This window comes from Zootoca vivipara, chromosome 5 (assembly GCF_965207765.1).
Source record: "Zootoca vivipara chromosome 5, rZooViv2.hap1.1, whole genome shotgun sequence".
Lineage (NCBI taxonomy): Eukaryota > Metazoa > Chordata > Lepidosauria > Squamata > Lacertidae > Zootoca > Zootoca vivipara.
In genome coordinates this window covers 94,639,042-94,915,417 of record NC_142588.1, presented here as the reverse complement: position 1 = coordinate 94,915,417, position 276,376 = coordinate 94,639,042, and the positions used below count along the sequence as shown (strand labels likewise).

General features: G+C 48.0%; 1 protein-coding gene across 5 annotated transcripts; it reads right to left on the bottom strand.

Annotated features, from left to right (window-relative positions):
• Positions 1-41,443: 41,443 nt before the first annotated feature.
• Positions 41,444-258,211, bottom strand: FGF12 (fibroblast growth factor 12). Of its 5 annotated transcripts, XM_088669358.1 has the most exons (6): positions 258,071-258,211; positions 257,716-257,926; positions 108,888-108,998; positions 103,435-103,538; positions 50,946-51,144; positions 41,444-42,097 (listed from the first exon to the last, which is right to left on the bottom strand). In XM_088669358.1, the coding sequence occupies exons 2-6, from the start codon at positions 257,720-257,722 to the stop codon at positions 41,979-41,981; spliced, it is 540 nt and encodes a 179-aa protein (XP_088525484.1). In that variant the 5' UTR covers positions 257,723-257,926; positions 258,071-258,211; the 3' UTR covers positions 41,444-41,978. The 5 variants fall into 5 exon arrangements, with proteins under 5 accessions (XP_088525484.1, XP_034989160.2, XP_088525482.1 ...); XM_035133269.3 differs by lacking the exons at positions 257,716-257,926; positions 258,071-258,211 and adding an exon at positions 133,412-134,827; XM_088669356.1 differs by lacking the exons at positions 257,716-257,926; positions 258,071-258,211 and adding an exon at positions 205,366-205,804 and having other exon boundaries at positions 41,450-42,097.
• Between the last annotated feature and the right edge of the window lie 18,165 nt (positions 258,212-276,376).

Genomic DNA, 276,376 nt, shown 5'->3' with positions numbered 1-276,376 from the left:
GAGAACAGCCTTTACCAAAGGTGTCATGGGCTTTGAAGAAACTCGAACTCAGGACACAAGGGAGAAACGTGCTAAGAGCAAGGCACGCTTGGCAAATCCACACCGTGATCAACTCCTGCCTGGAAACCAATGTCCCCACCATGGAAGGACGCGTGGATCCAGAATTGGCCTCCACAGTCACTTACGGACCCATTGTCACTTACCGACTCCTGCAACCAGGAGAGGTGTGAGGCTGTATCTTGCAGCACACACACACACACACACACACTTCATCTTTGTTCTGCCAGCTTCATTATACCTTATTTACAAATGTACCAAAGCTGTTTGAAGGTCACAGTGACTTTCCTGCACAGAGACTGCAAGGGAGAACCCAGAGGAAGCTGTGCTTGTTGGGCAAATCTCTCCTTCCCGCCCGCTTCCCATATTGGCAATGCACCCACCCCTTGTCTGAGTTAATATTTGAATTATCTTTGCACTGGGGCTTTTGACAATCCACAGAACAACGAGCCTGACACAAATGCTTGTTTCACCACATTTCCTGCAAAGAGCTGACAAGAAAGATATTTTTGTTGTTGTTTCCTGGCTTGGATACGTCCCAAGTCTTGCTGAAGAGATTCAGCATGAAAATTGGGAGAGTTGCCTGTTTACAGTTCTTTGCCTGATTATGTTGCAAATCTGGATTTATGGTTTGTAGCTCTCAGAGACCATGGCATTAAGCAAAACCCCAATCAGGACTCTGGGAAAGCAGACTCCTCCTCTGAGGCTGCCTGGCGCTCTCAGATGGAGGGAGACTTTGAATGGTCTGCTATCATAGTCCCCAGACCCTCTTTTGAAATGCAAACCCAAGAACAGCCGGAAAAAGTATACTTGCTCAAATTTAAATGTGCCTGGACTCTGAGCTGCTTTTGTCTGGAGTCATACTGAATGCAGCCTATAAATACACTGCTGCAAATGCGGTTGGAATATGTTGCGTACAGCTCTGGTCACCTCACATGAAAAAGGATATTGTAGAGTTTTGAAAGGTTCAGAAAAGGGCAATGCAAAGGATCAAGGGGATGGAGCAACTGCCCTATGAGGAAAGGTTGCAGGCTTAGGGATCTTTCGGCTTAGAGAAAAGGTGAGGAAGAGGGAAGATGTTACAGGTAGGTAGCCGTGTTGGTCTGAGTCGAAGCAAAATTAAAGAATTCCTTCAGTAGCACCTTAAAGACCAACTAAGTTTTTATTTTGGTATGAGCTTTTGTGTGCATGCACACTTCTTCAGATACACTTGAAACAGAAGAGCCAGACCCTTATGCATATACAGAGGGGGGTGGGGGTGGATGGGAATGGGTGATGGGCTGATAGGAGTGGTAAACCTGTTGATGGCTGTTAACGACTGCTGATGACTGCAATTGGTCCTGCGGGGGGGGGGAGCAAGGGCTGAGGCGCTAAAGAAAGCTTGATCATGCATAATGAGATAAGACCCCTTCATGGATCAATGCCTTGTCGTGGCGAAGGGGCTTGAATAACTCAGAGAAGCTATGAGCTATGCCATGCAGTGCCACCCAAGATGGACAGGTCATAGTGGAGAGTTTTGACTAAACGTGATCCACCTGGAGAAGGAACTGGCAAGCCACTCCAGTATCCCTGCCAAGAAAACTCCATGAACAAAGACAACAGGCATATAAAAGTTATGACGCTGGAAGATGAGCCCCTCAGGTCGGAAGGCGTCCAGCATGCTACTGAGGAAGAGCGGAGGACAAGTACAAGTAGATTCAGAGCTGATGAAGTGGCTGGGCCAAAGCCGAAAGGACGCTCAGTTGCGGATATGCCTGGAAGCAAAAGGAAAGTCCGATGCTGTAAAGAAAAATATTGCATAGGAACCTGGAATGTAAGAATCATGAATGGAGGTAAGCTGGATGTGGTCAAAAATGAGATGACAAGAATAAATATCGACATCCTGGGCATCAGTGAACTAAAATGGAAGGGAATGGGCGAATTCAGTTTGGGTGACTATCATATCTACTACTGTGGGCAAGAATCCCGTAGTAGAAATGGAGTGGCCCTCATAGTCAACAAAAGAGTGGCAAAAGCTGTAATGGGATGCAATCTCAAAAATGACAGAATGATCTCGATACGAATCCAAGGCAGACCTTTTAACATCACACTAATCCAAGTTTATGCACCAACTACCGGAGCTGAAGAAAGTGAAATTGACCAATTCTATGAAGACCTACAACACCTTCTAGAAATGACACCAAAGAAGGATGTTCTTCTCATTACAGGGGATTGGAATGCTAAAGTAGGGAATCAAGAGATAAAAGGAACAACTGGCAAGTTTGGCCTTGGAGTTCAAAATGAAGCAGGGCAAAGGCTAATAGAGTTCTGTCAAGAGAACAAGCTGGTCATCACAAACACTCTCTTCCAACAACACAAGAGACGACTCTACACATGGATATCACCAAATGGGCAGCATCGAAATCAGATTGATTATATTCTCTGCAGCCAAAGATGGAGAAGCTCTATACAGTCAGCAAAAACAAGACCTGGAGCTGACTGTAACTCAGATCATCAGCTTCTTATAGCAAAATTCCAGCTTAAACTGAAGAAAGTAGGAAAAACCACTGGGCCAGTAAGATACAATCTGAATCAAATCCCTTATGAATACACAGTGGAAGTGAGGAACAGGTTTAAGGATTTAGATTTGGTGGACAGAGTGCCTGAAGAACTATGGATGGAGGCTCGTAACATTATACAGGAGGCAGCAACGAAAACCATCCCAAGGAAAAGGAAATGCAAGAAAGCAAAATGGCTGTCCAACGAGGCCTTACAAATAGCGGAGGAGAGGAGGCAAGCAAAATGCAAGGGAGAAAGGGAAAGATACAGGAAACTGAATGCAGATTTCCAAAAAAACAGCAAGGAGAGACAAGAGGGTCTTCTTAAATGAGCAATGCAAAGAAATAGAGGAAAACAATAGAATGGGGAAAACCAGAGATCTGTTCAAGAAAATTGGAGACATGAAAGGAACATTTCGTACAAAGATTACCATAATCAAGGACAAAAGTGGTAAGGACCTAACAGAAGCAGAAGACATCAAGAAGAGGTGGCAAGAATACACAGAGGAATTATACCAAAAAGATATGGAGGTCTCGTACACCCCAGGTAGTGTGGTTGCTGACCTTGAGCCAGACATCTTGGAGAGTGAAGTCAAATGGGCCTTAGAAAGCACTGCTAATAACAAGGCCAGTGGAAGTGATGATATTCCAGCTGAACTATTTAAAATTTTAAAAGATGATGCTGTTAAGGTGCTACATCCAATATGCCAGCAAGTTTGGAAAACTCAGCAATGGCCAGAGGATTGGAGAAGATCAGTCTACATCCCAATTCCAAAGAAGGGCAGTGCCAAAGAATGCTCCAACTACCGCACAATTGCGCTCATTTCACACGCTAGCAAGGTTATGCTTAAAATTCTACAAGGCAGGCTTAAGCAGTATGTGGACCGAGAACTCCCAGAAGTGCAAGCTGGATTTCGAAAGGGCAGAGGAACCAGAGACCAAATAGCAAACATGCGCTGGATTATGGAGAAAGCTAGAGAGTTCCAGAAAAACGTCTACTTCTGCTTCATTGACTATGCAAAAGCCTTTGACTGTGTCGACCACAGCAAACTATGGCAAGTTCTTAAACAAATGGGAGTGCCTGATCACCTCATCTGTCTCCTGAGAAATCTCTATGTGGGACAAGAAGCTACAGTTAGGACTGGATATGGAACAACTGAGTGGTTCAAAATTGGGAAAGGAGTATGATAAGGTTGTATATTGTCTCCCTGCTTATTTAACTTATATGCAGAATTCATCATGCGAAAGGCTGGACTAGATGAATCCCAAGCCGGAATTAAGATTGCCGGAAGAAATATCAACAACCTCAGATATGCAGATGACACAACCTTGATGGCAGAAAGCGAGGAGGAATTAAAGAACCTTTTAATGAGGGTGAAAGAGGAGAGCGCAAAATATGGTCTGAAGCTCAACATCAAAAAACCAAGATCATGGCCACTGGTCCCATCACCTCCTGGCAAATAGAAGGGGAAGAAATGGAGGCAGTGAGAGATTTCATCTTCTTGGGCTCCTTGATCACTGCAGATGGTGACAGCAGTCACGAAATTAAAAGACGCCTGCTTCTTGGGAGAAAAGCAATGACAAACCTAGACAGCATCCTAAAAAGCAGAGACATCACCTTGCCGACAAAGGTCCGTATAGTTAAAGCTATGGTTTTCCCAGTAGTGATGTATGGAAGTGAGAGCTGGACCATAAAGAAGGCTGATCGCCGAAGAATTGATGCTTTTGAATTGTGGTGCTGGAGGAGACTCTTGAGAGTCCCATGGACTGCAAGAAGATCAAACCTATCCATTCTTAAGGAAATCAGCCCTGAGTGCTCCCTGGAAGGACAGATTGTGAAGCTGAGGCTCCAATACTTTGGCCACCTCGTGAGAAGAGAAGAATCCTTGGAAAAGACCCTGATGTTGGGAAAGATTGAGGGCACTAGGAGAAGGGGACGTCAGAGGACAAGATGGTTGGACAGTGTTCTCGAGGCTACGAACATGAGTTTGACCAAACTGCGGGAGGCAGTGCAAGACAGGAGTGCCTGGCGTGCTATGGTCCATGGGGTCACGAAGAGTTGGACACGACTAAACGACTAAACAACAACAACAACAAAATGAGATAAGAATCCTATGTCTTTGTTCATCCCAGGTGGCTCCATGGTTTTAAGCTTGGTAATGAGTTCCAATTCAGCAACTTCTCTTTCCAGTCTGTTCCTGAAATTTTTCTGTAATAAAACAGCTGCTTTGAGATCTTGTATAGAATGTCCTGGGAGACTGAAGTGTTCTCCTACTGGTTTCTCTGTCTTGTGGTTCCTGATGTCAGATTTATGTCCATTTATCCTTTGGCGTAGGGTTTGGCCTGTTTGTCCAATATAGAGAGCTGAAGGGCACTGTTGGCATTTGATGGCATACACAATGTTAGAAGATGAGCAATTAAATAGTCCTGAGATGGTATGTTGGATGTTGTTGGGGCCAGTAATGATGTTGTCCGGGTGTATGTGGCAGCAAAGTTGGCATCTGGGTTTATTGCAGGCTCTGGTACCAGTGTCCATGTTAAGTCTGGTGGTTGTATTATTGTGGGTGAGGAGTTGTTTAAGATTGAGTGGCTGTCTGTAGGCAATGAAAGGTCTTCCTCCCAGAGCTTGAGAAAGGGAGCTGTCATTGTCCAGGAGAGGCTGTAGATCTCTGATGATGCGTTGTACTGTTTTAACTTGGGAGCTGTATGTGATGACTAGTGGTGTTCTGTTATTTTCTTTTTGGGGGTCTGTCCTGCAGCAGGTTCTCTCTAGGTATCAGTCTGGCTCTGTTGATCTGTTGTTTAACTTCATCAGGTGGATATTTTAGTTCTAAAAAGGTTTGCTGTAGATCTCTTAGGTGAGATTCTCTGTCTGTAGAGTTGGAACAGATGCTGTTGTAACGTAGGGCCTGGCTGTATACAATGGATTGTTTGGTATGTTTGGGATGGTAGCTAGAAGCATGTAGATACGTTTGTCGGTCAGTTGGTTTACGGTATAAGGTGGTGTCTATACGCCCATCCTGTATTTTTATAGTAGTGTCCAAAAAATGTATTTCTTGCATAGATTGGTTCATTGTTAGGTTGATGGTGGGGTGAAAGTCATTGAATGTCTGGTGGAAGGTTTCCAGGGTGAAGAGTCTCTCAAGAGTCTCCTCCAGCACCATCACCTCCTACTTGGATCTTTTTAAAAGGAGACGGGGAAAGCTTGTCTTTACCTTCTCGGTGTGAGATGCTCTGCATGCCAAGCACTACGTGGTCCACCCTGGAGCTACGACAGAACTTTTTGCTGGACTGATAATCCATTGTTGCACCCAGATCCTTAGCTTTGCCCCACATAGAGGGTGTTGCAATTGGTTGCCATCCGTCTGTCTCTGTTGACAGCACCTTTGGGCGTGAGGTCAAACTGTTGGAAGGTTGCAGCGCCTGTTGATGCTGTAGAGACCAAAGCAGGAGAGACATGTTTTGTTGCAGCTGGGGCAGAGGAAGTTTCCGCTGTGAGAACTAGATGGGTTATTGGATGTTGGTCTCACCCAGCAGGCTCCATTAGGTTCTTATCTCCCCTATCATGCCATCTAGCAACCACCTTCTCCTCTGACTGGTGTTCTGTGTTGGCCGGACTCTTCCTCAGGACATACGATATGTGGAAGTCTGGAGGGCTACAGGCTACTTTCAATCTTGGTTCCTTATTTGCACTTTGTATATTTCTGTCCATAAATGCCCAACAGGCCTGTCTTGGTTATGCCCATGCACCTCTGCATGTAGACGTTGCTTTTGGTTTTCCAGAAAACTGAAACGGCAGATTTGAGCTGAAATTCAATGTTAATATTATATACTGTATATCTATCTATCTCAGAATTGGCACCAAAAGTAAGAGCAGAATTTTACAGGGTGAGAAAAGCTCCTGTTTCGATAAAATTATAGTAGTGGCCGCAGATGAATGGGAGGCTGGATGGGAAGCAATTTCTGTGCCAGGCTGTTTAATGATTAAATTGATCTTATCTGAGTCGCTGAGCAAAGCCACAATTATCATTATTCATGGACGGTGTCTGGGTTAATCGTGACCACCATCATCCGTCTCCTTCCCAAGTGCTCTCTACTCATTTATCAAAAGAGTTCTGGCAGCAGGAAAAAGAACTCCCACTTCCTGGCTTGGAGGAGGAAATGTACTCTCTGCCTGCACATCCGTTTCCAAAAACCCCGATGCTCCCTTTTCCTAAGAAAAAGGAATCATAGAATTGTGGGGATGGAAAGGGATTCCCAGGTGTCATCTAGTCCACCCCTGGCAATGCAGGGATCACAGCTAAGGCATTCGTGACAGATGCCCCCCCCCCAACCTCTGTTTGAAAACCCACAATGCAAGAGAGTCCACCACCTTCCAGGGGAGTCCATTCCACTGGAATAACAGCATTATTCCTAATGTTGGCTGAGAGTCCTGGAAGACCTGCTCCCTTCCTTGCAGGCTTTTCCCCACCTGGCTGACTTCAGCTACGAAAGCTGAGGTGGATGGCCAGAGTATTGACTGGAGTATTGGGAGGGGGGAATGTCGTGGAGTGAGGGGTTGTTATTGATGTTAATTTTTTCTATCCAACAAATGGGTAGGATTAAAAAGGAAAAGGGGAAGAACATAATGGAAATAAATAAACAAATAAGAGAGAAAGAGAAAGAACTGACAAAAAACCCCAAAAGTGAAGAATTATTGCAACAGATTAAAAGTTTACAAATACATCTATCGGATTTAATCAATATCGAAACCCAAAATAAAATTAAATGGACAAAACAAAGGTATTTCGAGCAAGCAAACAAACCCGGTAGAATGCTGGCCTGGTTGAATAAAGAACAACAGTCGGGGCAAATAATAAATAAGATTATATCGTGTCTGCGCAGACACAATTTGCAGCATCTACGTCTGCGCAGACACGATTTCCGGCGTCACGGAAGCAAGTCCCCGCTCCACACTGCACCGGTTTAGCGCAGCACGTGGGGACTCGCCAAGCGGGTGAATCGGTTCAGGGGTGGCTCTTGGGCCATTTAAACGACCCCTGTGGGCCGCAGGTTGCCGGCCCCTGCCTTACGTAATCTGTTACACACTTTGATGCACTATTAACAGCCGAGGAAGCGAAACAAGGAAATATCCGGAAACCTTGTCCGTGACATTCCGGGGACCTTTCCTTAACTACATTCGAGGAGTGTGGAATATGTGAACTCAAACAAGAATGTATGAAGAAAGGAAGAAATAGATCTGCATTGGGTTTAATTTCAATCGGTTATATACCTTGCTTAAGGATCGATTATGGTGTACATCCTGGACTTGATTTGTATGATAGGAAGGAATCAGTCAAGAAATTTGTTACAAACATGACCATTCAGCCTGCCTGTTGCGCTCTATATGTTGTAACTATTGCATCTGCAAAACAAGGCATTGGTATTTGTTTTAGCAAGGCTTTGGGAGGCACAGCCCCTGAAAAGGGCACATTGCAAAACACAACTGAAGAGTTTCTATTTGCCCTGGTGAAAACAGGCAATTGGCACCTCTGGCCTTGGGCTTATGGCAAACCTGGGAAGAGATGCCCCCTGGTCAAACACTGGCTCTGTGCAGGGTTGGGCTCCTTCCCCTCCTCCCTCTACGGTGACCCATTTCCCCTCAAGGGCAGGGTGCCCATGCAGCTCTCTCTCCCCTGATAACAAAGCCATAATCCCTGCAGAAAATGACAGCTTTTAAATTGCCTCATGTTCCCAGACCGGAGACTTGGCAGTGCGTCAGCCCCATAAACGCTCCTGTCCAGATCTATGCAGGTCAACACTTGCTGCTGGCGAAGCCTCTGCAACAGCGTGTTCCGGATGTGGGCGGGAGGTGGGGGCAGGGAGGGGGGGCAAGCAAAGATGTAGGGCCCGGGCTCCCAGGAATGTCCCCGTGCAAGCTTTCCCTTTCATATCCAAGTGCAGTTGGTACAGCAGCTATGGGCATTCCTGGCCCAGCAAGCTTATACATGGCAGATCATGCTCTGGTGAGAATCACAGAGTTGGGAGGGACCCCCAACGGTCATCTAGTCCAACCCTCTGCAAAGCAGCTGTCCCTTACGGGGATCAAACCCTCAACCTTGGTGTCGTCAGCACCACACTCTAACCAACTCAGCTATTTAGATGTTTGCTTTCATTATCATCATTGATATCTTGCCTTTCGCCCAAAGCTGGACTCCGTATGGCTTCCACGAATTAAAATGATGCAGATAAAATAAAAAAAGTCAAACGCATACAAAAGAGAGCTGTGAAAAAGTAATTAAATTCTTAGATAATTAAAACGATATGAAAAACACATCTATTAAAAATACAGGTAATAAAAACGGCACAGCACTATTAAAAGCTCTTTTCTTAAAAAAAACACCTGTCAGAATAAAACCGTCTCCAGCTGCTGGCAGAAGGACAACAAGGAGGCATCAAGTCTGGCTTCCCTAGACGGGGAGTTCCAAAGTTGCCTGGGAGCAGCCACCACTGAGAAGGCCCTCTCACCATGTCACCACCAAGCATCCCTGTGAGGGTGGCAGGACCAAGAGAAGGGCCTCCTCTGAAGATCTCAGAGCCCAGGCAGGTTCTTCTGCGAGAATATGGTCCTTCAGAGATCCTGGGCCTGAACTATATTGTGCTTTCTACCCTGTATCCCAGGCATCCCCAAACGTCGGCCCTCCAGATGTTTTGGACTACAATTCCCATCATCCCTGACCACTGGTCCTGTTAACTAGGGATCATGGGAGTTGTAGGACAAAACACCTGGAGGGCCGACGTTTGGGGATGCCTGCTGTCTCCTGTTCTCCCCATGTTTGCCAGGAGGATGTGGCTGAGACAGTGGAAAGTTCTTTCCTCTCCTGGAAATCACCCAGGAATATTGATTGCCCTGACAGTGAGCGTTTTGCTTCTCCAGCCAAGTAGGGCCTGACTTCTGCAGGAGGGACTTGGAATGCCCAGTTCTCCACACACCCCATCAAAAACAAATACTTCTTCCTTCCTGAAACCTGGTTCTCCCATTCATGTGCTGTTTTGGGGTCACCTCAGTCTAGACCGAAAGAGGAGAGTAATTGAAAGGTTTTGGGGGCACCTCCCAGGAATTCAGGGGGCCTGAGTCTTTTCCCTTTTGCATTTTGAAATTGCCGTAGTTATTTAAAAGCCAATGTATTTCTAGTCTGCATCAACAGAAGTCAAGTGTCCAGATCAAGGGAAATAAAAAAATTCCTTCAGTAGCACCTTAAAGACCAACTAAGTTTATATTTTGGTATGAGCTTTCGTGTGCATGCACACTTCTTCAGATACACTAGAAACAGAAGTGTCAGACCCTATATATATATATATATATATATATATATATATATATATATATATATATACAGAGGGTGGTGTGGGTGGGTGGGAATGGGTGATGGGCTGATGGGAGTGGTAAACCTGTAGATGGCTGTTAATGGCTGCTGATGGCTGCAATTAGTCATGGGCTGAGGTGCTAAAGAAAGCTTGATCATGCATAATGAGATAAGAATCCGATGTCTCTATTCATCCCAGGTGCTTCCATGGTTTTAAGCTTGGTAATGATTTCCAATTCAGCAACTTCTCTTTCCAGTCTGTTCCTGAAATTTCTCTGTAATAAAACAACTGTTTGTCCAATATTATTATTATTATTACAATTATTATTATTACAATTATTGGACAAACAGGCCAAACCCTACGCTAAAGGATAAATGGACATAAATCTGACATCAGGAACCATAAGACTGAAAAACCAGTAGGAGAACACTTCAATCTCCCAGGACATTCTATACAAGATCTCAAAGCAGCTGTTTTATAGTTGGTCTTTAAGGTGCTACTGAAGGAATTTTTTTATTTTGCTTCGACTCAGACCAACACGGCTACCTACCTGTAACCAGATCAAGGGAAGTCATAGTACCTCTCTAATCCAACTTGTTCAGACCCCAGCTGGGATCCTGAATCCAGTTCTGGGAGCCACAATTTAAGAAGGATGTTGACAAGCTGGAAGGTGGGCAGAGGAAGGTGACCAAGATGATCAAGGGCCTGGAAACCAAGACTCATGAGGAATGGTTGAGGGAGTTTGGTATATTCAGCCTGGAAAAGAGGAGACCGAGAGGAGATAGGAGAGCCATCTTCAAATATCTCAAGGGCTGTCACATGGAAGAGGGAGCAAGCTTGTTTTCTCCTGTTTTGGATGCTGGGACCCAAATCAATGGTTTCAAATGGCCAGAAAGGAGATTTTGACTAAATATCAGGAAAAGCTTTCTGACAGTAAGAGCCTTCCCCTTGGAAGGAGGTTTTTAAGAATCCAGTTCTGGGTGCCACAATTTAAGAAGGATGTTGACAAGCTGGAAGGTGTGCAGAGGGGGTGGAGTGGCCAGGAGGGTTGAATCTGGACACCTCAATTGCCCAGGTAGAGCCATTCTTAGAATCATAGAGTTGGAAGAGACCACAAGGGCCATCCAGTCCAACCCCCTGCCAAGCAGGAAACACCATCCAAGCATTCCACCTGGCCCTCCTGGCTTAGCCCCCTCCCCTTTACCTTTCCTGCCTGTGGGCTTTGTGCGCAACTGTTCCCTGGCGTTTCAGAAAAGAAACCCATTAGATATTTATGGGATTTCTTGAGGTTAGTAACTCTTTTGGAAAGTTAGAAACATGCATAATCTCAGGCAGCTCTTTCAAAGTGCGCACTCCTGTCTCCATAAAAATGTGCTATTAACTTCCAGAAGCTGAGAGGCTCTCTTATTAAAGTCTGGCATGGCGGCGCTTCCAAGCAGTCATCCAAAAAAGAGGAAGAAAGAGAAGAGGAAAGCTTTGATGCCAGAGGTGGAGAGAGGCATTTATGGTTCTGCATGACGTCCTGGGACAGAAGACATTGTGCAGTGAGGTGGGGGGGCGGGGGTGGAATGTCTTAAAGATAAGTGTGTCTTACTCAGACGGCTGGTTGCCACTAATGGCATCATATAACTCTGTTCCTTTCCTGCTTAATCATAGAGTCGGAAGGGACCCCAAAAGGTCCTCTAGCCCAACCCCCTGCAATGCAAGAATCCCACCTAAAGAATCCCAGATGGGTGGAAACCCAAACTCTGTTTACAAAACTCCAAAAGAGAGGCCAGCACTTTAGGAGGGAGTCCCTTCCGCTCTCGAACGGCTCTTACCACCAGAAAGTTATTCAAAATGTTCAGTGGGAATCTCCTTTCCTCGAATTTGAACCTGTTAGTTCAGGTCTTACCCCCTAGAACAGTGGTGTCCAAACCCTTTTCATAGAGGGCCAGATTTGATGAAATGAAGGGCCGTGAGGGCCAACCAAAGTTGTTAACCTTTTTTAAAGATTGAAGTTGTTGAGCTTCTTTTAGGGTTGAAGTTCTTGAGCTTTCTTTAGGATTGAAGTTGTTGAAGTTTATTTAGGATTTTACCCCAGGAAATACACTACCACAGGGGCCAGATTAAATAGACTAGTGAGCTGGATTAGGCCCCCGAAACAGACTTTGGACATGCCTGCCCAAGAACCATGGATTCCGCCAGCACAGTCAGAGGCAGTGATGCTTCTGAATACCTGTTGCTGGAAACCACAGGCGGGGGAGAGTTGCTCTTGGGTTCGAATCTTGCTTATGGCTTTCCCTTGGGGGCACCTGCTTGGCCATGGGGAGAAGGGAATGCTGGACGAGATGGGTCATTGGCCTGATGCAAAAGACCGTCCCATGCGCACATACGGTCGTTGGTGTCTTGAACCCTTAGCCTCCCAGGTGGCAAGTCAGGAGTTCAAAGACCAGGGGGTCAATCCATGCAAAGAAAGTCCAAGGTCCAAAAGTCAGGGAAAGCAGTCCAGGGTCAACCCAAGTAGCCACGTCTGAAGTCCAGCAATCGGTATGCAAAGCGCAGTCCTGTAGAGGTCCAGGAACATCCAAACCAAAGTCCATCAACGTGACATGGGCAGCTGAGGTATCACACCCCTCCTCACAGAGCTTGCGAGCCCCACCTGGCCAGCTAGGGAGCTGGGCTGTGAGCCCTTGCCTGCCTCAGCCTCCTGAAGCGACCCTCCCACTGCTCCCTACGCCTCAGGGCCCACTGTGTTCGTGGAAACAGGGGCCCCTCCGGCTCTGGAAATGGGTCCAGATCAAGGGAAGTCATAGTACCTCTCTAATCCACCTTGTTCAGACCCCACCTGGGATCCTGCATCCAGTTCTGGGCTCCACAATTTAAGAAGGATGTTGACAAGCTGGAAGGTGTGCAGAGGGGGTGGAGACTGGCTGCTGTGCACTGACCCCCCACCCCACCCCCTTGCCATCCTCTGTCACCCTGTGAGTACGTCCTTCCCCATCCCCTGCTTCCCTCGGTGAGTCCCAATCCCAGCCACACCCCTCGCTGAGATCCTCTTCCTCTTTCTCCTCCCCATCGTCCTGCCAGTTCATGGCAGTTGGCAGTGGTGGCGAAGCATTTCAAGATCAGAAAGCAGAACATTCGCTGCCTTGAATGCCAGCATTTGGGGTTTGTCGTGGGTACCTGTGCCTTCATGTTTTAAAATAAATTTAAAACTGGTTACAGCTTAACAACTGGTGCAATGCTGAGGGCTGATCCACACCTCCACTTCCCCCACTGCTTTCTCCCAGGGAAACCCTCTCTTGCTGCCAAAGCAAAGCAAATGTCAATTGGGTTTTCTGCAGGTGTACATTTGCACCAGAGCCAGACATCTTGGAGAGTGAAGTCAAATGGGCCTTAGAAAGCACTGCTAATAACAAGGCCAGTGGAAGTGATGATATTCCAGCTGAACTATTTAAAATTTTAAAAGATGATGCTGTTAAGGTGCTACACCCAATATGCCAGCAAGTTTGGAAAACTCAGCAATGGCCAGAGGATTGGAGAAGATCAGTCTACATCCCAATTCCAAAGAAGGGCAGTGCCAAAGAATGCTCCAACTACCGCACAATTGCCCTCATTTCACACGCTAGCAAGGTTATGCTTAAAATTCTACAAGGCAGGCTTAGGCAGTATGTGGACCGAGAACTCCCAGAAGTGCAAGCTGGATTTTGAAAGGGCAGAGGAACCAGAGACCAAATAGCAAACATGCGCTGGATTATGGAGAAAGCTAGAGAGTTCCAGAAAAACGTCTACTTCTGCTTCATTGACTATGCAAAAGCCTTTGACTGTGTCGACCACAGCAAACTATGGCAAGTTCTTAAAGAAATGGGAGTGCCTGATCACCTCATCTGTCTCCTGAGAAATCTCTATGTGGGACAAGAAGCTACAGTTAGAACTGGATATGGAACAACTGAGTGGTTCAAAATTGGGAAAGGAGTACAACAAGGTTGTATATTGTCTCCCTGCTTATTTAACTTATATGCAGAATTCATCATGCGAAAGGCTGGACTAGATGAATCCCAAGCAGGAATTAAGATTGCCGGAAGAAATATCAACAACCTCAGATATGCAGATGACACAACCTTGATGGCAGAAAGTGAGGAGGAATTAAAGAACCTTTTAATGAGGGTGAAAGAGGAGAGCGCAAAATATGGTCTGAAGCTCAACATCAAAAAAACCAAGATCATGGCCACTGGTCCCATCACCTCCTGGCAAATAGAAGGGGAAGAAATGGAGGCAGTGAAAGATTTTACTTTCTTGGGCTCCTTGATCACTGCAGATGGTGACAGCAGTCACGAAATTAAAAGACGCCTGCTTCTTGGGAGAAAAGCAATGACAAACCTAGACAGCATCTTAAAAAGCAGAGACATCACCTTGCCGACAAAGGTCCGTATAGTTAAAGCTATGGTTTTCCCAGTAGTGATGTATGGAAGTGAGAGCTGGACCATAAAGAAGGCTGATCGCCGAAGAATTGATGCTTTTGAATTATGGTGCTGGAGGAGACTCTTGAGAGTCCCATGGACTGCTAGAAGATCAAACCTATCCATTCTTAAGGAAATCAGCCCTGAGTGCTCCCTGGAAGGACAGATCGTGAAGCTGAGGCTCCAATACTTTGGCCACCTCATGAGAAGAGAAGAATCCTTGGAAAAGACCCTGATGTTGGGAAAGATTGAGGGCACTAGGAGAAGGGGACGACAGAGGACAAGATGGTTGGACAGTGTTCTCGAAGCTACGAACATGAGTTTGACCAAACTACGGGAGGCAGTGGAAGACAGGAGTGCCTGGCGTGCTATGGTCCATGGGGTCACGAAGAGTCGGACACGACTAAACGACTAAACAACAACAACAACATTTGCACCGATTGAGTGGTAAAGAGGATGTTTTCTTGGGGAAAGAGGCAGGGCAAAAAGAGAACTGCTTGGACCTGGGCTTACTGGGCTCAGGACAAGCAGAGGTGTGAGTGAGCCCTGGGTTTGGGTATAAATCACCTCATTTCCTGAACGCATAATTTGTTTCTTCCTGTTATAAGGAAAAAAAACTCATTTCCCCTTATGGGGTATCCAAGAGTAGAGTCCTTAAGTAGGTTCCCTATTGGTAGGAGAAAATAACAGAGGCCAGCCAGAGAATATTGAGAAGCAAAGAGGCTAGGAAGCCTGATCTTGATTAAACTGTTGCAACAGGGTCCCCTGCTCACCCCACACAGGAGGGAGGAGGAACCCAGAACAATGGTGTGCAAGCCCTTATATAGACTTTTGAAATTGCCCACCCTGTAGCTCAAGTAAAGGTAAAGGGACCCCTGACCATTAAGTCCAGTCGAGACCGACTCTGGGGTTGCAGCGCTCATCTCGCATTATTGGCCGAGGGAGCCGGCGTACAGCTTCCAGGTCATGTGGCCAGCATGACAAAGCCCCTTCTGGAGAACCAGAGCAGCACACGGAAATGCTATTTACCTTCCCGCTTGGAACGGTACCTATTTATCTACATGCATTTTGACGTGCTTTTGAACTGCTAGGTTGGCAGGAGCTGGGACCGAACAACGGGAGCTCACCCTGTGGCAGGGATTCGAACCACCGACCTTCTGATCAGCAAGCCCTAGGCTCTGTGGTTTAACCCACAGCACCACCTGCGTCCCTCTGTAGCTCTAGACCACCACCCCCAAAACCTCATCACAGAAGGAGGCAGGCTACAGCAGAAATCCTGTCTGCCAGGATATCTGATAATGGTCACTGATTGCTTAACCTGGGCAACCTGGTCATTCTTCTGTGATGGTAAATACTGGTACTTCAGTTCCTGAATCCATGTCACATGGCTGTACACAAATACACAAGGTACACAAATACACCCTTAAGACATGCAAGCAAAAAATATTTGAGGTCAACTTGGGAGAGTCAAAATGGCTTCAGGATTGCTCTCCTGTACTGTTTCAGGCACATGGTTTATATACTTATGTATGTGTTTGCCTTGCACATTTATGAACATTTGTTTTATATTTGAGACCTTAGAATTTTTATAACATAATCATTTCCTTTGAAGTTGGATTCTGAAGGTGTTTCTGTTTTTTAATGCCGCCTAGATCATTATTGCACCCCTGAGCAAACTGAATCTCAGTTCCCCTCCTCCAAAAACTGTCCTGAGGTCTAATCATCTGGATCAAATGTCTGCAGAAAGATGGAGGTTCCTGGTACTTCTGAGACATTCAGGAGAGCAGCCTTCCTGTTTTACTGCATATTACCTTGTCAGATAATGCGGAAAGGCAAATGCATAACAAGAGAGAGCCTTTCCCCTGAAGCTGAATTCAAAGTTATTCATGGGCTGAAGGAGAACTGAGATTTGGTGCATCAACCGGTGGGTTGGCAAAGCCTTTGCTCATCCTGTGCCATGTTGTGCCAAGTATTGTGGGGAGAAATGGGGCCTCCCAGATGCAGGTTGGACATTCAGAAATGCCATGGGGAAATCGCCCTATTATAAGATTCGGGTCACAGAATTTTATGTTCTTAAGCCAGGGTTTCTTTTTCTTTTTAAAATAATTTTTATTAATTTCTTTTTTATAAGGCAGTATTTCCATCATTACAATAACAAACAAATATACTCTTTGCTCTGCCTAGCTTGTGACTTCCCTCCATCCCTTCAGCAGGTTTTTTATTTTCAAGTCTTTATATTAAATCTTCAACTTCTGACCTTTATGTCCTTATAGTCAACTTTGTCTCTTTGGTCTAGAAAATTGTAAAAAAAAAAAAATCATTGCGGATTTATTTCAGTTCCGCTAGTGTCTTCACATTTTTTCAATAATTATTCATATATCAAATAAATTTACTCCAGTCTCTTTGAGTTTTGGTCATCTTGGTTTGGGATTCTACCGGTCAGCTAGGCCAACTCCGCATAGTCCATTATCTTCATCTGGCATTCATCAATTGTTGGTAATTCCTGCAATTTCCACCTTTGGGCTAATTAAGTTCTTGCCGCCGTGGTGGCGTACATGAATAGTCTTTGATCAACCTTTGCAATGTCCTCTCCTATCAAACCCAGCAAAAATGCTTCTGGTTTTTGGGGGAAGGTATATCTAAACATCTTTTTAAAAAACTCATTGTAGATCAATTCCCAGAATGTTTTTACTTTATCACAAGTCTACCACATATGGTAAAAATCTCCGTCTTTCTCTTTACATTTCCAACATAATTTGTTCCTCATTCTATACATTTTGGCCAACTTCACCGGTGTCAAATATCACCTATAGAGTACATCATTTTCAATACATTCTCTTTCAGGGCGTACATACAGTGAATTTTAGACTTTCATTCCACAATTTTGACCAAGATTCAAACTCAATATGATACCCAAAGTCTAAAGCCCATTTTATCATAACTTCTTTGACCTCTTCATCTTTTTGTGTACCATTCTAACCCTTATGCCAGGGTTTCAGATTCCCCACTCGGCCATGAAGCTTGTCCTGGCAGGATGTTCCCTGGGGCTCCTTCAGTCCAGAGAGGGCAAGGGAGGCTTTGGGAACCTGCAAAGAGATCTCCTGCAACAGGCGATAGAAGCCTTAATGCATTTAATTATCCAACTGATGGATCAGTGGCAGCTGGGGGAGGCAGGGAATCTATTAGGCTGATAACAATCCCTCACCAAACACAGATTCTGCTTCCTTGTGTCTTGGGATGAAATCATAACTATCAAAATGACAGGAGAAGGCGATGGGAGGGGAGAGGCTCAACAGGCAGGATTTGATTCCTTGCATTAATTCTGGATATCACACGATAGCTTTTATTTGTATTGGATTTTCCGGGAAGTAATCCTCGGATTACAGAATACCAACACGGTGTCTTTTGCACAGCAAAATGCTCAGAAAGGCAGACACGGCTCCAGCTTTGCAAGCACTCTGCGGGGCGCGGAAATGGGAGTGAAAAGGCATTTCGGTTCAATGCATTGCTGCAGAGTGTCTCTGAGCACGTCCAGAGTGCATGCAAAAGCACTGCCGCCTCTGAACGTGGAGACGGAACAGAGCCCTCAGAGCTGGGTCTATCCTCCATTCCTCAGATGAAAACCGGGACATTTCTCACCCCCCCCCTGCCAACTGACCCTCCTCACCCCCACCCCCATTTTCTTGTCCCCTCCCCCAGAGAATATGTTATCAAAAGAAGGGCAAGTGCCAACACCCCTTCTCCAATGGGCCACAGCACACAGGCCCTCCACAGTCCTGAGAAAACTCCTTAATCCCAATTTTGTTTTGTTTTATTCTTTGGCAGATTTACAAAAAGAAAAACACACACCAATAAACAACTTTTGGAAAGGGGCAAGGTTAGACGTGGATGCACAAAGCATTTTTTTAAAATATCGAGACGCCATTGCTCTGCTCCCCCTTTCTTCCCACCCAGGGCGGCCCGGCCCTCTGTCTATGCCTCAGAGCTAGTGAGTCATGCAGGGCAGGGCCTTGATGGTGGTGGTTGCCCGCATCCTTGCCCGCTCTCCAGCTATGAGCTGCCCAAGGGAGAAGGCAGGCAGCAGTGGCCACGGAGAGGCAATGGGGTGCTTCTTCACAGGAGCTGCCACAGCAACCTCCATTGCTTGAGATAAGCACTGGCTCATCTCCTTCCCAAGCTCAGCTCTGGCAGGGGGAATAGGAACATTCAGGGATCAAATCAGAAGCCAGGATAGCTTTCGTAATTCCCTGGAAAATCAGGACACTCGGAGTGCATGCATTAGCCCTGTATAGCCTTTCCAGCAGGGGGCGGCAAGGCTTACCGGGCATGGGCCGGATCGCTCCCGTGGAAATTGCTCCTGCGCAGACGCGATTTCCGGCATCTGGGCACGGCAGAAGCAATTTCCAGAGCCATGGAAGACAGTCCCCGCACGCTACGCTAAACCGCCGTGGTGCGGCGCGTGGGGACTCACCAAGTGGGTGGCTCGTTTCGGGGGCAGCTTGTGGGCTATTTAAACAGCCTCCGTGGGGCACAGGTTGGGGACCCCTGCTTTGCAGGATCAATGACAGCAGGCCATTGGCCCATCTAGTCCAGCATCCTGTTGTGTGACAAAGCTCCCAGAAATCCCAAAATAACTCACAACTGACACGATAGTTTAGGTTTGGGTTTTTGGCATTATTTTGGCCACAACTTTATTTAAAATACATATTAATTCTGAGTGTTGGCATGGGTTTGGTTAATCCATCCGTCCACTATAAGGGACAGGACCATTTCCACCTGACCCCCGTTGGGTCAGGACCATTCCATTTGCCCTGGTTGGGCAGGACCAATTCCATCTGACCCCCTTTGGGTCAGGACCAGCTCCGGCTTACCTAATGGTAGGTAAGTCAAGTAAACACCCCAAGGGATTGGAGGTACTGCTCACAGGCACTCTCCTCCCCCAAGGAATGTTCCCCAAGGCTCGGCTCTCTAATGGCCGCACCATCCTTGCCTATAGCAGGATGAATGGACTAGAGTCCCTGAGCCCAAGGATTCCTTTAACGGAATACTTCTATAAGGAGCAAGTAAGGGGGGGTAGGCATTTTTATTCCATGCCCCTCCTATACCAATTTTTAACCAAAGCCTAACGGCCAACCTAACAAGTTATGACAAGTTGCTTGTCAGTAGGCAAAAACCAAATGGCAACAGCCAATCAGCCAAGTGGCAAAATTCCTACTGGGCCCCTGAATACAGGCGACCCCCGCGAACGGGCAAGCAGTGTCGACTAAGCCTAAATGCAGCGGCGGGCAGGCGGGAGATTCGAAGGCTTGCCGAGAGTGAGAGGGAAAGCGAAACCGACCTGGCGTTAAGTAAAATGCTGCTGTCAATCAAAATCAGTGGCACGCCCCATGACTCAGCCTAACTACAGCCCACCCCCTCCCAGATTTCTTTTGAGCTCGTCCGCAACCCCCACTGCACTCTATGAGCGCAATGGGCTTTCTCACAGGAGCCCACCAGAGGCCCATTATGGGAAACCTGCAAGCAGGATCCGGCCCAATCGCCTTCTCAATCCGGCCCGCGGACAGTCCGGGAATCAGCGTGTTTCTACATGAGTAGAATGTGTGCTTTTATTTAAAATGCATCCCTGGGTTATTTGTGGGGCATAGGAATTCGTTCATCCCCCCCAAAAAAATGTAGTCCGGCCCCCCACAAGGTCTGAGGGACAGTGGACCGGCCCCCTGCTGAAAAAGTTTGCGGACCCCTGGTAGGAGCAATGTCTCTCCAGCCTCCCAGGAGCCTCTTTTAGCTGCTCAGGGTGAGCAGGCGAGTGATCCAGACAGCCAAGGTGGGAGAGGGGGATGGCGGGGGCTGCAGTCAGATGCTGCTATAATTAGCCAAGAGCTGTGAAATGGGTTCCTCGGCCGCGCTGCACAAAGCACAGCAAATATGGGGAATGGAGAAGCAGCCTGTCAGGACGGAGGCTGCACTCAGAAATGATATTTAATTGAATGGTTGGGAAGATGTTCTCCAGAGCATCTTCTGCCGCCAAGTGCAGGTGGAGATAGCTGAAAAAACTATAATTAATATCTCCTTCTGAACCTTTTAAATTGTAATTAAAGGAAATGCACTTAACAAGGAGCTGCTTTCCATATCCCATGCAATGCTACTTAATTACCTGTAAAGTCATTTAGGGACTTTGCTCAATTCTGCCTGACCGAAATGGTGGAAATTACCATTTTGAAGGCTGCAGTCGTAGCCCCCCAGGACTAATTGCAGTCATCAGCAGCCAACAGCCATCCACAGGTTTACCACTCCCATCAGCCCATCACCCATTCCCACCCACCCCCACCACCCTCTGTATATATATAAGGGTCTGACACTTCTGTTTCCAGTGTATCTGAAGAAGTGTGCATGCACACGAAAGCTCATACCAAAATAAAAACTTAGTTGGTCTTTAAGGTGCTACTGAAGGAATTTTTTTATTTTGCTTCGACTCAGACCAACACTACCTGTGTCGTAGCCCCGTTTACCTGGGGGTGAATGCAACAGGGCTTCCTTTTCAGGAAACACGGCTAGGCTTGCCCTGTAGGTATACAAAGGGCAGGTTGCAGATTTCTTATGTATTTATAAAGCTCCCTTTCCCAGAGGACATCTTTCCCTCCATCAAATTGAGAGCGTCAGTCTTGCATGCACAAAAGCTTATCGGACGGCGAGGTAATGTTGCTGACCCTCTTTCAGGTGCAAAAGCCAATGTGGTGTGGAGGTTAAAATGTCTGGGCAGACCAGGGTTCGAATCCCCACTCGGCCATGAAGCTCACCTGGTGTCCTTGAGCTAGTCACTACCTCTCAGCATATCCTGCCTCAAAGGGCGTAACCCCAAATGCCCCATCAGGTTCCTTGGGGAAAAGATGGGGTGAAATAAAATGTTGGAAGGCTCAAACTGTTTTTGTTGGATATGGTCTTATCAGACTCCGATGTTATTAGCTGGGCATCATCCTGGCAGGGAAGGGCATTTAGCCACTTGGGGACCGCAAAAATACTGGCTAATAATAATAATAATTATTATTATTATTATTATTATTATTATTATTATTATTATTTATAATAATAATAGAAAGGGCAGAACTCCTCAATGCCTTCTTTGCCTCTGTCTTCTCCAAAAAATAAAACAATGCCCGACCTGAAGAATATGGAGCAGATGATTCAGCAGGGGAAGCACAGCCCAGAATAAGTAAGGAGGTAGTACAAGAATACTTGGCTAGTTTAGATGTATTCAAGTCTCCAGGGCCAGATGAACTACATCCAAGAGTATTAAAAGAACTGGCAGAGGTGATTTCAGAACCACTGGCAATAATCTTTGAAAATTCCTGGAGAACAGGCGAAGTTCCAGCAGACTGGAGGAGGGCAAATGTTGTCCCTATTTTCAAAAAGGGGGAAAGAGAGGACCCAAACAATTACCGCCCAGTCAGCCTGACATCAATACCAGGAAAGATTCTAGAGCAGATCATTAAGCAAACGGTCTGTGAGCACCTAGAAAGGAACGCTGTGATCACTAAAAGTCAGCATGGGTTTCTGAAAAATAGGTCATGTCAGACTAATCTGATCTCATTTTTTGACAGAATTACAAGCCTGGTAGATGAAGGGAACACTGTGGATGTAGCCTATCTTGATTTCAGCATGGCCTTTGACAAGGTGCCCCATGATATTCTTGTAAAGAAGCTGGTAAAATGTGGGCTAGACAATGCTACCATTCAGTGGATTTGTAACTGGCTTACTGACCGAACCCAAAGGGTGCTCATCAATGGCTCCTCCTCATCCTGGAGAGTAGTGACTAGTGGGGTGCCACAGGGTTCTGTCTTGGGCCCAGTCTTATTCAACATCTTTATCAATGACTTGGATGATGGGCTTGAGGGCATCCTGAGCAAGTTTGCAGACGACACCAAATTGGGAGGGGTGGCTAACACCCCAGAGGACAGGATCACACTTCAAAATGACCTTAACAGATTAGACAATTGGGCCAAAGCAAACAAGATGAATTTTAACAAGGAGAAATGTAAAGTACTACACTTGGGCAAAAAAAATGAAAGGCACAAATACAGGATGGGTGACACCTGGCTTGAGAGCAGTACATGTGAAAAGGACCTAGGAGTCTTGGTAGACCACAAACTTGACATGAGTCAGCAGTGTGATGCAGCAGCTAAAAAAGCCAATGCAATTCTGGGCTGCATCAATAGGAGTATAACATCTAGATTTAGGGAAGTAATAGTACCATTGTATTCTGCTCTGGTCAGACCTCACCTGGAGTACTGTGTCCAGTTCTGGGCACCACAGTTCAAGAAGGATACTGACAAGCTGGAACGTGTCCAGAAGAGGGCAACCAAAATGGTCAAAGGCCTGGAAACGATGCCTTATGAGGAACGGCTTAGGGAGCTGGGTATGTTTAGCCTGGAGAAGAGAAGGTTAAGGGGTGATATGATAGCCATGTTCAAATATATAAAAGGATGTCATATGGAGGAGGGAGAAAGGTTGTTTTCTGCTGCTCCAGAGAAGCGCACACGGAGCAATGGATTCAAACTTCAAGAAAGAAGATTCCACCTAAACATTAGGAAGAACTTCCTGACAGTAAGAGCTGTTCGGCAGTGGAATTTGCTACCAAGGAGTGTGGTGGAGTCTCCTTCTTTGGAGGTCTTTAAGCAGAGGCTTGACAGCCATATGTCAAGAATGCTTTGATGGCGTTTCCTGCTTGGCAGGGGGTTGGACTGGATGGCCCTTGTGGTCTCTTCCAACTCTATGATTCTATGATTCTATTTATACTCCACCCATCTGGCTGAGTTTCCCCAGCCACTCTGGGCGGCTTCTAACAGAACATTAAAATGCAATGATCTATTAAACATAGGTAAAGGTACCCCTGACCATTAGGTCCAGTCGGGAAGACTCTGGGGTTGCACGCTCATCTCGCTCTATAGGCCGAGGGAGCCGGCATTTGTCTGCAGACAGCATCTGGGTCATGTGGCCAGCATGACTAAGCCGCTTCTGGCGAACCAGAGCAGCACACGGAAACGCCGTTTACCTTCCCGCCGGAGCGGTCCCTATTTATCTACTTGCACTTTGACGTGCTTTCGAACTGCTAGGTTGGCAGGAGCTGGGACCGAGCAACGGGAGCTCACCCCGCCGCGGGGATTCGAACCGCCAGCCTTCTGATCGGCAAGCCCTAGGCTCTGTGGTTTAGACCACAGCGCCACCCGCGTCCCATAGGCATTACATTAATAAAATAACTAATGGTAGCTAAATAAATAACATGTGTTTATGGCCTCCACATATAATGTGTGCTATGTTTTGCAAAATCTGAAGGCTAAGAAGACTGGGTTCACTTGAATAACTTTCCACAGCCTGTGATAGATTTTTTAAAAATTTTAAAGGGAAGAAATGGGTTTAGGAAAGGTTGCTTCATTAGGAAATTCACAGGAATGAGGCCTCCCTTGGCTTGAAGTGGTACGGCATGCAAATTTCAATACTATCTTGATGACTCTTATTGTGCCGCCAAATGGCAGAGTTAGGAAATTAACCCAAAGCCCTAGTCTATTAATCATTTAAACTGAATCTGGGATTTAGAGCAAAAAAAAAGCCCGGATCCACAGTCCTAGAATCGGAGAGTTGGCCATGCAGATCAACCCAGGATCTCTGTCGCTTCTGCATCCCTGAAACAGAGATTTCCAACCTCTGAAGACTCTCATGTTTTGAAGTTTGGACCACCTCAGAATGGAGGGCGGTTTGGGATTTTGAATGCTCACCCACATCGAGATCTCCCTGCATGTGGGTGGAAAGAGCACCTGGAAAGGAGGGTTTTTGTAATCCTGAAATACTTTCCCCAACAATGCTAACTTTGCACAGGCAGGGAGATTTCGATGGAGGGGCTTTTAAAACCGGCAAAGGGCATTGCTGAGTTTGAAAATCTTCATCAGAAAAGGACAACCAAAATGATCAAGGGGATGGAGAGACTCCCTTATGAAGGAAGGTTTCAGTGTTGTTGTTTTTTAACTTTTCAGTTTAGGGAAAAGGTGGGTAAGAGACATGGCAGGTGCTTTTAAAATTCTGCATGGCATGGGGAGTGTGGAGAGATATTACCCCCCCCTCCACACCCACCTCCTTCATAACACTAGAACTTGTAGACATCCAATGAAGCTGAACATTGAAAGATTCAGGACAAATAGATTCAGTGCACAGTTCAACCATGGAACTCCCTCCCACAGGAGGCAGTGGTGACCACCAATCTGGATGACTTTAAAAGAGGATTGGACAAATGCCTGGAGAATTAGGTGATCAGTGACCTCTCTTGGTGAGACGGATCTTGGAGTTACCACCCAGTGCTGGATGTACATATAAGCTAAACAAGCTATAGCTTAGGGCCCCACTCTCTTGAGGGGTCCCCCAAAAAAATTAAAGGAAAAAAAACCTGGATGTATTCAACAATTACTTTGATATTTTGTTATGTGCAAATGGCTTTAGACACCTATTAGGTCCATAGATCACCATATAGCATATATTCAACACAAAAAAACAGTGACAATTTGTTGTTGATAAAGGACAGCTGGACATATAAAGGGCCCCATTACCTTCAGTTGCTTAGGGCCTCATCAAACCTAAATCTGGCCCTATTACCACCCATCAGTCAAGGCTGAGTGTGTGTGGTTTTTTTTGTGATTAGGGGGAATGGAATTTGACCTCAGCCAGATGCTAATTACCGTTTAACCACTTACGAAGGGCAGGGCAGAGTCTCCAACATAGACGTGCTCTTCCAAGCTCACCTGTCAGGTCCACAGAATGGAAGATGGCAGGGTCCCCAAGGATGTGCTCTACGGGGAGCTGGCTTCCTACATTGGGCAAAAAAAATATGAAAGGCACAAATACAGGATGGGTGACACCTGGCTTGAGAGCAGTACATGTGAAAAGGATCTAGGAGTCTTGGTAGACCACAAACTTGACATGAGTCAGCAGTGTGATGCAGCAGCTAAAAAAGCCAATGCAATTCTGGGCTGCATCAATAGGAGTATAGCAGCTAGAGATCAAGGGAAGTAATAGTACCACTGTATTCTGCTCTGGTCAGACTTCACCTGGAGTACTGTGTCCAGTTCTGGGCACCACAGTTCAAGAAAGATACTGACAAGCTGGAACGTGTCCAGAAGAGGGCAACCAAAATGGTCAAAGGCCTGAAAACGATGCCTTACGAGGAACGGCTTAGGGAGCTGGGTATGTTTAGCCTGGAGAAGAGAAGGTTAAGGGGTGCTATGATAGCCATGTTCAAATATATCAAAGGATGTCATATAGAGGAGGGTGAAAGGTTGTTTTCTGCTGCTCCAGAGAAGCGGACACGGAGCAATGGATTCAAACTTCAAGAAAGAAGATTCCACTTAAACATTAGGAAGAACTTCCTGACAGTAAGAGCTGTTCGGCAGTGGAATTTGCTGCCAAGGAGTGTGGTGGAGTCTCCTTCTTTGGAGGTCTTTAAGCAGAGGCTTGACAGGCATATGTCAAGAATGCTTTGATGGTGTTTCCTGCTTGGCAGGGGGTTGGACTGGATGGCCCTTGTGATCTCTTCCAACTCTATGATTCTATGATTCTATGATAAAGGACAGCTGGACATATGAAGGGCCCCATTACCTTCAGTTGCTTACGGCCTCATCAAACCTAAATCTGGCCCTATTACCACCCATCAGTCAAGGCTGAGTGTGTGTGTGTTTTTTTTGTGGTTAGGGGGAATGGAATTTGACCTCAGCCAGATGCTAATTACCGTTTTAACCACTTACGAATGGTTTGGGGCACCGCAGGGCAGGGCAGAGTCTCCAATATAGACGTGCTCTTCCAAGCTCACCTGTCAGGTCCACAGAATGGAAGATTGCAGGGTCCCCAAGGATGTGCTCTACCTGTTGGCAGACCAAAGATGTCTGCAAAGTGTGACACGAAGGCTGGCAACATTAACCCTGCCATGTGGGAACCCCTTGCAGATGACTGCAGTGCCTGGAGACCATCAGGCCATGTAGCCATAGCAGTGACCAGAGGAGGAATGATCGCTGGGAGGAACAGAGAGAAGAAACACCGTGGTGCATTTGCAGCAGGGTGCCCGCCTCTGCCCCAGCTGCAACGAAGCATGTCTCTCCCGCATCAGTCTACAGCCACAGCAGGCGCTGCAACTCTCCATTGGTTTGGCCTCACCCTCAAAGGTGCATTACTCCATTGTCTCTGGAGACAGAGAGGTGCAAACGATGATGTCACCGGAGACCCGTTGAGGTGGCACAGGAATTCCTTCATGTCGAGGGGAGGACGGTGATCTTCCCCTGCCCTTGTGAGGAAAGAGAAGTGGCAGCTATTTTGATCCGGTGTCCTGATGAACTTCTTCCCAAGCAAATTATTTCCCAGGAGATAAGGAACTTCAAAACTTATTGCCTTGCTTTCCAGAATGGCAGGGCTGATTAATTTGCAATGCTGTTTCAATATCGATGAAAAACTCATATTGAGACTGGTTATCTGATGTCGTTATTATTAATAATACCTCAAGAACTCTGACATCATTGTCTGGCTGCAGCATCTCGACATTTGGGCGATTAACAATGGCATCTCTTGACAACAGAGCTTAGGCAGTGGCGTTGCTTTTGCATCCTAGAGAACTTCGCTCCCTCCGTAATCGCTTCCAATGTCATGCTTTGGGGCAAGGAGAAACGCTTTGCCAAAAGGAACTGGCCCTTTTACTCAATGGAAGCCAAATCTTAACCACTCTTAAGGCCACCTCATACACTAGCTTAGAAGTCCTAATGTCATTATAAAGTGCAAGAAGATGGAGCAAGCATATTTCCCCCCCTGCTCCGGAGGGTAGGACTCGAACCCATGGCTTCAAATTACAAGAAAGGAGATTCTGACTAAACATCAGGAAGAACTTCCTGACAGTTAGAGCTGTTTGGCAGTGGAACAGTCTCCCTCAGGAGGTGGTGGACTCTCCTTCCTTGGAGGTTTTAAAACAGAAGTTGGATGGGCACCGGTCATGTATGATCTACAGTAGTTGAGATTCCTGCATTACAGGGGGTTGGGCTGGATGACCTTTTAGATCCCTTCCAGCTCTACAATTCTATTAAGTCTATGATTGTACGAACAACTGCAGCACTAGAGTAACGTGTGACCCTTGCCATCGTTTCAGCAACCTATTTAGCCTCCGATTCTCAACAAGAGGTCCTCGGTCCTGTATACCTGAAGGAGTGTCTCCTCCCACCATCGCTCAGCCCGGACTCTGAGGTCCAGCACCGAGGGCCTTCTGGCGGTTCCCTCCCTGAGAGAAGAGAGGTTACAGGGAACCAGGCACAGGACCTTCTCGGTAGTGGCACCTGCCCTATGGAACGCCCTCCCATCAGATGTCAAGGAAGAAACAACTACCGTACCTGACCTTTAGAAGACATCTGAAGGAAGCTCTGTACAGGGAAGTTTTTAATGTTTGATGTTTTAATGTATTTTAAATCTTTTGTTGGAAGCCTCCCAGAGTGGCTGGGGAGGCTCGGCCACATGGGCAGGGTATAAATAATAATAATAATAATAATAATAATAATAATAATAATAATAATATGGTGGTGGTGGTGGTGGTGGTGATATGGATATGGAAGGAAATCAAAGGCATTGTAGGGGTTGGACTAGATGGTCCTTTAGGACCCCTCCAACTTTGCAGTTCTTGGATTCTACATAAATCACATGCACCGCATCATTAAGAGGAGCAATGGGGCTGCCCCCTCTAGAGTCCCTGGCATCATAGTCAGTCCTGAGCTGCATCCCTAGATATCTCTCCGTTTCACTGCAGCCTTCCCAATCCAAAAGAGAACAGCAGAACACAGTGGAGAGATATCGGCCATTTCATTTTCTCCCTCCTCCGCATCCTTCAAAGACAGAATTAGCTCAAGTGCCTTTGCAGAGATTCCTCTTCTGCACTGTGGAGATTGCGATGGAGCCGTCCAAAGGTTCATTGTGAGCTTTGAGGGCTCTCTGTGTGGCAACCGGAGATAATCGTCCCCGGATCATGGCTGGGCCAGTGCGAAAGGAGCAGAACGGAGAGGTTCTTGTGGGGGCATCTTGTGTGAAAGTCCCGGGAGCTGCTGGTGGGTTGGGAAGAGCTAAGGGAAAGCTACATGGAGCTTGCAACAGTTAGCTTAGAGCAGGGGTAGGCAACCTAAGGCCCATGGACCACAAGTGAACCGAGCTGCCCACTCGGCAAGTTCCTGCACGTTGTGCTAAACCGGCGCAGCGCGGAGCGGAAACTTGCTTCTGCGGCGCCGGAAATTGCATCTGCACAGATGCTGGAAATCGCAGGTGCGCACGCTCATGAGCGGGCGCAATCCAGCCCATGGAGGGATCTCCGCTGGAGTGAACCGGCCCAGGCGAGGTAAACCTTGCCGACCCCTGGCTTAGAGGCACAGTGGGGAGTCTTAGGGCCAGGAGTCAAATACAGCTGTCTACGGTATCTGACCCTGGGGGATTTCCCCAGGCCACACCCCCTTCTCCAAGCCACACCCCCTACCCAGCCACACCCCTCACTGCAGGGCACACCACATCCCCAGGCCACACTCCTCACTTGCCCTGCATTGCACCCCTTTGGGTGCTTTTTGTGGGATGTAATCCATTGGAGCAGTCAAACACAACATTCCTTGTTTGCCTAGAGTGGACACAGACAGGGGGGTGTTGGTCCAGCCAGTTGGACTTCCTGTTCCACCTGGTCTGGAGCATCCTCCCCCTGCGTGTGGCCAGGTAGGTGGGCGTGACCCTGGCAGACCCTACAAAAGGCCGAGTCACGCAGCCATCTCCCTTCTTCTTCCCTTTCCTTCTCTTGGACTGCACTGCTGGCTCTCAGCCAGCCGCATGTGGGACGAAGAGTTTCCCATATGGGATGAGCTCAAACCCTCTTCTGTAACTCCAAGCTAAAGCCTGCCTTCAGGGATCCAACTGTGAACTGAATGTGAGTAAACTTCTTGTTACTTTTAAAAGAAGCTTCTTGTGTCTTTCTTCTTTTTAGGAGGGATGAAAGGGGTCTTACCAGGAATATACTGAACAAAGCCAGATTCAATTGCTTAAGTAAAGAGATTCTTACAAATCTACCCACTAGCTTCCTGCTACACAGGTATATTGGGGTTATGCATTCTGCTGGTGACTCAGAAGCATGAGAGAGAAAGGATACTATTAAATCAATATATCCTCTCCCAGTATCTACAACAGGCATAGGCAAACTCGGCTCTCCAGATGTTTTGGGACTACAACTCCCATCACCCCTAGCTAACAGGACCAGTGGTCAGGGATGAAGGGATTGTAGTCCCAAAACACCAGGAGGGCCAAGTTTGCCTGTGCTTGATCTACAACATTCCCACACTTTTCCCTGACCAGGACTTCCCCCGAGGAACTGTAGTTTGCTAGGTGCAATGAGAACTGTAGCTCTGTGAGAGGTGACCCCCAGTTCCCAGGATTTTTTGGGGGGGGAGTCAGCTGCTTTAAAGGTGTGGTGTGTCTGCAGCCTAATTTCTGTATGGTGGTTAGAGTGTCTGATTAGGACCTGAGAGAGACCAGGGTTCGAATCCTCGCTTGGCCATGAAGCTCACTGGGTGACCTTGGGCCAGGTGTCACCTCTCAGCCTCACAGGATTAAATGAGGAGTGCAAGAACCACGTATGCCTCTCTTGAGCTCCTTGAAGAAAAATGGTGGGATGTAAACACAATATATAAAATAAAAAATATATAAATACATGCGGGTCAACGCATGCAAACAAAACGCATTCTCGGGAAACTGTTCGTTAGGCAAGGATTTGTGAAATGAGTAGAGAATTCCCAATGATTCCTATGCGGAAAATATCTAATGCATTCCTGAACATGGAATGACAGAAATAATATTAATTTATTATTTGTACCCTGCCCATCTGACTGCGTTGCCCCAGCCACTCTGGGAGGATTCCAACATATATAAAAGCATAATCAAACATTAAGAAGCTTTCCTGGGGGGAACCCAGGAAAGCCCCCTGAAACCTTCCAAAAGGCAAACAAAAGGGGGAAAGTGCTCTCTTATCTATCTGATCTTTCGAGACCCTTTCCTCCCGCCTTGTTTCTGGAGAAATGGCTTCTGCGCACCAGAAAAATTGTTTGGATATCTGAATCTACGGCGTGTATAGCAAGGTTTCCTCGTTTTGGAGAAGTAAGGATAACGTTTGTTTGGATAGCGGGACCTGTGTATAGATTAATCTGTGGAGGGGACCACTGGCGTAGGAAGCTGCTTGGGCACCCGGAGCGGCAAACATGACGCACACCCAGGGGCGGGACATCGCTACGTAGCGCACATTCGCAGCGTCGCTACGTACGATGCATCTGCGCTATGTAGCGGGGTGCCGGCGCCACCGCTAGCGCTGCCCCCCAAAAGATGGAGCTGGAAGTGGTGGGTGGGGGCACGCCGAGTGTCACCCCCTCCAGGGTGGCACCCGGGGCGCCCTGCCCCCGAAACACCCCTTGCTATGCCCCTGGAGGGGACTCAACACCTGCCTTCAGCGCGTTTCTCTTGGAAAAGCCTTTCTCTTCCCGTATCCTTGCTTCTGGGCCTCCCCTGGAGTCCCTTTTGGCTGCATGAAGGTGGTTTTGGGCTCAGCTTTGGAGCCAGCAAAGATCTTGCCCCGTCCCCCCCCCCCACAGCCCACTTCGCTCACTGACAGCATCACTCACCATTAGTCTCTGGTTTACGGCTCTCATGTCTCCTTGAATTGCAATCCGTCTGCCGCCCCCAATTGCCGCTGTGAAACGAGGAGAGGAAGGATGGAGGGAGACTCGATAGGAGTTTTGATCTTTCCTAACAACGGGAGACAGATGGCGTTCGGAAGGCAGTTCCCATCCCCAGCATTAAAAGCGCTTGGGTAGCAAGAAAGGGCGCCTTGCCTTCAGAAGCAGTGCTTGTCATTCCCGCCCCCCCCCCCGAGCAAAAACAGGCCATAATTTTGGCAGCAGTGTTTGAGCAAAGACTTGAAGCTCTTTTGATGCTACTTCCAAGCAAGCCCTGAATATTAGGGTGCCATTCACACAGGCACACTTTCATTTGTCTGCGAGGCATCGCTCAGAGCTCACCGTGCATTTCTTCTCTGCCATGCCAACATCACTGTAATTGGTTGCAACTGTGTAGGAAACAGGTGGTGTTTTCTGGGGTTTTAAAAATTATTATTAAAATCATAATAATTAATGCATGCACACCAGAACCCAGTGCAGTCATTTCTGCAAAAAAAATATGCATAAGATGGAGTGACTTCGCTGTGGGGAAAGGGGGCACCGTTTGGGACTCTTTGGGACTCTCCCAGGACATTCTATACAAGATCTCAAATAAGCTGTCTTATTACAAAGGAATTTCAGAAATACTGGAAAGAGAAGTTGCTGAATTGCAACTTATTGCCAAACTTTAAACCATGGAGAGACCTGGTAAGAATAGAGACATTGGATTCTTATCTCATTACAGTCATAACTCGGTTTAAGTACGCCTCAGTTTGAGTATTTTCAGTTTAAGTACTCCGTGGACCTGTCTGGAACAAATTAATCCACTTTCCATTATTTTCAATGGGAAAGTTCGCTTCAGATTAAGTACAGACCTCCGGAACCAATTGTGTTTGTAAACTGAGGTACCACCGTATACATGATAAAGCTATTTTTAGCCATCTCACTCCTTGCTTTTTCCTGTAAGACCAATTGCAGTCGTTAACAGCCGTCCACACTATATAGAAGGGTCTGGTGACTTCCGTTTCAGTGTATCTGTGCATGCACACGAAGGCTCATACCTATGACAAACGTAGTTGATCTCTAAGGTGCTACTGGAAGGAATTTTTTTGGGGGGGGGACTCTTTAGTTTAGAGAAAACGTAAGTCAGAGGCGACATGACGTTTATAAAATTCTTTGTGGCATGGAGAAAAAGGGCAAGGAAATGTTTTTATCCCTCAGGGTGGCAGGCTGGGGTAGATCCAGAGCCACAAATCCTGCTACATCTCTAGCCTCCTCATCTGCCCCCTTGAGGATGCTGGCTCCCTCCCCATTGACAAAGGCTCTACCTCTGCCACTTTTTCAGCCCCCCCCCCTTTTCTCCCGTGGGTAGTGGGGCAGTGGAAGTGGAGTTGCTGTTGGTTAGTGGCCGTGGGGTGTGTGTGTGTGTGTGTGTGTGTGTGTGTGTGTGTGTGTGTGTGTGGAGCAACAGCAGCAGTAGCAGAGTTTACGGCAGGGGACAACGGGGTGCCTTTTCCATTTCGCCCCAAGCAGCAAAATTCCCTGACCCGGCTTTCCTTCTTCAAATCCACGACTGCAAAAAGCAGAAAAGAAAAAAGACAAGGGTTTTTTTTTCCTCCAGCTGTCCTTTTACATTCCTGAAACCTTGCAGTTTAAAGAGGGAGGCGGGATCGCCGCCCCCCCCCCCAGTTCAAGCGGGCCCAAATTGCGCTGTTCAAAATCCACTCATAACTCCTGGCTTTAGCAGCTCTGGGTGAATCCATAATTCATGCCGTAAAAACCCTTTCTCTGTTGAGATAGATATTCCTCAGGAGGAGCTCCTCGCAGGCTGTGGATTCAGAGTCACGTATGAGACTGTATAAATGGGAGGCAAGGCTGCAGGTCATTTTAAATATAAATTACCACGGTGGGGCTGCAAAAAGAAAAAGTATTTTTTTTATAAAAAAAGGGGGGGCAGTGTGAGGCTTTGATTCACAGTAGCCAGCACAGGCAGCCCTGTTGTGAGGCTCAATGGGGACAGCGCTTCCAGACAGCCTGTTTATTGAGCATTCAGCCTGATTTGCTTGCATGAGGTTAGACAGCGTTGGCTAATTAATGCACAGTCATTTGTTTGCAAGGAGGGTAAGATGACGGTGCGTCCTGAACAAAACGGAGAACGGGGCCCAAGCTAACAAAATGTATTTCAAGAGGGACAAATGGAAGTTTCTACACATAAGCAGGAATAATCAGGTGCACAAATATAGGAGATGGGGGACACCTGGCTTGATGGCAGTAGAGGGGGAAAGGATCTCGGGGGCTTTGTAAACCACAAGCTGAACATGTCAATTGTGTGTTGCAGCAGCAAAAAAGTGATTGCTATTCTAGGCTGCATCAAGAGAAGTCCAGATCAAGGGAAATCATAGTCCTACTCTGTTCTGCCTTGGTCAGACCACACCTGGTAGGGGCACGAACTGTGGGGGACGGAAGAGGCTTTGGCCTCAATATTGGTGGGCAGGGGGCTGAGCCCCCACCCAATAGTGAGGGGACTGACACCCCCTGCTGCCAGTGGGCACTGTTATAAGAAAAAAAACCTGCTGCTTTCCCCTTATGGGGTACGCAAGATCCCATATAGATCCAGTGTGGTGTAGTAGTTAAGAGCGGTAGACTTATAATCTGGGGAGCCGGGTTCGCTTCCCCGCTCCTCCACCTGCAGCTGCTGGGTGACCTTGGGCTAGTCCCACTTCTCTGAAGTCTCTCAGCCCCACTCACCTCACAGGGTGTCTGTTGTGGGGGAGGAAGGGAAAAGGAGATTGTCAGCTGCTTTGAGACTCCTTCGGGTAGTGATAAAGCGGGATATCAAATCCAAACTCTTCTTCTTCTTCTTCTTCCTTATGTAGGTTCTCTATCAGTAGAAGAAAATAACAGAGGCCAACCAGAGAATACCGAGAAGCAAAGCAGCTAGTAAGTCTGGTCTTTATTAAACTGTTGCAACAGGGTGCTCACCCCCCCCCCCATGCAGGAGGGAGGAGGAACTCAGAACAATGGTGTGCAAGGCCTTACATAGACTTTTGAAATTGCCACCCCCCACCGCATACATACATCACAGAAGAGGAGGTCTACAGCAGAATCCTGTCTGCCAGGATACCTGATAATGGTCACTGATTGCATCACCTGGGCAGACTGGCCATTCTTTTATGAGGGTAAATGCTCAGTTCCTGAATCTAGGTCACAGGGTCACCCTATTCATACACAGATACAACCTTAAGACAGGATTTCTGAGCAGAGACAATGGAGAGGCTTTCCCATTTCCTTCCTCCTTGCAGAGAAATATTTGAGATCAGTTTGGGAGAGTCAAAATGGTTTCAGGACTGTCTTCCTGTACTGTTTCAGACATGTGGTTTATATACTTATGTACGTGTTTGCCTTGTACATTTATGAACATTTAATTTATAAGTTGCTGAACTGCAATAATAAGTTGCTGAACTGCAACTTATTACCAAACTTAAAACCACGGAGAGACCTGGTCTGAATAAAGACATTGGATTCTTATCTCATTATACATGATAAAGCTATCTTTAGCCATCTCACCCCCTGCTTTTTCCTGTATGACCAATTGCAGTCGTTAACAGTCGTCAACAGGTTTACCACACCTATCAGTCAATCCCCCATTCCCACCACCCTTCTGAGTAATACCCCTCCCCACCCTCTGACAATACATAAGGGTCTGGTGACTTCTGTTTCAGTGTATCTGAAGAAGTGTGCATGCACACGAAAGCTCATACCAATGACAAACTTAGTTGGTCTCTAAGGTGCTACTTACTGGAAGGATTTTTTTAACATATTTTGTTTCGACTACGTCAGACAAACACGGCTACCTTCCTGTAATTTAATTTATATATTTGAGATCTTAAATTCTTATAACAGGCACCCTCTGTGCACCCTGCCCTGGGCAGTGTCATGTGGCCAAGCCCCCTCATTGTGGGGGGCAAGTCGGCGCCCCTGCAGCCTGGACTCCTGCATCCAGTTCTGGGCATCACAGTTTATGAGGGATGTTGACAAGCTGGAAGGTGTGCAGAGGAGGGCGACTAGGATGACCAAGGGTCTGGAAACCAAGCCTGATGAGGAACGCTAGAAGGAGCTGGGTATGTTTAGCCTGGAAAAGAGGAGATACGATCACCGTCTTCAAATACCTGAAAGATGGAGCGAGGCTGTTTTCTCCTGCCCTAGAACCCGAGCCACTGGCTTCAAGACATAAGAATGGAGATCCCAACTAAACTTCAGGAAGAACGTTCTGAGAGTAAGAGAGTAACAGCAAATAAAACCATATATCCTAAAGACGGTGGTGCTGGGGGAGAGTCTTGAGAGTCCCATGGTGGACTGCAAGAAGATCAAACCTATCCATTCTGAAGGAGATCAGCCCTGAGTGCTCACTGGAAGGACAGATCCTGAAGCTGAGGCTCCAATACTTTGGCCACCTCATGAGAAGAGAAGACTCCCTGGAAAAGACCCTGATGTTGGGAAAGATGGAGGGCACTAGGAGAAGGGGACGACAGAGGATGAGATGGTTGGACAGTGTTCTCGAAGCTACGAACATGAGTTTGACCAAACTGCGGGAGGCAGTGCAAGACAGGGGTGCCTGGCGTGCTCTGGTCCATGGGGTCACGAAGAGTCGGACACCACTAAACGACTAAACAACAACAATCCTAAAGACAGCAGTCTCCAGGGACGTTCATTCCAAGGACAGCAGATCTTGGTAAGCCTCAGGACCCTTGGAGTCTTTCACTGCTCAGAGATTGGGGTGGTGTGTAGCACTGAACAACAAATACACAGAAGGGGCTCTAACAACGGGAGGTTTTTAAGCAGATGTTGGGTGGCTGAAACAATCAGCCACCTGGCTAACAGCCACCTGATCCCCATAGAATTGTAGTCCAGCCCTCTGCAATGCCATGCTTGCCTTAAGAAAGGAATGAGAAAAGATTTTGGGAATAGAAAAAGGAAGAAGATCATTTTAATCAGACAGCCGGCATTTGATTTGAGGCCTCAAAAGGTTTTGCTAAAGAGGGAAGGCATTCCTATTTATTTTATTTTAATTCTTTGCTACTAATTTATCACATTTATTTATTTATTGGTTTGGATTCCGCCTTTTCCCAAGGCACTCATGTTGGAACACACAGTTCTCCCCCTCCTTGCTGAATCCTCACACCAACCCTGTGAGGCAGGGCGAGTGTGTGACCCAAGTGAGCTTCATGGCCGAGTCGGGGAGTCCGATTGGGGGATTCGAACCCTGGTCTCTCCCTGAAGTGACTCTGACGGATGCTTCTAGGAATGTCGTGATGCAGTCGTAATCTCCTTGGATGAGCAGGCTCCTATGAGAGAAGGCCATCCTTCTTAGAGGTGCCAATGAAACAGGTTTCTGTCTGAGAAGAGGAGAGTGGCTTAGAATCATAGAATTATGGAGTTGGACGGGACCCCCAAGGGCCATCTAGTCCAACCCCCTGCAATGCAGGAATCCTAATATTCCCTGGCAGATGGACACCCAACCTCTGCTTAGAAACCTTCAAGGAAGAAGGGTCCACCACCTTCTAAGGGAGTCTTTTCCCCTCAGTTCTTTCTAAGGTTTCTTCAGAATCTCTGTTCTTCCACCTTGAATCCATCGGTCTTCGTCCTCCCGTCTGGAGCAACATAAAACAAGCTTGCGTCGTCTTCCATGGGTCAGGGGTGCCTCTGACCTCCCCCATGAGGGCCATTTGTGGCCCCCAGGCTTCAGAAAGGGTGAAGCCACTTGCACTGGGGTGACATTTATGGGATCCTCTGTTTTTACGGCCTTTGCTGCAGGGTCCCCTCAGCCTGAGAAGGCGGAAGATGGTGAAGAGCACTAGGAACGCAAGTTGCCAGTTGCAGTTAATTCAGACGCTGCTTGCTGCCTCCTTTCTCCAAGGCTGCTCAGGTATTTAAATGGAAGGAATATATTTGTGCAGGGAAGTGTCTTCTGGGCTATGAAAAGGCACGCTGTGCAAGCTATTATTATGGGAATGATGTAATGAGCCTGGGAAAATAGAACAGTATATGGATAAAAAGCCCATTCTTAACAGAGTCTTAAGATGCTAATCCTTGCGCTCTCTCTCTCTCTCTCTCTCTGCTCACATTTGGTACCCAGGGATTTCTGCACTTTTCATCCCTGGTTTATTTTTACAAGGTGCAACTTTTGGGGCTGAGTGCGTAAAAGCTTTTGCAAGAGCCTGACTTTGGTGGGGGAACAAAACGAAAACTAAAGTCCTTCCTCCAACATGTTCCTTCCTACGAGATCAACCTCAGCTTCTGTCTCACTCTTTTCCATCTAAGACTCTTGAGGAAGCTTGGCAGTCAAGGAAAACAATATTACCGTATTATTAAATCATAAAAGAGGGAAGGTCCTTTTGTGGATCAGGACTTCAATTGGAATAATAGAATCATAGAATTGTACAGTTGGAAGGGACCCCAAGCACCACCAAGTCCAACACAGTGCATTGCAGGAATAATGTAGGAACGGCTTCCATCCCGCCCCCCCCCAGTCTTCGGAAGGGCAATGGGCAGCCTCTGATCCTGCATTGTGCCTGTCTCGCCAAATCAAAGAAGCACCCATTGGCTGGTGAGCACATTGGCAGATTCTTGCATGAACTGGCTCTCTGGAAGCAACATGCAGGGGGCCCACACCTGCCCCAGGGATCATTGGATACCTGTCAGGAGGGGGGGCAGGCTCAAAAGGACTCCATCCCTTGTTACAGAGTATTTGAGGACCGGGACGTTCGCAAGGAAACCAAAATGCTTGTTTACAAAGCTATTGTACTACCAACCTTACTATATGCTTGTGAAAAATAGACCACTTATAAACGCCATCTCCAACTCCTCGAAAGATTCCATCAACGGTGCCTCTGAAAATTTTTACACATCACTTGGGAAGACAGGAGAACTAATATCAGTGTATTGGAAGAAGCAAAGATCACCAGTGTTGAAGCAATGATTCTTCAACATCAACTTTGTTGGACTGGTCATGTTGTGCGGATGCCTGATGATCGTCTTCCAAAGCAACTACTCAATTCCGAACTTATAAATGGAAAGCGTAATGCTGGTGGACAAAAGAGGTTTAAAGTCTGTCTCAAGGCAAATCTTTAAAAATGTAGTATAAACACCAACAATTGGGAAACACTGGCCTGAGAGTGCTCCAATTGGAGAACAGCCTTTACCAAAGGTGTCATGGGCTTTGAAGACACTCAGGACGCAAGGGAGAAACGTGCTAAGAGGAAGGCATCCACTGTGGAAGGATGTGTGGATCCAGAATTGGCCTCCACAGTCACTTACAGACTCGCCAAAGAAGAAAGAAAAAAGAGACACAGCACCGTCCCCCTTGCAAACACAGACCCACCCTCTTTGCTAGCATTTGGGCCCCCCTGATGAGAGGCTCTCTATTATCCCCCCCCCTCTCATAGACATTTTCATAAATAAGACAAGAACAGCAAAAAGAAACTGCTTGTGCGTTTTCACAGAACTTAAGAGGCTGCAGCTGGATCAGGCCAATGGGGCTCCATCTGGTCCAAGAGCCTGTTCTCACAGTGGCCAAACAGGTGCAGAATTTGAACATGAGAGCCCTCTCTTCTCCAGTGGAGAGGATACCAGCAACTGGGATTCAGAAGTATTGCTGCCTGGCTAGGAACCATCGATAGCCCTTTCCCCCGTGAATCTGCCAAATCTCCTTTTAAAGCCATCCCGGTTGGTGGCCATTGCTGCCTCCTGAGGGAGGGAGTTCCACAGTTTAAGGATGCACCGCTTGAAGGACTTTCTTTTATCTGTCTGAGAAAGTCCCCCGACTTTCTGATTTTTCTCTAGCATGCACACACAGCCCTCCCTGCCCCTGTGCCCCCCCAGTCACGCTCCTTCCTCGGACTAGTTCTTCTTCCCTTTGCAACTGCATCTCTCAACATTGTTCGCACGACACTCTCCTGCACCACTTGCATGGCGTTCGGTGCGCCATCCGAAAAGGAACCCGCTGTGTGTGGCCAGTGCCGGATTTATGTAGAAGCTAAACAAGCTATAGCTTAGGGCCCCACTCTCTTGGGAGCCCCCCCCAAAAGAAAAAAACTAGAAGTACATTTCCAAAATATAAGATAAAAAACAAATAAAATAAAACCTACATCCAGCAACTGTGTTTTGTGTTGTGTAGGCTCCTCTGATGTAAGTCATGGGCCCCGCCTGCTAGCCTCCTCCCTCAAATATCCCTGGTTTTCTCCTTTCTATATATAGGGTGCCTACATTCTGCATGGACTGGTTGCAGGGCAACATGTGCAAATGGCTTGAGATACCTCTTAGGTCCATCAATTACCATACTGTATAGCATATATTCAGCAGGGACCCAGGTGGCGCTGTGGGTTAAACCACTGAGCCTAGGGCTTGCTGATCAGAAGGTCGGCGGTTCGAATCCCTGCAACAGGGTGAGCTCCTGTTGTTCGGTCCCAGCTCCTGCCCACCTAGCAGTTCAAAAGCACATCAAAGTGCAAGTAGATAAATAGGGACTGCTCCGGCAGGAAGGTAAACGGCGTTTCCGTGCGCTGCTCTGGTTCACCAGAAGCAGCTTTGTCATGCTGGCCACATGACCTGGAAGCTGTCTGCGGACAAACGCCGGCTCCCTCGGCCTATAGAGCGAGATGAGCGCCGCAACCCCAGAGTCGGACACGACTGGACCTGATGGTCAGGGGCCCCTTTACCTTTATAGCATATATTCAACACAAAAAACAGTGACAATTTGTTGTTGTCAAAGGACAGCTGGACATATAAAGGGCCCCATTACCTTCTGGAGCTGAGGGCCTCATCAAAGCTAAATCTGGCCCTGTGTGTGGCCATCTGGGGCTCCTAGTTGAGATGGCTATGCTCTGCCTCCACGCTCAGGGCTGGGGTGCCTCTCTGGCTCCCAGTGGCTGGAAAAACCGCAAGGTGTGGGTGGGTGGTGGTGGGGAGGTAGAGAGCCTCGCTGTTGCACTCAGGCACTGCTTGTGGACTTCTGGGCTTGTGTGAGAACACGGTGCCGGGCTAGGTGGGCCTCTAGCCTGATCTGGCAGCCTCCTCTTGCGTGTTTGTATGCACATAAGATTACTGATTGCACGCAGCACCTAGGCACAGATCGGACCCAGACGTGTATCTTCAGGGGTGGGAGACAGGATTGTTGGGGCAGTCACACACACACACACACACACACACACACACACGGGTAGGCAGATAGGCAAAGGACTTTGATTCATTGGATCTGCGTGTGTGAGCCGTCCTTCAGTCCAGGGAAAGCGTTCAGGTGTTAAAGAGAATTTGTAGCATTTGGACTGTTAAAAACATCGCAAACCATCGCAAGTGTTGATGAAATTTTGGGAGGTTGGATAGCTACGGTGGAATGGTCTCAGGGGTGGGGGTGCACATTTTTATTCTTATTTATTTAAATTATTACTTTGTCAAAATAAAATAAGTAAAATAACAAACAATAAATAAATGGGAAGGAGAAAGCCTGGAAAGAAAAGGAAAGGGGGAAAAAGAGAGCTGTGCTTTCTCTCACTGGTCTTCCCCAACCTGGTGAGACACCCCCCCCCAATGTTCCAAGAACAGAAGAAGAGCCTGCTGCTGGATCAGGCCAGTGGCCCATCGAGTCCAGCATCCTGTTCTCACGTTGGCCAACCAGATGCCCATCATGGGAAACCAAGCAAGCAGGATCTGAGCCCCTCTGCCCTCCTGCGATTTCCAGAAACTGGGATTCAGAAGCATCACTGCCTTCATCATAATTGCGGAGGCAGAAACACAGTCACCCTGGCTAGTAGCCAACGATAGCCCTCCCCTCCATGAATTGGTCTGATCCTCTTTTAAAGCCGTCCAGGACAGTGGCCACCACTGCCTCCTATAGCAGCATAGACCTGTAGCGTTGGAGGGGACCCGGTGGCCACCTTGTAGTCCAACCCCCTGCAATGTGGAAATCTTTTGGCCAACGTGGGGCTCGAACCCACGGCTCCGAGATGAAGAGTCTCACACTCTACCATCTGAGCTTTCCCTTTTAGCTATGCACTATGTGACAGGCTTCCTTTTATCCATCCCAAACCTTCGGCTTCATTGGATGTCCATGAGGAGATCTTGAGTTATTAGAGAGGGAGGAAATCCTAAAAGGAACCTGAGATTCAGATGATGCGTTAAGCAAAACTCATTCCTTCCCCTCCGGTTTAAAACCTGCAAGGATCTTGTTTGCTGAAAACTCAACGAGGGAAACGGCCGCAGATCCGGAACCCCACAGCACCCGGTTCGCAACTTCCACACTTCGCTTCCACGCCACAAACTGAGCTCAATTCTCCAAAAGCAAATTCGTTTTATTTTTTTAAAGATAACACCTTTATTTATTTAGTCATTTATTATTTGTTAGATAATAATCTGTTATAATTATTGTTAGTCGTTATTATGCAGAGATGAACAATTCCCCCTCCCCCTTGGATCACGGAGCAAACAGTTTTGCTGCTTTTATTTGTTGTTATTTTTTTAAAATGTTAATGGAGTCCTGATTGAAAATATATATATATATATAACTCTATATATATATCCATGTATATCCTCCTTTCTCCCCTTCCCCCCTTCGCTTTGGGCATGTGTGGCTGGGTGTGTGTGTTTTGTACTCTAAAACGTTGCAACAGGCAAGATCTCCTCGTCCTACACAAAGGAAAAAAAGGGTTGAGTTCAGAATCTTAGCCGCTACGGGAAGCTCCTGCCTCTCCTCCGTCTGCCGCTGTCTCGGTGAGGGTTCGCTGGGTGGGATGAGTGGCTTGGGGGTGGGGTGGGGGCTGGGAAGGCCGCGGATGCAGGGGTGGGTGGGTGGGTGGCTGTCCTCTCAGCTATGTCGAGTCCTGGTTGACAACTTTGCCTCCGTTCATGGTGGGCGTCCCCGAACTTTTCCTGGAGCGGCCTTGCTTCTCTCCAATTTCATGCAGCGATGGCTCTCTGTACATGCACACTGGAAAGAGAAAAAAGGGAGCAGGCGTTAGCGGCGCCCACAGAGGCGGAAAGGGCTGCATGCGGCTAGAGCAGGGGTAGGCAACCTAACGTCCAGGGGTCAGCTCCGGCCCAATCGCCTTCTAAACCCGGCCCGCGGACGGTCCAGGAATCAGCGTGTTTTGACATGAGTAGAATGTGCCCTTTTATTTAAAATGCATCTCTGGGTGATTTCTGGGGCATAGGAATTCGTTCATATTTTCCCCCAAAATATAATCCCCCCCCAATGTCTGGGGGACAGTGGACCGGCCCCCTGCTGAAAAGGTTTGCTGACCCCTGATTTAATGTATTTAGATCCCTCCTCGAATCCATAAGCACACATGGCAAGCCCAATTGGATCAGGCCAGAGGCCCATCTAGTCAAGCAGCCTGTTCTCATGGTGGCCAACCAGATGTCTGCGGGAAAGAGGTCAATGTATGGTCTGATCTGAGGGTCAGTGGTTCTAATCCCCACTTGGCCAGGAAGCTCCCTGGGTGGTCCCAGTCACCACCTCTTGACAGGGTTGTTTTGGGAATTAAATGGGGTGGGGGGTGGGGAGTCGTTTATGCTACCTTGAGCTCCTTGGAGAAATAGGTGGGATATAAATGCAACAAATAACAACAATAAATTTCTAAGCAAATCCTGCAAACAGAGGGGCCAAAAAAGGCTGTTCTGTGCCAAAAAGATCCTATTCATTTGTGGACTGGCTTGATTGCTCAAGCAAGTGAACCAAGCTGTGAAGTACAGGGTAACCCCCCCCCCCACTACCCCATTTTACCTTTGGGCTCCTTAAACCAAGATTGCAGTTGCCAAAACAGAATGCCTAGTTGCCATTTTGGGGGCAGGCGGCTCGAAAGTCACATTTTTCAATACGACTTTTTGGTTCCTGAAATCCATTCTGATTGTGCAGATAAAGTATACTGGACAGAATTCTCCAGGGTGTGTTGCTGGTGTGTGAAAGCTGTCAAGATCCAAGGATCCCCAGGCAAGCAGCCTGGCACCCGGCCATCTTCCCTTGGTCACAAGTGGCCGATACCCAGGTGCAAACTGCGCCTGGGTAATTTCGAATGCAGTTGTGATCTCGTCTGCTCTGTTTCACGATGCCTCTGAGCACGTGCAGAACGCCTGCCTCCCACACTGAGCAAAATCAACCCAGCTCCAGTGCCTCTCTTGTTCTGAACATCCCTACTGGGCAACTGGGAAGCACGAGACACACGCAGGGCAAAGGTTCCTTGCAAGAAGAGAATGCATCTCTCCCAAAAGCCATCTTCACCCTCCCTTTGAAGGGCTTCTGTTAAGCTCCCTGCTCATGTCCCCTTTGAAGCAAAGGCCTTCCCAAAGCATGGAGGGGAAGGTGAGAAGGGGGTTTGGTCTCTAATAGATAAGGCTCTTTTCAGTCCCCTCAGAGTTATTTTTCGACTTGGGAGTCTTAGATGCCAGATGCACAAAGGAGCTCCAGTCCGCACTGGCTGCTCCCGGCATGGATCCAGCTGGCTCTTAAGAGGTTGGGGAGGTCACCCTTCCTTGGGCTCCTGTTTCTTATCAGCCCCAAACAACAGAGGACTCAGGCAGCACCAAGGCAGGGGGCTCAGGTGCCCCCTGCCCAGTGACCTGGATTGCCAAGGCCTTTGATCTCCACTGTCTGCGGCTAAGACCCAGCTCTGTCTTCCTAGCTTTGAGCCAGAGCCTTGTGGGTTCATTTCAGGTCAGGGCTGGAGTGGGGGAGGGGACGGGAGCATTCTTTCCTAAGTGCCAGGTATCTCTCCACCTCCATTCACGGCCCACCGAAGCTCAGGGCTGGAGCAGCTGCTTTTCATGCAGAAGGCGCCAGGCAACATGCCCCAGCATCTCCAGGCAAAAAGGAACACTAGTCAGGGAGTCAGCGGGGAGCCGAGATGCCCCAGCGCCATGCCTCTGCCCAGCTCTTCAGCAGGGTGTCCAGCGGGTCAACTTCAAGGGGTTATTCTTAGTATACAAAGCCATTAACAACTTGGGACCGGTTTACTCACTCAGCCGCTTCAGTCTGCAGAATGGACACTGCTGCCGGGGCCACATAATAATCATTTGCAAGAACTCCATCTTTCAGCGCGGGAGCACCTGCCCTTTGGAACTCCCTGCCTCCTGATATTAGGCAGGCGCCTTCACTGTTCTCTTTTTGGCACCTGCTAAAAATATTCTCATTTAGACAAGCCCACCCAGATGTTTAGAAAGCTAGTGTGAGCCTTAATCTGCTTTTAGTCCACTTTCTGAAAGTTAATTCAGACTTACAGTTTTATCATTTCTGTAAAGTGGCTGCTGCTTTCCAAGATCTGTTATTTGCTTCTCGTGGTGTCAGGCAAACATGGGGTGCCCGTGGCGGGAACAGAGCTGTCTCCTTAAACACGGATCTGCCCCAATCACATGCAAACGCGTTTAGAGTGCAAAGGGGGCACCAGAGGGGCTGGGGGTGTTGATACCCCACAGCCTGCCTTGCCTATCTGCTCGGAAATCTCCCAAGGTCCTTTCTCTCCATCCTTCCAAGCTGAGCGCAGAAAGTGAATCTTGATACTGTACAAAGAATCATCTAAAGAAGAAGCATCTAAGTGTAAGGAAGGCTTCGCTTCCTGCCCCCCCCCCAATCCACCCACATGTTCCATCTCTGCTTTGAATCACCTTCTACCCCTGATTCTAGATTCAGGTAGGTAGCCATGTCGGGCTGAAAAAGTCGAAATGAATTTAAAAATTTAAAGATTCTCCAGTAGCACTTTAGACACCAACTAAGTTTGTTCTGGGTATAAGCTTTCCCGTGCATGCACACAAAAGCTTATACCAGGGGTCAACAAACTTTTTCAGCAGGGGACCGGTCCACTATCCCCCAGACCTTGTGGTGGGCCCGACTATATTTTGGAAAAAAATATTAATGAACAAATTCCTATGCCCCAGAAATAACCCAGAGATGCATTTTAAATAAAAGGACACATTCTACGCCTGTAAAAGCACGCTGATTCCCGGACCATCCGTGGGCTGGATTGAGAAGGCGATTGGGCTGGATCCGGCCCCTGGGCCTTAGTTTGCCTACCCATGGCTTATACCCAGACCAAACTTAATTGGTCTCTAAGGTGCTACTGGACAATTCATTCATTCATTCATTCATTCTACCCCTGTTAAGGATGTTATAATAGCCTGCAGGATCAGGCTAATGGCCCATCTAGCCAAGCATCCTGTTCTCACTGTGGCCAGACAAATGCCTGGGGGAGCAGGACTCCAGCGCAAGAGCCATCACCTGCCCTCCCCTCCTGCAGCATCAAAGCAGCAAAGGTGCCATTTGTCTCCAGGGCTCAGGAGCAAAAGACCCAGAGAGGTCCATTCCCTTATTCATAGCCTCATGGGTAGAGCACCCCTTCCCAAGGGGGAAGGTTGTTAAAATCGGAGAATCACTTTTCCAAAGTTTTCAAATTGGAGGGTCAGCCTCCTCTCTGATATGAAACTATGGGGAAGTCCAGAAAGAGAACAAACGGGGAATTTCATTTCTATCACACTTGGATAAAGATTCAATGACCTTTGGTTAAACTGGGATCACACCAGGATACAGATACGAGAAAACGGGTACGAGATTTGGATCAAAGAATAACCAGGAAACAATGGAAATGGATTCGGGACAACTTCCATTCTCATAGAATTTCCTAAAGGAGAACCATTTCAAAACCCTCTGTCAGTGGTATTTAAATTTATAAATTTAATTTAGTATGCGTTAGGATCGGACAGAAGCGGGAGAGGTGGATTAAATAAAGCAAATCACCTTTTAGAATTGTTCTCAAATAAAAATATTGCGGAAATCAGGTGGATATCTCTGATATGGTACGATATCCGAAACCTTTGGCAGCTAAAGTATTTCTGTTTGTTCACCTGAAAGGTGCTATTCCAGTAAATAATCAGGAAATAGTTATAACTGTTGCTAAGATTTTAATAGCTAAAATATTGCCTACTATATCTGAATGGCCTCGGAAAATCTGGGCCACAGTAACTATGATTAAGCCCAACTTACTACAGAAGAATGTATACAAACCAGCCTAACAGGTTTATGGCGGAAGTGGGCATTTATTTATTTTTTGCAATGTTCTGGAACAACATCCGTGATAAAGTCCAACCTAAGGCAGCTTTCCACCTGCTGTAACATTATTCCTTTATACTCTTTATCTTTGTTTTCTTTTCTTTAATAGAAACAAATAAATACCGTATATTCTGGCGTACAAGGCGACTGGGTGTATAAGACGACCCCCCCCCCCAATCTTCTATTTTAAATATAGAGTTAGGCGAGGGGCAGCTTGGTTAACGGGGGACCCAGCATATAAGACAACCCCCCAATTTTGAGAAGATTTTTGGGGCTTAAAAAGTAGTCTTATACGCAGGAATATACGGTAAATAAATGCGGGAAAATCTCTGGTGTCAGGCTCCCGGGGCTCAATGTACCTAACTGGTTTTATGGGACTAAAGAGCATTTTACAACGCCAGGTCTTGCATGCTTCTTCTTCTCCGAAACAGCACTGTGGGGAGGGGGACGCCTCCCGCATTTGCAAGCTTTTCGTACTGTTGGAACATCCAAATTGCAGGCAGGCGGGGGAGCTTTTCGCTGCAGAGGAGTAAAGTGCGCACGTTTGTGTGCATGCTCTGTGTTTATTAAAAGCAAAAAGACTTGCTGCTGTGCATTTTTCTCCCCGCTGCCTAATGCACTTTCTTTCCACCTGCCCTCCCTGCTGCCAAGTGCCTTCCTCAAAAACGGGACACCGGTTCAAAGGAGCTGCTTGCAAAAGTGGATTTGGGGTGAGCAGGCAAGAGTAAACCAGGGCAAGCGAGGAGAAAGTGTGTGTCTCAGCAATGGCTTGTGCCCAATGGAATGGCAGGCAGGAGTCCAACAGGAGGAGCCCCCCGTCTGGTTGTAAGGAAGAAAGCAGGCCGGCTGAGGTTGGTGGGGCACTGCCTCCTTTCATAGAACCACAGAACTGTAGAGTTGGAAGGGATTGCCAAGGGTCATCTACCGGTAGTCCAACCCCCCCCCCCCTGAGGTTTAACAACCAATCCCCTTTCACAGGCAGCTCTGGGAATTGTGGCTCTGTGAGGGGAATGGGGAGGCCTCCGACCAAATCTCTGCACCCTTAGCAAACTACAGTTCCCAGCATCCTTTGGGAGAAGCCATGACTGTTTGAAGGGGAATTGTAGCGCTTCGAATGGAGTGGAATTTGCTGCCAAGGAGTGTGGTGGAGTCTCCTTCTTTGGAGGTCTTTAAGCAGAGGCTTGACAGCCATATGACAATAATGCTTTGATGGTGTTTCCTGCTTGGCAGGGGGTTGGACTGGATGGCCCTTGGGGTCTTTTCCAACTCTATGATTCTATGATTCTATGAATGCACGGTGCGAATGTAGACCATGCCTTCCATTTGCCATAATTCTTGCAGAGAATGGCCAGGGCCCATGGCACCCAGAAAGCGGCCATTTGGCACCCATGAAATCCAACACACCCTCATTTCTAGAAAATTCTGAAAGTGAGACCTTTTCAACATAGGCATCTAATAAAGCTGAATGTTGGAAGATTGGGGACAGATCTGAACTGAACTATGGAACTGAACTATGGAACTCTCTGCCACAGGACACAGTGATGGTCGTCAACTTGGGTGGCTTAAAAAAAATATTAGACCAATTCATGGAGTGGAGAGGGCTATTCATGGCTCCTAGCCAGGATGGCTATGCTCTGCCTCCACGGTGGGAGGCAACAATTCTCTTGCGCTTGAGCCCTGCTTTTGGTTGGCCACTCTGAGAACAGCATGCTGGGAAAGATGGGCCACTGTTCCTACACTATTCCACATAACCGGGGCTTTATTAAGGCTGCAGAGCCACCTTACCACAGCAAAGTGGCATACAACAGCAGCCACCTGCATTGCAAGGGGCTGGACTAGATAACCACTGGTGTCCCTTCCAGCTCTGCACTTCTGTGATTCTATGAAGGTCACGGCAAAGGCAGCCCTTCTCAGACAAGTCCCTCTGTCCTACGCTGGGAGAGAGACTGGGGGGAAATCACAGCAAGGAGGAGAGGGGAGGAGGAGGTGGAGAAAAGCGGCTCAGAGGAAGGCCAGTGAAGACAGGCAGGGATTCATCCCGCAAAGAGGAGCCTTGGCCAAGAGGGATGGGGGCCTAGCCCTGTGCGGGGGGCACTGGGACTCCACAGTAAAGATTCAGGGCAGCCTGGGCATAGCTGCGACCTTGAGGATGCAGCAGAAGGTGGGATATTGAGGCCACTTTGCACAGCATCTGGGAGCTTTCGCTTCCTCCTCTGCCTGCCATCTGTTTAAGGGGATTGCAGAGAGAGAGAGAGACTGACCCATGTCTATCTCCTGGAAAGGGATGCTTAGAGCCTGTTTATCACAGATGTTGGGAGGGAAGAGAGAAAGAGAGAGCCAGTCTCCTAGCAGGGGACACGGGTGCTCAGCCCTTTGCAGATGAGGCAGAAGGAGAAGAGCATCCCTTGTTTAGAGAGAAACCACACCTGCCCACCCTACCCAAAAGGCATCTATGCCATCCAGATTTTTTCCTCTGGCACCCGAGACCTAGGTATACACCCGACACCACGGGCACAAGGTCTGTTTCTTCAGCATGCCAGGACAAAAGAAGAGCCTCCTGGATGAGGCCAGTGGCCCATCGAGTCCGGCATCCTCACAGGAGGACCCAAGCCCAAGAGCTCTCTGCCCCCCCACCCCCCGGTGATTTCCAGCAACTGGCATTCAGAAGCATTGCTCCCCCACAACTGTGGGGGCAGAGCAGAGGCATCTTGGGTACTAAGATGAGCAGAAGGTGCCTTCTGAGTTGTCCCATTGCCCTCAGGGGTGTGTGTGGTCTAAGCAGAGAGGGCCTTCTCTGTGGTGGCCCCTAAGCTGTGTGACTCCCTCCACACAAAGGCTTGCACAGCTTCCAGAGGATGCTGAAGACACACCTGTTCACACTGGGCTTATGACACCTGAGGTGTATGGGTTTTAGGAATCATCTTATTTTTGAAATCTCAAGTTGTTTTAAACTCTTTTTTAAAATATTGTGCAAGACTGTGTTTTAATGCTAATGCTCTGTTTTATACATTTAAAGCACATGCAAAGTGCCTTCCCAGAGAATTCTGGGCCCTGTTGCTGGGAATTGCAACTCTGCGTGTGGTAAACTACAATGCCCAGAATTCTCTGGATGAGAAAACAGATAAGGGGACAAAAACATGGCTATGTTTGGAATAACCTTGTAAGGATGAATACTGTATATAAACTATAATTGTTAGATAGGTTTAAAGGTAAGATGTTTATTAAAATATATTTGACAGGAGGATGAAAATGTAACAAGAAATACTGTGCTGAAAGCGGTGGAAGCATTATGCCCTTGAGATGATCTTTTTCAAGTGGACCTTTACATAATTTTTCTTCCTTTACTTTCTTTTACTTTTACTTTCTTTTTCCTCTCCCTTCCCCTTTCCTATTCTTACCATTCTCTTCTCTTGTTCCTTTTTTGTGTGTGTATTTTTTATTTTTTTTTGTTTACTCCCCCCCCCCTTCTATGGCCCTACATCTCCTTTTCTATTCACACTTTATTCCTCCCCCTCTCTTCCTTATTCCCTTTTCCCTTTTTGATACTCCACAATTTCGATATGTAAAAAAATGTACATGATTGTTCTTGGACTGATTCGAAGATGTAGTGTATTGTTTTAACAAATTTCCAAATAAAACTATTTTAAAAATTAAAAATTTTTTAAAAAAAATTTAAAAAGAAGAAGAAGAGAAAACGAGTTTCAAATGTGCTTTGAAGGTATATTGTGTACACAATTTTTAATGTATTTTTAACCTTCTGTTGGGGAGCCGCCCAGAGTGGCTGGGGAAACCCAGTCAGATGGGTGGGGTAGAAATAATAAATTATTATTATTATTATTATTATTATTATTATTATTATTACAGTCATACCTCAGGTTGAGTATGCTGTGGGTTGCGTACTTTTTGGTTGCATACTCGCCAGACCTGGAAGTGTTTACTTCCGGGTTCCGCCGTGTATGCATGCGCAGAAGTGTTCTGTGTGCTTCACGCATGCGCTAAAGCGCCACTCGGGCTGCGTACTTTTCAGGGTGCGAACGGCACCCCGAAACAGATTGAGTACACTGTATTACAGAGCCCGAAATGCAATATAAAATCAGACTAGGCTATGCACCCCAACAAATATACCACTTGGCAAGCAGCATAGTTGCATCAAATTTATCCTCTGTGCATTTGTAAGGCAATGCTCACATAATCAGACTCAGGACTGAGGCTCCCTGGCCGGCTTGGTTTGATCCAGTTAGGGTTGCACTGTGATCTGAAATTCTTATGATGAGCCATTCCCAAATCTAATACCACATATGCAAACAGAGCACCACTTTATCACTCTGAATAGATGTGAAATTGGGGGTGGGCTAGCCATAAAACCTGACCAAACATACTGTACCTCCATAAGCTAGCTAATAATGGGACTTCATCAGTGATGTCTCCCTCCCTCTTTTTATGGCTGGGTCCTAAATATTTGTTTCCCTCCACCTTCATCATTTTATAGCTGCAATGGGTCACAAAAGGAAGAGTAGGACCAGACAAAATGCATCATGCCAAGGTAACTCGCCAAGCAAACGAACGCCAGGTCTCTCGAGCAAGTGAGCCCAGCTGCAATTTGCACAAGAGAGCGAAAGAGAGCCTGGGGAGCAATCTGACTTTGCTCAGCACCCCTCCCACCCCAAAAGGAAACACAACTTCTTCACCAAACACCCAAATGCAGAGAAAGCAAAACTGGAGACTCTGCCCCCCTCCCTACCTTCTATGGGTTTCGGTACAAAATGTGATGATGGTTTGGTCTTTTTCACCCGGTTCCCCTTCATAATCTGCCCTTCTTTATTGAGCCCCAAGAACCAGGCTCTCCCGGATTCCTGCTGTCGGTACAGCGTAGAGGAATATATAACGTAGTAGTTTTCAAAAACGGACTCCTTAAATTTGCACTCTGGCGTGAAGATGTCCTGCAGCGAGGAAGAGAACAAAAGAGGGGGAAGAGGGATTAATGCAGAGTCGCTCCAGAGCAGGCGCCGGCCAAGAGATCATCTGTGTACTTCTTAGCGTAATCTCTTTAATGAACAGAAAATAAAATTAAAAGAGGCAGCCCCAGCGGCCAGCATCTGAGCAGAATCATAAGAACCAGTTGCTTGAAAGATGCAACATTCAGCTACATTGCATGTTTGCAAGTTCTCGTGGTGTGAGAGAGGGCCAGGACCCTCAGAGTCTCTCACTGCTTGGAGGTGAGAGAATCATAGAATTGTAGAGTTGGAAGGGACCCTGAGGGTCATCTAGCCCAACCCCCTGCAACCTTGGCATTAGAAGCACCACACTCTAACCAACTGAGCTATGCAGAATTGGAGTTATAGGCAACTGCATAGCTACATAAGAATCTGCCTTCTGCTGCCTTGTACTGAGTCAGACCATTTGGTCCATCTACTCCCTGTTGCCTGCTCTGACTGGCAGCAGCAATGGCTTTCCCAGGGTGTCAGGCAGGAGTCTCCAGAGTCTGGCTGGAGGTGCCACTCAGTTGGGAAGCTCAGGGGGTGACCTTGGGCCAGTCACGATCTCTTAGCCTAGCCTACCTCACAGGGTCGTTGTGGGGATGGAAGTGGGAGGAAGAGGAGAACCATGTACACCACTTTGAGATCCTCGGAAGAAAAAGGTGGCATATGCATGTGATAAATAAAATGGAATAAAGTGGGGGCCTGAACCTGGGACCTTCTGCTCGCAAGGCAGAAATGTTATCCCCAGTGCTGTGGTTGTTCCCAGTTGCAATCCAACAAGGGTGTTTCGATTTATACAGTTACAGGCAGGTAGCCGTGTTGGTCTGACTTAGTCAAAACAAAAATAAAATTAAAATCCTTCCAGTAGCACCTTAGAGACCAACTAAGTTTGTCATAGGTATGAGCTTTCATGTGCATGCACACTTCAGAGTGTATCTGAAGAAGTGTGCATGCACACGAAAGCTCATACCTATGACAAACTTAGTTGGTCTCTAAGGTGCTACTGGAAGGATTTTTAAAAATTTTGTTTCAATTTGTACACCACGAGATCGTAAAAATAAACAGATACATAAATAAATAAATAACAATGAAGCAGGAAACTCAAGAAAAGTTCACAGCAGCTTAAAAGACACAGAAAGCATGAAAATACTAAAACAGGTTAAAATTCACATCAATTGTTTCAGCACCTGGACAAGGTCGTCGAAACAAGAATTTTAGCAGGTGCCAAGAAGAGAGCAGGGAATGGCACCTGCTTGATATCAATAGGCAGGGAGTTCCAGAGCTACCACACGAAAACAGCAAGTCCCTTACAGATGTGGAACAGGGTATTAGGTGGCAGCTGTGGCAGTGCTAATTCCACCCATCCAAGCAGTGCGGGGGACACATGTGGGATATTGACTTTATACCCCAATAGCAACACCTTGGGAGCAATTTGGTGACCAGCTCAGGACTCTGAGCGCAGGTGTCATTTGCTGACAAGGCCACCCTCCTGTCAGCAATTGCACTGCAGCATTCTGCACTAACTGCAACCTCTGAATCAAGTGCAAGGGAAGCTCCACAGAGTGCATGGCAGTAATATAACCCCCTCCCCCAAAATTATTATTATTATTTGGTCCCCGGGGAAAGCAGGCAATTAGATTTGCCGATCCCCTGAAATAACCCTTCCGTGTTACTCACTGCAGCCCCCAAAGCCTGCTCTCCAACAAGCAGAACTGGTAGAGTTGTCAACCTGTTTGGGACTTTTGAGTTGATTGATGGCCTGCCACTTAACCAATCGACTGATGGAATTGATCAAACCGAAATTAATTTGCATTTCGCTCACAGCTTCAATCCGGGGAGCTTTTTACAGAGACAAAAGTGCGAGATAACCGGCAATTTAAGCGAACAATTTCTCGTAGAAAGGAGAGGGGCTCTTTCTAATCCCAAGTACACGCTAGAAGCAAAGAAGCATTTTTTAAGGGTGCCCATAAACTTGCAGCCCCACTGATTAAAATGGAATAACACCAGCTAAGCAAAAAAAAAAAAGCTTTATAGGTGATTAATCTACCAGTTAAAAAACTGGAGCTCTACAAGTGGCAGGGTATAGTTTTAAAAAACATAATCTGAAGGGCATCAGATGTCTCAGGACTGACTTTACCCCCCCCCCCCAAAAAAAAACCTTGGCTGGGTGAAAAAAGCAAATTCCATGGTAGGGACCATCAGGAAATGAATGGAAAATAAAACTGTCAACATCATAATGCTGTTGTGCAAATCTATGGTGCAACCGCATTTGGAATCCTGTGTGGGGTTCTGGTCGCCTCCCCTGAAAAAGGAGATTTTAAGGTTTGAAAGGGTTCAGAAAAAGAATGAAATATCTCCCCCCCAAAAAAACCTCACAATGCCTATAACAACAATGTCTCACACAGAATGCAACTGACATGCGGGAAGGGCTCTTATGAATTGAAAAAGAAGATGTTATATGTACCTTTGTGATTCATGAAAATATTTAAATAAATACGGTAAAAAATTAGAAGAAAAGTTAAGGGCAACCAAAATGATGGAGGGAATGGAGCGACTCCCCTTTGAGGGAAGGTGGCCACATTTGGGACTTTTTAGTTTAGAGAAGTGGCGAGTATGAGGTGACATAGAATCCTAGAATGGTAGGGTTGGAAGGGACCCCGAGGGTCATCTAGCCCAACCCTCTGAAATGCAGGACTCTCAGCATGAGGTTCATCATCTAGTTTGAAACCACACCAGACCCTGCTTAGCTATGCAAATGCAGAAACAGAATTGTAGCGACAAGAAGAATATGTGCTGCGGGAAACGGGTTTTCTTTTTGAGAGGGTTTCGGTGGCCAATAATGCAAAGCTACCTTATACGACACACTCTGTACCAAGGAAACAAATTTCTGAGCAGAGAGAACAGCTTTTTAGAAAATTTGTTTTCTGTTTAGAAAAACGGCCTGACACATTATTGAGCTTTGCAGTGCTCTCCTTTCTGGTGTGCCCCTCCCCACCCCAAAAAGCAGGAGAATCCAAAACCACAGGAAGACAGGATAATCACTTCCATTGTCGCCTCACACAATGTGCTCAGTACTGTATACACAGCCAATTAAAAACAAGCATTTTATTTATTTTTAACGCTTCACATCATAATCCTGAGTGCATTGTATGAAACGGCCATGAGACTCCATCCCGATGGGTGTTTCTGTATAACAGCCCCACCTTGGGGTGTGTCAAGCTTGACATGAGCTGAATCGTTTTTACAAAAGTAAGCCTCACATATTTGAGGTCCCTTCCAACTCTACAATTCTATGATATTTGGATACTTTCATTTTCTGTTGTCTATTTGTTGTTGTTGTTTAGTCGTTTAGTCGTGTCCGACTCTTCGTGACCCCATGGACCATAGCACGCCAGGCACTCCTGTCTTGCACTGCCTCCCGCAGTTTGGTCAGACTCATGTTGGTAGCTTCGAGAACACTGTCCAACCATCTCATCCTCTGTCGTCCCCTTCTCCTAGTGCCCTCCATCTTTCCCAACATCAAGGTCTTTCCCAAGGATTCTTCTCTTCTCATGAGGTGGCCAAAATATTGGAGCCTCAGCTTCACGATCTGTCCTTCCAGTAAGCACTCAGGGCTGATTTCCTTAAGAATGGATAGGTTTGATCTTCTTGCAGTCCATGGGACTCTCAACAGTCTCCTCCAGCACCTATTGGGTCTAATGTCTATTGGGGTAGCATTATTAGAATCACAGAATGGTAAAGCTAGAACGGGCCCCTAAGTGTCATCTAGTCCAACCCCCTGCGATGCAGGAATCACAGCTAAGGCAATGAGTAGCCTTGTTTCCAAACTACAGAGATTTAAGCCTTGTCCAAATTCTCCTAGGCTCTCTTTCCACGTCATAAGTAGCATTTAATCTTGGGCTTTAGAAATTCACCATCTCCTTTCTTGTAAGACGAAGCCATTCGTTTGGGTCCTACCCTCCGGAACAGCAGAACACAAGCTTGCTCCATCTTCGATGGGGCAGCCCTTTAGGGTTTCTTGAAAACTTCCTCCAAGGAACTCAGAGCAGTGTTCATAATTCCCTCCTCCCTTTGGCCTCACAACGACCCTGCGAGGCAGGTCAGGTGGAGAAAAGGATCGACAGGCCCAAAGTCACACAGTTCAGCCTTGTGGCTGAACAGGGATTTGAACCCAGATTTTCCCAGCTCTCTGCTGCCGGCCAGTCCTGCCCCAGCCCACAGGAGTTTTGCGAGCTGAAGGATGACTCGGTTTCAACCACAAAATTACCGCTGGGACCCACCAGTTCCCCTAGCTTATTTTATATCCCTTGATATAAAGGGATGCAGTTTGCAGCTAAATTTAATTGGTGGAGACAGTTTGAAAATGGACACTGCTTAAAATTCCTCTTTGCCCGGACCCATAAGGTCCCAACACCCCCTTTTTCTCCTTCCCTGTCATTTAAGACCACAAGCTGTTTGGTTTGCAACCCCAGGAGAGATCCAGCTATTGTTCGAGTGAGGAATGCATAATTCCCATCTGCACCCTGCTTATAGATCCCATTTACTGCACAGATGTCTGGAGGAAGATTAGATGAGCCGCTTGGAGAGATCTCCCAGGGTGAAGCTCCCTTTAGGGAACTCCGGCTTAGCAGGAATTAGCTCCCGTTTCCAAGGTGAAGAAAACACCAGGCACCCCCCTGGCCTAGCCCCAGAAGCTGGACACAGCCTGCAGGATCAGGCCAATGGCCCATGTAGTCCAGCATCCTGAACAGTTGCCTGCGGAAAACCTGCAAGCAGGATTTGAACCCAAGTCTCATTTCCTGCAGATTCCAGCAACTGGTTTGCAGAAGCATTACTGACTCCAGGTGTGGAGGCAGAGCAGAGCGATGTTGGCTATCAGCCGTCGATAGCCATCTCCTTCACAAATTGGCCTAATCCTCTTTTAAAGGCAGCCAAGTTGATGGCCGCCATTGCCTCTGCTGGCAGTGAGTTCCATGGGTTCTACCACTCTGACGACACCTTGAGATTTTGGATTTTTGCATGAGCTTTTTTGGCAGTGGAGACTTGGCTTTATGCCACAAGGTCATGGCCAAGAATCACACGGAAGCCACATGGAAGATGGAGCAAGCTTGTTTTCTGCCTCTCCAGGGATTGGCACCCAAAGGAGAGAGACTTCGACTAAACATTAGGAAGAATTTCTGGGTGGTAAGGGTTGTTTTACAGTGCAACGGTCTCCTTCAGAAGGTGATGACCTCTCCTTCATGGGGGGCAGTTTAATACAGAGTTTGGATAACCATCTGTCAGGGATTCTTGACCCGTGATTCCTGCATTGCAGGGGGTTGGACTAGATGACCCTTGGGTCCCTTCCAACTCTACAGTTATATGATCCTATGACATTTGTGGCAAGAGACCAGGCCGCCTGCCAGGCCGCAATTTTGGCCCATCAGCTTCTGAGTGAGCCGACCAGATGCCTCCTGGCTTCTCTCCAAGCCACGAGGTGGAGAGGAGAGCCTTTCTTTTTTGCAGATTCGTTCCCTTCCTTTCCCCAGCACTGCCAACCTCCCTGCTTGCCTCAAAGCCCAATTTCAGAGCTGTCAAAAACAGAAATGGGGATTCAATTTTCCCTGTCACTGAAACTTTCACCCGCCCAACCCCCTCCCCTCGCTGCGTTCAGATTATTAAAATTTTGACAACCCACGGACAAGATGGCCACATTGGACCAATTAACTGGTGGCCTTTGTGTGGAAAGCTCTGGATGGGGCCGGGGGGTGGCTCTCCGGGCTGGACGTGGGGCTCTGAAGCAAAGAGAAATAACATGCCATCTGACAGCCTGTTTTGTTGTAGGTCCGCAATCGCACACATAAGAGGTGCTCCTTTTCCCAAGATTTCTGTGCACGACTGCTGAGTTTGGGTGAGAGCAAAAGGAGGCAGAAGCGATTCTGACATTGCACTAAGCAAGACCTTAAATCCAGACAAGCACTTGCTGGGGCGTAAGGAGGTAAAAAAGAATACCTTTCGATGCTTTTATTTTTAAAAATGTATATAGCAACCCTTCATCTGAGGAGAACAGGAATCGTTGCTATGGAATCACTGTCTTGTATATTCAGAAAAGGGCAACCTAAATGAAAATGGATGCTGGAAGAAGATTCAGGATAGAAAAATGGAAGGATTTCATCATGCAGCACAGAGTTAAACTTTGGAACTCTTTGCCACAGGAGGCAGTGATGGCCACCAACTTGGATGGCTTTGAAAGGGGGTTAGACAAATTCTTATAAGATAAGATATCTTTATTGTCATTGTCCCCTTGCGGGAACAACGAAATTACTCGGTTGCTACATCCACTCAGATAAAGCATTCCGCATAATCCAAAATTACAAAAAGCTAATTAAAAACAGTAAATATACTACAAAATAACAAGTAAAATAAGATGACTTCAAAGTCCGGGCTTTCCATTTAAGGCCAAAATTGCTCTAGAGAAGAAACTGTTCCTGAGACGGCTCGTTCTTGCCTGCATTGTTCTATATCTCCGTCCTGATGGCAGGAGCTGAAAGAAATGGTGACCAGGGTGCGTTGGATCTCTTGATATGTCTAGTGCTTTTCTATGGCACCTGGTGGTGTAAATTTTGTGCTTGGACCCTGCTCTTGTGCTTGGATCCTGCTTAGAATCATAGATTCACGGTATCTTAGAGTTGGAAGGCACCCAAGGGTCATCTAGTCCAACCCCCTGCAAAGCAGGAATCTCAGCTCTCAAGCAGCCATGACAGATGGCCATCCAATCTCTGCTTAAAAACCTCCAGGGAAGGAGAGTCTACCACCTCTCGTGGGAGTCTGTTCCACTGCCGAACAGCTCTTAGTGTCAGAAAGTTTTTCTGAATTTTTAGTCGGAATCTCCTTTGTTGCAATTTGAAGCCATTGGTTCGAGTCCTACCCTCCAGAGCAGGAGAAAACAAGCTTGCTCCCTCCTCCATGTGACAACCCTTAAGATATTTGAAGATGGCCCTCATATCTCCTCTCAATCTCCTCTTTCCCAGGCTAAACATGTGCTCAGAATTGGACACAGTATTCCAAGTGTGGTCTGACTGGGACAGAATAGAGTTGCACTGTGACTTCCCTTGGTCTGGACACAAGACTTTTGTGGATGCAGCCTAGAATAGCATTAGCTTTTTTTGCTGCTGCATCACACTGTGGTCTCCAGTTAAGCTTGTGGTTCACCAAGACCTTAAGATCCTTTTCACATGTGCTGCTAGTAAGCCAGGTGTCCCCCATCCTGTATTTGTGCAGCTGGTTCTTCCTGCCTAACTGCAGAACCTGACATTTGTCCCTATTGAAATTCATTTTGTTAGATAGCACCCAGTTCTCCAATCTGTTAAGGAATTTTGAATTCTGATTCTGTCTTCTGTGGCATTAGCTACCCCTCCCAGTTTGGTGTCATCTGCAAATTTGATGAGGATTCCTTCATCCAAGTCATTTATAAAGATCATAGACTCATAGAGTTGGAAGAGACCACAAGGGCCATCCAGTCCAACCCCCTGCCAAGCAGGAAACATCATAAAAGCATTCCTGACCTATGCCTGTCAAGCCTCTGCTTAAAGACCTCCAAAGAAGGAGACTCCACCACACTCCTTGGTAGCAAATTCCACTGCCGAACAGCTCTTACTGTCAGGAAGTTCTTCCTAATGTTTAGGTGGAATCTTCTTTCTTGTAGCTTCAATCCATTGCTCCATGTCCGCTTCTCTGGAGCAGCAGAAAACAACCTTTCTCCCTCCTCTATATGACATCCTTTTATATATTTGAACATGGCTATCATATCACCCCTTAACCTTCTCTTCTCCAGGCTAAACATACCCAGCTCCCTAAGCCGTTCCTCATAAGGCATCGTTTCCAGGCCTTTGACCATTTTGATTGCCCTCTTCTGGACACGTTCCAGCTTGTCAGTATCCTTCTTGAACTGTGGTGCCCAGAACTGGACACAGTACTCCAGGTGAGGTCTGACCAGAGCAGAATACAGTGGTACTATTACTTCCCTAGATCTAGATGCTATACTCCTATTGATGCAGCCCAGAATTGCATTGGCTTTTTTAGCTGCTGCATCACACTGCTGACTCATGTCAAGTTTGTGGTCTACCAAGACTCCTACGGTAGATCCTTTTCACGTGTACTGCTCTCAAGCCAGGTGTCACCCATCCTGTATTTGTGCCTTTCATTTTTTTTGCCCAAGTGTAGTACTTTACATTTCTCCTTGTTAAAATTCATCTTGTTTGCTTTGGCCCAGTTGTCTAATCTGTTAAGGTCATTTTGAACGGGCCCAGGACAGAACTCTGACATCCCAGTTGTCACTTTTCCCCAGGATGACGAGGAACCATGAATGAGTCCTCTTTGGGTTCCATCAGTCAACCAGCTACAAATCCACCTAACAGTTACCTCGATCCGCCCACATTTTACCAGCTTCCTCGCGAGAATACCTGTATGATGGGGGACTTTGTCAAAAGCCTTGCTGAAATCAAGAGGCACTAGGTCCACAGCATTTCCCTGATCCACAAAAAGTAATCAGGTTGGTCTGGCATGAATAATTTTTGAGAAACCCATGCTGGGTCTTAGTAATCACAGAATCCTTTTCTAAATGCTCACAGACCGACTGTGGAATTATCTGTTCTAGGACCTTCCCTGCCAGTTTTCCATTGAGGCATCTGGTTGGTCACTGTGAGAATGGGATGCTGGACTAGGTGGGCCATTGGCCTCATCCTGCAGCTGCTCAGAATCATAGAATCATAGAATCGCAGAGTTGGAAGAGACCACAAGGGCCGGCCATCCAGTCCAACCCCCTGCCAAGCAGGAAACACCATCAAAGCATTCTTGACATATGGCTGTCAAGCCTCTGCTTAAAGACCTCCAAAGAAGGAGACTCCACCACACTCCTTGGCAGCAAATTCCACTGCCAAACAGCTCTTACTGTCAGGAAGTTCTCAGAAGCTGCTCAGTTTTTTTTAAAAAAAACCAAGATGCTGTCCCCCCTGCTCTGGGCATGCCCGGACCACCTGCTTCCCGCAGAAAGGGCCTCTCACCTCCCACCAGCCAAGCGAAATGCCAGACGTGCAGCAAAGAGTCCCCCACCCCACCCCACCCCACCCCCGCTGCTTTGAGCTGGAACAAGACTTTGGCTCCTTCCCCAGGTTCTTTCGATACTCGTCTCCACAGTTTAGGGATGGATCTTTGGCTGCTACATTAATTGGACAGAAATACAACTTCCTTCTCCAATCTCCCCCTCACCACTTCTGCTTCTTCCTTTTCATATATATATATATATATATATATATATATATATATATATATAACCTCTAAAAAAACCCACGCTGAGGCACATGGCACGGAAACCAATCTGCGATCAAAAGAGGCTTAGCGTCAAGGTTTTCTCAAAACTGTCGGGTGGGTTCTGCCGGCGGGAGTGATTTTCCGCAGTAAGCCAGAGGGAGTGAAGGTCACTTTCAAAAGCGATTCCTTCCTTCCAGATGGCAAGTTACCATCTGGTCCTGGGAACATCGGGTACTGGAAGGGACCCCCAAGGGTCATCTAGCTCAACCCACTGCGATGCAGGAATCTCAACTAAAGCATCCCTGGCAGATGGCCACCCAACCTCTGTTTAGGACCCCCCCCCCAAAGAAGCCGAGTCCACCACCTCCCGAGGGAGCCTGTTCCACCATCAAACGGCTCTTACAGTCAGAAAGTTCTTCCTGAAGAAGACCTGAAGGCCAGCTTGCTCCATCCTCCATGTGACAGCTCTTCAGATGTCTGAAGGTGGCTCTCATGCCACTTCTCCGACTTCCCTTCTCCAGGGTAAACTAGATCTGTGTGGCACTGGATGGGCTACTGGCCTGATCCAGAAAGGCCCTTAAGAACACAAGAAGATCCTGCTGGATCAGGCCAGTGGCCCATCTAGTCCAGCGTCCTGTTCTCACAGTGGACAACCAGATGCCCATTATGAGAAACCCCCAAGCAAGACCAAGCAAGACCAAAGTACACGCCCCCCCTGGCTTCCAGAAACTGGCATTAAGAGGCATTGCTGCCCCAACTGTGGAGGCAGAACGTGGTCACTGTGGCGAGTATCGATAGCCAGCTCCCCTGCCATGAATTTGTCTAACCCCCTTTCAAAGCCATCCAAGATGGTGGCCATCGCTGCCTCCTGTGGCAGGGAGTTCCATAGTTTAACTCTGTGCCGCATGATGAAATCCTTCCATTAATCTGTCCTGAATCTTCTTCCAGCAATCAGCTTCCTTTGGGTTGCCCTTTTCTGAATATACAAGACAATGATTCCATGGCAACCATTCCTGTTCTCCTCAGAGGAAGGGTCGCTATATACATTTTGAAAAACAAAAGAATCAAAACATATCCCCCATCTTCTGGTTGGGGCCGCTGGGAGGAAACATTCAATTGCTGCTGAGCCTGCTAAGGCCAGGCACGCAGACCCTCCAAGTGTCCCTATACTCTAGGGACAGTCCTGGATTTACAGAAGCCATCCCAGTTTCTGATTTGACCCTGGAATGTCACACTTTTCCTTAGGACTTCTCTATTTTCATTGGAGGGGCTCATCTTCCAGCGTCATAACTTTTATATGCCTGTCATCTTTGTCCATGGAGTTTTCTTGGCAGGGATACCAAGAAAAAAAAAACATCAAAAAACCCAAGATCATGGCCACTGGTCCCATCACCTCCTGGCAAATAGAAGGGGAAGAAATGGAGGCAGTGAGAGATTTTACTTTCTTGGGCTCCTTGATCACTGCAGATGGTGACAGCAGTCACGAAATTAAAAGGCGCCTGTTTCTTGGGAGAAAAGCAATGACAAACCTAGACAGCATCTTAAAAAGCAGAGACATCACCTTGCCTACAAAGGTTCGTATAGTTAAAGCTATGGTTTTCCCAGGAGTGATGTATGGAAGTGAGAGCTGGACCATAAAGAAGGCTGATCGCCGAAGAATTGATGCTTTTGAATTATGGTGCTGGAGGAGACTCTTGAGAGTCCCATGGACTGCAAGAAGATCAAACCTCTCCATTCTGAAGGAAATCAGCCCTGAGTGCTCACTGGAAGGGCAGATCGTGAAGCTGAGGCTCCAATACTTTGGCCACCTCATGAGAAGAGAAGACTCCCTGGAAAAGACCCTGATGTTGGGAAAGATGGAGGGCACTAGGAGAAGGGGACGACAGAGGACGAGATGGTTGGACAGTGTTCTTGAAGCTACGAACATGAGTTTGACCAAACTGCGGGAGGCAGTGCAAGACAGGAGTGCCTGGCGTGCTGTGGTCCATGGGGTCACGAAGAGTCGGACACGACTAAACGACTAAACAACAACAATTTTCATTGGAGAAATGTTGGAGGGTATGGTTGTGGCTTTGGAAAACATGCTCCCTCCTCCTGCTCCCTGGCCTGACAAAACCAGCCGCATCATCAAGACATGATTTAGCAGCCAGCTTGCTCCGACGTCTCCCTTCTTGCCACCCCAGAGCAATTCACCCGTTTGATGAACACGGCTTTAGAAAATTTAGGGCTTCCACCAACAGCAATCCCTTCCTGCCTTCAAAACACGCGAGGCCGCTTTGCCCTGGGAACAAGCCACTCCTTTCATCTTCCAGCTGCGGAAAAAAATAAATATCAGCCAACTTGGAGGAACGGGGCGAAGGGGGTGGGAATGGTTTGCCGAGTGTGGGAGTGGGTGGCATTTGAAATCTCAACCAGCCTTGGGCTCACAAAAAGCATCTGTTTCAAGATCAAAACTTGCGTTAGGAAACCAAAAGCGACTGAGGTGGAAGCAGGAGGGGCGCCACTTGGAATGCTCTTCCTTCAATTATATTGCAGGTTAATTAACATTCCTGAATCCCATTAGCGTTCCTCTTTGCCACTACTGTGTAATGCTGGTTGGGCTTAGAAACGGCCCTTTTTGGGGTAGGAGAGGCAGGCAGATCTGACCCACCGCAGGTCGACAAATGAGTGCACACGGCACGTTTTGCAAAGGATTGAAAGGTGCTCTTCCAAACTTCTTTTATTTAAGTGCTTGTTTTGAATATTCGTAGCCCGCTCTTCATGGCTACAAAGCATCCCTTGAATCTTCATAGAATCATAGAATCATAGAATCATAGAGTTGGAAGAGACCACAAGGGCCATCCAGTCCAACCCCCTGCCAAGCAGGAAACACCATCAAAGCATTCCTGACAGATGGCTGTCAAGCCTCTGCTTAAAGACCTCCAAAGAAGGAGACTCCACCACACTCCTTGGCAGCAAATTCCACTGCCGAACAGCTCTTACTGTCAGGAAGTTCTTCCTAATGTTTAGGTGGAATTTTCTTTCTTGTAGTTTGAATCCGTTGCTCCGTGTCCGCTTCTCTGGAGCAGCAGAAAACAACCTTTCTCCCTCCTCTATATGACATCCTTTTATATATTTGAACATGGCTATCATATCACCCCTTAACCTTCTCTTCTCCAGGCTAAACATACCCAGCTCCCTAAGCCGTTCCTCATAAGGCATCGTTTCCAGGCCTTTGACCATTTTGGTTGCCCTCTTCTGGACACGTTCCAGCTTGTCAATATCCTTCTTGAACTGTGGTGCCCAGAACTGGACACAGTACTCCAGGTGAGGTCTGACCAGAGCAGAATACAGTGGTACTATTACTTCCCTTGATCTAGATGCTATACTCCTATTGATGCAGCCCAGAATTGCATTGGCTTTTTTAGCTGCTGCATCACACTGCTGACTCATGTCAAGTTTGTGGTCAACCAAGACTCCTAGATCCTTTTCACATGTACTGCTCTCAAGCCAGGTGTCTCCCATCCTATATTTGTGCCTTTCATTTTTTTTGCCCAAGTGTAGTACTTTACATTTCTCCTTGTTAAAATTCATCTTGTTTGCTTTGGCCCAGTTGTCTAATCTGTTAAGGTCATTCTGAAGTGTGATCCTGTCCTCTGGGGTGTTAGCCACCCCTCCCAATTTGGTGTCATCTGCAAACTTGCTCAGGATGCCCTCAAGCCCATCATCCAAGTCATTGATAAAGATGTTGAACAAGACTGGGCCCAAGACAGAACCCTGTGGCACCCCACTAGTCACTACTCTCCAGGATGAGGAGGAGCCATTGATGAGCACCCTTTGGGTTCGGTCAGTAAGCCAGTTACAAATCCACTGAATGGTAGCATTGTCTAGCCCGCATTTTACCAGCTTCTTTACAAGAATATCATGGGGCACCTTCATGTGTGTGTTTTTTTCTGCTGCTGGTGCAGAAATGGCCGGACCTTTCCCTTTTGGCCACTGCACAGGGCATTTTCAGAACCAGACTCTTAACCTCAGAGCATCGGGATCTGACTTGGATCAGTTTTGGTCTGTGGCATGGGGACTTCTCCTGGCCATTAGACTTGCCAGATAACATGGATAAAGGACAGGCAAGATCTGCAGACTCTGGACATTACTGTTGTGCAAAGAAGCAGGCCTGTGGTTTGCTCGAGTCCACCTGTGACGCTGATTTGGAAGGGACTCCCTCACAAGGAGTCTTTTGTTGTGGGTTTTTACACAGAGGTTGGGTGGCCTTCTGTCAGAGGTTTTTGAGCTGTGGTTCCTGCATTGCAGGGGGTTGGACTAGATGACCATCAGGGTCCCTTTCTAACTCTGCTGTTCTATGATGCGGAATATGCTGGACAAAAGGTGAGGCCAAATCTCCACTGAGTTGTGAACTTTGCTGAGCCAGTCTCTCTCTCTCTCTCTCTCTCCATTCCCACCTCGCAGGGTTGTTGTGAAGCCAGAATGGGGGAGCAAAAGAACCATGAACACCACTTAAAAAAACTCAAAGTGAGGGCGAGCTAAAATAAACGAACCTACAATATCAAAACAAAACTGTTCCCATTTCTTCAAGCGGAATTATTTGCACTGAAGGAATTAATTGATCGTGGAGTTTTCCGTTGAAATACCATTGGCACCGATTCCTCGCAAGGAGAAAATTGTCTGTTTAGGGAGACACAGTCCTTCTGTAGCTGAGCCTGAGGAGCAAGACAGACCTGGGAGCTTTCCTGGGAGCACGTCACATGAAATTCTCTTCTCTATTAGCAAGAGGACCCCTTGCGAAATGAGCATACAGCCTCCCTAGCAAGTGCATGTGCTTTTTATTTTTTAAAAAGTCTGATATGATAGATGCAAACAGATTAGTAAGGATGGATAAAGCAAAACCCAATCTGTCTCTGTGCAAATCTTCATTTGCCCCGAGCTGGCTAGTGGCACTCTGGATGAATCTGTCCTTCACAAAGTCCCTTCGTTCCAGACTAGCCGTGGTCCCAATGAAGCTGAATGATGGAAGAAGCTTCAGGACGGATGGAAGAATGCAAATCTTCACACGGCACATGGTCAAAGTGACGAATTTGCTGGGAGGGAGTTCCATAGTTTAGCTCTGTGTTGCTTAAAGGAGGACTTGCTTTTATCTAACCCAGGCATAGGGCAAACTCAGCCCTCCAGCTGTTTTGGGACTACAACTCCCATCATCCCTAGCTAACAGGACCAGTGGTCAGGGATGATGGGAATTGTAGTCCCCAAACATCTGGAGGGCCGAGTTTGCCTATGCGTGATCTAACCTGAGTCTTCCAATGGTCATCTTCCTTGGATGTCCATGAGTTAGGAGACAGGGTGCAAAACCTCTCTTTATCCATTTTCTCCTGGCCAGGCATATATATAGTTTTAATAAATTTCTATCATGTCATCACTTGCTTGAATTGTCTTTGAACTAAAAAGGACCAAATGCTGCAACCTTTCCTCATAAGGGAGTCACTCCATGCCCTCAAACATTTCAGCTGCCCTTTTCTGAACCTTTTCCAATCCTACAATATCCTCTCTGAGGCGAGGCAACCAGAACGGTACAGCGTATTCCTTGCACCACAGTTAATTGGGGACGGGGGTTGGCTGGTGCACCTCGAAGTCCTTCCCTCCCCCCCCCAAGCCACCTTTCCTCCTCTGCCCCCTAAATTAATCCCAGAGGGTGCTTTTCACTCGGTGGGAGGGCAGGGGAGGCAGTATTATGTAAAAAACATAAATATTCATGCAGATTCTGAGGGATCCCATTCTGGCTGCCTCGACACCAGCATTAGCATTTCTGCTTTTTTGTCAGCAAACCTGAATTGATTTTTTGGCTCAGTTTTTAACCTTTGAGGGAAAGCCGCGGTAATGAATTTGTACTCGCTGGGCTTGTGTGCTGAGTGGGAAAATAAGTAGGCGATCGTTTTAAAGGGAAATGACAGCCTTGCTCAGGGGAGGGAGGAGCCGGCAAAACATTCCCAAGCTGATCCAGTGCCATGCGGTTGATTTATATCCATTCTCATTAATTAAGTGATCACGGAATTGTAGGTTTGGAAGGGACTCTAAGGGTCATCTAGCCCAACCCACTGCAATGCAGGAGTTACAGCTACAGAATCCTTGGCCATCTGACCTCTACTTAAAAACCTCCTTCCAAGGGGAAGGCTCTTACTGTCAGAAAGCTTTTCCTGATATTTAGTCAAAATCTCCTTTCTTGCCATTTGAAACCACTGATTTGGGTCCCAGCATCCAAAACAGGAGAAAACAAGCTTGCTCCCTCTTCCATGTGACAGCCCTTGAGATATTTGAAGATGGCTCTCCTATCTCCTCCCGGTCTCCTCTTTTCCAGGCTAAATATACCGAACTCCCTCAACCATTCCTCATGAGTCTTGGTTTCCAGGCCTTTGATCATCTTGGTCACCTTCCTCTGCACACCTTCCAGCTTGTCAACATCCTTCTTAAATTGTGGCACCCAGAACTGGATTCAGGATCCCAGGTGGGGTCTGAACAAGGTGGATTAGAGCGGTACTATGACTTCCCTTGATCTGGACACTTGACTTCTGTTGATGCAGACTAGAAATACATTGGCTTTTTAATAACTACGGCAATTTCAAAATGCAAAAGGGAAAAGACTCAGGCCCCCTGAATTCCTGGGAGGTGCCCCCCAAAACCTTTCAATTACTCTCCTCTTTCAATCTAGAGGTGACCCCAAAACAGCACATGAATGGGAGAACCAGGTTTCAAGAAGGAAAGACGTATTTGTTTTTGATGGTGTGCATGGAGAACTGGACATTCCAAGTCCCTCCTGCAGAAGTCAGGTCCTACTTGGCTGGAGAAGCAAACGCTCACTGTCAGGGCGATCAATATTCCTGGGTGATTTCCAGGAGAGGAAAGAACTTCCCACTGTCTCAGCCACATCCTCCTGGCAAACATGGGGAGAACAGGAGACAGGGTAGAAAGCCCAATATGGTTCAGGCCCAGGATCTCTGAAGGACCATATTCTCCTAGAAGAGATCTTCAGAGGAGGCCCTTCTCTTGGTCCTGCCACCCTCACAGGGATGCTTGGTGGGGACATGGTGAGAGGGCCTTCGCAGTGGTGGCTGCTCCCAGGCAACTTTGGAACTCCCCGCCTAGGGAAGCCACACTTGATGGCTCCTTGTTGTCCTTCTGCCAGCAGCTGGAGACGGTTTTATTCTGAGTGTTTTTTAAGTAAAGAGCTTTTAATAGTGCAATGCTGTTTTTATTATCTGAATTTTAATATACCTGGCTTTTACGTTTTTGGTTCTGTTAAGAATTTAATTACTTTTCAACAATTATCTTTAACATGTTGTTATCTTTTTGTGCTGTTTTGATTTGTGGAAACTGTTCCGGTCTTGGAAAAGGTGGATTACAGGCTTTTTAAATACAAAAAATAAGGCCCGAGGAAGCAGCCTTGAGGCGGAGGCCATGAGACCTTCAGAAGAGTCTGCTGGATTGGGCCAAATGGCGCTCATCTAGCAGTACAGCATCCTCTTCTCACGGCAGCAAACCAGATGCGCCAATGGGAAGCCCACAAGAGCAAAAGCATGCTGCTCTCCACCTGAAATTTCCAGCAACTGGCATTCAGAAGCATCACTGCCTCAGACCGTGGAGGCAGAGCAGAGCCATCCAGCTGTTGTTGTTGTTGTTGTTGTTGTTTAGTCGTTTCTGACTCTTCGTGACCTCCTGGACCAGAGCACGCCAGGCACTCCTGTCTTCCACTGCCTCCCTCATGTTGGTAGCTTCGAGAACACTGTCCAACCATCTTGTCCTCTGTCGTCCCCTTCTCCTAGTGCCCTCAATCTTTCCCAACATCAGGGTCTTTTCCAGGGAGTCTTCTCTTCTCATGAGGTGGCCAAAGTATTGGAGCCTCAGCTTCACGATCTGTCCTTCCAGTGAGCACTCAGGGCTGATTTCCTTCATAATGGATGGGTTTGATCTTCTTGCAGTCCATGGGACTCTCAAGAGTCTCCTCCAGCACCATAATTCAAAATCATCCATTCTTCGGCGATCAGCCTTCTTTATGGTCCAGCTCTCACTTCCATACATCACTACTGGGAAAACCATAGCTTTAACTATACGGACCTTTGTCGGCAAGGTGATGTCTCTGCTTTTTAAGATGTTGTCTAGGTTTGTCATTGCTTTTCTCCCAAGAAGCAGACGTCTTTTAATTTCGTGACTGCTGTCACCATCTGCAGTGATCAAGGAGCCCAAGAAAGTAAAATCTCTCACTGCCCTCACCTCCATGAGTTTCTCCAGTTCTCCTTTAAAACTACCCAACTTTGTGGCCATCACTGCCTCCCACAGAAGGGAGCTTAACAATGCTCTGTGCAAATGGTCAGTGCTCTGCTATGTGTGCAACTCCTTGCAGATATCTGTAAGTGCCAGGAGACTCTCAGGTATAAGCGTGAGGCCTCGAGGCCTCCAGTCAGGTGTGCTGACCCACCTTCGCCCTAAATGAGGCAGCTCTGTTCAAACCCATTTGCGCATGTGCACTGCCTTGCACTGCCTTTGCAGGGAGCGCCGCTTGCTCTCCTGCACCCCCACCACCTCCTGCCCCCAGAGCTGCCCCCCACTTCTGTCTTTGGCGTCAGCTCTCCAGGCCAGGGAAAGGAAACTGTGAAGGAGGAGGATCTGGAGTTTTTCTCTTTCTTTCTCTCTCTCTCTCTCCTGCTAGGAGTGTGCATGAAATCGCTCCCACGTGCTCTCAGCCCAAGGTGGGGGCCTCCTCCGCTGGATAATGGTGAGGCATGTATAATTTATAGCACAGCCCACAAAGCTATCAAGGCAGGCAAGAGAGTCACGTCTTCCAAGCCTGTAAGGAGCCTGAATGAGCCGCTGGCATATGAAATGCAGGATTCTGTCAGGGTGCTGTCAGAGAACCATCAGCCCAACTCCAAGGATTTGGAGCGATGCTTGACTAGGAGTTGCAAGGCGGACCCTTAAATGGCTCAACAGCAGATGTCCTCACTCTCTTTGGCTGGAGGTTTTCAAGCCGAAGTCGGGAGGCCATCTGCAAGGGATTATTTCGCTGTGATCCCTGCATTACAGGGGGTTGGGCTGGATGACCCTAGGGGAGCCCTTCCAACTCAGTTCTGTGATTCTATGTGACATTACAGCTATACCTACCGCCCAAAAGAGATGCCCTGAACAAACCACGATTTACAGGTGTTCCCACTAAGCTTGGACCGCAAGCTCTTTCACTGAAGACCCTGGCAATATCATCTTCCTTCACCCACTGCCAGTAAAACTTTGCAACTCTGCAGAGGCCTAGAGTCCTCTGCACCCAAAGTTTTCTTTCATACCCAAGGAAATGCAACTTTCATTTCACCAGAGTAGCCTCGGGGAGAGCAAGTATACGACTGATTGGTGAAGGGTGCAATCCTGGAAGGGGCTGGTTTCAAAACGGCGCTGCCTCAGCTTGCATTAATTTGCTTGGCATGACAACTTGGGCCGGGGCAGTGGGGAGAGGCACATCCAAGCCGCTCTCCTTGTTTACATCCTCCTATTGATTTTGGGCTAATTTGGTATGTGCAGGCTGGGTTGTTAAGAGATGCAGGCTTTGGCTGGCTTTTGCAAACAAGCGAAGTTGCGGGGAAAGGAGAAGGCAAAGGGGGAAAGCGGGAGGGAATGAGGAGCGGGGAGATGAGCTGGGGAATTTTCTCACACCCAAGGATGGTTTGGACTGGTGGAGCAAGAGCGAGCCCCCAAACTCTCCTCCACTGCCCCCTCCTAATCCAACATAAATGGCCTCGGTTTTCGTTTGAAACAAATCTCTCTCTCCCCAAATGCTGCCCCAATTAACGGCAATTCACAGAAACCTCACAAGTCTTGGAATAGTTTCATGCTCATCTTCACAAGATGACAGAACTGCAATTTTACAGACCAGGCTGCGTAGGTTTTTGGGTTTTTTTTTTAACAAAAAACGCCCAGAGGATTTAGGTGTTGGGAGGTTTTTTTTTGAAGGCATTAATAAAAAAAGACGATGGCCGCAGACAGACAGCTCAACTGGGTTTTAGCTATTAATTGATAAGGAAGCACTCTGCAGGCTAATCGGTGCTCCTGTTGTAGGAGAATGACAAAAAGGGACGTTTTCTCACCAAATAACCTTGATAGCTCTTGGGAAGAATGAAAAGGACTGAATGTCCTCATAGCGGATTAGGAACTGCTTTCTACAGCTCTCGCATTTGAGCTGCACTCTCCATCACGTATATCTGAATGTGATGAGGTTGAATGCTGAGTCTCAGGCCATTGGGGAGAGTTTGGAGGGTCATCTGTCAAGGGTGCTTTAGTTGAGATCCCTGCATTGCAGAGGGTTGGACTAGATGACCCCCCGGGGTCCCTTCCAACTCTACAGTCCTGTGATTCTATAGTCCGCTATCTACACCGACCAGCAATGGCCTTCCAGAGTCTCAGACAAGAGGGCTCTCCCAACACTCCCTTTGTCAAAAGTGAGGGGGTCTGGAATTGAACTTGCCTCCTTCTGCATGCGAGAGAACAGGCTCTGCCCCAGAGCTATGGCTCTTTCTCTAAGGGATGGGGGTAGATGCAGGAGGACTCCCAGTGTTATGGGAATTCGAAGGTGTCATAAATAACGTGAATATTCCTCAGTGCACAAGCTAAACAGACAAACCACATGTCTGAAATAGTACAGATCATCCATTCTGAAGCCATCTCAACTCTTTAGTGACCCCAACTATTTCTCTGCAGAAAGAAATATCTTGGAAAAACCTCTCCCAATAGTTCTTTCACTTCCAAATCTTTCAAATCCTGTCTCAAGGGCATATTTGTGTCTGAGTAGAGTTGGCCTGTGACCAACTAAGGCATTGAGCATCTCAAAAGAATAGACTGGCCAGGTAATGGAGCCTGGCAGAGAGGAGAGAAACCCCACTCTCAAATGTCTGTTGCAGACCACCTCTCTCTGTGATGTATGTATGATGCTTTTCAGGTGGTCTTTGGCTAAGGGGCTGGGCAAGTTCTCAAGACTTTAAAAGTTGTTGTACACCTGTGTTCTGGATCCTCACTTCCTGGCAAGAAGGGGGGTGTACTCTGTAGCAATAGCAAAATAAAGATCTGGCTTGCTTTCACTGGATCCTGCCTCCATCCAGTCTTCTCTGACCAATCATGGACTTGGGTCCCTTGATGGAGAGTTGGCCTTCAAAAGCCAACCCTCCTTTTTCTGTGACACCACCAGTCATTCCCAGGAAACATGTTAGACACCTGGCGCAAGCTCAGTGAAGCATTGGCCCTTGCACCACCTTTAGCACATCAGAAAAGCCTGATGGATGAGGACAAAGGAACTAGGGTGGCTCATCTACCAGAAGTAATATATTTAGCGTTAACTCTGGAAGTGTAGATTCAATTCTGACCAAAGTAAGCCTCCTAGGGCAAAACCCCCCTAACGCTAGGTAAAGGTAAAGGGACCCCTGACCATTAGGTCCAGTCATGACCGACTCTGGGGTTGCGGCGCTCATCTTGCTCTATTGGCCGAGGGAGCTGGCGTTTGTTCGCAGACAGCTTTTGGGTCATGTGGCCAGCATGACAAAGCCACTTCTGCCGAACCAGAGCAGCGCACGGAAACGCCGTTTACCTTCCCGCCGGAGCAGTACCTATTTATCTACTTGCACTTTGACGTGCTTTCGAACTGCTAGGTTCGCAGGAGCTGAGACTGAGCAACGGGAGCTCACCCCGTCGCGGGGATTCGAACCGCCGACCATCTGATCGGCAAGCCCTAGGCTCTGTGGTTTAACCCACAGCGTCACCCGCGTCACCCTAACCCACCCCTTAATCCTAACCATGGGAGGCTTAGTTTAGTCAGAATCAAGTAGACACGCTAAATATATCATGTCTGGTCAATGAGCCACCATCGCTGGTAGAGGGCAGTGAAAATTTGTGTCCTGGGCTTTTTAGACTTGTCTCTCCATGTACTACCTGAAGGCAAAGGGGTGCCTTGGTTGCCAGAGGTGATTTCCTCCCCTTTCAGCTCCCCCACTAAAAGATGCCTCTGATGCTAACAAGAGCGCAAAAAACCACAGGGCAAACGCAACAATGGGAATCTTGATAAATCGCCATTGTACAGCAGCCTTCAGCAACCTCGTCATCTCCTGATGCTGTTGGCTCAAGCACAGAACAAAGTTTTCTTGCAACTGAGCTGGTGAACGTAAATAATGCGCAATGTGCCCCATGGTAGTATATGTTCAAACCACTCTCACGAGGGATGAAAGTTGTTTATCAGCCCTTACTAAATATCCAATTAGGAGAGCTTTGATACTCCGGGGAATCCACCTGGTGCCTACAATGGTCCAAGAGGGATGATAGGGGTGGGGGAAAGAGAAATCCCTTTTAATCTGAGAGCCCAAATGACACCCCAGCGACTCTGCTGGTTACCATTCTTTTAAATGAACCTGAGAATGGATGGCTCCAGCCAGCTATTCCTAGGATTCTTGCATTGCAGAGGGTTGGCCTAGATGACCCTCAGGGCCCCTTCCAAGTCTACAGTTCTATGATTCTAGTAGTACATATAGCTTCACAGATTAAACTAGCAAAGAAAATGCTTGTCCTTAATAAAATAATGGGGCCTTTCTGAGTTGCGTGTTTTACTGAATTTCAGTCTCCTGGGAAATTCAGCGCTGGGTGGGTGGGGGGCTTGGCCAGGAAACCCTTTCAGGGGCTTAGAAATCTGCAGCCTCCTAAACACAAAGCAGTTTTCTATGGCAAGTGCTTGTGTAGGGTAGAGCTCAACTAGTCGGCTGCATAAATTGCTACCCTCGGCTGGCAGATATATATTGCTGCAGAGAATAAAACAAGTGGTAAATAGTGGGGTCAAAAGCCCATGAAACACAAGCTTCTGACATTTCTGTGGGGAAATTGCATGGGCCCCAGCCCACAAAGACCCACCCAACAATAAATCTGTCGGTCTTTAGTGTGCCACAGGATTCTTCGTCATCTCCGCTGCATCAGACTAAATGGCACTTCCACACTGCTGCTATTTTGGAGTCTCAAATCTCAACTCTCAGGTTGCACAATTATGGTCAATTAGCAGCAAACCCCAAAGATATTTTTTTTTTTTTGCAATAAGTGACCAAAAACAAGAACAACCCGCACCCACTGGGAAGTGTGTGCTAATACTTGTTTTGTCACCTAAACTCCCTCCATGTAAATCAGAGCAAGAGGCAGTGGGGTATAGTGGTCAGAGTATCAGACTAGGTTCTCGAAGACTAGGGTTCAAATCCCACCACTAGATCATGAAGCTCACTGGGCGCAGCCTTGAGCTGGTTGCTGCCTCTCAGGGTTGTTTTGAGCATAAAATGAGGAGCAGGAGAGCCATGCCAGCTCAAGCTCCTTGGAGGGAAAATCACAGAATTGCAGAGTTGGAAGGGATCTTGGGGGTCATCCAGTCTGACCCCCTGCAATGCAGGAATCTCAACTAAAGCATCCATGACAGAGGACCATCCAAGGTGGAATGTACATGCAAGGAAATAAGTAAGTAGTAAGTATCATGAGAAGAGGTTGCTGGATGTGGCCTGTGGCCCCTCTAGGCCAGCATCACGGTGGTCAACCAGACGCCCCCAGCAGGAAAACTGCAAGCGGAAGATGAGCAGCAGAGCAACTCTCCATTCCTGTGTTTTTCAGCAACTGGCATGTGGCAGCTTTTTTTGCCTGCAACCGTGGAGGCAGAGCAGAGCTCCAATAGCTAGAAGCCTCCTGCTCCTCCATGATCCCCGAGGTGCAATCCCTCCACTGCAGGGAGCTGGACTGGATGATCCTTGGGGGTCCCTTCCACCTCAAGAATTCTGTGATTCTAGGAGCCTGTGTCTGTTCAGGTCAGAGAGAAAATTGCCAGAGTCCCATCAGCATTCATTGCAAGCCAGAGGCCCTGGCAGCCCCAATAGCCATGCCCTGCTTGGAATAAAAAGCGAATAAAACAACGGGTGTCAGTACAGATAATAGGAATCTGAGGCCACAGAGCAAAACCTGGGCTACATTAATACAAAAGCCGCCTTAACTACGCCCCAGGGAGTCTAGGGCTGGGAGGAGGGGGGTTATATTTCATTTTAATAGACTGCAGTGGCCTCTGCAAGGAGGGTGAGAAAACATCAAGGTAGCTCCTGTCTTGGCACCCATCATATTCAGGGCCATCCCCCCCCCCCGGAAGCCTTCCCCCAAAACAATCTTTGCACATCCAGAGGGGGAGGCGGGAGGCAAAGCAAGGAAAGTAACCCCCCCCCCCAAAAAAAGAGCATTGGATCAGGCCAGTAGCCAACCAGATGCCCCAGTGGGAAACCAGCAAGCAGGATTCGAACACAAGAGCAGTTATCTCCTTCTGTGGTTTCCAGCAACTGGTATTCAGAAGCATTTCTGCCTCCAGCCGGGGAGGCACAGCAGAGCCAGCAAGGCTAGTAGCCATCAATATCCCCCTCCTCCCTCCATGAATTTGTCCAATCCTCTTCCAAAGCCGCCCAGGTTGGTGGCCATCCCTGCCTCCTGCAGCAGGGAGTTCCATAGTTGCTACACTCCACTGGGCCTAGTTTGGGGATGCAGTACTGCCTCTTTAAGGCAGAGGGCAACCCTTCACCACACAAAGAGGCATCTTCCACACCTGTGACCCATTCAGCTCCCAGATGGATAAGCAGCCCTTTAGAGTGTTTCAGTCTTCTTTGAAACGTTGGGGGGTTGGACTAGATGTCCCTCAGGACCCATTCCAATGCATCAATTCTTTTGATTCTATGTAAATTACCTTGAGACAGAATTTTAGAATGCAACTAATAAATCAATGCTACTGTTGAAAATAATGATCTAACTGGTCAGCGCCGTCTTAAGCGCCCCTGTCGCCATGGTGCGCCAAATCTCTCCGGCGCCCTTCCGCCCCGTTTCCCAACGCGGTGGGCGGGTGGGCGCGGCGCTGCTGCACGGCGGGCGGGCGGGCAGACACAGTGCGATCTCTCCGGCGCCCTCCCGCCCCGTTTCCCAGCGCGGTGGGCAGGTGGGTGCCGCGTGCAGCTGTGCAGCGGACCGGTGGACCGACCGGCCAGCGGGCGGGCGCAGCTCGCGGCGCCCTCCTGGCGGGCCGGCGCCATGGTGCCCTGCGCCACCGGGGGTCTACGATGAGCCGGCCCTGCAACTGGTTTTCTTAAGATACATATTTTTAAGATGTTGCTTGGCTATCGCAAAGAAGTGTCTTCAGGGGACAACAGAGGGGAAGCTTCCCAAAAGTTCAATTTCCTTGTGACTCGATCCAATAGCAATATAAACTGGAGAGCTTGATGTGCTGCATTCATTCTTCTCTAAGGGCCTCTCCAGACTCCCTTTTTACTGAGCATCCATCATGCTTTGTTGCTGATGGTGTTATCAGTTTTATGTGATACTGATATTTGAAGGAGGGTCTCCTCTTTTCCAGGCTAAACATCCCCAGTTCTTTCAACTGTTCCTCATAAGGCTATCGATATCAGGCCTTCCCTGTACCCTTTTTGGTGCCTGCTAAAAACATGCACATTTAGACCAGCCTACCTCTCTGTGGGTTAAACCACAGAGCCTAGGGCATGCCGATCAGAAGGTCGGCGGTTCGAATCCCCGCGACAGGGTGAGCTCACATTGCTCGGTCCCAGCTCCTGCCAACCTAGCAGTTCAAAAGCACGTCAAAGTGCAAGTAGATAAATAGGTACCGCTACAGCGGGAAGGTAAACGGCGTTTCCGTGCGCTGCTCTGGTTCGCCAGAAGCGGCTTTGTCATGCTGGCCACATGACCTGGAAGCTGTACGCCGGCTCCCTCGGCCAAAAACGCGAGATGAGCACCGCAACCCCAGAGTCGGTCACGACTGGACCTAATGGTCACCCCTTTACCTATACCTCTCTTAAAAAGCAGAGACATCACCTTGCCTACAAAGGTCCGTATAGTTCAAGCTATGGTTTTCCCAGTAGTGATGTATGGAAGTGAGAGCTGGACCATAAAGAAGGCTGATCGCCGAAGAATGGATGCTTTTGAATTATGGTGCTGGGGGAGACTCTTGAGAGTCCCATGGACTGCAAGAAGATCAAACCTATCCATCCTGAAGGAAATCAGCCCTGAGTGCTCACTGGAAGGACAGATCGTGAAGCTGAGGCTCCAATACTTTGGCCACCTCATGAGAAGAGAAGACTCCCTGGAAAAGACCCTGATGTTGGGAAAGATGGAGGGCACAAGGAGAAGGGGACGACAGAGGACGAGATGGTTGGACAGTGTTCTCGAAGCTACGAACATGAGTTTGACCAAACTGTGTGAGGCAGTGGAAGACAGGAGTGCCTGGCGTGCTATGGTCCATGGGGTCACGAAGAGTCGGACACGACTAAACGACAACAATCCAGATGTTTAGAAAGTTGATACGAGTTCTAACCTGCTTTTACTCTGCTGTTTTCTTAAGTTTTCAAAAGTCTTAAATTATTGCTCTCAATGGTTTGTATTGTTCAGCGCTACAGGTTGCCTTTGTCAGTGGGAGAGAACATCACAGCTCACTGATCAGCCCCTGCCCACCTTCAATGAATGCTAGGAGCTCAGAGCATCCCTTGACAAGCAAAAGAGAAAAGAAACAAACCCTCTATTTGAGGTTTCTTTGATGGCGCTGAGGGACCCAGGTGGTGCTGTGGGTTAAACCACAGAGTCTAGGGCTTGCTGATCAGACTCTGTGGCAGGTTGTAGACCCCTCCCTTGCCAGTTACTCTCTCACACACTTCCCCATCTATGAGCCTAGGGTTTGCGTTAGTGGTCAGACCTGGAAAGCTTTCTGCCACAACAATTTCTTACAGAGTGATGCTAGGGGTGTTGTGGGAAATTCAAAATGGTGGGCAGCGTTACAGCTAATGCTAAATAAGCCCAAACTAGAGGTCGTAATGAGCCAAATATTGTCTTTGATCATGCTTGGGCCTCAGTAAATGCCTGAAGATGCCAGATGTTGCCATCATCAGCCCTACATCCAGAGTTCATTTAGTAGGTATGACATGTGCCATTGCCTAGTTCAGGAGTGTTCCTTCTGACATATGAAGGAATTGCAGACATTTACAATGGGACCCAGGTGGCACTGTGGGTTAAACCACAGAGTCTAGGGCTTGCTGATCAGAAGGTCGGCGGTTCGAATCCCTGCAACGGGTGAGCTCCCAATGCTCGGTCCCAGCTCCTGCCCACCTAGCAGTTCGAAAGCACATCAAAGTACAAGTAGATAAATAGAGACCGCTCCGGCGGGAAGGTAAATGGCGTTTCCGTGCGCTGCTCTGGTTCGCCAGAAGCAGCTTTGTCATGCTGGCGACATGACCCGGAAGCTGTCTGTGGACAAACGCCGGCTCCCTCGGCCTATAGAGCGAGATGAGCACCACAACCCCAGAGTTGGACACGACTGGACCTGATGGTCAGGGGCCCCTTTACTTTACCTTGATATTTAACTTCAAATGGTGTATAAATTTTATGAAATTAATGAATAGTAAATAAAAGCACAATATAAATCCGTCGCCAATGAGACAATCGTTTCCCTGCAGGAAAGCTCACCAGTCTGGGAGGACCGTCCAGGTGAATCCCGCAGAACCAGCCTTTCCATCCTGGATTCAATCTGCAGTGAATTATAGGCCCTCCCCTTAGATGGCTCCTAATTTTCAACTGGCACAGGGTGTGATTAATCACACCACTGACCTTATCTGAATTCCATCTCTCTGGAAGAACAAGATAAGTTTGGGGATTGATTGTGCTCCAGCTCCATTACTAATAAGCCCCCCCCCACTGTACATTTTAATGCTTCGTTGCCAATGGTGTAGAAAACATGGCTGGAAGGAATTTAGGACGAGTTCTTGGATGTCTGGAACCTGGGCTGCCCCCCTTTTTGTTGGTTTCTCTCTGGGGAGACAATGGAGGAGTACATCTCCATGTTGGCAGAGGAGCTGAACATCTACTTTGCCCGCTATGAGGCAAAAAGAGCTGATACCCCGGCTCCTTTCTGCCAGCCTACAAACTCAGAGACATTACCTTGCCGACAAAGGTCCGTATAGTTAAAGCTATGGTTTTCCCAGTAGTGATGTATGGAAGTGAGAGCTGGACCATAAAGAAGGCTGATCGCCGAAGAATGGATGCTTTTGAATTATGGTGCTGGAGGAGACTCTTGAGAGTTCCATGGACTGCAAGAAGATCAAACCTATCCATTCTGAAGGAAATCAGCCCTGAGTGCTCACTGGAAGGACAGATCGTGAAGCTGAGGCTCCAATACTTTGGCCACCTCATGAGAAGAGAAGACTCCCTGGAAAAGACCCTGATGTTGGGAAAGATGGAGGGCACAAGGAGAAGGGGACGACAGAGGACGAGATGGTTGGACAGTATTCTCGAAGCAACGAACATGAGTTTGACCAAACTGCGGGAAGCAGTGGAAGACAGGAGTGCCTGGCGTGCTATGGTCCATGGGGTCACGAAGAGTTGGACACGACTAAATGACTAAACAACAACAAACTCACAGCCACTTGTTTTATATGACCATCAAGTGAAAGCTGCATTGCGGGTGGTCAATCCCAGCAAAGCTGCTGGCCCAGATGTGCTGGGAATAGTGGTAAAAAATTGTGCCGATCAATTAGCAGGGGGCTTGACGAGGATTTTTAACATCTCTCTGCAAACCGCTTGTGTTCCATCATGTTTGAAAGCGGCCACCATTATCCCAGCCCCAAAGAAAACAGCAATTAACTGCCTGAATGACTATAGACCCATTGCATTAACATCTGTAGTGATGAAATGCTTCGAGAGATTGGTCCTTCAACATCTTAGAACATGTTTTCCACCGGACTTTGCTAACCACCAGTTCGCCTACAGGAGAAATAGGTCAACGGATGATGCCATTGCCACAGCTTTTCACCTTGCAGCGAGTCACCTGGAGAGACCAGGGAATTAAGTCAGAATGCTATTTATTGATTATAGCTCAGCTTTCAATACCATCCTTCAGGACATTCTCATCGGAAAGTTAAAGGACCTGGACCTTTCTTCTAAGATCTGTGATTGGATTAAAGACTTTCTGAGAGATCGGACACAAAGAGTGAGGATTGGACCTGTTACATCTACTAGCTTAGCACTGGCACACCACAGGGTTGCGTGCTAAGTCCATACCTGTTTTCGTTGTATACATATGACTGCATTTCATCTGACCCATCTACTGCAATTATTAAGTTTGCTGATGACACCACCATAATTAATTACAGGCGGAGACGAATCTGCGTACAGGGGGAAGGTTCAAAAGGTGCTCAGAGAACAATCTGCACCTAAACATTGGCAAGACAAAGGAGATGGTGTTGGACTTTCGGAGGAAGAGAGGGGAGCTAGCCCCATTGTATATCGGGGGGGGGCTGTGTGGAGAGAGTTTATTCCTTTAGATACCTGGGAGTCTATCTTAGTGAACACCTAACTTGAGAGTCCCATGGACTGCAAGAAGATCAAACCTATCCATTCTGAAGGAAATCAGCCCTGAGTGCTCACTGGAAGGACAGATCCTGAAGCTGAGGCTCCAATACTTTGGCCACCTCATGAGAAGAGAAGACTCCCTGGAAAAGACCCTGATGTTGGGAAAGATGGAGGGCACAAGGAGAAGGGGACGACAGAGGACGAATGGTTGGACAGTGTTCTTGAAGCTACGAACATGAGTTTGACCAAACTGCGGGAGGCAGTGGAAGACAGGAGTGCCTGGCGTGCTATGGTCCATGGGGTCACGAAGAGTCGGACACGACTAAACAACAAAACAAAACTTGGAAGGTCAATACAGCCCAGGTGGTTAGGAAGGCCCAACAGAGACATCATTTCCTTAGGGTCTTGCAGAAGAACAAGGTAGGACAGCAAATGATGATTTCCTTCTATCGGTCCATGATAGAAAGTGTTCTCTCATACTGCATTACGGTGTGGTATGCTGGTTTGATAGCCATGGACAGAGAGTCCCTGCAGAGGGTGGTGAAGACAGCACACGATATTGATATCGTGGGCTGTCCCCTGAGTCTGCTAGATGTTATCGGGGGGGGGGGGGGGAGAGACCGTTGCTGGTCTCCTCAGAAGAGCGAGGAACATTCTCAGGGATGACTCACACTCTGGCCAGCACCTTTTTAATCTCCTGCCCTCGGGCAGGAGATACAGAAGCAGGATAAGCTGCACCAACAGGTTAAAGAACAGTTTCTACCCATGCGCCATGAGGCTGCTGAATGGAAGACAGCAATATTGCAGCTGACATTAGGGGTTGGTGGTCGTGCGACAGCACCTAGAGAGGGACAAGGACTGAGAGATTGGGGGGATGGGGGGCTCATTTAATCTCACTGTTAACAAGTGGTACAGTGACAATAAAATAAAAAAATTCCTTCAGTAGCACCTTAAAGACCAACTAAGTTTCTGAAGAAGGTATCTGAAGGTATCTGAAGAAGTGTGCATGCACACGAAAGCTCATACCAAAATATAAACTTAGTTGGTCTTTAAGGTGCTACTGAAGGAATTTTTTTATTTTGCTTCGACTCAGACCAACACGGCTACCTACCTGTAACTAGTGACAATAAAGTATTTCTATTTCTATCTCTGTTGGAAGGTTACAGCGCCTGCTGAGATTGTAGAGACCAATAGGGGACAGAACCCTCCCTCCCCTGACCTGACATATATGACTGGCTGAATACTGACTGCCATTGGCAGGGGGAAATTCCACCACCCAATGCCATTGGTTCGGCTTCTGTGGTGTCACAGAATGTTATCCAGCTGATGAGGTGTAAGGAATGTTTCCAAATACTGCACCAGCTAGGAAAAAAGTAAATGTTCATTTCACAGAATCGTAAGATTCGTAGAATTGGAAAGGATCCAAAGGTCCCTTTGTGAGACCCCACCTGGATTCCTTGTCCAGTTCTGGGTGCCTCAGCTTAAGAAGGATGTTGACAATGCAAAGAACCGCAGTAGGAGGTGGAAAGAGGAAGTCATTAGATTAGAAATAAGGGTTATAAGTAAGAATTTTTGTTTTTGCAGTTTTGTATTTTTTGTACTTTGTATTTTTTGTGTTTTGTATTTCTTTTTTGTGTTTTGTATGTTTTTGTTGTTTGAAAAAATCTTTAATAAATATATTTAAAAAAGAAGAAGGATGTTGACAAGTTGGAAGGTGTGCAGATGAGGGCAACCAAGATGATCAAGGGCCTGGAAACAAGGCCTTGTGAGGAGTGGTTGAAGGAACTGAGCATGTTTAGCTTGGAAAAGAGAAGGCTGAGAGGAGATATGAGAGTCATCTTCAAATATCTCAAGGGCTATCCCATGGAAGAGGGAGAAAGCTTGTTTGCTCCTGCTCCGGAGGGTAGGACTCGAACCCATGGCTTCAACTTACAAGAAAGGAGAGTCTGACTCAACGCCAGGAAGAACATTCTGATGGTTAAGAGTCATTCAACCATGGAACAGAGTCCTTCAGAAGGTGGTGGATTCTCCTTCCTTGGAGTTTTTCAAACAAAAAATTGGATGACCGTCTGCCATGGATGATTTAGCTGAGATTCCTGCATTGCAGGGGGTTGAGCTAGATGACCCTCAGGAATCCCACCCAACTCTACAAATGGATTCTACGATTCTATCATTTGCTTTCAAGAGTTTGAGCTGATTGGTGGGGTCTCTAATGCCAGTGTCCTGTTCCTCTTTCCTTTTATCACCTCCTGCCCGTCGCTAGACTGAAGCAGGCAGTTAGCACTAGTGTGAATGGCAAAGGGGGGCAGAGATGGAGATGGAGAGCTCTACCATCGTCAGGCACACTCCTCTGCTGCTACCGGGTGCCACCATGACAGCTTTAGAGGGGTTTTTTCCCAGATGGCTCTGAACTGCACTGCCAGGAACACGTCCAGCTCACTGCCAGCCCCTTTCATCTGGCCCTCAGTCCCTGCTCTGAAACAACAAACCACTTGGCACACAGCATATGCTCCTCTTTTTGTCTCCCTTGCCCACCAGAAGAAAAAACCCAGCTGTTTTCTCATCAAAATTAACTCAGCAACAGAACATAACTGGGACGCCTGTCTTACAGAATCATAAAACTGTAAGGTTGGAAGGGTCCCTGAGGGTCATCCAGTCCAACCCCCTGCAATGCAGGAATCTCAACTGAAGCATCCCTGACAGGTGGCCACCCAAAATCTGCTTGGAAACTTCCCATGAAGGCGGGTCCAACTCTGTTCCATCATCAAACGGCCCTTACTGTCAGAATGTCCTTTCTAACGTGGAGTCAGAATCTCCTTTCTCCTCTTTGCTTTCTGCAAAGCTTGTCTCCAGACAGCGCACTAGCAATCCCAGAGTCAAAGAACTGGAAGTGGGTTCCTGGGGGCCATCTAGTCCAGCCTAAGAAGAGCCTGCTGGATCAGGCCAGTGGCCCATCTAGTCCAGCATCCTCTTGGTCAACTGGATTCCTGTGAGAAACCCATAACCAGGATTCGAACACAGGAGCAACTCTCCCCTCCTACGGTTTCCAGCAACTGGCATTTGAAGCATCATGGGTTCCCATTGTGGAGGCAGAGCATAACCAACACGGCTGGTAGCCCTTGCTAGTCCTCTCCTCCCGCTGGGTCAGTGCTTTAAATGTAGCCAGAAGCAAAACTGTCTCTTCTGTTACCTTCCTTTCCCCCCATTTACTGTGGAGCCATGAAAGCTCAGATGCAACTTGGGTGCAATTACCGGATCGACTGATGGACATCTCTGTTAACTCCGCATTGTGCTGACACACACAGAGAGAGGTCTCTGTTTCTTACAAGCCCAAACAACCTTTAATAGCATCCTTTGCAGGGCTGTTCATCCTTGTGCAGCTTGAGGGGCCGCCGAGGCAGCTTATCGAGTTGCTATGGGCAGAAAACGCCCAGAGAGACACATTTCGCCTCTTCATTTATTCAACGCAAGGGAAAGGCCGGGTTAAAGCAGTCCCATCCCTCGCAGCACCCCCTTCTTGCTCATTCCACACTTATCCACTCAACGAGACATTTGTTGGCTTTGATGGCCCCCAACATCCAAAGGCCCTCCCTGAGCCACAACTATCTCGGCAAAAAGCCCCCCCTGTTTCCCTATCACGGGATGCCTTATGTGTTTCCAATAACCACAGCAAATGGGGTAGGATGGTGAAAAGGGGGTTGTGGCTTTAATATCCTGGCAGGGATCTCCTCTCTCTCTCTCTCTCTCTCTCTCTCTCTCTCTCTCTCTCTCTCTCTCTCTCTCTCTCTCTTGCACTTTTAATTTACTTTACAGTGGTACCTTGGTTTACAACCATAATCCATTCTGGAGGTCTGTTCGTAAACCGAAACAGGTTGTAACCCAAAGAGCGCTTTCGCCAATGGGGCCTCAAAAAAATTTTTTGTTAAAAAAAAATAAAAATGGGTTGTAATCCAAAAAAAGGTTGCAAACCGGGACACACACTTCCGGGTTTGACATGTTTGTAATCCAAAACGTATGCAAACCAAGACATATGCAAACCAAGGTACCACTGTATTTTATTAACTGAGCCAACCCATCCATTTCCCCATTTTTGGAGAACCCAGCAGATTCTCAGAAGCTTCCCAAGGGTTCCTCAAGGAGGCTATTATCCCCACTTGGTCATGAAGCTCACCTTCGGGGGAGGTCACTGCTTCCTCACACACCTGCCTGCCTCAAAGGGCTGTTGTGCAGATTAAATGAGGAGTAGGCACTGGGAGACAAGGGTTCAAATTCCCAACTCAGCCACGGAGCTCACTGGGTGACCTTGGGGGCCATTCGCTGCCTTCTCTCAGCCTAACCTACCTACCTCACAAGGTTGTTGTTGCAGGGATCAAGAAGGGGCAGAACCACGGGCGCCACCTTAAAATAATAATCGCTAAGCTCATCCTCACCGTGAGCATGCGGAGCACAGCAAGGTTGTTGTCCAGGTGAGAAGAGCTCACTATTCCCTAGGATGCATGTTTCGAACACCCCCCCCCAATCTCAGGATACAGACCCCAATACGTCCCCCTCTGGGTCTGGGTTTTGTAAGCCAGACCAAGTTCTGGGGTCTCCATCATGGCATCTCTCAGCACCCTGGCTTCCTGTGGCTTCCTGCTAACATTTGTTGCCTCTAACTTTTTTTTAAAGTGGGGGGGTTCAGGTATCCTTTGGGGGGTTATTGTTTGTTTTTGACTGACTTTTGGGGCATTTTTTCAGTGTATAGACCTCCAGGTATAGACTTCCAGGTATATAAATTCAATAAATAATAATGATAATGATGTTCGAAAACCAAAACACAGCTTCTGATTGGCTGCAGGATGTTTGGCTTCTGAAAATCGTTCGAAAACTGGAACACTCACTTCTGGTTTTCAATCGTTTGGGAGCTGAAATGGACGAGTTCCAAGGCATTCGGTAACCAAAGTACCACTGTAATATACAAGCCAACCTCCGTGATGGAAGAGATGGAAGTTGCCAGAGACAGCAACAAACTCAAATCCTGCTCAATTTCAGATCAAACCTCTGAATCATCAATTTATAGTGATTAACTCATTGTTCCTGATTTCTTTTTCCTGCCAGTGCACACAGAATCACCCTGTATTACAAACCTATTGTTCTCACTCAAAATAACTGAACCATTTATACCGTAGTGGGATTGTCTTTGGCGAAATGAGTATCTCGCAGCGCCCACAACAGCTTCTTAGATTTCTGGATGTGTCTTTGGGCCCCAAATCGTTTTATTTATTTGCTGCATTTATATCCCATGCACCTCAAAGTGGCCTTCGTGGTTCTCCCCCTCCTCATTTAATCCCCACAACAACAACCCCGTGAGGGAGGCTGGGCTGAGAGCGAGCGACTTGCCCCCAAGGTCACCCAGTGAGAGCTTCATGGCCACATGGGGATTTGAACCTTGGTCTCCAAGCTCCTGGTCCAATGCTCTAACCACTACACTACAACGGCTCTCCCACTACAATGACACAGGATTGGGGGTGGGGGACTTCTTCCCCAGTTGTCAATATGGGGAGCGGACTGGTCCTTGGTGCACAAGGAAAGAGTCAAACCAACAAAGTGCCATATGACACCTTGAAGACTAAAGGTTTTCGCATTGCAGGGGGCTGGGCTGGATGACCTTTGGGTTCCCCTTTCAACCCTACAATTCTGTTACTCTACATGCTGAGTACAACCCTGATGCTACAAAACCAGGACATTTGTCGAGGCTTTGCTGGTCCTCCGGGATGTGTCACTGGGCTGTGTTTAGTTTGCCCAATCGCACATTTTACGGGACTGATTTTAGCGCATCTTTTACTTAAAAAAACCGAAAAGTGCACTAATACTGGAAACTTTTAAGATGGACGATTCTGCCAGTTTTAAGGCAGAACAAGATGTTTAAGTGCAGGGTTATTAAGGATTCCTTCAGGGGCTTTAAAAATTAATAGCTCTTTACCTCTCCGAGATAAAACAAAATAGTAAGCAGCACGGTAAAAATAAACAAATGTGATTCTCAAAGGGTTTCTTCTCACACAACCACAACCACACCACTCGGCCCCGCACACTTCTGCCTAAAAACCTGGATGTTTGCCTGGACTGGAGGTGCAAATGGGAAGACCAGGCTTCCCAGCTGCACAACAAATCAGAAACGTGGTCCACTGGCTTGAACTCAGAGTAGCCCTATAAATTAATGGATCTAAATTAATCACATCCATTAATTTCATGGAGTCATAGAGTTGGAAGGGACTCTGAGGGTCATCTAGTCCAACCCCCTGGTACAACCCAAGGTTTGCTAAGACCAGAAGGCAGCTTCAAACTAAGGAGGTCCAGCATGTAATTCTCACAGTGCCCAATCAGATACCCCAGAAGGAAAGCTGCAAGCAGGATTCGAACACAAGGGCAATGCTCTTCCCTCTTGTGGTTTCCAGCAACTGGCATTCAGAAGCATTGCTGCCTCCAACTGTAGGTGCAGAGCAGAGCCATCTTGGCTGGGAGCCATTGATAGTCTAATCCAGGGGTCAGCAAACTTTTTCTGCAGGGGGCCGGTCCACTATCCCTCAGACCTTGTGGGGGGCCGGACTATATTTTGGAAAAAAACTTGAACGAATTCCTATGCCCCACAAATAACCCAGAGATGCATTTTAAATAAAAGGACACATTCTACTCATGTAAAAACACCAGGCAGGCCCCACAAATAACCCAGAGATGCATTTTAAATAAAAGGACACATTCTATTCATGTAAAAACATGCTGATTCCTGGACCGTTTGCGGGCCGGATTTAGAAGGCGATTGGGCCGCATCCGGGCCCTGGGCCTTAGTTGGGAACCCCTGGTCTAATCCTCTTTTGAAAGCCATCCAGGTTGGTGGCTGTATGGGATATTGAAGAAAATTATTGTGATCCTGAGGAGATAATGATCTGACATGGTCAACTATTCCTGTCTGGTTACCTCTTCCTAATTCTGGTTTCTGTGTTTTATGGCTTTCAATATCCCTTGGGAAAAGGTCTTTTGATGTGTTGATGACACTGGTCAGTAAAAGCCTTGGATGTAAGGCCTGGCTTTTTGTTACAGGTAGGTAGCCGTGTTGGTCTGAGTCGAAGCAAAATAAAAAAATTCCTTCAGTAGCACCTTAGAGACCAACTAAGTTTTTATTTTGGTATGAGCTTTCGGTATCTTTTTTGGTATCTGACGAAGTGTGCATGCACACGAAAGCTCATACCAAAATAAAAACTTAGTTGGTCTTTAAGGTGCTACTGAAGGAATTTTTTTTATCTGGCTTTTTCTGTTTGACTAGAGTGGCTCTTAGCTAAGCCTGTCCTGGGCCATAAACAGAGCGCAGTCTCTATATAATATCTAGTCTTTGAGCATGCCAGTTAGGAGCTCTACACAGACTGAGGCCACAGTGCTGTGTTTCAAGACTATCTGGGGGTTCACTTCGCCATTTCAGGGCTCCTCAATGGCCGATTGAAGGGCTTGCTTGGTAATGTATAGTATTTTGCTTGCTGTTTGGAATAAAATCTTTAATCTTCTCACCCAATTGCGTTTATAATTGCTTCTGAATCTAATTATTAAAAGAACCACCTTGCATTTGGCAAGACAGTGGCCACCCCTGCCTCCTGCGGCAGGGAGTTCCACAGTTTTATGGTTTAACTATGTGCTGCACAGATCCAGCACTGACACACAATTGCGTCAGGGACGGATCACAGGCCATTCCCCCTCTGGTGCCCTGAAAGGACATCCAAATCCTGCTGCTCCTGATGGCTGGGTAACTTGAATTCTCCATCTCAGGTGGTGTGGGAGGAAGATTGATGCTCAGCCCACAAAAAGGCAAGTAATTACCAAGGCCGTATAATATATTTTACAATTAAAAGGTCCACTTGCCGAAGGCTGATTAGAACTTGTTACTCCTAGCACCTGATTGATGGGGGCTGCCGGAAAATGAAGCCGGTGATCATATAAAACACAGACAAATGGCACCCGGGTCCTGGGGAGGGATCTGCATTGACCTGATCCGCTGGCCAGTCTCAGTGCCAAGGTGACCAGATGCAAGGGGAAGCGAGGCCTCATGCCTTTTGCAGCTGGGCGCAGTCGCTCGTGAGCAGAGTCTGTGCTCTGCAGACAGGCAGGGGGCTCCAGGTTCAAACCGATTTAGAGCAGGGGTGCAGGAACTCTAGCCCATGGGTAGGAAAACTAAGGCCCGGGGGCCAGATCCGGCCAAATTGCCTTCTAAATCTAGCCAGCGGACTGTCTGGGAATCAGTGTGTTTTTACATGAGTAGAATGTGTTCTTTTATTTAAAATGCATCTCTGGGTTATCTGTGGGGCATAGGAATTCATTCATCCCCCCAAAAAATATAGTCTGCCCCCCCCATCAGTTCTGAGGGACATTGGACCGGCCCCCTGCTGAAAAGGTTTGCTGACCCCTGCTCTAGTCCATGTGCCAGATTGGTCCATCAGGCCTCCCCATTAGACCTATGGCGCCATTTCCCCAGTGCCAGATTTTTGTTTCGTGACCCCATGGACCATAGCATGCCAGGCACTCCTGTCTTCCACTGCCTCCCGCAGTTTGGTCAAACTCATGTTCGTAGCTTCGAGAACACTGTCCAACCATCTCGTCCTCTGTCGTCCCCTTCTCCTTGTGCCCTCCATCTTTCCCAACATCAGGGTCTTTTCCAGGGAGTCTTCTCTTCTCATGAGGTGGCCAAAGTATTAGAGCCTAAGCTTCAGGATCTGTCCTTCCAGTGAGCACTCAGGGCTGATTTTCTTCAGAATGGATAGATTTGATCTTCTTGCAGTCCATGGGACTCTCAAGAGTCTCCTCCAGCACCATAATTGTCAGAGATTCCCTCATTGCGGTGTGTGTGTGCACTAGATGACCTTTAGAGTCCCTTTCAACTCTATGATTCTGTGACCTCCAAAGGTGGTGGATTCTCCTTCTGTGGAGGTTAGATGGCCACCTGCCAAAGGATTATTTCGCTGTGGTTCCTACATTGCAGGGGGTTGGAATAGATGACTCTTGGAGGTCCCTTCCAATTCTACAGTTTTTTTGAAGGCAAGGTGCTGCACATGGTTCTCCCCCACAACAACCCTGTGAGGTAGGTTGGGCTGAGAGGCAGCGACCGGCCCCCAAGGTCATTCAGTGAGCTTTGTGACCAAGTGGGGATTTGAACTCTTGTCCCTCCCGGGTCCTGGTCTAACCACTGCTGGCTCTCAATAGTTTCAAGGCTGAGAAAAATGAAGGCTTTCCTGATAGAAGCAGCCACCCGGCCCACTTTTCCTCCATGGGCTTCAGCAGGACTGTCACTAAGGGCAAAAGGAAACTCTCCCAGGAACTGATCAGAATCCATCAGTTTTTTCCTTAACAGAAGCCGACATTCCCAAAATCCTAAGCCAGGCATGTCCAAAGTCCGTTTCGGGGGCCTAATCCGACCTGCTGGTCGGTTTTATCCGGCCCCTGTGGCAGTTTATTTCCTGGGCTAAAATTCTTTAAAAATCTCAACAACTTCAATCCCAAAAATAGCTCAACAATTTTGGTTGGCCCTCACGGCTCTTCACTTGATCAAATCTGGCCCTCTTTGGAAATATTTTGGACACCACTGTCCTAAGCCCTGCCAGGCAGCAGCCTGTCTCTGACAACAGAGCGATTGCGAATGCTAGCACCCCCAAAACCACCCATTCTAGTAGGAAACATCAAAGCAAAAGTGTTTTGCAACATGAAAGGCTCCCGGTCTTGGATTTAAATCCTTCAATGTTATGACAGTTGATCTGAGCTGTTTTCTCATTTCCCCCTTCTGCTGCAGAAAACTCTTGCAATTTTTTGTTGTGACTCCAAGACCGATGATCTTTTCAATTGAATGTTTATGTATTTCAAAATTGTGGTTCTCTGTGGTTTCCAGCAACTGAGATTCCAAAACATTGCTGCCTCCGACTGTGGCTAGCAGCCATCGCTAGCCCCTTCCTCCCTCAATTTTGTTTCCTCCTCTTTTAAAACCATGCAAGTTGGTGCCCATCGCTGCCTCCTGAGGGAGGGAGTTCCATAGTTTAATTTTGGGCTGCCTTGACTCTTCCCACATTCAGCTTCACTGAGTTCTAGCGGCATCACTGCAGCAACTGAATCAATTTTGTGGAATTAATTAACCACTTTTAATTGGATTTTCAATAAACGTGCAATTAATTGTTATGCTTCTGAATTGTACTGTGTTATTATCTTTCTTGGGGGGTGGGGGTCATGCAAGAGGCTATGCTGATTTTTCCCACAGGGTAGAGGCAACTGGGGATGAGTCGCAGAATTGCAAAGTTGGAAGGGACCCTGAGAATCATCTGGTCCAACCCCTGAAATGCAGGAATATGCAGCTGTCTCAGCCTGCAGCCTTGGAGCTATCAGCACCATGCTCTAACTAACGGGGTTGTCAGCAAGGGGGCAGTGGCCCCTGAACATTTGGAAAGCCCCAGTCTAAAGCACCCATACAACTTCACAAGCCAGTAAGCTGCCTCCCTGAGCTTGCTTGTTCTTGGATGCTCCCCAAAGCTGCTCCCTTCTCCCTCTCACCTGAAGGACCATATTCCCCCCATATGAACCTGTCTGGGCTCAGCGACTTTCAGAAGAGGTCCTTCTCTCTGTCCTGCCACCTTCACAGCCCTGGTTTTCCACTGGGGGCATCTGGTTGACCATGGACTGTCTCGTCCGAGTGGTGCATGCTCCGGTTATCTCCCGCTTGGACTACTGCAATGCGCTCTGCCTGGTGCTGCCTTTGAAGGGGACTCAGAAACTACAACTAATCCAGAATGTGGCAGCTAGAGTGGTGACTGGGAGCGGCTGCCGAGACCACATAACACCACTCCTGAAAGACCTACATTGGCTCCCAGGATGTTTCAAGGCACAATTCAAATTGTTGGTGCTGACCTTGAAAGCCCTAAATGTGCTCAGCCCAGTAGACCTGAAGGAGCGTCTCCATCCCCATCCTTCAGCCTGGACACTGAGGTCCAGCACCAAAGGACCTCCCTGCAAGAAGTGAGGTTACAGGGAACCAGGCAGAGGGCCTTCTCAGTGGTGGCGCCCGCCCTGTGGAACGCCCTCCCATCAGAGGTCAAGGAAATAAACAACTATCCGACTTTTAGAAGACATCTGAAGGCAGCCCTGTTTAGGGAAGTTTTGAATGACTGATGTTTTATTGCTTTATTATTATTATTATTATTATTATTATTATTATTAATATTCTGTTGGGAGCTGCCCAGAGTGGGCGGGGAAATATTATTATTATGATGATGATTATTATTCCTGTGAGAATCTGTGAGAGTCTGATCCTGCAGACTCTCCTTATGTCCTTATTTTTACACCCTTAGTTCCAAATATTGACATGAGATTTCTTAAATTTCCGACTGAGCTCTTCCATCCCAATGGCTTTTATTTTCTTTATATGGTAGCTTTTGTACGCACGAGACCCTTGCTTTCTCCCTTCTGGGTCTGCAGATATTCTGAAATTCAACGAGGACCAACTTGAATGCTTTCATGCAAAAATACCAATCTCGGAGCGGCGAGGTATTTCTGCTTCTGAAATCTCCAGGTGGGTCTCAGAGACGGTGGTTCCTGCAAATACGGGCAGAGGCAGGACACCCACGCACCACGATCAATAATACATCCTGCACGGAGCCCTCGATCCCTCAAGAAGGGAAAAGCCCCACTTTCTCAGGAGGGAGGCAGGGAAGATGCAGCAAGATTTGCCTTCTCCCTGTCACCTCTTGTTTCCATCAAGCGAGTGACTTCTGCAGCCCGAAAAGCTTTTAACACGATGGTGTGAGCATGTGGGGCAGAACTGGAGAGAGAGGTGGTTTGGGGGGGGATAACAGGCCAGGATTCAGGAAAGCCTCTCCCTATCTCTGGAGCAGCATCCCTTCAAAGCAGGGAGCCGTGCCAGCATCCTGGAATGGAGCTGGGAAGAAAGGACCCGGAAAAAAGCTCATTCTCTGCTTTGTTAATGGCAGCCATGGCTCACATCCAAGCCAGCACACCATGCACTCATGCTGAGGAATCGATGGGTTGCTAGCATTTGAGAGAGGGTGCTTCAGTTTTGTTTCAAGTGGACGGCTCTCCTGGAAGAAATCTGCTCAGCATAAACGCTTGGCTTGCAGAAGACACCCTCCGCTCACCTCCCACACAGGTGAAGGAGCCCTGAGACCTCCGGGTACAGGGCGGTATATAATTTCTCTTTTTTTGTTTTTTTGTTTTTTTAATGATATTTATTTATTTTTTCCCATCACCAAACCTGAACATTGTTCTTCATGCTTGTATACATATACATATACATACATATATATACACATATACATTTATGTTTGTTTGTTACAATTTATTCGTATCGTATTTCTAATCCTCCTTTCCCAGAGAAAAAAAGGGAAAGGAATAAAAAGAAAGAAAGAAAAGAAAAGAAAGTAAATTTTATCTTTGGACTTCCTGTTATCTCCATCAGCATACTCTCCTCTTTTTGTCGCAGAGTGTATATTCAATCCATGCTATCTCTGTTTTTACATATCGTTTGACACTCCTATTTCTTAAGGAAACTGATTTCTGCAAATCCAAACAGATTTTTTTCCTTTTTTACTCAAACGCTATCATAGAAATTTTGTTCTCAGTATATTTTCTAACATATTTCTTGTACCTGTCCCATTTTTTTAGAAATTCTTCTTTAACCTTTCCTCTCAAACTGTTTGTTAACTGTGCCATTTCAGCAAACTCTTGAAGTTTATTTTGCCAATCTATAATTCTTGGAGCTTCTTTTTCTTTCCATCCTTTGGCAATAACAATACGAGCCGCTGCTAATGAATATAGAAGGAGTTCTTTTGCCTGTATGGGAATATCTTTTTGAAAGGTGATACTTAGTAGAAAGATCTCTGGTCTTTTTGGGATATTCCTACCTATAATTTTTTGGATCTCATCATGAATTTTATCCCAAATTTTCCTGATATTCTCACACTCTCCACTCACCTCCCACACAGGTGAAGGAGCCCTGAGACCTCCGGGTACAGGGCGGTATATAATTTCAATGAATGAATGAATGAAGCCCAAGCTCTCCATTTGTGGCAAACCGTTGCCTGAAGGCTTCTCAAAGGTTCCTCCTGACAAACCCTTTATCAGGCGTACATCCTGATTTGCTTTGCAAAGCTTAGGTGGTGAATCGTAGAACTGTAGAGTTCGAAGGGACCCCCAAGGGTCATCTAGCCCAACCCCCTGCAATGCAGGAATCACAGTTGAAGAATCCCCAGTGGAGTCCATTCCACAGTCGGTCCTGCTGTGCTTAAGACTGTCTCCACTCTTGGCTGAGCTGAGCAATTTTTCTTATTTAGTCAATTTACATGCTGCCTTTCAGCCACAGATCACAGGGCAGTCCTGGTTTGTAACAGAGGCTATGTTACACTTTGGGAGACGGAGCACGTTAATCCACTTGGGCCTGTCACTCGCCCTCAGCCTGACCTACCTCACAGGGTTGTCGTGAGGATAAAAATGGGGGGGTATGCACACCACCTTGACCTCCTTAGATGAAAGGTGGGGTATAAATCAATCAAATGAATAAATGATAAAGCTGAGTAGTTGTTGCTATTTACTGCTATTTATACCCCACCATTTCCCCCTCTGAGGAGCTCAAGGTGGCCTGTCCATGGATCTCCCCCTCCTCATTCGATCCCCACAACAACAAGCCTGTAAGGTAGGCTGAGAGAGGCAGCGAATGGCCTCCCAGGTCACCCAGTGAGCTACAAAGCCGATGGAGGGAGATGAACCCTGGTCTCCCCCAGGTCCTAGTCCAGCACTCTAACCATTAAACCATTCTCTCTCTCTCGCCCCCCATCTATAGTGTTCTAGGAACTCTAAGGTCTTATGTACATATAATAAATGTTCATAAATGTACAAGGCAAACACATGTTGTTGTTGTTTAGTCGTTTAGTCGTGTCCGACTCTTCGTGACCCCATGGACCATAGCACGCCAGGCACTCCTGTCTTCCACTGCCTCCCGCAGTTTGGTCAAACTCATGTTCGTAGCTTCGAGAACACTGTCCAACCATCTCGTCCTCTGTCGTCCCCTTCTCCTAGTGCCCTCAATCTTCCCCAACACCAGGGTCTTTTCCAGGGAGTCTTCTCTTCTCATGAGGTGGCCAAAGTATTGGAGCCTCAGCTTCAGGATCTGTCCTTCCAGTGAGCACTCAGGGCTGATTTTCTTAAGAATGGATAGGTTTGATCTTCTTGCAGTCCATGGGACTCTCAAGAGTCTCCTCCAGCACCATAATTCAAAAGCATCAATTCTTCGGCGATCAGCCTTCTTTATGGTCCAGCTCTCACTTCCATACATCACTACTGGGAAAACCATAGCTTTAACTATACGGACCTTTGTAGGCAAGTTGATGTCTCTGCTTTTTAAGATGCTGTCTAGGTTTGTCATTGCTTTTCTCCCAAGAAGCAGGCCTCTTTTAATTTCGTGACTGCTGTCACCATCTGCAGTGATCAAGGAGCCCAAGAAAGTAAAATCTCTCACTGCCTCCATTTCTTCCCCTTCTATTTGCCAGGAGGTGATGGGACCAATGGTCATGATCTTTGTTTTTTTGATGTTGATCTTCAGACCATATTTTGCACTCTCCTCTTTCACCCTCATTAAAAGGTTCTTATGTATATATAATAAATGTTCATAAATGTACAAGGCAAACACATATATAAGTATATAAGCCACGTGTCTGAAACAGTACAGGAGAACGATCCTGAAGCCATTTTGACTCTCCCAAATTGACCTCAAATTTTTCTCTGCAAGGAGGAAGGAAATGGGAAAAGCTTTCCAATTGTAGGGGGCTTACACCTCCCTGTAAATACAGTCTGGCAAGGATCTGTGAAGCTGAGCACACTCTCAATATGGGTAAGAGATTCAGGAACTAAGGATTTACCATCTCCAAGGAATGGCCTGGCTACCCAGGAAAGGCATTATCAGGTATCCTGATCAAGCAACACTCTCAAATTTCTGCTAGGGACCGCCTCTTTCTGTGATGTATGAAGAGCTGTTCGGCAGTGGAATTTGCTGCCAAGGAGTGGGGTGGAGTCTCCTTCTTTGGAGGTCTTTAAGCAGAGGCTTGACAGGCATATGTCAAGAATGCTTTGATGGTGTTTCCTGCTTGGCAGGCGGTTGGACTGGATGGCCCTGGTGGTCTCTTCCAACTCTAGGATTCTATGGTATGATTCTATGATGTTTTAGGGGGTGGTCTTGAGCTACAGGGGAGGCAATTTCAAATGTCCATATAAGAGCTTGGACACCATTGTTCTGGGTTCCTCTCCCCCCTCCTGCGTGTGTTTGTGGGGGGGGGGGGTGAGGACCCTGTTGCAACAGTTTAATAAAGCTCAGGCTTACTAGCTGCTTTGCTTCTCAATAGCCTCTGTTATTTTCTCCTACCGATAGAAAATGTATATAAGGACTCTATACGGGCTCTTGGGTACCCCATAAGGAGTAGTTTTTTTCTTATAACAACAGTAGGCATTTGATTTCTTCCAGAGCTGCCCTGATTCACGCCTCCCGGGTCTCCCTGCTTCGCAAAACTTCCCTGAAGCAATCACACTTTGCAACTTCATGTATCAGCTGTGTGCTTTAAGGAAAGAGGAGAAGAAAAACATCTCCCATTGCAAAGTCTGCCTCTCAAATCCCTCTCGGAATATACTGCGGATCCTGAATTGCACAGGGAAATGCCATGGCTGGCAGGCTGCTGAGTTTTATGCCCTCGACACAGACAATCACTGCGGCAATTAACATTCTGAAACAGATTTATTCCCTCCCAAGTAAACAGGAGGGGAGGAAAGGAGCCTTTGTTACCCTTCCAAGAGACTCTCATCTGTGAGCCCTTGGAGTCCAACATCCTGTTCTCACAGTGGCCAACCAGGCGGCCATGGGGAACCCACAAGCAGGATCCAAGCGGGAGGAAAGTCGCCCCATCCCTTGGTCTAGAGGGTCCCACCACTTAGTTGCAGCTCTTGCAAACTCGCTCAATTCATTGTAGGGGCTGATGCCGACATCCAAGTGGCCTTACAAAGAAGCTTGCCTGAGTAGTTCAGCCATAAAACCCTTTGTCAGAGTCTAACCCTCACTGGGTACAGCATCCCAAGAATGGGAAGGGACTCAGGGCATCATCCAGACTGACACACCCCCCCCAAATAATAATAATCCCACAACAATACTCTGACATGCAGATGTCTGAATGGAGATTCTCTCGAGTTTGGAACACAATTTGTCCTCTGATAAAATGAAACTTTTCTAAAACTGTGGTAGTGGGTCCAGCTTGGAAATGCCTGCAAATAATAATTGGGGTCACGTCACTCTCTGGAGTGGGAAATCAAGCATCCCAGGATCATTGAGGGCTTCTGTGCAAAAGGACGTGCTGGCTTGCAAGCGCCTCAATTTCAGCAGACAGCAGCAGCAGCATCGTAATTGGAATCCCAGAGTTGCCCAGGACACCAGAGACATGTCAATTCCCCATAATATGGGCGGGTTTGAGGTGGGAAGAAGGAATCTACGGCTTTGCTTTCTACCCAATTTATCTTGCTGGTGTCCCTGCCAAGAACAGGATCCGGCAATTATCCACTTGCTCAGAGCAGAGCATCTGTTTCAGCGGCTCCGCATCTTCCAGCCACTTCTCCGGCTACATCTATATCTCCCTTGTGCTAATCCAGCCTCTCCCAAGCTGGGGCCTTCCAGATGTTTCGGACTAAGGCTCCCATCCGCCAGAATCGGCAACAGTCGCGTTGGCTGTGGCTGATTGAAGATGCAGTCCAAAATATCTGGAGGGCACCTGACTGGAGAAGGCCACTACAATTCCAAACCCCGAAGGCTCTCTGGGCATTGAGGAAAAAAGGGAAAAGGAAAGAGCCATCTGCAGTTCTTCAGTGCCATTCCGAATCTGCATCATGTTGCAGACTGGAGCCCCAGTGAAAAGGCTAGATGTATTTTTTCCACTGCAAACACAGATACACACCCCTATGAGGGTCTGCCTGTTCTTACATGCAACTATTGCATAGAACATGGGTAGGCAAACTATGTTAGGAGTCGTCCTACACACGAGTAGGACCCTGGCAGAGACACATGCCCGACTGGCATGTTCCCTCCCTCCTGGTCGATCATTCGGGAGCTTCAAAAGCTTTCTTCAGCCCAAAGATCACAGCGATTGATGCCAAGAAACATCAGCACACTTACAGATCCACAGAGTTTGCACAGTTGCGTAAACAGAACTCACAGAACACTGCAACATGGCTCCCTCTCTCTCTAGCAAAGAGAGTGAACAAAGGACAAGAGTCCCACTTCATGGAACACAGTAACACAAACATCCAGTCTCTGTCATGTCCCACTCTGTGGAATTGAAAACATATACAGTCATGTGATAGACAACAATCCCATGACTGCAGATACGGGGAATGAATCTTCAACAAACTAAGGCCCGGGGGCCAGATCCGGCCCAATCGCCTTCTAAATCTGGCTCATGGCACGGACGGTCATAGAATCATAGAGTTGGAAGAGACCACAAGGGCCATCCAGTCCAACCCCCTGCCAAGCAGGAAACACCATCAAAGCATTCTTGACATATGCCTGTCAAGCCTCTGCTTAAAGACCTCCAAAGAAGGAGACTCCTTGGTAGCAAATTCCACTGCCAAACAGCTCTTACTGTCAGGAAATTCTTCCTAATGTTTAGGTGGAATCTTCTTTCTTGTAGCTTGAATCCATTGCTCCGTGTCCACTTCTCTGGAGCAGCAGAAAACAACCTTTCTCCCTCCTCTATATGACATCCTTTGATATATTTGAACATGGCTATCATATCACCCCTTAACCTTCTCTTCTCCAGGCTAAACATACCCAGCTCCCTAAGCCGTTCCTCATAAGGCATCGCTTCCAGGCCTTTGACCATTTTGGTTGCCCTCTTCTGGACACGTTCCAGCTTGTCTGTATCCTTCTTGAACTGTGGTGCCCAGAACTGGACACAGTACTCCAGGTGAGGCCTGACCAGCGTGGAATCAGCGTCCGGGAATCAGCGTCCGGGAATCAGCGTGTTTTTACATGAGTAGAATGTGTCCTTTTATTTAAAATGCATCTATGGGTTATTTTGTGGGGCATAGGAATTCGTCCATTTATTCCCCCCCCCAAAAAAATATCGTCTGCCCCCCCCAAAGGTCTGAGGGACAGTGGACCGGCCCCCTGCTGCCGAAAAAGTTTGCTGACCCCTGGCATAGAATCACATAATTGTAGACTTGAAAAGGAACCTGAGTGTCATCTAGTCTGACCCCTGGAGGAATCTCAACCCCCCAACCTCTGCTTAAAAGGCTCCAAGGCAAGCTAGTTTTCTGCTGCTCCGGAGTGCAGGACCCAAACCAATGGCTTCAAGTTACAAGAATGGAGATTCTGGCTAAACAGCAGGAAGAACCTTCTGGCTGTGAGAGCCGTTCAGCAGTGGGACAGATTCCCTCACAAGGTGGTGGTCTCTCCTTTCTTGGATGTTTTTAAGTAGAGGTTGGGTGGCCACCTTTCGGGAATGCTTTAGCTGTGATTCCTGCTTTGCAGGGGGCTGGGCTGGATGGCCTTTGGGGGTCCCTTTCCCACACTACAATCCTATGATATAGCACCCTGTCAATGCTAAGCCCCAGAAGCTCACCAGGCTTGCTAACATCGCATCTCCTGCCCAATTCCAAGCAAGGACCTTGAACCAACAGAGATGAAATTGTACCAGGTGGAGAGGCAGCAATGATTTACTTCCAACACAGCTGGGAGAGGGGGGAAAGTCCTCCGCCAAGACATGGGGAGGGGGCCACTCCCGGCTGCTTATTATCCTGCAAAGTGATGGAGCAGAATAAAGAGGCCAAACTGAGACAGGAAATTAAAATGATCCTAAAGGGACATGAGCTGTTTTATTTGGGGGGTAAAGAGAACACTGTTTAGAGTTTTTAAAAAATATGTATAAAAAACCTCAACAACTTTTGCATAATGATTGCTTGCCTTTATTAGCGATCAGCTTTGATGTGCAACACAAAGCTCTAACTCCTGCTTCCCAAACTATCAGCTGCACAGGCTCCCTTTCCCGCTGGAAGGAGATGAGATTTTAAATATTGAAGACTGCACTCTTTACTTTCCAAACCACTTCCAGTAAATAATTTAATTATCCTTTGCCTACTCATAGGGAATGAAGAGCCAGAGTTAAGCAGCGAGGGACTTCCTCGTCGGTGGCAAAGCAGATCAGGATTTTGAAAGGATGGGGGAGGAGGAGACCGAAGTCCTGGAAAACACTCCTGGGTCCAGCTCTACACCCCATATAGGAAGGCAGTGGTTTTCAACCAGTGTGCCGTGGCACCCTGGGGTGCCTTGACGGGTGGGCCCTCTTTCCTTCCCTCCCTCCTCTGATGCCCTCTTGTGTCTCTGCCTCCCAAAGGCTTGCACATCTATTTCTTGCAGCAGCCCTGGATACAAGCTCCCCAGGCGAATGGTGCCTCTGGGGCTGGCCAGGCGTTGCTTCCCAGGCCCCTGTGGGGCAATTTGAGGAGGCACCTCTCTTTGGGGTGAGGTGGGGGGCAGCTCAGAGACCAGGGGTGGCAGCAGCGGCTGCCTGGAGGACTCCCAAGGAGAGGGGAGAGGAGAGGAGGCTGTGGGACCACTCCACAAGGGAGGATGTCCGAAAAGGGTGAGGGGCTGCCTGCTCTGCAGGCAAGGGGTGGCATAACTGGGCTCCTGAGCCCCATAGGGGAGCCGCAGAAAGATGGTAGTTGGTCATGGTAGACGTGAACCCAAAAAACTTGAAAGCCTCTGTAGTAAGGAGAAACTGGAGGATGAACAGGGGAATGCCGTTGGGACAGGGAGGGAGTCTGAAAACTACAGGGAGGGGTTGATAGAGCCACATATGTTTGATCAGCCATAAAGAAGGCTGATCGCCAAAGAATTGATGCTTTTGAATTGTGGTGCTGGAGGAGACTCTTGAGAGTCCCATGGACTGCAAGAAAATAAAGCCTTTCCATTCTGAAGGAAATCAGCCCTGAGTGCTCCCTGGAAGGACAGATTGTGAAGCTGAGGCTCCAATACTTTGGCCACCTCATGAGAAGAGAAGAATCCTTGGAAAAGACCCTGATGTTGGGAAAGATGGAGGGCACTAGGAGAAGGGGACGACGGAGGACGAGATGGTTGGACAGTGTTCTCGAAGCTACGAACATGAGTTTGACCAAACTGCGGGAGGCAGTGCAAGACAGGAGTGCCTGGCGTGCTATGGTCCATGGGGTCACGAAGAGTCGGACACGACTAAACAACAACAACAACATGTTTTATCTGGAGAAGAGAAAGCCATTCACTCAGCACACAACTAAGTTATGCAACTCGCTCCCACAAGAGGCAGTGAGGTCCACCATGTTGGGTGGCTTTCAAAGACGACTGGACAAATCCACGGAGGGGGATAGAGAACGACCAATGGCTCCCAGCCAGGGTGGCTCTGCTCTGCCCTCCCCAGTCCGAGGGAGCAACGCTTCTGAATACCAGCTGCTGAAAACCACAGGAAAGGAGAGGGTTCTGCTGCTCCAATCCTGCTTGATGGTTTCCCAAAAGAGGCAACTGGTTGGCCACTGTGGGAACAGGATGTGGGACATGATGGGCCACCTAAAGCCTTTCTATGTTTAAGGCTTCCATCGAGCAGGATGGGCAGTTAAATAAGTGTATACCAGGGGACTGTGCCCATGCATGGTGCTGGACGCCCCACAATGCAAAACGATGGAGCCAGGATCTTTCCCAGCTGCATTTTGCACCTCAAATGCAGGATGAGGGGGGGGGGAGACACCTTAATGACGGCTTTAAATGAGGCAGCAATCGAGCGGAATAAAGTCAAGCATGAACACACCGCTAGCAAACTACCGGTCCTATTTAATAAATCAGCAAGGATCAATTATTCATTTTAAATGAGTCCCCTGGCAGTTAACCTCTCTCTGCCCTTCCATGCCATTTTAAAAAGCAATTGTGCCGGATTCCGACCAATAGAAAGATTTAAAGCCTTTCCTTGCTCCGATTTCCCGCCTGCCCCTTGCCATACCACCACCTTCCCCGCAATGAGCAATGGATCTGGGTACATTTTGGCACAGGACAAATGCTTCTTCCATCCAGACACAGAGAACCCCATTCTGGATGCATCACACGCTGCAAAAATAAGATTTCTACCAAGTGGATTCCCGCCCCCTTGGTTCCATCAATTCAGCGCCCCCCAGTGCCCGCTACCCTATAAAAAGCATCATTCAGAACAGTGGTCTGCATGACCCACTAAGGAAGAACAGAACACAACAGAATTCAGAACAGGAACAGTTACGGTAATTACACGTTTATTCAAAGCCAGTTAAAACTATTAAACCAAGGGCTACAAAGCTGATGAACTTGGTCTGGCCTGGCAATGCCAGCTTTTCAAAGTTTGAGAGTCATTTGCACCCCAGTGAATCCCTGCTGCCCCCCATGCCTCTTAGCACCCCACTAGGAATCCCACCCACTTTGGAATCCACGGGTTTGCAGGATAAATGCTCTCAAGTCACTTTCGGTGCGGGGTGGAGTGAGATGAAACAGGAGACAAAGACACCCTTAGCACTCATTTAAAACAGATCTCATTTCACGGGGGATTTTGGTTTTAATGTGCTTGCACTTCTGAACTGAAGGGGGGGGACCCTCCTTGCTTCAAGCCCATCTCCCACACTGAGCGGCACTTGCAGAACCCCCACCTGAGATGCCCACTTCCTATTGCTTTCTGGAAAGGGCCAGCTCCAATGGTTCCGATCCCTGTACAGAATTCCTCTGGATTATAATCAATCTATATGCTAATTCAAGGTGGCTCCTCTGCATACAGAATATGGCCCAGCCCCAAATGCATCCTAGGACCACAATCTGTCACTGAGGCATCATCTTCTGCAAGAGTCGGGCCAGGCCTTGGGGTTCAAGCCCAGGGAATGAGGTCTGGGCAACTGCCAGGAGGTTTCTGCCAGGGTTCCCCCGGAGCTGTGACATGAGGCTGGCGGGACCTTTTGCCCAACTCTCAGCTCTTTATCTCATATACAACATTGCCTCTGTCTTCACTTTTGTGCTTAGGTCAGGTGGGAAAGTGTCACCTTCTTCTCCGCCAGGGGCAGCTGCGGGAAAACACTCAGCAGAGCTTGGTGCCCATGGAGACGGAGCCCAATAATTCCAATGTTACTGTATTAGGTTACCAGGTGAAGAACGAGACAGATCCAGAGATTTCAGGGCCCAAATCGGAGACCTAGGCGTAGCCCCTGATGATGTCATGGGAGCGGGCAGGGGTGAGGTCACAGAGGTGGGCCCTGCAGATGGAGGTTAAATGGGACAGCAAAGCAGAGGATGGCAAACACACCCCACACCCAAGTATCTATGCTATAATTTGATCTGGAGACAGAGGTCAATTGGGAGAGGGGAGCGGAGGAGGACAGTCTCCCCAGAGTGTCTTTGCTAGCTAGATCCTATTGGGCTGAAGCTTGAAAACTCCATGCATGGAAATAATCATAATCACCGTCATTCTTCAAGCCCTCCATCTACCAACTGGAGGGGGCAGGCAAACCGGGACACCAGCTCAGACCTGGGGGGGCTGACAACCCTACTGAGTTATTCAAGGTCAACACTGAGACTAAGGAAGAGGATACCGACAGGCAGTGCCCCCCTGCCCCTCTGGATTGGCTGTAAGGAAGAAGGCAGGCAGGAGCTGGCATGACAAGGGGAGGCCAAGGTTGGGGGGGGCAACGCCCCCTTTGTCCTAACCGACTAGCCTCCACTGCAAACCGCTCTATGGGTTTTCAGCAAGACCCAGGGAGAGGCAGCCTTGGCCAGCCCCTGTGACATCACCAGCACACCTCCCCCCTCCCCCAAGCAGCTTTGCCATAGAGTGTGTCTTAACATATATGAGCTTGTTTAATTTCTTTGTTTTAAGGCAGAGAGCCCAGGTGAAGCCCACGTTCACACCATAGGAGGAAAAAAATATATCCTGTATTAAAAATGCTGTTGTCTGCCTTTGCCCTGCCCAGTGCCGGATTTACGTATAAGCTTAACAAGCTATAGCTTAGGGCCCCAGTCTCTTGGGGGTCCCCCAAAAAAGTAAAGGAAAAAATAAAACTGGATGTACATTTCCAAAACATAAGATAAAAAATAAATAAAATAAAACCTAAGTTCAGCAACAGTGTTTTGTGTTGTGTAGGCTCCCATGATGTAAGTCATGGGTCCCGCCTGCTCCCTCAAACATCACTGGTTTGCTCCTTTCTATATATAGGGTGCCTACATTCTGCATGTGCAAATGGCTTTAGATACCTATGAGGTTCATCAATTACCATATCGCATCTATTCAACACAAGAAACAGCAGCAATTTGTTGTTGACAAAGGACAGCTGGCGATAGAAAGGGCCCCATTACCTTCCGTAGCTGAGGGCCTCATCAAACCTCAATCCGGCCCTGCCCCTGCCCACAAATGCTCAACAAAAACACCCTGGTTCAATCCCACCAGCCCCAGAGACAAGGTCAAAGCCACGCTGTGAACTTACTGAGCTGTAGAGGTAGCCCTCGGCATTCATGGCCACGTAAAGGCCAGCCTTCACCCCCTGAATAGCCACCACGCGAAGACCCACGGGGATTAGATTGAAGAGAGCTGGAGGAGAGAAGCGGAGAGAGAGGGGAGATTAGCTTAAATTGCTAGGAGGAGCAAGAAGAAGGAGAAAGCCGTTGAGTCCAGCGCTCCAATCCAAGACAAGAAGCATCACATCTCAGGCTCCCTGTGCCCACCTCCCTATCAGTGTCTGCCAACCCGGTGCCCTCCAGATGTTCTGGACTTTTGCTGGACTTCCAACAGTATACAACTTTTATGAAATAAAGAAAGAAATACAATATTTATCCCAATTGGTATCTGCCTTGGATTCGTGCTGATTTTCTATGTACAGTGGTACCTCTGGTTAAGAACTTAATTCGTTCCGGAGGTCCGTTCTTAACCTGAAACTGTTCTTAACCTGAAGCACCATTTTAGCTAATGGGGCCTCCGGCTGCCGCCGCGCCGCCAGAGCACGATTTCTGTTCTCATCCTGAAGCAAAGTTCTTAACCTGAGGTGCTATTTCTGGGTTAGCGGAGTTTGTAACCTGAAGCGTTTCTAACCCGAGGTAGCACTGTATGTGTTGTTGTTGCTTCCATCAACTCACCCCCAGCGTCCCCTACCCTACAAAAAGCATCGTTCAGAATAGCGATCTGCACGACCCGCTAAGGAAGATAATAACACCCTGAAATTCAAAACAGTAACAATGAATTGCACCTTTATTCAAAATCCAGTTGAAACTATTTAGTTTAATTTAGTCAACAAAACTGATGAAACTGAGGCAGCTTTTCAAAGTCTGGTAGGCATCTGTACCTCCTCCTCCCTTTTTGACGATCCGTCGTAGCCGAGTACGATGGTCTTTCATGAACACGGTTTTAACAATGAGTCTGTAAGTGACTGTGGAGGCCAATTCTGGACCCACACGTCCTTCCACAGTGTGGACATTGGTTTCCGGGTGGGAGTTGATCACGGTGTGGATTTGCCAAGTGTGCCTTCCTCTTAGCACGTTTCTCCCTTGCGTCCTGAGTTCGAGTGTCTTCAAAGCCCATGACACCTTTGGTAAAGGCTGTTCTCCAATTTGAGTGCTCGCAAGCGTTTCCCAATTGTTGGTGTTTATACTACATTTTTTTAGATTTGCCTTGAAAGATTCTTTAAATCTCTTTTGTTGACCGCCAGCATTTGTTGTTGTTGTTGTTTAGTCGTTTAGTCGTGTCCGACTCTTTGTGACCCCATGGACCATAGCACGCCAGGCACTCCTGTCTTCCACTGCCTCCCGCAGTTTGGTCAAACTCATGTTGGTAGCTTCGAGAACACTGTCCAACCATCTCGTCCTCTGTCGTCCCCTTCTCCTAATGCCCTCCATCTTTCCCAACATCAAGGTCTTTTCCAAGGATTCTTCTCTTCTCATGAGGTGGCCAAAGTATTGGAGCCTCAACTTCACGATCTGTCCTTCCAGTGAGCACTCATTACCGCCAGCATTACGCTTTCCATTTTTAAGCTCGGAATAGAGTAGTTGCTTTGGAAGACGATCCTCAGGCATCCGCACAACATGACCAGTCCAACAAAGTTGATGCTGAAGAATCATCACTTCATCACTGGTAATCTTTGCTTCTTCCAGTACACTGGCATTAGTACGCCTCTCTTCCCAAGCGATGTGTAAAAATTTTCGGAGACACCGTTGATGGAATCTTTCAAGGAGTTGGAAATGGCGTTTATAAGTGGTCTATACCTTCAGAAACACTCCCTTGCCCCTAGAGAATCCCCCCCCCCCAAAGAAAACCAGCTTAAGCTTCTGTTGAATGGACAATGGACAACTGAAGAATTCCAAATGCGAGGGGTGGAGGAATCTCCAAATTAAATATGTAAACTGAAACTGGAAGGGTGAGTCTCATCTCGAAGTCCTCTGGGAGAGACGGGCGACCTTCCTATCTAGCTCTGTCAGTCGAGGCAGAAAACTATTTCTAAACCTTTGGTGCTACTTCAGTGTGTTGAAACCTTGCAATTAACAAGTCTATTTATAAGCACTTTTGACTGGGGAAAAATGGAGCACATCACTACAGATAATGAAGGTAAATGGCTGCCATCACTCATTCTCTGCAATCCATTTGTCTTGCGGTGAAGGGCTGTCTCAGAAACGACGGGGAAGAGGAAGGGTAACCCTCTTCAAGATCAACAAGGAGAACCTCGCCGTGGAATCAACTTTCTAAGCTCCCTCCAGCGATGTTATTTCTCCCTTTCCAAATCAGGGCCGGAAAACTTTTATTTATTCATTCATACAAATTATACACCACCCTATGCCCGGAAGTCTCAAGGCAGTTCACAACAAGACCACAACATATAAAGTCAAACCAAAAGCAATAACCCAATAACACACACCCCCACAAAAAAACAACAACCCACATTCTAAAAGGGTCTGTCAACCAAGGGCCTGGATAAAAATGAACATTTTTGCCTGGCGCCTAAAAGTGTATAGTGAAGGCGCCAGGTGAACTTCCCTGGGGAGAGCATTCCACGGACGGGGAGCCACTGCAGAGAAGGCCCAGTTCTTGTGTTGCCACCCTCCAGACCTCTCAAGGAGGAGGCACACAAAGGAGGACCTCAGAAGATGATCTCAGGTCCGGGTTGGTTCACATGGAAAGAGGCGGTCCTTGAGGTATTGTGGTCCTGAGCCGTTTAAGGCTTTATAGGTCATAACCAGCACTTTGAATTGGGCCCGGAAACGCATTGGCAGCCAGTGCAGTCGGACCAGGATCAGTGTAAGATGCTCAAACCATCTTGCTCTAGTGAGCAACTTGGCTCTGAATTCTGCACCAGCTGAAGTTTCCGAACCGTCTTCAGAGGCAGCCCTACGCAGAACTCATTGCAGTAATCTAAACCTTGAGGTTACCAGAGCATAGACAACAGTTGTTAGGCTCTCCCCGTCCAGAGAGGGGCGTAGCTGGACCACCAGCTGAAGCTGATGGAAGGCATAGGCAAGCTTCAACTGTGGCAAGCCCAGATGCTGACATGAAGCCGGGGCTCCCTGCACTGAAAAATCAGAACATGCATTTCTCAAGCCAAAAACATGGTGCCCTGGTGCTCTTCATTGAAGCGGTCGAGTGGGCATTTGTAGGGGAAGACTATCTCACAGGTAAACTGAGGTCCAGCACCAAGGTTCCCTCACTACGAGAAGCGAAGTTACAGGGAACCAGGCAGAGGGCCTTCTCGGTGGTGGCACCTGCCCTGTGGAACACCCTCTCATCAGATGTCAAGGAAAAAAACCACTATCTGACTTTTAGAAGACACCTGAAGGCAGCCCGGTTTAGGGAAGTTTTTAATGACTGGTGTTTTATTGCATTTTTAATCTTTTGTTGGAAGCCGCCCAGAGTGGCTGGGGAAACCCAGCCAGATCGGCGGGTTATAAATAAGTTGTTGTTGTTGTTGTTGTTGTTGTTGTTGTTGTTGTTGTTGTTGTTGTTGTTAACTGGTCCCAAGGGCTTTATATACTAATAGTAGCCCATTGAACATGGCCCTGCAGCAAACTGGAAAACCACTACAGATCTTGCAGGCTTCAGTCCTGTCAGCAATTGTGCTGCAGCATTCTGCACTGACTGCAGCCTTCAGGTCAAGTGGAAGGGAAGCCCCACACAGAGCGCATTGCAGTAATCCAGTCTTGAACTCACCAGCGAATGAACGACTGCGGCAGGCTTTTCCAGCCCAGCAATGGCATCGCAACGGATGCCAGGTAACCTGCTTGGGGCAGAGAGGAAAGTGCCATGGTGGGTACAAGACACAGCACCATTTCAGCCCTTGCTCCTTCCTCCTCCAACAGTTTCTCCTGCTTACATGGTACTCTTGCAAGCACAGCCTTCCCACACATTTCAGTTTTTGTTCCATAATTTCCAACAAATTCTCCGACAAGACGTGCCTCAGCCAGCCCTCACTGAAACATCTGGAGAGCACTAGGCTGGTGAAGGTGTTCAGAGATCTTGAAGACACACTCTGGCTCCATCGTGTTAACACACGATCCGAGTATTATTCACAGAGATTTGGGGGGGGGGGAGTATAGACCACGCAAGGAGGCAGCATTGCCCTGCTCTAAAGACTCCTCTAGTGAAAACACCAGCTTGCACCGGTGCTCCCTCAACATGAATTAATGCATTTCCCTGTACAAAAAAAATAATACATTTAAAAATGCAACTAGGTTGTTTCTGCGTTTAAATGATGAGAGATGATTTGGCAAAAGCCTAGTTTGGGGCATGGCTGGGAGTGCGAGCTGCCTGTTCACTGAGATGTAAAACAAGCTCAAGGCTCAAGGAGGTTTTCCAGAACATGCTTCTGCTAGCCCAGGTGGCCTTCAGGCCGCTTCGAAAACTGGGGGTGAAGAGACTCCTTTAAAATGAAAGGTTGCAGCTGGGGGACTTCCTAGTTTAGAGAACAGGCAAGGAAGAGGAGCTGTGATAGAAGCCTGTGCAGAAAGCAGATAGAAAAAAAAATGCTTTTCTTCCCCTCTCATTGCACTAGAACTCATGGACATTCAATGAAGATTTAGGACAGAAAAAGAAAGTCCGTCTTCATTGCAGCACATGGTTAGACTGTGGAACTCCCTCCCACAGGAAGCAGTGGTGGCCACCAGCTTGGCTGGCTTTAAAAAAAGGACTGGATATTCTCTTCCTCCCCATTTGGAGGCAGCAGTAGTTTTGAATGATTCTTGCTTGAAACAGCAGGAGAGGTGATTTCTCCTGTGCTTGGATCCTACCTGTGGGTTTCCCATAGTGGATATTTGGTTGGCCCTTGTGAGAACAGGATGCTGGACTAGATGGGCCCCTGGCCTGACCCAGAAGGCTCTCCTTATGTTCTTATGAATGCACACATTCTTTGCCCATGTGTCCAAAGCCTAAGTCTCTCTTTTTGGGGGGGGGGGGGCTGCAAGAATATTCTTCCTACCTCTTAGCAGAGAGACAGGAGCAGCAGTGCCCTGCCTCCTCTCAGCCTCCTCCTCCTCCTCCTCCTCTCCCCAGCCAGTCAATCTGCCATCCAAATAAATCTCTCTTGCTTCCTCCCTTGGCATCCCTTCTTGGGAAGCGAGAGTTTTGTTCTCCCCGCCACCCCCAGACAGTAGCTGCAGCGTCAGGGGCAAGAAAGAAAGAAAGAAAGAAAGTGAGAATAGCAGTGCAGGAGAGATTTATTTAAAGGGGAAGCGCTGACAGGGGACCCAGCGCAAGGAACAGCTGCCTTGGCTGTAATTTAACACCTTGCCTGCAAAGAGAGGGGGGGAAGAGAACCACCATGAAGTGCCTGTTTGTGAGGGTGGCCAGGCAATGGGTGTGATTTATAACCAGGTAGCTAAAGGAGAGAGAGAGAGAGAGAGAGAGAGAGAGAGAGAGAGAGAGAGAGAGAGAGAGAGAGAGAGAGAGAGAGAGAGAGAGACTCACTGTAGTCGCTGTTCTCGTCCTTCGTCCCATCAATCGTCCCATCTGGGTGCATCTGCAGGAAGAATTCCTGCTGGCTGAATAACCTTGTCACGATTCCTTTCAGCTGGGGTTCTGCAAGGAGGAGAGGAGACAGGGAGGGGGCATGTTAACCCGGGTGTTTGTCCAGAGTGGCGGCTCCCAGACATTCAGGCCACCGTCCCCCCTGGTTCCATAAATTCATCCCGAACCGATAAAAAACAACAACAACACATTATTCAGAGCAGCGGCTTGCCTGACTCATTAAGGAATCATAAAATCACAGAATTGTAGTGTTGGAAGGGACCCCAAGGGGCCATCTAGCTCAACCCCCTGGAAAGCCACAGCTAAAGAATCCCTGACAGATGGCCAGCCATCCTCTGCTTCAAAAAGCTATACAATTATAACCCAATAAAATTCAAAACGGCAACAACTAACGGCACATTTATCCAGAATCCAATTAAAACGATTTAGCTTAATTAAGGCCACAAAATGGATGGAGTTGATCCAGCGATGCTGTATGTCAAAGTCTGTTAGGCATTTATACCTCCAGCTCCCCATTGCTGCCCCCTTGCCTCTTAGCACCCCCCTCAGTAACCCCACTAGCCCAAAGGAGGAGGAAGCTCTCCAGCATTCTGTCACACCCCAGCGTGACCAAGGAACCGAGGACCCAGGAGAGAAGGGATGCGGCCACACAGAGGGGAGCAGACTCTGCTCCCATTGTCTAGAAGGAGTCTTGGGGGCTCCTCCAGCACCCCCAAACCAGCTTTCCCCTGCAGAAGTGAATGGCTCTCTTTCACTTCTATGGGGCAAAGGAGAGCATAGAGGCGAAAGCATACGTCCTACTATGTTTGAGAAAAATTGATCCAAAGTAATTATGATTAAGCTGACTTATTGCAAAAGAATACATACAAACCAGCCCAACCGGTTTAGGTGAAAACTGACCCTTTTGGGGGGGGGGGGACAAGGAGTTGAACGACAATGCCCAACCTTAGGCTGCTTTCAACTTAGTACTGCAGTAACAGGACTTCTTTATGTGCCTTATCTTTATTTTGTTTATTAATAAAATAACATTTACCTGTATTTAAACATTTTTTTAAAAAAGTCTCATACTAAACAGGATGATAGAGAAGAGAAGACCAAGAGGTGATATGAGATCCATCTTCAAATATCCGAAGGGCCGTCACATGGAAGATGGAGCAAGCTTGTTTTTCCTGGTCCAAAGAGGAGGACCTAAACCGATTAATTCAAGTTACAAGGAAGGCGATGCCGACTAAACATCAGGAAGAACTTTCTGAGGGTAAAAGCTGCTTGACAGTGGGATGGAAAACCTCAGAAGGTGGTGAAATCTCCATCATTCGGGATTTTAAAGCAGAGATTAGATCAGGGGGAGACAACCTGTGGCCTGGGGGCCGGATCCAGCCCAATCGCCTTCTAAATCCGGCCTGCGGACGGTCCGGGAATCAGCATGTTTTTACATGAGTAGAATGTGTGCTTTTATTTAAAATGCATCTCTGGGTTATTTGTGGGGCATAGGAATTCGTTCTTCTACTTCTTTTCAAAATATAGTCCGGCCCCCCACAAGGTCTGAGAGACAGTGGACCGGCCCCCTGCTGAAAATGTTTGCTGACCCCTGGGTTAGATGGCCATCTGTCCTGGATGCTTTAGCTGTGATTCCTGCATTGCAGGGGGTTGGACTAGATGACTCTTGGGGGTCCCTTTCATCTCTACATTTCTATGGTAATGCAAAGTGGCGGGACATTCTCCTGTGCAAGGGTGCACCTCGCATCCATCTTTGGTGGGGTTTGTGCATGTGGACTGAGCCTTTGGCTTTTGGGGAGGCCTGGGAGTCATCATTTGCAAAACCTATTTTGGTTTTTAAAAAATGATTTTTCAGCTACTCGCAAAAATCCAAGTGGAAAGAAGGGGGGGTGATGGGGAGTGGGGTTTCCACAGAGCATTGTCAAATATTTGCACTGTAGAAGTGAAAGGTTTTAACTGAGTTAATTTCACCCTGACTAAAGCGATGAAAATTCAGGGTGGGGTGCAGGTGGCACAGCAAAGAGGCAGTGACAGCATTTATAACACACACACACACACACATTTGCAAACATGTACTCCAAACATCGCCCCCTCCCACAAACAAACAAACAAACAAACAAACAAACAAACCCAGAACCACCACCCCCCCCACAACCCAGATGGCACCTCAATATGATAAGTGGGCATTTCCCAGGGTATCTGCCAAGTCAGTTTGAGAGTTGATTTAGCTCAGGGGTCAGCAAACTTTTTCAGCAGGGGGCCAGTACACTGTCCCTCAGACATTGGGGGGGCCGGACTATATTTTGAAAAAAAATGAATGCATTCCTATGCCGTACAAATAACCCAGAGATGCATTTTAAATAAAAGGACACATTCTACTTATGTAAAAACATGCTGATTCCCGGACCATCCACGGGCCGGATTTAGAAGGCGATTGGGCCGCATCCGGCCCCCAGGCCTTAGTTTGGGGACCCTTATTTAGCTGGAAAGTGACTGTGATGTATTGAATCTGAAAATGCACAAACGTATATGGAACGGTTTAATTTTTCTTTCCCCTCCTGCATTGGCATATATGAGTAGGATGGATCTGTGCCATCCTGTGTGATCATATCACACAGTCACATGGCAGGATCTACTTCATGCAGCACATTGTTAAACTATGGAACTCCCCGCCACAGGAGGCAGTGAGATGGTCACCGGCCTTGATGGCTTTAAAGGAAGATGAGACAAATTCATGGAGGAGAGAGGGCTATCAATGGCTACTATCTGTCTTTTAGAAGACATCCGAAGGCAGCCCTGTTTAGGGAAGTTTTTAATGTTTGAAGTTTTACTCTGTTTTTAGTGTTCGGTTGGGAGCCGCCCAGAGTGGCTGAAGGATGAATAATAAAATTATTAGTATTACTACTACTACCAGCTGCTGGAAGCCACAGGAGGAGAGAGGGCTCTCGTGCTTGAATCCTGCCTGCAAGTTTCCCACGGACATCTGCTTGGTTGGCCACTGCGAGAACAAGATGCTGGACTAACTAGATGGGCCATTGACCTCACCCAGCAGGCTCCCCTTACGTTCTTAGCATACATCAGGCATGTCCAACAGGTAGATCGTGATCCTCTGGTAGACTGCAGGGGTGTCCCAGGTAGATCGCAGGATGGCTCAACAACTCCTGGCAATGAGTCGTTTTATACTGTGAGTAGATCGCAGTCTCTTGGGAGTTGGATGTGCCTGGCATAGATCATGCAGGGGCCATGGGGGAAAAAGACCCACCAGCCCCACTTAACTCCCTGGTCCAGCCTGCAGCTGCGCACGGGAAGCTTGTGGCAAGCAACCTCAAAATTGGCCAGGGCGACAGCAGAGCTGGCGCAGAACCCGAGCCCAATGCAGGCAGTGGGTCTGAGAGAATCCCCTGGTGTCTGGCCAAGTCCCTGGCTACACACTGAGTTACTGTTACTGCAAGCAGTCAAACAGGCTCTGTGTATAACACACTGCCTGCCAAAGGAACAGGATCCTCTCCAGAATCTGAAACGTTCCTCGCTTGCTCTGGGCTAGACCTTGCCTTGCAAGTCCAGAGCTGAAGGATGTGCGAAGAAGGGTCACTCTGCAGTGGCCTTCTCCAACCAGGGGGAGCCTCAAAATATTTTGGAAGACCATTCCCACCAGTCCCAGAAGTTTTGCAGTGAAACCAAATGAGATGTCCCATCCAAGATGCTGCAAGAAGGATTTCCACACGAGAGCTCTCCCCTCTCCTAAGGTCTCCAGCAACTGGCATATGGAAGCATTGCAGGCTCCAGCTGTGGAAGCCGAACATGGTCATCGTGGCTGGTAGCCATCAATTGCCATCAATAGCCATGGATTTGTCCAATCCTGTATTAAACCCATCCAAGTTGGTAGTCATCACTGCCTCCTGAGGGAGTGAAGAAGGACTTTCTTTTATCTTGGACTACTGCAACACGCTCTATGTGGTGCTGCCTTTGAAGGCCACCTGGAAACTACAACTAATCCAGGATGTGGCAGCTAAACTGGTGACTACCTTAGAAGTGGCCACCGAGACCACATACCGGTAACACCGGTCTTGAAAGACCTACATTGGCTCCCAGTACGTTTCCGACCACAATTCAAAGTGTTGGTGCTGACCTTGAAAGCCCTAAACAGCCTTGGCCCAGTATACCTGAAGGAGCGTCTCCACCTCCATTGCTTAGTCTGGAGACTGAGGTCCTCCTCCGAGCGCCTTCTGGCGGTTCCCTAACTGTGAGAAGCGAAGTTACAGGGAACCAGGCAGAGGGCCTTCTCGGTAGTGGCACCTGCCCTGCGGAACGCCCTCCCATCAGATGTCAAGGAAATAAACCACTATCTGACTTTTAGAAGACATCTGAAGGCAGCCCGGTTTAGGGAAGTTTTTGATGTCTGATGTTTTATTGTGCTTTTAATTCTGTTGGGAGCCACCCAGAGTGCTTGGAAGAACCCAGCCAGATGGGCGGGGTGTGAATAATAAAAAATGATTATGATTATGATTATCTGTGCTGAATCTTCCAACATTCAGCTTCTTGGATGTCCACGTTTGGAGACAAACTTTTCTCTATCCATTTCCTCCATGCCAGGCATCCTATATAATAAAGTCCCTGTGTCTCTGCGTCCAGTCCCTGTGTCCCTGTGTCTGCGCTAATGCACATGTGCCCCACGGACACAGGGACTGGACGAAGAGGCGGGACGTACACACACACGCTCTCTCTTCCCCCCTCAACACTCTGCCTCCCGTTCCCCTGCGGCGGCGGACCAAGATGGTGGCATTGGGCTCCGGGGCCGCGGCAGCGGCGGGAGCCCGGTCCGGCTCCTGGAGCCTGATGCCGCCATCTTGGTCCGCCACCTCCTCCTCCTGACAACCCTACCTGGCCCGTGGGAGGAGCGGCGGGGCCGCGGCCTCCCCTCCCTCTCTGCGCTCGGCCGCGGGACACGACGGGAGAGCGCTTTGTTTAATTGCGTTCCCGACGCGCCCCACGGCCGAGCGCAGAAAGGGAGGGAAGGCCGCGGCCCCGTCGCACTTCTAGCGCCCGTTTTCTTAACGGGCTGAATGAGACTAGTGATTTTATAAAGTTCTATCATGACGCCTCTTGCTTGCCTTTTCTCTAAACTAAAAAGCAGCAAACATTGCAACCTGTCCTCCTAAGAGAGTCCCTATATGGTGCACAGCCTGTGCACAAATGGCTACACAGGTGTGCCTGCATTCACCTGAGTAAAAAGCTTTCTTCAAAGGGGGTCGGGGGTCGCTCCATCCCCTTGATCATTAAGGCTGTCATTTTCTGAACCTTTTCCAATTCTACATTATCCTTTTTGAGAGGAGGTGACCAGAACCGTACACAGTATTCCAAATACTAGCATATGTTTAACCCCTGCTGTTCTGGATGAAACAGAAGAGGAAACACACAAACACCCCTGTCTCACACACACACTGAAGCAGTCAACTCTAGGAAAGATTCAAAAGCTATGGACAGGCTTGGCTAAAGAAAAGCATTGCAGAAGATGACTAGGAGGCATGCTTATAAGGCAAAAGAGCAAGCACATCAGGAGAACACAGAATCACAGAATTGTAGAGCTGGAAGGGACCTCAAGGACCATCTAGTCCAGCCCCGTGCAATGCAGGAATCTCAGCTGAAGAATCTCTCTGAGGGCCAACTATTCTCTGCTTAAGAATGTCTCATGAAGAGGAACCCACCACCTTCCGAGGGAGACCGTTCCACAGCTGAATGGCTCTCACTGCCAAAAAGCTCTTCCTGCTGTCTAATTGGAATTTCCTTTCTTGCAACTTGAATCCATTGGTTCTGGGGCAGCAGAAAACAAGCTTGCTTCGCCTCCCATGGGACAGCCAAAGACCACCAAGCTTCACTTCTGCTCCCGACCTGACATTCTCTACCTAGGCCCTGACGCTGTCTCAGGCTCCCTTTTTGCACTCTCTCTCTCTCTCTCTCTCTCTCTCTCTCTCTCTCTCTCTCTAGCTCCCCGCGTTCTCCTCCGCTGGCTCACCAGAGGCTTCATCCCCCATCATTTATTTACCGACTTGCACAGATTGCCAATGGCATCTCTGCCGGTAACTGCCACGTGGAACAGGCCTGCGGAACGGATTAAATGCGATAACATTGTGCAGAGCTTTTCCTTACTGGGCCAAGATGGATGTTATTAGGTAACGGTTAACTGGAGGCATCTCTGTGGAGAGGGATCGCAAAGGCCTCCAATGCCAAAGCAGAAAGCGGAGGCGGCCCTTTGCCACATCAAAACCTGTCATGTTTGTTTCATTCTGCAGTCAGCGCTTCCCTTGCCATGATGGCGCTACAAGCTCAGCAGAGGACCAAGGCTGCAACCGACCCCCCCCCCCCCCCCGCTTTGAACTAAGGAGTAAGCACCATTGAAATCGGTGGGATTTGCTCACGACTCGCAGTGTTAGAAACTCCGATATATAAACTAGGGGCCAGATGGCTCCTTAAACCAAGGCTGCAGTTGCCAAAATGGAATGTCTAATTGCCATTTTTGGGTATGATAAGGGAAGAAGAAATCCTGGCGTGTGGATTTACTCCACTGCCCAGCTTGTTGGGGTGCCATTCCCCGTGGGTCTCTCCACTCAGCAAAAGGAGGAGTCTCCAGCCAAGTTACAGAAGCAAAACAGCAGTCAGTAGACCCGATCCGTCTTGTTGCAATGAGGTTCAAACAGAGCACGGGGTGGCACAAACTTCTAAGACTTCCTCCCCTTTTCACATACTGTAATACATTTCCAACAGCAGCATCAATACATCATGTCACAAAGTAGGCATGTTTGGCATGAAGAAACATGAAACTGTCATTCCCCCCCTGTCAATCACCCCAGTTCCCGACGCCTTTCAACTACCCTCTTCTCCAAAGAACAATAAGAGTACAGTATTTACACATGCCCCTAGCTCAGGCATGCCCAAAGTCCGTTTTGGGTGCCTAATCTGGCCCGCTGGTTGGTTTAATCTGGCCCCTGTAGCAGTTTATTTCCTGGGGTAAAACTCTATAAAAAAAACCTCAACAACTTCAACCCTAAAAAAAAAGCTCAACAACTTTGAGCCCTCGCTTCATCATATCTGGCCCACTTTGAAAAAAGTTTGGACACCACTGCCCTCGCTGCAAGGCTTTCCTGCGCTTCTCCTCTGAAAGGATCAGGATTCAATTCACCATCCCGATGGGTTTCTGACTGGGGTATGTGCTGCCCTTGACTGGCTCCTGCCTCCTATTGTGAGGCTAAATTCACACCTTGTGGAGGGGGAAGGAGTAGGGGACCTTACTTATGTTTAAGGGATTATGGAGGCTGGGGAGACCCAGATTCCCCTTTCCAGAGGAACCAAGGAAATCGGTCAAACCAGTTGAATTCTGGAGATTATTTGTGAAGGTTCTACAGTTTTCTATACAGTATTCTAGTCCAACCCCCTGCAATGCAAGAATCTCAGCTTGTAGAGTGGCCCTTTGCTCTAGGACCCTTTCTGGGACCCCACATTTAAATTCTTATTCACACACCTCCTTGTTGGCCCTAGTAGGACCAACTTGACCAGTTAGCCCTGGTGATCATTTGATGTCTACTGATTGGGATCCCCCCCCCAAAAAATGACCCCTGAAATTTTGAATTTTATTGATATTGATGCTGCATTTTATGTTCTATTCTATGCTGTTTTTAAGTCACATTTTAATCAATGTTTTATATTTGCCGTTAGCCGCCCTGAGCCTGGTTTTTAAACCGGGAAGGGCGGGGTATAAATAAAAAATGTAGTATTAGTAGTAGTAGTAGCAGCAGCAGCAGCAGTTAGGGAATCCTGCTGATTTGGAGTTTTGGATCAGCAGAGACCTCTGACTATGATTGACAGGTTGACAAAATGGAGATGGGTCTGCTGTTGGACTACCCCCCCCCAGTGGCATAGGAAGGGGGGTGCAGTGTGTGTGGGCCACCCCACACTGAGGGGGGTGACAAATGGCAGAAATATGCGTTTTTAAAATAAAATTTAAAAATTGGGGCTCACGACACTTTTCTCGAAAAATGTTTATTTAAAATGAGTTTAATAACTTGGTCTGACAATTAATTAACCTCAAGAAGTCAACATAATCCGTACTGAAACTTTTTAGTTCAGTCCACAAACGCAACGAAATGCGGCTGGGCGCAAGCAGGTGCCCCCACCGCGGACTCCTTCATCGGAGCCTGGCTCCGCGCCAGAAGGTGCTGTTCCCTTGGCTGTCGCGCTTGTGCCTGGCACAGCTGTGCCCTGAACCAGGGGAGAAGAGCAAGCAAGGGGATGGCAGGGCTGCTGCCCATCTTCCTCACGCCCGGCAGCAGCCACCGCTCTTCTGACCCTGCGGTAGAGAGCAGCCCTTGCCAGCGTGGCAATGCGCACCCGGCCGCAGCAGCTCCATTGCTGGGTCAGGCAGAGAGGAGGTGGGTCAGCAGCAATGCTGTCGCCCGCCCTAGAATCATAGAATCATAGAGTTGGAAGAGACCGCAAGGGCCATCCAGTCCAACCCCCTGCCAAGCAGGAAACACCATCAAAGCATTCCTGACAGATGGCTGTCAAGCCTCTGCTTAAAGACCTCCAAAGAAGGAGACTCCACCACACTCCTTGGCAGCAAATTCCACTGCCAAACAGCTTTTACTGTCAGGAAGTTCTTCCTAATGTTTAGGTGGAATCTTCTTTCTTGTAGCTTTAATCCGTTGCTCCGTGTCCGCTTCTCTGGAGCAGCAGGAAACAACCTTTCTCCCTCCTCTATATGACATCCTTTCATATATTTGAACATGGCTATCATATCACCCCTTAACCTTCTCTTCTCCAGGCTAAACATACCCAGCTCCCTAAGCCGTTCCTCATAAGGCATCATTTCCAGGCCTTTGACCATTTTGGTTGCCCTCTTCTGGACACGTTCCAGCTTGTCAGTATCCTTCTTGAACTGTTGTGCCCAGAACTGGATACAGTACTCCAGGTGAGGTCTGACCAGAGCAGAATACAGAGGTACTATTACTTCCCTTGATCTAGATGCTATACTCCTATTGATGCAGCCCAGAATTGCATTGGCTTTTTTAGCTGCTGCATCACACTGCTGACCCATGTCAAGTTTGTGGTCTACCAAGACTCTTAGATCCTTTTCACATGTACTGCTCTCAAGCCAGGTGTCTCCCATCCTGTATTTGTGCCTTTCATTTTTTTTTGCCCAAGTGTAGTGCTTTACATTTCTCCTTGTTAAAATTCATCTTGTTTGCTTTGGCCCAGTTGTCTAATCTGTTAAGGTCAAGGTGCCAGCCCTCCTTGGCTTTGGCACCTCGCGCCCAGGTGCAGGAGCTCCATCACCGGGTCATGTCTGACCCAGTAGCAGAGAGCCGGGGGAGAGTGAACAGCAGCTTCCCTGCCCCTCTCCTACCCTGAACTGTGGCACATGGAGGGCACCCTTCACGCCCCGCTCTCCTCGGAGGAGCGCCCCATGCACCCGCCCCGGGCAGCGCAGGCATATGCTCTGTTGCTGCCCCCCCCGCTTCTTTGGGGAGGGGTCCCTTAGCTGCTGCACCCTCTGTTGGGAAGCCTCACAAGCTCTGGAATGTTCCACAAGGCCAACGCTTTGGAGTTAATTTAATCAAATTACGAGCTGTTTACTCTCCGGCGTTTGAATGGCAGCGGCTGTGTTCGGGGAGATGAAGGCTTCTCAGCTGACTCATCAATCAACCCCTCACCCCACCTGGCAGCTCCAGCTTGAGCGCAGAGGAAGAAGAATGGCAAGCTCAAGATCCCAGGCAGGAAGAATTGAATCGACACAAGCAGAGGCTTTCAAGCCCGTTTTGGCAGAAGCAAAGCCTCGGGCACCGGAGTCCTCTCAGCAGAGGAGACACCACTAAAACAACAAGAAGACAGTTTCTACATAAGAACGTAAAAGAAGAGCCTGCTGGATCAGGCCAATGAGGGCCCTCTGGTCCAGGATCCTGTTCTCACAACAGCCAACCAGCTACTTCCATGGTGTAGCTGTGATTCCTGCAGGAAGTTGGATTAGAAGACCCACAGGGTCCCTTCCAAGCGCCAGCTCTACAACTTTTGTGATTCTGATTCCCAGCAGCTGGTGTTCCAATATAGCCTGCCCCTGGGCATGGAGGTTCTGCTATGATTGTAAGTGTCCATATGGAGATCCCTGCTGGATTTGGTCAAAGGCCCATCTAGCCCTGTTCTCCCAGCAGCCCACCAGATGCCAGTTGTTCTCTCTTAAACAACTGTGCCCAGAAAGCCGTCTCTGTGGATCACGCTTGCCACGGTTGCCACACATGACAGCGTTCTAAGCCCCTCGCTGGGCTCTGCAGCTCTTTTGCCTGCAAAAGTGGAGTTTTGCCTGCAAAAGTGGAGAATTCAAGTTTCTAGCCCTGAAGATGGCATGAACCGGACTGGGCCTGTGTGGGAAGGACTTGGCAGATATGAACAAGACAGGGGTTTGGGGGTTTAATGATCAGGATCTGCCATAGAGAAAATGATTTGGTACTGCAAAGGGGGAAACGGAAGCCCATTCAGATATTTTGTGCAGCTTTCTCAATTCAGCACTCTAGAGAAAAAGTGAGAAAGAGATGTCCTGATGGAAGTTTATAAAAATTATGCCTGGCACAGAGAAAGCAGACAGAGGAAAGTTTGTCTCCATCTCCCATTACACAACTAATTGTGAACATTCAATGAAGCTGAACATTGGAAGATTCGGGACAGATAAAGTCCTTCTTCACGCAGCGCAGAGTTGAATATGGAACTCCCTGCCACAGGAGACAGTGATGGACACCAACCTAGATGGCTTTAAAGGGGGATCAGAGAGATTCATGGGGGAGCAGAGGGTTATCGATGGCTCCTAGCCAGGGTGGCTCTGCTCTGCCCTTCACAGTTGGAGGGAGCAAGGCTTCCAAATACCAGTTTCTGGGGGCGACAGGAGGGGAGAATTCTCTTGGGTCCTGCTTGTGGGCTTCTTCCCACTGGGACACCTTGTTGGCCATGGGGAGGAGAAGATGCTGGACTAGTTGGGCCCCTGGCTCTCAATTTGGCATTTCCCGGCAAAGCAGAATATGGGTCAGCACACGGGCAAAAGGAGACATTTCCTTTTTGCCCCCCACAAAATGCTCCATATTGGAGACCATCCTCTCTAAGCAATGATCAGCATGCCTGATCCTGTACACTGAATCAGCTGGTAAACTAAGAGGACTCAGTGCTGGCCAGGAAGTCCCTGAGGACCAAACAAACTTTCTAGTATCCAAATTTAGCTAACTCTTCATTGTTTCAGGCCTACCTGAAAACTCCAAGGATTGGACCCGGGAGCTTCTTCAATATGCAAAGCAGGCACTCTTCTGCTGACCCTCCTTTGGGCTGTGAAAGGTTTAGACTTTTTATATCCTAGAATTGTAGACTTGGAAGGGACACCAAGGGTCATCTAGTCCAACCCCCTGAAATGCAGGAATCTCAGCTAAAGCATCCATGACGGATCGCCATCCAACCTCTGCTTAAAAACCTCTGAAGGAGCCTGTTACATCGTCAAAGGAAATGCCGCTTTACAACACAGTCCCTGTCCAAAATAACTTGCTCCCTGCAGACTGAATTGCCCTCTTGCAGTTTTCCAAAATCTGTAAGCCGTAATCCACCCCAGTGCCAGATTTACGTATAAGCTAAACAAGCTATATCTTAGGGCCCCACTCTCTTGGGGTCCCCCCCCCCCCAAATTTAAAGGAACAAAAAAAAACTGGATGTACATTTCCAAAATATAAGATAAAAAACAAATTGTGTAGGCTCCTATTAGGTCCCTCAATGACCATCTAGCTTATAGTCAACACAAAAAACAGCGACAATGTGTTGTTGACAAAGGACAGCTGGACATATAAAGGGCCCCATTCCCTTCAGTAGCTTAGGGACGCATCAAACCTAAATCCTGCCCTGATCCACCCATTAAGAAACAGACAATTCAGCTGCTACTTCCATGGCAAGGAACCTAGTTCAAACCTCTTCCAACCATTCCTGGCAATCCAAACACAGAGTTTCTCTTACCCCTCCCTGCCTCCATTCCCGCAGATGCCACACACACACCCAACAGTGAAGCTTTTTTCTTCACTTAAATTTTAAAGAGCGATTTCCTCCACCCACACTCCAATGCCACACTCAGATGTATCACCAGGGGGGGGGGGGAAGCTCACTGACTAAATGGCAGCTGCAAGCGAGGGGGTGGACGTGGCCCTGATTCGTACGTTTGAGGCCTGAGCCGGCAATTGCCAAGAAAACTCACACGTGTCTTGGGGCAGTGTGGTGTAGTGGTTAGTGTGTCAGGCTAGGACCTGGGAGAGACCCAGGTTCAATTTCTTTTTCGTTGAGAGAAAAGGCAAGTCAGAAGGGACATCATAGAAGTTTACAGAATTATGCCTGTCATGGAGAAAGTGGATAGAGAAACGTCTTTCCCCCTCTCTCATAACACTCAAACTCGTGGGCATCCATGTAGGAAGATTCAGGACTGATAAAATTAATTCTTTCTTTATGAAGCACATAGTTAAAACGGTGGAACTCCCTCCCACAGGAGGCAGGGATGGCCACCAATCTGGGTGGTTTTAATAGAGGATTAGAGGGGGAGAGGACTATTGAGGTCTACCAGCCATGATGACTCCACAGTCAGAGGCAGAGATGCTTCTGAATTGGTGGGAGCCACAGGAGGGGAGAGTTGCTCTGGTGCTCAGATCCTGTTTGTGTTTTCCCCACAGGCATCTGGTTGGCCTCTGTGAGAACAGGATGCTGGGCTAGATGGACCATTGGCCTGATCCGGCAGGCTCCTCTTATGCCCTTAATCTACTTTCTTATTTATGCATGTTATATTTCAAAAACTGAAGCATTGCTTAACACCGTTTTTCCCCCTAAGCAGCGCAAAACGTGGTTACAAAAGCGATAAAATCAGTTGCACTTAACCCTTTTATCCAGCTTCAAATGACCCTCCAGCCTGCTGTTCCTCTGCCCAGTCCTGCGTCTCTCGCTAGCGCTGCAGTCATAATGAGGCAGAGCATCAAGGATAGCCAGAGCTCTCCGTCCCTCCATTAGATGCAGGAGCTGGCTTGCCGGAGTGGATGTTTGCAGGCGACCTGCAGCTCACAGCCAGATGCAACACAGTGAAAATGAAAGAAGAGGCGGAACCGACACACAAATATAGTCTGCGGGAGACAGGCAGTCCAAAGACTGCCCTGGTTTCGCAAAGCTGTGGTGAACTGTCATCATAGAATCATAGAGTTGGAAGAGACCACAAGGGCCATCCAGTCCAACCCCCTGCCAAGCAGGAAACACCATCAAAGCATTCTTGACATATGCCTGTCAAGCCTCTGCTTAAAGACCTCCAAAGAAGGAGACTCCACCACACTCCTTGGTAGCAAATTCCACTGCCGAACAGCTCTTACTGTCAGGAAGTTCTTCCTAATGTTTAGGTGGAATCTTCTTTCTTGAAGTTTGAATCCATTGCTCCGTGTCCACTTCTCTGGAGCAGCAGAAAACAATCTTTCTCCCTCCTCCATATGACATCCTTTCATATATTTGAACATGGCTATCATATCACCCCTTAACCTTCTCTTCTCCTTCATCTTCGATGTCCAGTGTGGAGACTATTGTTCAGCTGGTGTGGGCAATTATCGCAAGCCTATGTGGTGTTGAATCCTAAACAGTTTGCTTTCCATCCCTGTTTGGGTGGGTGGGTGGAATGGGGATATATTCAGAGGCTTGGGTATGCTAAGAGAAAGAAAGAAAGAAAGAAAGAAAGAAAGAAAGAAAGAAAGAAAGAAAGAAAGAAAGAAAGAAAGAAAGAAAGAAAGAAAGAAAGAAAGAAAGTACTGTATGAATGAACTTTGGAATATCTCCCTATGTAATAAAAATGTAAGGTGTCGTCATGCTCTGCAATCTGCAGAGTAAGGAATGGCTGTCAGGCCCAGGCGAGCTGTTCAACGGAGGAGGGTCCAGAGGCCCTTCAAACAGAGATTGCCCCACAGAGCACCTGCCCCCTGTTAAGAGGGGAGGGGCATGGGGTGAGAGAGGAGGGGCTTGGAGGAAGCTCTGGCTTTTAAAAACCAATCAAGCAGTGTGCAAATCAATAAGATGCAACAGAAGGGAGGCAAGGGAGGGGGGGTGCGTTGTAGCAAGTGAGTCGCCAAGGCCAGCGGGCAGAATGTGTGCCCAGTCTGCTGGCGCTGGTGCCACCAGAATTCCCTTCTTCCATTTAAAAGACTTTCTCGAATGATTTATCTGGGCTGGATCCAGCAAAAGAAGGAGAAAGATGACTTCAATCACCACCCAGGACTTGGACCAGACAGGCACCTCTCGGGAAAAGCTGAGTTATCAATTGCATTAGAACAATGAAACCACCTGCCAGCCCCTGAGAGCAGCGTTCCCTAACCCTGGCCACTGTGGGAACAGGATGCTGGAACAGATGGGCCATTGGCCTGATCCAGCAGGCTCTTCTCGGGTTCTCAGTTATGGGTCACAGCTCTTGACTGAATTCCCATTCAACTCGTAGCAAGTTCCCTTCACACACAAACACATACCCGTCCTCCAAAAAATAATCACTAAAAAAAACATGGGCTCAGTTGCGTTCTTCTTTTCCACTTTCAGCAGCTGCGTCCCAATGTGGGCAACTAAACACGTGAGCCAAGAGCTTGCAGATCTCCACCATGCATTTTGCAATTTGCATTCAACATCTGTGCAGAGAAGCCGAGAAACACCTGCCCAGCAGATCATTTGAATTTAAGAGCCTTATTCCCAGGGACTATCACTCAGATTTTGAAATGGCTGCCTGCTGTGCCTTTCTCTGAATAATACACATTAACCAAAAGGTGCTTCCCCGTGCAAACATGTGCGGTCAGCCATGTGCTCCCTGGCTGAGCGCACAGCTGCTCGGCAGCAACAACACCCGTCTCTTCACTCAGGCAGCCCCAAAGGAACGGAAGCACAGCGCCTTTCCCCCCTCAAGGTGGCACTTATCGTTCTCCATCCTCTGCTCGTTCAATCCCCACAACAACCCTGAGAAGTAGGTTTGGCTGAGAGGCAGCGACTGGCCCAAGGTCATGCCAGTGGGCTTCATGGCCGAGTGTGGGATTTGAAGCCTGGTCTCCCAGGTCCTAGTCTGACACTCTGACCACTACACCACACTGCTTTCCCACCTTAGTGCTTTCAAGAAGCTTTGGAGCAGTCGGCCCAGCAGCCCCGAGGTTTAAAGCAGAAAGCAAAACCAGGAACAGCAGAAGGGCCAAGTTCATCCTCTATCTCCACCACGAACCCAGTGCCCCACCCTGCCTCCACCTGCTGCTTAGGATGAATACTGGCCTACACTGCAGGAGGGGCGTAAGGGCAGGTGGTGGCATACAGCACATTAAGCCCTCTGAAGACTTGGGTATCTCAGTGTAAGGATGCTAGCATTAGAGCCGTTGATGCTATCCAAATCCATTACAGCCAGAGGAGGGGCACAGTGGTCTTATTCCCAGGGTTGCAGGAAGCTGCCTTATTCCAAGTCAGGCCCTGGTCTAGCTCAGTAGCACCTGCACTGACTGGCAGCAACGGTTCTCCAGGGTTTCAGCCAGGAGCCTCTCTCCCAGCCCTCCCTGGAGATGTCTTTTGGGGACTGAAGATAGGTGCTCTGCCCACCCAGTTGTGGCCCTTTCCCCCAAAATCCCACCCAATAGCACCGGAACGCAGAAATCATGCATGGGGTGGTGGCTTGTCCAGAAGAAGAAGAAGAAGAAGAAGAAGAAGAAGAAGAAGAAGAAGAAGAAGAAGAAGAAGAAGAAGAAGAAGAAGAAGAAGAAGAAGAAGAAGGAGGAGGAGGCTCTGAAACGTTCTGTTGCTCTGGGACAGGCTTCCCCAACCTGGTGCCCTCCAGGTCTTTTGGACTCCCACGGAAAGTGGTGAACCCTCCTTCCTTGGAGGCTTTTAAGCAGAGGTTGGGGGGGCCACCTGTCAGGGATGATTGACCCTTCCAGCTATGATTCCACAACTCCAATGGGCCACGCTGACTGGGGCAGGTGGGAATTCATCTCGAGGGCACCAGGTTTGGGGCCAGGGGAGACAGTTCTGGGACCAACTCCAGAATGAGCTCTTTTGATGATGGCGGAGGAGACAACTACACAAAGCAAAAGGCTTTTAATTCTCCAGCAACACATTTCACTCATAAGGGATTATTTCACGCAAACCTCTCCCCCCCCCCACCCGCTGCCTTCCTTGGAACTGCGGGTTTCAGACATGCACACCCCAGCAACAACGCCCACGCTCCTGGCAGGCGGGGAACAGCTCAGCAGGAAACTGGCGAGTCTCATGGAAAAAAGAAGAGCTGCAAATGTTGCATCCTTTCCTGAGCATGCGGGGTTGCGGTACAGAGGGGGTCTCTTTTGCGCTCTCCCTGCAGGCCGACTGGCCTGCAGGCCCCCCCCCCTGTGCCTCCACCTGCAGAACCATAAAAAGCTCTTCAGCTGAGCTGCAAAAACTCCTTGTGAAAAAAATGAGTCGCATCCTGCTCTGACTTTTTGTGCTCTTTCTCGGCCTCCGAAACAAGGCGCGGGTTTGCACAAAAGCTGTCTATTAAAAATTCAAGCCTGAAAGATGCTGATTAAAGAGAGATGACTCCTTGGGCATTTCAAGGGCTTTTTGAGCGCTTCTGAAGCCCAATCTTTCTCCCGCCTCTCCAGGCGGAGAGCAGCCCAGCCCAGCCCACCTATCCATAGCTCTGCAGAAAGAGGGGGTCACGATCCAGGATGAAGGGTGGATTCATCCAGCCAAAGTGAAAGAGGAGAAAGTATTGAATATATGCAAAGGAGCGGGGATGAGGGTCTGCAGCACACACAACTCTGTGCAAACCGAAAGCAGCCAATATGAGGGGGGGACCACCCCGCCCCGTTCTTGAGGCAGTGATGGGGAGGCAGAATTTGCAATTTGCAACCAACAGACCAAGCCGTTCTCCAGTGTTCAAGCTCCATAATTAAATCAGCTCCACCTATTGGAGGGGCTCCAATATGCAGAATCAGACAAGTGGGCTTCCCCCAAGCCTTGAGCCCTTTCAAACTCCCGACTTCTGGCTCCAGGCTTTGAACTGACATCTGCACCTGCCGCTTAAATTGATATTCAGACTGGCAAAACAAACTAAGAGAGAACGCTGAACTGGCGAGATTATCAGCAAGGTTACGAGACATTACAGATGAAAAATTTATCAGAGTGGGGCATATACAGAGTCTATGTAAAAGAACACTGTTGAAATATTAATCCATTGGCAGGTTTTGATTGAACTTCTGTGTGTAAGTAGGATAATTTGACAAAACTTAAAGTAATTCAGACAACATGGAGAAGATAATGTTAAGTGCGTATTCAAGGAATTTAATTTGGAAACATAATGGAGGTAATGTTAAATTGAATTACAAAATGATGCACAAAGCAAGTATCAATTAAGGAATGACTGATTGCTTATTTTTATTCTGTTGATATATATATATATATAAAATAAACTGATATTCAGACACCACCAGGGCACGTAGCTTAGGACACGTGTGGAGTGACAGGCATCCCGCCCACAAAGGCTCCAAGTTGCAAGAGCAAGAGAGAGGAGGAGGAGGAGAGGCCTCTTCCAAAAGCCGTCCGTAAGCCTCGCCCTAGAGATATGGTGGTTCTGAGCACTGCCAAGTCAGGAACCCCAAGACCCCATACCACAGGCGGCACTGAGGGGTGCATGCCTTGGGCCCCACTATGAGCACCGCCCAACTAATATGTCCCATCAGTGCATGGATTAACACCTGTGCAACATAACTTCGTCCCCTCTTCCCTGTCCCATCAGTGCATGGATTAACACCTGTGCAACATAACTTCGTCCCCTCTTCCCATGCCCTTCCCAAATCTAACCCCGAGGGTTGGGGAAACCCCAACAACAGATTTAGGGGGCGCACAGAGTTGTTCTCTAGAACAAGCATGCATCTTCACCTTAGCTGGATGCCACCAACAGCTTTAGTGTTGCTCCTCCCACCCACCCCCCAAAACCACTGCCACACCTCCCCCCCCCCCCAAGCTGCCATATCAGTATTGATTTTGTTTGCGCTATAAAATCGTTTATATGCTGCCTTTTGGGGCAAAGCCCACCCGAGGTGGCCAGCGCCATAGTTAAAAGCACAATAAACACGAGGATCTCAAATAATTGGAATCAGGCAAGGCAGAAACATTCGCGACAATTAAAAAGGCGGGTGATGACAGTCGCAAAGGCTTATAAAACAGCGGGGCAGAGATTTGTGCAACACAGCTCCGTAGGGAAAGCTTTTGTCAGAAAGGCAGTCCGCAGCTGGGGGGCAGAAAGTGTAGGAAGCCAGGAAGAAACTTTGCAAAAACAAAAGGGTGGGGTTGGAGAAGGTGGGCAGAGGACCCTCATGCCAAGCCTGTCTTAGCTGTTATCTCTAGGGGGCGCTTGTGAGGAGGGGCAGGGAAATGTTTCTCACCAGTAATGGGGCTTTGCGTGCAGAACTTCCCAGATCCAATCCCTGGCATCTCCTGGGAGGGCCAGGAGAGACCCCCGCCTGGGGCCCTGGAGAGCTGCTGGTGATGCCGAGCTCGGTCGGACCAACCGGTCTGACTTAGTACCAGGCAGCTCCCTATGTTCCTATACTGCAAAAAGGGTCATTACTTATGGCCTCTTTAATTGGCATTTTTTAATTTGCAAAGTGCTTTTACGGGCTCATTTGTCCAGCACAATCCTGCGCGTTAACTTCTTCTGCTTCTAGGCCTGGAATGGTCTGTCCTGCAGAGTCGCTTACTCGGCAACGGCTAGATTCCAACACGCCAATGTCACGAGCCAAGCTGTCCAAGAATTTCCATCCAAGCCATCTCCATTCCCCCCCCCTTTTGCAAATTGGGAAATCGTAGTTCAGTGGCTGTGCAAACCACGGAAGCCCCCAAGTTCCGTCCCCTGGCACGCCTGGCCAAAGGGAGCTCGGGAGCAAGGGTGGGACACAGGCAGAGGCTCTGGAGTGTGGGTGGCACTGGCCTATGCATGGGCATCGCAAGGGGGCGGGGGGGCGGTCCACCCCAGCTGTCATGCCTGGGGTGTGTGTGACAAAATCCCCCGGGCGGATCGGCGTGGTGGCGCTCGCACACTCGGCGGGTGGATTTCCTCGACTGTCGTCATGAAAATCCACCCGCTGATCGCGCAAATATGCCCAGTGATCAGCCTGGCACACCCCCCCCCCCCGTGTTTGCACACACACACCCCGGGGCAGTTTTATGCTATCATCAGTCAGACTTCCATGATTGGTGGGCGTATCTATTTTGCGGCCAACCCTCCCTAAAAAAAGGTCAACAACTTTAGGCAACGTACACAAAAACTGCAATGGGGGGGGGGTTACAAAAAAAATTCGCACCGGGTACCGCCTGGCCTTGCTACGCCTCTGGGCATGGGTGGGCCAATAAGGCTGCTTCACATCACCTTAAGGCTGCCAGCAGCCCCCCAACAGAAAGGATGTTTTGCCCTCCCCCTGTCACCAAAAAGTGTGTTTCTATGGAAGTGCAAAACCTCCGACCCAACTTGCTTGGATGGAAATTCTTGGACAGTTTGGCTTTCAACCTTGCAAGGTGGAAAAGAGACTCTGCAAAGCAAACTATCCTACAAGGATAACAATTCCAGACTGAAAGGGAGGATATTGAAAAGGCAAACTGCATCGTTCAGTTCAATATCTGGCTGAGGTGGGCTGTGAGAAGCCGGCAATTCCCCCCTTCCTCTTGGGTACTTTAAAAAAACGAACAAACTTTTGAAGTCTAGCCGGGCAGAGAGTAAGCCATCGTTAGGCAGCCCTCAGGTAACTGTGTGCCCTCTCTGTACTTGGCAGGGATGTGTCTCTGAGCACGCACAGAGTGCATGCCATTTCCAAACCAAGGAATCAAAGGTCGCTCTTAGCCACCAAAGTTTAGACAGTATGGCTGACAGATCTGAAGCTTGTCAACTCTTGGTTTAAACGGGACTGTTAAGGAGGCAATACTGGGCATGCTTCCAGACCTCAACCAGAAATCCCACTGCCCACGGTGGCCTGGGCAGTAGTCACGCCCTCCAGGGGGGCATCCCTGGATCAGGTTCATCAGTTTTGCTGATTTAATTGAACTCAATGGCTTGAATCGGATTTTGAATAAATGTGCAATTAATTGTCACTGTCTCAAATTGCATCGTGTCGCTATCTCCTTTAGTGGTTCATCCAAACCACTGTTCTGAACAATACTTTTTCAATGGGGTACAGTAGTGGGCACTGGGGGTGAGTTTATAGGACCAAGCCCCCCCCCCCCCGCCAGCTATGTGGAGCACCAATCTGACTCAGTATAAGGCCTGTGTGGGGTGAGTGGAGAGAGAGCACTTGGGTTAGTGCTTGAATTGAGCCAGACACAGCAGGTGTGAATTTCAGACCACTCGGGGAAGCAAGCCAAGCTACATGCCAGTAGAGTGGGAGAAAGAGAAAGAGAGATTGCACAGGGCCTCCTGACAGTTGACTCCCAAAAGGGTGCTGAGAGAGATTGGCGATTCACAAGTTCCTGAAATGATGTCGTATCTACAGGCAGCGTGGCATAGCGGTTAGAGTGTTGTACTGGGAACTGGGAGACCAGGGTTCCAAGCCTCTCGAGCATGAAGTTCTCCCCGGGTGATCTTGGGCCAGGCACTGGCTCTATGAAGAACGCTTGCAGCGTTTGGGACCTCCTCATTTAGAGAAAAGGCGAGGAAGAGGCGACATGATCGTTTATGAAATTATGCTTGGCATGGAGAAGGTGGAGAGAGAAAAGTTCTTCTCCATCTCTCATAACACTAGAGTTTGTGGACTTCCAGGGAAGCTGAATGATGGAAGGTTAAGGCAGATAAAGAAAAGTCCTTCTTCACACAGCACAAAATTAAACTATGGAACTCCCTCCTGCAGGAGGCAGTGATGGCCACCAACTTGGATGGCTTTAAGAGAGGAACAGACACATTCACGAAGGAGAGGGCTATTAATTGGTACAAGCAATATTTCTGAACCCCAATTGCTGGAAACCACAGTAGAGGAGAGGACTCTTGAATCCTGCTTGTGGGTTTTCCCTTTGGGCATTTGGTAAGAACAGGATGCTGGACTGGATGAGGCATGGGCCTGATCCAGCGCAGGCTCTTACCTAACTACATTGGCTCCCAGTACGTTTCCGAGCACAATTCAAAGTGTTGGTGCTGACCTTTAAAGCCCTAAATGGCCTCGGTCCTGTATACCTGAAGGAGCGTCTCCACCCCCATCAATTTACCCGGACACTGAGGTCCCAGCTCCGAGGGCCTTCTGGTGGTTCCCTCACTACAAGAAGCCAAGTTACAGGGAACCAGGCAGAGGGCCTTCTCGGTTGTGGCACCCGCCCTGTGGAACGCCCTCCCACCAGATGTCAAAGAGAAAAACAACTACCAGACTTTAGAAGACACCTGAGGCAGTCCTATTTAGGAAGCTTTTTAACGTCTGATAGATTATTGCATTTTAATGTTCTGTTCTGTTGAAGCCGCCCAGAGTGGCTGGGTAGGCTCAGCCGGATGGGTGGGGTATAAATAATATATTATTATTATTATTATTATTATTATTATTATTATTATTATTTTCTGTGGAGCACAGACTCCCTGTGAAATGGAAGCAGAGGCGTGTACATGCAAAGAGCTGGAGAACGTCTTCTTCCTACTCCCCGTGCTCTGTAGACATCCTCCCTCTGTGTTACATAAGGACAAATTCATTAGTCGTGGCCTGTAATGTCTGGTGCCGTCCACAGGGAAGAGTGCTGGGATGTCGGAGCCACATTGGAAGCTCAGCGTGCAAACCCCTTTTCCAACTCTTCACAAGATGTGCTTTCTGGGGCTGAGTTGAGCACCAGAGTCTGTGCCCATTTCAATGCAACATCCCGTTGCTCTGTCTCGCAGAGAGGAGCAACAGGAGAAGCACACTCCAAAACAGCCCTCTGGGAAAACCAGTGGCCAGAGCAAATTCTCTGCATGGACAGGGTTCCTTTTGGACCACTTGGCAGAGCTGAGGCTGTTGCGAGCAAGGAGGCAAACCTTTGGTGGCAATGGCACGATTCAGGGAATGTGTCCTATTCAAATCCAGTTGACATGCAAGAGGAGATGGGACAGTGGAGATTAGCATGCACACAAAAAAGAGTCCGTTTTCAGGGGGAGGGGGTTAAGTCAGCCACATTTTGCTGCCACAGCTCTGCCTGAAGTTACCTGAGAACACTTTGGATCAGCAATCAGGCTCCAGTCACTGAATGTTTGTTAAAATTCTGAAATCTGGGAGCGCAAAACACTATTGCTGTCTTTCAACTAGATTTACAGTGGTACCTCGGTTTAAGAACAGTCCTGTTTATGAACAATTCGGTTTAAGAACTCCGCAAAACTGGAAGTACTGTAGTGTCCCGGTTTGAGAACTTTTCTTTGGTCTAAGAACGGAATCCGAACGGTAAAAGGCACCGGCAGCGGGAGGCCTCATTAGGGAAAGGGAAAGGTTTTTAAGTAGAGGTTGGGTGGCCATTGGTCATGTATGAGCTAGTTAAAATTCCTGCAGGTTCCTTCCAACCCTACGATTCTGTGATTCTATGAAAACAATGACAAGCCAATATCCCCCATCCCACAAACACATTTAAAAGGCCATGCAAATGTTATTCAGTGTTAGAAACTCAGATAATTAAGCTGGGAACCAAGTGGCTCCTTAAACCAGCCAAAACGGAATGCCTAGTTGCCATTTGGGGGCCATACGGCTCGAAAGTCACATTTTTCAATACGACTTTTGGGTTCCTGAAATTCATTGTGATTGCGCAGATAAAATGTAACAGAAATTCCACAGGGCGTTTTGCTGGTGTGAGAAACAGTCAAGATCCGAGGATCCTCAGGTAGGTACCTCCAGGTGGTGGAGACGTCAGGCGTCATCCTGCCACACAGTCATCTTCACTTGGGCGCAAGTGGCCGATAGCCAGGTGTAAAATGCCCTTGGCGCCTGGTGAATTTCAGATACTGGTGTTCATCAAGCAAAGGCCTGGTTACAGAGAAATGGTGCCTAAAATTCTGACATGAAGGTGCCAGATGAGTGTCCCTGGGGAGAGTGTCCCACAAGCGGGGAGCCACCACAGAAAAGGCCCCTTCTCATTTTGCCACCCTCTGGAAGGGAGGGAGATGAAGAAGGGTCTCGGATGATCATTGCAGGGTCCAGGTCAATTCAGCACACTTGACCCAAATCCTTGTACCTGTGAGCATGACGGCTAGAAGAGAATGGGTTTTGCTCCCTGTGGTTCAAAGCATACATGGACTGGGAGGAAATAAGGATTCTACACCTTTCAGTTACTGTAAGCGCAGACCAGAAGTGCCGGGGGGGGGGGGGGGGAGGACTTGCTGGAAACCACCTGAATCCAGAATAAAAGGCTGCAATGTGGGACAATTAATTTGGGAACTGTTATGCAAATGCAGCAAGGGAAAAAATTGAAAGAGAAAAGGGAAGGACTTTCAAAATCTGGAGAAAAGGGAGGGAGGCAGCCCTGAGCCTGGGAGAAATTCAGAAGTCTACCACCAATGATCCCGAGGGATGCGACTTTTATATGTTGAAATTGCTTATCATGTGGTGGTTTTTTTTTTTTTTGAAAAAACAAACAAACTGCATTTAAAAGTCCTTTATAAGCTACCTTTGAAGGATTCGTATTCTGACGGGCAGGCTGCAAATAGTAATGGTAATAAGCTGCGCAATATCCACAGCCCCCCCCTGCTGTGATGCTGCCTATGAGGGAAGCACTCTGCGCTTGTGCAGGAGAACTCTTGTTACCCTCCCTGCCTCATACGCTGCGGGCCTGCGTTCTAGTATCGAAAATCAACACCCGGAAAACACAGCCCGTGGGGTCTGCCTTCTAAATTGGGGCTTGCAGTTCTTAAGTGGCACTCTGCACAAGCTCCGTTTATTTGCTTTCACATTAACGGCTTTTACAAGGGGGCAGCCTAAGCTTGAATTCCAGTTGGTGTGGGGCTTCTTGCCTTCAAGCCCTGCTTACAGGCACCCCAGAGGTGTGGGGTGAACCCTATGGCAGGACTAGCCTCAGTCAGAGTGGGGCTCTCCTTCCATCAAAATGTAAAAGCTTCCTATGTGGCAGCTAGGTCTATAAATGCCTAGTAGCTCTGTGGATAAATAGAGCCCCAGGTTTAGGGGCAGTCTACCTCGGTTGCCGATCTGTCGAGGTGGAGCTGGACAGCACCCTGTAAACTGCGAGGAACCAGGCACTGAGCTAAGAGGACTCACGGCCCGGGCTGCTCCGGCTGGGCTCTCAAAACAAGGGGAGCACTCTGCACATGCCCAGAGGCCCCCTTGCAAGGGCAATCCCCGCCGCCGCAAAGGAGCCCAGGGGCACCCACGCTCCCTCAGCACACGCCAAGGCCCGCTGCTTCTGGGTCTGGCCCCCAGGGCGCCCCCTGGCGCGCGCCCGCGGCGGCTACTGACCTGGTCTCCGCCGGACGTGCCTCTTCCTGCCGCTGCAGAAGCGGACCTTGCTGAAGACGCCCAAGACGTGCCTCTCGCAGAGGGAGCGGCCGTCCTTGCTGGGGCTGGAGCGGCGCTTGGAGGCGGACACGCGGTCGCTGTTGGACTCGCGGGCCTGCCGCTTCTGCCGGATCAGCGAGCTGGCGATGGCCGCGGCCATGGCCGGACGGGGCGGGCGGCGGCGGCAGCGGCAGCAGCAGTCACAGGCTGCTAGCCCTCATCGCCCGCTCGACGGCTCCCCATCTTCGGCGCAAGCCCCCCACCCCAAAAGTCCGGGCTCCCAGCAGAGACCCCCTGCTCCTCTCCCCCTCCCCCCCAGCCCAGAGGCTGGGGGGAAAAGACGCCTCTGCTCGCCTCCCTCCGCGCTTCCTCCGCTCGGGGGAAGATCCGACGGCAGGAGCTCTCCGTCGGCAGGCTGGCCAGGCGGGGGCTCGCTCGTCTTGTCCAGGGCCCCGACGCCCCTCCGGAACCTCGCGGCTGGCTGGGCCCCCGGCGCCTCTCCAGATGCGAGCCCCGCAACAGCTGGCCGCTCCAGGGCCCGCGCTGCTTTGGCACGAAGGGACGGTCCTCGTTGCAAAGCGAGCGAGCGAGAGAAAGAGATACAAAATCCGGCTGGCAAATGTTGGGCGTGGAGGGGGGAGGAGTGGAGGCTCTCCAGAGCCCTGCCTCAGTATCCCCCCGCGGGTCCCGAGGCCCAGCGGTGCATCACGAGGAGGGAGTAGGAGGAATGTGGGTCCGACGGGGCGGCTGCGGGCTGCTGCTGCGGCTGCTACTCCCTCCGATGCTCTGGCCGCCTGGGCGCGGGGGTCTCCGGCGTCGGAGCCTCGCGGGGATCTCATTTCTGAGCTGCCGGACCCGAGAGGCGCCGGCGGAGCCCCCCTCATGGCCCCCGCTCCGTCCGGGATCCGTCCGGCGAGGCCTTTCGCAGTGTGGACGTCGGCCGGGAAGACGAAAGAGGCGCCGTCTGTCTCCACGCTCGGGGACCGCGCGGAAGGCGGGCGGAGGGCGGGGGGGGGGCGAAGGCGGGCTCTCTCAGGCTCCCGCCCCGCGTCGCCGCCGCCTCCTCCTTCTCTCCGTCGGCGGCGGCGCTGCAGCTGCCTCGTGGCCCCCGCTGCGGCCCGCCGGTCCCCGGGCCAGCCACATAGCTCCGCGACGGGCCTCGCTCAGCTGCTCCGGCGGCCCATGGCACCACGGGCGACCCGGTGGCGGCGAAGCGCCCTTCCTCCGCTTCTTCTCGGCTGCCCGGGAGCCGCCCCCACCAGCGAGGCGCTCAGGGGCCGCCCGGGGGCCGGACAGCAGCCGCGGCCGCCCCGGGCTGCCATCTCCCCTCCCCGAGGAGGCGGTTTCGCGGCGGGCGGGGGGTCCTGCGGTCCCGACCCAGTGGAGCAGCGGCGCGCGCGCGGAGAATGGCAGCCTCTTCGGAGCCAGCCGGTGGCGGCGGCGGCGGCGGCACCAGCAGCCTCGCCTCCCTCCCCGCTTCTACGCAATCCTACGTGACCGAGGTTTGGATGAGAGCTCGCCCGGGCGGAGGAGAGACCACTGCGGGCGCCGCTGATTCGACGGCTCGCCGGGGGACAGCAGGAGGGGCTGGCTGGCTGGCTCTCAGCCCCGGCACCTCTTTCCCCCGCGCTGCCCCGAGGATGGGCTCGGCCGGCGCTCGCCAACCGGGGAGGTTGGCCAACGCATCAAGGACTGCGCGGGGGGAGGGGGAATCCCAGGCCCCGCAACGGACTGCGGGGCTAGACCCCTGGAGCAGAGCCAGGAGATAAGAACACCAAAAGAGCTTGCTGGATGAGGCCAATGGCATCCTGATCTCACAACGGCTGAAACCACCACCAGCAGCTCTCCTCTCGCCTCCTACGGTTTCTGACAACTGGTGTTTAGAAGCCTCGCTGCCTTCATTTTTGACAATGTCGCCGGGCCGTTAAAAAAACAGGGGTGGGGGTCACTAGGTTTGAGATGCCTTGAAAAGGCGACGATCCATCTACTGGTTGCAGAGAATGGAGCCTCCCCATCCAGGGGCAGTCTACCTCTGAACAGCGTTCTTGCAAACGGGAAGAGCTGTTTCTTTCATGCCAGTTGCTGGAAACTACAGGAGGGGAGAATTGTGCTCTTTGTGCCCAAATCCTGCTTGCAGGTTTCCCATGGGGGGGGCATCTGGTTGGCCCCTGTGAGGACAGGAGGCTGGACTAGATGGGCCATTTGGCATGATCCAGCAAGTTCTGATGTTCCTCCTCAGGGATGCAGCCACTCTGCAGTCTCCCCGTTTACTCAGCCCCCTTCCTTATGGAGCTCAATCTGGAAAAACAGGATGCGCTCCCTAGGGATCAACCCTGCCTGGGGGGGGGGGGTGTCGCTCATCACCCTTATAAATGCTTCTGTCCTTTGTGTGTGGCTTGTTGAAGCTGCCTCACTGGTGACACTCTGCAGGTGCCTAGGAGCACACCACTCTGACATGGAGATGCTCAAGCGTGCAAGCACATGTGCCCACAATGCTCTCGGGTGCATTTTGGATGCTTTTCATGCTGGGCCCCAAAGGGGACTTTCACACAATTACTGAAGCCCCCCCTTCTAACTGTATCTGGACCAATGAACAGGGCACAGGGAAAGGATTGCTTTACAAAGTAATTTTATGACCCGTTCCAGCACATTTAGGTTGCTTTACTGGCCCTGTGAATGAAAGGACTGGTTTAAGCATCACTTGAGTGACACTCAAGCCCTGCCTTGGTATTTAAGAATGCAGTCATCTTAATGAATCGCCCCAGAGGGGGCTCATCTCAGTCCAGTACGCTGCTCTGCAGGGTCAGGCCAATGGGGGCCACCTAGTCCAGCATCCTGTTCTCATAGGGGCCAAGCAGATGCCCCAATGGGAAACTTGCAAGCAGGATTAAAGCACAAGAGCAACTCTCCCCTCTTGTGGTTTCCAGCGACTGGGATCCAGAAGCACAGTGAATTTGTCAATTTTTTAAAAGACATCCAGGTTCATGAATATCACTGCCTCTTGTGGCAATGAGTTCCACACTTTAACTCCCAACATTCAACTACACTGGAGGTCAATGAGTTCTAAGGTTAGGGGAAAAAACCCTCTATCCACTTTCCCTGTGCATTATTTCATAATGCCTTCCCTCTAAACTGTTGTGTGTGTGCAACTACCAGGGTGGCACAGAAGGGAGTTGTGAGGTTACCGTTGGACTGGCCATTACAACTCCTCTCTCCCCATTGAGCCGCTGCAGCCCAGTTCGTATCTGATTTCACCACCCTAAACCGATAAAAGCTACGTCTGCATTATTTATCCATTTTCCTCTGCTGGGTTAAGTTGCTGGGAGGCGGGAGGGGATTGGATGGAATGCACAGCATGAAAAGGGAGGCTGTGGAATAGATCCTGGGTGACCGAAGCCCAGAGGGGGGGGGGGAGGAAACACATGCCATTGGAGATGGGAAAGTGAACAGAAAAATAACCTAGCCATCCAAGAGCGGGACTTCCATCTTTCCACCCTGAGGTGCCCTGCAGAAGGCCAAGGTCAGGCAAAAAGCAGGCTGTAAAAAAAGTATGCCTGCCTCCTCTTCCCAGGTGCTGTGTTCGGTTCTGCTCACCTCAAAAAGGGTGTAGCAGAGTTGGAAAAGGTTCAGAATAGGGCAACCTAAATGGTCAAGGGGATGGAGCACCTGCCCTATGAGGAAAAGCTGCTTAGTTGGGGACCTTTTAGTTCAGAGAAAAGGCAGAAAGAGGCTATATGACAGAGGTTTATAAAACTGCAGAAGGCAAGGAGGAAGTGGATAGGGGAAATGTTTCCTCCCTCTCTTGTAACACTAGAACTCGTGGCCATCGAATGAAGCCGAACGCTGGAAAAACTCACGGCAGAGAAAAGAAAGGACTTCTTCAGGCAGCTCAAAGTTAAACTGTGGAACTCCCTGCCACGAGAGGCACTGATGGCCACCAACCAAGGTGGCTTTAAAGGTGGATTAGACAAATTCATGGAGAAGGCTGCAGATGGCTCTGCTCTGCCTCCACAATCAGAGGCAGAAATGCTTCTGAACGCCAATTGCTGGAAACTGCAGGAGGAGAGAGTTGCTCTTGTGCTCAGATCCTGCTTGTCGGTTTCCCATAGGCATCTGTTTGGCCCCTGTGAGAACAGGATGTTGGACTAGAGGGGCCCCCTTTGGCCTGGCCCAGCAGACCTGTTCTTAGCCATTGACCTGCTATTCTCACATCAAGAAGCAGGGCCTATTGCTGCCTGGCTGTCTCTCAGCCCCAAGCCTTCCCCACCCTTTGCCCCTGTCCTACCTCAGAGGGTTGTTGTGAGGAGTGCTGCAATAATGGCATGTAAGGTGCTCTGAGCACTCCAAAGGGCTGGGCAAATGCAAATGTTTTTATTGCTTTGCGATCTGTATTGACAGTATCCACAAACACACGTTCCAGGCCAAAAGGCAAGATTAACCTCACAAACGAAAGTTCCCTAACTTTGCTAATGGCCAATCTGCAATTTAATTTAAGTGCTTGTTTCTCCACTTGATTTATGAGCCTGCCCCGTCATCAAGACCATTCCAGCAGCGTAAAACACACAATAAAAATTACAGATACCAACATTTTCAGCTATGAAAAACAAAGAACATTTATAAAGAGCTGGAAGAAAGTCAATCTCTCCCAGAGCCACAGCTCAGTGACAGGACACACACACACACACACACACACACACACACACTGCTTGCAGAAGACCCCAGGTGAAATTCCTCATGGCCTCTCCAGGTAGGGCTAGGAAAGGCTCCCTCCCTGGTACCCTGGAGAGATGCTACCAGCCAGTGCAGACAATACTGAGCTAAATGGACCAATGGAGGCAGCTTCCTCTGTTCCTAGTCTCAACTGGCAGACTAGCTTAGGTCCTCCTTAAAAGCCTGGGCAAAGAGGTGCCTCTGTAACTGGTGCGAAAACATAGTCCACAGTAGCATCAGACACAGGTCAGTCCAAAGATAGGAGCCACCACGGAGAAGACCCTGTCAGGTAATCGTAGCAAGGGGGATTCCTTTACATATTTGGGGCTTTATATGTCCACAGCTTGGCTTGGGCTCAGAAATATATTTGCAAGCAGTGCGTGCAGGATCTTTGGGGCTGCTGTACCACTCTGCATCTCGACAGCTGCATTCTGCAGGTTGCCAAAGCAGGGGTTACTGTGGGAAGGCTATTGCTGCCTAGGAGCAGCCTTAGCTGCTGCAACAGCTGGAGATGGCGGTTCGTGGCTCACAGAGAGAGCATCTGAGGCCGGATCCTGCTGGGAGCTTGCCAGCATTTGGACTATCAGCTTCCTCTGCTCTCCAAGACAGAAGCAGTCTGCGAGACTGCATGCATTGTCCCTGTTGTTTCAACTAAACTTTTGGAAATCTCTTTAAAAAAAATAAATGCAAAAGTTCTTCTTGTTTGTTTACTAAAGTAGCACTTTTGTGGAAATCCGGAGATCTTTGCAGAGAGACTGTCAGTGACAGGCAGGGAAGACCCTGCTAAGGGGCAAAGTGGGGAATAGTCCTGCCAAGATTCTGACACCCCCACCCCCTTAAAAAAATCTCCTCCAAAATCATGGTTCAGTCTTCCTCCTCTCAGCCCCAATCCTACCAATACATTTTCAGTGACTGAGATGTATCTGGCCATCACCTCTGCTTAGCCAGTCATAAATATCACAAGCAGCAGATATTTAAAAAAAACAAAGACTTGAAAAAAACCAAATGAGCAACTATCTGGTATAGAAAAGGGCTTGGAATAAGGCAGGAGTAAGGCTCGCCCTTTCCTCAAACGTATTCTCTCTCAGATGCTAAACAAGGACAAACCTCAAATGCACAGGAAAATAATCCGGGGGACGGGGGGACACAGCCTTTTGACCACCCATCCTATGCAGTGCTCATAAGGGTCTTGCTCTTTCTGAAGGTGTTGGGGGTGCTTAGCCTGGAGAAGAGAAGACCGAGAGGAGATTTGACAGCCGTCTTCAAATATCTGACTGGCTCTCCCATGGAAGGTGGAGCCAGTTTCTTTTCTCCTGCTCCGCAGGAAAGGACCCAAACCAGCGGATTCAAATGGCAAGAAAGGAGATTCCAACTAAACATCTGGAAGAACTTTCTGGTGGCAAGAGCTGTTTGACAGTGGAAAGGACTCCCTCGGAAGGTGGTGGGCGCTCCTTCCTCTGGGGTTTCTAAACAGAGGTTGGGAATTCTTTAGCTGCAATTCCTGCCTTGCTGAGGGTTGGGCTACATTGACCCCCAGGGTCCCTTCCAACTCTGCAGTTCTATGAGGAGGCCCTCCTGGGTGTTGGCAATATGAACCTTGTGACCTCCCTGGGCATCCCACCAGGTCTATGTTCTGCCAGCCTCCTCTGATGTGTGTCGGGAGTCCTCAGACACTTCTGCAGGGCGCACTGGAATAATCAGGATACAGACAGAATCTCAGAATCACTGGGCACGCAACACACCCACTCCCAAAGGACAAGGCAACCGCTCCTGTAAGAACACCAGAAGGGCCTGCTGGGAAAGAGCCAGTGGCCCATCTTCCCAGCCTCCTGTTCTCACAGTGGCTAAGGGGGGGGGGGGGAAACCAGCAAGCAGGACCTGACCACCAGAGCAGCTCTCCCCTCTGCTGTGGTTTCCAGCAACTGTCATTCAGAGGCACCCCTGCCTGTAACTGTGGAGGCAGAGAATAGGCTGGAAGAGTTTCTTAAATGCAACGTCGCTTTAAAAATAGATAGCCACAGCTGCGAATGAATCAAAGGTGGCTTCACACACAGCCCCCTGCCCCCCCCCACGTCTCCGTCCCATAATGGCTGGCAATGCACACACACACCATTTCCACATCCAGCCCACAGCACTCTGGTTCAGGAGAAAAGCCCCCCGCGTCTTTGGGGGGAACCCCTGGTTCCACCTGCCCTTGTTAGAGTTGCTCATGAGCTCAGCCTTCCACATTGTCAAGGATGCTTATTAAGCAGAAACAAGACCGGCGCTTTATGTTTTATTAATATTTCACCCTCTGCAAGGCAGCCCCCTCTTGCATGCAGCCAGATAATTAAAATTCATGTAGCTTCGGCACTCCTGGGCGTCTCTGTGTGGGAGGAAGGATTTTGAAAGAGGCATGGGCAAACCCTGGAATGACAGCGTTTTAACTGCCTCCCAGCCACTGAGCTTCCGCAGTGTTTGACTCAGAGAGCTTGACAACAAAGAATTCAACACTACTTGGAGAAAAGGCATCCTCAGTAGCAGCCACAAAGTCTGGGAACTCCCACAGAGACACGCCAGGCACTCTCTTTACATCGCTTCTGCCATATGCTAAAGACCTCTTTACCTTAGTGGCCTTTGACCCGGAGAGAGAAAAATTTGGACTCACCCTATTCTTGTGACTATATTTGGTTTTAAACTGTTTTTTTAAAATTGCTGTAACCTGCTCTGCATGCAGGCTTGTCATTGAGGCATCTGGGCGGTCACCGTGAGAGTAGGGTGCTGGATCGGATTGGGTCCCATTTGCTCTGATCCAGCTATGGGGCTTTCAGGGGCTGAGTTGATAACTATGGGAAACCCACGAGCAGGGTCCACGCACAAGAACCCTCTCCCCTCCTGTGGTTTCCAGAAACTGGGATTCAGAAGCACAGCCCTCACGGCTAGTTGGCCACCATAGCCCTCTCCTTAACATGGGCTGCTCTGCGGTGCTTCCCCAATGCTACCACATTATTGCCATCTGCAGGGGGATTCTTGCATTACAATGCAACACAGATGGGACGCACAACATTGGTGGCATGACAAGTGACAGGGTTTTAGCAGGGAACTATGGAATATGCACTGTCTGGAGATGGAGAGGAATGTCCACTCTGCAAAGTTTGCAGGTGCAAATAGTATCGAAAGCGGGATTGCATATAACCGCCCTGCTACCATCCTCGGCGCAAACCATCGTAAATGCACAACAAACAGGACCTTTGGAGTTCCTGGGCTGTTTCCTTCGGAGGAAGCCCAATTTATGATGCTGCTCCCCTTTTGCAATCAGCAGTTAATATTTCAGCAGCCAAGGCTCTCTTGTTTGAAGAGAACGTGCTGTTGCCTCACCAGGGTATTCATTAGCCAGTGCTGGGTCCCTTAAAAACAACCCCGGCCCACTGAGGATTACAGCAGAAAGGCACTTGGCTGCATCGTAAAGCAAACAGCACCAAAACAACTGTGCATAGAGCCCAGAAGAGACAAACTTTGGAGACTGCGTGTGTGGCGGAGAGATCCTTTCAGAAGCCGGAGAAAAGGGTTTCTGCCTGACAACAGGAGCTTTCATTTCCCTTGAGTGACTTTTCATCACCTAAATCAAAGAGAGGCGCAGTGCAATGAAGCTTCGGCCAGCTGAGAGGCAATTTCAGGAGCCCGGGAATGAGACTGTCAGGCCACATTTTCCTCCAAGGAAATCCAATTGGGTTCATAACCCACCCCCACCCACCCCCAACAGCATCTTGTTTTCACAAAATATCTGCTGCAGAGGAAGGTCTGATTTAGTTGAAAGGCAGAGGACAAACGTTATTTGCCAAAGAGGAGGCAGGAGGGGTGGGCAGGCAGGCGGGGTCCGGGGCGGGGGGTCGGAAACACCTCTTTGCACAAATGCCAAAGGCTGCCTGGAATCACTGCAGCCCATGGAGGGGTACTATTGGGTGAGAGGGAGTGCACAGAACACAAGGCCACAGAGGTGGTCTGCAAAGTTTGCAGGGGCTGAATGGGGGCCTCATATTCCCATGGCTTTCAGAAAGGTGTGAGGAACTTCCTGGAGGGGATCTGGCAATGGCTGTTAGGCATGATGAACCTCTGAATTCAACCTCTGAATGACCGTGTGGCATGCAGCATAAAAACCTAAGAACATTACCAAGAGCCCTGCTGGGCCAGTCCAGTCCAGAATCCTGTTCTTATAGGAGCCACCCTGGAGCCTCTATTGGCAAACCTGCAAGCAGGATCTGAGCACAAGAGCTCTCTCTCCTCCCGTGGTTCTCAGCAGATGGAATTCATCCCTGCCTCTGTCGAGCCCTTTCCTCCATGAAGTCGTCTAATCCTGTTTTAAAGCCATCTAAGCTGCTTCCTGTGGGAGGGAGTTCCACAGTTCCAGCTACAAGCTCCATAAAGAACGGCATTCTTTTATCTGTCCTGAATCTTCCAACATTCAGCTTTATTGGCTATCTGCAAGTTCTGGTATTACGAAAGGACTTTGCTCTACCCATTTTCTCCATGCCATTTTACAAAATTCTGTCATGTCACCTCTTGCCACCCCACCATGTCATTGAAAGCCAAACACTTCCTCTGTGGCATAAAACGGTTCTCACTCAGAATGCACCTTCTACTATTTATCCTATGTACCAAATGAGAGATGGGAAACTGAATTCTGTAAAGCTGATTAATAAAGTTGCCAGCTTTTCTTTATTGACTCCTGCTCTTACGCCTTTAAGATCAGCTTGACTGGCAACTGCGGGGAGGTGAGCAGTGCTGAAAAAGCCTCACCGGCTAATGACCGCACTCAGAGCTGCTGCAGAAGCCACAAAAGCAGCCCTCCGCTCAATCAGCTGGCAATCAATTCTGCTCTGACTCAGGGGGGGGGGAAACCAGTGACATTTCTTAAGCCAAAGAGCTCTGAGCTGGGACATGAGAGCATCCAGCCCACTCAGTGTCTCAGCACCCCGGTCCCAGCCAACAGGCTGCTCCTCTGTGGAAGAAAACAGCTTCCCACAGGTGATCAATTTAAAGCCAGAGAAAGGAACCCTGAGTGCCTTCCAGGGTAATGGGGAGGCTTAATTAAGGAAATGCTGGCAGGGCAGTTTGGGATACTCTAATCCGTGGCCCCAGGGCTGCGCCAAGGAACTGAGCCAGCTCTAGGATGCTTGGAATGAGCTGGAGTGACTCCCCTGGGAGGAAAAGCTGCAGGATGAGACACTCAAGATGCCACTTCTCCACGTGGAAGAGAGTCTCGCTAGAGGCTCCCTTCCAACCCGCGTTTGCTCAGCAGAAGCGGAGGCAGGAGGGAACCGCAGGCTGAGCGCAGCCGCAGGTGACTTATCAGTCTCGGCCACAAGCCATGTTTTGCCTGGGAAAGCCGAAAGGATGGGGTTACAGCTGGGAGAGGCAGACAGGAGGAGGAGATGGGACCAAAATGAAAAGCCGCTTAGCAGTGCACTTGAGACACCGTCTGAGGCAGGCTGTCTGAGGAGCAGGCTCTCCAAATGGCCCGTTGCCAACTTCTGTGACAAGTGGCTGGTGTGCAGAAGTCAAAACCAAAACATCCAGGGGCAGTAAAACAGTCTCCCTTACTTACTTGCTTGCTTTCTACATGCAGGGAGGCTACGACTCCCTGCCTAAAAAAATATGCACAACACAATTCCACATGCTCCTCTGCAGTGCATCTTGAAATGATCCCACCCAGGAAACTGCATGATCATAGAATTGTAGAGTTGCTGGGGAAGATCTAGCCCAGCCCCTGAAATGCAAGGCTGTGCAATGACACTGTACATAGTGGTCCTAAGTTACAACCCTTTAGCACCCAAGAAATTAACACTGGGAGCTGCCTGATACAGAAACAGAGCCTCAGTCAAAGGAAATTCTGCGCTAGGGATCATTAGAAAAGGATTTGAAAACAAAACTGCTGCTTTTGTAATGCCATCCCACGACTCTATGGTGTAACCGCATTTGGAATACTGTGCACAGTTCTGGTCGCCTCGTCTCAAAAGGGATATTGTAGCGCTGCTGGAAAAGGTTTTAGACAAGGGCAGCCAGAAGGATCAAGCTGGAGTGACTCCCCTGGGAGGGAAAAGTTGCAGCATTTGTGATTTGTTAGTTTAGAGAAAAGGAGAGGAGAATGAGGTGACATGATAGAAGTTTGTAAAGTTATGCATGGCATGTGGATAGAGAAATGTTTTTCTCCCTGTTTCCTAACACTAGAACTTGTGGACATCCAAGGAAGTTGAATGTTGGAAGATTCAGGGTGGATAAAAGGAAGTCCTTCTTTACGCAGCGCAGAGTTAAACTGTGGAACTCTCTCCCGCAGGAGGCTGTGATGAACACCAACATGGATGGATTCAATAGAAGATTGGACAAATTCGAGGAGCAGGAGCGGGCGATGGGTGGGTACTAGCCAGGATGAGAGAGCATGGCCTAGTAATCTGCCCACCCTGCTGGGTCTGGATATTTCCCAGAATATTCCTCAGCAGAAGCAGGAAACTGGAGGCGTTTAAGTGCAAAGTTCTGCCATCTTCTAAGGCACAATGCTGCCCCCTTGTGGCTTTAAGAGTCCCTGTCCTGAGTCTTGCTCTAGGAAAAGATCTCATCCATCCTTTCTGAGTTCTTTGTGGGAAGGTTACATGACAATGAAGATTCAGCCTGCACTCATCCTGATTTGCTTTGTGGGGTGTTTGCACGTCTGCCAGTGAGAAATTTATCCACCCCATGCTTTGCAGTGCTTCCCCCCATTTATGAAAAGTCATTTTTTTAAAAAAGTGTATGGTGGCGCTGTGGTTAAACCACTGAGCCTAGGGCTTGCTGATCAGAAGGTCGGCGGTTTGAATCCCTGTGACGGGGTGAGCTCCCGTTGCTTGGTCCCAGCTCCTGCCAACCTAGCAGTTCGAAAGCACGTCAAAGTGCAAGTAGATAAATAGGTACTGCTCCAGTGGGAAGGTAAACGGCGTTTCCGTGCGCTGCTCTGGTTTGCCAGAAGCGGCTTTGTCATGCTGGCCACATGACCTGGAAGCTATACGCCGGCTCCCTCGGCCAATAATGCGAGATGAGCGCGCAACCCCAGAGTCGGTCACGACTGGACCTAGGTCAGGGGTCCCTTTACCTTTACCTTTATGGTTGTACTATGGCAACAGAATGATTTATATAAATTTCCATCACGAGGTTGACACCTCCCCCCCCCCCAAAATGCTTGGAAGCCTGGAGTTGACCTTGGGCTGATCACCATGTGACACGCAAACCATTTTGAGATACCATCGCTGCATGCATGCAGAAGTCAGAAATGCAGATTTAAGAAACATACATTTGTCATAAGAGGAGCCTGCTGGATCAGGCCAAAGGAGGCCCACCCAGTACAGCATCCTGTTCTCGCAGTGGCCAAACAGGTGCCCAGTAAGGTAAAAGGACCTCTGGGTGGTTAAGTCCAGTCAAATTCAACTACGGGGTTGCAGCGCTCATCTCGCTTTCAGGCCGAGGGAGCTTTCCGGGTTATGTAGCCAGCAGGACTAAACCGCTTCTGGTGCAACAGAACACTGTGATGGAAGCCAGAGCGCACGGAAATGCCGTTTACCTTCCTGCCACAGCGGCACCTATTTATCTACTTGCACTGGTGTGTTTTGAACTGCTAGGTTGGCAGAAGCTGGGACAGAGCAACAGTCGCTCACCCCGTTGCAGGGATTTGATCTGCCAACCTTCTGATCAGTGGTTTAGACCACAGAGCCACCCGCATGCCCAATATAGGAACAAAGCAGGCAGGATTCAAGCACAAGAACTCTCTCCTCTCCTGTGGTCTTCAGCAACTGGCATTCAAAAGCATTGCTGCCTCTGAATGTGGAGGTAACGTACTGACATACTGGCTAGTAGCCACCGATAGCCCTCTCCTCGTCCATCAATTTGTCTAAACATCTTTTGAAGCCATCTAGGTTGGCCATCACTGGCTCCTGCGAGAGGGAGCTTCTTATGGTCTTTTTGGTGCTTCCTTGCACGATGGAACGGGCAAGGCCTCTGAATCCCAGTTGCTGGAAACTGCAGGAGGAGAGGCTTGCTCTTGTCCTTGGACCTGCTTCCCATAATGGGCCCCTGGTTGAAAAGGATGCTGGTCTAGATGGGCCCCCTTTGACCCAGCAGGCTCTTCTGATGCTCAGTGGCTGCTAGCCATGGGACTTTTGCTCAAAAGCAAGGTGAGCGTCATCCACCTGTCCTGTCGCACAAGACACAGTTGGCTGCCTGCATTGGCTTAGTAAGGTGAAAGCTGTGCGAAGCAGCCAGGATTCAGACCCTGCTCTGGCATACAAACCCTCAGCACAGCCTCAGGCCAGGCCCAAAGGCATCTCCCAAGGATGGGCAGCAGGCCACTCTGCAGGTACCCAGAGGAACTGGATGGTGGCCAGCCAAGACTGCCTCACGATCGCTCTGGTCCCCCGAGGGAAAGCACTCTGCTTTAATCCATTTAGCACAGGACCCTGGACCCGTAAATCTTCCCAAGTACCAGGAGAAGAGCTTGTTGAGGCTGACCTCTTGCTCGTTCCTTGGTGTAAGAGCAAAGCCAAGTTTGGCTGGTGGCCAAAGGGAGCTTCGGCCAGCCAAGAGATCTCCCCACCGATGCCACGGCAAAGAGTCTACCCATGCATTCCTGCCCACACAGAGATACGTCACGATGGGGAGAGAGGAATCACTCCCGCTTCCTCTCCACAAAGCCACCTGTCCGAATACTGGCTTTTAAACATAGAATCACAGAACTGCAGAGTTGGGAGGGACCCTAAGGGTCATCTAGTCCAACCCCCTACAATGCAGGAGTCACAGCTGAAGAAACCCCTGACAGATGGACATCCAACCTCCAAGGAAGGAGAGTGTGCCACCCCCTGAAGGAGCCATTCCACAGTCAAACAGCTTTTACATTCAAAAAGTTCTTTCTAAGGTTTAGTCAGAATCTCCTTTGTTGTCATTTGAATCCTCTGCACAACTTTCCAGCTTGTCAATATCCCTCAGAAACTGGGGTGCCCAGAACTGGACACATTTCCTTTCCTTTCTTCAAAAGAGTGCAGTTTCTTTCCTGACATTTTCATGCCACCTTTTCTTTCATCCTTGGGTGTAGGCGGGATTTTTTTTTGGGGGGGGAGGGCAGGTGTGACAAATTGAAGCACTTTTAAAATGTTTATTCCTGCCCGGCTGGCAAAGAGTTAACCCACCTCCAGCCTGACTGACATAGAACTCTGATGGGGGCGGGACTGTGCCCGGTTTGAAAGGAGGGAGTGTCGGTTTGGTCAGTTAGGAGGGAGAGGGAGGAGGGTGTGGTGTGAGGTGATGTTATGTGGTGGCTTGTATGAAGACAGTGAAGAGGCTAGGAAAACTTTAGTTAAATGTTTGACTGAGTTTATTTTGTACAACTGGAACAAAGCTAATTAATAAATGACACTTTAAAGAAACACTTATGTTTTTAACACAATAAAACTTCATCTCTGTTTTTGCCAAAAAGGTCCGTCTGTATTTTTTCCAGCGAGGTACCAGGACTCACAGCCGTGGTGACTCAAGAGAGGGCAAAACTCACCTCAGGCAGGGAGGTGGCGGTTTGTGTCCTTAAGTTACACGGAGGAGGCTTAGAAGGGTAACCTGAGGTGCCAAGAAGTTGCCAGAGTGCATAGGGCAAACTTCTACAGTGGGGAAATCCAACTGAGGGAGACCCTTTGCTGGAGGCAAGGGGTTATTCCGTGGGACAGCCTAGAGTTCCTTAGGGTACCAGGTCACGCAGGCTGGAAGGCTCTCCTTACTTAGAAACCCATTAGTAAAAGGGGTTTATTTTTGGAGGCGTCAGGAGAAGAGGGTGGGTGTTTTCCCCTCTGGATTCCTGTGTCGCAGTGATAGTAAGAGAGAGTGGGACACGGGTCATCACATTTTTGGTGGCAGCGTCGTGATCGAAATTCAAAGCTCACGCGCCCAGTTTGGTTTGAGTCTGTCAGGATTTTCCTGTGAGGAAAATGACTCACGTAAGAAAACCCAGAGAGGCAAAAGGAGATGAAAGAACGGAAGGGGCTGAGGGAAGCCCAGGTTCTGAGGTAGAACTGATGAAACTACGAATTGAGATGGCCCGAATTGAAGCTGAGAGGGAAAAGATAGCATTTGAAAGTGAGAGAGAAAAAGCTAGGATTGAAGCTGAAAGTGAGAGGGAAAAAGCTAGAATTGAAGCTGAGAGGGAAAAGATGGCATCTGAGGAGAGAATGCAGTCAGAAAAATTGAGGGTACAATTAGAACAGGACAGAATGAAGCTTGAAGAGATACGTTTGCGATCAGAATTAACTCAGAGTCCAGTTAATAACGATAGTATCGCAATTAATTTAAAAAGGTTCCCCAAATTTGGAAAAGACGATAATGTCGAATCGTTTCTATTTACCTTCGAACGCGTTTGTGTGGAATTTCAAATACCTGAGGAGAACTGGATGCTTTATTTAAGACCTCAAATTTGTGGGATACTAAGTGAAATTTATGCTGACCTGAGGGAAGAAGAGCTGTCATGTTACCAAGTATTTAAGCAAAGGGTCAGGGTTCGATGTGGGCTCACGGCTGAACAAAGCAGAAAGGCTTTTCGTGAGGCAAAAAAGGAACATAAAGAGACTTATGCCCAACTAGCTAGCCGCTTAGATAAATTACTTGACAGATGGATTCAAGGGAGTGGAGTGAAGGCCTTTGATGAGTTAAAACAATTAATTTGTTTAGAACAATTTTTTAAGCAAATCCCTAGCAATTTACGTTGGTTCTTGAGGGATAAAAAACTGAAAACTGTGGCAGAGGTTGCAGAGGTCTTAGATGAACTACAAGGAGATTTCAATGAAATAGCATTCCCAAAACACTCACAGAAGGGTAATCCATGGAGAAACAGAGAAAATAAAGACAGGCAAGAAAATTTTCCTGTCAGGGAATCAGTTTCTGATAAGACAGGGTCTAAGAAAATCACTTGTTTTTTCTGTAATCGTGAGGGCCATGTACGTGCCAGGTGCCCCCTGCTGGTTAAGTCGCAAACTACACCTACTGCAGCTAAGCAAATAAAACTGGTAACGCAGTCACAGGAAAATAGCTCGCCTCAGACAGAAGGCTCAGAGAAAGCAGATAGTCCAGCTGAGACTACTTCTAAGGTCTTGCAGGTCTGGAGGGCTGAGCAGGAGTGCAACCAAGATTACATGGAGCCAATTGAATTAAATGGTCAGTCTTTTTTAGGTTTGAGGGACACAGGAGCAGAAGTCTCACTTGTCAAATCACAATTTGTTCCAAAGGAGCAGTACCTCAAGGGTCAGTCCTATAGTTTAAAAGGCATATGGGGCCCACATTTTGAAGTACCATTAGCTGAAGTTGATATTACCTACAAAGGATTTTGTGGCAAATGGAGAGTAGGAATCCTAAATGAATTGGAGGTACCCTTTTTAATAGGGAATGACCTAGCTAGTCAGAAGCACCGTATTCAAGTGATAACTAGGTCACAGTCTCAAGTCACTGAGAGTAATCCTCCTGCAGTTATAGAGTCACCCATAGATCCTGGTGAGGATGAAGGGCTGATTAGCGTGCCAGTGGTCCAGGAGCACGGTGCCCAATTCTTGAGTGATCAAAAAGAGGATGAAACTATAAAAGAGCTGTGGGGTAAAGCACAAAGTCCTACTGCAGAAGTAACTGTGGAGAACCCCTGCTTATTTACCACCATTGAGGGAAGACTGTATAGAATTTCTAGGAGGAGGAAAACTGCTGCTGTTTGGGAAAGGAAGAAACAGTTAGTGTTGCCAAAAGCTTACCGGTTGCAAGTGCTACAAATGGCACACGACGCACCCTCAGCAGCGCATCTAGGCATTAGAAAGACTAGTGATAGAATCCAAGCAAGATTTTACTGGCCTGGGATGGGCAAAGACATCAAAGAGTATTGCAAGTCCTGTGTGATCTGCCAAAAAGCAGGCAAAAGAGCGGACAAAACGCGAGGCTTGTTACAGTCTATTCCTGTAATTACTGAGCCCTTTTCCAGAGTAGGAGTGGACATCCTCGGGCCTATCTCCAGAGTTACAAAAAGCGGGAATAAATTTATTTTATGTCTCGTGGATTATGCTACGCGCTATCCAGAAGCAATACCTCTAAAGGACATTGATTCAAAGACTGTAGCAAAAGCCCTCATGTCGGTGTTCTTAAGGCTGGGATTCCCCCAAGAAATTATAACAGATTTAGGGACATCCTTCACGTCTAAGACTATGGAAGAGCTTTTAACTCTTTGTGGGATTAAGCATGTAAAAACTACGGCTTATCATCCGCAGTCGAATGGCTTGACGGAGAAATTTAATTCGACCCTGAGCCAGATGCTAAAAACCTATTCCATCAATCATCCTAACGACTGGGATGAGAGGCTGCAACACTTCCTATTCGGTTATCGCGAAGTGCCGCAGGAAAGCACAGGTTTCAGTCCTTTTGAACTCTTATTTGGACGTCAGCCACGAGGACCCCTAGACTTGATGAAAGCAGCGTGGTCAGGGGAGGAGCAGATCGACAGCCCTGATGTTGTGACGTATCTACAGGAGCTGCAGAGCGACCTCCAAGAGTTACGGGAGCAAGCTGCTCACAACTTGCAGCAGGCACAGCGTCGACAGAAGCAGTGGTACGATGCACACGCAAGAGACAGATCTTTCCAGCCCGGTGACAGTGTGCTCGTGTTAAGAACAAGACGTCGAAAGAAGTTGGAGATGTCGTGGGACGGTCCCTTCAAAGTGGTCGAGAGGATATCTGCGGTGAACTGTTTAGTAGAGTTAGATGGGGAAGGGAACCGATGTAAAAACTTTCATGTAAATTTACTTAAGCCTTATTTTGACAGAAATAAGTTGGTGTTGCAAGTAAAGGGGAAGGTGACACAAGGAATTCATCTAACTGGATGGGGAGAGCTGAGTAATGGCACAACTCTAGCAGAGGTGTCATTTGATGAAAGTCTGACCCCAGAGCAAAAGGAGCAGTTAAAAAGAGTCCTTGCTCAGTTGGCTCAGATCTTCTCAAACATCCCAGGGAGGACCAGCCTAGCAACTCATAAAATAGACACAGGGTAAGCACATAAGTGGGAAGGAAAACATCATAGCGGACGCTTTGTCTAGGTATATTTTTGAGAGGTATAGAATGGTGCCAATTATTATATGAAACGGTGGTAACCCTAGCAAAACATTTGTGCTTAGGCGTTATAATCTAACACATGCCAAACATGGTTTATTTGTGTACAAGTTTATGAGATGTTAATTTAGTTGACTTTGTAATATGAGTGTTATAGAATGCATTGAAGGATTTATAACCCCAAGCCCATTGCTTTGGCATTGCTCTAGTTAGTTAAGAGCAAGCCGACGCAATGTCTTTGTGGTGGGGGGAGATATGTGACAAATTGAAGCACTTTTAAAATGTTTATTCCTACCCGGCTGGCAAAGAGTTAACCCACCTCCAGCCTGACTGACAGAGAATTCTGATGGGGGCGGGACTGTGCCCAGTTTAAAAGGAGGGAGAGTCGGTTTGGTGAGTTAGGAGGGAGAGGAAGGAAGGTGTGGTGTGGTGTTATGTGGTGGCTTGTATGAAGACAGTGAAGAGGCTAGGAAAACTTTAGTTAAATGTTTGACTGAGTTTATTTTGTACAACTGGAACAAAGCTAATTAATAAATGACACTTTAAAGAAACACTTATGTTTTTAACACAATAAAACTTCATCTCTGTTTTTGCCAAAAAGGTCCGTCTGTATTTTTTCCAGCGAGGTACCAGGACTCACAGCCGTGGTGACTCAAGAGAGGGCAAAACTCACCTCAGGCAGGGAGGTGGCGGTTTGTGTCCTTAAGTTACACGGAGGAGGCTTAGAAGGGTAACCTGAGGTGCCAAGAAGTTGCCAGAGTGCATAGGGCAAACTTCTACAGTGGGGAAATCCAACTGAGGGAGACCCTTTGCTGGAGGCAAGGGGTTATTCCGTGGGACAGCCTAGAGTTCCTTAGGGTACCAGGTCACGCAGGCTGGAAGGCTCTCCTTACTTAGAAACCCATTAGTAAAAGGGGTTTATTTTTGGAGGCGTCAGGAGCAGAGGGTGGGTGTTTTCCCCTCTGGATTCCTGTGTCGCAGTGATAGTAAGGGAGAGTGGGACACGGGTCGTCACAGCAGGACTTTTTGGGGGGGAAGCAGAACCAACATAATTGGTCACTTTGTTAAGTATTTATTTTGTTTTACTTGATCTGGGGGGGCAGCTGCCCCCATACACCCCCCTGGCTATGCCCATGCTTTCATCATAGAGCCCAAGGCGGTAGAAATGTTCTTCTCAGACAGACAGACAGCCACCCAGGACCTGACCAGACCCAGAGACCTGCTTGGCCCAGGCACAGTGGGGGCCTAAGGTGCCTTCAACCCTCACCCTTTTCTGAATAGTCCAATTCTGGAAAATGATTCCGAGAAACTTTTCTTTTCTTTTCTTTTCTGCAGGGCCAGTTGGTTCAGTAAAAGGTCTCAGTTCATCTTTCATACAAAAATAAGAGGAGCCTGCTGGATCAGGCCGAAGGGAGGGGGAGCATCTTTCCCAGCATCCTGTTCTCACACTGGCCACCCAGATGCTCCAGTGCCAAATCTGCAAGCAGGATTTGAGCACAAGAGCAACTGTCCCGTCCCCCCGTGGACTCCGGCAAATATTATTCAGAGGCATGACTGCTTCCAACCTCGGAGGAAGAGCACAGCTGTTGCGGCTGGGAGGCCCTGGTGACCATGAATACGTCCAGTCCTCTTAGTTTCTCCATGGTCCCTGGAAATGTTCCACAAGCACAGGAAAGTGACACCCTGTCCACGCATGGGGAGAGTCCTTGCTGCAAATGGTACCTGCAGTTGCTGCCCCCTCATTTTTAAAATCTGTACTTCTGTGCAAATTCTGTACAGCAAGGGGAGGGGGCACAGGCTCCAAATATACCACTACCACTAATGCTACTGCTAGTAATAATAGTGATAATAATAGTTATGCAACCATGTTCTAATCAGTGCAGAGGAGCACACTGTTCAAAGTGGGAGAGAAGAACCTGTGGCCCTTCAGATCAATGGCCAGGGATGATGGGAGTTGTAGTCCAGCCGCCCCCGGAAGGCATCAGTTGCCCACTCCTGATGCAAAGGAAGAATTGCATTCCCCCCCCCCACCAGCAAAATATTTCCTGTGGGCATGTTAAGGAAGGTAGGAGAGGATATATTGTTTTGATATGATCCTTTCTCATTTCTAGTGGGCATTGTCGGAAAAGAGATTCCTAAGAAAAACGTACCCTTTTTATGTATGCTACGACTGCAGCAAGACTTCTGATTGCTAAGAACTGGAAATCGCAAGTATTACCAACGATTGATGACTGGCAGATGAAGATGGTGGAGTTTATGGAACTGGCTGAGATGACCGGAAGAATCCGCAACCGGGGAGAGGAAGCGATGGAAAAAGAATGGAAAGACTTTGAGTTGTATTTTTAAAAAATATGCTAAAGTGACATATTAAGATCAGAAATCAAGTTGTAAATAAACTGTGGAACTTAGGAATATGTTATGTGAAAGGAAGAAAATAAGATTATACAAGGTGATTAAAATGGTATAGAATTTGCTAAGTATAAATGAGCTAAAGAACCACAGGGGAAGGGAACCCGAGGAGGTCCCAATATACAATGTGAACAGACAAAAGAATATGTATTTTCATATGTACTTGTTTTTTGTTTTTTCTCTTTTTTCTTTGTTCTGTATTATTGTTGTATTTTTGAAAACTCTAATAAAAATATTGTAAAAAAAAAGATATGATCCTTTCTCACTCAATGCTAGTGAGTAAACAGCAGAGCACATTCCCTTTGCAACTTATTGGAAGCAGGTTGACGATCCGTTAGAATCCTTTAATTAAGCCATCCAGTCTGGCTTGTCTAGTCTGGCTTGTTGCTGGTAAGTTTCCCCTTTATTTCCTTCTTTAAATTATAATAACACAATGCAGTCTTCTTGAAAAGTAAGAATAAAGTTTGACTCACATTCAGTTTACAGTAGTAATCTGAAGGCAGGCTTTACCTTGTGGCTACAGTGCAAATAAGCGCGAGCTACATCAGCCTTTCTGCTTGTGGGCTCCATCCTATGTGAAGGTTGAGCCGTGCGCTGGCTAAGAGCCAGGAGAGTCCAAGAGGGAGATGGTCGCCTGGCCAGCCCTTTTACCTGGTCAGTTAGGGCCGCGCCCATCTACCTGGTCACAAACAGGGGGAGGAAGATCCAGAGCAGGTAGGGCAAGACGTCCTCCCAGTCACCCCCCTGGGTGCCCATTCCAGGCAACAGGAAGATGTTGCACTTGACTGCTATAGTAATATTACATCCCACAATTCTGAGCTTTGAGTATGTAAGGAATTAGATTTCCCTGCTGTAAATGTCTGAGCATGGGAAACAAATGCACATTTATTGCACACACACACACACACACACACACACACACACGGCCTCCCAATTGCACAGAAAGATTAGTGTGGACATTTGAGCATTTTGTGCTGTCTAAAAAAAGGCAAAGCTGCACCATCTGGTGGCCAAAAGGGAAGAAAGAATTTAGCAAATGATGCAAAGATTTGGAACTGGAAAGACACCATCCATGGAGAGTTCTAGCGTTACCTTCTCCAGACTGTGCATTGTTTTATTTACTTACAAATAAATGTTATTGTTATTGTTTGCTTTTAATTGCTATGACAGTCCACATGAAATCTGCATGTGAATAAATAAATATGTATCTGAATAGCACTCAAGGACCAATCTGATTTCATCCTAGTTCTATTTCCATTACGTCTCTGCGTTTCTGATCATCGTTTACTTTCGTCTTCTGCCTCCTACAGAAACTGTTTACAGACCTCTCTCTCTCACTCTCTCTTCCCCACTGGGGGACGTGGATGGTTGCCGTGGTGCCGGGAGGGCAACAAGTGCTGGCAGGAAGCAGGGAAGCCTCCACGGACAAAAGGGAGGGAAGGGGGAATCTCTCGAGTGAGCGGAGACATCAAAGGCGAGAGCGGAGTGCAGGTCTCAGGCGTGGAAGGTGCACCACCGCCAGCCAAAGAGGGAGAAAATGCTCCTTCTTTCACAGAGTCATAGGATTGTAGGGTTGGGAGGGTCCCCAAGGGGACATCTAGACCAGCCCCCTGCAAGCCAAGAGTCACAGCTGAAGGATCCCTGGCAGATAGACCTGAAACAGAGGTTGGGTGGCCAGCTGTCAGGGGCTGTGATGCCTACATTGCAGGGCGCTGGACTAGATGACTCTAGGGATCGCTTCTACCTCTTTCCTCCTTGGTGCCCCTAAGCTCCCTCATCTGCCCCACTCCTCCCTGCCTAGAGGATGTTCCTCCTTCTAAACTGGGGTATTTGGGGTGCTTTCCTGTGGGGCTGGGTTGTTGCGGTCGTTGTTGGTTTTTGTAACACTGTCTTAGGTTTGTGTAAATGTGAATTATGTGATTCATGTGGAAATCCTTTGGTTTGGCTGTGTGTTTCTTAAAGTTCCCTTTATCGTGGAGGACTACTTTCAGTACGTCACAGTTAGGGGTTCTTTCCATGTTGCAAGCTGCCTTGCACATTGATTGAACTGTGGAAAGGTGGCACAGGAATAAAATTAGGTAGGTACAGGGCCAGATTGAGGTTTGATGAGGCCCTCAGCTCCTGAAGGTAATGGGGCCCTTTTTATGTCCAGCTGTCCTTTGGCAACAGCAAATTGTCGCTGTTTTTTGTGTTGAATAGATGCTAGATGGTCATTGATCGACCTAATAGGTATCTCAAGTCATTTGACAGTGTTGCTGTATGTAGGTTTTATTTTATTTGTTTTTTATCTTATATTTTGGAAATGTACATCCAGTTTGTTTTCCCTTTAAATTTTTTGGGGCCCCCAAGAGGGTGGGGCCCTAAGCCAGAGCTTCCTTAGTTTGTATGTAAATCTGGCACTGGGTATGTGGGATTGCCCTTTGTGAGAGTGCCTCCCTCCTCCTAGGACCCTCCAGGATTGAGGGATCCCTGAGCAAGGCACCCTCTTGTGGGGATGGGGGCCCCCCTCCGTGTCTCTGTCTCTTGCTGCCACTTACACCAACATGCACAAGGAGAGCCTGCTGGATCAGGCCAATGGCCCATCTGGTCCAGCCTCCTTTCTCCACAGTCAGTGGCACAGTGGGGCCGGGGCTGGGGGGGGCACTGCAGCCCCAGGTGCACTTTTTGGAAGGGGGGTGCAACCAGGTGCCCCCATGGCAGACTCATTCATTGGAGCCTGGCTCCGGGGTGCAAGGGAGCCACTGAGGCAGCTCTGCTGTGGGGCCTCTGTTGGGGATCACTGTGGCCGCGAAGGCGCTTCTGGGGCGCGTCTGCAGCTGCAGCAGGCCCCAGCCCAGTTGCTGCCGTGGTGCCAGAGCAAGCGCCCCTCATCACGCCATCACGATGGCACAGTGGATGTGCGCTAGTGGGCACCCACAGTCTGGGGCCCAAGTCAACCCCGCTGCTCCCAGGTCAAGCCTGACTCGGAGGTGGCATTCAGGAGAGATGGCGGCAGCGGTGCCGCTCCACTGCGCTGCAGCTGTGCTTGCCCGTCTTTGGGAAGAAGACAGGAGCAGTGGTGTAGCATGGGTTGCTTGTGCCCCGGGCAAGGAAAGAATCGTGCTCCCTAAGCCAAGTATTGCAGCCTCCATGCGGTGCTGTCGCTGCTGTCAGACGGCCCTGACAGTGTCTCTTCAGGCTGGGGCATTGCAAAGGAAACAGGACAAATGATAAAATTAACCAGCATTGTTAGAATAAGGGAAGGCAGACAACTGAATAATGGGAAGATATTCACCCTATGGGAAGGTACTCACCCTATTCCTGCGACTGTAATTTGTTTTAAACTGCTTTTAATAGTGAATTTTAAATTGCTGTAATTATATTTGTTATTTGTTATTATTTGTTATTATTTGTTATTTATTATTTCTATCCCATCCATCTGGCTGGGTTTCCCCAGCCACTCTGGGCAGCTTCCAACAAAAGATTAAAAATACATTGAAAGATCAGTCTTTAAAAGCTTCCCTAAACAGAGCTGTAACCCAGTCTGGGACCTTGTGGGGCGAAGGGAAGGGAAGAAATCAAATAGCAACTACAATGGTGCCATGTAATTCGAATGATGGATATATTATTGGCAACATCACATGCTCGCGTATGCACAAACGAGGGATATCCCAGGAAATAAGTACCAGTTTATTATGGACACACACGGACATATGAAAGATATTTGGTATTTTCCTGCCCCTTTACTTTTCTTATAATTCTGAACCCAAAATTTAAAATAATTAAATGGAGTGGAACTAGTGCTAAGAGACAAAGCTCCACGGGGCCACAAGGAGCCATCTCTCTAGAATGCAGAGCCTATCTCCTAAGCATTCCTTGATGAGTAGTTGGGAACCCTGCATTGCAGGGGGTTGGGCTAGATGACCCTTGGAGATCCCTTCCAACGCTACGATTCTGTGATTCTACAAAACAACACAGAAGTGTCGGCAGTGCCACGGATTGGCCTCAGGGGGGCGCCAGATCCACGCTCTGCTCCTCATTGGCACCTTGGTAACGCAGCTAACTTAATGAAGCCAGCAGCTCCCTTCAGACTAACAAGACCTGACAGCCAGGCAGCATGGGGCGGGGGGGGGGGCAAACACACAGAGCCGCACCTGGGAGAAGCTACCTGGCAGAGCTCCAGGTGAGGCAAAAGCATCCGTTGTTCTCAGGGATGCAACATCCCGGTTTGAACGCAGTCTTAATGTTGTCCACCACCCTGGGATCTTTTGATAAAGGGCAGTATTAAATGATAAATAATAATAATAATAATAATAATAATAATAATAATAATAATACAATAAGAATGAATAGCATTAATTTAGGACTTTTGAAAAGTTAAAACAACAACAGACTGAAAGGAGATTGAAAAATCGCATCAGCTTTCTAAATGTTTGAGCAAGATCATCTCATCTAAACATGGATGTTTCAGCAGATGCCGAAAAGAGTACAGGAAAGGAGCCTGCCTGATGTCAAGTGGCAGGGAGTTCCGAAGTGTAGGTGCTGCCACACTAAAAGACCAAGTGCTTACAAACGTAGAGCAGGTATAATGTGGTGCCTGTAACAGGACCAGTTCCCTCAATCAAAGGAGTCAAGAGGGCATATATTGAGGATTGCAGGTAAACTGGTCCCAAGATATTATCTACCATTATGGGAGAGACAGTGGGCCTGTGGATGGGTAGAAATCTTTGGCCTGGTCTAACAGAGCTCTTCTCGGGTTCCTGAACAAATGCAAAGACCCTGTGCATAGTGGTTAGAATGCCATACTGGGGCCCGGGAGACCAGGGTTCAAATCCCCTCACTTGGCCACATGACACTCACTGGGTAACCTTAGGGGCCAACCACCATCTCTGAGCCTAACCTACCTCACAGGGCTGTTGTGGGGATTAAATGAGAAGAACCCTGTGTGCCACCCTGAGCTCCTTGGAGGAAAAGGTGGTGTACTGCATGGGGTTGGACTAGATGACCCTTGGGATCCCTTCCAACTCTACAATTCTATGATTCTATGAAATGCATTAAGCGCAATAAAAGGAGACAGCTCCTGTGACCCGTTAAGGCTCTTCTCAGAAAACATGGAATCGTTGCAGTGTGCTATGATCCACATCGGTGCGCAGCTGTGATTCCTGCATTGCATGGGGCTGGACTGGATGACCTTTGGAGGACCTTCGATGATTGGATTCGCATAGACAAAAGAATGACAGGGTCATGTTGACCGCAATCAAGATGTTCACACTCAGCCATGCCCCTAAGCACCCTCTCTCTCTCTCTCTCCCCCTCCCTCCCTCCCTCCCCCCCTCTCTCTCTCACACACACACTTATGAATCATGTCTGCTCTCCTCTGCTCAAGCCTGTTCTAAATCAGATGTCAACACAGACATTATCTAATTGGCATCAATCACACTCCAGCACTAGAGACGAAAACTGCCTGCAAGGGAGTCGCAGGGAACGAGCCAGTGGCCAGATGAAGGAATGGGACAAAGTTTTCGTTTGACCCCCTTTTGTGTAAGACTCCTCAGAGAGCTGCAGCTGCTCTGCTTAAGATTCAGGCAGACTCCAGGACTGAACAGAACCAGCATTTCAAAGTCCCACAGAGAGTGCTGAGCCCACAGTTGCAATCAGTTTCTTAATCTACTTTTTATCAGCTGCCGAGAGGGAACAGTCTCCTCTCCTCCAAGTAATTGCAGGGTGTGGAGAGGACAGACACAAAAGGCCCCATTTGCTTGCAGAGAAAGACCCACTGTGGGCTTGTGAGCAGGTGGCCACTGAGGGTCTGTGGCTGGCAATATGGGAGAATCTCCCCGTTTTATTTAATCTCTGAATCCATTCTGCACATTTAAGAGCTTTGCAGTCTGAAATCTCTGTACGAGCTTTACCCCCTAGTAAAGGTAAAGGGAGCCCTGGCACTTATGTCCAGTCACCAATGACACTGGGGTTGCAGCGTTCATCTTGCTTTACTGGCCGAGGGAGCCGGCGTTTTAGTTTTTCCAGGTCATGTGGCCAGCATGACTAAGCCACTTCTGGTGAACCAGAGCAGCGCATGGAAACGCCCTTTACCTTCCCACTGGAGAAGTACCTATTTATCTACTTGCACTTGACGTGCTTTTGAACTGCTAGGTTGGCAGGAGCAGGGATCGAGCAATGGGAGCTCACCCCATTGTGGGGATTTGAACCACCAACCTTCTGATTGGCAAGCCCTGGGCTCTGTGGTTTAACCCACAGCACCACCTGCGTCCCTTACCCCCTAGTAGGAAAACAAAAACAGACTGTTTCCAAAGTTCTAGGTTTGTTGGAGACTCAGGACAGATTAAATAAAATATTTAAGCTAAACTCTATGGGGGAGAAAGACAATATGACAGATGGCAGGGTAACACCTGTTGCTGGGGATAATAGTGTCACTGATGCACAGTAAGCTGAGGTGATGCTCCAGAAACCTGCTAAAGGGCAGGGAACCAAAAGAAAGAAGCAGCTGGAGGGAATGACCAATGGTTTCACTTGTGTCTATACTAATGCACAGAGTATGAGAAAAAAGCAAGACTAATTGGAGCTCTTAATACAGGGTGGTAAATACAACGTAGTAGGCATTACTGAAACCTGGTAGGATGCAACTCATGACTGGAACGTATATATTGAGGGGTGTTACTTATTCAAAATGAATAAACAAGAAATCCATGACCTGGAGCATGGAAAGCACATTGAGAGTATATGGGTTAAAAGTGTAGGAGAGAGAAACAACAGTGACTGGAAGCGAAAGGAGAGTCCAATCCTGTAAAGAAAAATATTGCATAGGAACCTGGAATATAAGAACCATGAACCTTGTTAAGCTGGAGGTGGTCAAAAATGAGATGGCAAGAATAAATATTGACATCCTGGGCATCAGTGAACTAAAAAGGACGGGAATGGGCGAATTCAGTTCGGGTGACCATCATATCTACTACTGTGGGCAAGAATCCTGTAAAAGAAAAGGAGTGGCCCTCATAGTCAACAAAAGAGTGACAAAAGCTGTACTGGGATGCAATCTCAAAAATGACAGAATGATTTTGATACGAATCCAAGGCAGACTTTTAACACCACAGTAATCCAAGTTTATGCACCAACTACCGGTGCTGAAGAAACTGAAATCGATCAATTCTATGAAGACTTACAACACCTTCTAGAAATGACACCAAAGAAGGGTGTTCTTCTCATGTTCTTCTCATTATAGGGAGTCAAGAGATAAAAAGAACAACTGGCAAGTTTGGCCTTGGAGTTCAAAATGAAGCAGGGCAAAGACTAATAGAGTTCTGTCAAGAGAACAAGCTGGTCATCACAAACACTCTTTTCCAACAGCACAAGAGACAACTCTACACACGGACATCACCAGATGGGGAGCACTGAAATCAGATTGATTATATTCTCTGCAGCCAAAGATGGAGAAGCTCTATACAGTCAGCAAAAACAAGACCTGGAGCTGACTGTGACTCAGATCATCAGCTTCTTATAGCAAAATTCCAGCTTAAACTGAAGAAAGTAGGAAAATCCACTGGGCCAGTAAGACACAATCTAAATCAAATCCCTTATGAATACACAGTGGAAGTGAGGAACAGGTTTAAGGATTTAGATTTGGTGGACAGAGTGCCTGAAGAACTATGGATGGAGGCTCGTAACATTATACAGGAGGCAGCAACGAAAAAAATCCCAAGGAAAAGGAAATGCAAGAAAGCAAAATGGCTGTCCAATGAAACCTTACAAATAGTGGGGGAGAGAAGGCAGGCAAAATGCGAGGGAGATAGTGAAAGATACAGGAAATTGAATGCAGATTTTCGAAAAATAGCAAGGAGAGACAAGAGGGTCTTCTTAAATGAGCAATGCAAAGAAATAGAGGAAAACAACAGAATGGGAAAAACCAGAGATCTGTTCAAAAAAATTGGAGATATGAAAGGAGTATTTCATACAAAGATTACCATAATAAAGGACAAAAGTGGAAAGGACCTGATAGAAGCAGAAGACATCAAGAAGAGGTGGCAAGAATACACAGAGGAATTATACCAGAAAGATATGGAGGTCTCGTACACCCCAGGTAGTGTGGTTGCTGACCTTGAACCAGACATCTTGGAGAGTGAAGTCAAATGGGCCTTAGAAAGCACTGCTAATAGCAAGGCCAGTGGAAGTGATGACATTCCAGATGAACTATTTAAAATTTTAAAAGATGATGTTTTTAAGGTGCTACACTCAATATGCCAGCAAGTTTGGAAAACTCAGCAGTGGCCAGAGGATTGGAGAAGATCAGTCTACATCCCAATCCCAAAGAAGGGCAGCGCCAAAGAATGCTCCAATTAATGCACAATTGCACTCATTTCACATGCTAGCAAGGTTATGCTTAAAATTCTACAAGGCAGGCTTAAGCAGTATGTGGACCGAGAACTCCCAGAAGTGCAAGCTGGATTTCGAAAGGGCAGAGGAACTAGAGACCAAATTGCAAACATGTGCTGGATTATGGAGAAAGCTAGAGAGTTCCAGAAAAACATCTACTTCTGCTTCATTGACTATGCAAAAGCCTTTGACTGTGTCGACCACAGCAAACTATGGCAAGTTCTTAAAGAAATGGGAGTGCCTGATCACCTCATCTGTCTCCTGAGAAATCTCTATGTGGGACAAGAAGCTACAGTTAGAACTGGATATGGAACAACTGATTGGTTCAAAATTGGGAAAGGAGTACGACAAGGCTGTATATTGTCTCCCTGCTTATTTAACTTATATGCAGAATTCATCATGCGAAAGGCTGGACTAGATGAATCCCAAACTGGAATTAAGATTGCCGGAAGAAATATCAGCAACCTCAGATATGCAGATGACACAACCTTGATGGCAGAAAGTGAGGAGGAATTAAAGAACCTTTTAATGAGGGTGAAAGAGGAGAGTGCAAAATATGGTCTGAAGCTCAACATCAAAAAAACCAAGATCATGGCCACTGGTCCCATCACCTCCTGGTAAATAGAAGGGGAAGAAATGGAGGCAGTGAGAGATTTTACTTTCTTGGGCTCCTTGATCACTGCAGATGGTGACAGCAGTCACGAAATTAAAAGACACCTGCTTCTTGGGAGAAAAGCAATGACAAACCTAGACAGCATCTTAAAAAGCAGAGACATCACCTTGCCTACAAAGGTCCGTATAGTTCAAGCTATGGTTTTCCCAGTAGTGATGTATGGAAGTGAGAGCTGGACCATAAAGAAGGCTGATCGCCGAAGAATTGATGCTTTTGAATTATGGTGCTGGAGGAGACTCTTGAGAGTCCCATGGACTGCAAGAAGATCAAACCTATCCATTCTGAAGGAAATCAGCCCTGAGTGCTCACTGGAAGGACAGATCCTGAAGCTGAGGCTCCAATACTTTGGCCACCTCATGAGAAGAGAGTATGGAGGGAAGTCTAGAGATTCAAAGGGAAGGTTCGTGAAAATGTGTCTGTTCATATCTAGATTTGGTAGCAATGTGAGTTAAGTTTTGTTTTTAATTGTGAAAACTTAATGGAAAATTAATAAAAAAATATTTACCAGAAGAAGAAGAAGAAGAAGAAGAAGAAGAAGAAGAAGAAGAAGAAGAAGAAGAAGAAGAAGAAGAAGAAGAAGAAGAAGAAGAAGAAGAAGAAGAAGAAGAAGGTGGTGGTAGAAGAAGCAAGAAGGGGACCCTCTGTTTTGGACCTGGTCCTCACCAACAGACAGGAACCGATCAACAAAGTGGATCAACAAAGTGGAAGTACTTGGAAACTTAGGAGGAAGTGATCATGTCCTCGTGGGATTCACAATACAGAGGAAAGGGAAAGCTGAGTGTAGTTGGAAATACCTTCTGGACTTTAAGAAGGCCGATTTTTAAAAGGAGCTACTAGGTGAGGTTCCCATGGTAAGAAGTACTCAAAGAGAAGGGAGATGGATGGGAGTTTCGAAAAGGAGAAATATTGAAGGCCCAAATGCAGACAATTCCAACAAGAAAGAAGGGTGCGGGCATCTAAGGAAACCGGTGTGGCTTCATAAGGAGCTCCCAGATGAGATGAGTTAAGAAGGGCATGTATAAGAAATGGAAGAAAGGGGAAATCGCTAAGGAAGGGTATACACAAGAAGCCAACAGTTGCAGGGGGAAAGTCAGGCAGGCTAAAGCTCAGGTTTGCAATAAAGATTAATAATAATAACAGAGTCCAATACCCTAACCACTACACCACACTGACTCAGTAGGTTAGGAAATTAGTCAGGCACAGACCACAGGCTCTGAATCTTTCTTTCCCCCCCACCCCAAAAAAGCATCAGGGCCCAGTGTCTCCAGAATAAGAGAGGGAGGAAAACCCCTTATCTCAGTGGTTCAGTCCCCAATGACACGTCCATTTAAAAAAGGATCAGACGCCAAGTAAGGGGAAAGTCCCTTCCATGCCCAAGACTACCCTGGACAGCAGCTTCCTGCCAGAGTAGACAATACAGGGCTATATGGTGTAAGGCAGATTCCTATGGACCTGCTTATGGTTAAACTCACTGGGCAAATGTTGCAGTCAGAGAACTAAAAAAGTAAGACGGTGGGAGATTTCCAGAAGCGTGTCTCCTCAGCTGCCCAACTGCCTGGCAATCACAGCAATTGCACTCTCCAATTAAGACAAACAATCCTGAATACATTACCCCCCTTCCCTCCTAAAAAGAAAAAATCAAGCCCCTTTTGTGCTATTCTTGCAACAGTTTCCAATCAACATCCCCCCCACGCCACTTGCAAGTGCAGAACTGAGCAGTCATCAGAAAGCCCGAGATGCCTGAACACAGAGACTGGAAGGGAGAGAGCAGGGAGCATGGAATCCTAGAATTGTAGGGACCCAAAGGGACCCAAAGGGTCATCTAGTCCTACCCCCTGAAGCCCCCCTGCATCTCGCAGTGGAAGTCTAAGAAGCATCTTGCACCAACACGCCCCTTTGAGCAGCCACAGGCCAGACAGCTTGATCCACAAGCCAATTACACGGATGTAAGAGTTGAAGATAGCTGGCTCCAACCAGATGCTTTTGACTACAACTCCCATCATTCTACGGCTGTGCTGGCTGAGGCTTATGGGAGCTGTGGTCCAAAACATCCGGAAAACACTCGGCTGGAGAAGCTTGGCCAAAGGCTGTCTGAAGAGCTCTGCTGGGTCAGGTCAAAGTGGGCCATAGAGCCCAGCATGAGTTCCAACACCAGTGGGAAGAAGGCGACATGCACTCCAACTGCTCTCTCTCCACCCCAGCAACTGCCAGGGATCCTTTAGCTGTGTCTCCTGCCTTGCAGAGGGTGGGACTAGCTCACCCTTGGAGTCCCTTCCAGTTCTACAGTTCTATGAGTCCATGACCTTGGAAGATGGTGGACTCTCCCTCGTTGCAGGTTTTAAGTGTGGGGAGTAATCCAATGGGAGCAGTCAAATACAACATTCCTTGTTTTCCTAGAGTGGACATGCGAGAGAATGTTTGGTCCAGCCAGTCGAAACTTCCTGTTCCTCCTGGCTGGAACATCCTTCCTTTTGCATGTGATAGAAGGTGGGTGTGACCTTACCTGTCCAGGTAACAAAAGGACGAGTCACGCAGCACACCTCTCTCTCTCTTTGACTTCCTTCATCGTTTGACCAACCTTAAGCTAGGACTGCTCTGCTAGCTTCTCTGCTAGCATAAGCACTGGGAATATCCCCCCAAATGGGGTAAATCCACATGTACATATTTTCAACTAAGTCTGCCTTCAGGGATCACACTGTGAACTGTCATAAGCAAACTTCTTTTATTGACTTTGAATAAGATTGTGGCGTCTTTATTCTTTTAAGAGGGATTCAAGGGAACTTACCAGGAATGTACAATTCAATCTGAGACATACTGAATTGTATAACAGTGAGAGGCTCACACGAGCCTACAACCAGCTATCTGCTGTGCATGTAAAAAGGGGAATGTGAAACTCAGCTAAGTAAAGGACCTTGCTAGCGCAAGTTAGGGAGGATATTAATAAACAATATATCCTCTCCTGCCACCCTGAACATTCCCACATTAAGCAGAGGTTGGATGGCCACCTGTCAGGGATTCTTCAGCTACGATTCATGCAATGCACGAGGCTGGGCTAAATGACCCTTGCAGGTCCCTTCAAACTCTACAGTCCTATGAGTCCACAGTTCTATGAAAAGAGGGAGGGGGGAGATGTGGAGAGCAGAAGGACCCCCAGGCGCCTTCCTGAGCAGTGTGAGAGCTCAGCAAAGAGTAGCAGACAAGGCTTTTGTAGCTGGGAGTGCTCCCAGTTAAGAGTGTGCACACTCTCTGTGCTTCTCTCTCTAGTGCTTAATCCCAGTGGCCTCTTCCGAGCCAAAATAATATTCTCTATCAATAATACATTGTCTTCTCCTTTCCTTCAGCTTCTGTGCAGACTTCCTTTGTGACAATGAATGAAATATGGGAGGGACTGACGACTGACAAAGACCCGATGGGCCAGAGATGAACTTTGTGGAGCACAGTCTGACTCAAAATGAACAAGTGCAGGGGGGGGGGTAAGACTGGCATGGGGTGAAAAGATCTGCAGCCGCTGTACATCAGCCAGGTGCTAGCTGGCTGTCTCTGGAGGGCAGCTCAAAGCCTTCCAGCAGGCAGAGTGAGAGGCAGAACCCAATGAAGCTAAATGCTGGAAGACAAAATATAGCAGTCCTTCACACGGCACATAGTTAATCTGTGGAACTACCTACTGCAGGAGGCAGTGATGGTCACCAATTTCAATGACCGTTAAAAAAATTAGACAAATTCTTGGAGGAGCATTTTGTTGGTTATAGCATGGTGCTGAAAATGCCAAGGTTGCAAGTTTGATCCTGGCATGGGACAACTGCAGCACAGGGGGTTGGACTAGATGCTCCTCAGGGTCACTTTCAAATCTATGCTTCTACGAGGAGAAGGCTATTAATGGCCACTAGCTATTATTCAAGCACAAGAGTCCTCTCCTCTCCAGCGACTGGTATTCAGAAGCATTGCTGCTTCAGTTGGTGGAGGCAGAGCACAGGGTTTGGGTTAGAGCCTCTGCTGATTAGTTTACGTTTCAAAATATCTGTGGCTCCTTGCCCATATTCACCAGGTGCAGGAGCTGCAATTATACTAACAGCTTTTGAATCTGGTGCCCACATTGACTCAAACAACTGTCTGAGTGACAGCTCAAATGTTTACCGTTCATCGTAATAACCAAGAAACAGTAGAATTCAGCCAGGCAGGGGAAAGAGCAGTGCGTAGAGCCTTATCAGCACCCAAAGGAAAGCTAACTGGGCTGCCCTGGTTGAAATTCAGCCTTCCTAAAGAAAGACTTGGGACGCGGCGGCGGGTGGCGCTGTGGGTTAAACCACAGAGCCTAGGGCTTGCCAATGAGAAGGTCGGCGGTTCAAATCCCCACAACAGGGTGAGCTCCCGTTGCTCGGTCCCAGTTCCTGTCAACCTAGCAGTTCGAAAGCACGTCAAAGTAGATAAATAGGTACCGCTACAGTGGGAAGGTAAACGGCATTTCCGTGTGCTGCTCTGGTTTGCCACAAGCGGCTTTGTCATGCTGGCCACATGACCTGGAAGCTGTATGCCGGGAAGCAGGCTGGTGCCATTATCTGCCTTTCAAGATGACCGAATGGCAAACCTTCATCTGAAATGCATACTGGGTCCCTACTGGATCGAACCAAGGTCCATCTATTCTAGTATGCCTGTGAGAAACCTGAAAGTGGGAACCAAGCACAAGAGCCCTCTCCCCTCCTGTGCTTTGCAGCAACTGGGATTTAGGAGCATTGCTGCCTTTCACTGTGAAGGTGGAGCAAAACTGTGGGATGTGATACATAAGGAGCAGTCAAGTACAACATTCCTTATTTCCCTACAGTGGACATGCGGGGGAATGTTTGGTCCAGCCAGTCGAAAACTCCATATGGGATAGATCCACATGTACCGGTATATACTTTATAACTAAGTCTGCCTTCAGGGATCACACTGTGAACTGATGATGTGAGTAAACTTATTCTATATACTTTACACAAGATTGTGCCGCGTTTATTCTTTTAAGAGGGATATTAGACAGAACTTACCAGGAATCTAATATTGAGAGGCTTAAACAAGCCTGCAACCAGCTACCTGCTGTGTGTTTAAAAGGGGAACGTAAAACTCTGCTGAGTTATGGAACTTGCTAGCGCAAATTAGGAAGGATATTAATAAACAATATATCCTCTCCTGCCACCCTGAACATTCCCACAAAAACCATCCTGGCTAGGAGTCATCCAGAGCCCTCTCCCCCTCCCCTCCCCTCCCCTCCCCTCCCCCTCCCCCTCCACAGATTTATCCAATCCTCTTTTAAAGCCACTGAAGATGAGGGCCATCACTGCCCCCTGTGGGAGCAAGTTTCATAGTTTAATTATGTGCCATGCGAAGAAGGACTTATTCTTATCTATCCTGAATCTTCAAACACTCAGAATAATGTTTTGCAACAGATTTCAAAGTGTCCTCATGCAGACCACTGAAATTGATTTTTGGATAGGGAGGCAGGGCAGATTCTACTGACGGCCTCTACAATGCTGGAGCTGACTTCAGAGCAAAGGAAAGTACTGGAGGCAATTGGTTTCTGCTCACAGTGTCTCCACTCACCCCTCTTTCTCCTTTGGGAAATGGGTTGGGCATTGTTTTGAAAACCTGCAAAAGCTGCTTTTCCAGAGATGCAACAAAATTAGTGCCTCTATGCTGTACAAAACAAAACCCCTCCCAGCCCATTGTCAACGAACCGTTGTCTGTCTTCAGCCTCAGAAAGAAAGAAGGATTCTTTCCTGACTCAAGCTGCTTCTCTTCAGCTTGAGCGATGGGAGCATGGAAACGAAAGTGCCGTTTTTTTGTCTCTGGAGGGTAGAGGCTGCTGTTCTCCAGAGAACCACCAGGATACATGGACCCAAAATCGCAAGCAAGGAGGAGAGGCTGAAAGTCAACAACCTTAAAGCACCCATCTCCAAATCTTGATGTGAGTGACAGAGGATAAATGAGACCTTGGAGACAGAATGCATAGCTCAATGAGGTTGTCAACCAAGTGTGTGGCAGCCATGAAAAGGGCAAATTCCATACAAGGAAAGGGGTAAGAAATAAAAAATTCCAGTATCATAATGCCATTATGCAACTCTATGGTGTGACTGTATTTGGAGTACTTTGTCCACTTCTAGCTCATCTCACTTCAAAAAAGGATATTGTAGAAAATGGTCAGAAAAGAAGAAGCAAAATGATCAAGGGGATGAAGCAATCCCCCCCCCAAGGTGAACAAAGGTTGCAACATTGGGGAGTTTTTAGCTTAGAGAAAAGGAGACCAAGAGGTGACAAGGTAGAAGTTCATAAAATAACGCATGGCATGGAGACAATGGACAGAGTAATGTTCCCCTCCCTGGTCTCATAGCACTAGAACTCATGAAGATTGAATGAAACTGAATGTTGGAAGATTCAGGACACATAAGCAGAATAATTGCTTTACACTACTCAGATTGGCTGGGGAAACCAGGGTAAAAATAATAAATTACATCACCATCATCATCATCATCATCATCATTATTAAACTATGGAACTCACTGCCACAGGAGGCAGTGATGGCTACCAACATCAATGGCTATAAAAAGGATTAGACACAGTGAAGCTATTATGTACCTTCCTTAAAAAAGGTGAAGGACCCGTGATAGTTAAGTCCAGTCGCAGACGACTCTGGGGTTGCGGCGCTCATCTTGCTCTACAGTAAGGTTACCAGATTTTTTTTCAATGAATCTGGGGACACTTTTCAACTTCAATTGATTTTGTATGGGGACTGATTTCTAAATCTGGGGACTGTCCCCGGGAAATAGGACATCTGGTAACCTTGCTTTACAGGCCTAGGGAGCCGGGGTTTGTCCACAGACAGTTTTTCTGGGTCATGTGGCCAGCACGACTAAGCTGCTTCTGGAGCAACAGAACACCAACACCAGAGCAGCACATGGAAACACCGTTTACCTTCCCACATGAGCGGTACCTACCGTATTTATCTACTTGCACTTTTTGGCATGCTTTCGAACTGCTAGGTGGGCAGAAGCTGGGACCGAGCAACGGGAGCTCACACCCCACCCCGTCGTGGGGATTTGAACCACCGACCTTCTGATCAGCAAGCCCAAGGCTCAGTGGTTTAGACCACAGAGTCATCTGCGTCCCCCATACCTTCCTTACTGTGACCTTTGGGAGCAGACAATACGGTAATGTGCATGCCATATGGTTTGTTTGTTTTTTTGCATATTATGTTTATGGTGTTACTGTTGAAAACAATAATGTGCATTAAATAAAATAAAAAAGAGGGTTAGGCAGATTCCTGGAGGATGAGGCTACCAGGCAGAATGGTCCGAGGCAACAATACAGTACAGTGGTACCTCGGTTTATGAACACAATTGGTTCCGGAAGTCTGTTCATAAACTGAAGCGAACTTTCCCATTGAAAGTAATGGAAAGTGGATTAATCTGTTCCAGACGGTCCGTGGAGTACTTAAACTGAAGCGTTCATAAACTGAAGCAAACTTTCCCATTGAAAGTAATGGAAAGTGGATTAATCCGTTCCAGACGGGTCCGCGGAGTACTCAGCCTGAAGCGTACTTAACCCAAAGCATGGGTGTAATTGGTTCCGGAAATCTGTTCATAAACTGAAGCGTTCATAAACTGAAGTGAACTTTCCCATTGAAAGTAATGGAAAGTGAATTAATCCGTTCCAGATGGGTCCGCGGCGTTCGTAAACCAAAAATTCATAACCCGTGGTGTTCATAAACCGAGGTTCCACTGTATACCTGAAATGCCCGTTTCTGGGAGCCACGGGAGGGGAGAATGTTCTTGTGCCTGATCCAGCAGGCTCTTATGTCCTTAACAGACCTAGGCTAACCAACATGGCTAATGAATTGGAGAGTCCAACAGCCAAAACATCCACAAAATGCTCTCTCAAACTTTGCCTCTCTCAAACACATCCGCTTGCCCTCTGAGGAAATGAGCCACCTGAGGCAGGAAGCTGCAGTCTCTCCCTCCAAGACCCAATCTCCTCGTTCCTGGCAGTTTCAGGGCAGAAGAGAAGCACACCCTGCTTTTATTATTGTATTGAGCCTTAGGCATCTCCCTCTCCTTTCCTCATGAGGGATGGTTTATTTATAGGTTTTTGCCTGCAAATACAGTAAGGCTGACTGCTAGCAAAATACCGGCTGCTGAAACTATTTCAGGAGGCAGTGGGATCTCCTGCTAACCTGTCAGAGCCAGCTCAATTCAGTGAGCTGCCCTTTATGCCCTGGGAAGACTGGAATTTCCCAACTTGCATCTTGAACTCGTGACCCAGGTCGACATATTTTCTTCTGCCCCTGCTCTTGTGATGCTAACAGCAGGCTGTCACCCAGGAGTTAAGCTCCTGAAGCTTTTCCTGGTCACTTATTTCTATGCCAAGAAAAGCTTCACTTGGAAACATTTCTCCATGTTAGGCTGCTGTTAAAGGCACAAGAGCAGAGTTGGGGGTAAAATGTGGCAATGCCCCCCCCAGATGTTGCATTGGACAAATTGTTGGAACATAGAGAACTGCCTTACACTCAGTTTTGTCTACACTAAATGGCAGTTGCTCACCAGGGTCTCAGACAGGAGTCATCCGCAGGCCTACCAGGAGATCATAGAATTGCAGAAGATACTCCCAAGGGTCATCTAGCCCAACCCTCTGCAATGCAAGAATCTCTACTAAAGCATCCATGACAGATGGCCATCCAACCTCTGCTTAAAAACCTCCAAGAAGGAGAGACCACCGCTTCCCCGAGGTCACCATCAAACAGCCCTTATTGAAGTTCTTCCTGATGTTTATTCAGAATCTCCTTTCTTGTTACTTGAAGCCATTGGTTTGAGTCCTACCCTCCGGAGTGGGAGAAAACAAGTTTGTTCCCTTTCCCATGTGATAGCCCTTCAGATGTTTGAAGATGGCTACCATATCTTCCCTCAGTCTCCAGGCTAAACATACCCAGCAACTTCAACCGTTCCTCATAAGGCTTCGTTTCCAGACCCTTGATCGATCTTCTGCTTCCATTCCAGCTTGTCCATATATTTCTTAAATTGTAGCACCCAGGACTGGACACAGGGCTCTAGGTATGGTCTGACCAAGGCAGAATAGAGCGGTTCTATGACTTCCCTTGATCTGGACACTAGACAGTAACTAGTTGTTGCTTCCAGAAACAAATGGAGACACTGGTGCTTCAACAAGCTTCTGTAGCTGGAGATGTCTTATCCACACTTCCCCCCGGGAAAACCCAAAGTTTAGCACTGAATCAGAACAAACAACCACCGGGTTTTCAGCGGATCACCATCTGTCCCCATTTAGCTCTTAAGTGCGGTCTTTCTGGGGGAAGGCAAAGCTGCTTGGACCCCATGCCTAGAAAGTACAGGACAAGCAGGAAAACACTCAGCCCCCTGCTTTGTAGGCACGGTGTGGCTGAGCCCTAACTTGGGTATGGTTCTTAAACCTACTTGTTTGTTGCTTTTATTGGGTGATTGTAAATTGCCTTGAGACTTAGGCAAAACACAATTCAAAAGCAATACAGTCATACCTCGGTTTAAGTATGCTTCGGTTTGAGTATTTTCAGTTTAAGTACTCCGCGGACCTGTCTGGAACGGATTAATCCACTTTCCATTACTTCCAATGGTAAAGTTCACTTCAGGTTAAGTACGCTTCAGGTTAAGTACGGACTTCCGGAACCAATTATACTCATACTTCGGGTTAAGTACGCTTCAGGTTGAAGACTCCGTGGACCCGTCTAGAACAGATTAATCCACTTTCCTTTACTTTCAATGGGAAAGTTCGCTTCAGGTTAAGTACAGACTTCCGGAACCAATTGTGTTTGTAAACCGAGGTACCACTGTAATTATTATTAACAGTACCATTATTATTATTAATTATTATTACTATTATCAAAATGTTAGGATTTAATTGTAACCCACCCAGGAACCTCAGGATGAAAGGTGGTAAATAGAAATTGATGATAACGATAATAAATAATGATACTGCTCTTGTTAAGCAATTGGAATTTGCTCTTGCAGATCCCGTGGAGACCTACCAGCAGATCCTGAGCTCCCTTCCATCCTAGGTAATCTGGCATCCTGTCATGCAAGCAGCAGCTGTAAAATTGTAAATGGGAGCCCCCATGAAGCTCTCTTCCTCTCCCTAATGCAACAGAAATGCCTGAATAACTCCGGTCAGATTTAACCATTCGCCAAAGAAACAAGGGTCCGAAAGCTCTCTGTACGTTGAACAGTGTGTGGAGGTGAGAGCTAAATCATATGTGCACAAACCCTTCTTGGCATCCTGCACCAGTGTCAGGAGGAGAGTGAAACCCCAGAGGCTGGGCCCTGTGACGGGAGGGGAGACGGGGTCAGGAGGCATCGCTGACACAGTTGGCTGAGGAGGTTGCCATCCGCAGCAGACAGGATGCATTAGCTCACTGAAACCGAGCCCAAGGTGGGACCCTGCCAGCCCCAGCTGTCCTCTGCTACTACAGCATGCACGCGATCAAGGACAGACATCCAAAGCAAAAATCAAAACCAACCACCAACAGAACCAGAGAATTGTAGAGCTGGAAGGGATCCTCTAGGGTCATCTAGTTTGACCCCCTGCAACGCAGGAATCACAACCAAAGAGGGGCCTGGCAGATGGCCATCCAACCCCTGTTTAAAAACCTCCCAGGCAGGAGAGCCCACTACCCTCCAAGGGAGTCCATCCCCCTCTCAAATGGCTCTTATCCTCAGAAAGCTCTTTCTAATATTCAGCTGGAATCACCTTTCCTGTCGTTTGAATCCAAGAACAAGCTTGCTCTATCTCCCATGTGATAGCCCTTCAGATATTTCAAGGTGGCTATCATAACCTCTCCCCGATCCCCATAAGAACGGCATCAAGGTTAAGAAAGATACAGGGGAAACTCCACCATCTTTGTATTGCCACAGCGCAAGGTTTATTTACTTATTCACCCATTTATTTTGAAAGTATTTTTGCTACCTCCTTTGGCAGCTAACCAGGAAGAAAAGCAATAAAATAAGTAAAATAAAAAAATTCCTTCAGTAGCACCTTAAAGACCAACTAAGTTTTTATTTTGGTATGAGCTTTCGTGTGCATGCACACTTCTTCAGATAGTGAAGGAATTTTTTTATTTTACTTCGATCCAGACCAACACGGCTACCTACCTGCAATAAAATAAGTAATCCCACAAGACAGCCAGGAAATAGCAGGGCAATAAAGCATAGTTTTTGAGCGGTATAAAGCTAGATTAACCTAGATATTAAAAGGACTGGGATTACCGTATATTTATTTTTAAAAAGTCGTTGCCTAGTACCGTAAAGATCTAAGAGTTGGCATCAGGTGAGATGCCATGTATGGGAAGGATATTCCAGAGTCTGGCAGAGCCTGACAGCTGGAACGGCTTATCCCCAGGTTGCTCCCTGCCAAAGCTCAGGAGGGATCATTTGCTTTTGTGAACCCAGCCAGGCACTTTGGATCCTCCAGAGAACAATTTGATGGTCAAATGTTCTAGGAAAATGTGCCCAGCCCCAGTTTCAAGTGGTGCTCTCCTTCAAGCCAGCAGCAGGATCCAGAAGAACCAAAGTGGTCAAACTGTGACCCCAGGGCTTTGTGCAGCCCTGGACTGCTTACAGGTGGGCAGAGGAAGCCCAGGGGGAGAAAAGGAGAGAGGGGGAGAGGGAGGGAGGGAGAGAGAGAACAGAAACAGATGGAGCAATGGAATGAGGAGGGGGAGCCCTTCATTCAGGCCTCTGGCAAGAAAAATCTGACCCTTCCTTGGCAGCTCACAGAACAGGGAGGAAGGGGGTGAGAGGAAGAGACAAGGGGGTGACAAGCGGCAGGAGGAGAGACAATAAAGAGGAGAGAGAGATATATATAAGGAGGTGAGAGAAAGAGTGAGGGGAGTAGCACAGGCTTCCCCAAACTAAGGCCCGGGGGCCGGATGTGGCCCGTGAGGCTCTTTTATGCGGCCCCTGGCACCCCCTGCCGCCCACTGCTGCCGCCTTCTCTTAACAGCGTGGCTGCCCACTTCCGGGTCACTGGAGCATTGGAAATAGCTTGTGCGCATGCACAAGCATGATTTCCGGCACGCTTCTGGGTTGGAGGAGGCCCATGTGCATGCGCACAAGCTATTTCTGGTGTTCCGGTGACCCGGAAGTGCGCTGGAAATCGCATGCGCACATGCGTATGGGTGCACGCTCCCACGTGCTCCAGCCCACAGCACAATTGGCGCTGGTGCCACCGGCCCACGGCGACGTAAGTTTGGGGACCCCTGGAGTAGCAGAAAGAGTGAAAGACAAACACCCCTCAAGCATGGCCTGTGCTCCCTGCCCTCCATGTTCCCAGTCAAGGTCAGCTTAGAGGAGAAGTCTCCTAGGGAAAGTTGATCCTTCTCCTCTGCCCCCTGCTCCCAGCCATGAAGATTAAGGCTGGTCCACACTGTGTGCATTTAAAGCACACACACACACACACACACCCCACAAAAAATCATGGGAACTACAGTTTACCCCTCACAGAGCTACAATTCCCACAACGCTTAGCAAACTACAGTCCCCATGATACTTTGAAGCGGAGGAGAATCTGCTTTAAATGTATAATGTATACACAGCCTGAATCACTTCTATGGTCCCCCTGGTGTGCCAGCAAGAGATCAACGCGGAGCAAGCCTGGCACCAAGCCTGCGTCAGCGATGGCACCTAACGATGCGGCTTCTGTCTCAAGTCAGGGCACCTCAGCGCCTTAATGAGCCGCCAGCCTCCAGGGCCAAGGGGGAACTCCCAGAGCGCCTCTCCAAGCAAACGTTCCTTCGGTGCAGGTTCCTTGCTGTGGAAAACCAAGGAGGAGTCTGCTTGCGACAGAGGAGGATGCGTCCCTCCGGGGACAAAAACCCCTTTGCGGAAGAAAACAAGGCAGCTGTTGCCAGGCTAGTGACTCCTCCCAGCTATGGCACTCATACAAACCACCCCTTCTAAGTTGCTGTTAGGAGACTGGAACAGTGACTTTGTAAACTGTAAAGGGGATTCTTTTTTACTCACTAACTTGGAGGAACCCACATGAAAATGGGTCACTGCTGAAACAGGCCAATGGCCCACCATGTCCAGCACCCTCTTCTCACAGGGGCCAACCACAGCCCCCATTATGGGAAGCCTGCAAGCAGGATTCGAACACAAGAGCAACTCTCTCCCCTCCTGTGGTTTCCATCAACAGGCATTCAGAAGCATGGCTGCTTCCGACTGTGGAGGCAGAGCAGAGCCATCATGGCCAGGAGTCACTTCTGGCCTTTACTCAAGTGGACTGGTCCAATCCTGCAAACACTTGCTCTTTATGAAGCTGTCTACTTTTCAGTCACATGTGAGTATGGCAGGTGGTTAGTAAACAAACAAACAACAACAACTATACCCCACACATCTGGCTGGGTTGGAAGGAAGGAAGGAAGAAAGGAAGGAAAGATTTTGCAATCAGGCTTTCACAGATGTTTCCCCTAACCTGATACCCTTCAGATGGTCTAGACCAGGCATCCCCAAACTTGGCCCTCCAGATGTTTTGGGACTACAACTCCCATCATCCCTGACCACTGGTCCTGTTAGCTAGGGGTGATGGGAGTTGTAGTCCCAAAACATCTGGAGAGCCGAGTTTGGGGATGCCTGGTCTAGACCACAAATCCCACCAGCAGCTCAGTCAATGACCAGCAATGACTGGAGCTGTAGTCTAAAAGTTCAGAGAAGTGCCACCTTTACACAAAGCTGCTCTAGTAATATTTATTCATGGGATGTGATCTGAAGCTAACAGCGATCTTTCCATGAATGCTGGAGCACATTTGCAATTTTTACCTACAGATTAGTGCCTGCCTGTGAAGTCAGCAGCGAACGGGATACTCACAAACACATGCTTATTTAAATAGATTCTGAGCTTCCTTTAAATATATAGAGGAGCCTCACTCCCAACCTCAGGAGAAGGACTCCCAAGGAAGAGGGCGGACCACTGCCACCTGCCATTACATAAATCTCCATCTCAGGAAAGGTGAGAAGCAAATGGGAACTCTGCAGTCAGGAGACAGTAAAAACTCAGTGCAATGCCATGAAGAAAGAAAGAAAGAAAGAAAGAAAGAAAGAAAGAAAGAAAGAAAGAAAGAAAGAAAGAAAGAAAGAAAGAAAGTTCACTTAGGAACCCCACAAAACAATGAAGGCATTCTGAAATGAAACCCCTGGGGAAAGTCATTATCATTTAGTCTAACCGACCGTGCAGGTAGGTTGTGGAGTATATAGAATATAAACAGAATATAATATCAGAACTGGGAGGACATGGATTAAAATCCACAGGCACTGCATCACATTTTCCAGGAAGCAGCATAAACTTTTAGGAGGATTCTGGAGGAAGCATAATTGGTCAAACCATCAACCTTTGCTAAAATTCCACTTAATCAAGCTTTCCTTATTAAAATACAGAGATTTTGTTCCCATTGGGGGCCTCATGCGGTGGCCCCAAGATAGGACAAATGCCAGTCCTATCAGCCTTCCCCAGTCCTCCAGGTGTCTTGGACTACAACTCCCATCCGCCCCTGGTGTGCTGGCTGTGGCTGATGGGAGATGTAGTCCAAAATATCTCAGGGACTCCAGTTGGGGAAGGCTGAATTATATCAGTTCCCGAAGTGCCTGAACATTCTGGATTCCTCTGTCTCCCAGGAGCTGATACCGGTAAACACAGCTGGGTCATGGGGGGATGAACTTTTAAAGCAACATAAGAGTAATTATGTTGGAAGAACTTCCTGACAGTAAGAGCTGTTCGGCAGTGGAATTTGCTACCAAGGAGTGTGGTGGAGTCTCCTTCTTTGGAGGTCTTTAAGCAGAGGCTTGACAGGCATATGTCAAGAATGCTTTGATGGTGTTTCCTGCTTGGCAGGGGGTTGGACTGGATGGCCCTTGTGGTCTCTTCCAACTCTATGATTCTATGATTCTAATTCTGTAGCTGTCACTCATGTGTCGGGGCAATCCTATAGTCTGCCACTTAGCAGGCAGTCCTATTGAAGTCAATGGGGATTGTTCCCATTTAAATGTGCATATAGGACAGCAGCCTTAATATCTGAGCATGCTCGTCCTTCCCTTTATAAGTGAGAATGTCACCCAAGAGGTTGAATGCCCTGCCCAAAAGCAGTCAGTGGTGGAGACAAACAGCAGCTTCTGTAGGTGCTTCTGATATGCACGCACCAAAGCAGGAAAAAGTATGTGCTGGACTCCTCCTTAATGAACGGGATATAAGGCGAAGATGAAAAAAGGCCCAGCATTAGGAACAGTCCCCATGAAATGGGCAGAGACAAATGAAGCTGCATTTCCTGCTGAAATACATAAAACATTGGAGAGCTTTCCTGAAAATGAGCACATTGTATATGAGCTCCTCTATGACCCAGATTGTTACAGAAAGAAAACTGAGGAAATGCTGCTGCAGCTTTTGGAAGCCATTTATTAAAAGCCTTCACATTTCACAGACTGCAGTGCACAGCTGAGAGAGAACTCTGTGTAAACTGAAAGCTTGCATATTCCTATATTAACAATAGAGGTCCAGCTTGCACATGTTTACTCCAAAGTTAGTCCCATTGTGTTGCTTACTTCCAGATTCGGATTGCTGTGCAGCTAAAAAGGTAAAGGGACCCCTGGCCATTAGGTCCAGTCGTGAATGACTCTGGGGCTGTGGCGCTCATCTCGCGTTATTGGCCAAGGGAGCCAGTGTACAGCTTCTGGGTCATGTGGCCAGCATGACAAAGCCACTTCTGGCGAACCTATCTATCTACTTGCTCTTTGATGTGCTTTCGAACTGCTAGATGGCAGGAGCTGGGACTGAGCAACGGGAGCTCACCCCATTGCGGGGATTCGAACCGCCGACCTTCTGATCGGCAAGCCCTAGGCTCTGGGGTTTAACCCACAGTGCCACCTGCGTCCCTTGCTGTGCAGCTAGTTCACGTCATATTATTATGCCTCTTTCTTATTCTTTGGAAACAACATAGCACTGCATTTCAGGGGGTTGGACTAGATGAGCCTTGGGTTCCCTCTCAACTCTACAATTCTAATTGTGTGAAAAGTGGCTTGGTAGGGAGCGAGCTGAAGTAAAAACCTTGTTATATTTAGTTAGGCATCAATAAAACAATTAACAACAGAAGGAAACTAATAGCTAGCTAGCTAGTTTTAAATTTTCATTCTCTGCATGCAAATAAGTTGACCAACAGCTTTCTGATTAGAAGCCAAATGTTTAGAAAGACCCTCGTATGCCAGAAAGCCAGATAGGTTGCTAAATATCCACCCCCTTTCACACTTCCTCCATCACAGACAAAACACCTAGTTGGAAAACAAGAAAATACATTTTAAAGTGCTCCACTTTTATAAAAATAAATTGGTGCTGCAAAAACAAACAAGCCAACAACACGAAACACACACAAAACCCAGTAGCAGCATTCAAGGGCTAGAAGCGTAAAGCTTAAATGGAACAATATACTTGGCCCATTTGGAGAAGCATGGACTTTCAACACTGGTCCAGAATGCCAGGTGCATAGCCAGGCTGTTCTGATCTTTGCATGGGCAGCGCGGGGGAGGGGGGGCATGATGCCTTTCCACCATGCTCTGAGCTGGCAGGGGCTGATGGGAGTTGAAGTCCAACATATATGGAGACCTCCAGGATGCTGAATTACACCACATGAGAAGATAGGAAGAGCTCAGGAGCTGCACCAGGCCAATGGCCCATCTAGTCCAGCATCCTGTTCTCACAGAAGCCTACCAGGTGCTTCTATGGGCAGCCAAAAAGCAGCAAAAGAGGCCCCACCTGTAAATCCTGAGCCTCAGGTGACAATGATGAATCAAGGAACACCCCTCAGGCTGTGGACCTTGTGCTTCAGAGGAAGTGCAACCTCATCCGGAACATGGGAAACTCTCGTCCACAAAACCTCATTCTTGCAGGGATTCAAGCTCAGTTTCTTTTGCCCTCATCCAGACCAACACTGCAGTCAGACACCAATCCAGGGCTAGCATAGCCAGATGTGATGGAGAAAGAGAGCCGAGGGTCACCAGTGGGGCTGATACTGGGCTCCAAATCCCCTACTGACCACTTTCAACGGTTTCACGTAGATGTAGAATAGCACTGGGAATAAAAGTATGCTCTGTGGCACTACACAGCACAAATGCCAGGATAGCAATGCTGCAACCCCAATGCTGCTCCCTGGACCCAATCCTCCAGTAGCCATTCACTGATGAGTAAAGAAGTGCTGCTGGACTCCAGCTCCCAGCCACTGAAGCCAATGGTCAGGGATAATGGGAATTGGCGTTTGACAGCATCCGGAAAGCCACAGGTGTTCCCTAACCCTGATTTAGGAGTTTGAAGAGGGGACAGCAGCACTGCCCAGGGAAATGCCTAACTAGGAATGGGCTCCTTCAGAAGGTAGTGAGTGAGCTCTCCTCCCTTGGAGATTTTTAAGATGAACTTGAATGACTAGATGACCCCTGGGGGTCCCTTCCAATTCTACGGTTCAATGATTCTATGATTCTACAGTTTGATGCCTCTATGATTCTAGGCCCTAGTACCTTATCAACCTAGTGGGGAAATGAATGAAATTGGGATATGGGTATTCTTATGGAATTGTTTTATCATTTAGGAATAAAAGCAGCAAAATATTTAATGAAGTTATTGGGATTTTATTTTTTAGAAGATTAGCTTTTGTTGATATAAAGGAATGTGCAAGCTTTTGAATCACACACAATTATTCATTGAGCAGAAAGAGACAACATTTTGTTATTGATTAAAAGAGTTGTGCAACTTGAAAACTTGCACACTATCAGGGGTCAGTCCAACAAGTGGGGAGAATGTATTTTGTACCTCTCTGGGGCTATGGCCATATATCTTCCAAAACAAGGCCAGGGGCTGCTGCAGAGTCCCTGAGGAAGTGGGACAATTAAAGGGGCACAATGTATGAGAGGCAGGATGCCATTATTTTCCGTCACTGGGGGCATTTGCTTGCAGGGAAAAAGCTCTTGCTGAATAATGTTGGGTTGCCATCAGGCCCAACTCGTACATTATGTTTGGGCAAGTTCTTTTTTCAGATGCAGAAGTCACATTCACACATGCACAAATATATCACCTGCAGGGCAGGAACTCGTGGCTCTCACCTGCAGACAGAGTTGTGAGTGATGGAGTCCCGAAATGAACTCCACAGAAGAGAGCGTGAGGTCCACGAGTCAGTATCCACATTACACATCACCCCGTTTCCAGGTTTGCAGATGTGAAAGAAACTTTCAAAGACTTTAGCAGAATCCAGAGTCCCTCTTTTATTTCATTTTTTGTTTTGTTTTTTGTTTGCTTGCTTTGCAACTTGTTTGAAAATATCAGGACTCGGTCTTAAGGTGTGTGGGGAAATACAGAAGAGAATGCCTCCGGGAGTATACAGAGTCCTGTAACCCAGAGGTGACTAACATGGTGCCCTCTGAAGGATGCTGGACTACGATTCCCATCAGGCTCAGCTAGCATTGTCAGGGTGATGGGAGTTGGTTAACTCTGACTTAACCCTATCCTTGCAGCTTTTCTTGGGAATTCATAGAATGGTGGAATTTTAGAATTTGAAGGGACCTCCAAGAGTCATTTAGTCCAACACTCTGCGGTGCAGAAATCATAGCAAAAGTATCCCTGACAGATGGCAAGCCAACCTCAGTTTAAAAACCACCAATGAAGGAGAGCTCTCCACCTTTTGAAGGAGTCTTTTCTGCTATTGAACAGCTTTTTACCCTCAGAAAGTTCTTCCTGATGTTGAGGAATCACCTTCCTTGTCATTGGTTCAGATCCGTACCCTCTGGAGCAGCAGAAAGTAAACTTACTCCCTCTGCCATGGGACAGCCCATCAGATATTTGAAGGCATTTGTCAAATATTGTTTTACTTCTTTTATTTACGTGTGTGTGTGTGTGTGTGTGTGTATATATATATATATATATATATATATATATATATATATATATATAAAACAAAAACAAAAAACTGTTTCATTTTGCTGTCCGCTACCCTGCGACCCTATGGTGAAGGCTTAGTGTAAAAAAATCCTATCAAATAGACAAAAGCTACATATCTGGATGGCGGGGGGGGGGGGACAGGCTTCCAAATCAGACAGCTGTAGTTCATGAAAGAGCCTGAATGATTGGGCACCCTGAACCCTGAACCTTAGGAACATGTCAGAGTTGTAAATAAAATACTCCTATTAAGCAGGTGAGGATACGAGGCAGGAAAGCCTCTCCTCAACAAGTTGCTTCTCCAGGCAGAGCTGGGAGAGATCCGCTGCTGCCAATGGTTCCGATTTGGAAGAAGGCAGCTTCCTATGTTCCTAATAAGAACCTCAGGCCATGCGCTGGGCTTCCAGCACCCCGGAGAGCGAAGCGCTACCTTTTCAGCACAATGGAGAGCGCACCCCGCAGTGCCCTCTCGGCAGCCTGAAGACCCAGTCGCTGCCCTTTCAGCACCTTGGAGAGTGCCTAGCGCGCCGCGGCCGTCCTGGAAGTGGCGACCTCCCGCCTCCCCAGGGGCCGAAGCTTCCTCTTTTGCCCACTCAAGGTCGACCCCCGGCGGCGTCGGCGGCTGCCCGCTCCTCCGCTTCCCTTCCTCCGCGTGGGCGCAACGAAGCAGCAGTAGCCCCGGAGGTCGCCCGGACGGCCGCTGAGCGCGCTCCGCCCGCCCGCCTGCTGCGCGCCTTTCCAGGGATGAAGTCCTATAAATATTCCTGGCTAAGTGGGCGCCGTTCATCCGTCTCCTCCCGGGCCAGCGGCGCCTCTCCGCGTCCCACCCCCGCCCGGAGCACCAGGGGAAGCAACCAGGGGAGGGGAGGGGGCAGCGGAGTGGGAGGGGGCAGGAGAGATGGGGAGGGCGCGATCCGGCAGCCCACCTGGACTACTGCTGGAACTCAGGCGCCTTCCACAGAGACACTGCAGCATATGCGAGCCTTTGGTCCAGAAGAGCCCCACAATCCTCATCGAGTTCCTCTTCGGGGCCGACCCCTCCCTCTGGAAGCCTGGAAAGTCGAGCCCCCCCTCCCTCCCTCCCTCCCCCTCCCCCACCACCAGCCACTCCCCCCGCTCCGGCAGCTACTGGCCGCCCCGCTCCTGGCAGGCAGCGGCGCGGCCCATCACCCGCCAGCCTAGAGGTCCGGCTGAGGGGCGCATGGAGGCGGCCGGGCGACGAAGGGAGCGGCAGCCGCGAGCCGGAGTCGCCCAGAGGTTGCGGCTTTGCTCCGGCGCGACTTGGTGGGACTTTGCAGAGCGAGCTGGAAAGGGAAAGTGGGGGGGGGGAGGGGAGGACGTCAATGCCCGGAGGAGGAGGCGCGCCGGGAGGCTTCGCCCTGCCCCCTGCTGGCCAGCTGGGGAGACGCTCCTGCTGGAACCGAGGCACTGGCTGGACTGGGCGGGTGGCGAAGCGGGGCTGTCTATGCAAAGGAGGGAATGACAGAAAGAGAGCCCCCCCCCGCCCAAACACACAAATCTCTCTTCTCCACCTTCCAGCTTGGAGCCCCGTGCTCCTCTGCACCTGCTGACCTTAACGGGGGTGGGGGAGGGGGGTACCGGAGCACTCATTCTCCCTCCTCCCTCCCCAGTCTAGGGAACTTGGGAAACGATTCCCGCTCACTCTTTACAGCCCCTCCTGGGTCCCAACAAGTCGACAGCAAAGCTATCCCGACTCAAAAGACCGTTTCCTAAATAGATATGCTTTGATTTTATTCCATAAGCAAAAACTGATTCACAGTGTCATTGATATATGCAAACGTCTGCCGCATTTTAAGACTATGGGGAACCTATAATCTCAATAATGGTGGAAATGACAGGTGAAAAATAATTTTCACACTATTTTGTAAAAATCTTCATTATCTGTAAAGTGAATCCCTGTATGAGTTAATACTTTATTATCCCTTAGGTGCTGCCCTCTATCTTTGCACTTTCGTCCTTCCAGGCTGTGACGTTTTAGGGTTTAGATTTTTTATTCTTTTTTCTTTTCATGGTGTTTGCACTTTTGTTAATAAAGCAATAAAGAAAATTAAGTTTTTTTCAAAGCCGGTCCAGCCTCAGTCTCAGGCCTTTGCAACATCTGTGACAACCCCTCCCTGCGAGATTTCAGGACAGATCCTGAAGCTGAGGCTCCAATACTTTGACCACCTCATGAGAAGAGAAGAATCCTTGGGAAAGACCCTGATGTTGGGAAAGATGGAGGGCACTAGGAGAAGGGGACGACAGAGGACGAGATGGTTGGACAGTGTTCTCGAAGCTACGAACATGAGTTTGACCAAACTGCGGGAGGCAGTGGAAGACAGGAGTGCCTGGCGTGCTCTGGTCCATGGGGTCACGAAGAGGCGGACACGACTAAACGACTAAACAACAACAACAATGGGCATAGTGTCAGTCTCTCACCAGTGACTAGTCACAGTCAGTTTCTGCACACATTGGTGTGGTTTCAGGTTTTGCTTTTGTAAATAAATAAATGTATAATAAAGAAATAAAATACTGTGGTGGTGAACAGCATACAATCAAAAGCAAGGTTATGTTCATTAAACAAGAACAAAGTACATCGCTGACAAGTAGATCAACTGAAAGCCTCAACATAGCTGGATCCCTCCCTCTTTCACGAAAAGCCCCGGTTAACAGGCGGGCTTTAAGCAAGCATATAAACGTCAGGACCACAGGTGCCTGGTCTGATGCTCACTGTGGGGGATGGGCAAATTCTGTGCTGCCATGCTAAAATCTTAGTGAGCATAACAAAGGAAGCTGCTTTATACAACCAGGACTTTTTTCCAGCCGGAACTCACAGGAACTCAGTTCTGTTACCTCTCCTATGGGTGCCATTGTGTTCCAAGACCTCTTTACTAGAAAAATAGCACTGTATATAGCTCAGTATTGTCAACACTGGCTGGCAGCAGCTCTCTGGACATAAATGCAAGGATGAACTAGCGCTGAGCTACAGCCCTTCCCCAAAATAAATCAAACCTTGAGCATAAGCCACGACTCAGTGCAGCAGCCCTGAATGTTTCCTCAGTCCCCCACCCCACCCCCATCCAAATGCTTCTCTGCAAAGACACCTCCCCCAGTTTGCATTAAGCAAAGCCCCATTCTGTGGTGATCATTATATTTGCTTATATTCCACCTTTCCCCCCACATGGGCAACCAGGGTGGCTTGCACAAATCAAAGCAGCACCAATAAAATGCAGAAAGCCAGAATCATAAACAATTGCTAAAAAGTAATCTAACTCTTTAACAGGATGGGGAAAAAAATGATCAGAATTAGTTGTGGAAAGTGGTTGTCACTGTCAGCATCAACAGCATGTCCAAACTGCACAAGTGTTTCCCAGAAGCGGCAAAATTGCAAATATTGGGTTAATTTGCATTATTCCTGCCGCCTGTTGCAAGACTAATCTGCTTTTTGTGCGATGGATTCAACAGCTGGTCATGGGAGAGGGATAAGGAGCTTATGACCAGCACCAGAGCACCACCCCCACTCTTGCAGGGGGCCGGGTGCACAGCCCTCGCGGCCTTCCGAGAATTCAGCAGACGCACTGGACAGGACAAGTACAGAAGACCGTAAGAAGTGCCTGCCAGACCAGGCCAATGGACCCTCTAGCCCAGCATCCTCTTCTCCCAAATGCATGGAGGAGAGGGCTATCGGTGGCTCCTAGCCATGATGCCTATTGCTCTGCCTTCAAATGCTTCTGAATGCCAGTTGCTGGAAACTGCAGGCAGGGGAAGTTGCTCCTGTGCTCAGAATCTGCTTGAAGGTTTCCCATAATGGGCACCTGCTTGGTCACTGGGAGAAGATGACGCCTGACTAGATGGGCCATTGGCCTGATCCATACTCTTATGCTTGTATGTTCTAACAGGTTGTACAGGTGCACCAGCTTGAACCTTTTCAAAATTATCTTTCTATATCAAATTGTTTTTAATTCTCTGCATGTCTAGAATTTTGAAGCTGTTGTTGATTCTTGATCCTTTTGCTGCAACATCGCTTTGAGGTATTTGATGGTAGGCGACTGATCAACAAAATCCAAATTAAAAGAATGCCTGACGTGTGAATGAAACCAGACAGAACTGAACACCGGCCGATAATAAAGGAGCAGGCAGTTGTGCAGAAGGTCTGTGTGACTGAAGGAGGAAGGGCTGTGACTAAACCAGAATTGGGATAGGAAGAGAAGGGTGAGAGACAGCCTGCCAGACATAGCCTCTTAGCCAAAGAAGCAACAGACCTTTAATGATGGTGTGCTCCTGGGGGGTGTGATGCAGGAAAACACAGAATAGCAACAATAGTCTTGCTAGAGGGCACACAAGGCAAAGAAACAGGAGCAGTCCAAGCCCAGAGGTTTCACTGACCCACAGCTGGCCGTTGGGATCATATGCAGTACATGTGAAAAGGATCTAGAGGTCTTCACATGAGTCAACCGTGTGATGCAGCAGCAAAAAAAGCTGATGCTATTCTAGGCTGCATCCACAGAAATCTAGTGTCCAGATCAAGGGAAGTCCCAGTAGTGATGTATGGAAGTGAGAACTGGACCATAAAGAAGGCTGATTGCCGATGAATTGATGCTTTTGAATTATGGTGTTGGAGGAGACTCTTGAGAGTCCCATGGACTGCAAGAAGATCAAACCTATCCATTCTGAAGGAAATCAGCCCTGAGTGCTCATTGGAAGGACAGATCCTGAAGCTGAGGCTCCAAGACTTTGGCCACCTCATGAGAAGAGAAGACTCCTTGGAAAAGACCCTGATGTTGGGAAAGATGGAGGGCACAAGGAGAAGGGGACGACAGAGGACGAGATGGTTGGACAGTGTCCTCGAAGCTACGAACATGAGTCTGACCAAACTGCGGGAGGCAGTGGAAGACAGGAGTGCCTGGCGTGCTATGGTCCATGGGGTCATGAAGAGTCGGACACAACTAAACGACTAAACAACAACAACAAAAAATTCTGCCTTCGTCAGACCACACCTGGAATACTGTGTCCAGTTCTGGGCACCTCAGTTTAAGAAGGATGTTGACAAGCTGGAAGGTGGGGAGAGGAGGGAGGCGAAGATGGTCAAGGGCCTGGAAACCAAGTCTTATGAGGAATGGTTGAAGGAGCTGGGTATGTTGAGCCTGGAAAAGAGAAGACTGAGAGGAGATATGATGGCCATCTTCAAGTATGTTTCCTGCTTGGCAGGGGGTTGGACTGGATGGCCCTTGTGGTCTCTTCCAACTCTATGATTCTATGATTCTATGATTCTATGATTCTATGATTCTAAGTATCTCAAGGACTGTCACATGGAAGATGGAGCAAGCTTGTTTTCTCCTGCTCTGGAGGGTAGGACTCGAACCCATGGCTTCAAGTTACAAGAAAGGAGATTCTGACTAAACCTCAGCAAGAACTTTCTGACATTAAGCTGTTCAGGTTGATAGTCATTACTGCATCCTGTGGCAGGGAGTTCCACAGCTTAAGAATGCACTTCATGCTTCATTGTCTAGGCTAGTGGTTCCCAAAGTAATTATGACCACTGACCCCTTGGTTCCATAAACTCATTTGTAGTGCCCACTACCCTATAAAAACTGTTATTCAGAATAGCTGTTTGCACCACCTAACATGACAAAATTCAAAACAGTAAAACTTAATTGCGTGTTTATTCAAAATCCAATTTACAGCTATGGGCTCCCCAGAAATGTACCTTTATAGGCATGATTGTGTTTCATTGGTGCACAGAAAAATAAATACATGCTCTGAACTAATCTTGTAGCATCTATACCGTATATATATTTGGCAAATAATATTGGATGAAAAATATTTTTATGCGTCCTTCCTAATGGAAATGTTAGTGTGAAGGAAATTTGTATCATAAAATAATTAAATATATAAAACTACTCACCAAACATGCACAAACCTTCACCCACCACAGATGTATGGTAACTAATTCATAAGAAAATCAATAGCTGTTACCAATATGGTTGGCTACTTTGTGACAACTCAGAACCATGAATACAAAGGTCATGACCAAGGCAACAGCTTTGAAAGCAGCAAGAGCAGAAAGTTTAAACAGGAAGCGATGAAGGTGTTTCACTCCAGGCTCTGACTTGGTCAGTCATAAATCAGTGATCCATGCGCTCAGAGGGACACACCTCCAGCAGCACCCCTGGCACCCCCTTGCCTCTTAGTGCCCCTCTAAGTAATCCCACTGCTCCCTATTGGAACCACTGGTACACACACACACACTCACACACCAGTATTGTGAAATATGTTCTGCACCACTTCCTCATTTAATACACCTCCATCAGGATCCTATTCGCACAGAAGATGTGGACTGGGGCATCCACTAACAGGAGTCCGTTTTCCGTGACTGCCTGTTGCCAGTTTGAGCTGGCCTGCACATGCTGCCTGTCCCCAGTTATTATCACAAATGCTGCAAAGCTTCCGGAGTTTTCCATCTGCCAACCCACAGGGCCCAGGTGCTGCTCCCACCCCGAGGGAGCCAAGGGCATGATAATGATTGTTGCCTCGAACACTGGCAGCCTCAGCTCCTGCAGGTGAGAAAACTGCTCCAGTCCCAGAGATGAATCACTACGCTGACATTTCATAAAAGGCAGGGACCAAAAAGCACAGTCCGCGATCTGGACTTGTGAGACACTCTGGCCTTGGTCAGACCACACCTGGAACACTGTGTCCAGTTCTAGGCACCACAATTTAAGAAGCATGTTGACAAGTTGGAATATGTGCAGAGGAGGGCAACCAAGATGATCAAGGGTCTGGAAACCAAGGGATGATAGAGTTGGGCATCTTTAGTCTGGGAAAGAGGAGACAGAGGAGGTATGAGAGCCTTATGTTCAAATATCTCAAGGGCTGTCATGCTAGAGATGGAGCAAGCTTGTTTTCTCCTGCTCTGGAGGGTAGAACTCGAACCCAAGGCTTCAAGTTACAAGAAAGGAGATTCTGACTGAACATCAAGAAGAACTTTCTGACAGTAGGAGCTGTTTGACAGACTCCCTCGGGAGGTGGTGGACTCTCCTTCCTTGGAGGTTTTCAAGCAGAGGTTGGATGGCCATCTGACATGGATGCTTCAGCTGAGATTCCTGCATTGCAGGGGGGTTGGACTAGATGACCCTTGGGGTTCCTTCTAACTCTACAATTTTATGACTTCCAGAGGTCATTGCAGGAGCCACCCTCCTGCCTTTGACTAGAGCAGTGCTTCCCAAAGTGGGCATTAGCACCCCTTGGAGGGCAGTGGTATTACCTGGGGGTGCTGAGGCAAGGTGGAAGTCTTGAAGGTGTAAATGACTATCAGAGTTTGAAAAGCCGATACGACTGGATCAAGTGCATCGACTTTGTTGAATTAATTAAACTAAATAGTCTTATTCTTGCATTGCGGGGAATTGGACTAGGCAGGGGTCAGCAAACTTTTTCAGCAGGGGGTCAGTGCACTGTCCCTCAGACCTTGTGGGGGGTCGGACTATATATTTTGGGGGGGGGGAATGAATGAATTCCTATGCCCCACAAATAACCCAGAGATGCATTTTAAATAAAAGGCCACATTCTACTCATGTAAAAACACACTGATTCCTGGACCGTCCGCAGGCCGGATTGAGAAGGCGATTGGGCCGGATCCGGCCCCCGGGCCTTAGTTTGCCTACCCATGCATTAAATAATATCTGTGCCATTTTTGCAGAATGCATGCGCCCCCAGTTTGGAAAGGCCCTGAGAGGCGCTTGCCTCTAGCCCAGGGGTCAGTAACCATTTTCAGCCGTAGGCCGGTCCACTGTCCCTCAGACCATGTGGTGGGCCGGACTATATTTTGTTTTTTTTGGGGGGGGGGGTGGAATGAACGAATTCCTATGCCCCACAAATAACCCAGAGATGCATTTTAAATAAAAGCACACATTCTACTCATGTAAAAACACGCTGATTCCCGGACCGTACGCAGGCCGGATTGAGAAGGCAATTGGGCCGAATCCAGCCCCTGGGCCTTTGCTTGCCTACCATGGCCCTAGGTGGTCCTTGTGGTGCTATCCAACCCTACATTCTGTGAATTGGATTTTGGATAAATGAGCAATTAATTGTCCCTATTTTGAATCTTATTGCGTTATTATCTTCCTAAGTGGGCTGTGCAAGTCACTATTTTGAACAATGCTTTTTATAGGGTAGGGTAGGGAGCACTGGGGATGAGTTCATGGAAGCAGGGGGGGTTAGCCCCCAAAAGTCTGGGAAACACTGGACTAAACATATTCCCTGGTCAGCAGGTATCCTTGCTCCTCCACCCCAGGTTTGGGGCTTTTGAAGCAGATACAGGGCTTAAGATGGAATTTCCATCTTTTGTAACATATCTGTATATATAGCAATGGTGTCTGGAAAGTATTTATTCGTGAAAAATGTTTAGCCCTACAAATAATTCCCCTCCCATGGGCTTCCACCTGCTAAAAACTCCCAGAGTAAGGATAATTCCTCAGCAGGTATCAAGAGTTAAAATATTCATAGGCGCTAGTGGCAAAGGCGTCAGTGACCAACGATGCAGCTTTGAGAAGGACGGTTTGGCTCTGTGATGGGACCTGGGCAAAGGAAGGCTCTGTGTTGCTGGCAGGAAGGGAAAGAGCTGGGAAAGAGGTTTGCATTCAGCTCAGCTCTTGGCTGCAAGCCTAGCCTTTGCCATTTCCTTCATGCCAAAAATGTGCAAAAGTGCTCTGCAGAAGCGGTCAAGTCCCTGGCCTGACAATGAGTCCTTGCAGCAAGTACAAAATCTAGGCTTCCCTATTTTAAACCAGAAAACAGGAGCAAAGGCTGCTCACAACCAGAGCCTGCTGGATCAGGACAATGGTCCATCTGGTCCAGCATACTGTTGTCACAGTGGCTGGGAAACCAGCACGCAGAATCTGAACACAAAGGCTCTCTCCCCTCCGGCCTTTTCCAGCAATTGGCATTCAGAAGCATTGCTGGCCTCTGACAGAAGAGGCAGGGCACAGCCATTGTGGTTAGTAGCCCTTGATAGCCCTCTCCTCCTCCATGAATTTGTCCAGTCCTCTTTTAAAGGACATAACACCGGTCTTGAAAGACCTACATTGGCTCCCAGTACATTTCCGGGCACAAGTCAAAGTGTTGGTGCTGACCTATAAAGCCCTAAACGGCCTCGGCCCAGTATACCCGAAGGAACATCTCCACCCTCATCGTTCAGCCCAGACACTGAGGTCCAGCTTCGAGGGCCTTCTGGCGGTTCCCTCACTGCGAGAAGTGAGGTTGCAGGGAACCAGGCAGAGGGCCTTCTCGGTGGTGGCGCCTACCCTGTGGAATGCCCTCCCATCAGATGTCAAATAAATAAACAGCTTTCTGATGTTTAGAAGACATCTGAAGGCAGCCCTGTTTAGGGAAGTTGGGGGGGGGAGAGACTGATGTTTTAATGTATTTTTAATCTCCAGTTGGAAGCCGCCCAGATGGACGGGGTATAAATAATGAATTATTATTATAAATTATTATTATTACAGCCACCACCACCTCCTGCAGGAATGAGTTCCATAGTTTAACTATGTACTGCGTCAAGAAGGACTTTCTTTTATCCTGCATCTTCCAGCATTCAGCTTCACTGGAAGTCCACATGTTCTACTGTCATAAGAGGGGTAAAAACTTTGCTCTTTCCCGTTCTCCATGCCCTGCATAATCTTTTTATTCGCGGAGATATGGAGGGGAGGAAGAGAAGAGTTGTAGGGAGCAGCTTGTCATGTTTCCCAGCTATTAAATTAAGTTGCCCTGGCACAGAACAGAGACAAGGTTATGTTTGGGGTGGATTATGGATTTTAAATAGATGCTGCTGATTAAAATAAGGGAAAAAAACAGCCTGAGCTTTTTGGAAACAAATTCGCCGATTTATCATGGAAAGCTTTTGATGTGTCCTTTTTATAGCACCCATTTTCCAGTTCTAGGCACCCTGCAAGGAAAGAGTGCAATGGGCTCCTTCAAAGAGCTGGGCAAGGAGGCCGTGCTACTATCCTGCAAGACACAAGGGCCCTATCCTGCAGGTCAGCCAGCAAGATGTTCTGTTATTGTGTCATTGAATATATAATCTCTTTATTGGGAGGGAGAGGAAGCATTACTGACAGATGGCTGTCAAGCCTCCGCTTAAAGACCTCCAATTTAAAGAGGGAGACTCCACCACACTCCTTGGCAGCAAATTCCACTGTCAAACAGCTCTTACTGTCAGGAAGTTCTTCCTAATGTTTAGGTGGAATCTTCTTTCTTGTAGCTTGAATCCATTGCTCCGTGTCCGCTTCTCTGGAGCAGCAGAAAACAACCTTTCTCCCTCTTCTATATGACATCCTTTTATATATTTGAACATGGCTATCATATCACCCCTTAACCTTCTCTTCTCCAGGCTAAACATACCCACTCCGTAAGCCGTTCCTCATAAAGCATCATTTCTGGACCTTTGACCATTTTGGTTGCCCTCCTCTGGACACGTTCCAGCTTGTCAATATCCTTCTTGAACTGTGGTGCCCAGAACTGGACACAGTACTCCAGGTGAGGTCTGACCAGAGCAGAATACAGTGGTTCGGGATGCCTGATCTAGATGCTATACTCCTATTGAGTCCGCCCCTGCCACTTAATGGATCCAATTGGCTTCCAGAGAGTGGTAGGGGATGTTTTATCCCATGTTGATGGCCTTTCAGCTGATTCCCTGGTGGCCCTCTGGAATGTGGAGTTAACCAAGGCTATTGACTGTCTGGCTCCGAAGCGCCCTCTCCGATTGCATGGAGCCCAGACAGCCCCGTGGTTTTCCCCGGAGCTGAGGGCGATGAAACAGTCACTGAGATGGCTAGAGCGCCGGTGGCGGAAAACTCATTCTGAATCAGACCGAACACGGGCTAGAGCTCAACTTCGAGCCTACCAAGTGGCAATGGCGACGACGAAGAGGACCTTCTTCACCGTTTCTATCGCATCTGCAGAAAACAGCAGCAGGAGACTTTTTCAGGTGGTTCGCAATTTATCGGAACCACCTTCATCATTGGGGCCTGGTAGGGACCCCAAGATCTCTTGCAATGCTTTTGCAAAGTTTTTTTGCAGATAAAGTCGCTCAGATTCGGAAGGAAGTAGACTCCACCGTGGGAGCAGGGCCGGGGTGGGAGAGTGCTGGAGCCCTGTCTAGTCATGTTTCATGGGATCAATTTTAATCTGTTATCTCTGAGGATGTGGACAGGCTGCTTGGACGAGTGAAACCGACCACCTGTCTCCTTGATCCTTGCCCATCCTGGCTAATAAAAGCGAGCTGGGAAGGGCTGGGCGATGGGCTCCGTGGGGTGGTAAATGATTCCCTTTATGAGGGAGCCTTCCCAGACCCACTGAAAGAGGCGGTCATTAAACCGCTCCTTAAAAAAGCACCTTTAGACCCGGCCAATATGGCCAACTATCTCCCAGTCTCAAATCTACCATTCTTGGGCAAGGTGATTGAGCGGGTGGTTGCTGAACAACTCCAAGCATGCCTGGAAGAAGCAGACCATTTGGATCCCTTCCAATCGGGATTCAGGCCTCACCATGAAACTGCCTTGGTCGCGCTGGTCAATGATCTCTGGCGAGCTAGGGACAAAGGTGAGAGCTGTTTCCAAGTTCTGCTGGATCTCTCAGCGGCCTTTGACACCATCGACCATAACATCCTTCTGGACCGTCTAGAGGGCTTGGGAGCTGGGGGCACTGTCATACAGTGTTTCCGCTCCATCCTCCTGGGCCGTGTTCAGAAAGTGGTGGTGGGGGATGAGTGTTCAGACCCCTGGGCTCTCACTTGTGGGTGCCTCAGGGTTCCGTTCTCTCCCCCATGCTTTTTAACATCTCCATGCAGCCGCTGGGAGAGATCATCAGGGGGGTTGGGCTGGGTGTTCATCAGTATGCAGATGACACCCAGCTCTACCTTTCTTTTAAATCAGAACCAGTGAAGGTGGTGAAGGTCCTGTGTGAGTGCCTGGAGGCGGTTGGAGGATGGATGGCGGCTAATGGATTGAAGTTGAATCCTGACAAGACAGAAGTACTGTTTGTGGGGGACAGGGGGCGGGCGGGTGTGGGGGACTCCCTAGTCCTGAATGAGATAACTGTGCCCTTGAAGGACCCGGTGCGCAGCCTGGGAGTCATTTTGGACTCACAGCTCTCCATGGGGGCACAGGTTAATTCTGTGTCCAGGGCGGCTGTCTAGCAGCTCCATCTGGTACACAGGCTGAGACCCTACTTGCCCGCAGACTGTCTCGCCAGAGTGGTGCATGCTCTGGTTATCTCTCGCTTGGATTACTGCAATGCGCTCTGTGTGGGGCTACCTTTGAAGGTGACCCGGAAACTACAACTAATCCAGAATGCGGCAGTTAGACTAGTGACTGGGAGTGGCCGCCGGGACCACATAACACCGGCCCTGAGAGATCTACATTGGCTCCCAGTATGTTTCTGAGCACAATTCAAAGTGTTGGTACTGACCTTTAAAGACCTAAACGGCCTCGGTCCTGTATACCTGAAGGAGCGTCTCCACCCCCACCGTTCAGAGTGGAACGCCCTCCCAGCAGATGTCAAGGCAATAAGTAACTATTCTACTTTCAGAAGACAGCTGAAGACGGCCCTGTTTAGGGAAGTTTTTAATGTTTGATGCTGTACTGTTTTTAATATTCGGTTGGAAGCCGCCCAGAGTGGCTGGGGAAACCCAGCCAGATGGGCGGGGTATAAATAAATTATTATTATTGTTATTATTGTTGTTGTTGTTGTTGTTGTTGTTGTTGTTATTAATGCAGCCCAGAATTGCATTGGCTTTTTTAGCTGCTGCATCACACTGCTGACTCATGTCAAGTTGGTGGTCTACCAAGACTCCTAGATCCTTTTCACACGTACTGCTCTCAAGCCAGGTGTCACCCATCCTTTATTTGTGCCTTTCATATTTTTCTTTTTGCCCAATGGTCATCTAGTCCAACCCCCTGCAATGCAGGCATCTCAACCTCGCCCAGCCTACAATTTACCAGCTTCCTTGCAAGAATATCACGAGCAACGTTGTCAAAAGCCCTACTGAAATCAAGATACATTATGTCCATTGCATTCTCCTGATCCACCCAGCTTGTAACACTACCAAAAAGAGAGAGAAAGAAATGAGATTCATCTGGCATGACTTGTTTTTGAGAAACTCATACTGGGGTCTTTAGTAATCACAGCATCCTTTTCTAAGTGTTCGCAGACTGCTGAGTGGTCTGTTCTAGGACCTTTCCTGGTATTGCCATCAAGCTCACCAGCCAGTAGTTACCTTCCACTGTGAAAAGATTTATTCCTAATTGCTGGCATAGGCAGGCATTTAAAAGTTTGGCACAGAAGGTTCCCACTGAATCTCCAGTGTCAGAGAGTTCCACAGGACCAGGATGGTGACACTAAAGACTCAGTTTCTCACCGTTGTCAAATGACCAACAACGCTCTTGCAGATGTTCTCCATTGACTGACTCTCATGGGTCAAGTATGGCTTCCCTTTCCAGACAACTCTCTCAGATCCTTCATAAATTTAACTTCTAGGCCTGTTTCCACACTCATTCCTGGCATGCACTGCAACCTCCTTCCCAGCCCTACTCATGAGGAGGACCAGTTCCTTCCAGGCCTGGCGCACAGTCCCAGTGCAAAGCAGAGGGCAGGAGAGGGCGCAGAGCCAAGCCTCTGCCTCTCATTAACTCACTAAAGTGGATTGAGGGAAGGAAGACATCTGTAGCCTTGATCGCATAAGAGGTTTATCCCCAGATGTATAAAAGGCTCCCAGCAAAGATGATCGCTTATCAAGAGGGACGCAGCCTTGGCATTTTGAGAGCCCGGGGGATCCAGCCACATGCTCTGCAATTGTTGCACAGGCACAAATCTATGTGGCTTGTAAGACGCTAAAAAGCAAACAGTTTTCTGAGGATAAAGAAATGATTTTTTATTTTTTTTGCCTGTGAGTCTCAAGTTCAACAAATGCTAGAATTACTCTCTTTTAAAAATAAAAGCTGTTTTGTTTTGATTCATCCAAGGAGAGGCAACTGCTCTCCCTCGCCACCGCTGGAGAAGCCAGTCTGAAATTCTGGAGAGCCTCCTGGTCAGAACAAGGACTTGTCTTGCTTAGGATCACGCAGGGAGTTCAGAGCTGAGCTCGGGTCGTCTTGGCTTAGCGCTCAAGCACCACAGCACACCATTCTCCATGGTGTGCATCTTGCATTTTTTGAAATGCAAATTTGTATGAGCATCTATCTAAGCAAGGAGAGGTAGTGGAGGCAGTGTGGTGCAGTAGTTAGAGTGTTGGCTTAGAGTGTTCTGAGATCTTGATTCAGTCACGAAATAAAGTGACCTAGAGTCTCTCTCTCTCACCCCCCCCCCCCAGCCTTGCCTACCCCACAAGGTTATTATGAGGATAAAGCAGAGATATGAAGGCCTAAGCTTCTTGGAGGAACAGGAAAAGTATGAGCAAAAATGGAAGGCAACACTAATGTCTTTTAAAGTATGCATCTGAGTTGGGGAGGGGGAGAGGTCTGTGATTGAGGGGTTTAGCAGGGTCACTGCTGATCCTGAGCAGCCCCCCTCCAGGATCTTGTGGTGCAGCAACTTGAGGTGGAAACATTTCTTGGTCCCGCTGTGACAGAGGTGGCCTTGTTAGCCTGACTTGCGTGCTGAAATCTCCAAGCAGAAGCACCCAAGGTCTAGCAAAGTGTTTCCTAAAGCAGCCAGCCACAGCCTTCTAGCTAGCTTGGAAGCAGGGGGCACAAGAGCAGCTACACCCTTGTGGTTTGTCACCAGCACTGGGTATCTAGGGATAGACTGCCTCTGACCATGGAGGCCTCATGGCTGTAATCATCATAATAATTAGCATTATCATTACCATTATTTATATGCCACCCATCTGACTGGGTTGTCCCATCCACTCTGGGTGGCTTCCAACAAATTAAAACATTAAGCACAGCAAAACACCAAACATTAAAAAGAAACAACCCCCATCCATTTGAAGGGAGTGAGAAAATGCTCCTCAGGTTTTCTCCTTCGGTCCTTTGTATGTCTGAATATCTAAACCAGTGGTCCCCCAAAGTGGGCAATGGTGCCTGCTGGAGTATGTGGGTTTACTTGGGGGCGCTAAGAGGCGAGGGGAGGCAGGGGGCTCTGAAGGTGCAAATGACTCTCAGATCTTGATAAGCTGGTATTGTTAGATCAACTTCATCAATTAAACCAAGCAGTTTTAAATGGATTTTGCATAAAGGGTGCAAGTAACTGTTACTGTTTTTAATGCTATCACATTATTATCTTCCTGAGTGGTCTGTGCAAACTGCTGTTCTGAATCCGGCTTTTTGATTTATTTATTTTTTGTGGAACCAAGGAGGCAGTGCTCTGAACAAGTTTGGGATCCACCGATTCAAACTCTCAGAGCTCTGTCTGTAATTTTCAGTAGCAAGAGGCGTATTTAAGAATCCTGCACCACTGAGAGATGTAGCTTTCCTCCCCCCCATGTGCTGCTGAGTGCAACCCTCAGATAAGCTGCACTAGGAAAACCAGAGACACTTGAAGCTTCCTGACACGGACACGGAGCAATGGATTCAAACTTTGAGAAAGAAGATTCCACCTAAACATTAGGAAGAACTTCCTGACAGTAAGAGCTGTTCGGCAGTGGAATTTGCTACCAAGGAGTGTGGTGGAGTCTCCTTCTTTGGAGGTATTTAAGCAGAGGCTTGACAGGCATATGTCAAGAATGCTTTGATGGTGTTTCCTGCTTGGCAGGGGGTTGGACTGGATGGCCCTTGTGGTCTCTTCCAACTCTATGATTCTATGATTCTATGAAGTTATTTCCATTTTCCTGCACCCAAGTCAAGCTTTGTCAAGAACAGGGAGAGTCGCTCAGATCTCTGCAGCTGCCTGACTTCCTAAGTCACATAAAGAGACAGGGCGTTTGTGCATCTGGTCCCTGAATTTTGTTCTTAACTTTGTTCATTTTCCCTCTGCTGCATCAGTGGTGTAGCATTGGGGGGGGCACAGAGGGGCTGCTGCTCCAGGTGCATTTTTGGGGGGAGGGTGCAAAATTTCAAAAGAAAAACAAAGTGCTTTGAGGGGCTTTTTTAAAACAAGTGGCATAAAAATAATGAAATAGAATAAGAATAAGAATAAGAATTGGTTGGAGGATGGATGGCAGCTAACAGATTGAGGTTGAATCCTGACAAGACAGAAGTACTCTTTTTGGGGGACAGGGGGCAGGCAAGTGTTGGGGACGCCCTGGTCCTGAATGGGGTAATTGTGCCCCTGAAGGACCAGGTGCGCAGCCTGGGAGTCATTTTGGACTCACCGCTGTCCACGGAGGTGCAGGTCCATTCTGTGTCCAGGGCAGCTGTTTATCAGCTCCATCTGGTACGCAGGCTGAGTCCCTTCCTGCCTGCGGACTGTCTCGCCAGAGTGGTGCATGATCTAGTTATCTCTCACTTGGACTACTGCAATGCGCTCTACATGGGGCTACCTTTGAAGGTGACCCAGAAACTGCAACTAATCCTGAATGCAGCAGCTAGACTGGTGACTGGGAGAGGCCGCTGAGAACATATAACACTGATCCTGAAAGACCTACATTGGCTCCCAGTACGTTTCCGAGCACAATTCAAAGTGTTGGTGCTGACCTTGAAAGCCCTAAACGACCTCAAAGGCCCAGTATACCTGAAGGAGCGTCTCTACCCCCATCGTTCTGCCCAGACACTGAGGTCCAGCGCCGAGGGTCTTCTGGCGGTCCCCTCACTGTGAGAAGCCAAATTACAGGGAACCAGGCAGAGGGCCTTCTCGGTAGTGGCACCCACCCTGTGGAACGCCCTCCCATCAGATGTCAAAGGAATAAACAGCTACCTGACATTTAGAAGACATCTGAAGGCAGCCCTGTTTAGGGAAGTTTTTTTAATGATTGATGTTTTAATGTATTTTTATTCTCCTGTTGGAAGCTGCTCAGAGTGGCTGGGGAAATCCAGCCAGATGGGCAGGGTATAAGTAATAAATTATATCATTATTATTATTAAATAAAAGATCCAGCAGGCCCTTCTTCTGTTCTTCTCTTGTCATCAGCCCTTGTGGTTGGCCTGCCTCTAGACAAGATACATGATGGAAAGCCTTGTTTGCAGTGGCCCCCACATTGTGCAGTGACCTTCCCTAAGAGCTATGAAAGGTGATCTCTTAAATAATCTTAAGTGAACAAATGAACAGAATAAACCTGTGCAATCTGGCTCACTGTCCAGTATTCTGTGGCTGTGATTCCCGAATTGGGGGGGTGGACTAGATGACCCTTGGTTGTCCCTTCCAACCCTACAATTATATGACTCCATAAAATATGGTACCCAAGAGGAGTGAGTAAAATTCCCTTGGAATTTTAAGACTTTTAATTCTCAACAAATAAGAATTAAACTAATTATTTTTTCTTCCTGTTGAATTACTTATCATTTTGCTGCTTGGCTAATGAGGGTGCTGACTGTTCCTGAGCACGTACAAAGTGCTTCTGCTTGCCACCGAACTGCAGCTGACCGAGGAGGAGGAGGCTTTTCACGGTGAATGGTGACTTCTTGCTCAGACCTACGTAGAACCACCAGGTGGCAGCAAAGGATTTCTAAAGGCGACTCCATCGATTTCTGTTGTCTGAGAGAGCCAACGTAGGCAACTGAGCCCCAATTAGCCCACAGCAGAGAAAATGCTGAAATGAAGTTGCATATCTCCCCCAAGCTGGCCATATTAATTGCAACTGCCAAGCTGTATTTTGTGCGTATATTTATAAATGCCCTATCACAAAATATCAGGACAAATAGTCTCCCGTTACGCAATTTCCCACTGAAGTTATTCCAAAAAATTTCCTCCTGCCTCAGCCTTCTCCAACCTACGGGCCGGCCCTCCATACATTTTCGGACTATGAAATCGTACAATGGTAGAGTTGGCAGGGAACCCCAAATGTCATTTAGCACACCCTCTGCAATGCAGGGGATCACAGCGAAAGAGCCCCTGAGAGGTGGCAACCCGACCTGGGTTTCAAAAAAGGAGATTGTGCCACCTTCCGAGGGAGTCTGTTGCACTGTCAAGCAGCTCTTACTGTCAGAAAGTTCTCCCTAACATTAGACACAATCTCCTTTCTTGAAACGTGACGCTGCTGGTTTGGGTAATTGGCCTCTTCTGGCTGAGGCTTATGAGAGCGAAGGAGTGATAGTCCAAAAGAACTGGAAGATGCCAGGTTGGGGAACGGCTGCTGAAAGAGCTTCATTAACTACGAGTCTCAAAATTTAGGATCCCCTCCAAACTGGTACCAAAGTTTTGGAGGGGATCCCGAACTTTGGGGTTTGGGGTTAATGAAGCTTGCCTAAAGCACCCCCCAAGGGCATTGCCAAGCTGTCACAATCACATGCCAGCAAATTCAGGTTGCACAGGTTACAGCAGATTGGAAAGTGTAACACAACTGAACCTGCTTCTCATGCCCCCACCCCCCCAAAAAAAATCCCAGACTATTTTGCAATACGAAATGTACTGGAAAGCGTGGGATAAGGGTTGCTTTGATGCCATCTCATCTAACCCCTGCACAAACAAATCGGAATGAGTGCTCATTAAATAGCCAGCGCTGTCTTCTCTATCTGCAAATGAATCAGGGCGAATGTTCAATAGACAGATCATCCAGAAGCACCCTTTGCCTTTAACAGACATTCCAGACTGTTCCCGCAGTTGATGGTCCATGAAATGCCACACAATAAACTTCACATCAAAGAGAACTCTTTCTCCAAGAATATTTCCTGGTTGGTTTCCCCATTTTGTTCCCAGCTGTTCTGAAACCAGGCACCCAGTACCCTTCAAACTGTTTTTTGTGGGTGTCTTCTTCCTATATTGCAGCGGGCTGGACTAGATGACCTTTGGCAGGGCCCTTCCAACACCACATGGACCCACGGGGGACTTGCACCCCGCTGAGTTAGGCTGTTGAGTAGTCTCTCACCCCGGATTTTTTTCCTTAACAAGCCAAAACAGTCTTGAGAGTAGTGGGTTCCCCTGCGTAACTGCCTAGATCCCATCATGGGCGCAAATCGCCATGAATGAATGCAATAAAAATGGTATCTGGATGAGGCCTTAGGAAGACAGCAGGACTCAGCCAGGCCCTCTGACTTTTGCTTCCAGCAAATGCACTTACTATATTTACTTGATTTGCTGCAAGCTGACATTTTTATGAGTTGGCCGTTGATAAATATTCTTACACCTACAACACATGCCACTTGTCTTCTCCAGAAAGCCCGAAGGTCTGTGGCTCAACCGTAGAGCCTCTGCTTGCATGCAGCTGGTCCCAAGTAGGGCCAAAAAGAGAAGGGCAGAGGAGGGCAACCAAGATGAACAAGGGTCTGGTTACCAAGCCTTATGAGAAATGGTTGGAGGAGCTGGGTGTGTTTAGCATGGAAAAGAGGAGACTGAGAAGGAGATGCAATAGCCATATTCAAATATCTAAAGGGCTATCATATGGAAGATGGAGCAAGCTTGTTTTCTCCTGCTCTGGAGGGTAGGACTCGAACCCATGGCTTCAAGTTACAAGGAAGGAGATTCCGACGAAACTTCAGGAAGAACTTTCTGACAGTAAGAGCTGCTCCACAGTGGAACCGCCTCCCTCAGGAGATTGTGGATTCCCCTTCCTTGGTTTTTCCAGCAGAGAGTGGCATCCTGTCATGGATTCTTTAGCTGTGATTCCTGCATTGCACAAGGTTGGGCTAGATGACCCTTGGGGGTACCTTCCAACTCTGAGACCCCATGGTTCTAAGCCCTGGAGAGCATCTGCTGATCAGTGTAGACAGTGCTGAGCTGGGTAGACTAATGCTCTGACTCAGCTCAGTCCAATCAAACTTTCTGAGTTCCTGCTTGCATGGGAACACCACCACTGCCATTGCTAGGCTTCCCACACATTTATTTCTGAGTGTCGTCTTCAGAGACAAATGGAGGAGGAGGGGAACGATTTCCACCAGAGGGGGCGGGGGCTCACCCTACATGAAAGCCTCTTCCTTTAAAAGGATGACGGCCCTTTGGCAGGTCATAATTAAAACTCCCTTGGGTGTCTTCGGTTTCTCCTCCTCCTTTCACTCTCCTCCATGACAATCATGAATAATTACTCTAATGACCTTCTCCCAACTGACATCTCTCTATAAATGGAACAATTACTGATGGGTAGGGGAGAGGGAGAGGAAAGGCAGGGGGCTGAGGCAGCCGGCCCCCTTGCTGCTACTCCTAGCACGGATGCACCCCTCCGCCCTGAGATGTGTCACACGGAGCCCTATCAAGGTCAGAAAAATATTTAGCCTGAAGAAGAGAAGACAGAGGTGATGATAGGAGAGCCATCTTCAAATATCTGAAGAGCTGTCATGGGGAGGAAGCTTCCATTCTGCTCCTCCAGAAGGTGGAACCCAAACCAAATGACAAGAAAGGAGATACAAATATAATAAATTATTTAATTTATTAATTATTATTATTATTATTATTATTATTATTATTTTATTTCAGGTATTTGAGGGGGCTTTTTATTTAAAAGGATCCTGCTGTGTTTTATCAAAACACACACACACAATTTTTATCTCAGGGCTCTTCCGAAGACTACAGGCAACATTTTGGACAGCCTCATTTTGTAAGGAGGACACAGACAGGCCAATATGATACTGCAAAGAATACCTAGCAGTCAACCAGCTCTTAATTATTCTAAGGTAATCTAAGGTGAGAAAAAACAACCCCCACCTCACCTTGTCGTAAGGCATTATGGAGGGAAGAAAGTAAAGTAACTAAGGCAAGAAAGTACCTCCCTTTTACTTGCCCCTGGATCTATTTGCTAGCATTTTGGGAAGTTTAATCCACTCTGAAGAGGCTCCTGTACCTACAAATTTCACCCACTTTGGCCAAAAGGAGAGTAAGTTATAGCCATTTTTAGATCTGCATGTCCCCATACCAGAATTCTTTAAAACTGTAACAGATACAAGGTGAATCTTGGGGTCAAAAGCACACTCCTAACAAATGTTACTTTGAACCAATACTAATGCATTTTGTTTAGATCTCAGTCGATTCCTTTCTCAGAAGGTTGGGGAAGGCAGGGCTAGAGCTTCCTCGCAGATGCTGCTTGAATCATCTTCAGCTGCAGAGTGGCCTTTGCTTCCAGGAAAGGAGAGCAGAGTCCTTAATGGCTTCGGTGGCAGAGAGCCATTTGGGCTAAGGAGGGTCGGTGCTGGCAACTGTCGCTGGAGTTCATTACGGCTTAAAATAAACTCCTCTCCTTCCCCATTGCCTGCTATTTGATCTGTGAGCTCAGAACGAGCCCTGTGGTTGAAGCAGAGGAGAACATAGCACCTCTCCCGATTGATAAGAAAAGCTTTCTCCACCAGAGAGCCTCTGGAATGAATGGTCAATGTGAAAGGATGTATGAAGAAAATGCGGCTGGGTGGGCTTTTCGGAAGAAGAGCTCTCTCAGGGAATGTGCATGGTGTGAGATGTCACCCATAAGAGGCAGTCAAGTACAACATTCCTTGTAATGCTAGAGAAGACATGCAAAGAATGTCTGGTCCAGCCACTCAAAAACTTCCTGTTCCTCCTGGCTGGAGCATCCTTCCTTTTGCATGTGTTAGAAGGTGGGTGTGACCTTACCTGTCCAGGTAACAAAAGGATGAGTCACGCAGCACTCTCTCTCTCTTTCACTTCCTTCTACGTTGGACCAGCTTTTTAGCTAGGACTGCCCTGCTAGTTTTCAGCTAGCAGAGGCCCTGGGATTATTCCCCCATATGGGGTAGATCCACATGTACATATTTGTAACCAAGTCTGCCCTCTGGGATCCAACTGTGAACTGTCATAAGAAAACTTCTTTTATTGACTTTGAATAAGATTGTGGCGTCTTTATTCTTTTGAGAGGGATTCAAGCGAACTTAACAGGAATGTACAATTCAATCTGAGACAGACTCAATTGTATAATAGTGAGAGGCTCACACGAGCCTGCAACCAGCTATCTGCTGTACATGTAAAAAGGGGAATGTAACTCTGCTAAGTTATGGAACTTGCTAGCGCAAGTTAGGAAGGATGTTAATAAAGAATATATCCTCTCCTGCCACCCTGGACATTCCCCACACATGGATCTATCTTGAAGACTCCACATCACCATACACAGTCACCTTTCAGTGATGAAGGCAAACGACCTACTCAGTTAAGTACCCGTGACACTTCCTTGCGTGCTGGGTGCACATGCCAGACTCCAGGGAACCCATGCATACCATAAAATTCAAAATCCAGACTCAAAATTCTAGAGCAAAACCACTAAGCTGTAGACCCTAAAACTAACAGTCGGGAAATTCCTGAACAAACCAACATAAGAACATGAGAAGAGCCTGCTGGATGAGGCCAGGGGCCCACTTAGTCCAGCATCCTGTTCTCACAGTGGCCAACCAGATGCCCCAGTGGGAGACCAGCAATCAGGATCTTAGCCCAAGAGCAGCTCTCTTCTCCTGTGGGGGTCCAGCAATTGGAATTCAGAAGCACTGCTGCCTCAAAAAATGGTGATTCTGGTGTCTCAAACACAGCACAGCAGAGGCCTCTCAGGCTGCAGGTCCCCAAGAGGGTCGGTGTCACTCTGCAGCTGTAGACCGTGGCATCTGGTGGGCATGCACTTGGTGGTGACCCGCAGCCCGCCACCACAGCCCACAATGCTCAGGTGTCCTGTGTTTTTCCAGTGTGCTGCAGGAGCAGACGGACAGCCCAGCTGCTCATCAGATGGAGCACCGCACGGTGAATTAAACATCAGACGACACACAGCCAGCACCCGCCCGACTGACAAATCTGCTGTCTTTCAGGTTACTGGGTTTGCACGAATTTTTAAGTGAGAAATGAAAAATCACCAGAGGCAGGGGCAGTAATGCAGTGCTCAAGTTGCAAAGACATCCATCAACTTAAGAATAATAATAGTGTGGCGGGTGCTTCTGGCTCGTGCAACCAAACCTATGCTGGGACCTTGCAAGACACCTTTCCTTTCTAATGGTAGTGTTGAGGATGCAGGGAGAGGAGGGAGCAGCAGAACACAAATATATATATAAACATGAACTTGCCCCACGAATCACTGACTCCTTCTAGTCAGATTACAGTCAACATGTAATAAATCAACACATTGCAGACATGCACACATCTTGGAAAGGCTTTTAAAGCTGTAGTGCTCTGCATAATTCTTTCGGAGGAGGAAGCCCCATTGACTTTGATGGGGCCTAAAGGTAAAGGGACCCCTGACTGTTGGGTCCAATCGCGGACAATTCTGGGGTTGCGGTGCTCATCTCGCTTTACAGGCCGAGGGAACCGGCGTTTGTCCACAGACAGCTTCTTCTTCTTTTTTTTTTTTTAGCTTCTGGGTCATGTGGCCAGCATGACAAAGCCGCTTCTGGTGAACCAGAGCAGCACACAGAAACGCTGTTTACCTTCCCGCCAGAGCGGTACCTATTTATCTACTTGCACTTTGATGTGCTTTCGAGCTGCTAGGTGGGCAGGAGCAGGGACCAAGCAATGGGAGCTCACCCCGTCATGGGGATTCAAACCACCGACCTTCTGATTGGAAAGCCCTAGGCGTCCGACCTTCAGATCGGCAAGCCACCCACGTCCTACATGTGGGGCCTACATGTGAGTAAAAAAGCCCAGGGTCATGCTGTAACTCACAAAAATGTTGGTTTCCTACCTTTGACATTTGTTTGGATTCAAAGAATTGTAGAAGTGGAAGGGACCTCCAGGATCTTCCAGCCCAACCTTCTGCAATGAAGGAATCACAGCTAAAGCATTCTTGGCAGATGGCCGTCTAACCTCTGTTCAAAAACCTTCAAGGAACGAGAGTCCTCCACCTTTTGAGAGAGTCTGTTCTACTGTCAAACAGCTCTCACTGACAGAAAGTCCATCCTAATTTTTAGTCAGAATCTCCTTCCTTGTCATTTGAGTCCATTGGTTTGTGTCCTGCCCCCTTGTGCAGCAGAAAACAAGCTGGCTCCATTTTCTATGTCACCTCTCAGTCTGCCCATCTCTGGGTTAAACATTCCCAACTCCCTCGACCATTCTTTCATTCTTTATATGGTTTGGTTTCCAGACCTTTGTTAATTCTGACTTGCAGAATTTATAACATCCGGGGCTGGTGTGTGTTTCTTTTTGTTCCAAAGGAGGAGCAAAACAAGAAGTGTTCAGACACATTAAGCAAAACTTTCTCTCTCTCTTTCTCTCTGCCTTTCACTTAATGGGGCATTTCCCCACTCTCCTCATTAGCCTCCTGCGTGGTTTTTTTCTGCTGATTCTTTGCTTCCTTCAGCTATCAGTGTGCAACATGCTGACTGGACAAATGCAATCTGTTCAGATAAATTATCCCACCAAGACACACTGCCTGATTTGCTTAAATAGGGCATTGCAAGGACCAGCGGGACTGAATCACACCTGTCAGTGATGACGGCAAAAAGACCTGCTCAGCTAAGTACCCGTGACACTTCCTCGAGCGCAGGGTGGGCGTGCCAGACTCCAGGGAACCCAGGCCAAATGCTTCTCTTACTTTTGCAAGGGGGGAAAGGCGAGGACTCATGGGGAACTAAAATTGCCAGTATCCTAATGCCATTATACAAATCTATGATGCCACCGCTTATAAAACACTGCGTACAGTTCTGGTGGCCTCACTTTTAAGAGGCTACTGTAGAGTTGGAAAAACTTCAGAAAAGGACAAGCAAAGTGATCAGGGGAATGGATACTCCCCTGTGAAGGAAGGTTGCAACGTTTGGGACTTTTTCCAGTAGTTTAGAGAAAAGGTGAGGAAGAGGCAACAAGATAGGTGTCTATAAAACTAGGCATGACCTGGGGAAAGTGGAGAGAGAAAAGGTTTTCTCCCTCTCTCATAACACTAGAAGCAATGGGTGTGCAATGAAGCCAAATGTTGAAAGATTCAAGATGTGACCAGGGGTGCCCAAACTTTTTTCAAAGAGGGCCAGATTTGATGAAGTGAACAAGCATGGGGGCCGACCCAAGTTGTTGAGCTTTTTTAAGGATTGAAGTTGTTGTGCTTATTTTTACAATTTTACCCCAAAGTTGTTGAGCTTTTCTTAGGATTTTACCCCAGGACATGTATTGCCACGGGGGCCGGATTAAATCAAGCGGCGGGCCAGATTAGGCCCCCGAAACTTTGGACATGCCTGGTTTAAACCTTCACTGCACGAAGAAGGACTTCCTTTTCTGTGTCCGACTCCTGAATCTTCCAACATTCAGCTTCATTGCACACCCATGAGCCCTAGTGTGAGGAGACAGGCAGAAGACCCAGCCTGCTCTATGAATTTTTTGAACCCCACCTTTCAAAGTCATTTAAATCAGTAGCCATGGCACACCAGATGCTGTTAACTTCTCAACTATGTGGCAAACTCCCTTCCTTAATTAATTGGCCCACGTTCTGATTTCCTCCAACCCTGAACATCTTCGAGTCCATTTTGGATAAGCACAGCGGAAAGGCCAGCCAAAATTTCAAGGCTCTTTCTGCAAGTGCTGGATGGGGGAAGGGCCATTCCCAAGTCTCTGTCTTAGTGATGAGCCAAAACCACCAAGTCTGGCCTGGTGTTGACACCAGAGGATTTACAAGGCAAACTCGTAGCTCTGAGCTGGCCTGGTTTTTATTTATAAGGCAGGTTTGATTTTACGATTTCCTCCCCAAATTGATTCTGCTTGGCTCTACAAAACGAGACTCGCGTATTTATGGCAAACCCAGAAAACAGCTATTGGAGCAAAGCATTTAGGCTGAAAAATCATGTTTCATTTGACAGGCTCATTTAAAAGTCATGTTAATGTATCCCCAAGGCCCAAAACCTCAGGATCCGGTCCATGGAGGTCCCCGCATCCAGACCGGCATCCTATTGTGGTCCAGCAACGGAGGAGGGAGAAAGATTGTTTTCTGCTGCTCCAGAGAAGCGGACACGGAGCAATGGATTCAAACTACAAGAAAGAAGATTCCACCTAAACCTTAGGAAGAACTTCCTGGCAGTAAGAGCTGTTCGGCAGTGGAATTTGCTGCCAAGGAGTGTGGTGGAGTCTCCTTCTTTGGAGGTCTTTAAGCAGAGGCTTGACAGGCATAGGTCAAGAATGCTTTGGTGGTGTTTCCTGCTTGGCAGGGGGTTGGACTGGATGGCCCTTGTGGTCTCTTCCAACTCTACGATTTTATGATTCACTGACAAGAATGGTAGTTCAATTAACAAAGAGTACTTTAAGAATGTAAGAACATAAGAGCAGCCAGCTGGATCAGGCCAATGGCCAACCAGATGCCTGTGGGAAACCAGCAAACAGGATTCGAGCACAGGGGCACTTTCCCTTCCTGTGGTTCCCAGTAACTGGGATTCAGAGCAGAGCCATTATGGCCAGCAGCCATCCATCGCCCTCTCTTCCATGAAGTTGCATTGGGCCGCCTCTTCCCATATGAACCTACCCAGACCCTGAGATCAACTTCTGAGGTCCTTCTTCGTGTGCCTCCTCCTCAAGAGGTCAGTCGGGTGGCAGCACAAGAACGGGGTCTTTTCTGTGGCGGCTCCCTGCTTCTGGAATGCTCTTCCCAGGGAAGTTCGCCTGGTGCCTTCATTGCACACCTTTAGGTGCCAGGCGAAAATGTTCCTCTTTAACGGGGCCTTCTGCTGATTGTCATCCAACACCCTTTTAAAATGTGTGTATGTGGGGGGGGGTTATTTGGTTGTTTCTATTTCTATTTTGTATTTTGTATTTGTATTTTGTAATTTTAGCCTGTGAACTGCCCTGAGACTTGTGGGTCTATGGCAGTAAATAAATTTTAATAATAATAATAATAATAATAGCCACCACCCAGGGCATACCTTTTGGATTGCAAGCTGTTGCCTTGGCACTTCAGGCTGAATTATTTGCTTAGTCAGGCCAGTCATTCTGGGGAAGGAGAGCATCATATACAGTAAATCAAGTCTGCACTTATCACTGGATAAGGGACTTTCGCCTGTCTGCACCTAAATCCCTCACCACTAGGGGACGCCAGCTGCCTGGAAGAAAATGTTGATGCACCTTCAGGAAAGATCTACAGTGGTGCCTCACTAGACGAATTTAATTCGTTCCACGGGTCTATTCTTATAACGAAAAATTTGTCTAGCGAATCCAATAGGAATGCATTGAATATCTTTTTTAAAAAAAATTGCCCATAGGAATGCATTAATTGTATTTCAATGCATTCCTATGGGAAACCGCGATTCGCTAGACGAATTTTTCATAAAACTAATTTGTCTAGCGAGGCAACCTCCGCTAGAAAAATCCTTTCTTTAAGCGAAAATTTTGTCTTACGGGGCGTTTGTTAAGCGAGGCACCACTGTAATTACAGGTAGGTAGCCGTGTTGGTCTGACGCAGTGCACTGGAAGGATTTTTTTATTTTGTTTTGACTTCAGGAAAGATTCTGCTTTGCTTTCAGAGAAAAGGCAAGTACAGTCAAACCTCGGTTTGCAACCGCCTCCTTTTGCGACCGCTTCGGTTTCCAACCACCTCGGACCCGGAAGTGTTTACATCCGGGTTCCACGGTGCTCAGATGTGCAGAAGCGATCTGCGCAGCACATTCGTGCGCAGAAGCGTTTGCAGAAGCGCTCTATCGGCGCTTCGTGCACGCGCAGAAGCATTCCTTCGGCATGCGACCGATTCAGGGAGCGACCGGCTCCGCGGAACGGATTGCGGTCGCAAACCGAGGTACCAATGTAAGGTTTAACCACACATCCTTCTGTTCTGCTCTTTCCAGTCACAAGTCCATACTTTAAAGCTCCATGTCCGAGAGTTTTGGGGGGTTTTTTTGGGGGGGGTTGTTTTTGTTAGTTTTTGTTTTTTGCTTTTGCTTTTGTTTTGCTTTTGCTTTTTGTTTTTTTGTTGCCCCAGAGCTTTCCCCAGGAAAACCTGCTCTTTAGTGCTCAATCAGAGCAAACGTCAATTGGGGATTTCTGTGAATGGCCATTTGCTCCAATTCGGCTTTAAGGAGTGGGTTTTTACTGGGAAAAGCTCTGGAGCCAATAATAATACTAATAATTAAAGGGTGCTTGGACATGGAGTTTTAAAATGCAGGCCATGCCTGAAAGTTAAGTGTGGATAAGCCCTTAGAGGTGACACAATACAAGTTTATATAATTACACATGGCATGGAGAAAGCCAACAGGGAAATGTCACAGGCCTTGAGATGTCTGGAGATATTTGAAGGGTTAGGGTATATATTCATCAAGTCACTTTCCCTCTTACTCTCTCTATCATTCATCCAGCAATGTTACTGTTTTCCCACAACTTATTCTGATTCTGCTCATCAAAGGAACAAAGCAGGCAGAGCACAGATGATGTAGCCACATCTCCACTTGACCTCTGAACACAGCAGCCTAAATCTGAGCAGGAATTGCCATATACTTTCAAGCCTACCTTCACCATCATGAGGTCTAGAAACTTGGTTTTTAAAAAATAAAATAAAAGCAGAGGCTCCCAGAAGCTGGATTTTGTAGCCCACTCTGTCTTTCTTCCCTTCCCTTCCACACACAGCCTTGTGTAGAGCTGGATTCCTCTGACTTTGCTGAGCCAGCAGTTTGCAGGGAGCTTTTGCCATCTTAAGTGAATTAGTGTTCCCTGCAGCCGGGCTCAATTCATCATTGCCAGCCCCTTCAAACAGCATTACAGCCCAAAATAGAATGACCTGGACTCCGCTTTCACCATAATTTATAACTAGAGGTATGAGAATAAAATCAGGTTCTTTCTTTCCATCTCTCACCCTGCAAAGTGCAATATTTTCCAGGGATATTTGCAGGCAGGCAGGCAGGCAACCTGCTGGGATGCATCCATTGATGACCACAAAGGCAAGGGACAAAGCAGCCCAAAGTCTGTTCTCTGCCACTGTTCAGAATAGCTGCTTAGAGAACAACCACTTGGGGAATGCTTCAGGTCAGATTGCCGGTGAAAATATGACCAGTGCAAGAACAAAGCCTGCTCCTGTGCAGGCAGCAAAAAAGAGGGTGAAGTGAGAGAGATTTGTAATAGAGCAGGGGTCAGCAACCTAAGGCCCATGGGTCGGAAGCGGCCCACGGAGGTCGTTTGACCAGCCCACGAGCCGCCCCCGAACTGAGTTGCCCACTTGCACCTTGCGCTAAACCGGTGCGGCGCAGGGACTCGCTTCCACAGCACCGGAAATTGCGTCTGCACAGACGCAGATGCCAAAAAATCATGTCTGCGCATGCAAAAACACCGAAAATCACATGTGTGCATGCTCACACGCATGCACAATCCAGGCCAGGCCAGATAAACCTTGCTGACCCCTGTAATAGAGCCCAGCTAAGGAGCTGCTGTTTGTCTTTTTCTATGGAGGAGTTCTCACACATGCCATTTCTCTACCTTAAGTCTGAAATGGTGCTGTCCATCCTATGTGATTTTAAGAGCAGAAACTAGAGCCTGCTGGATCAGGCCAATGACCCATCTTAGTCCACCCTCCTGTTCTCACAGGGGACAACCAAATACCAAAAGCACAAGAGCCCTCTCCCTTCCTGCAGTTTCCAGCAACTGGAACTTAGAAGCATTGCTGCCTCCCAGCCACCAGGCATCCACAGCCCTCTCCTCCTCCATGAATTTCTCTCATCCTATTTTAAAGCCATCCAGTTTAGCACTGCATGAATAAGGGCTTGTATCACAGTTCAGTTCATAAGCTTATTGCTCTAGCCAAAGGCCATGACAAACTTCTAGTAATTTTATTAATAAGATAATGCAGAACATCCATCCATAATATCAGCCAACATCCATAGAATCATAGAGTTGGGAGAGACCACAAGGGCCATCCAGTCCAACCCCCTGCCAAGCAAGAAACAGATGGCTGTCAAGCCTCTGCTTAAAGACCTCCAAAGAAGGAGACTCCACCACACTCCTTGGCAGTAAGTTCCACTGTCGAATAGCCCTTACTGTTAGGAAGTTCTTCCTAATGTTTAGGTGGAATCTTCTTTCTTGTAGTTTGAATCCATTGCTCCGTGTCCGCTTCTCTGGAGCAGCAGAAAACAACCTTTCTCCTTCCTCTATATGACATCCTTTAATATATTTGAACATGGCTATCATACCACCCCTTAACCTTCTCTTCTCCAGGCTAAACATACCCAGCTCCCATACCCATTATGTAAGAGAGAAGGTACTATAGCCACTAACCATCTTAAATCTAGCTTAATTTCAGATTAGACCTGCAAATCACCACCACAGTTTATAGCGATTCTATAGGATGCCTTTTCCCTGATTTATTTCGCAGCCAGTACATAGGGGCCACTCTCTGTGTTACAAAGCTATTATTGTCACTCAGAAAAACCCTAACCTTTTCTACCAGACTGTGGATCCTTGCTTGTAGGATCAAAGGTGTCAGAAAGCGATCTCTTGGGTCTCTAAATAAGGAGCAGGCTAACAGCTGAGTGATGTCTTCCACCTGAGGTTGACCACAAATGCAAAGTCTGTCAGCGTACAGGACCTTGTTGTAGTGACCATCCAAAACTGTGGTGGACATCACTTGCAAATGCAGCTCAGTAAAGGCATTTCTTGAGGAAGCTGGTGAGAGTTTGGTCAGAAAACTAGCTCTAGAATGCTCTGATCTCAAGAGTGGATACCAAGGGGGAAATTAGGTGTTTCTAATTAGTTGCAGGTCCCTTTTGGATTTCACCCATAAGAGACCTATGCATTCAAGGTCAATGCATAGCTCAGTTCTGGAAAATGATAATAGTCTAAAACTTATTGACAAACTGTTTTCTAGAGTTGGTTGTCTCCCAATTCCATAGCGCTCAATGCAGGAAAATGCTCAATAGGCATGTTGTTGTTTAGTCGTTTAGTCGTGTCCGACTCTTCGTGACCCCATGGACCAGAGCACGCCAGGCTTATTAGCAAGTATTTTAAAGTCTTGCAGGGATCTTAGCAAACTGTCTCTTAACTAAATTTGAGGTTATCCTTCCAGAATCCCAAAATGGTTCTAGACTTTCTAGGGGGACAGTGGACATGATTTTTATCACTCGACAGCTTCAAGCAAAATGCAGAGAGCAAAACCAACCCCTGTACTGTATATGGCGTTTATTGACCTGACTAAGGCCTTCAACACTGTATATCGTAAAGCCCTGTGGACTGTCCTTCTGCCCAGATAAATCTGTGAACATCCTTAGGCTCCTCCATGATAACATGACAGCAACAATTGCAGATAACAATGGCTCTCAAAGTGAACCATTCACAGTGGGATCAGGTGTTAAACAGGGTTGTGTTATTGCCCCAGCTCTAATTATTTTCATTGTTGAAGGGAAACTCCCCACCAGAGTAGAAATCACATCAAACAGATGGAAAGCTCTTTAGGCTGAAAGAAAAGAGTAAGGTTACCATAACTTCCGTCACAGAGCTTCAGTATGCCGATGGCAATGTAGTGTGCGCACGCTCAGAGGATGACCTCCAAACCATCCTAAATATATTCACAGAAGCTTACAAAAAGCCTGGCCTATTGCTCAACATCCAAAAAACCAAAGTGCTGCACCAACAAGCGCAAAACAACCCCTCTGCAGCGCCATAAATCCAACCCAAAGATGTAACATTGGAAATGTCGATCACTTCTCCTACCTGGGCAGCTTTTGTGTTTGAGGACCGGGACATTCACAGGGAAACCAAAATGCTCATTTGCAAAGCTATTGTACTACCAAGCTTACTGTATGCTTGTGAAACACGGACCACTTATAAAGGCCATCTCCAACTCCTCGAAAGATTCCATCAGCGGTGTCTCCGAAAAATAATCAGTTGGGAAGACAGGCGAACTAATGCCCGTGTACAGTACTGGAAAAAGCAAAGATCACCAGTTTTGAAGCATGATTATTCAACATCTACTTCGTTGGACTGGTCATGTTGTGCGGATGCCTGATGACCGTCCTCCAAAGCAACTACTCAAGAATGGAAAGTGAAATACCGGTGGTCAACAAAAGAGGCTTAAAGTTTCTCTCAAGGCAAATCTAAAAAAATGTACTATAAACACCAACAACTGGGAAACACTGACCTGTGAGTGCTCCAATTGGAGAACAGCCTTTACCATGGTGTCATAGTCTGGTTCTGACCACCACAGCAGAGCTCAGTGGAGGGAGAAGCCAGCCAACCAGCCGAGTCTCGGGGGGGGGTACTTGCTTGGAGGCAGAGTCCGTATACCTTAGGGTTCATTCCAGCCCTAAGGTCAGGAGTATCTCAGTTCACACAGACAGACTGTCCAGAGGTCAAGAAAGCCGAGGGTCCAAGGTCATGAGAAGCAAGAATTAGCAAGGTCTGGCCAGGAACAACAAATGTTGTTTCCCACAACTGATTGAGGTTGGAAACCCTGCTTTAGAAAGCTGGAGCCAGCTGGTTCTCATCAGGAGCAAGAAGGCTGATCAGCAGCAGGTGAAACAGACTCCTGGCCCATGAAACATGGACTTTGAAGATAATAATAATAATAATAATAATAATAATAATAATAATAATAATAATAAATTATTTATACCCCGCCCATCTGACTGGGCGGCTGCCCTGCCACTCTGGGCGGCTTCCAACAAACATTAAAATACATCAAATCACAGATTAAAAACTTCCCTAAACAAGGCTGCCTTTAGGTGTTTTCTAAATGTCAGGTAGTTGTTTATCTCTCTGACCTCTGATGGGAGGGTGTTCCACAGGGCGGGTGCCACTACCGAGAAGGCCCTCTGCCTGGTTTCCTGTAGCTTTGCTTCTTGCAGTGAGGGAACCGCCAGAAGGCCCTCGGTGCTGGACCTCAGTGTCTGGGTAGAACGATGGGGGTGGAGACGCTCCTTCAGGTATACTGGACCAAGGCCATTTAGGGCTTTAAAGGTCAGCACCAACACTTTGTATTGTGCTCGGAAACGTACTGGGAGCCAATGCAAGTCTTTCAAGACTGGTGTTATGTGGTCTCGGTGGCCGCTCCCAGTCACCAGTCTAGCTGCCGCATTCTGGATTAGCTTTCGGGTCACCTTCAAAGGTAGCCCCACGTAGAGCGCATTGCAGTAATCCAAGCGGGAGATAACTAGAGCATGCACCACTCCGGTGAGACAGTCCACAGGCAGGTAGGGTCTCAGCCTGCGTACTTTGAGTGAAGAAGCTCAAAGTCAGGACGAAAGGGAGAAACGTGCTCAGAGGAAGGCACGCTTGGCAATCCTTCACCCTGATCAACTCCTGCCCGGAAAACTATATCCCCACTGTGTGTTCTGCTGATATTCCTGACACTGGAGAAAATTACTCTGCATGGTTTCCAAAACTTTAATGGAGTGCAAATCAGAGCTCCAGATTTCAATGCCACAGAGCGTTTGAGTAAGCAGTTGCCCTCCCTTATTGTAACAGAACTTCACCCATGCCCTAATGGTCTTCTGTGCTTAGACTTTAACTGCTTCCTTTGGACACTTCCAAGAGAGGATTTCACTAAAGAGTACTCCCAAGTATCTAAATGAGTGAGTTCGTTCTATAGCTTGCTGATCTAAACGCCATTTATACCTAGGACTGTGTTTGCAAAAAAATCACAATTTTGGTCTTTATAGTTAGGCTTTCCTGTTTACAGTAAGCGCTGAAAACTTCCAAGACATTTTTGAGGCCCAATCAGGAAAGAGATGGGAACACTAAATCATCTGCATCTTGATGTATCAAGATGGAGAATCATAGAATCACAGAGGTGGAAGAGACCACAAGGGCCATCCAGTCCAACACTTTGGTTTAAGAACGGACTTCTGGAATGGATTAAGTTCGTAAACCAGGGTACCACTGTAGTTGTTTCTTTCCTTGACATCTGGTGGGAGGGTGTTCCACTGGGCGGGCGCCACTACCGAGAAGGCCCTCTACCTGGTTCCCTGTAACCTCACTACTTGCAGGGAGGGAACCGCCAGAAGGCCCTTGGCGCTGGACCTCAGTGTCCGGGTAGAACGATGGGGGTGGAGACGCTCCTTCAGGTATACTGGACCGAGGCCGTTTAGGGCTTTAAAGGTCAGCACCAACACTTTGAATTGTGCTCGGAAATGTACTGGGAGCCAATGTAGGTCTTTCAAGCTGGACCTCAGTGTCCGGGCAGAACGACGGGCCGAGGCCGTTTAGGGCTTTATAGGTCAGCACCAGCACCTTGAATTATGCTCTGAAATGTACTGGGAACATGGTCTACAGTGCTCAGTCTACCCCTGCCCAGCAATGGCCATAGTTGACGAACCAGACAAAGCCAGTAAAATAAACTCCTAGCCACAGAGGACATGTGGGCCTCAAGAGACAAAGATGTACCAAGGAGCGTCCCCCACCCCAGGTACGTACTTGCTCCTTCAGAGGCAGTGTGGTCCCACAAGAGGAGAATAATGAGTATGCTATTTTGGTGAGCACCAAAAGGGATAACACACTCAAGAGTTTGTTGTTGCTGTCACAAATATCACACAGATTCCAGAAATGCCAACCAGACTGAAGAGTCAGAGGACCCATTGTGTATTGTTGTGAGTTTGGGGGGGTCAGTCTGGATGATGCCCTGAAGTCCCTTCCAATTCTCGGGTTCCCGTATCTGTGGGTGGTAGAAGGCATGAGAACCAATTTGCCAATCCAGCCTCTTTCTCTAAGCAATGGCTGGGCTAGCGAAGTGCCACGATCGACATAAGCCAAAAGATTGCTCTGTGCCATAGAATGAATGCTAGATAGGAGGAGATTAGCCCGAGTGGTGGGAGAGAGCTGAGCTGCAAGCAGTCTGGAAGCTGGAGACACAGAGACCCCTCTTGCTCTGGGCTGGATCTGCTGTGCTGTGGTGTTAATGTACGCTCAGGTTGTAAGGTAAAGGGACCCCTGACCATTAGGTCCAGTCGTGACCGACTCTGGGGTTGCGCGCTCATCTCGCATAATTGGCCGAGGGAGCTGGCGTATAGCTTCCAGGTCATGTGGCCAGCATGACAAAGCCGCTTCTGGCAAACCAGAGCAGCACATGGAAACGCCGTTTACCTTCCCGCTGTAGCGGTTCCTATTTATCTACTTGCATTTTGACATGCTTTCGAACTGCTAGGTTGGCAGGAGCTGGGACCAAGCAACGGGAGCTCACCCGGTCACAGGGATTCGAACCGCCGACCTTTTGATCAGCAAGCCCTAGGCTCAGTGGTTTAACCACAGCGCCACCTGGGTCCCGCGCTCAGGTTGTATATATGTGTAAATAATCCATATGTCCTAAAGATGCCACAATATCTACTGCTCTTCATTCCAAGGAAATCAAAAGCGCCTAGAACCCCTGGAGTCTCTGTCTCTCTCTCTCTCTCTCTCTCTCTCTCTCTCTCTCTCTCTCTCTCTCTCTCTCTCTCATAATTTTTCTGAAATTAAACAAGATTCTTCTGAATCTTAGGACTTTCCTCCTCCCCTCTGTGGGTCCTTAGTATATCAAAATCAACGGCATATTATAATTTCTCCACGTTAAAGTCCTCCAACCCCTGGAGTCTCTCACTGCTCCGAGATTGCGATGACATGTAGCAATATTTTGGTTTTGCTTTGTAAGGCAATTTGGGAATTATTGCCATGAAAAGTGGGATATAAATATTACATCTAATATTAATAGCCAGCACCCCCTCTAACCAGCAGGTGGAGACTTTATTATTCCAACAGGCTTTGAGAAATAAACTGACTGTTTATAAGGAAAGGGCTGGTGCTGTGGTGTTTTTTATTGTAATGATCACTATGTTTTAACAGATCTGAGGGAGGGAGAGGGAGAGAGTTTTTATTCTAATTAGAGTTTAATAGCTTTTAAATGTTGTTTTCCCCAATGTTTTTGGCTCTTCCTATTTTATTTGTAAGCTGTCTTGAGTCCCCGTCTGGCAAAAAGGTGGAATATAAACGAACATAATATCGACAACGGCAACAACAACCTCCTTGCAGACTTTGTGCATGTGACTCAGGAGGGAAGCTTGACGAACAAGCCATCTGCGGTAGCTCTATAGTCCTGTTTGCAAGCCAAGGATATCCTGGGGATTCAGGGTGGGCTGCAGAAAAAATGTCACGTGGCGCAGGAAGGGTCTTCTGTGGCCCCTGAAAGGTCTACAGTCAAAAAGCAGCAAGCAGACCTGTGCAGGGGGCAGAGAAATGGGGGGGGGGGACCACTCTCAGCTCAAGGGCAGAGCAGACTGCTGAAGCACACAGACCACCAGGCATCTGCTTCCAAGAGCTCTCCAACTGCAGCGGCTGAGTCACGGCCTCCTTTCCCCAGCTAGCACAGAGAGATGTTTGGGGGGTGGGGGTGGTATGTTTTCAGAAGCAGGGAAATTGAGGGCTGTCGGTGGCCCAAGCCGCTCAGAACCAATCCTTCCCTCGTGTGAGGACACAACACATCTGAAACTTAGCTCCGATGATGCTTTTCCACTCAAGGAAGGAAACCGGTAAGATTAACATGTTTTAAAAGGTTCCAATTTTGGTTTGATATTTCAAAACATCAAAACATATCAAAACAAAATTGGAATATCAACAACCTCAGATATGCTGATGACACAACCTTGATGGTAGAAAGTGAGGAGGAATTAAAGAACCTTTTAATGAGGGTGAAAGAGGAGAGCGCAAAATATGGTCTGAAGCTCAACATCAAAAAAACCACGATCATGGCCACTGGTCCCATCACCTCCTGGCAAATAAAAGGGGAAGAAATGGAGGCAGTGAGAGATTTTACTTTCTTGGGCTCCATGATCACTGCAGATGGTGACAGCAGTCACGAAATTAAAAGACGCCTGCTTCTTGGGAGAAAAGCAATGACAAACCTAGATAGCATCTTAAAAAGCAGAGACATCACCTTGCCGACAAAGTTCCATATAGTTAAAGCTATGGTTTTCCCAGTACTGTAGTGATGTATGGAAGTGAGAGCTGGACCATAAAGAAGGCTGATCGCCGAAGAATTGATGCTTTTGAATTATGGTGCTGGAGGAGACTCCCATTGAGTGCAAGAAGATCAAACCTATCTGGGTATAAATGTATACTGTTTATTATTGCTGTTATTGTTATTATTATTACTGGTTTCTTGGCTTGTTTGTTTGTTGTTTATTTGTTTCATTTTTCGTTTGATGCATCGTTGCATGGAAAGCCCCCCAGAGTGGCTTGGGAAACCCAGCAAGATGGGTGGGATATACTGTATTTTTCCATGTATAACATGCCCCCGTGTATAAGACTAATTTGGGGGACTCAAAATTAAGAAAATGGAGGGAGATTGCCCAGAGCTGTTGAGCTTTTGGGGGGGAGGATTGCCCAGAGTTGTCGAACTCACCCCTGCCTAAACAACACTGCCAAACAAACATAGCACAGAAGCCAACAATCGTCTGCCTGATTGCCGTAACAGCAGCCAATTGACAGCAACCCTTGTCACAACCACCATTCAGCCGCCCTATTGCCACTGACAATGTCCTGCTCGCAGCACAAACCAATCCCCCGTTCCCACTCTGCATTATCCGTGTATAAGATGAGTCCTCTATCAAGCAGGAAAGGAAGATGAAGATAAAATAGAAAAATACTTAAGTCAAAGTAAATTCCCAAAGATTACAAGGGATAAAATTGAATACTTAAATTCCTCTATAACAATGAGGGAAATTCATCAGGCGATATTTAATGTGAAACCAGGAAAATCACCTGGACTGGATTGCTCGCAAGTTATTATAAGAAATTAGAAGACTCGCTTTCAATACTGCTCAAGACAGTTAGGAAAGAACTTTCTAAGGGTAAGAACTGTTTGACAGTGGAAAGAAAATCCAATAAAAGCAAAGAAATAGGTTTAAAAACATCTTAAAAAGCAGACAGCATCTTAAAAAGCAGGTTTAAAAATAGGTTTAAAAACATCTTAAAAAGCAGACAGCATCTTAAAAAGACAGCATCTTAAAAAGCAGAGACATCACCTTGCCGACAAAGGTCCGTATAGTTAAAGCTATGGTTTTCCCAGTAGTGATGTATGGAAGTGAGAGCTGGACCATAAAGAAGGCTGATCGCCGAAGAATTGATGCTTTTGAATTATGGTGCTGGAGGAGACTCTTGAGAGTCCCATGGACTGCAAGAAGATCAAACCTATCCATTCTTAAGGAAATCAGCCCTGAGTGCTCCCTGGAAGGACAGATCGTGAAGCTGAGGCTCCAATACTTTGGCCACCTCGTGAGAAGAGAAGAATCCTTGGAAAAGACCCTGATGTTGGGAAAGATGGAGGGCACTAGGAGAAGGGGACGACAGAGGACAAGATGGCTGGACAGTGTTCTCGAAGCTACGAACATGAGTTTGACCAAACTGCGGGAGGCAGTGCAAGACAGGAGTGCCTGGCGTGCTATGGTCCATGGGGTCACGAAGAGTCGGACACGACTAAATGACTAAACAACAACAGGTTTAAAAACAATGCAGACAGATAGCCAAGTTTGAGACATATCCAACAGGAGATGCTTGTGGGAACACAAATGTCTCCATTTGTTTCTGGGAATAACTATGACATCTCAAGAGAGATGCTGTCTTGTGTCCAGATCAAGGGAAGTATGAGAACTGCTCTCTTCTGCCTTGGTCAGACCCCACCTGGAGTCCAGTGTCCAGCTCTGGGCACCACAATTTAAGAAGGATGTTTGACAAGCTGGAAGGTGTTCAGAGCTGGGCGACCAAGATGATCAAGGGTCTGGAAACCAAGCCTTATGAAGACTGGTTGGGAGAGTTGGGGATGTTTAGCATGGAAAAGAGGAGGCTGAAAGGAGGTAAGAGAGCCATCTTCAAATTTGATGATGCAAGATGGAGCGAGTTTGTTTTTTTCCTGCTCTGGAAGGGAGGATTCGAACCAACGGCTTCAAGTTACAAGAAAGGAGATTCTGACTAAGCATCAGAAGAACTTTCTGGTGTTCAGAGCTGTTCACAGTTGGGAAATTGTGGACTCCCCTTCCTTGGAGGTCTTTAAGCAGATGTTGGATGGCCATCTGTCATGTATAATTTAATTGTGATTCCTGCATTGCAGGAGACTGGACCAGATGACCCTTGGGGGTCTCTTTGAGCTCTATAATTCTATGCATTTACATAATTGACTCAGGTTGCAGAATCCAGCTCGCCTGGGTGCAGAATTTGTGAGGGCATGGAATGCGGACATGTGCTTAGTCTGTGGCCCCGATAAGAGTGTATGGTCTCTGAAGACATTTGGGCAATCGCTGGAGATGGAGAGGATTCGAAAGCAAGATTCCTGGGTAGCGCCATGATGGCTTCCGGCAGCTGGTTGACACTTGCATGAGCTCCCTTGCCCCACACCGCCTGTCAGACGCAATGTGGCAGCTAGCTGATGAAGCAGTCTCCAAGCTGCACCTCCCGTCAGCTCTGGACGCATCCTGAGAATTTTGGCTATTAAGCAACCTGTCTAACACTGTTACAGCTGAAGAGGCCAGCTTTTGGATCTGCTCCCTGTGGCCAGTCCCCAACCCGCGCACAAAAAGACCCAAGAAAAATGCTGCATTCAAGGATGTGTGTGGCCTATTTCTTTGTGAAGAGGCCAACCTCCGTCTGCGCTGTGTAATGGGAAGCTCCTCCATGCAAACCACTTCCCTGCATGCAGAAAGCTAGCAGATCAGGAAAAGGGAAGTTTAGAACTATTCTCCCTGATGGGCTTGTTTTCTATGAGCAGTGATGCAGGCAAGAATATGCCATGTCTATTACAAAGCTTGACCAGTCAACGCAGAACTGGAAGAGAGCCCAAGGGATCATGCAAACCACACGAGGAACTCCCATTCAAGCCCACAAGCCAAATGCAGCCCTCCAGCCTACACTCCCTTTCTCCATGTAGGAAAACTGAAACATGTCAAGAGCCCTGGGAAAGCCAAACCAAGCCATGCACACTAAAAGTGAATCAAAGCTTCCCCTGAATTCCAAATTTACCTTTTGGGATTGCATGGGGGGGGTGGGCTAGATTCCTTTCCAACTCTACATTCCTATGAAAACTCACAACGTTCCCTGCCCCCTCTCCAAAACAGAAGGTTGCAAACACCTCCTTCCGCGGAGCGAGACTCTTCTTCCTTGGAGGCTTCCCAAACAGAGGCTGGATGGTCACCAGTCAGGGATTCCTTAGCTGAGATTCCTGCATTGCTGGGGGTTGGGCTAGATGACCCTTGGGGGTCCCTTCCAACCCTACCATTCTAGGATTCTTCAAAGTAGCCCTTGCCTACAAATTCCCAGGAGCTCATGGGGATTAGTAACATTTCTTCCGCTTGTTTCTTCTGCTCATAGCCACACACAGCACATATCATTAGAGGGTGTGCGCTGAGGGGGATTTTCATTTATTTACTTATAAATAAGTAAAGGAAAAAGCCCAAAAAGGAGATATTTTTTCTTGATTGTATAGAATTATAATTGTATAGAATTATAATAATAATTATTAATTGCGTTCATATCCCACATTTTCCTCCAGGGAGTTCACGGTGGTGTAAATGGCTCTCTCGCTCCATATTTAATCCCCACAGCAACCCTGTGAGGTAGGGTGGGTTGAGAGGCAGAGACTGACCTCCAAGGTCACCCAGGGAAACGTCTTGGCTGAGTTTGGATTTGAACTCAGGTTTCTCCCAGGTCATAGTCTATACCACACTGACTCCCAGGGTTAAAACAAAGTTAAAGTTCTACAATATGTATTTTTATTTATTTGTTTCATCTATATATCCCCAGGGACCCAGGTGGCGCTGTGGGTTAAACCACTGAGCCTAGGGCTTGCTGACCAGAAGGTCGGCGGTTCGAATCCCTGTGACGGGGTGAGCTCCCGTTGCTTGGTCCCAGCTCCTGCCAACCTAGCAGTTCGAAAGCGCGTCAAAGTGCAAGTAGATAAATAGGAACCGCTACAGCGGGAAGGTAAACGGCGTTTCCATGTGCTGCTCTGGTTTGCCAGAAGCGGCTTTGTCATGCTGGCCACATGATCTGGAAGCTGTACGCCGGCTCCCTCGGCCAATAATGCGAGATGAGCGCGCAACCCCAGAGTCGGTCACGACTGGACCTTATGGTCAGGGGTCCCTTTACCTTTACCTATATATCCCACCATTTCCTCCAAGGAGCCCAAGGCAGCAGACATGACTCTCTTCCTCCTCATTTATGCCAACCACAACAACCCTGCGAGGTAGGGCTGAGAGGCAGTGACTGGTCCCCTAGGTCACCCAGCTAGCTTGATGGCCAAATAGGGATTCAAATCTGGTCTCTGCCAGGTCCCCTAACCTGGCTGGCTTTCAGTGTAACATTTCAAAACAGTAGGTTGTGCTTTGACACTCCCAGCACACATATCCTGGGCACCCCGATACTTCTGAAAATCAGTATGGCATGGAGCCCAGTCTTCAGAGGTGGATTTGGGGAGCACAACCAGTTTGCCCACAGTGGGCACTGAGCCGAGAGGGCACCGCAGGGGGCATGGCAACAATGATGTGGAACAGAGCGCGAGAGGCAAGGGCAACCAATTTTGGTACCACACCAGGGTGCCACTGAATTTTGAAAGCCCCAACTCTGCCACAGCAATCTTTCCCTATACAAGAACATGAGGAGAGTTGGCTGGATCAGGCCAGGGGCCAACCAGATGCCACAATCAGGATTCGAACACAAGAGCAGTTCTCCCTTCCTGTGGTTTCCAGCAACTGGGATTCAGAAGCATCGCTGCCTCTGACTGTTGGGGCAGAGCAGAGCCAGGCTGGCTAACAACAAGGAATTTGTCCAATGCTCTTTTAAAGCCATCCAAGTTGGTGATCACCCCTGCCTCTTGTGGGAGGAAGTCCCATAGTTTAACTCTAAAAATCATAGTAATCATAATATATAATATAATAATCATAAAAATAATTTATTATTTATACCCCACACATCTGGCTGGATTTCCCCAGCCACTCTGGGCGGCTCCCAACAGAATATTAAAAACACGATAAAACATCAAACATTAAAAACTTCCCTAAATAGGGCTGCCTTCAGATGTCTTCTAAAAGTCAGATAGTTGTTTATTTCCTTGACATCTGATGAGAGGGCTTTCCACAGGGCAGGTGCCACCACCGAGAAGGCCCTCTGCCTGGTTCACTGTAACCTCACTTCTTGCAGGGAGGGAACTGCCAGAAGGCCCTCGGCACTGGACCTCAGTGTCTGGGCTGAACAATGGGGGTGGAGATGCTCCTTCAGGTCTACTGGGCCGAGGCCGTTTAGGGCCCGGTACACCTGAAGGGCTAACTATGTGGCGAAATATAGACCTATGTACTTCTCTCTCCCTGAGATCATAGAATCTTAGAGTCAGAAGGGACCCCAAGGGACCCCAAGGGTCATCCAGTCCAACCCCCTGCAATGCAGGAATCTCAGCTAAAGCATGCAAGACAGGTGTTTTAAAATCTCCAGGGAAGGAGAGTCCACCACTTCTTGTGGGAGTCTGTTCCACTGCTGAATGGCTCTTACTGTCTGGAAGTTTTTCCAAATGTTTAATCATCGGTTTGAGTCCTACCCTCCAGAGCAGGAGAAAACGCTCCTCCATGGGACAGCCCTTATGCTATCAATTAGTGCTGACACCCCCAGCTAAAAGCAGGAGCTTTTAAATGCAAGGTCCCCAAAGGCAGAGTTGTCTCCTCCTCCAGCCCATGTGCTGAGATGGCACAAGCTGTCTCTGGCCTGTCAGTCTTGCAATGGAGAGGCAACGTACGGCTCACTGTAGCTGCTCCTGCTGCATTTGCGGGAAGAGCAGATTATGCCCTCGTCACGATCTTCCCAGGGGCTGAGTGAGGCGACTGGACACGCTTTATTTGAGGCATTGCAGTCGCGAGGTTCTTAATTAGCCGTCCTTGCAACCCAAAGAGCCAGAGAGGGACCCAGGCGGTTGAGCAAAGCGTAATAATGTCCCCTGCTTGGTTGCACAAGCTATGGAGCCTTGTCCCCCACTCCCTGGCGCTCCCCAGTGGACCTTCATTCCAAGGAGCCTCACTAGCAGGACATGTGAAAAGGATCTCAGGGTCTTAGTAGACCACAAGCTGAACATGAGTCAACAGCGTGATGCAGCAGTCAAAAAGGCCAATGCTATGCTAGGCTGCATCAAGAGAAGTCACAGTGCAACTCTATTCTGCCTTGGTCAGACCACAGCTGGAGTCTAGTGTCCAATTCTGAGCACCAAAATTTGACAAGGATGTTGGCAAGCTAGAACGCGTGCAGAAAAGGGCAACCAAGATGATCAAGGGTCTGGAAACCAAGCCTTTCAAGGAGCACTTGAAGGAGCTGGCTATGTTTAGCCTGGGAAAGAAGAGACTGAGAGGGCTGTCAGATGGAAGATGGAGCAAACTTGTCTTCCACTGCTCCAGAGGAGAGGACAAAAACCAGCAGATTCAAGTTACAAGAAAGGAGATCCAGACTAAACCTTAGGAATAACTTTTTGAGGGTGAGAGTTCAACAGCGGAACCTGCAATGCAGAAGGAGAACGGTGATGTAGATATTTGGCCTTTCTTCCATGATGGATCTGAAGGCAGCATTTGGTGGAGGTTATTCCCAGATGGTCCACCGCCACCAAAGTACAGAGCAGGGGGTTGGGCTAGATGACCCTTGGGGTCCCTTCCAACGGTGCTATGATTCTATGGCCCTGGCTTGCATAACTTCAGCAAGGAGGTGTCCTCAGACACATTATCTCCCCCACATTCTTCAAAAACCTGGGCTGTTGCCTGACAAATGTGATTGCACCCATATTATAAATGGGAGGAGGACACCCTAATCTGTTCCAAGATGCTTCCTCTCCTTCGTTGGAACTCCTGGCTCTAGTCTGAGCGCAGCCTTGGCTTTCACAGAACTGGAGCAATAATTAGAATAAGGAAGGCTCATCCAAGTACTAATTTCCGAACAACCTCTAAAAAGGGGCGATAGAGGAAGGGGGAGCATTTAAAGTCAGCTGCATTTGTAGGTTGCGTTTGTAACAGTAGCCTTTCAAAAACAACAACAAAAGGAAAGGAAAGGAGAAAAGGAAGATTTCTCTGTTTGGAGCCAGTACGCAAAACCACTTTGCACATTAAAAGAGTGGTGTGAATTAATTACTGGCAAGTCGCATCTAGCACCTTACACCTGAGGGAACCTGTGTCCTGCCTGCAGAAAGCCCCAGGTTCAGTTCCAGGCATCTCCAACAAAAATGGATTTCCAGGAACAGGTGGAAATGTCCCTCTGGCTGCCTGGGAGCAATGATAACCCAGCAGAGATCCATCCACGTTCTCCATCAAGGTATTGATATCGATGACCCTACGTTTGAGTAGCAATTACTCGGTTTGTGGGATGCTGCAAAACATGGGGGGGGGGGTTGCTGCAAAATGCTGCAGAACTATTGCCAGAGTTTAGTACTGGTTTGAAATGATTTGGACACTGTTGGATTTGGGGGTGTTTGATGTATCAATTGCTCAGTTTGTGGGGCGCTGCAAAATGCTGGGGTTTCGCTGCAAAATGTTGCAAAACAACTGCAAGACTTTGGCACGGGTTTGGAGGGTATCCCAATTTGGGGGGTTCATAGTCAATTATCCTTTTAAGGAACTTTCCTTGCAAATGATGGCAATTCAATTCCACAGAAAGAAGCAACGCCGTTTTACAAATCTATGGTGCAACCGCATTTGGAGTACTCCTGGTCGCCTTGCCTCAAAAATGAAGTTGTAGAATATAAGACCCTAAGAAGAGCCTGCTGGGTCAGGCCAAAGGGGGGCCAATCCAGTCCAGCATCCTGTTCTCACAGGGGCCAACCAGTTGCTCCAAAGGGAAACCCACTAGCAGGATTCGAATACAAGAGCAGGAATCTCCCCTCCTGTGATTTCCAGCAACTGGGATTCAGAAGCATTGCTGCCTCTGACTGTGGAGGCAGGGCAGAGCCAGGCTGGCTAGGAGCCACCCATAGCCCCCTCCCTCTCCATGAAATTGTCCAATTCTCTTTTAAAGCCATCTTGGTTGATGACCATGAGTGCCTCCTGTGGAAGTGAGTTCCACAGTTTAACTATGAGCTGCCTGAAGAAGTCCTTTCTTTTCTCTGTCCTGGTTTTTCCAGCATTCAGCTTCATTCGATGCCCATGAGTTTGAGTGTTACAAGAGAGGGAGGAAACATTTTCCCTACCCGTTCCCTCCTTGCCTTGTGCAACCTTATAAACTTCTGACATGACCTGGTGGCAGGTTTCATAGTTTAACTATGGGTTGTATGACTAAGTACTTTTGTCAACCTGCCCTGAATTTTGCAAAAGGTTCAGGAAAGGGCCACCCCAATGGTCAAGGGGTCCTCCAATATTCGGGGGGCAGAGAAATTAAAAGGGGTTGTGCGCTGCAAACAAGACTTAAATACTGCCAAGTGAAATTTGCAAAGGCTCAGAAGGAAATCTATAAGAAAATGACTGAACCAGTTTCTAGATCTCAACAAATTCTCATTTAGGATAGTGGTGCCCACTAGGGCTAACTGGGCTGGGAGACGCTAACGAATGCTAAGGCCGTTGACTTTTTTCTTTTTCTTTTTGCATTTTCTTGGCTCCTCCGTGCCTGTTCACAAAAGGGCATTCTGGAGATTCTTAAACAGGCAGCAGCAGTATAGAAGGAAAAGGTTAATCATGGAATCCACTTTATTCTCCTTCATTGCAATTATTAAAAGCAATCTGTAATTTTCAGTGCTAAGTGCATGCAGATGCAAAGCCCGATTAAGACAATAATGCTCTTTAAAAAAACGCAGTATGCCATTTTTTTAAGCACAATTCATTTGATTTACTTTCGGGAGTAGGGAAGTTATTAAAAACATATTGAATTGTTCCCCTGGTCCTGCAAACCATCAGCAAAAAGGGAGAGTGCTTTAGGAAATGAAAAGGGCAGGCAGGAGGAGTGGCGATGTGCTTGCATCCGATTAAAGGAGGAGGATATTTTGCTATGTTTCTGTATCAGCAGAATAACAATTTCAGGGTTTGAAATAGCTGGCCATGGGAGCGCCAAAACTGCTGAACCTCTCGGAGAAATGCCATCCCTTCCTTTTCTCTCTTTTTTTGAGCTGTCCTGCCCCCAGAAGGTAACCTCGCTGTGGCTGCGTCCCCAATGACACCTTCCCTGAAAAGGAACACAGGAAGCTTCCTTATTAGAACATCAGTTCATCTACCTCAGCCTGAAGGGTCTCAATCTCTCCCCACAGAGCTGGAAGGGACCCTGAGGGTCATCCATCCCAACCCCCCGCCATGCAGGAATCAGAGCACAAGGAAGAAGAAGAAGAAGAAGAAGAAGAAGAAGAAGAAGAAGAAGAAGAAGAAGAAGAAGAAGAAGAAGAAGAAGAAGAAGAAGAAGAAGAGTAGTTTGGATTTGATATCCCGCTTTATCACTACCCGAAGGAGTCTCAAAGCGGCTCACAATCTCCTTTCCCTTCCTCCCCCACAACAAACCCTCTGTGAGGTGAGTGGGGCTGAGAGACTTCAGAGAAGTGTGACTAGCCCAAGGTCACCCAGGAGCTGTATGTGGAGGAGCGGAGACTCGAACCCGGCTCCCCAGATTAAGAGTCTACCACTTTTAACCACTACACCACACTGGCTCTGATTCCTAAGCCGCATTCTCCCTCTTCCCCAGCCCAACTCCATCCATCCACACCAGACACACCGACAGTGCCAGATGCAGCCGCCGCCCACATTAGACTCCCAGGGCTCCTCCTTTCAGGCCCCCCGGGGGGCCGTTTGCTGAATGGGGCATGCCGTGAGAGCCCCCTGTGCGGTGCAATCGTAAAGGACTCCTCTTCTGCCGGCTGCAACATCCACCCCGCTGATGAATGGAGGCTCAGGGGCATCATTAAAAAGGCTAGGGTTTGCTGCACAAAGTTTAAAAGCTCGCAGCTCTTTCTCTGTCATCCAGCAGAGGAGAGCGTTTCTTCGTGCAGAGAGGGAAGGAGGGCCACTGCGGTGTGCAATGTTAATCGAGGCCTCCAGAGAATAAAAGGTTCTGGAGCAGACTTGGAGGGGAGATGCTGAAGGCCTGTTTCCTTGCCAGGGCTGCGTTGGAGTGGGGAGCGCATCATCCCTGCCAGAGAGGGTGGGAGAGAGGATTTGCTTCTGCAACCCAAAGCACCATCATCTGTGGAAGACCTTCTTTAAATGCTGAAGGGAACGCAGGAGAGCCCCGGTGGATCAGAGTGTAATTCAGCACCCTGTTTCAACTCAGCACCCAACCAGATGCCCCTGGGGGAAAGCAGGGCATGAAGGCAACTGCCGCTACCACCCACCCAAGTGGTATGTGCCAAGAATACATTATTCCGACGAGGTAGATAGCCTTTTGCCTTCATAATAACCATTGACAGGCCTGTATCTTCCATGAATTTGTCCCCTCTGAAAGACATCTAAGCTAGTGAAAACGTTTGCCTTATCTACTTTCTCCATACCATGTCCAGTTTTTAAAATATCTTAACTCCAAATTGTCCAATTCTTTTTCATCTTTTTTTTTTAAAGCCACCTGAATTATGGGTTTCCGCTGCCCCTTGTGGAATCTTAACTATTTCCATTTCACAGAGAGTAAGTACCCTGTTTCTCCTAAAATAAGACATACCCATAAAATAAGCCATAGCAGGCAGGACCGGCCCTACGGCCAGGCTGGGTGGTGCAGGGCACCACGGCGCCGGCCCGCCAGGGGGGCGCCGCGACTGCACCCGCCTGCTGGCCGGCCGATCCGCCGCGCAGCTGCGCCCACGGCAACCGCATTGTGCCTGCCCGCCCGCCGCGCAGCAGCGCCTGTGGCAGCTATGCTGCGCCCACCCACCGCGCTGGAAAATGGGGGGGGCGCCGGAGGGATCCGTCGCACCACGGCGCATGGGGCGCTTAAGATGGCCCTGATAGCAGGATTTCTAAGCATTTGCGCAATATAAGCCATACCCCGAAAATAAGACATAGTGATAGGCGCAGTTCTGGAGGGCCCCAAGGAAGAGGCCAGGCTGGCTTATTTTATGGGTAATAAAAAATAAGACATCCCCTGAAAATAAGCCACTGTGGGGGTTTTTAAAGGAAAAATAAATATAAGACGGTGTCTTATTTTCGGAGAAACACGGTACACTGAGGCATGGGGAAATCATGCAACTACCGTACCTGTTGTGAGGGGGTTTTTTTTGGGGGGGGAGGTCAGCCTAGAACTAGGCATCCCCAAACTCGGCCCTCTAGCTGTTTTGGGATTACAACTCCCATCACCCCTAGCTAACAGGACCAGTGGTCAGGGATGATGGGAATTGTAGCCCCAAAACAGCTGGAGGGCTGAGTTTGGGGATGCCTGGCCTAGAATATGCCCCAAATCCCTCCCAGTTTTTCAGGCCCTGTACCCTGAAGTGGTCAGGTAAGTGTCTTTGACCTAGGCTGACCACTTGGATGTATGTCCTCCTCGGCAGCCCAGAAGACTCAGCCAGGTTGCAAGAGCTACAACTAAGTGATGGGGCCCTCTGGGCTAATGGCTAGATCCTTCCTCCAGCTCCCTCACCTATCTACTAGGTAGGAGAACAAGAATCAGAGAGTTGTGCGTGAGCCAGTGGCAGAGGAACCCTCTCCGTCACCCGGGGCAGGAAGCCGAGGGGCGGGGCAAACCGCCTGGTGACGCATGCATGACATCCGTACGGACTGCACATGCGCAGCAGCTTGTATGGTCGCCGTGTGGACGTGGCGCGAGTGGCGGCCACATTGACTACATGTGCCCCCTCCACCGCTCTACAGGTGGGGGGAAGCAGTGGGCCATCTTGTCACCCCGCCCCCGGGCGGTGCCTGGGGCGGCCCACCCCCTCTGCCCCCTCTTCATAAGTCCCTGGTGTGAGCTGAGCTAGAAGCAGGCTGGGCACTGGAGACACAGAAACCTGCTTGCTTTGTGCTGGATTCATAGCTGAGAAAAGCAAGATCTGTTGGGGTGTTACTGCTGTGAACACCTCCATCCTATGCTCGGCTTGTACACGGGTACATCGGGTTAAGAACTTAATTGGTTCCGGGGTGCCATTCGCACCCCAAAAAGTACTTAATCCGAGTGGTGATTGCACGTGTGCGCGAAGTGCCGATAGAGCGTTTCTGCGCATGCGCGAACCGCACAGATCGCTTCTGCGCATGCGCGTGCGGCGGAACCCAGGAGTAAACACTTCCAGGTCTGCGGAGTACTTAAACTGAAAGTACTCAAACTGAAGCGTACTTAACCCGAGGTATGACTGTATACTGTACATGTGTAAAAAGAACCATATATCCTGAAAACATCACAGGCTCTGCTGACTTTCATTCCAAGGAAACCAAGAGCTGGGTAAGAGCCTGAGACCCCTGGGGGTCTCTCACCAACTGGAAAGGAACAATGGCATCTGGACAAAGCACAGGAAAATGGAAAGTACAATTCCCACCAGCCCCCCCCCCCCCGCCATCTGGATGGCGCCAGGTAGGAGAAGGGGTGGCATTTGAGATGAGACATGCCTGGTTTTCTCAGTATTTCCTGCGTAGGTGACATTTTGTCTCCTGAAAGGCGGCCATGCGATTTCAGGCAACTTAGCAGGTAATTCGATGCTCTGCACTCTGAGCTAAAATCCTTCCTCTCCGCTAAAATTAGGCAGCATGCCACGCTAGGCAGTTCCTAAGTCCACACATCACCGTCAGCAAGCAGAGAGCAAATGAGTCAAAGCCCAGCTGTGCGCTGGTCAAACCCACAGCCTGAAAATAGGCACACGTGTCTTCTAAAAACACTTCTTCTTCTTCTTCTTCTTTGCACAGCACATTGTTAATCCACGGAACTCCCTCCTGCAGGAGGCATCAGTGGCCACCAACCTGGATGGCTTTCAAAGAGGATTGGTCCAATTCATGGAGGAGAGGGCTATCAGTAGCCCTCCACCCCAGAGATGTGGAAAGGTGGAGAGCTACTAAGGGACAGACCTGCGGAGGCAGATGGGGCCCAAAGCCTCTTTCACACCTCCTGGTCAACCTCTGCACAAAGAAGGGATTTGCAAACAGCCATTTCACCACCCGCACCAGTGCCAGCAGGGGGATGGACTAGATGATATTTGGGGGTTCCTTTCTAGCCCTACGATTCTCTGATTCACTTGCTGAGTGGCTTCACAGCTTGACGGCAGCTGATATCCACAGCTAGAAGCTGACTAATGTCTAGTGATGGACCTGGTAGAAGCTCGCCGATACTGGCGGGTGGAAGACGGTTGAGTTGACATTGTAAGGACCACAAGGCTAAAGCAGACTGATGTTCGTGGATTCTTCAGCTGCGATTGCTGCATGGCAAGGGGTTGGACTAGATGACCACCAGGGTCCCTTCCACCCCTACCATGCCTCGATTATACAATGCAGCTCTCGAGGGTTCGGTGTGTTATTCAGCTACCGAGCTGGATTGCACACAGCTCTGCCATGCTCATTTTCATTTGGGGGGGGGGAGTGCTTTTTCACCTCAGCGTCTGAACGCTTGAATGATAGCACTGGGGAGGGGGCAGAAAGGCAGGGAGAGTCTCTGCTAAGATGCCTGTGGGCCATGGGACGCGGCCCCCTCTTGCTCTGCTGTCCTCTCCTCATTGAAGGCCAAAACAAAGACTATCCAGCAGGCAGCAGCAAGGGACAAGAAAACACAAGCCCAGCAATTGCTTGAGGTTTGTTTACTTTGCTCAAGCAATGCAGCAGAGTTGGGTTTGCAAAGGAGGAGGAGAAAGGGAGGAAGGCAGACAGAAAAGGAGGAAGAATATTGTCAGGAGGGAGTTACCAGCAATCAGCCCACCATCTCTGCAAAGGCCTGGGGTGATTCCTCTCTAGGGGTGCTCTGCACAAAGCCCTCAGCCTCCCCAATGCTGAACCTGGAAGGCCGGCCAGCGTGTGAGAGAGGAGGGCAAATGCTCCCTGCACACACACACACCCCGCTAGTCCAAGGCTAGCTGCTTGACCTCTCTCTCCCTCTGCTGCCCTCCTGACGTGCTCGGAAACTCAGTTTGATCCATGGCTGGGGTGGAGAGCGAGACAGAATCCGAACACCTCTCCTAATGCAGAGCAGCTGTTACTCAGCTATTGCGGGGAGCCAGCACAGACATCTTCCATCAAGGTAATGATTATGTTGCAGAGGAAATGAATTCCCTCCACCGGGCGAAGTGCTCTCCTGCCTACCAAGGCTCATTCATCCTTTTTTGTGCTGACCTCTCCCTTCCTGCCGCTGCTGTCCCCGCGCCCCACCCCGTCCTTCACCCGGCCATTGTTTCTTCCACTGACAAAATCCAGACTGTAAGCTCTTTGGGGCAGGGGCTTGACTTTTGCTTCTCTTAGCTCTACTTTAAAATGCCATGCACGTGAAAACGCTTAAACCTTTGCTGCGGCAGGGATCATTCAGTGTGTAACTTAGGGGTTAATTCTGAGCTCAGAACCCCAAGGAGTGGAGGGGTTGCTTAGCAACCAGTTAGTAAGGGATGGACTCTAGTGAGGTAACATTGATTTTTTGTTATTTTGTTATTGTATTTATACCCTAGCTTTTCCTCCAAGGAGCTCAGGGTGGCATATACAGTTCTCCCCGTTTCATTCAATCCCCACGACAACCCTGTGAGGCTGGCTGGGCTGAGAGTGAGTGACTGGCCCAAGGTCACCCAGTGAGCTTCATGATCATGTCGGGATTTGAACCCTCATCTCTCCCAGGTCCTAGTCCAACACTCTCACCATGTGCTCTGATTTGCTGTGTAGCTCTGAGTGTGTTTGGTAGAATATTTCCCTGCCATGGACAAGGCCTTAAGTAAAGTAAGACAGGACCTCTCTGTTCCTTTTCTCCCCAAATTATACAATTTTTTGGTCCAGTTTGCTCAGTAAAGTGAAATGAAATGAAATTAATTACGGTCCCAGACCAGCTTCACATACCGTACTAAGCGAACATAAAACACAATAGAATTAAGTTTGAATTAACAATCAAATATAACAATAAACTATACGAATATGACAGCCATTAGAAATGTGGTTTAGGCCTTAGTCTCTAAAATATTATCTAGTGTTTGCATCTGAGGCCTTAGTTTTTGTAATAGCACAGTTTGTTCCCTGAGTTTTATGGCCACCCTTAGCATGGTCTTTGGATCCTTGTCCTCTATCAGGGATTTTAAGCACTGAGGTTCAGACCCACTTGGACTTTTCTGTATAACAGGGGTGATAAAGACCAAGCGTATATCCTCATAAAAACGACATCGTAGCAAGACATGGGAGACAGTTTCCACTTCTATCAGGCCGCAGGGGCAGACTCACTCTGCATACGGTTTACCCACATATCTGCCCTGCAATAAGGCAGATGGCAGTACGATGAATCTAGCGAGGGTGAATGACCGTCTATATTTAGATATTTGCAATTTTGCTGGGGTAAAACCTCTCCCATTGTCTTTGATTGCTGGGTACGTATTCATCTCACTCACATGAAGCTGAAGTTCTACGTCCCAGACTCATTGGCGAATTGTTGCTCTGGCTTTCTCGTAACCTGCGGCTATCAGTGCCTGTGGCGAAAACCCCAAGCCTTTTAGCTTTTCATATAATGTAGTTTTCCATTTTGATTGATAGGGGTCTTTGCTCAGTAAAGTGTTATCAATGTTGGGGCTGACCTTTAAAGCCCTAAACGGCCTCGGCCCAGTAGACCTGAAGGAGCGTCTCTGCCCCCTACGTCAGACCAACACCGCTACCTACCTGTAACTCTGCCCCCATCGTTCAGCCCGGACACTGAGGTCCAGCAGCGAGGGCCTTCTGGTGGTTCCCTCACTGCGAGAAGCGAAGTTACAGGGAACCAGGCAGAGGGCCTTCTTGGTGGTGGCACCTGCCCTGTGGAACGCCCTGCCACCAGATGTCAAGGAGACACTCCCAGTGGGGAGTGCCGACAGGATCAAATCCATAAGGGGAGAAACACCTCAGAAATCTTTCTCATGGCGTTGAAGTAATTCAGCAGCCATGGAATACACAGCATCATTTGGAAAAGAAGGAACATTTATATCAGGCATATCCAGCTCCCAAGAGACTGTGATCTACTCCCAGTATTAAAAAAAACTGGCAGTGATCTACCCATTGTCTTGGAGGGAGGAGGAGCGTGCATGGGGTGGGTGGATTGCCCAGAGTTGTTGAGCTTTTTTGGAGAGGATTTTTTAGCTCCCCTCCCCATAACTTTTTGTACACAATAAGGATCCAGTGATCTACCAGGATCAGCTGGGGATCTATGTGTATATTAGGGGAGCCAAAGTTGTTCGGCTTCTTTGGGAGGAAGCCAGTGATCTACCAGTGATCTACCACAGACATCCAGTGATCTACTGATTGATCATGATCTACCTGTTGGATGTGCCTGATTTATATGAAAAACTAGTAGGAAGGATGGAATGGAGCATCCTGGGGAGGGGGAATGGCTGGCTGCCCCATGCTTTTTAACATCTCCATGCAGCCGCTGGGAGAGATCATCAGGGGGTTTGGGCTGGGTGTTCATCAGTATGCGGGTGATACCCAGCTCTACCTCTCTTTCAAATCAGAACCAATGAAGGCAGTGAATGTCCTGTGTGAGTGCATGGAGGCGGTTGGAGGATGGATGGTGGCTAACAGATTGAGGTTGAATCCTGACAAGACAGAAGTACTGTTTGTGGGGGACAGGAGGCGGGCAGGTGTGGAGGACTCCCTGGTTCTGAATGGGGTAACTGTGCCCCTGAAGGACCAGGTGCGCAGCCTGGGAGTCATTCTGGACTCACAGCTGTCCATGGAGGCGCAGGTCAGTTCTGTGTCCAGGGCAGCTATCTATCAGCTCCATCTGGTACGTAGGCTGAGACCCTCCCTGCCCACGGACTGTCTCTCCAGAGTGGTGCATGCTCTATTTATCTCTCGCTTGGACTACTGCAATGCGCTCTACGTGGGGCTGCCTTTGAAGGTGACCCGGAAACTACAACTAACCCAGAATGCGGCTGCTAGACTGGTGACTGGGAGCGGCTGCCGAGACCACATAACACCGGTCCTGAAAGACCTACATTGGCTCCCAGTACGTTTCCGAGCACAATTCAAAGTGTTGGTGCTGACCGTTAAAGCCCTAAATGGCCTCGATCCAGTATACCTGAAGGAGCGTCTCCTCCCCCATCGTTCTGCCCGGACACTGAGGTCCAGCGCCGAGGGCCTTCTGGCGGTTCCCTCGCTACGAGAAGCCAAGTTAGAGGGAACCAGGCAGAGGGCCTTCTCGGTAGTGGCACCCACCCTGTGGAATGCCCTCCCACCATAGGTCAACGAGAATAACAATTACCAGACCTTTAGAAGGCATCTCAAGGCAGCCCTGTTTAGGGAAGCTTTTAATGTTTGATTGATTTCTGTATTTTGTTGGAAGCCGCCCAGATGGGTGGGGTATAAATAATATGTTGTTGTTGTTGTTGTTGTTGTTGTTGTTGTTGTTGTTGTTGTTGTTGTTATCAGGTACACAAATGGTTATTCTCCATTAGCCAGTAACAGAGGGGTGTGAGGTGTATGTGTAAAGCTAACCATATATGTCATTATCATAGAATCAAATAATTGTAGGGTTGGAAAGGATCCTGGGGGTCATCTAGTCTGACCCCCTGCAATGCAGGAATCTCAGCTCAAGAATCGCTGGCAGGCGGCCATCAAACCTGTGTTTAAAAACCTCCAACAAAGGAGAGTTTGTCACCTCCCGAGGTCACAGAATCACAGAATTGTAAAGTTGGAAGCGACCCCAGGGTCATCGCATTTGACCCCCCCCCCCCGCAATGCACAATCACAGCTAAAGAACCCCTAACAAGGGTCCAATCGCCATTGCCTACCTCCCAGGGGTGTTATTAGGACATGGTGAAATGCAGATATAAATGTCCCGTTCCCCACCACCACCACCACCAAGTGCCTTGAGATCTGGGACGAGAAAGACATCTTTAAAAAGTATGAGAATGAGCGGCGCGCATGGAAATGATGAGCCGCAGCACGCATGGCGGATCACAATTAAAAAAATGGTGTTGGTGTCAGTCAACTCCTCTCTCAAACACAAAGTAATTTCCCCAAAGCAAACATTTCCCCCCCACCCACAAGCGAAAGGGAATATAATTAGTCAGAACAAAATGCCAGCGATTCTGACAGTGTTTCTCTGTGCTGTCTTTTTGCAATAATTACAAATATTTGTCTGGGAAGAGGATTCCTCCATTCTCTCATGCGCATGCACATGGGAAAGGGAGACAGGGCGAAGATGCTTCAATGTGCAGGAAACTTATTTAAGAAACCGCCTGTACGTTTTAGAACTTATAACCCCTCAGAAACCATTTTGGCATAGGTATATTAATACATAGTCTATACATAAACAAACAACAGAATCGTAGAGTTGGAAGGGACACCCGGGGAGGGGGTCATCCAGTCCAACCCCCTGCAGTGCAGGAATCCCAACTAGATCATCCCTGATATTTGGCTATCCAATCTGTTTAAAAACCTCCAAGGAAGGAGAATCCGCCACCTCCAGAGGGAGTCCATTTCCTTGGACAAACAGAGTACAGTATGGTGCTTGTTTGGTTGTACAGTGGTACCTTGGTACTCAAACACCTTGGTTCCCAAACGCCTTGGTTCCCAAAAACCCAGAAGTAAGTGTTACAGTTTTCAAATGTTTTTCAGAAGCCAAACATCCAATGCGGCCGTTGGCTATTGTTTCCGGACTTCTGGAACGGATTAAGTTTGGCGCTTTTGTTCTTGCCATTTATTTTGCGTTTTTGTTTTTGAGGCTTTTTGGGTTCATTTGTTTTTGCGACTGTGTGGAACCCAGTTCAGCTACTGATTGATTGATTGATTGATTGATTCTGTGACTGCGGAAATGGATAAAATCCCCCTATCCAAACAATGACTATCATCAATGCACGTAAGGGACAAAAATTATTTTTGATTTTTATCATCTACAATACTGTCTTATTTATAGTACAGTACATTGATTCTTGCTTTCATTTTATGGATCAATGGTCTCATTAGATACGGTAGTAAAATTCATGTTGAATTGCTGCTTTAGGGGTTGTTTTTAAAAGTCTGGAACAGATTAATCCATTTTGCATTACTTTCTATGGGAAAGCGTGCCTTGGTTTTGGAACGATTTGGTTTTGGGATGGACTTCTGGAACGGATTAAGGTACCACTGTACTATAATCTAAATAAATTAGGGGATGTCAGCTGCTAGCAGCCTCAAGGGCCAAATCTGCCCTCCCCCCAGAGGCAAACGTTTGTGTCCACCCTCCCTCACTGGCAACCTTATGACAAAAGGGTATTTAGGAAGCTGTGGTCTATCTACATCAGTGCTGTCCACACTGGCTGGCAGCAGCTCTCCAAGGTCTCTGACTGGAGCCTTCTGCAGCTGCTCTACCACTGAGCTATGGGGAGGGGGGGATCCTAGCTCCCTATCCACCAAATTCTGCTCAAAGCGAATCTCCAGTAACATCACCCGGCGATGCAAAATGAGTCAGCCTCCCTTTATTTTCCTTATCACTTATGAATAAGATGTGTTTGCCGCCTTTGTGCCAGAAGAGACGGAAGGTAGGATGCAGGATGCAGCCAAGGTTGTTCGATATAAATTAACAGGACTCCACCAAACCTTTCAAAGCCAAGCTGGATTTTCTGTTAGACCCAGAATTAAGTGAGGCCGGCGTCAGGTATTCAAGAATATGACCCGACTACGAGACCGGCAGGAAGAGGAGCCTAACGGCTGGCTGTTAAAGTGAAAAATAACTCCAGGTAAGGTACAAGGAGGGTTCTGATGCATAGCAATAAAAATGGGTTGAGTAAGATCAAGGCCACTGGTCCCATCATCTCCTGGCAAAGAGAAGGGGAAGAAATGGAGGCAGTGAGAGATTTTACTTTCTTGGGCTCTTTGATCACTGCAGATGGTGACAGCAGTCACAAAATTAAAAGACGCCTGCTTCTTGGGAGAAAAGCAATGACAAACCTAGACAGCATCTTAAAAAGCAGAGACATCACCTTGCCTACAAAGGTCCATATAGTTAAAGCTATGGTTTTCCCAGTAGTGATGTATGGAAGTGAGAGCTGGACCGTAAAGAAGGCTGATCGCCGAAGAATTGATGCTTTTGAATTATGGTGTGGAGGAGACTCTTGAGAGTCCCATGGACTGCAAGAAGATCAAACCTATCCATTCTGAAGGAAATCAGCCCTGAGTGCTCACTGGAAGGACAGATCGTGAAGCTGAGGCTCCAAGACTTTGGCCACCTCATGAGAAGAGAAGAATCCTTGGAAAAGACCCTGATGTTGGGAAAGATTGAGGGCACAAGGAGAAGGGGACGACAGAGGACGAGATGGTTGGACAGTGTTCTTGAAGCCACCAACATGAGTCTGACCAAACTGCGGGAGGCAGTGGAAGACAAGAGTGCCTGGCATGGTCTGGTCCAGGGGGTCACGAAGAGTCATACATGACTAAACGACTAAACAACAACAACAAAAGTTGCATTTCAAGGGAGGCAGTTGGATGAGGGATGCTGAATTGCTGGATTGCCAGAAGGTGAACAGATAAAGATAACATATTTCGTGATAAAGTTTGTGCAAGCTCTGTCCAGGAATGCATGATTACCAAATAAAGTCTGGCTGATTGGGACTTTGGGGTACTTGAACCCCACCCCCCCGGGGGAATTTCCTCCAAAATAGCCCATCCTGAAAAACTCCTCTTTTTCAGTGCAGGGAGGAGGGCAATAGGATAAGGAGGAAACGGGTGCAAGGGACCGCACCCCTTGTTTTCAGGGTGAGAGAAGCCTTGATTTATTTACTAGTTAAAATAAGTTTAAGAAGCACAGGTTGAACACCAAAAACACCAGATGAATGTATGTAAAGTGGCAATGAAGCCATCTGACACAATGTTGGCATCACCCACCATTTGGCACACACACACCCCTGGTCATCCCAGATCTCCATCTGCTGGGCTACAGCGAGGCATTGAGGGGGCTCTCAGGATCTTTCCGGCAAGTTCGGGTGCGATCATGTTGGCGGGGGGGGGGGGGAGCGACTGAACACCAATTAAAAATGGGACCGTTAAAAGGAATGGCTTTTCGTGATGAAGCGCTCTAATTACACGGCAGAAAGGGATAGAAAGACGGCAAGGGAGAATGAGGGAAGCAAAAAATAACTCCCAGAAACCCATTTCCCTCCTCCTCCCCCCACTGTGCACTGGATATGGCTAAATGCCTCCCTGCAATTTAGCAAAATACGGATCTGTTTCCTGCTTAAGTCTCAGGGGACAGCCAGGTGATGATATTATTATTATTATTATTATTATTATTATTATTATTATTGCTTCTATCAACAAAGGCAAGCTTCACGAGCTACACAGAACTCTTTGCCTGGCAGAACAGAAAGATTTCTAAGTTTTGCAAGAAAGTAATAGATTGTATAAATATGACTGTACGAAAAGAGCTGAAAGTTACAGAAGATAATATTCTTTTGAATATACTGTATTTTTCCGTGTATAAGACTATATTTTTCCCCAAATTTCTAAAGTTTAAAATTGGGGGTCATCTTATACACGGAATGTTGCAATTAATTATTTCTTAATCTGGGGCTCATAAAATAGGGGTCATCTTATACATGGGGGCATCATACATAGAAAAATAGGATATATACATACCTACTCTATGGAATTTGACAACTGGACAATGGAAATGGATTCCCCATGCCCTTGCTCTGGCTGAAAGACTGATATTGTTGCATTTGCATTGGGAAGAAATATAGGGCTCCATTTATTCAATGGATTGAAGACCTGACAACACTTGTCACCTATAGACACAGACTTTGCATGGACAAGTATAAAGAAATTTGGAACTCATTTGGAAATTTGGAACTCATTTCTGCAAAATGCTTTAGGTTAAAAAATGATAGTTGTTTAAGTGTGTTAGAAATGTGTGTGTGTGTGTGTGTGTGTGTGTGTGTGTGTGAATAATATCTATATTAGATATTATCAAACTACAAGAAAGAAGATTCCACCTAAACATTCGGAAGAACTTCCTGACCGTAAGAGCTGTTCGACAGTGGAGTTTGCTGCCAAGGAGTGTGGTGGAGTCTCCTTCTTTGGAGGTCTTTAAGCGGAGGTTTGACAGCCATGTGTCAAGAATGCTTTGATGGTGTTTCCTGATTGGCAGGGGGTTGGACTGGATGTCCCTTGTGGTCTCTTCCAACTCTATGATTCTATGAGATAAGTATATGCAGAATTGTGATTGCTCATTGTTAACTGTTATTGTGATAATGATAATGATAATGATAATGATAATGATAATGATAATGATAATGATGATGATAATAATAATAATAATAATAATAATAATAATAATAATAGCACAGCAGCTGGGAAAAAGAGCTGTGTAAAGTCAAAGAAGGGAGAGAAGGAAAGTGTAGGTCCCATCCAAAGAAGAATGGCAACTTTAGTTGACGGAATATGGTCAGCTTGCAGACTTAACATATAGGACAAGAGAAAAGAAGAACATACCTTTAGAGAAGATTGGGAAATGTTTATTGAATATATGGGAAAAAATTGTGTGCAGCTGAAAACGCTGATAGCATTAAGTTAAATTCAACAGTGTAAATAAGTTTTGATGGGTGTAATAATGGAATACTGAATGGTTTGGTTTTTGTAAAATATGCAGGGATTTATGATATGCAGAATGAACCATGGAAAGAGAAGGAGGGAAGTCATTGATATCTTAAGGATGTAAACTGAGTATTTTAAATTTAAATTATATGTATACAGTCCTGTACTTTTCCATGTATAAGACTAGTTTTTCCCCCCTTTAAAAACCAAGGTAAAAAAAAATGGGGGTCGTCTTATACATGGGTAGCATAGGGTGAACGTTTGATTGGTTGCTGCCTTGACTGTTAGCAGCTATTGTGCATGTTATTGGTTGCAGCACCAATGGGTGGTGTCGATTGGCTGATGCTGCGGCAATTGGGCGGGTGATGGGGCAGACGAGAGGCAGATTTTTCAGCGTGTGCAGGTGAGCAATCCTCTGCAAAAAAAAGCTCAACAACTCTGTGCCAACTCCCCCCATTTTCTTAAATTTAAGTCCCCTAAAATAGGGGGCGTCTTATACAATGGGAAGCATAGAATCAAAGAACTCCAGACTTGGAAGGGATCCCCAAGGGTCATCTAGTCCAGCCCCCTTCAATGCAGGAATTGCAGTTCAATAATCCCTGACCAAGGTCATGGCCACTGGTCCCATCACCTCCTGGCAAATAGAAGGGGAAGAGATGGAGGCAGTGAGAGATTTTATTTTCTTGGGCTCCTTGATCACTGCAGATGGTGACAGCAGTCACGAAATTAAAAGACGCCTGCTTCTTGGGAGAAAAGCAATGACAAACCTAGACAGCATCTTAAAAAGCAGAGACATCACCTTGCCTACAAAGGTCCATATAGTTAAAGCTATGGTTTTCCCAGTAGTGATGTATGGAAGTGAGAGCTGGACCATAAAGAAGGCTGATCGCCGAAGAATTGATGCTTTTGAATTATGGTGCTGGAGGAGACTCTTGAGAGTCCCATGGACTGCAAGAAGATCAAACCCATCCATTCTTAAGGAAATCAGCCCTGAGTGCTCACTGGAAGGACAGATTGTGAAGCTGAGGCTCCAATACTTTGGCCACCTCATGAGAAGAGAAGAATCCTTGGAAAAGACCCTGATGTTGGGAAAGATTGAGGGCACTAGGAGAAGGGGACGACAGAGGACGAGATGGTTGGACAGTGTTCTCGAAGCTACAAACATGAATTTGACCCAACTGCGGGAGGCAGTGCAAGACAGGAGTGCCTGGCGTGCTATGGTCCATGGGGTCACGAAGAGTCGGACACGAATAAACGACTAAACAACAACAATCCCTGACAGATGGCCATCCAACCTTTGCCTAAAAACCTCCAGTGAAGTTCACCACCTCCCGAGGGAGTCTGCTCCACTGTCAAAAGAAGATCTTGGCTTCAGAAAGTTCTTCCTGGTGTTGAGTCGGAATCTCCTTCCTCGTCACTTGAATCCACTGCTCTGGGTCCTGCCCTCTGGAGCAGCCTGCAAGCGAGACCTCGACCCAGAGGCAGAGTTTTCCTTTCTTCTGACTGCTAGAAGCACAGCCTCGCCCAAAGTCAGGGGCCTCCATTAAACAAGAACTGGTGGAGGCCGCAGGTTTGCCAAGGTGAGAGAGGGAACAGCAACAAAAAGGCGGAAGCGACAACCTCAGGTGGACAATGCAAGCTTTGTATAATAATAATAATAATAATAATAATAATAATAATAATAATAATAATTATACCCCGCCCATCTGGCTGGGTTTCTCTTAGCCACTCTGGGCTGCTTCCAACAAAATATTAAAACACAATAGTCCATCAAACATTAAAAGCTTTCCTAAACAGGGGTGTCTTCAGATGTCTTCTAAAAATCTGGTAGTGGCTTTTTCTCTTTGACATCTGGTGGGAGGGCGTTTGATAGGGCTACATGTGCAGTTCCATGCTGCATGTCCTGCAATTCACAAAAAGGGGATTCCTGCGAAAAGCCCTTTCCATAAACACACACACAGAGAGACGGGTGCCAGCCAGCCTTTCCTGGCCCAGAAAGCACAGAGTCCGTTCCTGGGCTTATCTGCACATATGGAAGCCAAAGCTTTAGCGATTAATAAGGCAACCGGCCGTAATTCATTCTGAGATGACGATGGGGCGCAGCATTATCGTGGTAACACGCTGTTAATCAGGGATTTCAGGAGCGCGAGTCATTTCCGCCTGGGCCTTGCGGGGATTTAATGCAGGAGCATGTCCTGTGTGCCCATCTCCACATCAGGGAGCCACACATCTTCACCTGAGTTTGCAGCCAGAGGCGGAGGAAAAGTTGAGGGAGCTGGAGAAGACTGAGAGGAAGCATGACAGCCATCGTCAAACACCTGAAGGACTGTCACCTGGAAGAAGGAGCAAGTTTGCCTTCTGCCGCTCCAGAGGGGGGCACTCAGAGCAATGGTGACAGCTATCCCATGGTGACAGCTATCCAACAGGGGAATGGGTGGCCTCAGAAGGTCGTGAGCTCTCCTTAGTGCCAGATTTACATATAAGATAAACAAGCTATAGCTTAGGGCCCCACTCTCTTGGGGGCCCCAAAAAAAGTTAAAGAAAAAACACACCTGGATGTACATTTCCAAAATATGATTAAAAAACAATAAAATAAAAACTACATCCAGCAACAGTGTTTTTTGTTGTGTAGGCTCCTCTGATGTAAGTCATGGGCCCTGCCTGCTAGCCTGCTCCCTCAAATATCACTGCTTTGCTCCTTTCTATATATAGGGTATGGGACCCAGGTGGCGCTGTGGGTTAAACCACAGAGTCTAGGGCTTGCCGATCAGAAGGTCGGCGGTTCGAATCCCTGCAACGGGGTGAGCTCCCGTTGCTTGGTCCCTGCTCCTGCCCACCTAGCAGTTTGAAAGCACATCAAAGTGCAAGTAGATAAATAGGGACCGCTCCGGCGGGAAGGTAAACGGTGTTTCCGTACGCTGCTCTGGTTTGCCAGAAGCAGCTTTGTCATGCTGGCCACATGACTTGGAAGCTGTCTGCAGACAAACGCTGGCTCCCTCGGCCTATAGAGCGAGATGAGCGCCGCAACCCCAGAGTCGGACACGACTGGACCTGATGGTCAGGGGCCCCTTTACCTTTACCTATATATAGGGTGCCTACATTCTGCAAGTGCAACTGGCTTTAGATACCTATGAGGTCCATAAATTACACATATAGCATATATTCAACACAAAAAACAGGGACAATATTGTTGTTGACAAAGGACAGCTGTACATATAAAGGGCCCCATTCCCTTCAGGAGCTTAGGACCTCATCAAAGCTAAATCCGGCCCTGCATGTAACACTCCAAAAATTTAAGAGCATATGAAGGGAGGCCCAGCTGGGTCAGACCAGCAGCCCATCTAGTTGAGATGTCTGTTCCCACACTGGACCACCAGACACCCAAGGGAATCCCTCACTCAGGACATGAGTGAGACTGCGCTCCCCCTACGTGTGATTCCCAGCCTCCCAAATGGCATAAACGGAACAGAATTCTGGCACTGCTGGATTATCATAGAATCGTAGAGTTGGAAGGGACCCCAAGGGTCATCTAGTCCAACCCCCTGGTATGCAGGAATCTCAACTAAAACATCCCTGACAGATGGCCATTCAACCTCTGCTTAAAATCCTCCAAGGAAGGAGAGCCCACCATCTTCTAAGGAAGTCCGCTCTACTGTCAAACGACTCTTACCCTCAGAAAGTTCTCCCTGATGTTTAGTCAGAATCTCCTTTCTCGTAACTTGAAGCCATGGGTTCGAGTCCTACCGTCCAGACCAGGGGAAAACAAGCTTTCTCCATCTTCCATGTTAACGTTTGTACAATGCCCAATAGCTGATGTTCTCTGGATGGTGAATAATACAACTGAATAGCCCTATTTCCCAAAAAGTGGGGGGAGCCACTGTCACAATAAAAATAAAAAATACTAACAGTGACTTAATAATTTTAAACAACAAGGAACATTACAAAGTCTTTGAAGTCATATATTGAACAGATGGAAAGCTCTTCAATCTGAGCAGGCTGAAAGCAAAGAGTAAGGTTACTGTAACTTCCATCATAGAACTTCAATATGCTGATGACAATGTAGTGTGTGCACACTCAGAGGATGACCTCCAAACCATCCTTAATATCTTCACAGAAGCTTACGAAAAGCTTGGCCTATCGCGCAACAACCAAAAAACCAAAGTGCTGCACCAACAAGTACAAAATAACCCCTCTGCAGCACCACAAATCCAATTCAGTGGTGTAACATTGGAGTGTGGATCCAGAATTGGCCTCCACAGTCACTTATGGACTCATTGTTAAAACCATGTTACAGGTAGGTAGCCGTGTTGGTCTGAGTCGAAGCAAAATAAAAAAATTCCTTCAGTAGCACCTTAAAGACCAACTAAGTTTATATTTTGGTATGAGCTTTCGTGTGCATGCACACTTCTTCAGATACCAACTTCCATTTCATGCGGCTCAATGTGGTGCCTTCCATAGTTCTAGTTACAGGTAGGTAGCCGTGTTGGTCTGAGTCGAAGCAAAATAAAAAAATTCCTTCAGTAGCACCTTAAAGACCAACTAAGTTTATATTTTGGTATGAGCTTTCGTGTGCATGCACACTTCTTCAGATACCAACTTCCATTTCATGTGGCTCAATGTGGTGCCTTCCATAGTTCTAGTTACAGGTAGGTAGCCGTGTTGGTCTGAGTCGAAGCAAAATAAAAAAATTCCTTCAGTAGCACCTTAAAGACCAACTAAGTTTATATTTTGGTATGAGCTTTCGTGTGCATGCACACTTCTTCAGATACCAACCATGTTTATGGAAGACAATCTTACTCGGCTACGAGGGATCGCCAAGGAAGAAAGAAGAAGAAGGACAGGTAATAATGCAGGTAGAGAAAGGTTCTTCTCCCTCTCTCATAACACTACAAACCGTGGACGCCCAATGACACAGGTTGTTGGGCGATTCAATACAGATGAAAGAAAATACTTATTCAGGCAGCACATTGATAAACTGTGGAACTCCCTCCCACTGGAGGCGGTGATGGCCTCCAAAGTAGATGGCTTTAAAAGAGCATTAGACAAAGGCATGGGGGAGGAAAAGGCCAGCGATGGCTCCTAGCCGCAATGGCTCTGCTCTGCCTCCGCATTGGGGGGCAGCACTGCTTCTGAATACCACTTGCTGGAAAGCACAGAAGGAGAGAGGGCTCTTGGGCTCGGGTCCTGCTTGCGGGTTTCCCAGAGGAGCATCTGGCCAGCCACTGTGAGAACAGGATGCTGGACTTGTTGGGCTCTGAGCCTTCATCCAACAGTTCTTATAATCTAGTGTGGGAGCTGGGTGAGCCTCTCTGGGAAGGTTTTCCATAATCAGGTGGGTGTAGGTTTTCCATAAACCGGGTGGGTGAAGGTTTTCCATAACCAGGGTGCCATCCATGTAAAGGCCCTCCCTCTCCCCCACCCACCCACTGGAACCTTGTTTAGCAGGGTCACAGAGAAAAGAATCTCTAAAGGTGACTTTATACATGTCCACCAGTACCCTCGGGTCCATCTCTGACTCGTTCCAAGGTGATTTGTGCAGGAGACATTCACTAGTGCAGTGTTTCTCAACCTTTTTTGGGCCACGGCACACTTGTTCCGTGAAAAAAATCATGAGGCACACCACCATTAAAAAAGTTAAAAAAATTAACTCTGTGCCGCCCTATATTGACTATAATTATGACTGTAAGAAACACTTGCCAATTGCTGTGTTGGTTGCAATCTCCTGTAATAAGGCTTCACAAGCCGTCCGGCGGGTCAGGGTTGTATATTGGCGGCCGCCAGGCTCGTTTGCACTGAGCTTTGGGAAAGAGGAGGAGAAATATTGCTTTCCGGCGGGTCAGCGCTGTTTATTGGCGGCCGGCAGGCACGTGACAATGCAAATCGCCCTTCTCGTCGCCGCACGTCGCGGCACACTAGTGTGCCACGGAACAGTGGTTGAGAAACGCTGCACTAGCGGATGTCACTCATTGTGCAAGGTTCCCCCCCACACACACCCTGCCATGCTGAAAACATCCACAGCTTCCTGCTACAGGTAGGTAGCCGTGTTGGTCTGGGTCGAAGTAAAATAAAAAAAATCCTTCAGTAGCACCTTAAAGACCAACTAAGTTTTTATTTTGGTATGAGCTTTCGTGTGCATGCACACTTCTTCAGAAGTGCACACTTCTTCAGAAGTGTGCATGCACACGAAAGCTCATACCAAAATAAAAACTTAGTTGGTCTTTAAGGTGCTACTGAAGGAATTTTTTTATTTTACAGCTTCCTGCATTATGCTTCTTTCTGAGCCCCATGGCAGTATTCCAAGCCCCCATGACAGTGGGAAATGGGGAAAGATAAAAGCCATGAGACACATTCTCATGCCCTCCCACTAGAGGTCAAAGAGAACAACAACTACCAGACCTTTAGAAGGCATCTCAAGGCAGCCCTGTTTAGGGAAGCTTTTAATGTTTGATGGATCTCTGTATTTTAATGTTTGATGGATTTCTGTGTTTTAGAATTTCTGTTTTGTTGGAAGCCGCCCAGAGTGGCTGGGGGAACCCGGCCAGATGGGCGGGGTATAAATAATAAATTATTATTATTATTATTATTATTATTATTATTATTATTATTATTATTATTCGAAGGAGGCTAGATCCATCTCAGGAATTTGACTACCCAGCCTTGCTCAGAACACACCTGGAGACACTATCCAGTTCGGAGCTCCATTTAAGAAGGCTCTTGACAAGCTGGAAGGTGTGCAGAGGAGGGCGACCAAGATGACCAAGGGTCTGGAAACCAAGCCTGATGAGGATCGCTTGAAGGAGCTGGGTATGTTTAGCCTGGAGAAAAGAGGAGACTGAGAGGCGACATGAGAGCCATCTGCAAATATCTGATGGGCTGAGGCATGGAAGAGGGAGCAAGCTTGTTTTCTGCGGCTCCAGAGGGCAGGATCTGAACCAATGGATTAAAACAAGAAGAAGGTAGATTCTGACTAAATATTATGAAGAACTTCCTGACCGTGAGAGCTGTTTGGTGGTGTAACAGACTCCCTTAGAAGCAGGTGGGCTCTCCTTGCTTGGAGGTTTTTAAGCAGAGGTTGGATGGCCACCAGTCAGGGATGCCTTAGCTGTGATTCCTGCATTGCAGTGGTTGGGCTAGATGACCCTTGGGGTCCCTTCCAACTCTACGATTCTATGATTCTATACTCTGCCACAAGCAAAGGATGAACTGAAGCAAAAACTGCAGCTATTTCAATGGATTGTGGGTTTTCTCTCCTTCCCTGTTGTTATAGCTCTTTTTTCCACAGCTGTGTAGTTTGTATAGATCAAGTCACTATTTCTAAGGACACGTCTTGCCTTGCCTTTTCCTGCTGCCTCCTTTTGAAAACCCCACTCGTGATATAGTGGTTGATGGCGCACCAAATCCACCGTGAAGTGCGGCAGAAGGGCCTTTGAATGAAAAATTGATATTTCCTCGTTCCTCTCTCTCTACACGGACCTGAGAGTGTGCATGTTGAACGCTCTTCACTCAGACATCGCCGTAAGGGCATCTCTGAATTCTCTGGGTGATTTGGAAGAAGGGGGCCCACACACAGCCAGTCAGGGAAAGGAAAGAAGGGGAAAGAAAGAAAGAAAGAAAGAAAGAAAGAAAGAAAGAAAGAAAGAAAGAAAGAAAGAAAGAAATGCAGCAGAAGGCCAAGCATGGACTTTCCAACACTCGCTTTGCAGAAGCAGGAATAAGAGATTCACCCCTGTGCCTCTGGAACCGCTCTCCATGGAAGTGAGGAAGGCATCTCTCCCCACCACCACCACCACCACTGGATCAGGCCAATCCAATCCAGCATCCTGCTCTCATGGTGGTCAGGCAGATGCCCCAATGGGAAACCAACAAGTGGGACATGAGCACAAGAGCCCTTCTATGTCCAATCCTCTTTTAAAGCCATCCAAGTTGGTGGCCTCTTGTGGCAGTGAGTTCCACAGTTTGGCTATATGCTGTTTGAAGAAGGACTTTTCTATCTCTGTCTTGAATCTTCCAGCATTCAGCTTCCATGAGTTCTAGGGTTATGAGACGGAGGCTGCCTCTTATGCGCCTTTTGTCTAAACTAAATATTCCCAAGCGCTGCCTGCAGCCTTTCTTCATCGGGGAGGTCCTCCACCACCTTCATCCCTCTGGTTGCCCTTTTCCTAACTTTTCCTAACACTCCAATATCCTCTCTTGAAGTGAGGGGATTAGGCACTGCTGTCTTATCATACAATCGTAGAGTTGGAAGGGACCTCCAAGTGTCATCTAGTCCAACCCCCTGCAATCCAGGAATCTCAGCTAAGCCATCTATGGCAGATGGCCATCCCACCTCGGCTTAAAAACCTCCAAGGAAGGAGAGCCCACCACCTCCCGTTGGAGTCCATTTCACTGTGGAACAGCTCTTACTCTCCGAAAGTTCTGCCTGGTGTAGAGTCGGAATCTCCTTTCTTGCAACGTGAAGCCATGGGTTCAAGTCCTACCCTCCAGAGCAGGAGAAAACAAGCTTGCTCCCTCTTCCATGGGACAGCCCTTGAGATATTTGAAGATGGCTCTCATATCTCCTCTCAGTCTCCTCTTTTCCAGGCTAAACATCCCCAGCTCCTTCAACCGCTCCTCATAAGCAGGTGCTCTGCCACTGAGCTATAGGAGGCCCTTCTCCCCTAACCCAGATGCTGTCCTCCCATTCAGCAGCCAGCCGGGTTCCCACTGACTGGAAGTTTTGCACAAAGATTAGCTGCAATTCCTGCATGCATGGGGTTAGACTAGATGACCCTTCCAACCCTACACCTCTATGATTCTGTGAGCTATCTGTACTCTTCTGCCCCTTTGAAGAGGCTGCTTTCCCTCTCTCACACGCAGCCATTAAGTTCAGGATAAATGTTATTTGCATTAATAATGCATCGTGAACAATCGAGAACCGGAAAGGACCCTTCCCTGCTCCAGAGAAGTACAGGCAGGCCATCGACGCCAATCCTATTGTGCCCATAAAACACCGAGTGCTGTGGGCTGCCCTCCATAAATCCTTAGGGCAGAAACATCCAGCCGATTAACTCCATCCATCAGATATGCAGCAGAGGAGAACACAAATAAAAACAACTCCAGGAAAAGGAATGAAATATTCCCGTTCTCCAAAGTGATGCAGAAAGGAAAGAGTCAAGGGTAGGAAGCTGTTGTGCCAGTTCCTTGCATATACGCCTGGAGCGTGAACCCAACAGCCCCCAAACCTTTTGATTCAGCACCCCTCCTTCTGTGCCTTTGCCCTTCCTTTGTCTCCCAACTGTGCTGAGCAAACAGCCGCCTTTCCCTATCCTGCTACATCAGCCCTGAGCAGCCTCATCCATCGCTCATCTCCGTCAGCAAGTTTACCCAGTTCTAGCCAAGATAAAGGAGAAGGACCTCAGTGAGATAGCAGGAGGATGGGAGGGAGGGATAGAGGGAGGGAGAAGGGGGGAGAACTGGAGAGGAAGGGATGGTGGGGTTGAGAAATGTGGGTCAGAGAAGAGGGAGGAGGCCGAGAGAACCCTACGGACAGACAGCATTTCCTGGAAAGGGGGCTTCCTTACAGGGTTGGCGCTGCTTGTGCACATCAGACCATATGGAGAGACTGCTGGATCAGGCCAGTGGCTCATCCAGACCAGCATCCTGTCCTCACAGTGGGAAACCCACAAGCAGGACCTGAGTGCGAGAGCTACTCTCTCCTCCTGCCGTTTCCAGCAACTAGGATTCAGAAGCATTGCGGCCTCCAACTATGGAGGCCGAGCCGAGCCAGCAAGGCTAGCACCCATGGACAGCCCTATACATCTCTGTGGATTTGTCCAATCCTCTTTTAAAGTCCTCCAAGTGGGCCCTCACTGCCTCCTGTGGCAGGGAGTTCCACAGTTTAGTTTTGCACTGCATGAAGAAGGCCTTCCTTTTCTCTGTCCTGAATCCTCCAACCTTCAGCTTCATTGTGTGTCTATGAGTTCTAGTGTTAGGAGAGAAGGAGAAAAACTATTCTCTATCCTCTTTCTCCATGCCAGGCATAATTGTATAAACTTCTATCATCGATAGATTCCGCCCATGCCCCCACTCCCCTTGCTTGTTTCATGGCTCTTGGGGAAATGGCATTTCCTGGCATTTATTGCTAGGGGAAAGAGAGAGAGCAGAACTCCTGAAGAATTATTAATATGTCACAGTACTCTGGGCACTGATTGATCGCACCCTTCTCTGCCTCCTTCTCGGAGTCCATGTCTGGAGAATGAACAATAGCACGCACACCCGTAGCACATCTTGCCCCATGCCCTTCTTCCAGGAAGTCTCAAGGTGGGACAGAGGCCCCTTCTCCACATACCCATTTTATCCTCCCAGGAAGCCTGCAAGGTAGGAGAGAGGGAGGCTGGCCCAATTCAACCTGCCCACTTCCGGAGTCTAGATTTGACCCCTGGTCTCCCAAGTCCTACCCCAGCCCGCTAATTCACACTGACCCTCAAAGTCTGCAGTGTTGTGCATTTCACAACTTTCAAAGTATACTGTAGCAGCTTATATTTTCAATATCACGCAAACACAGATTGCTGAGTTTACACATTTTTGTCCCAGGACAAACCTAAACAAGGAAAGAGGGGGGGCTGGGGGGGTTTCCTACAGATGGGAAGTATGCAGGGGACAACAAGCACTCCCTGCCTTTTAGAATAAATGCTTTGCTCCTCTCTCCACAAAAAACTAACAGTGACCCCTACTAGGAACTGTCCATGGTTGAGAGGACAGTCTTTTTCCCCTAGGTCTGTTCTTTTTCTGCCCCATGGAAATGTTGCCCCTATCCATACATCCTACACTTCATATTATCTTCAAGGTTCTAGTCCTCTCTTTTTAGAACTCCCCAGCACACATCCGAATCCCCCATCCATTTATTCAACGCTTCCCCAGCCCTAAGCACTCTCTCAGAGACATGCACACAAAACTGCATTTCGAATAATAAAATTATGAATCTCCTGCAAAATTGTGAATCTTGAGATTTCTGCATTGCATGGGGTTGGACTAGATGACCCCTGGGGTTCCTTCCAGCTCTACCATTCTATGATTTTATTATCACGCCCACTTAGGCCCTAAAAAACCACCAGGGCAGAGTTGGTGTGTGTTCAGTGCAGCACAGAACACCCTGATCAGGGATGAATGTGGAGTCACTGCCTTCTCATCACTGAGGGCCTTTTTTCCTGTCAACATCAGGGACTGTAGTGGGACCAGTTTTTTAACAATTGTCCTGCCCAAAAGGTGCAAAGCACAGGTGGGAAAAGAAGTAGGAAATGCTGGTGGAGAAAAGGAGGACATAAGAACAGCCTGCTGGATCAGGCCAATGGCCCATCTCGTCCAGCATCTCGTCACAGAGTTCAAAGAGATGCTTCAGTGGGAAACCCACAAGTAGGATTTGAGCAAAAGAGAAGCTCTCCCTTCCTGTGGTTTCCAGAGACGGATTCAGAAACATTGCTGACTCCAGCTGTGGAGGCAGAGCAGAGCCATCCTGGCTAGGAGCCACCGATCGCCCTCTCCTCCTCCTCCATGAATTTGTCCCATCCTCTTCTAAGCCATACGGGTTGCTGGCCATCCCTGCCTCCCGTGGGAGCACGTTCCATCGTTCAAACTCTGCAATGCATGAAGAAGGACTTTCTTTGATCTGTCTTGAATCCTCCAACATTCGGCTTCACCAGACGTGCACAAGTTCTAGTGTTATGAGGGAGAAAGGCTCACACACACACCCGCTACTCTCTTTCTCCATGCATAATCTTACAAACTTGTCGCCTCTCCCTCGCCTTTTGCTCTAAGCTAACAAATCCCAAACACTTCAACCGTTCCTCCATCTCCTCGTTCGTTTTGGTGGCCCTATTCTGAACCTTTCCCAACTGTGCAATATCTTTTTTGAGGTGAGGCCAACCAGACAGAGGCTTCTGCGAAACCCACAAGAAGGATTCGAGCACAAGATCCCACACTCTCTCTGTCCTTTCCAGCAAGCGGGCCGTTTGCTCACTGCTTTGCAGGGATGTGAGGGGTCATTGCACAGGGTTGTGCCTGGGGGAGTCTGCTGGACTTGAATATGCCTCAGATACACTGACTGTGGACTAGTGTGATCTCCTGCCATGCAGGGCTCCTAAAGCAGCAGCAACAATGAGCCCTCTGAAGGATCTCGCCCTTCTTTTGAGCGCATGACTGCAAGATCAGCCACCGGGATCAGGCTGGAAATTTGACTTTCTGGCTCCATGCAGCCCGCCTTCCTTCCTTCCTTCCTTCCTTCCTTCCTTCCTTCCTTCCTTCCTTCCTTCCTCGGGCCAGTCATTTTTTTTATTGCAGCCAAAGGCCGTGGCCAAAGGCCAAGGCATCCCTAATCTCCAGTGTTAACTACTGTTAGCCTTGGCAAAGCTGAGCCCTCGGGATGAGTGAGCTAGAGCTGCATTCTGCTCCATCCCAGCAAAAAAAGCTGCTGTTAAGAGTGAAGAGTGAGCAGAAAAGACAGAGCGGTGCCAAGTCTTCAGAGATTTTGCTGGAGTCCACCGAGGGGGAGAGAGAGAGAGAGAGAGAGAGAGAGAGAGAGAGAGGGGGGGGGGGCAGAAAGTGCAGCCCAGCTGACACATGCTTTTGGCGTGGTCTTTTGTGTATTGCGACTTTGCTGTTGTTTTTACTGATTGTAGCCTAGTATTTGGTTCAGGAAGTTTATCGTACTAGCCAGAGGCCATGACAATTGCAAACCTGCAAACATAGTATTAATATATAGTAATACTATAGAACATGCATCCAGAATATAAAGAAGGCATTATGTGATTAATCGGTAATGATTTATTGTAATAGTTGAGATTCACATGACTGCTGCTAAGATATACTGGTTTTGGCTCAGTTTGATGGTCATGTTTTCTCCCAAAAGCAGGTTTATAGCTTTTCCATTCTCCCCAGAGGTCTATAGAGGTTGGGGTGGCACAGCAAAGATCCCTAACACAAGGAGCCTCAGAACCCTCCCCAAACTGGGAACTCCTTGTGTTAGGGATCTTTGCTGGGGAGAAGGGAAAAGCTATAAACCTGCTTGCAGCGTAACTTTAGAACCAGCTTCAGAAAACTGAAGGGGCAGCAGAAGTGTCACACCCCAAATCTCCTCCTTCAACCCCCTCCAGGGCCACCTTCCAGATTTCCCAGGGAAAGATACCTTTCTAAAAAGCAAAGTGTATGTTACATTTCCGAACACAATTCAAAGTGTTGGTGCTGACCTTTAAAGCCCTAAATGGCCTCAGTCCTGTATACCTGAAGGAGCATCTCCACCCCATCGTTCTACCCGGACACTGAGGTCCAGTGCCAACGGCCTTCTGGCGGTTTCCTCACTGCGAGAAGCCAAGTTACAGGGAACCAGGCAGAGGGCCTTCTCGGTAGTGGCGCCTGCCCTGTGGAATGCCCTCCCACCAGATGTCAAAGAGAAAAACAACTACCAGACTTTTAGAAGACATCTGAAGGCAGCCCTGATTAGGGAAACTTTTAATGTTTAATAGATCATTGTATTTTAATATTCTGGCGAAAACCCAGCCAGATGGGCGGGGTATAAATAATATATTATTATTATTATTATTATTATTATTATTATTATTATTATTATATTAATTTAGCCTGGGGACCACGCTCTTTGCCCTGAGAGCTTTATCCTTAAAACCCCTGGTGTGTTAGAGAGGCACATCCAGACTCATCAGTACTCCTGGGACTCTCCCATTCTTGCATGAACAGACAGGGGAGATATGTATTGAAATGCTGCTATTATTGACAAGGCATGTAAAAAGTGAATAGAAAGCTCAAAATGGAAGGTTTCCCTTCCGATGGAAAAGGAGGCAATGAGGAGCGCCCAACCCAGTTCTGATCTCCTAGCTTCCCATGCAAGGCCCCTTCTCGCCCACCTGTGGCCTGAAATGGTACATTCCGCACAAGGAAGGCAAACTGCAACACCGGCATCATCTGCCTTCGTGTGAAGGGCTGGACAGGTAACCCGCGCAGGATCGACAGGGCCAAAGGTGAGGCCGGCGCAGGCCTGCGAGGCGACTACCCAGAGGGTAATGTGTTACAGAGGAAGGGATGCTGTGGAAACTGCAAGCACTGAAGTTTTGAAATTAATAAATCAATGTACAAGGGAGGTTCTCCTTAAAGAAGCACGAGAACGCTGTTGCTGAAGAGCCGTTCTTGCGCCCTGAAAAATGAATGATGATACAGGGATGATAGGCTGCAACCGAGGAGGCGGAATTCAGTCCTTACAAACACCGCTTTACAGGTTATTAGATGAAACCCCCTTTTAAGTGCATGATCAATCATAGATTGGTCTCTGTGCATGAAATTTGAGAGAGCGAGAATGGAAATTCACCAAAATTCGGGCTAGTCTGGGGCAGAGGTGAGCGCTGTATAGATCGCAGGATTGCCCTGATGTCCTTCTGGGGATCTCACCAGCTTTCATGGTTATTATTCCAACAAGTTGCTAGCCCTTGAGGAGGTCCATTTGAATATGCTATGCGGGAGGGGGTTTCAATGTGGTTGTCAATCCTGAAACAGCAGGCCATCACTTGTAGGGAAACCTGCCTGCTGAAAATAATTGGTCTAGATCCTGCAACCTCCAATCTCTGCTCCAGCCCTAGCCTAACCCTTCAATTCCCCCTCTGATGTGCTCTGCCAGTTCCCACGGGGGCCGGAGAGACGAATCGAGCCCACCCAGCAGACAAAAGTGTCCTTCTTGGGCCTTCCCTTTTGGAACCGCCAAGAAGAAACCAGCAGTTGCTGCCACGCCGAATTCTTTCTTTCTTTCTTTCTTTCTTTCTTTCTTTCTTTCTTTCTTTCTTTCTCTTTTCTTTCTTTCTTTCTTTCCTCTCCCCTTCCTTCCCCAACGTCCCCGTCCTCCTCGAAGGCCTTATTGAGCCTGTTTCGCACTGAAGATTCTGGCAAGGCGACCCCGCCACCTCCGGGAGAAAAACATACAGTATCGGAGTACCCAAAGCCAAGGATCCCCACCACCGAGCCTTCTCCGCCAAGCCAAGGGCTCCAAGAACTTCTTCGACTGCAATAAAGCGCATCCTTACAAGTCGTGAGCACCGAATTAGGATGGCCAAGCAGAAACCTCGGCCAGATGGCTCCCTCCCTCTCCCCCTCCCTGCTCAAGATACAAGAAGACGAGGGCTATCGCACCACGCCACGCTATCGCAGAATCTCTGGTAATAGCGCTGTTTTGGCTGCCAACGCGAGGGACGAGGCTGCTCGCCTTCCTTCCCGAGGCTGCCTCTCGCTCGCTCGCTCGCTCGCCTGCCCGCCAGCAACACGGAGAGGCATCCATCTGCTTCTGGATGCATGACTATGCATATAATGGGTTATTATGTTCCCCCACCAAACCCACGATTTTTTATGGCATCCAACGTGCAGACGAGCAACACACCTACATCACAACAGGGGAGGAGGGAGCAGTCTGCTTTGAAAACAAGCCTTCATCAAGGTGTTGGAGTCAGTGAGCTTCCCTGGTGCTGCTGTGTTTATATATAATAGAAACACTCATTTTGCGGGGCCTGTTCTGAACCTCAGGTACATCTCCCTTGCCGCTCCAGAGGGTGCGATCCCTCCGTGGGATTGAAGTCGCCTATAATCAGATATCCCCAAACTGCCCTTGATTGACAGGGCAGTTATTAAAACGAAGCCAGGGGTTTCAGAGGCAGCCTCCGTCTTAAAGGAAACCCTGCATACACCAGGTCCTCATTCTTGCTGTATCAGAGCTTCCCAGTCACCTTGTGTAATAAAGGGGGGGAGCATGAGACGGGGGGGGGAGGTGTTAAATAAGAGCAGCGTCTCCCTGCACGCTTTTTTTCCATTGGCCGGCGGGATGGGCCACCAGCAACGTCAATCAGTAATTAATATTTAGAGATTTGGAGAGTTCACGTACTTATGCAAAACGAGCAAAGCAAACCGAATCAGATGCAATTTCTATACGCCTGTTTGGATGCAGGAGACACGATCCCCATCCCCCGTGCGCCCCCAAACCTGGGTGGGTCGGGGTGTGTGTGTGTGTGAAATATTTTATGAGCAAGGATGCAATAATGCACTGCCGGGGGAGGAGGGAAGCTAGATCAAGGGGACTCTCCTTAAGCAGCCAAAACAACATTGCACAGCTTCGCCCTTTCTGGAAGGTGGGGTGGGGGTTCAGCAGTGCCCTCTCCCCCACATGGCGCCCCTGAGTCCTGCATGCAGCAGAAGGCTCGTCGCGTGGGGGTAAGGACCGGGCTTGCACAGCGAGTCTCTTCCCAGCAGAACGAGTCGCCCCGCAACCCTCCTATGACACACGCCCCACAATTTACAATTGCATTAAAAAAATTTAAATAAATCGTTCCCCGGCTCCAGAGCCAGGGAGTCGCCCCGGAAATCCACCTCCGGGAGCTAGCCTCGGCGCTCGGGGCGAAGGCCTTTCCCCGTTCTCGCCCCCTGGCCGGCGTGCAGCCTCCTTCCAAGAGCCCCGCCGCCGCCGCCGCTGCTGCAATGGGCTCTGCCCAGCCTCGACCTCCGCTCGCACTGCGGTGCTCGGGCAAGGAGGAGCCGTGGGCGCCCGCCCGCCCGCCCGCCGCCTTTACCTTCCATGGCCGGGCTGTGCGGGCGCCGCGAAGTTGCCGGGAACTTTCGGGAGGGCTGGTGGGCTCGGGTGCTGGTCCTCCTCCTCCTCCTCCGGCTTCCGCAGCTCCTCCAGCCCGGATCCGCGTCGGGGCTTCCTCTCGGCTTCTTCCTGCTCGGCTCCGGCTCCTCCTCCTGCTCCTCCTCGGCGAAGGCTTTCCCGGCACCCGGAGGCTGCAAGCAAGCAAGCACTGTAAGGGTGAGCGCCCGCAGGGAGGGAGCCGCGCGCCGCTGCGCAACCCGCAGGGACCCCGGGATGGATGGATGGATGGAGGCAGGGATGCAGGGATGGAGGCTGGCGCAGGAGGCGAGCGTTACCTGGCGGCGGAGGCGGCGGGCGGGCGGAGCGCAGAGGAGCTGTCCGCCAGCGCTGGTGCTGCAGGTACAACTGCCGGCTCTGCCCACTCGGCAGCCTCTGTTGTACGCACGGCACAGGCGCCGGGGAGCCGGCAGGGCGCATGCGCCCCCGCCGCCGCCTCCCTTCCCCTCCTCTTCGCTCCGGCCGCGCGCTCGCTCCCGGAGCCGCCAAAAGCGCTTGGCGCGGCGGCGCTTTGGTCCCAGGGAGGCCGCCTCGGCTGGGGAGAAAGCACGGACTGGAGAGCGGAATCCAGCGGGACGGGGAGTGGCCGGGCACTCCGGAGTTCTCCGCGCCCCGGGATGAGTTTCTGTTCGGAGAAAGAGCTGCTGCTGCTCCTCCGGCGAGGCATTTGGCCTCGCGTGCCGGGAGCGTTTATACTACTCTTTTCACGGCGGTGCTCTTGACTTCAGCCCCTGGGGGCGAAGCTCGGCGCTGCCTCAGCATCGCGGCGTAAGAGAACGGACAGCGCTGAGCGGGCAGGCGAGCGAGCGCCACCGGATTGGCATCCGCAAGAGGGCAAGTCGCGGCAGGCTGTGGAAGGAAGTCCTTTCCTTGCTCTGCGAAATAGGCCAGAAGGCGGAATTTCTCGGACAACCAGGCCCGGAGGAAGGAGGGAAGGGTCTTTCCTTGCATTCTTACAGCTGCCACTCTCAGGAAGGCAGAGATGGGCTTCCACAGCTCGATCGAACCGAACCAAGCTTCCAACCGAACCCATTTGCAAGCTCCGCCTCGTCCCAGCATACTGGGACCTCATTGCTAAACTGGAGAAGACAAAACTCCAAAACAGATGCAAGGAGGCTGGAACCAGACTTAAGAGGGGTGGGCAAGGGAGGGGCTCCACCATTCTAACCCAAATTAGCAGTCTAGGCCTGGGGGGGGGATCTGGTACTAGGTTTATTATTATCATCATCATCATCATCATCATCATCATTTAAAGAATTTATATTCCATTTAACTGCAGTTGGTGCACAAGAAATAAAATGCAGAAAGAGGTTTTTAAAAAACCCAGTCAAAACCTGAAGGAGCGTCTCCACCCCCATCATTCTGCCCGGACACTGAGGTCCAGCACGGAGGGCCTTTTGGCAGTTCCCTCGTTGCGAGAAGCCAAGTTGCAGGGAACTAGGTAGAGGGCCTTCTCAGTGGTGGCGCCTGCCCTGTGGAACGCCCTCCCAACAGATGTCAAAGAGGAAAACAACTACCAGACTTTTAGAAGACATCTGAAGGCAGCCCTGTTCAGGGAGGCTTTTAATGTTTAATAGATTACTGTGTTTTATTTTTCTGTTGGAAGCCGCCCAGAGTGGCTGGGGAGACCCAGTCAGATGGGCAGGGTATAAATAAATTATTATTATTATTATTATTATTATTATAAAACAATCAAACCAGAGTTCTGTTAAGATGCCTGATAGAAGACGAAAGGTCTCCCATAGGCCCCAGAAGATCAACAGGGAGCAGGCCGGTCTGATCTCCACTGGAAGAATTTAAGTGGCACACATACCGAGGATGCTCAGTCTGGCATTGGTGTCACACAACCTGCTTGTAGCTCCCAATGAGCATTGCCTCTGGGTGCTCACATGCACATGTTCCCCCCCCCCTCCATGTCCATTTTGTTGTGCTTTCATGACAGTTTCTGTTCATGATTATATGGGGGCAGCCAGGGATCAGGGCAAGTCTATGCCAACCCCTGGTGCATGGCAGAAAAATGGCAGAGTTGTGCCCGCTCATGCTTTGTTGAGGCTGTTTGGACAGTGGGCTTCGGGGGACAGCTGCCATAAGAGCATAAGGATAGCCTGCTGAATCAGGCCAGTGGCCCATCCTGTTCTCCCAGTGGCCAAGCAGTTGACTGTGGGAAGCCCACAATCAAGATTTGAACACAAGAGCCCTCTCCCCTCCTGTGATTTCCAGCAACTGGGATTCAGAATAATTATTGCCTGCAACAGGGGAGGCAGAGCACAGCCATTGTGGCTAGCAGCCATGAATAACCCTTCCCTCCTCCATCAATTGGTCCAGTCCTCTTTTAAAGCCATCTCAATTTGGCGGCCACCACTGCTGCCTCCTGTGGGATAGAGTTCCCTAGATTAACTATGCACTATGTGAAGAAGGACTTAAGTCCTTTTATCTGTCCAGAATTTTCCAACATTCACCTTCATTAGATGTCCATGTGTTCTGTGTTATGAGAATGGGGTAAAAGCTCCCCTGTTCCACCACTAAGTCTCACGCCCTGTGGCTACAGTGTGGCCTTTGCACAAAGGAGAAGTCTCATGGCCCTTTGGACCATGGCTCTCCTGCTCTGCCTCCAGCATCCTGGCTGAAGACTCCTGCAACTTTTCAAGATCCTGCATAGTGAAAATGAGCAGCCATGGTGGCAGCTGTGCAGGTATAGCTCCTCCTCTCTGTCCCTTTCCCCTTGGGTGGGTGGGTGTTTTAAATTGTAAGCCTGTGGGTAGGGACCGTCTTGTTTTAATTGCTGGGGTAGCTCAGTCAGTACAGCATGAGACTCTTAATCTCGGGATCATGGGTTCGAGACCCACATAGGGCAAAAGACTCCTGTGTTGCAGGGGGTTGGACTGGATGACCCTCAGCTTTCCTTCCAACTCTGCAATTCCATGTTTCTATGAATCGATTATTGGCCACTCTGGGAGCCCTTTTGGCTGAACTGAAGAATGGGGTACAAATGCCCGAAATCAATCAATCAATCCTACAGCGATGTTGGTTTAGTGGTCTCTTCAACCCCTCCATCTACACCTGATTCCTTGGCTCTAATTACAGGTAGGTAGCCATGTTGCTCTGCCGTAGTCGAAACAAAATAAAATGAAAAATCCTTCCAGTAGCACCTTAGAGACCAACTAAGTTTGTTGTTGGTATGAGCTTTCGTATGCTTGCCGATCAGAAGGTTGGTGGTTTGAATCCCTGTGACGGGGTGAGCTCCCGTTGCTCTGTCCCAACTCCTGTCAACCTAGCAGCTCGAAAGCACATCAAGTGCAAGTAGATAAATAGGTACCGCTACAGCGGGAAGGTAAACGGCATTTCCGTGCGCCAATCTGGTTCGCCAGAAGTGGCTTAGTCATGCTGGCCACATGACCCAGAATCTGTCTGCAGACAAACACTGGCTCCCTCGGCCTATAGAGCGAGATGAGCGCCGCAACCCCAGAGTCATCCGCGACTGGACCTAACAGTCAAGGTTCCTTTATGGTGCTACTGGAAGTAATTTTTTAATTTTGATTCCTTGGAAAATCACTTGCACGGGCCATGTTTGTAAGAACAATAGAAAAATAGTGTGGAAAGGAGAAAGCTATCAATGGCTAGTAGTCATAATGGCTGGAGGCATAAATGCTTGGGAATACGGTAGCAGTTGCTGGAAACAGCAGGAGGGGAGAGTTGCTTTTGTGCTTGAATCCTGCTTGCAAAAGAACATCTGGTTGTCCACTGTGAGGACAGTATCCTGGACTAGATACTGTATGTCTTAAATTCTTCTTCTTCTTCTTCTTCTTCTTCTTCTTCTTCTTCTTCTTCTTCTTCTTCTTCTTCTTCTTCTTCTTCTTCTTCTTCTTCACAAAAATTCACTAATAAATTATTCTTATAGCAGTAAGTTGCTGCAGTAAGCGCCTATAATACTGCCATGATTTTCTCTCCAGTCATTTACAAAACATGTCCTCCACCGCCATTTCTTTTCTGAATAAAGTTTCTGCAAGAGCCAAATGCTTCAGTAACCATTCCCATGAAGTTGGAAAGTGTGGATTCTTCCACTGAAATGCCCCCAGGATTTCTGATGAGATTAGTAGATTCTTTATTAAAGGTTTCCTTTCCTCTGGAATAGCAGCCTCAATCCAATTAAACTGTATCAACACAGGACTTCATTCCACGGTTATTGCAGCAATTCCTAACACCTATTATTCCCTTCCAAAAATGATACACCACCCGACACCCTCACCAATCGTGAAGTAAGCTTGCATTTGCAACTCAGCCCTTTCCAAGACTTGAAATGTACATCTGAGCAGCTTTTATTAAGTCTCACAAGTGTCAGGTAGGAGAGATATTTTGCCCTGAGCTTATTGTACTGGATCGTGGCCCATGATGCTGTGTAGCCCTGCTTCAAACTGCAGCCTTAGAAAAATGTAAATTGTGATGACACAAACATGGGCATCACACACATCAGGGTGCTGGGATTGGCTGCTTCTCTCTGCTGAGAAAAATGTGTGAAATGACCATGGGATTCATAGCTGGACACTGATTCATAGTCTAGGGTCAAAAAAAAAACCTTCAGAAGGAAGAGAATTATTAAGACTTCATTACAAATTCAACCCAAAGCATGGAAATTATACATTCAGGCACCAAACTTAATGGAAGGTATAGGAGACCCACATCAGGACCTGGGCAGCACAAAATTACTCGCCTTTCCTGTGGTTTCCAGCAGCTCATATTATTATTATTATTATTATTATTATTATTATTATTATTATTATTATTATCCTGGCTGGGAGCCACTGACTGCCTTTACCTCCATGAATTCCATAGGATCATAGAATGGCAGAGACCCCCAGTGCCATCTATTCTAACCACCTACAGTTCAGGAATCCTGCCCACCACCCTCCCTGGGTGGGCTCGAACCACTAACCTTCTGCTTAATGACCTGGTGCGCCAATCCACTGTGCCACTTGAGGGTGGAAGTCTCAGGATGGGAGAGTGTAGATCTTGTGCTGGGAGTCTGCCTGCGGTTTTCCCACAATGGGCATCTGATTGGCCACTGTGAGAACAGGATCATGGGATAGATGGGCCACTGGCCGGATTCTGCGGGCTCTTCTTCTTGTCTTAAACAATCCATTTCTGAAGCCGTCCAAATTGGTGGCCATCACTGCCTCTTGTGGGAGTGAATTCTTCATCTTCTTCTTCATCATCATCAATTATTACATTTGTGTCCCACCTTTCCTCCAAAGAGCTTGGGGTGGTCTGCATAGTTCTCCTTCTCCCGACAACAACCCTGTGAGGTAGGTTAGGCTGAGAGAAGGCAGGAACTGGCCCTCAAGGTCACCCAGTGAGCTTCATGGCTGAGTGGGGATTTGAACGTAAGTCTCTCCCAGGTCCTGGTCTGTCGCTCTAACCACTACACCACACTGTGTTTATCATGAGGAGGTGCTTCCTTTCTTACGCCCTGGATCTCCCAGCATTCAGCTTCATTCCTTTCCCTTCCTGATCAGAAGAAGGCCAGCAACTGAAGGCATCTTCCAACGTCTTCCCTTGGGCTTTAACTGGGATTCAGAGTGAGACCAGTTAGAAGATGAGCTGCAGAATGAAGGAGGGGACACTCACACACCCCCACACACACACACCTTGCTTGACGCCAACTTCTTGTATCTAGGAACAGAAAGTTGTGGACTCTCTTCTTCACGGCCACCTGTCAGGGATTCTTTCACTGTGATTCCCATATTGCAGCAGGACTAGATGACCCTTGGGGGTCCCTTCTGTGTGAATGTTCATGGTGACAGGAGAGGATATATTGTTTATTAATATCGTTCCTAACTTGTGCTAGCAAGTTCCTTTACTTAGCAGAATTTTACAACCCCCTTTTAAATGCACAGCGGGTAGCTGGTTGCAGGCTTGTGTAAGCCTCTCACTATTCGGTTCCTGGTAAGTTCCCTTATATTCCTCTTAAAAGAATAAACACGCCACAATCTTGTCTAAAGTATATAAAAGACGTTTACTCACATCATCAGTTCACGGTTGGATCACTGAAGGCGGACTTAGTTACAAAGTATATATATGTGTGGATCTATCCCATATGGGGATAATCCCAGTGTCCTCTGTTGGCTGGAATCCAACAGAGCATTTCTAGCTAAAAAGCTGCTGGTCCAATGGCAGAGGAAGCCAGAGAGAGAGAGAGAGAGAGTGCTGCGTGCTTTGTCCTTTTGTTACCTGGGCTGGTAAGGTCACACCCACCTCTAGTCACACGCAAAAGGAAGTATGTCCCAGTCAGGAGGAAACAGGAAGTTTTTGACTGGCTGGACCAAACATCCCCCTGCATGTCCACTCTAGGGAAACAAGGAATGTTGTACTTGACTGCTCCTTATGTATCACATCCCAGAATGTTGGGAAATGGTCCAGGCTGTTCACCCTGAAACTTCTGCAAGAGCAAACGGTATTGAAAGCTGGATTGCATATATCTGCCCTAACAACATCATGAGCCCAAATCCTCATAAGGGCACAAATTAAAAGATGTTCGAAGGGGCCCTGACTCTGTGGACCTTGGAATGAGATTGTCTCCCTCCCTGTCTTGGTTCCACAGCTTTTAGGCCGTGCTGAGAAGAGGACCCTTGTGTGTTCCCTTCATGAGCCAGCTGTGATTCCTGCCTTGCAGGGGGTTGGGCTGGATGACCCTTGGGTGTCCCCTCAAACCCTACATTCTGTGATTCTATGACAGGTTTGGGAACTGTGCCAAAGCTACCAATCTCGCTTTCGTCAAGGCAGACTTGGGGAGGGCTTTTTTTAAAAAAAAAGAGGGGAGGAAGGGGAAGAGCATGGGAATGTGATCTCATTCAGCACCGTGTTCAATCAATGCCAGATCTAAAAGGGGAGAAAATCCGGAAGCATCGAGTCACAGTGTGGTGTCATTTGAGACTGACAAGTGCCTCTGAAGGTGACCCTGTGCTTCTAAGTGCCAGGGGACTCTCTGGATCACGGCAGAGCGACACCCCCCCACCCACCCTACATAAATACGTTTAACTGCAAATGTTTTATGACCATTGTGGCAGGTCAAGGGGCCTGTTCCAGCTTTCCTCAACCTGGTCCCTCGTGGAGGTTTTGGACTACAACTCCCATCAGCTCCCAGGGTGCAGGGCCATTCTATGCTGGGGCTGGCAGGAGGTGGGCACCAAAACTGGTGCTGTGCCAAATAGTTCTCCTGCCTTCCCTGCTCCACAAAATGTTCTCCATCACTAAAGGAGAAAATAAATGGCATTCAAAAATTATCAAGGGGAGAGAGAACTTTGGTGAAGTTCTTACGGGTGTGGCGCAGGGTCTTAGTTGTACTTGCCTTCCTTTTTAGGTGGTTAAATCGTAGAATCGTAAGGTTGGAAGGTGTGCGATGTAATCCACTGGGAGCAGTCAAATACAACATTTCTTGTTTTCCTAGAGTGGACATGCAAGGGGATGTTTGGTCTAGCCAGTCAAAACTTCCTGTTCCTCCTGGCTGGAGCATCCTTCCTTTCCTTTTGTATGTTATAGAAGGTGGGCGTGACCTTACCTGTCCAGGTAACAAAAGGACGAGTCACGCAACACACCTCTCTCTTTTTGACTTCCTTCTTTCTTTGACCAGCTTTTAGCTAGGATTGCTCTGCTAGCTCTCAGCTAGCAGAAGCACTGGGATAATTTCCCCCATATGGGGTAGATCCACATGTACATATTTGTAACTAATTCTGCCTTCAGGGTTCCAACTGTGAACTGATGTATGTAAACTTCTTTTATTGACTTTGGATAAGATTGTGGCGTCTTTATTCTTTTAAGAGGGATTCAAGGGAACTTACCAGGAACGTACAATTCAATCTGAGACAGACTGAATCGTATAATAGTGAGAGGCTCACACGAGCCTGCAACCAGCTATCTGCTGTGCATGTAAAAAGGGAAATGTAAACTCTGCTAAGTAAAGGAAGTTGCTAGCACAAGTTAGGAAGGATATTAATAAACAATATATCCTCTCCTGCCACCCTGAACATTCCCACATGCATCCCGTAGCTTTCTGCTGAAATCCTGTTGCTTTTCCTACTGCAATTAGTTCCTCCAGAGAGCAATGATGTGGGAGTGCCACAGAACAACTAATATAGCAGAATCAATCTGCCTAGACTAAATGCACTTTTATTGTGCAAAGAACGTGTTGCAGAGGACACCCGCAATGAACCAACACTTGATGAGGCCTCCAGAGAGCAAAACAGTGAATAGACTCAGGGGCCTGGGTCTCTTACCCGGGGTCTCTTACATGCCCCCACTTTAAACGAACAAGCAAACGGAGATGTTAACAGAGGTGTTTTCCCTCTGAAAGCCAGCTGATATTTGCAGATGTCTCCATCACCCTCCCTAGCAAAGAGTCAAGCCATTAAAATACCCTCTTTAGACAAGCCTACCCAGATGCTTAGAAAGTTGAAGTAAATTTCATCTGCTTTAGTATTCTAACTTTTGTATGTTTTTAAAGTATAGTTGGGGGGGGGAATCTTGATTTTACTGTTTTATCTTTTGTATACTGCTTGGAGGTTGTTGTTTTGTTTTGTTTTTTTACAATTGAGCTGTGTATACATTTTACAAAATAAATAAACATGTGGCTTCTGTTCTGGTTTATTAGAATTTCTTACCTTTCTGTACATCCCTGAATATTTTACATGAATTCAACCATTCAGTAATCTATTGTTACACCCATCAAAACTTATTTACACTGTGGAATATATATCTTAATGCTACCAGCATTTTTAAATAAACACAATTTTCACGTATATATTCAGTAAACATTTTATGCAAAGTGAACCATGGAAGGAGAAAGGAAGGGAAGTCATTGATTTATGGTTGTTTACATGAATATTTTGAAATGTAATTTAGAAAAATTAATAAAATTTATTTTTCTTAAAAAAAAATATTCTTAACTTTCGGATTCTGTTGATTCAAACAACATGATTTTTTTTTAAAAAAATGCTCAACCACTTTTCCAACTAGGCCAGATACATCTTCTCAGCTGCTGTTCTTAAACTTCTTCCTCATTTATGGCAACTTCACTAGAATAGGTGTGAGAGGTCTCTGCCCCAAGGCTCTTACAGTCTAAAGTGAAACTCTGCAAAATGTGAAATGGAAGCCGGGATAAATAGGCAAAAGAATAAGAATGTAAGAAGAAACCTGTAGCTGGATCCAGCCAATGGCCCCTCTAGTCCAGTGTCCTGTTCTTACATTGACCAAGCAGGGGCCCCCATGGGAAGCCCCAGAGCAGGGTCTGAGCAGAGCAGCTCTCTTCCTTCCTTGCAGCTTCCAGCAAGTGGCATTTAGAAGCCTCTGACAGTGGGATTATTTAGGTACACTTACATTGATACCTTGGTTCTCAAATGCGTTGGTACTCAAACGCCTTGGTTCCCAAACGCTGAAAACCTGGAAGTAAGTGTTCCGGTTTTCGAACATTTTTCGGAAGCTGAACGTCCAATGCAGCTGTCAGCTATTGTTTCCAGACTTCCGGAACAGATTAAGTTTGGCGCTTTTGTTCTTGCCATTTATTTTGCATTTTTGTTTTTGAGGCTTTTTTTGGTCCTTTTGTTTTTGTGACTGTGTGGAACCCAATTCAACCACTGATTGATATTGATTGATTGATTGATTGATTGATTGACTGCGGAAATGGATAAAAGCTCCCCATCCAAACAATGACTATCATTAGTGCAGGTAAGAAAAAAAAATTATTTTTATTATCTACAATACTGTCTTATTTATTTTATAGTATAGTACATTGATTATTGCTTTCATTTAATGGATCAAAGGTCTTGTTGGATATTAAAATTCATGTTAAATTGCTGTTTAATGGTTGTTTTTAAAAGTCTAGAACAGATTAATCTGTTTTGCATTACTTTCTATGGGGAAGCACGCCTTGGTTTTGGAACGCTTTGGTTTTGGAACGGACTTCTGGAATGGATTAAATTTTGGAACCGAGGTACCTCTGTACTCCAAATTAGTAACATGAGGATGATGAAGCATAACTCCTGTAGAATGCATATGAGAATGAAACATTTATCTTAAGGGGGGGAAGTGGTTTATTTTAAAACATCATTTGCATGCATTAATCCTGCATCTTGTCAGCCCTGGCCTTGAATGAATTTCACACCCCCAGCTCCAAGCCACACGCCCTCCCTATGTTGACTGGCATAGCAGGGCTGAAAACAGTACTTGATAAGTTTAAATCTCATTATTGTTGTCCCCACCCCACACCCAGCTCACTTTCACTGAGATTAGGCTCCCTTAAGACATTCTGGAATTCCCACATTAAGGAGGCACAGTTGATGAGAACTCATCTGAACTGGAGTAAGATTTTGGGGTGAGAAGAAATATCCTTTCGAATTCAAAGTTCACCTAGCTTTTCAAATAGGACGGTGCAAAAACGGTTCCAGATTTTCACACTCATTGAAAACTGTCACAGAGAAGGGGTTAGCTGTGGTTACCAGGGGTTGGACTAGATGACCTTTGGAGGAGCTCTCGACTCTATGCTTCTAGGGTGAGGGAAGTCAGCAAAGGCAGAAGAAGCCAGCATGTTCTCTAAAGAGCCAAGCCAGAAGAAGGATGCAGCCAGCACGTAATGGATGTCATAAAAGCAGTAATTGATCCAACAGCACAATGAATCAAATAATGCTGGCAGAAAGAGGGGGTGCCAATCAATGGGAGCCAAATTTTACCAAAAGACAACACACAAAAAGATTTGGGGAGGTAGGGGAACGAGCAATGGAGATGACAGAAAGGATCACCCAAATGATGAAGCGACTCCGGGTCCCTCCAATTCTGATTTCCCTATGAGGAATGGTTGTACCCTTTGGGATTTCTTTTAATGGTTATTGTATTTCCTAGCAGTATTCAAAGTGTTGGTGCTGACCTTTAAAGCCCTGAATGGCCTTGGTCCAGTAGACCCGAAGGAGTGTCTCCACCCCCATCGTTCTGCCCGGACACAGGTCCACCTCCGAGGGCCTTCTGGCGGTTCCCTCCCTGCGAGAAGCGAGGTTACAGGGAACCAGGCAGAGGACCTTCTCGGTAGTGGCACCCGCCCTGGGGAACGCCCTCCCATCAGATGTCAAAGACATCTGAAGGCAGCCCTGTTTAGGGAAGCTTTTAATGTTTGGTGTTATATTGCATTTTTAACATTCTGTTGGGAGCCGCCCAGAGTGACTGGGGAAACCCAGCCAGATGGGTGGGGTATAAAGAATAAATGTATTTATTACCTTGGTTCTTGAACTTAATCCGTTCCGGGAGTCTATTTGACTCCCGAAACAGTTCAAAATGTGTGATGCAGCAGCTAAAAAAGCCAATGCATTTCTGGGCTGCATCAATAGGAGTATAGCATCTAGATCAAGGGAAGCTGGGTATGTTTAGCCTGGAGAAGAGAAGGTTAAGGGGTGATATGATAGCCATGTTCAAATATATAAAATGATGTCATATGGAGGAGGGAGAAAGATTGTTTTCTGCTGCTCTAGAGAAGCGGACACGGAGCAATGGATTCAAACTTCAAGAAAGAAGATTCCACCTAAACATTAGGAAGAACTTCCTGACAGTAAGAGCTGTTCAGCAGTGGAATTTGCTACCAAGGAGTGTGGTGGAGTCTCCTTCTTTGGAGGTCTTTAAGCAGAGGGTTGACAGGCATATGTCAAGAATGCTTTGATGGAGTTTCCTGCTTGGCAGGGGGTTGGACTGGATGGCCCTTGCGGTCTCTTCCAACTCTATGATTCTATGATTCTAAGTAATAGTACCACTGTATTCTGCTCTGGTCAGACCTCACCTGGAATACTGTGTCCAGTTCTGGGCACCACAGTTCAAGAAGGATACTGACGAGCTGTAACGTGTCCAGAGGGCAACCAAAATGGTCAAAGGCCTGGAAAGAATGCCTTATGAGGAACGGCTTAGGGAGCTGGGTATGTTTAGCCTGGAGAAGAGAAGGTTAAGGGGTGATATCATAGCCATGTTCAAATATATAAAAGGATGTCATATAGAAGAGGGTGAAATGTTGTTTTCTGCTGCTTCAGAGACGCGGACACGGAGCAATGGGTTCAAACTACAAGAAAGAAGATTCCACCTAAACATTAGGAAGAACTTCCTGACAGTAAGAGCTGTTTGACAGTGGAATTTGCTGCCAAGGAGTGTGGTGGAGTCTCCCTCTTTAAATTGGAGGTCTTTAAGCGGAGGCTTGGCAGCCATCTGTCAGGAATGCTTTGATGGTGTTTCCTGCTTGGCACGCGGTTGGACTGGATGGCCATTGTGGTCTCTTCCAACTCTATGATTCTATTATTCTATTATTCTAATATTTTTCCAGTTTTCCTTAGAAACAGCTTTGAAAACGCAACCTTTATAAAATATCTAGCAGTCTCCATGAGAGGCTTGTCCTGTCTTTTTTCTTGAGAATGCTCAAGGCGGGGAGAAAGCAAAGCCAGCTTGTTCCATTGCTAAGATGCTCACTTAAAGGATTAGAAGAACAGAGCCACTTTTGCAGGAACAGCAATGGACCGGGTGCATCAAGAATCAATTCAAGGGAGCCACACATTAAAAACACATGAAAGCAGCAGGGAGGGAAGAGATACAAGGCTTCCATCTCTGAAACTACAACAGAAAGGTACTATTGCTTGCCACACCCTTGTTGATGCTCGCTGCAAATACCTGTGCAATGCATTATGCAACTGGCTTAAAAGTCAAGTCATCAGCCAGCCTCCATTAAACTCAATGGGATTCTGTGCATCTGCTGTAATTGCAGCTGGATCTCATCCATTCTGCATACTTTGGAACGCTGCCGGAGAAGTGTTGGGCAACCACCGTTCCTTGTAAAACTCACGAGAGCTGAGCTTGCTGAGCACCTCCCAGGACAAAGTTGCTCTAAGGCTTGGAGAGAGGCAAAGATGAGCACAAGGCACGTTGAAATGTCACTCCAACCCATCCATTGAGATCCCTTCCAAACATCTGGCCAGAGGATACTCTCCAGCACGGCAAGAGATTCTGGGGAGCTGATCTTGGACCCTATCCGGTCCCCTAAAACTACTGCCAATTGTTGTTGTTGTTGAGTCGTTTAGTCGTGTCCGACTCTTTGTGACCCCCTGGACCAGAGCACGCCAGGCACTCCTGTCTTCCACTGCCTCCCTCATGTTGGTAGCTTCGAGAACACTGTCCAACCATCTCATCCTCTGTCGCCCCCTTCTCCTTGTGCCCTCCATCTTTCCCACTCCCGAGGGGTGTGTGGTGCAGAGGGTGCCCTCCCAGGCATGGGATAGCTGCTCGGGTGTCTGGAGCGGCACATGCGCCTTGCAGCCACAGATGGAGCGAGCCGCCCATGGCAGATGTTCGGCACGACACCCACCCGTGACTCCCAAGCCTCCCCCAAGCTGTCAAAGCAAATGGGGAAGGGGGGAAGCCCCCGGCAAAGCGACACAGCTCCTCCCCTTCCCCCGATGGCTTGGGGTAGCCTTGGGAGTCGCGGGCGGGCGGGGCGCCGAATGTCACCCCCCTCAGTGAGGGCACCTGGGGCAGTCCGCCCCACCACCCGCCCCCTTCCTACACCCCTGCGTGTCCCTGGAGGGAATTTGCAAGGATGGTTTACCCTCTGCCATCCTTGTTTTTCATTCGCCGATGCTCCCTTGCTGTCGGTGGTGGTGGGGGCTGCCTCCATTAAGGCAGGCGCGACCAGAAGCCGTGTCAATCCAATTTGGAAGGGATAAAAAGGAAGCAAGGCAGAGACTCTGTGACTGCTCAACTTTCTCTGTTGATGGACCATAGCTTCACTGCTTTGGGAATGACACAAGACTGTGTCTGTGGGACTGACCTCAGGTTTCCCTTTGAACCTTGCTCATTGTGTTTGGCCATTTGGACTGTCTGATGCTCTCTGCTGTTGCCCTCGGGACCAGGGGCACTCTTGGAACCTACCTCTGGCTCTGCCAGGGTTTAGGGCAGCCACCCCCCTTCTGCCACCTCCGCTCTTCACCATCTCTTCATCTAACACTTATGCAACCGACATTTTTGACTGCATGAGCAGAGCCGCCCTTGTACCTTACCTGAAGTTGTTTTTAACTCTTAACCTTCGGCATGAGGTTCCTCCTAAACTGGGTTCTGAGCAGCTTTGTGGTCAGACTGCACTGCAATGCCGGTATTGCTGAGAATGGCTCTTGCATAATTTCTTTCTCACAAGTAAGCATGCCCAATTAAAAGAACCAAGAACAGCCATGCATGCAGGTAGGTAGCCGTGTTGGTCTGAGTCGAAGCAAAATAAAAGCACACGAAAGCTCATACCAAAATAAAAACTTAGTTGGTCTTTAAGGTGCCACTGAAGGAATTTTTTTATTTAGCCATGCATGCAGATAGCCATGGAGGCGGAGGCTTCTCGGTGCATTTTGCCTCATGCCGGAGGGACGTTGTGGAGGTCGTGGGGCAGCACCCTGCTCGCTCGAATGGACCAGCCTCAGTTGTGACAAGTGGGTAGAAAACTCACTTGAACAAACCCACCTTAAATGGGTGCAATAAATATTTTTGAAAATGAAAGCGGGGCTGAAGCTGCCATGAAATAAAGTTTCACAGCTAAAGCACAAGCACAGGAAAAGAGAGCTTGACCAGGAGAGGGGAGATTGATGCGCAGTGAGGCTTGGCATAAAAATTGGGGTACTGCTGACAAGCTTGTCCCTACTCACTTCTGCTTGCAAAATGTTGGAGGGGAGATGGGCCTTTGGCTACCTACATAAGAGGCAGAGTCTCAAGGTCCCGCTCCATCAGATAGGCTCTTCTAAACTCCAGCTGCCTACTGGTAAAATGGAATGGCCCCCACTATCCCCATAGAGTCATCGTGGAGCTGAGAAGAGCAGTAGACACCAGCCTACAATTCTAGGAACCTAAAGGTAAAGGTAAAGGGCCCCTGACCATTAGGTCCAGTTGTGACCGACTCTGGGGTTGCGGCGCTCATCTTGCATTATTGGCCGAGGGAGCCAGCGTATAGCTTCCAGGTCATGTGGCCAGCATGACAAAGCCATTTCTGGTGAACCAGAGCAGCACATGGAAACGCTGTTTACCTTCCCGCTGTAGTGGTTCCTATTTATCTACTTGCATTTTGACGTGCTTTCGAACTGCTAGGTTGGCAGGAGCTGGGACTGAGCAACGGGAGCTCACCCCGTCACAGGGATTCGAACCACTGACCTTCTGATCAGCAAGCCCTAGGCTCAGTGGTTTAACCCACAGCGCCACCTGGGTCCCTTCTAGGAACCCAGATGGCTCTAAAGGAGCCATTGGACAAATTCATGGCGAGAAGGATATCTATGGCTCCTAGCCGGGATGGCTGTGCCCTGCCTCCACAGTGGGAGGCAGTAGTACTTCTGAATGCCAGTTTCTGGAAACCATAGGAGGAAAGAGTGCTGCTCTCATGTTCAAATCCTGCTTGCCAATTTCCTGCAGGCATGTGGTTGGCCACTGTGAGAAGAGGATGCTGGGCCAGATGGGTCATTGGCCTAATCCTGCAGGCTTCCCTTACATTCGAAAGAGAAGATGAGTGGCAAAGTATTTGCAGGTACACGTTTTCAGAAGGAAAGCATTTTGCAGTCCTGTGATGCCCAGAACCCCTCACTTGCTCAAATCCCAGAAGAAACTGGTGCTTTTCGAATGTAGAGAATCTCAGGGATGAGAGTCAGCCCCTGGCACTCTACGCCCCCTTTGGCACATCACTCAGCAGCACCAGAAAGAAACCGCTGCTGGAAGCCCCCCTTCCCAAGGCGCCAGATGTACAAGGGGGCAGTGGTCCATTATTGCTGCCTAATCCCGGGCTCTCCATCTCTGTGCTGATTAAATTACTGGGCCAGGGTGCGGATTATCAGCAAGATGAATAACCAGATGCCATGTTTTATCTGGATAAACCCACATTAACGGGCCACGCAACACAGGATTTGACTCTGGCACCGAGTCTGGGCACGTAAGGGAAAGCGCAGTCAACATGCAAGAAGGAATGCAAGCAAGCTCTGAGCATTCATCAGAGATTGCTCAGAACTGTCGGGTTGGAAGGTACACCCAAGGGGCATCTAGTCCAACCCCCCTGCAATGCTGAGGTCACATCTCAAGAATCCTTGACAGATGGCCATCCAACCTCTTCTGTAAAACCTCAAAGGAGCGTCCACCAACCTCAGAGGGAGTCTGCTCCACTGTCAAACAGCTCTTGCCATCAGAATATTCTTCCTAAGGTTTGGTTGGAATCTCCTTTCTTGTAACTTGAAGCCATGGGTTCGAGTCTTACCCTCCAGAGCAGGAGAAGACCAGCTTGCTCCATCTTCTGTGTGACAGCCCTTCAGATATTTGAAGATGGCTATCATGTCCCCTGTCAGTCTCCTCTTTTCCAGGCCAAACATGCCCAGCTTCATCAACCATTCCTCATCAGGCTTGGTTTCCAGACCTTGGATCATCTCGGCCGCCCTCCTCTGAACACACCTCTTGTATCTCTGTCTGTGCACGGGAGCACCCCATCCCAAATTCTGCTACCACTTGGGGAAATGACTAAACCTGTCCTCCTCTTCAGATGTGCTGTTTCCAGGCTGGGGGGGATGATATGTGGGGGTCAGTGAATCACAAACGGTGGACCATTTGTGCACAGTTTGAAATAAGAGGGGGGAAATCAGAGCTCACGTGAGCCCAAAGCTTTCCTGCCCTGCATCAAGTGGAGACCGTTGGGTGACCAGTTGATAAGCCGTGGTTTTCATGTCAATGCTGATGTTCTGTCTCTTTTTAGGCTTTGTACGTATATATATACTGGTCCCATCACCTCCTGGCAAATAGAAGGGGAAGAAATGGAGGCAGTGAGAGATTTTACTTTCTTGGGCTCCTTGATCACTGCAGATGGTGACAGCAGTCACGAAATTAAAAGACGCCTGCTTCTTGGGAGAAAAGCAATGACAAACCTAGACAGCATCTTAAAAAGCAGAGACATCACTTTGCCGACAAAGGTCCGTATAGTTAAAGCTATGGTTTTCCCAGTAGTGATGTATGGAAGTGAGAGCTGGACCATAAAGAAGGCTGATCGTCGAAGAATTGATGCTTTTGAATTATGGTGCTGGAGGAGACTCTTGAGAGTCCCATGGACTGCTAGAAGATCAAACCTATCCATTCTTAAGGAAATCAGCCCTGAGTGCTCCCTGGAAGGACAGATCGTGAAGCTGAGGCTCCAATACTTTGGCCACCTCATGAGAAGAGAAGAATCCTTGGAAAAGACCCTGATGTTGGGAAAGATGGAGGGCACTAGGAGAAGGGGACGACAGAGGACGAGATGGTTGGACAGTGTTCTCGAAGCTACGAACATGAGTTTGACCAAACTGCGGGAGGCAGTGCAAGACAGGAGTGCCTGGCGTGCTATGGTCCATGGGGTCACGAAGAGTCGGACACGACTAAACGACTAAACAACAACAACAACAACGTATATATACCGCCTTGAGCTCCTTGGATATAAATCACAGAACCATAGAATTGTACAGTTGGAAGGGACTCTGAGGGTCATCTAGCCCAACCCTCAGAAATGCAGGAATCAATAAAGTCAGAAGTAGAGTAGGCAATATTGGACTAGAAGAAGCAGTCAACCAAAATCCAGAAATGCCTTCATAGGTCCAGCTAGAAATTAGGAAGATCTTTTTCTTGCAAAGGGGTGATGAGACCTACCTTGATTTGGAGGGGGGGACCCCTTAAGTTAGGGAGGAGGGGGGGAAGTCATATTTTGGAGCTGCTCGGTGGTGGGAGGCTCCAGGGCAGAGCAGGATCTGCTCCTGGGCCTCCAGGTTGTCAGGATCCCTTCACTGGGAGTCTGTGGCACGGCATGCACCTTGCAGAGAGGAGGCGCTGACCTGCCTGGGATTTAAAGAGGGAGGGGGTCCCCCTCCCCTCTGCTCACTCCTGCTCTGTTCCAAAAGTGAGTCATAAAAAGGACTTTGGTTGTAGTTTTCCACCCTCCCCGCTTTCCCCTTTGATTTTCCCCCCTCACTCCCTCACTCCCTCCTCCTCCTCCCAAATTCACTCAGAAGCAAAGGCGAGTTGTTCTCATTGAGCAAATCTGTGCTGCAGGGTGGGATCAGGTTGCCCTCCTCCTGGCCCCTGGGTCCTCCCGGCTGGAGGCTATCAATAGCTCAAGTTTTCGGTACTGGCAACCTCTCTTGCAACACTACCTGGTGTGTGTGTGTGTGTGTGTGTGTGTGTGTGTGTGTGTGTGTGTCCATCCTTCAGAGAAGGGATCCAGGCCCAGCTTGCATTTTGGACAATGGAGACGTCTGGGGCTTATCTCCAAAGCCCACAAGGGTGAGCTGGACAAAGAGATGGGAATGGAAATGTACAAACTGGGTAATGATATGTAGCATTGCGCCATCGGCCATCCGTCAATGCCTTGCAGCCAGCCAGAGGATGCAAAGCAGGAGAGAGGAGGCCTTATTCCCTTTGAGCATGTCACTTGAAGGGCACTTGGTGGATCTGAGCAGGGGTCTGTTGGGGTTAAAAGCAAAGTCAGCAGAAACTGGTTGAGAAACTTACACATAGAGACCAAGACTTAAACAAATGCTTGGTTTAATGGAGAA

Bases quoted from the DNA above. Each gene is read 5' to 3' on its own strand.
- FGF12 (XM_035133269.3), bottom strand. From the start codon at position 133,610: ATGGCCGCGGCCATCGCCAGCTCGCTGATCCGGCAGAAGCGGCAGGCC. The intron at 108,999-133,411 runs GTCAGTAGCCGC...TCCTCCTTGCAG, and splicing joins GCACGTCCGGCGGAGACCAG to AACCCCAGCTGAAAGGAATC. The intron at 103,539-108,887 runs GTGAGTCTCTCT...TCTCTCCTCCAG, and splicing joins GGACGAGAACAGCGACTACA to CTCTCTTCAATCTAATCCCC.